General features: G+C 38.6%; 1 protein-coding gene and 1 non-coding gene across 2 annotated transcripts; one reads left to right on the top strand and one right to left on the bottom strand.

Moving 5' to 3' along the window:
• Positions 1-46,558: 46,558 nt before the first annotated feature.
• On the bottom strand, positions 46,559-46,665 carry LOC118918592 (U6 spliceosomal RNA). The gene has a single exon (XR_005027202.2). It is a non-coding gene; the product is annotated as a U6 spliceosomal RNA (small nuclear RNA).
• Positions 46,666-54,738: 8,073 nt separating this feature from the next.
• HIBADH (3-hydroxyisobutyrate dehydrogenase) lies at positions 54,739-186,794 on the top strand. The gene is made up of 8 exons (XM_036897443.2): positions 54,739-54,976; positions 71,596-71,756; positions 85,068-85,177; positions 88,346-88,467; positions 172,472-172,605; positions 174,436-174,512; positions 180,706-180,862; positions 185,842-186,794. Exons 1-8 carry the CDS (start codon positions 54,886-54,888, stop codon positions 185,998-186,000), a joined length of 1,011 nt encoding a protein of 336 aa, XP_036753338.1. The 5' UTR covers positions 54,739-54,885; the 3' UTR covers positions 186,001-186,794.
• Positions 186,795-288,358: the final 101,564 nt, after the last annotated feature.

The following is a 288,358-nucleotide window of genomic DNA, read 5'->3' as shown; positions in this document are numbered from 1 at the left end:
CTAAATAGAAGATTCTATGAAGTAAAGGATCCTGTTTGGTTTTGTTTGTCATCATGTCCACGGCACCTAGAAAAATGCCTGGTACCTGATAGGCATTTTATAAAGAACTGCTGGATGAATGAGTGAGTATTGTATTATCATGGTGCCTAAGAAGAAAAAGTTTACATATTGTAATACTAATAACCATATAATAAATAGTCCCAGAAAAGTGACCAGACTCTTAAGCTACAAAATAACACATGTACATCTTATTCTGTGCAATGCACCATTCTTGCACAATCATCATTGCATAATTACTTCTGAATTAATTAGAATATCAGTTTGATAAGTCTAATTTTATAAACTTACTATGTCTAAGAATAGTGAGCAATTTTTTGAAAATACATTTTCCATACATACGTATGTATATGTAGATTATGCATATGATATATAATACACACATCCTTCTTTAATTAGTTTTCTAAAAGCTATTTTAAAATTCGTTAGAAAATCACTTTGTAGCCTGAATCAGTTATTCACACTGTTTAATCTGAAGAAAGTAAGGTGGAGATTTAGCAATCATCTGATTCATGTGATAAAGACACTCAATTGACAATATAAACCAAAAAATAAAGGTCTGTAAATTACCAGTTTATTTACATTGTTTATAGCTTCTGGGTGATTCATAAATCTTCATTTTCTTCATGAAGAGAAAGCATAGTTATAGATTTTTTTAGATCAATTTATTTGAACTACACAAACAAAAAAACTGTTCATCCATTTCTCCCACCTAAAACTTACCATTAAAAATAATGAAGAAATTTTCTTTTCAGATCACATTTAATATTCTCCCAAACAACCCAACACCTTAGACTCCAGTATTGTCTTTGTCACAGTTAGGGTCACATGTTATCGACATTCTTTATTAAGGAAAAACCTCTCTGTATTTTTTATTTTCATTTCTGACACTTAATTAGAACAAATGAAGTTACTCCATCTATATTTGCCAGAGCTGCCAGAACTCCTGAAACTATTAGAAAGAGTAATGAAATCTGTGACTTGCCTCACATGAGGCCAAGTTCTACATGTGTAGGTGAGAATGTGTGTGCTTCCCTGTCTGCAGGGAAGAGGTTAAGTGAATCTAGGGTGTGATCTTTGACAGCTTTATGCAACATGATAGCATGAAGAAAAATGTTTATAAAAGAACACATTCGAATCCCTGGTATCTCTCAGTGGGATCACTACATTGTCAAACAGTAAAGGAATGTTTAACTACAAATAAATAATGCTTCCCTGAATGAAGTGTCCTCTCTGGTGTGTAATTACTGAATGTGTATTTAAGAGTTCTAGGTTTGAGTGAGTGTTTCATTTCTCACTTATGGGATTCAGCTCACCTCTTGGCACCCACAATGCAGTAAACAACAGCTTCCAGATGCCAGAAATACACTCCTGCCAGCAGCCAGCAGATGGCTGTGCGGATGACAGACATGATGCCTTCACACGTAGTTCCATCCGGGACTGGCTTGTTTGACTGATTTACGTATTTGATAATTGGTACATACAAAGGAGGTCACATAATTTATATCTGAGCTTTGAAAAATTATAATGAACAGCCATGAACATACCACACAAATTTAAGGAGAGCTAGAACGTTATTGGTGTTTTTTTTGCATTTACCTATATGCTTCTCTCCTCTGCCTCCTCTTCAGAGGTAACTGCAATCTTGAATTGTTGTTTTTATTTTTTCTATTTAAAAAACCAGTTTAGCATATACACATTACCTTTAGACTTTGTATTGTTTCATTTTCCTTGTTTTATGCTTTATAAAAATAATAGCATATTTAACGTAGTCCTCAGCAACTTGATCTTTTTACCCAAGGGCATCAGATTTTTTACCCAGGGGTATAAGGTGTAGGCCTTCTACAGCTCAACTTTTTTTTTTTAACAGTTCAACTTTTTTTTACCAAGGATGTTCTAAGATTCATCTGTATTGCTACTTGAGCTGTTACACATTCATTTACACTATTGTATAAATTTCATTTGACCATAGGACACCTTAGGAAGTTGTTTCATAAGTCCCTAGATTTTTGGGGTGCTTAGTTTAGCTTTGGGGTTTTTTTTTTGCCATTATGAACAATGCTGCTGGAACATGTCTCCTTATGAACAGGTACAAGAATTCTCTAGGAATTTGTAGCACGTCAAAGAAAAATGTTCTTAACTTAGGAAATACATACTAAATATTTATATGCTTCTTGGATTTGCTTTCAAATAATCCAATATTGGTCAGGGGGAGGCTGGTGAATTGGCTGGAAGTACAGAAATAGAATGGACACATGGGGTTCATTATACAATTCTACTACATTTGTACATGCTTTTTCCATAATAAAATGTAAAAAATGATGCAAATGTACTTCTGCTCAGAATATGCTTTGTATGTGCTCTGACTTCTGCCTGGAATGTTGTTACTCCAGATAGCCACATACCACATTTCCTTCGTTTATTCCAGTCTCTGCTCAAATGTCTTAGAAGAGCTTTCTCTGACTACCTTATGTAAAACAGCATCCCTCTTCTCCTGCTTTGTTTTTCTTTACAGCACTTCTCACTAGCTGACATGTTCCATGTTTTCATTTGCAAAATACGGAGGTTCCAGGGATGCTGTTTCATTTACTGAGTGTCTCCACTCTTTATTGCACTGTCTTGAACAGGGCCTGGCCCATAAGAGAAACTCAAACAATATTTATTAAATGAATGAATGTATATGTTACACAGTTTAGAGTCCTCATCAAAGCCAGATCAGAACTCCTGCTATATTGAGCTCCTTTCTCTACCACCAATTGATTCTCTATCCAGGGTTCTACTCATGCATTCAAGGATGGGAGAGAGCACTTTGTAAATGCTAAAGTGCTATTGATATTGTCATTCTCAATCCAATTTGGAAGCACTAAAAAGGAGTTATAATTACAACACTGAGGTCATCAGGTTTGGCAATGTCTTGGAAAAGATTCTTTTGTAAAATCAGCTCTTTACAAGGCCATTGCCTAGAAGCAAATGTACTCTGGCTAATTTAACTCTTAGAAACATAGACCATTGTGATATTTCACATGAACATAGGCATCTCCTTTTTTCTGGAGATAGTGAAACCACCCCAACCTTTGAAGAACATAATTTTGGAGGGCTTTCCCGATAGAAGTGAATTTACTCCTGGTGCTTTATAGCTGTAGACTGGTCCTTCTCAGGACCAGCCATACAGTGTTACAAAAAACTGACCAGGCTTCTGCCCTTGGAGCCAAGAAATCCAGGGTCCTGGCTTCATTTGCTAAACCTGAGCTTTGCAGGACCTATGCCCTTACTTCTCTTTCCTTTACCCTGTTTAATGTGACAACAGTGATTTCTGGACACTCTTGCCAGACTATGACTTCCTCTTCTTCCTTGGCTCTTCTCCTGGTATTACCCACACCTGTTTTGGGGATGCAGCAGAGACAGCTACTGAGCTAGAAGACCCTACAGCCACCCATTCCCCAAAGCCTGGCTCATAGGCAGAGGACAAACAAAACCTAGTTGTCTTCTTTAGGAAGCAACACATTTTGAAAATTGTGAGTCTATTTGAGGATTTCAAATTTGGCGTATTTTACTTCAGAGAAATAAACCTGCATCTCCAAGATAGGAAGAACAACATACACATATACATACATATTACAAGCATACATAACACATATGTACATGATATCAGAGACCTATCTTATCTGAATGACACTCATAATGGAATGTCACATAATTACAGTGATGGTAGTTAAAAGGAGCCAAAATTTTAATATGAGAAACTGTTAAATATGCTAAAGTTTGTATAAACCATGCTAAATAAGCATTTTCATGTTTTTTTAACATTTGCTTTCCAGGATATTTTTCTGCCTACCAGATAGACCCATGATTAGGTTCCCACATCTTGTGAAGGCCGACCAATGTGGACTCTGGCTCTTTTGCACATATATTTTTATGGAAAAAAGTTTGGATTCTTAGAAAGGCCACTTCCATGTAACAATGAAGCCTTATGTTCAATAGCTTCCATGAGAAAGGAAACACACAGCAAAAAATGCACATAACAAATGACTGACTTCTGCATCACACAGAAGTAAGGCTACGAGGAGGTATGCAAGGGCAGACAGAGGGAGCAGAAACATGATCTCAGCAGGCCTTATGCAGAAGTGCCCTTTCCTTGAGTTTAATTAAATAATAGGCTGAACATCAAAAATAAATAAATACCCATGTACACTTAATCCAGTTTAAAGAAAAATAATTATTAATGCAGTGTAGCCCCTGTGTACTCCTCAAAGATTGCATTCCCCTCCCTATAGAGAACTAATATTTCTGAGTGTTCATCATCCCATGTATTTCTTGAAAATTATATTTCATGCTAACCCTGTGGAAGCTATGAACATTCTCTTTCAATTCTAAAGCTTTAGGGCACTTTCAATACTGTGCTAAAAATATCTCTCTTATTGCTCTAATAAGTTAATACTAAATATATTTTTAGCATAACATGACTCTGTGGATTACCCTTATAGTTTTTATTCTACCTTTATTTAAACTTCATCAAAATCAGCCACTCAAATGTAAAGGAATCCTGGATTCCCTGGAGGTTGGCCAAAGTCCAGGGTATATATAATCAACTGACAGAAGTCAGAATGTATTACTTTCAAGGGACTAATAACTAAGGGGTGTACTCTCTACTATTTTAAGTGGGTAAAATTCCCAGTGAACTAAGCCTTGTGCCTGACACTCCCTAGTTATAATTAGGCATGTTTCAGAGATGTATGAATGCTTGTTAAGCAGCAGGGCACCATTTAATATATCTTTGGCCTGTCTGCTAGACACCAAGTACTTTTGCCGGAGTGGGAGAACAGGTGATGCACTTAGAGAGGACATTGTTTTTAGGCTAGCTCAGTAAAACGTGAATGGGCCAAACAAAGCACCATGTATTTCGTGAAGTGCCAGACCAGTGATGCATTGTTGGGAACTGTTAGTGAGGATAGCTATGGCCCAGGGACTTGGCTTGTTAGCATTCAGTTCTAGGACATAGACTGTATAGTATTAATTCAAGTCCGTAATCTTTTATCTGAAACTGAAATCTATGGAACCTGAAAGCTGGCAACTTCGATTTGTTCATGACTCATCTGATGCCAGAACCATACGCTAATGTGAACTAATTTGGTGGCAAACCATCACCAAAACTGCCACTAGGCCACAAGAATTCTTTATTTAGTTAAATCAGTTACTGTGACCATTTACATGTTTCACTGTGGAAATTATTAATGTATTTGATTAGAGACTTTTGCTCCAGACCCCCTGGGGGTGCTACATAATACCGAGCATTACCATTTTAAAATGCAAAAACTTCTGAATTCTGGAACATAGTTGTCCCTACAGGTTTCAAATTAGGGATCACTGAGCTATGATGGCTACCACTGATTTCATAACTACCAGGGCGTGGGACTGTGAACCCTGAGGCTATTGCATTTTACTCTCATGTGGACCCTGTGCTTGAAAGTATATTTCTGCACCTTTGTCGTTACATCAACATATAATTTTTCCTGTTGCCTCTGATTGCTGGGAAAATCCCAAAGCTGATAACATAGGTGCTAAACTGAGCAAAATAGATGTTTATATGTCTGACCTTCAATTTCCGCCTTCAAGAAAGTCTTTGGATACGTGCCCTCAGAATCTGCCGAAAGCAAGGCTAGATTTACTACTCCAACTATCAATCCTATCACAAGTAGATATGTACGAAAACCAAAAATTCTAAAAGATATATCAGGAGGGTGAGTTTCTCCCTCCACCATGCTTTTTTCTGCTTCTTCCTTTCCTATCCCCACCCAGGCCAAGTGAGGAAGACACTAGAAGAACCGCTGATCAATTCATAAGTTTTGGAAAGTGCCTGCAAGAAGAGAGCGATTTGTCAGCTGAAGTTATGATTATGCCCTGGAATTGCTGGCCTACCCTTTGTGCCTATTTGAGCAGAAGGAAAAGGAACTGGGGAGTGATGACAGGGAAGAGGGGACAGTCAGGGAGTAGTCTGCTCCTTTCCTAATGGAACAGTTAATGTACTCAGAGATGACACTTAGGCTTAGCTGGTAAAACATGAATGTGTCAGTTCAAGTGAAGTTTTTTGTTTTGCTTTTATTAAAGTGTCATTGAGATACAGTCTTATGTTGGTTTCAAATACATAACACAGTGATTCAGCATTTACCCATATTATCAAGTCCTCACCCTCTCCACTGCAGTCACTGTCAACACAGTAAGATGTTACAGAATCATTAACTGTATTCTCTGTGCTGTACTAATGTTCCCACGACCAACTTATATTGTGAGTATGAATTATTGTGCCCTTTAATCCCCTTCCCCCTCCCTGCCCACCCTTCCCCAACCCCTCTCCTTGGTAACCACTAATGCCGTCTCAGACTCTGTGAGTCTACTGATATTTTGTTACTTCTGTTTTGCTTTGTCTATATACTCCACAATGAGTGGAATTTTAAGGTATTTGTCTTTCTCCATCTGGCTTATTTCACTGAGCATAATACCCTCTAGATCCATCCATGTTGTTGCAAATGGCAGGATTTCTTTTCTTTTTATGGCTGAATAATATTCCATTGTATATATGTACCACACCTTCTTTATCCATTTATCTATTGATGGACACTTAGGTTGCATCCATATCTTGGCTATTGCAAATAGTGTGATGATAAACAGAGGGGTGCATATGTCTTTTCAAAGCAGGGATCTTGTTTTCTTCAGGTAAATTCCCAGAAGTGGAATTCCTAGGTGAAATGGTATTTCTATTTTTAGGTTTTTGAGGAAGCTCCATATTGCTTTCCACAACAGTTGCATCAATTTACATTCCCACCAACAGTGTAGGAGGGTTCCCATTTCTCTGCAACCTCACCAGCATTCATTATTTCTTGTCTTTTGGATAGTGGCCATCCTAACTGGTGTGAGGTGATATCTCATTGTGGTTTTGATTTGCATTTCCCTGATGATTAGTGATATGGAGCATCTTTTCATGTGCCTGTTGGTCATCTGTATTTCTTCTTTGGAGAAATATCTCTTCAGGTCCTCTGCCCATTTTTTAATTGGGATATTTGTTTTTTGGATGTTAACTCTTAATCAGATGAGTCATTTAAAAATATTCTCCCATACTGTGGGATACTTTTTGTTCTGCTGATGGTGTCCTTTGCTGTATAGAAGCTTTTTAGTTTGATGTAGTCCCACTTGTTCATTTTTTATTTTGTTCCCCTTGCCCAAGGAGATGTGTTCAGGAAAAAGTTGCTCATGTTTATATTCAAGAGATTTTTGCCTATCTTTTCTTCTGAGTTTTATGGTTTTGTGACTTACATTCATATCTTTGATCCATTTTGAGTTTACTTTTGTGTATGAAGTTAGACAATAATCCAGTTTCATTCTCTTACATGTAGCTGTCCCATTTTCCCAACAGCAGTTGTTGAAGAGGCTGTTTTCCCCATTGTGTGTTCATGGCTCCTTTATTGTATATTAATTGACCATACATGTGTGGGTTTATATCTGGGCTCTCTATTCTGTTTCACTGATCTATGGATCTGTTCTTGTACCAGTACCAAATTGTCTGATTACTCTGGCTTTATAGTAGAGCTTAAAGTCAGGGAGCATAATCCCCCCAGCTTTGTTCTTCTTTCTCAGGATTGCTTTGGCTATTCAGGGTCTTTTGTGTTTCCATATGAATTTTATAACTATTTGTTGGTATTTTGATAGGGGTTGCATGGAATCTGTATTGCTCTGGGTAGGATGGCCCTTTTGCAAGTGCAGATGTTTTCTGAAGCAGTCAGATTCCCAACAGACATGGCAAAGATGTGGGAGGTTCTCTGACCAAGTGTACAGTAAAAAGCTAAGCAGACTTGAACTATCTTGTAGGTAATCTACTTTAGAGAGTCTTCTGTGGTACAAGAGGACCCCCAGTATCAAGGGAATAGTAGGGTTATACAGGGGAAAGAAGAGTGGTTGATGGACTTTAAAATACATCAGGCTAGTTTACCTTAAATCAGAAAAATATTCAGTGGAGAGGTCTACTATAGAGACACCCCCCCCAATACACACAAAGGAGCCCTCCATATGTTCCAGGGATGCCTGTTTCACAGAGAGTGTCTACAGTCAAGAAGGGACAACAGAACAAAATAAATAAAAAGGCATTTTCCCCCTTTCACAGCCTTCCCCTTTGCCACAAAACACAAAGGAGAAAAGGACCCAAGAGTGTGTGTGCACATGGGTCCCCCTTTTAGGCTTCCCTTATTTTGATATCTACTGTTACTCCCATGCCTCCCTCCATCCCATTCCATCCTTTCCTCCACCCTTGACAGAGAAAGTGTTGTTCCTCACTCTCTGGCTCAAGCGTAAACAAAAGAACATTGTTCTTCTCAACAGCAAAGCAGGCTGGAATTTTCCAAAGGAACTTGACTGAAGACAAAGGTAAGCAAAGAAAACACAAAGTCCTTAAATATAGTCAAACTAACAAAGGACAGGTTTCCAATCCTACAGTTGCTACACAGTGCTGGGCTCTCAGATGTTGTGTCCATGCCCTCTCTGAGAATCCTGTCCAGAGAAATTCTGTGTCAGATCTTCCACAAACCTTCTCTCCACACCTCTCTTTGTCTCCCAAGTCTTCTTAAAGGAGGATTTTAGAAAGACATTCTAACTGAATAATGGTGATATATATCATATAGAATGTCTTTCTAAAATGGATTAAGAATAAAATAAAATGGATTTCTAACATGGATTAAGAAAAACTGCACTTTCTCAGCTTTTGAGTCTGACAGACCTGTATGATTTTATAACAGTTGCTTCGCCTCTCTGAGCCTCATTTCTTCTCATCTACATGACACCTTTTTAGTAGAGTTGTATAGTGCTCACATAAATGCTTGTATATGGTAAGTACTCAAAAAACATTTGTTTTTATTGTCATTATTCAGTGTACAAAGTGATTTCTAAACCATCTAGTGTTGTCTTCCTTCTTCCTGTAGATGGGTAGACAGATGATAGATAGATAGATAGATAGATAGATAGATAGATAGATAGATAGATCAATATATATATGTCTCCATCTCCCTATTCTTTCTTATATTGCTCCTACCCTTGCGAGTAGATGAAGTGTATTTCTTCATACCCCGATATATCAATCAGGTTGCCCTATTGAATTGAACAACCTGTATTATTGCAATAAACCATATTGAACTCATCAGTCCACTCACAGGAGAAGCTTAGCTTCTGTACCCAAAGTTCCAGCCTGGCTCTGGGACCAAGAGACCTTAGTACCATGACACATTATTACTTCCTAGGATTAGCTGAACATTTCTATCGGTTTCATCTCTGAAAGACAACTTTATTTCCAAATCCCAGTTGGTGAGTCTGCTTAATATTAGCCACGCTTCACATTTCTCCAACCCACATGGCTCATGTCTAAAGCAGGTGAGCCACACACTGCCCATACCCATCCAGGCTTCAGACACACCACGCTCAAACTAAATTACTAACTGTAAGTGCTTAATCTTTCCAAGCTTCAATTCACTATTTATGGAATGGTGATTAGGATATCTCCCTAACATAGTCTTTGAAGATTAAATGAGCAAATGAATGTCAAACACTTACGGCAGATGCTGGCCCACAGAACCATAGGCACAATAAATGGTGGCCAACATCATTACTACTTATTTACAATACCACAATTACTTTACATGAACAATTACATTGATAATTCATATCAAAAGATTAAAAAATGACTTACTTTTACATAGCTTCTAAGCACATAGAAGCCTAATCAGTAAGCCATCAGTTACCAGTCTTGAGGTTTGTAAGAGACACCTGTTTACCTCTGAACCCTGTTAAGTGTCCTACTCACCTTAGATAGAGTACAAATAGCACATTTATGGACCTGGCTACTGTCGGTTTCCTAATTATGGTCCATCTTTATTGCCAACTCCAATCACATAATTAAACAAAGTTTCCCTGCATTTATTGTTCTTGGAAGCCTGTCAGATAAGGGTAAAGAATTCGACTGACTAGTAATGTGTTTACATTTCATACTCACATTTACTAGCTGGAGCCCTACACCGCAATCTGCCCTTTGTTTCTATCCAAAGTCCCTCCTGTAAAATGCAGCCATGTCTGCTCCATAGTAGAGCTAATGTGTTTGTTAAATAAGTGAATCCACAGGCATGGCTGGCTAAATACATCTTACATTACCACTTTGCCTCAACAATGAGTGTTCATGGATAGCAGACTGGCATTCTTTCTTTGAAATATACCAGTGTGAGGCAGGGTAGTGAGCTTCTGAGTCAGACACACCCTATTGAAAGTTTGGCTCTGGGTGACCCTGGAAAGGTCAGTGAATCTCTCTGAGCCTCTGTAAAGATAGATATAATAGTAGCATCTACCTCCTTGATTGTTGGCGGGATTTACTTAGTTAATCAATGAGAAGTACACAGCTTTTAAGAGATAGTCTCCTGGGTGTGGACTTTGGTTGCCCCATCTTCTCCTATTTTTGTTTACCATCTAATCTCTGACCAGAGATTTGCCCCAGCCAGACATGGACAGTCATGTTTATTTCTGGGCATTTAAAGAGGACTTTGACCAGGATTTTAAAGGCTAGAAAACTGGCATGCGAAAAATGGACTTTTAGAGTTTAGGTAGAAACTAAGAAAATATGAGTAAAGCATGGACTTTAGCTAATAATAATAATTCGTTAACTATGACAAATGTACCAAATAATGTGAAAAATAGGAGGAATGAGGTGTGGGTTAAATGGGAATTCTCTAAAATTGTCACAACTTTCCTATCAATTTAATATCTATCCAAAATAAAAAGTTTATTAACTGTTAAAAATATCTATCAAAGTGTAAAGAGTTAAAAATTATATGTTTATAATTTATTCCTATCTGTATGCAATAAGAAAACACCAGAATAAAAATGGAAAGATAATTTTTAAATGGACATTATCCAGGAATAAGGAACACTTTGTTGAGATGATAAAATTGATTACTTTCTTAAAAAATGTGCAGGTCTCTTTTGTGTAGAAAATAAGATATATGCTGTGTAGTGTGCAAGGCAGAAACAGTGAGCAGAAATTACAGGTGATCCAGTTTCACCTTAGGTAATGATTAAAACTGTCCACACACACACACACAAAAATGGACACATTCTGGAGTAGAATATGATCTCTTTCAAAGTTGTTAGAGTGAGTAGATGACCACCCACCAGGGGTTGTTGCACTGAGTAGGCAGAAAGTTGCACTTGATAAAATTTTATCAGTATATTACAACTGCCTCCTTATCCTTATGTCCATCTGTTCTGCTTCGCCTTTTTCCAACGTTATCCATGCTACATTAAGTTTCAGATTTGGAAAGGACTTCAGAGATCATCTAGTTCTTATCTGGTGTGTGGATTTTCAAGTCTTCTTGGCCTCTGGAATTATATGTAAACACATCACTAGGAATTCTACTTGTTTCACTTAAACCTTATTCTTAGTTCTTTTTTTATTATTATTAAGGTGTCGTTGATACACAATCTTATGAAGCTTTCACATGAGCAACATTATATTTACTATATTCACCCCTATTATCAAGCCCCCACACACACCCCATTGTAGTCACTATCCATCAGCGTAGTAAGATGCTATAGAGTCACTACTTGTCTTCTCTGTGCTCTATTGCCTTCCCTGTGACCCCCCTACATTATGTGTTAATCATAATGCCCTTTAATTCCCTTCTCCCTCCCTACCCACCAACCCTCCCCAACTGTTCCCTTTGGTAACTGCTAGTCCCTTCTTGGAGTCTGTGAGTCTGCTGCTATTTTGTTCCTTCACTTTTGCTTTGTTGTTATATTCCACAAATGAGTAAAATCATTTGGTACTTGTCTTTCTCCACCTGGCTTATTTCACTGAGCATAATATCCTCCAGCTCCATCCATGTTGTTGCAATTGGTAGGATTTGTTTTCTTCTTATGGCTGAATAATATTCCACTGTGTATATGTACCACATCTTCTTTATCTATTCATCTACTGATGGACCTTTAGGTTGTTTCCATATTTTGGCTATTGTAAATAGTGCTGCGATAAACTCTTTGTTCTTGCTTACACTTGCTTAAGATCCTCATCTCAGGTTTTCCCTACTTTGACAACCAGTTTGAACACACTTCGCCACCTCTGACATCAAACTATACAGAGATTTGTTTGTGCCCTCCTGCCACACACTGAAGCCATGGCTGGTCCTGCTACCAGTTAAGTCCCAGGGACCTACTAGGCAATGAGGAACAGAAAATCATCTATTACTGCCTGGTCCTGGGGCTGACATCCAATCTCAGTAATTATTGGCATGCAACACTCATAATCAGGTCAGAGCCTTTATGTCCTTGTACATTTGTACAAATGGATACTGAGAAATGAATCAGGAATGCAACTTGAAAAATACATCATGACTCACAAAACAGGTCAACTGTGCTGAACCATAATATGTCACATACACTATCTAAGATCAAACTGATTGACACCTAGCTCCTTTTGATTTGCCTCTTCCAATTAAGACCATAAACGAACAACTAACTTGGCAGACTCACAGGACCACTGGTTCTTCCAACAGCTCACCTCTTTTACAAATTCTGACCAACTCTGGCCAGACCATGCTCACTAACTGTGGCCTATGATCCATCTGATGATTAACGACAGCCTCTAAGTAAACTTCCCTCACCCTTCCCTCTGAGACTCCATGTTTATGCTCTGCCTACTCAGTATGTACAAATCCAGTCTGGGATGATCAATAGGTTCCCCTAGTGATCTTTGATTAGGGAGATTCTTTTGCTTGGTTATGTCCATTTTCTTCTTATTTTCCTAGAATATACCTACGAGTCCTTCCAGAATCCATTTAAATATCATGACAAGTCTTCTCTGATTTCTTCTTCACCTCAGTCCTTTATATCATTCATTGTCCTACCCTCTGTTTTCCAGGCATTGGGCTCAGCCATTCCATTAGCTTTTTCACACTTTTTTAAAGTTTTATTTGTCTGTCCACTCTTTCCACATATCCTTAAGGGCAAGATAGCTTTTATTTATCATTGCATGTCCTGGTTCAGGGCACAGATTGGCACCAAATAAATGTTACTTAAACCCAGATTATTATTCATAACAAAATTGCAAACAGAGCCTTAAGGGATATCTGTGTTCATTATTCTTTCTGGCCTTTATTGATGTATGGGGAGTCTCACATAGAAAAAACCTCTGTGATGCCCATTCCTTGGTGGTAAGAGTCTACATAGTCATGTACACGGTGGCCAGGATCAGAAGTAGTGATATGGGATTATAGGGACCCAGGTGATGGGCATGGCAAATGAACTGTTAGCAATTTTATTTTACAAGGAGGAAAATCAACCCAATTAAACATTTTCATTTTTAAAAATTATTTCAATTATTAAAATAATAAATTACATATATACTACAGGTAAAACTAAAGTCCTCTTAGAAGACTATCTTCATACTGATTCCAGCCCTACCTCTCCAGAGGTATTCATTGTTATCAATTAAGCATACATCCTTCCAGATTATTTCCATGCATTTACAGACATAGCAAAATTATAGTACTGTTTATGTATGTGTTTAATATAAATTTAATCATCAGTAATTCCTTTAGAACTTCATAAACACTTCAGACCTTCATAAAGTTTTGCATATGAGATACCAGTGGCAAAAAATGCATAAAAAACATTCATTTGGGGATTAAAGATGGCAGCGTGAGAGGAGAGACAGAGGCTTCCTCCTAAAACTGGATACAATTAGAAAATTTAATTGGCACAACTAATCCTGAGAGAGCAACAGGAAAGAGGACGGCATCAGACTGCACACACCTGGAGAAAAGAGCAGACCTCAGCGAATGGGGTAACGTACTGGAGCTATGGCTCCATGGGACCCGAGCACCTCCCCCACCCCAGCTCACCAGTGGGAGGAAGACAAATGGAGCAGAGAGGGAGTGGAAGGCTTGGGACTGCTGAATACCTAGCTCCGGAGATCTGCTCTGGGAGCACAAACCTACATTTCATGGTGCTTTCATGAGACTCGCATGACTACCGGGTTGGAAAGTTAATATAGGCAGAGTTCCTGGGGAGACTGGGATTCTGGCTGCTTGTGAAAAGCAGGGATCCATATCTGACTGCTCTGGGACAAAAACTTATACCTGTGTGACCAGCCCACTGGCTCAGGCAGTGGAGACAGGCACAGGAGCCAGGCGGCGGGGAACAGCTCTTCCCTACCCCCAGGCACCAGTACCGCTCCCCTGAGACCCCCGACATTGCTTCAGGAGCTCAGCAACTCCAGAATAGAGCTTCTGGACACTAGAGGGCGCCATATACAAACATGAAACGCCAAAGGAACCTTGTCCAGAGTAAAATTGTTAATACAACTCCCGAGAAAGATTTAATTGATATGGACCTCGTGACTCTTCCTGAAAGGGAGTTCAAAATAAAAATCATCAACATCCTAATGGAGGTACAGAAAGACATCCAAGAACTCAGGAATGAATTCAGGTCAGAGATCCAATTGTTAAAGAACACAATGGAGGGTATTAAAAGCAGGTTGGATAAGGTGGAGGAGACAATAAATGAAATATAAACTAGAGAAGAGGAATACAAAGAAGCTGAGGCACAGAGAGAAAAAAGGATCTCTAAAAATGAAAGAATATTGAGAGAACTGTGTGACCAATCCAAGCGGAACAATATTCGCATTATAGGGATACCAGAAGAAGAAGAGAGAGAGAAAGGGATAGAAAGTGTCTTTGAGGAGGTGGTTGCTGAAAACTTCCCCAATCTGGGGAAGGACATAGTCTGTCAGGCCATGGAGATCCACAGATCCCCCAACACAAGGGACCCAAGGAAGAAAACAGCAAGACACATAGTAATTAAAATGTGAAAGATCAAGGATAAGGACAGACTGTTAAAAGCAGCCAGAGGCAGAAATAAGATCACATACAAAGGAAAGCCCATCAGACTAACATCAGACTTCTCAGCAGAAACCTTACAGGTCAGAAGGGAGTAGTGGCATGATGGATTAAATGCCATGAAGCAGAAGGGCCTGGAACCAAGATTACTTTATCTGGCAAGGTTATCATTTAAATTTGAAGGAGGGATTAAACAATTTCCAGATAAGCAAAAGCTGAGAGAGTTTACCTCCCACAAACCATCTCAGCAGTCTATTTTGGAGGGACTGCTATAGATGGAGGTGTTCCTAGGGTTGGATAGCTGTCACCAGAGGTAGTAAAATTATGGCAGGGAGGGTGGAGCAGCTGATTGCGAGGCAATGCAAAATTAAATTGACTATCCCCAAAGTCAATCAAGGGATAGACAAAAAGTATAGAATTTGATACCTAATATATAAAGAATGAAGGAGGAAGAAAAAGGAGGAGAAATAGAAAAGAACCTTTAGATTATGTTTGTAATAGCATACTAAGTGAGTTAAGTTAGACTCTTATATAGTAAGGAAAGTAATCTGGAACCTTTGGTAACAATGAATCTAAAGCCTGAAATGGCAATAACTACATACCTATCAATAATTACCCTAAATGTAAATGGACTGAATGCACCGATCAAAAGACATTGAGTCACTGAATCGATAAAAAAACAAGACCCATCTATATGCTGCTTACAAGAGACTCACCTCAAACCCAAAGACATGCACAGACTAAAAGTCAAGGGATGGATAAAGATATTTCATGCAAACAATAGGGAGAAAAAAGCAGGTGTTGCAGTACTAGTATCAGACAAAATAGACTTCAAAACAAAGAAAGTAACAAGAGATAAAGAAGGACATTACATAATGATAAAGGGCTCAGTACAATAAGAGGATATGACCATTATAAATATATATGCACCCAACACAGGAGCACCAGCATATGTGAAACAAACACTAACAGAACTAAAGGGGAAAATAGACTGCAATGCATTCATTTTAGGAGACTTCAACACACCATTCACTACAAAGGACAGATCCACCAGACAGAAAATAAGTAAGGACACAGAGGCACTGAACAACACACTAGAACAGATGGACCTAATAGACATCTATGGAACTCTACACCCAAAAGCAACAGGATACACATTCTTCTCAAGTGCACATGGAATATTCTCCAGAATAGACCACATACTAGGCCACAAAAAGAGCCTCAGTAAATTCCAAAAGACTGAAATCCTACCAACCAACTTTTCAGATCACAAAGGTATAAAACTAGAAATAAATTGTCCCAAGAAAGCAAAAAGGCTCACAAACACATGGAGGCTTAACAACACATTTTTAAATAGTCAATGGATCAATGACCAAATTAAAATGGAGATCCAGCAATATATCGAAATAAATGACAACAACAACACTAAGCCCCAACTTCTGTGGAAAGCAGCAAAAGTAGTCTTAAGAGGAAAGTATATAGCAATCCAGGCCTATTTAAAGAAGGAAGAACAAACCCAAATGAATAGTCTAATGTCACAATTATCAAAATTGGAAAAAGAACAAATGAGGCCTAAAGTCAGCAGAAGGAGGGACATAATAAAGATGAGAGAAGAAATAAACAAAGTTGAGAAGAATAAAACAATAGAAAAAATCAATGAAACCAAGAGCTGGTTCTTTGAGAAAATAAACAAAATAGATAAGCCTCTAGCCAAACTTATTAAGAGAAAAAGAGAATCAACACACATCAACAGAATCAGAAATGAGAAAGGAAACATCATAATGGACCCAACAGAAATACAAAGAATTATTAGAGACTACTATGAAAACCTACATGCTAAGAAGCTGGAAAACCTAGAAGAAATGGACAACTTCCTAGAAAAATACAACCTTCCAAAACTGACCAAGGAAGAAACACAAAATCTAAACAAACCAATTACCAGCAAAGAAATTAAAGAGGTAATCAAAAAACTACCCAAGAAAAAAACACCCGGGCCAGATGGATTTACCTTGGAATTTTATCAGACATACAGAGAAGATATAATATCCATTCTCCTTAAAGTTTTCCAAAAAATAGAAGACGAGGGAATACTCCCAAACTCATTCTATGAAGCCAACATCACCCTAATACCAAAACCAGACAAAGACCCCACCAAAAAAGAAAACTACAGACCAATATCCCTGATGAACGTAGATGCAAAAATACTCAATAAAATATTAGCAAAGCGAATTCAAAAACATATCAAAAGGATCATACACCACGACCAAGTGGGATTCATCCCAGGGATGCAAGGATGGTACAACATTAGAAAATCCATCAACATCATCCACCACATAAACAAAAAGAAAGACAAAAACCACCTGACCATCTCCATAGATGCTGAAAAAGCATTCGACAAAATTCAACATCCATTCATGATAAAAACTCTCAGCAAAATGGGTATAGAGGGCAAGTACCTCAACATGATAAAGGCCATCTATGATAAACCCACAGCCAACATCATACTGAACAGTGAGAAGCTGAAAGCTTTTCCTCTGAGATCGGGAACAAGACAGGGATGCCCACTCTCCCCACTGTTATTCAACATAGTACTAGACATCCTAGCCATGGCAATCAGACAAAAGAAAGAAATACAAGGAATTCAGATTGGTAAAGAAGAAGTTAAACTGTCACTATTTGCAGATGACATGATACTGTACATAAAAACCCCTAAAGACTCCACTACAAAACTACTAGAACTGATATCGGAATACAGTAAAGTTGCAGAATACAAAATTAACACACAGAAATCTGTGGCTTTCCTATACACTAACAATGAGTCAATAGAAAGAGAAATCAGGAAAACAATTCCATTCACAATTGCATCAAAAAGAATAAAATACCTAGGAATAAACCTAACCAAAGAAGTGAAAGCCCTATACCCTGAAAACTATAAGTCACTCTTAAGAGAAATTAAAGAGGGCACTAACAAATGGAAACTCATCCCATGCTCTTGGCTAGGATGAATTAATATTGTCAAAATGGCCATCCTGCACAAAGCAATCTACAGATTTGATGCAATCCCTATCAAATTACCAACAACATTCTTCAATGAATTGGAACAAATAATTCAAAAATTCATATGGAAACACCAAAGACCCCGAATAGCCAAAGCAATCCTGAGAAGGAAGAATAAAGTGGGGGGAACTCACTCCCCAACTTCAAGCACTACTACAAAGCCACAGTAATCAAGACAATCTGGTACTGGCACAAGAACAGAGCCACAGACCAGTGGAACAGATTAGAGACTCCAGACATTAACCCAAACATATATGGTCAATTAATATTCGATAAAGGAGCCATGGACATACAATGGGGAAATGACAGTCTCTTCAACAGATGGTGCTGGCAAAACTGGACAGCTACATGTAAGAGAATGAAACTGGATCACTGTCTAACCCCATACACAAAAGTAAATTCAAAATGGATCAAAGACCTGAATGTAAGTCATGGAACCATAAATCTCTTAGAAAAAACATAGGCAAAAATCTCTTGGACATAAACATGAGTGACTTATTCATGAATATATCTCCCCGGGCAAGGAAAACAGAAGCAAAAATGAACAAGTGGGACTATATCAAGCTGAAAAGCTTCTGTACAGCAAAGGACACCATCAATAGAACAAAAAGGTATCCTAGAGTATGGGAGAATATATTCGTAAATGACAGATCTGATAAAGGCTTGACATCCAAAATATATAAAGAGCTCACGCACCTCAACAAACAAAAAGCAAATAATCCAATTAAAAAATGGGCAGAGGAGCTGAACAGACAGTTCTCCAAAGAAGAAATTCAGATGGCCAACAGACACATGAAAAGATGTTCCACATTGCTAGTTATCTGAGAAATGCAAATTAAAACCACAATGAGATATCACCTCACACCAGTGAGGATGGCTACCATCCAAAAGACAAACAACAACAAATGTTGGCGAGGTTGTGGAGAAAGGGGAACCCTCCTACACTGCTGGTGGGAATGTAAATTAGTTCAACCATTGTGGAAAGCAATATGGAGGTTCCTCTAAATGCTCAAAATAGACTTACCATTTGACCCAGGAATTCCACTTCAAGGAATTTACCCTAAGAATGCAGCAGCCCAGTTTGAAAAAGACAGATGCACCCCTATGTTTATTGCAGCACTATTTACTATAGCCAAGAAATGGAAGCAACCTAAGTGTCCATCAGTATATGAATGGATAAAGATGTGGTACATACACAATGGAATATTATTCAGCCATAAGAAGAAAACAAATCCTACCATTTGCAACAACATGGATGGAGCTAGAGGGTATTATGCTCAGTGAAATAAGCCAAGCGGAGAAAGACAAATACCAAATGATTTCACTCATTTGTGAAGTATAAGAAGAAAAGAAAAACTGAAGGAACAAAACAGCAGCAGAATCACAGAACCCAAGAATGGACTAACAATTACCAAAGGGAAAGAGACTGGGGTGAATGGGAGGGTAGGGAGGGATAAGGGCAGGGAAGAAGAAAGGGGGTATTATGATTAGCATATATACTGTGGGGGGTGGGGGAAAGGGGAGGGTTTTGCAACACAGAGAAGACAAGTAGTGATTCTAGAACATCTTACTATGCTGATGGACAGTGACTGCAATGGGGTTTGTTGGGAGACTTGGGGTAGGGGAGAGCCTAGTAAGCATAATGTTCTTCATGTAATTGTAGATTAATGATAACAAAATAAAAAATAAAAATAAACAAACCAACAAACAAACAAAAACAAAACATTCATTTACTTGGCTCTGTTACTTAACCTGTGTCTAAGTAAAAATGTTAAGAACTAAGCATACTCAAATTATGTATTTTATAATATATAAATACTTATATTAATAATATAAATGTATATCACATTAACCTTATGTTTCCCAAGGATTATGAATGATTCCCAATATAGGTCAGGGGAGTCTTATGAAGATTAATGAGATAATTCATAAAATTATTTCAGCTGTTTGGAAAGCAAAATCTGAAATAAAGTAGTAAGCTTTAAGTGATTAAAAGCATACTATGTGCTTTTGACCTAAATGCACAAAGACATATATTGTCTGTAGTTGGAAATCAATTATTACTTTATAATCTAAAGACCTCCATATAGTCACAAAGTACTTATTCAATGCTCAGGAAATACTAAATGGAGATATCACATCTTTCTCAGTTGTCTGTATAAATCTTTATTTTGCTTGTGTAAATGGGTCATGATTACATGTATAATTTTATATTTTATAATAGGAAAAGTCACATTCATGCTCAATAATTTTACTTTAGACCAACTTGAACTTTTCCAACCAAGCACTGGGAATACACTTCTGAAATGTAATGAAAAAGTATCAATAAATGATGAATTAATGCATTCACAGTTGGAAAATAGTGGTTGTGGTTTTGGACTATTTGCTAATAAATTGTGTGTTAAAATCTATAAAATCTTTTAGAAATGCAATTAATATGTGCATTATAAGCATTCAAGAAAATCACCAGTTCAGTGTTGAAAAGTAATATGAATAAAATATATAGTCAATGTAATACTTTATTGATATAGCTTACGTGTGAAAGTATTTTGTCTGAAACATGGCTGGAATAGGCAAGGCACATTTATACCCAGCTAAGAGTTTATTCTTTCCCCCACTTAGCCATCCTAACAGAGGCTCATTGTAACCAATATTCCTGGTATTGGGTAATTATCTTGTGATATTAAATATAGTGATTTTTCTTTTAAATCACATATCTTAAGAGGGGTGATTTTTACCACAGGAGAAACTAGGCTGGAGGAGAGCTACAGTGAAGTAAATTCCTGAGTTTTCTGTCAGAGAATGGATTAGTCAGGCTTCTCTAGAGAAACAGAACCAACAGAAAATATATTCTATTGACTACAGATGGAGAGAGAGGGTGAATTGATAGAGAGATTTATTTTAAGGAATTGGCTCAAGTGATTATGGAGATTGGCAAATCCAAAATCTGCAGTTCTGGTCCAAAGGACATCAGGCTGGATGTCAAGGAAAGAGTTGAAGTCAAGAGTTGCAGTTCAAGTCCAAAGGCTGTCTGCTGCCAGAAGTCCCTCTTGCATGGGGTGAGGGGTGGGTGGTCAGTCTTTGTGTTATTCAGGCCTTCAGCTGATTGAATGAGGCCAACCCACGTGTGGAGGGCAATCTCTTATCTCAAAATAGATGGAATTAAATGTTAGTTTCATCTAAAAACACCCTCACAGAAACCTAGAATAATATTTGACCACATATCTGAGCATCATGGCCCAGCCAAGTTGACACATAAAATTAATCATTACAGAGAACTTGTCCACTACAGCAGAAAAGGCTATGAGGCCACCCAAAAAGAAACAAGAGCACCTGGTGCTGCTGGTTAACAGCCCAATGGGGATAATCTGAGATCCATGAGAACCAACTGGCTCTTGCTGTCAACATGAAGTCTGTTGATCCTGAGAAGCCCTTCTAAGTACAGCTCCAGCCCTGGATTTCCTCTTCTAAAATAACTTTCCAGTAGATAAACTATAAAAAAAACTCCCACTTATTACCTCACTTAATCTTACAGTAACCTTGCCAACCACATTTTATTCCCCCCCATTTATTCAAGAGAAAATTAGAGCTCAAAGAGAGGTTTGCATGAGGCCATGTAGCTAATAAGTAGCAGAGGTAGAACCAAATGCAGGTTTCAGATAGACTATAAACTTCATGTTCTTGTTCTCTAGAGGAACAACTTATCATCCTTCAACTCTATTTTTACTGCCCTGGGGAGTTTTATTGGAGGTCTGTGGCAGACTGCTGGTTGCCTACCTAATGTCCATTCTCACCTTCTTAGTTTTTTCAGGCAATGGTGTGCTCAGCTAAAAGAGTACAATTCCCCAGCCACATGAATAAGTTTTGGTCCAACCACCCCTTTCCTGCTTCCTGTCTAGAAGGTAGACCTGGTCGTTTGTGCATGAATAAGGGTAGTCTGAACTAGTACATGGAATAGACTGGAAGAAAATGAAACACAAGCCGACTGAATTTTTTAAATCAACTTTTTTACTTTGAAATAATTTTAGATTTACAGAAAGTTTGCAAAACCAACAAGGAGTTCCCATACCTTGAAAACATTATACTCAGTGAAAAGGGCCAGTCTAGGGGAGGAAAAGGTTTTCCTTGACTCTCTTAGAATTCTTGGCTGGGTCTGAAAATTTAACTGACAAAGACAGATAAACAGGAGAAAAGCATAAAACGTTTTTAATATAAGTTTTATATGACATGGGAAGCTTCATAAGGAAATGAAGACTAAAAGACAGACCTGAGTGTTTTGATGGAGAGGGGGCAGTCATGCAGAAAATGATAGAATAAGGACTCTGAGGTAGTTTGTATTAACTGGGGGAAACTTAGCAAGGCCTGTTTGTCTGGATTTTTCTCTTGCTGTTGCTTTGTCTTAGGAAATGAGGCTGCTCCTTTCTGCCAGGTACAGGGAGGGCTCCCTTCACATTAGGGTTTTATGACCTGCTTTAGGGGAGAAGGGAGAGGGAGGAGGAGGTCAGAGTGGCCTTCCTACGTCTCCATTTTCTCAAACTCTTTCATCTTAAAATAGTCAATATACTAAGGTGCTATATTTTGGGGTAGCATATCCTGACCACATCACCAGTCACAAAAGACCACGTAATGCCTAATTCCACTTATTAAAATATCCAGAATCAACAAATCCATAAAGACCAAAAAAAAGATTAATGGTGCCAGGAGCTGGAGAGAAGGGAAATGGGGTAACTGCTTAATGGGTACAGGATTTCTTTTGAGGATGATCAAAATGTTCTGGAACTAGATAGTGTTGAAGGTTGCACAATACTGTGAACACACTCAATGCCACCAAGTGGTACATGGTTAAAATGGTGAATTTTATCTTATGTGAATTTTACAATATTAAAAGAAGAAGAGTTTCCAAGTACCTTTCAACCAGCTTCCCTAATGTTAACATCTTACCCAGCAGCGTACATTTGTCAAAACTAAGAAATTAACGTTGGAACAATGCTAGTAACCAAAGAATTCTTCACTGCTATACATTTCATAGTCTCCTCTTTTCTGAAGAGGTGACTTAGTTGCAATTACCCTGCTAAGTCCCCTACCCAACAACTATTATATAGTGGGTGCATTAAAGGTAAACTTAGCTTTTCATTTTGATGACCACAAAGGATGACATCCAGACATGAACAGTGAGCACTGCACTAGAGATCCTAGAATTTTGTGGGGTATGACAGCTGGAGGAGACTTGGGGAAGGAGTGAGCATATTCTATGTTTGTGGAGAAGGATGTTGCTAAATTACTAAAGGGACAGACTGTACCAGAGACTATTAGCTGTGTACCCACTATCCAGGCTCTGCTACCTCCTCGTGGCAGGATGCTGATTTAATTTGAGCTGACAATATGCTCAACTAAAGTCTTCATTTCCCATTTTTCTTTGTAGCTAGACCAAAGTTCTGGCTAAGGAGTTGGAAGCAGACATTCTTAGGTGGAGCTTTCTACAAAGCTCCTTAAAATAGGGGCAAAAAATCCTGCCAAAAGCAAATAACAGATTCAATGCAATCCCTATCAAAATATGAACAAATAGTTCTAAAATTCATATGGAACCACAAAAGACCCCAAATACCCAAAGCAATTTTCAGAAAGAAGGACAAAGCTGGAGGGATTACACTCCATGACTTCAAGCTCTACTACAAAGCCACAGTAATCAAGACAATTTGGTACTGGTACAAGAACAGACCCATAGATCAATGGAACAGAATAGAAAGCCCAGATATAAACCCACACATATATGGTCAATTAATATACAATAAAGGAGTCATGAATATACAATGGGGAAAAGAGAGTCTCTTCAACACTCTTTGCGTTGGGAAAACTGGACAGCTACATGTAAGAGAATAAACTGGATTATCATTTAACTCCAAACACAAAAGAAAACTCGAAATGGATCAAAGACATGAATTTAAGTCACAAAACCATAAAACTCTTAGAAGAAATATAGGCAAAAACCTCTTGAATATAAATATGAACAACTTTTTCCTGAGCACATCTCCTCGGGCAAGGGGAACAAAATAAAAAATGAACAAATGGCACTGAGTCAAACTAAAAAGCTCTGTACAGCAAAGAACACCATCAGCAGAACAAAAAGGCATCCCACAGTATGGGACAATACATATTTAAATGACTCATCTGATAAAGGGTTAACATTTAAAATATATAAAGAACTCATATGCCTCAACACCCTAAAAGCTAATAACCTCATTAAAAAATGGGCAGAGGCAACCTAAGTGTCCATCAGTAGATGAATGGATAAAGAAGATGTGGTACATATACACAATGGAATACTATTCAGGCATAGGAAAGAAACAAATCCTACCATTTGCAACAACATGGATGGAGCTGGAGGATATTATGCTCAGTGAAATAAGCCAGGCAGAGAAAAACAAGTACCAAATGATTTCCCTCATTTGTGGAGTATAACAACAAAGCAAAATTGAAGGAAGAAAACAGCAACAGACTCACAGACTCAAAGAAAGGACTAGTGGTTACCAAAGGGGATGAGTGGGGGAGGGTGGGTGGGGAGGGAGGGAGAAGGGGATTGAGGAGTATTATGATTGGCACACATGGTGTGGGAATGATCATGGGGAAGACAGTGTAGCATAGAGAAGGCAAATAGTGACTCTGGCGTCTTACTATACAGTTGCGCAGTGACTGCAATGGGGTATGGAAGGAACACGGTAACATGGGTGAATGTAGTAACCACATTGTTTTTTCATGTGAAACCTTCATAAGAGTGTATATCAATAATACCTTAATTAAAAAAAAAATGGGCAGACGATCTGAACACACACTTCTCCAAAGGAGAAAGTTGGACGGCCAACAGGCACATGAAAAGATGCTCCACATCACTAATCATCAGGGAAATGCAAATCAAAACCACAATGAGGTATCTATCACCTCACACCAGTTAGAATGGTCACTATCCAAAAGACAAGAAATAACGAATGCTGGTGAGGATAGAGAGAAATGGAAACCCTCACACTGTTGGTGGGAATGTAAATTGGTGCAACCGTTGTGGAAAGCAAGGTTCCTCAAAAACCTAAAAATAGAAATACCATTTGACCCAGGAATTCCACTTTTAGGAATTTACCTGAAGAAAATAAGATCCCTGATTCAAAAGGACATATGCATCCCTATGTTTATCATCATACTATTTGCAATAGCCAAGATATGGATGCAACCTAAGAGTCCATTAATAGATGAACAGATAAAGAAGGCATGGTACATATATACAATGGAATATTATTCAGCCATAAAAAGAAAAGAAATCATGCTATTTGCAACAACATGGAATGATCTAGAGAGTATAATGCTCAGTGAAATAAGCCAGGCAGAGAAAGATGAATACCATATGATTTCATTTATTTGTGGAGTATAAAAGAAAAGCAAAACAGAAGGAACAAAATAGCAGTAGACTCATAGACACCGAGGAGGGACTAGTGTTTACCAAAGGGGAGGGGTTGTTGTGGGTTGGGAGGAGGGGGAAGGGAATTAAGGGGCACAGTAATTCACACTCACAATATAAGTTGGTCCCATTGATGGTAGTACAACATGGAGAACATAGTCAATGATTCTGTAACATCTTACTACATTAAGAGATAATAACCACAGAAGAGAGGGTGAGAATTTAATAATATGGGTAATGGTTGAACCCGTGTTGTATATATAAAACCAACATAAGATTGTATATCAACTATATTTTACTAAAGAAAAAAGGCGAGGGGCAAACAGCTGGTTCATGTTCTTTTCCCCCTCTTCCTTTCCTGCTTCCTGCTGGAATGCAAACATGATGGCTGGAATACAAAAGAAAGCTATGCACCATGAATGGCAATGCTTTGGTCTCTGATGACTGTGAAGTCATTATAGAGCCCTAAAGTGTCATGCATGGACATGTTTTTTAATTGAGATATAATTAACATGACATGGTATAATTTATAGTTGTGCAATGCTGTTGCTTTGATACATTCATATTTTACAATATGATTACCACAAGCTTAGCTAACACTATCCTGGCACAATGTTCATTTCTGTGGTGAGAACATTTAGGCTCTAGTCTCTTAGCAATTCTGAAGCATGCAACACAGTATTGTTAACTGTAATCACTATGTTGTGCGTTAAATCTCCAGAATTATTCATCTTCTCACTCAAAGTTCATATACTTTGGACTTATTTTATGAGAGATAAGAAACAATATGTTTAAGCCACTTTACTTGAGTGTCTGTTGGCAGCAACTGAAGCTAATTCTAACTGATAAAAGGTCATTGATGGCTTAGGGTTAACTCAAATTTCCAAACTCACAAGGGAGATTCAGGTACTGTCAATAACACTGATTTCATATTAAAGACCAGGCTATGAAAGGAGAGACTACAAGATGAAGTGCTTTAGCCAAGATTTTATATTTGAACTCCACATTAATTCAGCAATGGCGTCAGGACAGATAGATCTAACTCTGCAGCCAATTCCCAAACACAGTTAATAATACCCTTTCCATATTTTATTCTTCTGCCTAGACAAATCATTGTGATGCCTATTGGAGACACTAGGTTTTTATTAATTTTTCTAGCTAAGAATAGATGCAAAAGATTCCTTTTGCTAATATTCCTGAGGTCCACTCAAATCCCAGTTTTAAATGTTTATATTTTTATTTCGTATAGTTTGTGATTATGTGAGAATGAGTTGCTTGAACAAAATATGGAAGTCAATTTTGTTTTCCTTATGATTCTTATCATGTTTTGGCTCTTAAAAGCTATGCTTCTCATATTTTCATATTTTACATTCCACAAGCTATTTTATCCACAATGATAAAATATACATCTTTTGTAAGAAACATATTTTTATGTCCACAAGCATTGTACTTTATATTTATAGAAGTATCAAGGACAAAACTTGCATTAGTGTTGGTGTGGGTGAATTTTGTCATGAAGGATAAATAATTATTTCACAGATCATTGTTCTACTTAGATTTTACTTGAATTTCAACAAATTACATATATACTTCTAGTTGAGGGCTGCTTTTCTAGAGTATCAAAGAAACTGTATTGAGAAATAACCAGATAGATACCATGAACTGTCTGAAAGGCAACTTGAATCATTATGGTCAATCTGTTCATGTTGGCAAACTGTAGTGATTTAAAAAGTAAATATTAGAATATTAGTTATGATTATCCTGGGTGGAAGTTAATTAATAAATAAAATTTAAAGTAGTTTTAAAAATAACTTACTTTTATCACACAACAGAAGTCTAGAAAGCTCTAAGCTGGTTTTTCTGTATTCTTGATCTTTATCCTCATTGTCACAAGATGGCCTCCTGGGCTCCGAGCATCACACCTACACGAAGTCACATTAAAAAAGAAAGGCTGGGAGTGGGAGGTAGGGAGAAACTTTTCTTTATATTCTTTCCCAGAAATTCCCAGGAGTGACAGGTCAGAACTGCGGTCACAAAAGAGGCTGAGAATGTGAATACTTGGCATTTTACTCCTCTACTGTGGGAAGATAGTCCTGCCAGCAAGAAAGCCAGGGGAGAGGAAGTATGACTTTGGGAAGGCAGCCAACAGTGTCTGTCACAAGGGCCTTGTAGCTATGATCACTGCTTGTGCCTTGCTGGTCTCTTATGGCCAATGAGGTAGAATGTGGAATGTGCAGTGTCACATGGAGTACGAAGAAGAGGAGAGAATGGAAAACATGCGGCTGGTGTAGAAAGCCAGTTCTGATGAATCCCTAACCTGTAAGAGTCAGAAAAACAAACTCTCCCTAACCCTCAAAGCTATTCAAGTCAGCAGAGACAAAACTGATTAGTCAGCTGAATACTGAATACTAAATACTGAGAGTTAGCCTCAGAAATCCTCACTTTTCCAAACCCTGTTCTCTGAGGCCTCACACATATTGAAAGGGATCTTTCTGTTACGGTTTCCCCTCTTAATGTTTTGACTGGAAGTTTGCTTGATATTTGTTTGTTCATATTGTTATTCATGAGTTCTCTCTCGCAGTGCTGGGATCCAGGCCAGTAGGTAGTTGGGACTTCAGTTAGAAATCCGGAAGCCAATGGACAGAGCATTGTTTACTCTGCTTATTAAAGATAATGTGAACTCTCAATTGCATTTATTAATGAGGACACTCTCCCTTGCAGAATCCAAAGAATAATGCCATGCCAGATTTTTGTTTCATTCAGTAGAATTCCATCTTCCCAGGAGGCTCCAAAGAGCTATTCTCAGGATTTTCATTAGAAGGAAACAGCTAATGCATACCAAAGCGACAGGGGGATTGACCAGTCATTGTATATTGTAAAGCGCAGACAAACATCTTTTGTTTTGTTGTTGTTGTTAATAAAACATGATAATAAATAACCTAATCAAATTAAAAGGTGGGCATTTGAATATTTTTAGTTAGAAAGACTAGTGCATTGTGCTACATTTAGTCAAGTCCAGTTCCCATTTCAGGTTTAAATCATAAATGTGGGCATTATTGCCTTTTACAATACACCATTGATAAAACACCAACTTTAAAGCCAATTAAAGGTTGGCAATCTTCCTACCATTGGCAAAGTAACACTTGTTAACAGTTCCCCTTGTGACACATTTCAGCATAATCACTGATTTCTGGAAAGCTTATTTAGCGCTTACGGATATTTTGAAATCTCTAATGAATTTCTTTTTATAGATATTTTTATGTTCTACTCTCATTTTTTAAAGGTGTTCAGGTAGTTTAATTTTATACACTCAGATGATGCATATACCCAGATATTTATATGTGAAGGACAAAATGTTAAGAGTATGTAGAACTATACTTTATAATTAATAGTTTACTCATAATACTCAGGTTTTAATGGTTCCATATCTGAAATCTAATTGTATCCAAATTTATTCGGAGATACTTCATATCAGAATCTGACTATGCAGATACTCTTCTGATTAGTATATTACAAGTTCTTGTCATTTAAGAATTGGTTAAAAGATAGAATAAATAAATTCTTTCACACTTATTTCCTTCAAATAAAGTGTTTTAGAGGCTAGGAAAGCTTTTTTTCATCTCACATGGAAATAATTTGATAAGCTTGGCAAAGACGTGACAAACAAATGCTCTAAGAACATTCAAGCTATTTTAATCTGGAATAACACACTGAACACAGAAGCAGTTTTCACCAATAAAGAGCAGCTTGATTATATGTTATGCAAAAGCTAATGCAAAAATGAGCAATAGCTAGTTCTCACTTCGGTTTTCTTTTCTGGCAGGCTTCAAGTAGATAATATTAATTCAAGATGACAATGCGTCCAGAGACTCAATATTAAAAATTAGATAACATTGAAACAAGATTATAGAAGGCATACTGACATTCAATATTAGAAATAGATACGGTCGATACAAGATAATGCAATGTGTCCAAATATTGACAGTAAGTTGATTCAGGGAGAAGTACGTGATCTTCAAAAAATCAGCAAACTTCTGAAGCTGCTTATAACATTTTTGCTTTTTGTTATCTAGTCACACATAAATTAGCAGCATAGGATCAAAGTATCACAAAAGCCACAAAATTTAATATCTCTCTGTTTTTAGCCATCTATTTCTTGACCCAGTGTTTATGCCAGAACTAAATATCAATATAACATTTAATTGCTCCTTTCATTTGTTAAAAGAAGAAAACCTCTACTGTAATCATTGTATGTTTAGTTAAGTGCATATTGTTTAGCTGATTTAATAAATGGAAAAAGTCTTCCAAAGTAGTGTGCTAGTTATTTAGGAATTAATTATTTACAATTTAGAGCAGGACACAACTTAAAAGTTTGTAAATGATGTTGAGAACAATAAAAAACTGAAACAACCCACATAAATAAAAATTAAGCTTTGATTCAATAAATGATGTCTTAAGGTTGTTGTGGCAGAGATAATTAGTTGCCTGTCCATATCAATTAACCTTTATTTCTTAGGAACAACCTGGTTTAATTCAGAATGATAAGTTTCCAGCAGAAAGATGATATTTTCTGGCTTGATCAAGTTTGGCTGACGAGACGGAGGCAGAGCTGGGCTTCTGAGAAGAGTCCTTCAGAGGTTGTGATTCAGCCTGGAGTGTTGACCCTTTTGAATTTATCCCTACTTACTGCTGATACTGCACTACCACAGCCAACATGGATCACGAGGTGACCTTGAGGGTGAAAACCCCACAAGGAGGATAAAGGAGCAAAAAGATAAGAAGCCATGTCTTTGAAGGCTTGGTGAGACATGCCAGCTTCACAGGCATGCAAGTTGCGCAGTCGCACCAGTTTGCTGGCCCAGAAGGGCCCTGCTGTTGGCTTAATGCTCTCCTGTTGTTATCTTGAAATCCTCAATAATTTTGTGTTTGAAGATGAGCTCTGTAAGTGAGGTCTGATGGGCCAACAGAGCATGTGTATGAGAAGAGGGATACTTGCAATACGCTTGTTTGCTGTTCCCTGTTGCTCCATTTGTACACAGCCCCATGAGTTCAGAACCTCCATGAGGACGATGAGTTCAGCAAGACTCAAATGAATACAAGAAATCGAGTTACATCGACAACTGATTTAGCTATATCCCTGGCTGCCCTGAGGAGCCACACTTTCCATTTTAACCAAAACTTGCTTCACAGAAGAAAGGGATAGCATTCCTGGAAAAATGACAATCAAGGAACCCTGTTATATCATTTCCTACTCGGGTTATTTCCCTCTAATAGTCAACAACTTACCCTGAAAATGATGACACAGAAGGAAAAGGAAAGACAGACAACCCATAGTTCCTTTCCTGTCAGTATCTCCTTACTCTTCAGTAAACCGAAGTTACAGAGTGTTGGTAGAAGGTATGTACATCAAGAAGTGAAATAAACACAATTGATATTCTCGTGAGAACAAGGTATAAATGCTCGCAGAAGCTATAAAGTAGAAAATATGTGATGTCAGCGATTTCATATACAATTTAAATGTTCTTATATTTAAACCCAAACATATATGGCCAATTAATATAAGATAAAGGAGCCATGGATATACAGTGGAGAAATGACAGCCTCTTCAACAACTGGTGTTGGCAAAACTGGACAGCTACATGTAAGAAAATGAAACTGGATTATTGTCTAACTCCATACACAAAGTAAACTCAGAATGGATCAAAGACATGAATGTAAGTCATGAAACCATGAAACTCTTAGAAGAAAACATAGGCAAAAATCTCTTGGATATAAACATGAGCAACTTTCCTGAATGTACCTCCTTAGGCAAGGGAAACAAAAGCAAAAATGAACAAATGAGACTACATCATGCTAAAAAGCTTCTGTACAGCAAAGGACACCATCAGCAGAACAAAAAGGAATCCGACAGTATGGGAGAATATATTCATAAATGACATATCTGACAAGGGGTTAACATCCAAAATATATAGAGAGCTCACACGCCTCAACACCCAAAGGGCAAATAACCCAATTAAAAAATGGGTGGAGGCTCTGCACACTTCTCCAGAGAAGAAATTCAGATGGCCAACAGGCAAATGAAAAGATGCTCCACATCACTAATTATCAGGGAAATGCAAATTAAAACCACAATGAGATATCACCTTACACCAGTTAGGATGGCCAGCACCAGTTAGGACAAGCAACAACAAATGCTGGTGAGGATTCAGAGAAAAGGGAACCCTCCTACACTGCTGGTGGGAATGTAAAATAGTTCAACCATTGTGGAAAGCAATATGGCAGTTCCTCAGAAAACTAAAAATAGAAATACCATTTGACCCAGGTATTTCACTCCTAGAAATTTACCCAAACAAGATCCCAGATTCGAAAAGACATATGCACCCCTATGTTTATCACAGCATTATTTAAAATAGCCAAGATATGGAAGCAACCCAAATGTCCATCAGTAAATGAATGGATAAAGAAGAGGTGGTATATATACACAATGGAATATCATTCAGCCATAAGAAGAAAACAAATCCTACCATTTGCAACAACATGGATGGAGCTGGTGAGTATTATGCTCAGTGATATAAGCCAGGCCGAGAAAGACAAGTACCAAATGGTTTTACTTGTGGAGTATAACAACAAAGCAAAATTGAAGGAACAAAACAGCAGCAGACTCACAAACTCCAAGAAGGGACTAGCGATTACAAAAGGGAGGGGGTTGGGAAGGGTGGGTGGGGAGGGAGGGAAAAGGGATTAAGGGGCATTATGTTTAACACACATAATGTAGGTGGGTCACAGGGAAGGCAGTATAGCACAGAGGAGACAAGTAGTGACTCTGTAGCATCTTACTATCCTGATGGACAGTGACTGCAGTGGGGTGTGTTGGGGGGACTTGATAATATGGGTGAAGGTAGTAACCACAATGTTGCTCATGTGAAACCTTCATAAGACTATATATCAATGATACCTTAATAAAAAATAAATAAAATGCATGTTCTTATATTTGCATTTAAAACTAGCATTACTCAGTATAAAGATAGGGGGAAAATTCATACTGATCATTTAATTTTTTATTATTTCATTTCTTAGAATGACATTAAATAGAAAATAAAAACCACTATGACCAGTCAAGAGAGAGATCTCAGAAGAAAAGTATCTTTGTATATTAATATTTTTAATGAAACTGTCACCTACTTTTTAAACAAGAGAACACACATTTTCATTTTTCACAGAGCCCCACAATTATGTACCCAGCCTTGACTTACTGGAATCAATCCACCATCTGTGGTCACCTATCTAAATTTTGTATTTAAATCACTGTTATTTTATTATAGTAGAATTTAATCCTAAGTGACACACTTATACTACAGCCACTAAATCAGTGCTAAAGAAGGATATTTGATTATTGGGAGAACTTACTTTTGTTAGGGTTTTAAGAAGTTGGGTTATGTACAATATATGACATTTTTGTGTCATATGCAATGACATTTAAAAAAATACACAAACACATAGACATACATAGGAAAAAACAAAAGAAGACCAGAAATAATTACACCAAAATGTTCATAGTGCTTTTCTTTAGAAATTAGGGTTATTGATGATGTTCATTCTCTTTGGTGTGTATGATTTTCTATTATTTTTGATTTCCCTAAAATGAATATTATTACTGTTATAATTAGATACAATATAGAAAAATTACAAATGATGTTCATTCTCTTTTGTGTGTATGATTTTCTATTATTCTTGATTTCCCTAAAATCAATATTATTACTTTTATAATTAGATACAATATAGAAAATTTACAAATGAATCCTGAGCTGGTATGAAATTTACCATTAAATCTAGAAACTATATAAAACTCAACCTCATATAATTTTTTATGTTTCATATAATTTTAAAGTTTCTTTAATTTGGGGTTTTCCAGATTATAAAAATGACACATGCTGATTGTAACAACTGAAACAATGCAAACTTATATAAAGAAAAACTGATTTTAACTCTCTATTCCATCCCTGCCTTCTGTCTAAAGTAAACATGTTAAAAAATTGACATGTATCTTTTCACAAACTATACAATTAAACCTATAAAATTTGTTCTTCACACAGACACACACATAAACTGAAGAAAAAAGAGAGAAGCTGATTGATTTGGGGGTTTACTTGTTTTCCATGAAATAGAATCCTATTATACAAATTACACAACAATTTACTGTTTTCATTTAATATATCATGAACTTCTACATGTCAAGAGATAGAAGCTTGATCATTTTTCTCATTTCTTTATGCATACATACAGGCACATCATTTTATATCCCATTTTACCCATCTCTTTCTGGAGGTTGGAGAAGTCTTTTAAATATAATTTATTAAACATTCTGTCTATTATGCTGTGGAGGGCAGAAGGTGGTTTGTGTAGGTGGGGTGTTGCTTCTGAATGAACTCATTCTACCAATAGTGATCAGAAGTTCACTGAAAGAAATGCTTTAAATTTGTGTTTCCAAATAAGATACATTCCCCCCATGTTTTCTCTTGCCTCTACTTTCTTATTCCACATTTCATCTTGTATCATACTAAAATGTCTAGTCAGTTATCTGGTTTGTAATCTGCTTTTTTTATACATCATTTCTTACTGTTTAGAGGGAAACTAGATTTGGTGCCTTCAAGAAGTAAATAGGTGTATAAGAGCTAAGTCAGCAGATAAAGTACTATTTATTATTTTAATTTAGAAAGCTAAGAAAACCAGAAACTTTCAGTACATCAGTACCTCCTGAGGAACTGAGAGAATCTTTGTAGGCATGTAAAAGAATTACAAAATAGACCATGTTGATATTTAAAAAGTAAGGTTATTCCTACATGATACAAAACAGATTTGTAAGGCATTGTCTCAAAACTGACCAATTTGGGGCTTTGGGTAGACAAAGCTTCAGTGAATTCTCAGTGATGCAGTGTTCTTATTAGTATGAAATAGTTAAAAGAAGATTCTGCCTAGTCTCAAATGCATATGCATGCCCTGACCGCACTTAAATCTTCATTTAATCTGAGCTGGCAAGGAGTTACTCTACAAGCCAATGTTTCCTTGATCATTTTAAAATATATTACATGAATAATTAAGTTATTTCTTCTCTATAACAAGTTCACCATTGCATCATCTATTGATAATGAATCCACACCTTCTTAATTTTGCTTATTTATGGCTTTATCATCATTACCAATTACTCATTGTGCACTGAATGTGCTCTGCAGTCTCTGCTGATGAGACTAGAAAATGTTCCTATCACCACAGGGAACACGTAATTAACCTTTGGGGATTATTTTCTTGAAAAAAAATTTGATGGAGTTCTTACTCCCCAAATGAGTGGGCAGAAAAATCTTCACAGGATGCAAATGCAAAATATAGATGAAACAACTGTAACACTGAAGATATTGTGAAAATGAGGAAATAAGAGAAACCCCTCAAATTCTATAGCTAGAATATCTTTCTGAAAACTAGATTTTTGTACCCAAAGATATAGCTGGGTTATTTTGTTACTTAACGGCTTAGCCCACAATGCAGATAGAAAAAAAAAAATTAAACAAAGAAAAATGAAATGAAAATGAATCCTTTGCTCCAAATGCATATCAAGACATTACTATTTCTCCCCAAACCAAGTTTATGCCAGGCTGTATGATTAAAGGGGACCTTGTCTTCAAGGACTGGTCTGGCCAGAAGCAAGCTTGTGCAATAGAAGTTTGTCCCTGGCACATTCACTCTCCAAACCGCTCCCCTTGCCCTTCCTAGACACCTCTCCCCTCTCTCCTTCTTGCTCTCAGGGGGACTCTCTGTCCCTGGCTAAATTTTGCTCTCAGCAGCTAATTAGTGGGTAAAAGGGTACTTCTGGGGAGAAAACTGTGCTAAGTATTTACAATGTCATTATATGTTTCAGCATTTTTCAGTTATTAGAAACAGGGAGGAAAATTCTAGTAATAGAAAAACTAGTTTGGCTCCGGGTCAGTAAGCCTGTCTGGCAATTTAATAGAATCCAACCTTAATAATTAATTTTGCATCATATGTATTCAATGACCTTAAGGATATCTAAGCAGCAGAAGGGGAAAAGGGAAGGTCAAAGTCATGCTTTTGTAATTTTCTTTTTCATAGGGTTGAAACAGTCATGGGATCTAACAGAGTCTGAAAAAATTGCTGTTTTCTTCTTTGATATTTAGTGGAGAGGGGAAGGGGACCACCAGCAGGTGAACTGTAATCTGGAAGTTTTGGTCTTGAGGGGGTTCAAAAACAGGCTTTATAGGCTTAAATATTGGGAAAATAGGGTTTAAGCACTAGCTACTTCCCACCTACAGCAGAAGCAAACAGGCTGAAAGATGGTGGGATGGAAAGCTTTAGTATGTCCTCTGGCCAAATTCTATATTTAACAGGGAGAAACCCACAGTTGATTAGACTTAGAGTAAAAAAATTAAGTCAACATAAGAAAAATGTTAGCTTAGTTCAGTATGAATTTTCACTAAGATGTTATGTTCTCTTAGAACTATATTTTAAATGGGACATTTTTCATAGTTAATTACAGCTCTAAGTTGTATTATATTTTCCTAATAAAAAGTTTAAATTGCTTGAGGTGGTTTCCTGTTTCTTTAGACCAGGAATCTTCAAATTTCTTTGCATATGTAATCCTGAGAATTTTGAAAAACATAGCATCCCTTGAACATTTTGCATTGCTACCTAAAAATGTTTTATCTTTGAAAGATAAATCAAAGTTTAAATCATTGCAAAGAATATACTTCCTGGTGTACTGTAATTTGAATAAATCAATTTTTTTTTTCATCAAACCCTTGGAGCTGCAGGTTTAGCTCATTGAGTTTTTAGAATAAGTCCTCCATATAAATATATCACTTTTGCAGCAAATCTTCATGGTCAAACCAATCAGCTAAATCAGACTTACTATCCTTTTAACATTTAAATAATTGGGATAATATCGTTCTGAATCCTAATTCCATGTGACAGAGACAAAGAAGAGATAGAGAAGTCATGGAGACTTGCCAGGAGTGTGTTGCCTGGATAAAATAAGACTTTAGTACCTTTTACTGAGATTTTCTTTGCTTTACTTTTAGGTGGAAGATAGGAAGATGTCCCCTCAGAAGCAGTGCGTATTTAATTATCCACTTAGGAGTTGCCTCTGAGATTTTTCAGTCTAGGGCAATGCACCTAGGGAAAATCAGTTTGGGAGAGACCTATGTCTTCTGTGAGGTGGGAGAAGGATGAATGTGAAAAGGGAGGAATTGGCATGCCTTGGGAAGAGGGCTTTCAAGAAAGGGACTTGTGAAAGTTGAGAATCTGAAAAACAATGTATTTAAACCAGCCAATAGCCATGTGTTTTTGGAAAGTCTTCATGTACCCCAGGAGTATGAGCACCCAGTTTGAAGTCTGCTGCTCTAAACCCTTTTTAGAAGAAAAGTGCATATGCTACAAAGATAAAAGATACAAGATAGCCTTCCAGTGGTGAGACACTCAAACAGCAACAGGCATTCCAGAAAGTCAGTGGGACAATTTTCAGAGCAGCTTACATTCCAAGGCCTAATTCTTATATTATGATACAAAATTTTTTTAGATGAAAAGCCTATAAGACAAAAAATTACAAAGCTAGAATAGTAGGGGTAAATAGCTGTGAGATTATTTTGCATTTTTTGCCTCTGCCTAGGTAGCATAAGGCATCTTCTGACTTAGTATTTCCACAGAAGGTTGTAAATTATTATGCCTAATTAAGGGGACACTTAAAATAATGCCACATGTCAGAGGGCCTGAAAGCATGTAAAATTCATGACTCACTTTGAGATCACCAATTGTACAAAAATCTAAGCTTCATTACAGTTAAGGTAATATTTCAAAGGAATGCTTCAAAAGACATCCTTCAGCATCACTTCATGTTAATTATGTTTTCATTTTACAACTTTTTCCCACAAAGCGTACCTCTCTCTGTTGTTCTCCAGGAATTGTAAAAACAACCCCAAAGAGAACTAGCCATGAGAAAGAGTCAAATCTTTACCAGTGGTGGGTGTTGCTTTTGTTCTTTCAGCATTTCTGTCTTTCATCATCAGGTTTCCCATTTCCTTTGGTGTATTCTACTTTCCTCACTCCATGATGTTCTGGGCTGCCACTTCTACTCCCCGCATCATAGGAGCTGGCATGAGATATAGTTGTGGTCAGTCACGTGATCCCACCCATCTGCTCATACACTGGCCAGTGGTGGGTACATGACCCAAGCTGGGCCAATCAGAGTCCTTCCTCAGGATTTCATGTGAAACTGGGAGCCCTGCAGTGAAGTTACCCAAGCACAAAACTGTTGATATCTACGGACTTTCTTATGGAAGATGATATGTAATGGGAGTTTTCCCACTGGATTCTAAAGTGGAATAGAACCTAGCAGGCTATGTGTATGTAGGGGACAGCAAAAAATAGACACAAATAAGGAAAGACACATAAATTATAAAAAGAGCTTGAGCTTCCTCAGGCTTTGCACTAGTATTCAGGGATTTAGCTGTATCACAGGTAAATCTGAGACAGGGAGGCCCGGGGAACATATGGATGACAGGGTCTCAAAACCAGAGGTCAGCAAGTAGAAGTTACTGGACAGATGAAACAGGAAGGTCCTGTTTTGTAGTTTTCAGGCAAGCAGAATGTCCAGGGGCTTGTTTGCACTGATGGAATTTCCTGCTCTGAATGGAACTGTGTGTGAAAGGGGATAGGGATGCTAGGTTTTTAGAAATGTAGGCTGGTTCACAGTAAAGCTCTGCATGACTAGGCGCAACCTGGGGGCGGGGATGCTGTGAGGAGGGGTACTGAGGCAGCGGCAATACCTGTGTTTCAATAGCGCCACCATGTGGCTCTAACACCAGCAGCAGCCTAAGCCTAGCCCAATATGCCACCTTGGTTGACCCGCTGAATTTCTAGTTTTTCTTTTCTGGAGGTCACTAAGTAGGGCTAATCACACAGTCTCTGAGGTGTATAGACTTCTGATAGTGGGAGATGGGGAATGGTTAGAGAGCAGAGATTACACAGAAGAAACATGTTTTAGTGATATCAGAGTGGTAGTATTTGGATAATAAAAAGGGATGGGTCCTAATTTTGATCCCCAGGTTGGAAAAATGGAGTTCAGAGGTTTTGGTACACTGGAGTGGGCTTGTGTCAATTTGGGAGAATTGACTGTTAAGTTTTCAGGAATTTTGCAAGCTGGTTATTAACCAAAGCTGTCATGAAAAATTGAAAACTTATGTCAGATTTAATGGCAGATTTATCAGGAAAAGAGCAGACTGGGATGCAACTCTGCCAAGTCATAGATCGATTGCAACTATACATTGGCTACAGATGCAAAGTTTGGAAAAAGTCAACACAAGCATTCCATAAAAATCCATTGGCTATATGGAAATTACAGTAAAAGTATTGTATATTTTATTATTTGTAAATTACATGCCACACACCCTTTATAAAAATGTATAATAAACACACATTTGTATACACACACACGCACACACACATACCTTTTTCCCTGAAGAGTTGGATCTTAAATGTTTACTAGCATACCACTTCTTATAAGGTTATATGTTTATAATGAATTGCTAGTAACAACAAAACACGAATAATGCCACCATTTCATTCCACATCCACTTAGTTGCAGACTAATATGACTCTATCCTGAGTCATACTCCATCAGTGCTACAAAAAATTCAGGCTGTTGCCAATACTTAATAGAAATACCCATTCTGTTGTTTCCTTAAATGCTTTGGTGTTAAATTGACAAGTGAATTCCTATGACATGTATGGTGATACTTTAAAGCCATTCCTAAAATGCTAAGTGCCTTAGTTACTGGAAGGTAACATTTTGTTCCTACTCATATAGTTCAAGTTTATATAATTATATAAGTGGTTAGATCTCACCATGAGCTACTTTTTCGTGGAAAAAGTAGACAGGTGAATTCTTATGCAACACAATTATTCTGAGGCACTAAAAAGTAAGGAAAACTAGGGAGAGGCTTCCCACTTGAATGGCAAACTTTACACAGGAGTTTGATCTGGATGCAGTGAGAATGATGGTAAAGGGAAAAAAATCAAAAGAAGAAAAGAAGGTCACATAAGTGAAGATAATAGAATGAAAGTTACCAACAGATGAAAGATTTTTTGTTAAGCTTATGGAACTCAGAAAAGAGATGGAGCCATGTAATGGATTAAACAAAGGGAAGGAAGCCAGAGCCCAAGTACAACCAGAAGGGGCTGCAGTGGCAGCAGGAGTGAATCTGTCCAATAAAACCTCAGATGTTCTGGGGTTGGAAACTTGGAATCAAACTGTCAAGTAAGCAGTAGAACAAGATAAAGATATTCAAAGACTTCGACACTCCCTTTCTTAGGAAGTTACTTGATGTACTTGAGAAAAAACAAGAGGGAGGGAAATAAAAAAGAAAATGACCTGGAATACAGAAAATATGCGACTAACCCAAGGTTTGATGAACAGAAGTCCCAAATGACTGTTAGTGCTGCAGGCCTAGAAATAAGTCTTTCCAAATTAGAACAAGAATTTGATGGGGACTAAAAAGAATGTCTGTTATAAGAAAGGAATAAATTCCATGCTATAGATAGAATAAATAAGGTGTTAGAAGATATTTGGACACAGTGAACAAGGCATGTCTCTTTTCCCAGGAAAAAAAGAAAAGAAATGGGAAGAAAAGAAAAAATAGAAAAAGCAAGGTAATTAGAAACTCTAGGAAAACAAAAAACTGAAGTAAATTTGTGATCTAAATATTAATCAGTCTAAAATACAATACAATTTTAAGCAATTGGTAGAATATAAGGAAAAACAACTTATTTAATTATGATGTCAAAAAATATGCATTTTGTATTTCAGTAGCTATTGCCAAAATCCCTTCTGAATAAGTTCTATTAATTTTGGCAATAACTATTAAAATATAAAATGTATACACTTTGACCCAGCTAGTCTACTTCTAGGAATTTATCCTCATATCTTTGTTCAAATATGTAAATTGAAGGATGTTCATTTCACCATTATCTATAAAGTGGCAACAAATAGAATGGTTAAGTGAATTTTGGTACATCCATACCATAGAATACCATGTAGCCTTTAAAAAGAATGAGATAAATCTATATGTATGATTTGAAATGATGTCCCAAGATATTTAAAATGCAAAAAGCAAGATATTAGAACAATGTGTATATCATGCTTCTACTGAGTAGAAACAAGGACACATATACACATACACATGTGAGACTTATTCTGTGGTTGACTCTGGAGAGGTGGATGATTCCTGAAATGAGATGGACACTTAGTTTGACTTCCTTTCATAGTGCTTGAATTTTATTGCATGTAAAAAAATTTTTTAAGCCTTAAAGTATTTTAAAAGTGAAATAAAATGAAAACTTTTCACTTAGGATACTTTTCCTTTTTCCTGAAAGTAACAGAAAATCAGACTCCATTTAGTTTTTATTGGCTCATGTAGCTGAGAATTCACTGGTTTACGTAATGGAAGTCCAGAGCAGGGCAGGCTTCAGGCTCAGCGTAGGCCAGCCTGCCGGGATTGTTATTCCTGTTTGTTAGGTTCATCCTCATATGGCCTTTTCTCATGACAAAATGCTTCTTCAGATGTGCTCTCCTGAATGTTCAGGCAAAGAGACATTATTTCTTCCTCTTTCTTAGAGATCCTGCAGATTTCTTCTCATTTCTTATCAGCCCACACTGGCTGACATGTTGTTGCTGAACCAGTCCCTCAGGCCGGAGGAATGCCATGTGCAGGTCAGCCTCGGCTTGGTTTCCAGCACCCGCCACTGTAGCAAGGGAGATGGCATTGCCCTTGATTCAAAACAACCTTTCTCTGGAGCTGCAAGTGTGACAATTTCCCCTGACATCCATGAAAATAGTCATACTAGTACTGAATATGGATACAGTTTGGAAAAGGAGAGAGGGAAATGGAAATGGGTGCCTTGCAGGCAACCAGCAATGCCCGTTCCTCCCACCCTAATCTCTTCAGTGCTATTATGAAAGCCTTTCAACAAGTGTGTTGCCCTCACACAATTATCCTAGTTAATAAAATTATTGTCAAAGAAGACTAATTGTTGCTCTGCAGAAACAAAGATGGGCAATAATGATCATGACATGCCCTTTGAAAAGAGGGGATTTATAGGAAACTCCCCCATTTGATATAGAATGTGTTATTTGTTAGATTATTTTGTTATTGGGAATAGCATTGTGTCCTTTAAGAATGTCAGGCTTGGAGAGAATATAGAATAATGATCATCATGATGAATGTACAATAATTATAAACTCCAAAGTGGAATTCATTATGTTTAATTTTCACTTAGTAATGATCAGTTATAAAGAAACAATGTAAAGTTTACAGAAAGAAGCCCACAGAAAGTCTGACAAATAAGCAGCAGAATGTGTCCTTGCTAATAATAGGGTCAAGTTGAAATGAATGTAGACATCACAGACATTTTCTCTCTCCCAGATCCAGCCCAATTTAAAGTAAATATTGATACTCTCAAGGGAAGGAGCAGCAATTCTGAACATTCAGGCTTATCTGTTTTTCATAATATTCCCAGCAAAAGATGATATTCCTGAAGGACTGCATAATGCAAGTAAAGCTCACAATTTCATGGGCACCACCTACAAGAGAATTACTGTTTGGCCATATTTCAGACTTCAGTGTCCTATCATTTAGGTCTCAAGAAGCCTGAAGTTCCTCCCAGACTGCATGGAATTCTTCCATGCGGTTTGGTAGAGTGGTGACTGAAAGAACGGGGAGGAGTTTGAGTGAAACCCATAACTGTAGTGAGTATTTTAAGTGCTGGTTGAGTGGAGGTATAGGGAAATTCCATAGTGTGAAGGTTGCTCTAAGGGCAACAGCCCTATTGAGAATGACCTAAATCAAAGATCCTTAGTTCTTGGTTCATGGATTCTTGACCACGAGTTGAGAGGTTATAAGAAATAGACTTGAACCTGAATTTAAAATATCTTGTAAGTATGGGGGTCCCCCAAGGGTTCTGTGAGAAAGGAACCTATTTGGTGGTCTGTATTATTCCACCACATTTTGTAGGTACATGGTTGCAGGTGAATAATTGAATGTCCAGTACCCAATGCGAGCAGGCACAGGTGACACATAAACTATATTCACCAATAGCCCCAACACCACTGAGATAGACTCAGAGAGACAGGAAGTTTTGTGATTAAATTGCATGACATGGTGCCCTAGCAGATTCAGAGGGCAGGAAAACGATTAACAGCTCCCTGGGAATGACTGACTTATCTTTTGGACAAGAGTATCCTTTGTACTTGTCTGACTAATGAAAGAAGTTATGTTACATATGGGACTATTAGATTCCCTAATGAGCCAAATTAGTTCTCTTGAAAGGGTCTCAGTGGCCCTCTTAGTCTGCATCCTGGTACAGCAGAAAGGCCTGACTCTAAACTTTGTCTGCTGGGACATGTTACTGTCTATAGTCGCACGGGAGACTTTCCTTACTCTCACTTCACACTACTAACTGTCAGGGTATTCCCGGAGCTCTGCTAAGCACAGACAGATGTAGGAACAGTTGGCTAGATGTTGTGGGAATACTGTCCACCAAAGTCAGCCTCTGCCACAAATGCACTCTGAAAGGTTCCTTGGGTCTACTCCTAGTGTCAGACACTGTAGAGACATTAGACTTTAGCTGGCACCAAAGAAGTTGGGACAGTAGGAAAAGTGAGGCCTAGAAAACTTGCATTGCACTGGCTTTGCAAGATAAGCGTCACCTCAATGACTGGTCTCAGGCTTTCTTCCCTTGAGGTATCCTTGCCAAGCTGTGGGGACACCTGCAGAACATGTGCATGTCTTAGCTCTTGCCTTGAAGCAGTTGACCGGCTATGTACCAGAAGGGCTGCCGTTGGGATTAATCACCTCCAGGGACATTCAGTCAAGTTCCTGTTGCTTCCCCAGTTTTGGTTTTCTTTCTCATTCACTGTCTGGCTGCAGACCTTTGGACTTGGCAGTTGTGTAAGAAAACTTCAGACTCAGACTCTTGGCTCTACCTCAAGAACTTTGCCTTAGACCTGTTTTATCAGATCTCCTTTACTTGTACTTTCTCAGGTATTAAAAAAACTGTTAACACAGCAGACTAACTGCTATCCTGTCAAAGGCCTCCTTAGATGGTTGGCCCTTGGCTGGTATCTGGGAACTTTGGTTTGGGAAGGATTCCCACCACCTTTACTAGTAAGAAGGGCTCACTATACCGAAACCATTTGTACCAACAGTATGGTTTATGCTGAACACCAGCTTTCCTTCTAGAGTCCAGAATTTTATGCTAGACAGAGGGTGTCTATGTGAACAGCCACCAACAAAAACTTTGGGCACTGAGTCTCTAGTGAGCTTTCTTGGTAGACAACATTTCACATGTGTTATTACAATTCATTACTGGGGAATTAAGCATGTCCTGTACGACTTCACTAAGAGAGAGTCCGTGGAAGCTTACACTTGCTTTCCACTAGACTTTGCCCAGGTGGCTTCTACCTTTGCTTATGTTGCTTTGTATCCTTTTGCTATATTGAATAATGACTATATGCTGAATCCAACTCCTTCTAGTGAATCTCTAAGGGTCCTGGGGACCCTTGACACATAAGGTCATATCTTGAACCCACCAGAGGAAGACTTGAATGTGAATGATTCATGGTTTGATATTCTTTCTTAAAGACCTAGGAATTAGAGCTCCTGGATACATCTGACATTACAGAACGTGGACAGGAGACCCAAAGCATGAAAGCTGAGGCTAACAGCATGAGGAAAACTGGCAGATGGAGATGTCTCCAGAAGCACATGCCAGGAAAGGTTACATAGCGTACACTTAAGAGAGACAGTGGAAGAAGGCCAAGGAAGGTTTGGAGGATTCAGCATGGCAGAATGACACCCAAATCAGAGGCAGCACCCTCCTTAAAAAGAATCCAAGGGGCCATGTCCCAGAAAAGGAATAGATCGGGGCTGGTCTTGCTTATTCACCTTGACAGAGTAGGTTAAAACCAGGATGTTTGTTGAAAAAAAAAACACACCAAAAAACTAGTATCAGCACCAGGAAAACCTCTTTCTTAAAAAATACTGTTCTTGATACAACACAGTCAGAAATTGTTTTAGGGACAATTTATTCACAAATAGAAGAGTGAGAAAGGGTAGTGGGAGGTACTAAGTTCCTTGATTTTTCTACCCTAGAAAATGCAAGTTGTTTATTTCTATGGATTGAGTGGATTAGGGTTAGAAGTGAATATTTTTTAAGCACCAAATATTAAAAAAAATACTTAACAAAGCCCTACTTAGGCCTCATTAGTTTTGCTGTCTCACAGGAAACCAAGGTTTAATTTCCCAATAAAAAGCAAACCCTGATTTTTTGAGAGACATGGACTTTGGAATCAGATACCTAGTTTTGAGTTTTAGGTCTAATTACTATAGTTAACTAGCTATGTGATCTTGGACAAAATAAGTCCTTTATGTCATAATTATCTCATCTTAAAATGCAAATATAATTATAATTACTGTAAGATAAATTTTAGCTGAAATAAGCAGGCAAAGAGAGGCAACAAAAGGCCAGGTAATTTATTTAAATACCCCCGGGTGAGGTTCTGTGGCCTTCTTGTCACAGGCCAGAGAAGTCACACCCGGTTGGGGAGGTGGGGGGCTTATAAGGGATTAGGAGGGGGAGGAGTGGGCAAGCTATCCTAGGGGGTATTGAGAGGTATGATTGGCTAAAGGTGACATAATAGTCAACTAGAAACTTTTTTCTTTCCAACAGGGAGGAGGCTGACATCCGGGTCTTAGTTGGCACATCAGGATGGAATTCAGGGAGAGCTGTCCCCTTTCCATATATGGCATGGACTTTGGGGTCTGGTCTGTTCTCCCCCTATGGCATCTCTCTGTTCTGTTTGCATGTCCTTGTTTTTCCTTTCTCCAGCCTAACAATTACTCCATAGGGTTGCTGAAAGGACTACCAGAATTAATCCATGTAAAAAATTTTCTTTGTTCTGGCATGTAGTATATGCTCACAAAATGGTAGATGTAATCATTATTATTGCTACAGGACATGATTTCCATGCTCTGAGAAAGTGAATTAGTAGGATATTCTAAATACTTTAGTGCTATAATGATATCCCTGATAACCTGTAAATGAGAAAAAAAAATACCTAAGAGGTTAGCTGTAAACTAAACAACAACAAAAAAAATGGATCACCTGAAGAACACTTGAAGATTCAGAACATTTCAGTGTAACCAGTTTGAAGTTATTATCCTATCTTAAGAAGTGTCCATCCCCAAAGGCTGTGTTCATTTGTGGGAGGAATAGAATAGTAGTTCCAGGCCTTTAGGCTTTATGACTCAGTTTAAAAAAAAATTTGGAGAACCTGATAAAGTGCTGCCAACTTTTGAATTTATTAAAGACCAGTATGAAAAAGATCCAGCATCTACTGCCACCATCATGTCATAAAAGAAAAGATGTGTTACCACCAAAAAATAATAAATAGCATATTCTCAGAACAGAGGCAGTTGTTTTCAAAAGTCTATTAATTTAGGGAGATGGTTCTTTCTTTTCTCCCCAAATAGGTGAAAATCTCATTAACAGCAAGCAACACTCTTTTGGAATAGCCTTTGGGATATGAAAGTCACAGAGACAAACGTTGATAGTTCCCATTGTCCAGGGAAAAGCAAGCCCCCTCTGACTTCAATCTATTCCTGGTCCCAGTCACAACATCATTACTAATATGAAGATAAATAGGAGATTTAGACAGTTGATTTTGAGTACTTTCTGTACTAGCTATTTGATTCTTTGTTTCCCCTGTTTTGATTTCATGCTCATGAAGCAACCTTCTAAGTTCCATGTAGGTCTGCCTACAGGAAGAGAATGAGATGATCACATGAAGTCCAAACATTTCTGGCAAGTCACTGAAATAGCTCTGATGATTTCTCTTTCCATGCAGCTTTATTATAGGGGATAGCATGAGCTTCTTAGGCCTACAGAGGTATTGCTGTTTTATTTCTTCTAGTAAATCAATCAATTTGTATTTTAGTGTCAACTTTGGTTTCTTTTTTTTTTTTTTTTTAATATGGAACGCTTCACGAATTTGCATGTCATCCTTGCGCAGGGGCCATGCTAATCTTCTCTGTATTGTTCCAATTTTAGCATATGTGCTGCCAAAGCGATCACTCTCTTGTGCTTTTTAGTCAACTTATCTTAGTTTTTCAGGGCCTAACATTCTTAGGCATTGAGAATATGAAATTCCTAGGCTGTGTAAGCAGCTGGTCTTCTCACAGACAGTACTACATACACACTGATCCATTTTCAGAGCCATGCCTTATCTACTTTACTGATGTTTTCAAGGAACACATAAAGAATAATAATGGCTTTATTAGTCAAGATACAAGCTAAGCTGCTGAAATATACAGACCTCTCCCTCTCTGTCCTGCCCCGAATATAGTGATTTAAAGTGACTTAGTTTGTCTAGGTGGAGGTCTGGGGTTGGCTTGGTAATCCTGCTCCACAAGAGCAGAGGCCCAGGCTTCATTAGAGACCCAGGTTTTTTCTAATCTCATTGTTTCACCATCTCGCTGAGAGTTGTCTTCATCCACATGGTTGAAATTCCAGTCCACATGGTTGAATTTCCAATCCACATGGTTGAAATTCCATGTGTGGGGGAATGGGAAAGAAAATGTCCAGAGCAAGGGGCTCCAACTTTAATGAAAGACCTAGAAGTGGCACACATCACCTCTGCTCAAATCCAGTTGGCCCAGATTTAGTCACATAGCCGTATCTAGCTGCAAAGGAGACTGGAAATGTTCTGCTCATTGTCATGCTCTGTGAGAAGGCATATAAAAAACACCTATTCCTTTGAATAATTTGTCTGAACCTGTAAATGATCTCTGTGAAATGTGTCCTAACCTTAAAAAGTTTACATTCTCTGACACACCACGGGTATGTACTTAGTTTGTAAAAATTAGCTCCAACTTGTTCCTTTTTAAAAGAACTCTTTTAAACTGCAAAATATACCTACAAAAGAGTATACGTGTGTGTATATATTTAATAACAACATTAATATTTAAAGAAGAATACTAAAATGAACACCATATCTATCAGTATATGCTTTGATCCAATGTTATACAGAGGTCCGAAGGAAAAAATATGCCTAAGAGCAACCAGATGCTACTGCATGTCAAGACTCATTTCCCTAAGGTGTGAGTACTTAGTGCAGGAGTACTTAGTCGCCTTCATCTAAACTCACTGGTCATTTCCATATCAACTAGTAATAGAAAAGGTAAACCATAAGATGACAAAACACCTGGCACCTCATTTGTCCCTCTGATTAGAATGTTAAGTGCACTGTTACCCATATACAGAGGGACTTTGACTCAGAAGAGAAGAGTTTGCATCAACTTTCTCTAACATTCTTGCTGCCAAATAGTCACCTTAGATATATGAGTGTTCCTGCCTTGATCTATCTTTGAAAATTATTATACCTCACTATGCTTGTATATGTGGGACTGTTCCAAGTTTGTACTGCTGGAAAGAAAATCTACGCCCTGTCTCTTTATGTGCTTGTTTGCTTTTTGACTCTAGGTCTTACATGTAGAAACTAAATGGGGAAGCATTTTTTTAAGCTAAATAAATCAGAGAGGAAAAATCCTGGGGATTGTTCAGTACTAACCCCCAGACTATCTTCCATCAGCCCCCCACTCCTCCAACTCAGTTTCTGTAGTTTTTCCACTGTAGCATTTAAATGTAATCAAGTCTTTTTCCTCTTTAAAACAAAAAACCTCCCTTGAATTTACTTCCCTCTAATTTCTCCTTTACTTCACAGCCCAAGTTTCTTGGAAGAGCAGACAATATTTACTGTCTCTATTTCTCCATTTTGCCATTTATTATTTTGTCCTTATCTATTGTGATCTGGCCCCACCATTTTGCTGCAACTGCTCTCCTGTACTAAAGTCAACAACAACTCTTAGTTACAAGCCTACAAAGACTTATCTTGATGCTTACCTTAGCAGTCACTTGATAATGACTGGGAAATATTCCCTCCTTGAACTTTTCTCCTGTGCTTCCTTCTCTAACATCACTCTGTCCTTGTTTCCCTCTTCCTCTTCACCCTCCTTCTCAGTCATCATAAGCTCTAATTCCTCCACTGACTCCTTAGGGGGGGTCTCTGGGGTTTTATCATCAACCATGTTTCTTTATCACTCCAGAAATATTCAGAGTGACCTTATCTACACCTATGCCTTTCATTATCATCTGTTAGCCTGTGACTTCCAAATACATATCTTTAACTTAGACTCTCCATATGGCCAACTGCCCCTGGACCAATCCACTTCAAATTCAACATAAGCCGGTTACCTATCTTGGGAAACGGCACTTTCATCTATCCAAACCAAACACTAGATCACTTTTTCTCTTTCAAGTTTCCTTCAATTCCAAGAAGAAACTGGTAATATCAATTTTGCCTCCCAGGTATCTTTCAAACCCGTCTCTTTCCCTCTATGCTTCTATGTTTAGTGTCATTTCCAGCATGATTAATTCCTGAGCATCTCTTATGTCTTAGATATTTTTGCCTTCTATGGCAGTGGCTGTCAATATTCACTGTACAGCAGAATCATTTGAGGAAATATAAAATAAATTCAAATTCTCTATGTCTCACCCCAGAAGTTACTTGTGGATGAGAGATGGGCTTTGATATTTTGAAAAAGTTCTAATGTGCATTTGGGATTGCAAGCCACTGCTTTATAATCTTTACCATTGAACTGGACCAGATTAGAAATAATCTGACTAGGAAATATTAGAGGCATCAAAGGCTACCAAAATCATGTCAAGGGCCTTTGGTAATTATGTCTTTTAAAGAAGCCACATAAACAAAGCAAAACCAAAAATCTATTATTTTTGTTGTAACTGATACATGGATATAGAACAAAGTTGATCCATTGTATCCTCAATTACAAAAGGGCTAATGGGTTATATAAACATATGATATGAATACTGGAGAATGCATGGCTTGTTCAAAGACATTCTATTCTGATGCCAATTTTAAAAGCACTGTAGTATTTTGGGGGGACCAGATTTAACCTGGGGCTCCAGTCTAACAGCTAACCTATTGTTGTGCTTATGTATTAATATGCTGGGTCACTGTCTAAACTTGACAGCCATTGTTGTTTTGTAGCCTATCATCTTCCTTTGGATTAAAAAACAGCAACTATTCTTTCTTCATCCCTTACTCTTAAGCCTTTTGGTTTGAGTGAGAATGGCCTCAGCTTAGTCCAGAAGCGGGCCTCAATTCCATTGTTTTGGCCATAGACATTGGTTTGGATAAGCTAGAAGCTGATCAGAATTCAAGTTTCCAGAAGGTATAAGGTCTTATCCACCTCAGGGATGATGCAATATGAAAATACAAATAGCTGTAGCAGTTGGTAACTGCTAGGGGAGCAATTACAACAGTGTGTGATGCTTGAAGATGAAGCCAACTTCTGCAGGAGGCAGAGTGGAAACACAGAATGAATCTCTCTTAAAGCCAGTCCTACTATGGACTTTTCAGTAATGGAAACAAATAAGCTCCTTTTTAAAAAAAAATAAATAAAATTTTAAATCACTTGTGACATGATAATTGAATTGGTATGCTGTCTTTATTAGAATTAAAATGCCCATCATTTGTAAATGTCCCTAATATTGTTAATTCTTCTTATGTTAAATAAGTAGCAAAAATATAAGCATGGTTCTGAATTTTTCCTTACTCAGAGGTGTTGGAAATTCAGGTCAGTGACGGAGGAACAAAATTATCAAGATGAAATATAATGAGGGTTTTTTGGATTTATAGTACCTTTCCACAGGGGACATCATCAGAAGAGGCAAGACTCAGTCTAGTTACCATCAGATCATACTAAAAAATATGTAATACAGTGCTCCATAGTATTTATGAGCATTAACATGTTTATATGTTTTGTAAAGCAGAACAAAGGACTATAATTAATCTGATTAAATGTCTTGAATTTACATGTTAAGGACCATATAGTAAGGAAAATAACTATGGATATAAATTAGGCTATATATTATTAAATCATAATTATTGGCAGAATCAACAAATACTTATTGCATGGTAATTAAATTTATTCAGTAACCTTGTGCAATCCAAATTTAAAAGGTTAGATAATTATTGACCACCACAAAGGTAGACATATAACTGAAAAACACAAAACACTGGATATGCTCATTGCAACTGGAATATCATTGCTTCAAAGCTCTCTCAGATGACAGAGCAAGGAGATATATTTGTGTATACTAACCTCTGTATATATCTATATTGATGAATATTTCTATATATAATCATCTGTACCTATATTAAACATGAATTCATACTGATGGCTCCAACTCTAATCATTTAAATAAATGTTAACAGTATGTACTTAGAGATGCTCTCAACTTGGGATACAATTCAATCATTTTATCAATGAGTTGTGTTCCAACCATTTTTTGAAACTGACTATGGCAAAGACGGGTCATTGCTTATTCAATTCCATTCTTCTCCTTTATTCCCCCTCAGCTAAAAGACTACATTTCTAATCTTCTAATGGCTAAGTAACTAAGTTCTGGCCATTGAGGAATGGAAAGTGTGGGGTAGGACTAATAAGAAGACTTCTGAAAATGAGAATTGTCCACTGGCCCTTTCCTTTACCTTTTCCCCTTCTTTTCTGTTGCCAGGGACTCAGACGAGATGGTTGGACTACTAGCTGCCATCTTGGATCATGAAATAATCATGAGGCTAGAAACAAGTATTAGATAGTAAAACAAAAAGGGAGGCCTGGGTTTTCGATAACTTAGAGTGGTTATACTGACCCTTGTCTGCTTACATCCACACTTCTTTAATGTGAGGAAAAAAAATAGACTGCTATCATTCCACCCTCCTCTTTCTTTCAGCCAAACCTATACTAACCGGTACACTTTTTGAAAGTGCCTTTCAATATATTATTTATTAACCAAACTAGTTCATTTTCTTTACTGCTTACCCTCCTTCCCACCTCCAAAAGAGATTACTTAGGGAAGGTCGTTTAGAATTCAGTCCTAAAGAGTGGGGAGTAGAGAAGAGATATCAGACCTTGTTGTGGAAAAGGGATAGTGGGAGAGAGAAAATGAACTTGGAGAGTGCAGAGTGATGATCTGGCAGGGAGATAGTATCATTTTAGCGTGGAAGTGAGTGAGTAAGAGTAATATCTTGGGGAGAGATTTAAACATGATTAGAGAGTGAGGGCCTTGTTGGGAAAGTCTTTTTCTTCTTTCTCACAGTCTGACAACATGACAGTTAATCTGTTGTTAGAGTCGCAGTGGGCTTCCACTGCTATCTCCCTAGCTGGAAGGGGTAGGAGTTCCTCATTACTGCTTTCTATTGGCACCATGGCACATGGGATGGCCTCCTTATACTGGGCAGTGGTGAAAGACCTGACTCCCCACTTGGTCTTTCCTCTGACTCCAGCCCTGGGGGGAGAGGGAGGGGTATCTCACAACTGTCAGGGAGGGGTGGAAGTCCAAGCTCCCCAAACGGTCTCCAAGGACACCTTGAGGATGGGAGTCGGGTTGGGGGGTGGGGGGAGGGGGCTACTTGTTACCACCAAGTGATGGGGATATAAGTCCTGGCTCTCTCCTCGGCCTTTTCTGACACCACATTTGTGGTGGTGAGGTAAAGGGAGATTGGAGTGTTTGGATGCTGGGGTGTCTTATTATAGCCTAGAGAATGTGCAAGTCTAAGCTCCTCACTCTGCCTCTGCTGCCTTGGATCCTCTGCTGGGGCCATAGGGTTTTACTGTGTTGTGTTTTCTACAGTAGAGAGGTTATTTTCTAAAAGTTATTTGTCTTGGTAGGTTGCCCCTTTCTCATTCTTTGGTTAGAGAGAGTAGCCTTTTACTGGGGCATTTTTGGGTTTCTGGTTTGCCGCTTCTCTAGCACCCAGTATGGGATCATATGGTTAAACAAAAACTCAAGAACCTACCCTTTAAGTATTCCTCTTTGGGTCCTGAGGTCCCTAGCTGGTTCGTAGCTTTTAGGAGGGAAAGAGCAAAGTATACCTACTCCATCTTTCCAGAAGTAGAAGCGAAGAACCTATAATGCACTGAAATACTTGCAGTTCCTCTCAAAGATACCAGGAAGGCAATCAAATAAAGTCAGCAATAGGCAGTAACTGCCTTTGTAAGTACAATGATATCCAGAAGCATCTTTAAATAGTAATAGTTGCTATCAAAAATAATAATTCCCATGATAAATTTCTATGAAAATTTCAACATCTTAACTTAGGAATCAGTATAGGGCTTCTGGAAAAAGATATTAAACTACATGCTGTATAGGGATATGGGAAATTGTGACTTATCCCCTGGGTCTTGGTTGAGCAAAAAAGAAGCAAATGTTCAATGCCACTCACTCCCTTTTCAAAGTCAGTTAAAACAAACAAAAAAAAGCAAATAAAAAAGACCTCATGCCCAGCTTTACCTCTGCCTGCTCTTCTTTCTGAGCCTCTTTCCTCTTCTCTCACCTTCAAGTCCTAGGAGAACGCTGTTCACAGGAGGCAGCCTTTTGTACAAAAACACTCACTTGGGGGACCTATAAACAACCTAGAGAAACAAAAACAGTAGCTCACAATAAAAATGACAAAAACAATCTGATTGGATATAAAATCTCAAGAGGACTAGGATATAAACTTCAGGAGCTGGGAGATCAATTGCTATGTTGTCCTGTGTTGTAAATAGCTCTGCTATGTAGGTTGACATAGTTGAAAGGCAGACTGCATTTCAGCAGTTAATTATATAAATCTGTAGGAGTACATTTAATGGTTTCAGGATGTCTATTCCAGCTAAAGCCTAAATAAACCAAGAAAAAAGGATCAGGTAGGAAATGCTCCAGAAACCAATAAATGCACTTGGGTGGGGACCAAAATCTAGCAGATTGTCTTCGTAGCTGAAATGATTTTTTTCTTCTTCTTTCTTCCTTCTTTTTGGTTAGTATTGGGTAGAGAATTAGGGTAAAGAGACAGCCAAAGAACGGAATTGTTTTTCTATCAGTTGTAAATGGGAACCTTGTACTCTGTACCGGTTTCTGGAAACATTGCTAGCAGGCTCAGAACCATGACAGAGCCTGCCTGGAAACCATGCAATTCTGTTGCTTTTCCTTTAGGCACTTCCAACTTCGTGAATAATTGGACATAGGAAAAAAAGAAGGTCAAAGTCAAATCTGTTGATTCTGTTACTTGGATTAAAAGCTGGGGAGCACCACCTAGGCAAATGAATAAATAAAATGAATTTAGGAGGGTGGTAGACTCTCTGGGGTTCCTATTGTCCTAGGTACTCCTTACTCTACCACCTTTCTGCAAAGGCTGTAAATCTTGCTTTGGTGTGCCATGGCTCCCAGCCCTCATGGGGTCAGTGGGGACAGGAAGCCCTGCAATTATCACCAAATGGTTCAGAGATTCAAATATAGACACGGACAGAAAAATGAACCAATTTCTCTTTCTCTGACACACATACATACATACACACTACTTTCTGGATTTTCGTTTACCTTTAATTTTGGCTTATGAAATAGATGCAGAACATTCAAATATTAGAGGAATATATATTTGAATAGAAAGTGCAAACCCCTAGTAATTCTACCCTTCAAAGAACAATGTTACCAACCCGTTTTCCTATTACTTCCCAAATTTATATAAAAACTGTTGAGTTAAATAAAATCGAGTGAATTTAAAGTCATTGCATTTATGGTAGATTTCTGTGATAGTTTCTCAGTGAACAGATACTAAAAACAAAAATGCTAACATCAGAAGACCCACATAGTATTGAAGTTAAAAATGGGTCCCTATACTTGGAAAGATCTGAGATTTCTGTTCTTGCCTAAAAATTGAAGTAGCTGCTGCAACCCAAGGTATTGTCCTTGCCTGTAAGGGTCCAACGCACACAGTTAAACCCTCCGAGAGGGCGGTTCTAGGAGGTCAGGTGCTCTAAGGAAACGGAAGTGAGTGACAGCCACGGCCTCCCACACACCCTCAACATTTTGGTAAACAAGGAGACTCCCGCCAGCTGGGTAAACGTGGGAGGAGCTCCGGGCAGGGCCAGGACGCCCGATGTGGGCATTCTAGAAGGCCTGCTATTGGTGGTTCGCAAAGAGCGCAGGATCTTGGAACTCTGATTGGTCCGCTCCACTGTCCGTAAGGGGATTGACGGTCCCCTTTCCGTGGTGCCGGGCCTCACCGTCCCGTGTTCCTCCCTGCCCGGTGAGTGCCCGCCCCGAGCAGGAGAGCGCGTGCGCGTACCGCCCCACGCCGTGCTTGTGCCCACCCGCCCCACAGCACACTCGCAGTCAGTGGGCGAGCCCGGAGCGGCAGAGGTCACCGCGGGGAGGCGGGGCGGGGGCAGCATGGCATCCTCCTTACGGCTCCGTGGAGCCGCCTCCGGCCTCCGGTACTGGAGCCGCCGGCAGCGGCCGGTAGCAGCCAGCCTTGCAGCGGGTAAGGATCTCGTGCCTTCTTCCAGCGCCCCTCCTCCGGCCGCCCGCTCCTCGCGCCCCGACGGTCGAAGAGGTCTTTTCACGGGAGGCGCTGCGGTTGGGTAGAGGCTTACAACCTAAGATTTTGGCTGTTCCCAAGGCCTGGTCTCTTCTGCGGCTGTCGCTTGCGCCGCAAGTGCTTCCCCCGCAATACCCTGTGCCCCCCCCGAATCAGGGTGAATGGCGTTCAGAGTCCTTTTCGGGACTCAGGAAGGGATGGGGAAAAACTTGGGCTAAGGGAGGAGTATTTGGGTTCGGGGCTTGAGTTTTTGGAGTTAGGGCTTCGAGGACAGCTCCCTGGGCTGTTATGGCTGGCTCATCTTTAAACGTCCCCAAGGTGCTCCCTGGGGCAGCAGGGCTTGATTTTTGTTTAACCACCTTAATTGCATGCTACTGTCCTAAACAAGTGGTATCTCTCTAAAGTCAGCTGGTAAGTCATATCAGCAAAGTTTTAAGTCACCCGTGATCTGCAAGGCAGGCTCCCCACGTTCTCTGTAACTGTGCTACCTGCAGATGGCATTTCGGTCAACTTATTAACCAAAACACTTAAACATTCTCAAAATTGTGGCCTGAATTTGTTCTGTTTACCTCCTCTCATATCATTATAATAAATTATGGAAGCTAATCATCTACTTAGAAAAAGACAGTTTTTAATACACAAAGATCCAGTCTTCCACATTTTTCAGATGAAGAACGTGAGGCCCCTTGGATAAGTGAATTAGGGTATCCCAGCAGGATCTAGAAAGTAGTCCTTGATTCTTCTCATTCCTGTACTTTCTACCATACCAGGATTCCTCTTTAATTGAAAAAATTGCTGGCACTTTTTCAAAGCATGATCATACCCAGGATTTAAGGAAAAACACCTCGGTATTAATTTTTTCTGATCTTTGCTTTAAAATGAGCTGGTTGGAAATTGAATTCTTAACAGCTTCTTTCCCTTCCCCTCAGTAAAACCTAAGCAGAGAGTGAATTCATTTCTGGCTTGGGAAGGGTAGGCTCCATGTGATGCAAGAAAACAGATGTCTGATACAAAATCACAGTAACAGATACAAACTCACAGAATCTGCCAAACTTGAGTGTAACCACTATTTGAGATACATGTATTGTGCTACAAAAAATGCCTCCTACTTTGCAGATACTTAAAAAAAAAATCTATTCCTCACTTTTCCACAGTAAATGTAGCACAGGTTTCACATGATTGTGCAGTTCTTTTCAGTTTGGATCAGACAAGGAAGACATATGTGCCTGCCATTAGTGGTTTTGCAAGGTGTTCTAATGATATTTTAGTGAACCCTTGATAAGCCTTTTAGAGTTATGAAAGTTACTCCAATTTATGATACAAGAGTCTGAAACCTGAGGCCTAAGACTGTAATAATTGTTTCTGTAAGCTGGGAGGGCCTACCTTACAAGGCTGGTTATACTGCTTGGGCTTTGGATTCTTTGACCGAAAGACATCGTCTGCACAGAGATTTCTGATGAATTTTAAGTAGTTCTAGGTGGTGATTGTTTCAGACACTTTAGCAATTGTTTTTACTCTGGCATTGTTTTAAATGTTTAATTGTGGTTTTCTACAGAAGTGTTGACTTCTTTAACATTGGAATCTTAAAATTTTTTTTTAACTACATGCAAGTTTGGATCTAGCGATATTAAGAACCCTGTTCAAATAACATCTAGCTTTCAGAATTCTGTAGGATATTTGTCTCTCTAATAGTTTAAGATGTTTATAAAGCATCAAAAAGGAAATAGGAAAATGAGAAATACTAAACTATAAAATATTATTATTTGACCAACACTTAATAAACTTAAGTTTTGTGTTTTATTTTAAAAGATGATTAAATTTGGTTTTAGACTTCTTTTTTTGTTGTTGTTATCATTAATCTACAATTACATGAACATTATGTTAACTAGGCTCCCCCATTCACCAAGTCCCCCCACCACACCCCATTACAGTCACTGTCCATCAGCATAGTAAAATGGTGTAGAATCACTACTTGTCTTACTGTGTTGCACAGCCCTCCCCATGCCCTCCCCTACATTATACTTGCTAATCCTAATACCCCCTTTTTTGTCCCCGCCCTTATCTCTCCCTTCCCACCCATCCTCCCCAGTCCCTTTCCCTTTGGTAACTGTTAGTCCATTCTTGGGTTCTGTGATTCTGCTACTGTTTTGTTCCTTCAGTTTTTCTTTTGTTCTTATACTCCATATATGAATGAAATCATTTGGTACTTGTCTTTCTCTGCCTGGCTTATTTCACTGAGCATAATACCCTCTAGCTCCATCCATGTTGTTGCAAATGGTAGAATTTGTTTTCTTCTTATGGCTGAATAATGTTCCTTTGTGTATATGTACCACATCTTTATCCATTCATCTACTGATGGACACTTAGGTTGCTTCCATTTCTTGGCTATAGTAAATAGTGCTGCAATAAACATAGGGGTGCATCTGTCTTTTTCAAACTGGGCTGCAGCATTCTTAGGGTAAATTCCTTGAAGTGGAATTCCTGGCTTAAATGGTATTAATATTTTGAGCTTTTTGAGGAACCTCCGTACTGCATTCCATAATGGTTGAACTAATTTACATTCCCACCAACAGTGTAGGAGGGTTCTCCTTTCTCCACAAACTCGCCAACATTTGTTGTTGTTTGTCTTTTGGATGGTGGTGATCCTTACTGGTGTGAAGTGATATCTCATTGTGGTTTTAATTTGCATTTCTCTGATGACAAGCGATGTGGAGCATCTTTTCATGTGTCTGTTGGCCATCTGGATTTCTTCTTTGGAGAACTGTCTATTCAGCTCCTCTGCCCATTTTTTAATTGGATTATTTGTTTTTTATTTGTTGAGGTATTTGAGCTCTTTATATATTTTGGATGTCAACCTTTTATCAGATCTGTCATTTGTGAATATATTCTCCCATACTGTAGGATACCTTTTTGTTCTATTGATGGTGTCCTTTGTTGTACAGAAGCTTTGCAGCTTGATATAGTGCCGCCTGTTCATTTTTGCTTTTTGTTTCCCTTGCCAGGGGAGATATGTTCATGAAGAAGTTACTCATGTTTATGTCCATGAGATTTTTGCCTATGTTTTTTTCTAAGAGTTTTATGGTTTCATGACTCACATTCAGGTCTTTGATCCATTTGGAGTTTACTTTTCTGTATGGGGTTAGACAGTGATCCAGTTTCATTCTCTTACATGTAGCTGTCCAGTTTTGCCAGCACCATCTGTTGAAGAGACTGTCATTTCCCCATTGTATGTCCATGGCTCCCTTATCATTTATTAATTGACCATGTATGTTTGGGTTAATGTTTGGAGTCTCTATTCTGTTCCACTGGTCTGTGGCTCTGTTCTTGTGCCAGTACCAAATTGTCTTGATTACTGTGGCTTTGTAGTAGAGCTTGAAGTTGGGGAGTGAGATCCCCCCCACTTTATTCTGCCTTCTCAGGATTGCTTTGGTTATTCGGGGTCTTTCGTGGTTCCAAATGAATTTTTGAACTATTTGTTCCAGTTTATTGAAGAATGCTGTTGGTAATTTGATAGGGATTGCAATGAATCTGTAGATTGCTTTGGGCAGGATGGCCATTTTGACAATATTAATTCTTCCTAGCCAAGAGCCTGGGTTGAGTTTCCATTTGCTAGTGTCCTCTTTAATTTCTCTTAAGAGTGTCTTATAATTTTCAGGGTATAGTCTTTCACTTCCTTGGTTAGGTTTATTCCTAGGTATTTTATTCTTTTTGATGCAGTTGCGAATGGAAGTGTTTTCCTGATTTCTCTTTCTGTTAGTTCATTGTTAGTGTATAGGAAGCCACAGATTTCTGTGTATTAATTTTGCATCCTGCAACTTTGCTGTATTTCGATATCAGTTCTAATAGTTTTGGAGTGGAATCTTTAGGGTTTTTTATGTACAATATCATGTCATCTGCAAATAGTGACAGTTTGACTTCTTCTTTACCAATCTGGGTTCCTTGTATTTCTTTCTTTTGTCTAATTGCTGTGGCTAGGACCTCCAGTACTATGTTAAATAACAGTGGGGAGAGTGGGGATCCTTGTCTTGTTCCCAATCTCAGAGGAAAAGCTTTCAGCCTGTCACTGTTCAGTATGATGTTGGCTGTGGGTTTATCATATATGACCTTTATTGTGTTGAGGTACTTACCCTCTATACCCATTTTGTTGAGATTTTTTATCATGAATGGATGTTGAATTTTATTGTATGCTTTTTCAGCATCTATGGAGATGATCATGTGGTTCTTGTCCTTCTTTTTATTTATGTGTTGGATGATGTTGATGGATTTTCGAATGTTGTACCATGCATGCATCCCTGGGATGAATCCCACTTGGTCATGATGTATGATCCTTTTAGTATATTTTTGAATTCGGTTTGCTAATATTTTGTTGAGTATTTTTACATGTACGTTCATCAGGGATATTGGTCTGTAGTTTTCTTTTTTGGTGGAGTCTCTGTCTGGTTTTGGTGTTAAGATGATGTTGGCTTCATAGAATGAGTTTGGGAGTGTTCCCTCCTCTTCTATTTTTTGGAAAACTTTAAGGAGAATGGGTATTATGTCTTCTCTGTATGTCTGATAAAATTCCGAGGTAAATCCATCTGGCCCGGGGGTTTTGTTCTTGGGTAGTTTTTTGATTACCACTTCAATTTCGTTGCTGGTAATTGGTCTGTTTAGATTTTCTGTTTCTTTCTGGGTCAGTCTTGGAAGGTTGTATTTTTCTAGGAAGCTGTCCATTTCTCCTAGATTTTCCAACTTGTTAGCATATAGGTTTTCATAGTATTCTCTAATAATTCTTTGTATTTCTGTGGGGTCCGTCATGATGTTTCCTTTCTCATTTCTGATTCTGTTGATGTGTGTTGACTCTCTTTTTCTCTTAATAAGTCTGGCTAGAGGCTTATCTATTTTGTTTATTTTCTCGAAGAACCAGCTCTTGGTTTCATTGATTTTTTTTCTATTGTTTTATTCTCAATTTTATTTATTTCTTCTTTGATCTTTATTATTTCCCTCCTTCTGCTGACCTTAGGCCTCATTTGTTCTTCTTTTTCCAGTTTCGATATTTGAGACATTAGACTATTCATTTGTGATTGTTCTTCCTTCTTTAAATATGTCTGGATTGCTATATACTTTCCTCTTAAGACTGCTTTTGCTGCATCCCACAGAAGTTGGGGCTTTGTGTTGTTGTTGTCATTTGTTTCCATATATTGCTGGATTTCCATTTTAATTTGGTCATTGATCCATTGATTATTTAGGGGCATGTTGTTAAGCCTCCATGTGTTTGTGAGCCTTTTTGCTTTCTTGGTACAATTTATTTCTAGTTTTATACCTTTGTGATCTGAAAAGTTGGTTGGTAGGATTTCAATCTTTTGGAATTTATTGAGTTTCTTTTTGTGGCCTAGTTTGTGGTCTATTCTGGAGAATGTTCCATGTACACTTGAGAAGAATGTGTATCCTGTTGCTTTTGGGTGTAGAGTTTTATAGATGTCTATTAGGTCCATCTGTTCTAGTGTGTTGTTCAGTGCCTCTGTGTCCTTACTTATTTTCTGTCTGGTGGATTTATCCTTTGGAGTGAGTGGTGTGTTGAAGTCTCCTAAAATGAATGCATTGCATTTTATTTACTTCTTTAGTTCTGTTAGTATTTGTTTCACATATGCTGGTGCTCCTGTGTTGGGTGCATGTATATTTAGAATGGTTATATTCTCTTGTTGGACTGAGCCCTTTATCATTATGTAATGTCCTTCTTTATCTCTTGTTACTTTCTTTATTTTGAATTCTATTTTGTCTGATACTAGTACTGCAACACCTGCTTTTTTCTCCCTGTTGTTTGCATGGAATATCTTTTTCCACCTCTTGACTTTTAGTCTGTGCATGTCTTTGGGTTTGAGGTGAGTTTCTTGTAAGCAGCATATAGATGGATCTTGCTTTTTTATCCATTCTGTTACTCTGTGTCTTTTGATTGGTGCATTCAGTCCATTTACATTTAGGGTGATTATTGAAAGATATGTACTTATTGCCATTGCAGGCTTTAGATTCGTGGTTACCAAATGTTCAAGGTTAGCTTCTTTAGTATCTTACTGCCTAACTAAACTCACTTATTGAGCTATTATAGGCACTGGGTGATTCTTTATTTCTCTCCCTTCTTATTCCTCATCCTCCATTGTTTATATGTTGGGTGTTTTATTCTGTGCTCTTTTGTGTTTCCTTTAACTGCTTTTGTGGGTAGTTGATTTCATTTTTTGCCTTTAGTTAGTATTTGGTTGATCTGTTTTCTTTGCTGTGATTTTATTTTCTCTGGTCACATTTGTTTAGCCTTAGGACTGCTCCCATCTAGAGCAGTCCCTCTAAAATACCCTGTAGAGGTGGTTTGTGGGAGGCAAATTCCCTCAACTTTTGCTTGTCTGGGAATTGTTTAATCCCTCCTTCATATTTAAATGATAATCGTGCTGGATACAGTAATTTTGGTTCAAGGCCCTTCTGTTTCATTGCATTAAGTATATCATGCCATTCTCTTCTGGCCTGTAAGGTTTCTGTTGAGAAGTCTGATGATAGCCTGATGGGTTTTCCTTTGTAGGTGACCTTTTTCCTCCCTCTAGCTGCCTTTAAAACTCTGTCCTTGTCCTTGATCTTTGCCATTTTAATTATTATGTGTCTTGGTGTTGTATTCCTTGGTTCCCTTCTGTTGGGAGTTCTGTGTACTTCCGTGGTCTGAACAATTATTTCCTCTCCCAGGTTGGGGAATTTTTCAGCAATTATTTCTTCAAATACACTTTCTATCCCTTTTTCTCTCTCTTCTTCCTCTGGTACCCCTATAATGCGGATATTGTTTCTTTTGGATTGTTCACACAGTTCTCTTAATATTGTTTCATTCTTGGAGATCCTTTTATCTCTCTCTGCGTCAGCTTCTATGCGTTTCTGTTCTCTGGTTTCTATTCCATCAATGGCCTCTTGCATCTTATCTATTCTGTTTATAAATCCTTCCAGAGATTGTTTCATTTCTGTAATCTCCTTTCAGACTTCAACCCTTAGCTCTTGCATATTTCTCAGCAGCTCCATCAGCATGGTTATGACCTTTATTTTGAATTCTTTTTCAGGGAAATAGGTTAGGTCTATCTCCCCAGATTCCTTCTCAGGGGAGGATGTCTGGTTAGTCTGGTCTGTATCAAATTCTTCTGCCTTTTCATGGTGATAGAGGTAGTTTTGAGGAGTTGGCACGTCTGTTGGCTGGGAGAACATCCCTTCTTGCTGATTTGTGGCCTTCCTCTCCTGGGAGAATGGCGACCTCTAGTGGCTTGTGCTGGGCATCTGTGTGCAGACGGGGTTTCTGATTCTTGCCCGGCCACTGTGAAAGAAACTCTGTTCTGCTGCTGTGGGCGTGGCCAGCCTCAGGCTGCTGCTCCACTATGGCCGAGTGGTGTCAGGGGAAATGGGCAGGAGGCTGTTAATCTCCATGAGGGGCCTCTAAGCTGTGCTGCTGCCCAGGGGGTTAGGGCACCCGGAGTTCCCCAGGATTCCCAGCTGCTGGGCTGAGTGTCCCGGGATGTTTCCGTCCAGCTGTGGGGTCCCTGTCCCTTTAAGTCTTTCAAAAAGCACTCGCTTTTCTTTGTCCCAGGGGCGCCAGCTGCGGGGACACTGTCCTGTTTCCCTAGTACCCAGCACCCCATGCACGCGCTGTGTCTGTGCTCTGGTGCGGATGGCTAGGGCTGGGTGTTTAGCAGCCCTGGGCTCCCTTTCCCTCCCTGCTCTGACTCCTCTCCTCCCGCCAGGAGCTGGGGTGAGGGGCGCTCTGGTCCCACCGGGCCGTGGCTTGTATCTTACCCCCTTCGTGAGGTGCTGGGTTCTCGCAGGTGTAGGTGTAGTCTGGCTGTTGTCCTGTGTGTTCTGGTCTCTCTTTTAGGGATAGTTGTATTTGTTGTATTTTCAAAAATATATATTGTTTTGGGAGGAGATTTCTGCTGCTCTACTCACACCACCATCTTGGCTCCACCCCCTGGTTAATATACAATCTCCTATTGATTTCAAGTATACAACACAGTCGTTCAGCAGTTACCATATTATTAAATCCTTATCCCCACCAGTGCGGTTACTGCCTCTCAACATAGGAAGATGGTGCAGAATCATTGGCTATATTCATGGTGTACTACCATCCCCATGACCAATTTATGATTATTTTTGCACCCCTTTATTCCCCTCACCCCACCCAACCACCTTAGCCCCTCCCCCATGGTGAACCAGCAGTCACTTCTCAATGTCTATGCATCTACTGCTATTTTGCTTGTTTTGTTTTGTTTTTGGAAATATGATTTGTATCAGATCATCTTAAAGTGACCACCTGAACAAAGGCGGAAGGGGAATATTAACCAGCATCATGTACAGAATTGGGAATAAAAAGTTTTTTATTATTGGTCCTTTTTGTGTATATTCTATGTACTTTACATAAAAGCAATGCTCAGCATAAATAAAATATATAATTGCATTTTCCCCCCTTTATATTAGTTTTGGAGGTTGTCCTTGAAGCTCTAAAAACTGCATATAGCCCTAGTATCAAGAGCTGACCTTCAACTTGTGGAATTGCATAGAATATTTATTTCTAAAATGACTTGAACCAAACCATAAAAGGACTTTTTAGAGTAAGTCACCACCTTACTTTAGTAACTCTTATTAAAGCAAATGGAGTGCTTATAATAGTACACAGTAAACTAGGACCTGACATTCTATATACAATATAATCTCATAATAAAAAAACTCAGACTGGAAGGGCTATGCAAAATGCTGATTATTTTTGTACAGTGAGATTAATTTTTTTCCTTTATGACTTTATATGTTTTCAAATTTTCCAGTTTTCTACAATGAAATGCATTGCCTTGATTAGGGAAAAAAAACTTTGGAAATGTAAAATAATTAACCAATTACGAATTTTTGCATTTTGAATCTTAAGAGTAACTTGATTTTTTGGTAGCATTTCATGTTACAATGATATGGATAACTTTGCTCATGTACCATTGGAGAAAGAGGACATGATCTGTAAATTTACATCTATAAATTTAGGAACTCACTTTACTACATTTTCTTCTGGTTTCTTTATGAGTCAACCAGTGTCACCTTTGTATTTGTGTTCTGATTTTCTGTCAGCTTGAATTTAGGTATAGTCTAATTAGTATTTCCACACACTGATGTCTGTAACTTGCTTCAAGGAAGATGTATTATCTAAATTTGGAAGTTTTTAGGGCCATGATTCCATTTATACCCATTTGAATTTCTGCTCCTTTGGTAGTCCATGCTTCTATATTGTGCAAGCACTCCTGATGCTTCACCTTAACTAAAAGCTGTCTTTCCTCAGATAGAGGACATTCCCTAAAGTTCTCTGGATTCCTTCTAACACTGGCTCTTCTAACCTGCTAAGCACAAATGGGCATTTGACAAAGGACTGTACCCCAGTGCTGCTTCTTAACCATTGAAAGTAAAACTAGCAGATACTTACTGACTGTCATGTCAGGCACTGTTTACAGCTTCACATGTGTTATATCAAGTAGTCTTTATAATAAATTATCTTCTAAATTAGTGACTTGCTGATAAAACTTAATGTCCAGAGAAATTAAGTAAGTAACTTGTTAGTTTAAGGTCATTCATCTAAGAAGTGACCTTGTCTGGACAGGAATCTAGGTTTTCTAAACTCAGAAAAGTTCTTAATTATCACCATCAGTAAATACTCTTTCTCTTTTGACATCATATCGTCTAGTTATACTACCCGAGAGTCTAACTTTGCCACAAGCAAAGAAGAAATGAAGAGAACGGTTGAGCCCATATCATTAAAGACTTTGTTGTCACTGATGTTCATATCGGCACATCCAGGATATGGGCCTGATTACTTTTGACCTCAGCTAATATGAGTGCTCTACTTAAGCTCTTCTAAGATCTCATTACTAGGAATTGCTATACTGCCAATATTTCAAAAGCTGAACTAGTCTGCTGGTTGATATAACCCCCTTTGACTCTTGTTCTACTAACCAACATGCTATTTATCATCATCATTACACCTGGTCATTTGACCCTCTCCTTTCTCCCCAAATACATGGCTATGCTTTCCTGCTCCCTCTGTATCCAGCCTTAAAACTTATTTATAGTTAGAAATTTCAGGGCTGCCTTTGACAGCATCCTAGCATTATTTTTTTCTCAACTTTCTGCTCTTATTTTGGGTCTCTCATCTTCCTGGCTGCCACTTTAGTGATACTAAGAGACATGGAAGTTTTCTGATTAGACAGAAATTTTTCAGTAATCTCTAGTTCATTCCCTGTTACATATAGAGGTTACCCACAGCATTTCCAAATCTTTTCCTTAGGGCTGCCAGTCTGAGAACCAGTCCTTTGCAGACAGCTGGCATTGCCATGATTGGTTTAGATAATTTGGAATCTGATCCTAGGTTTGGGAGGAAGGGTATTGGAGAGGCAACCTGTAATGTTTAATGGTTGCTGCAATACAAATTACCTTTGCTGGATCCACTTTATTGCTGTTTGCTTTGTAGTTGCTTCAGAACTGACTTACTCCATATGCCCATTTGATAAAACCTTTCTAGTTATTCATTCTTATAACAAGATGAAACACCCACAGTGTGCCAATTCACTCATTTCATTTTATTAGAAAAATAGTTGTGAAAGTTATATGCACATGGTAAAAACTCAAAAGGTTGTAAAAGAAAAAGTATCTTTTCTCTAACTGACCCATCAGACCAGATGTAACTACTGTTTCTTATGTATCATTCTAGGAATTTGGATAAATTTAATGTGCATACTTTTTTCTCCTCATATGTTATTGTATGTAATGCTCTGCATCTTGCCTTTTTTCACTTAATAATTTATCCTGGAGATTTTTTTCTTTATACTTCTACATAGATATAACAATTCTTTTGAACATCTGTATAATATTTCATCGTACTGATTTCCTATGAACTATCAAGTTAACATATATTTAGTTATTAAAAGTTAAGTGCCCTGTTAATGTTTTAGTTATTTGAATTGTTCTGCTGTTACAAACAGTGCTATAATAAACTATATTTTTGTGTTATTGAGAGTTTATGTGTAGTAGGTGTTGGCAAACTATGGCCCATAGCTGGGCATCTGTTTTTGTAAATAAAATTATATTGGAAGAAAAGCACAATCATTTGTCTATCTATTGTCTGTGGCTGCTTTAAAAATAGAGTGGATAAGTTGAATTGTGACCAGCCTCATAGCTCACAAAGCTGAAAATATTTACTACCTGACCCTTTAAGAAAAAGTGTGCTGACCCCTCACATAAAGTGTAAATTCCTAGACATGGAATTACGGGATCAAAGAGTATGCACATTTCAAATTTAAATTTTATAATAAAATTAAAATGTAGAGCATTTTTTTCAAATTGCCATCCAAAAGGTTGACCTAATACACAATTCTACAGTGTATGTATTTTCATCAGTCCTCCCTTGTCAGTACTGAGTTTTATCAAAGATGCAAATTTGTCCATCTGGTAAGAATAGTATTGCTTTGTTTTGCATTATTATAATTACGACAAGTTGAGTGTATTTTTCAAAGTTTTTTTTTTGTTATGTATGTTCTGTTAACTGACATTTTGTGATTTATGCCTATTTAAAAAAAACTGGATTATTCATATTTTTCTTCCAGATTTTAGAGTCAATTGCAATTGCATATGAAGTAGAGTAGCCCTATTTCTATCATGTATTGCAAGTATTTTTCCTGGTTACTTATTTTTTTGTAATGTTCGTGATACTTTTCCATATACATAGGCCAAATTTTTTCCTTTTTATTATGAGAAGTTTCGAACATAAAATATTGAAAGAATGATACAGTGAACATCTATGTACTCTTTGCCAAGAGTCAACAATTGTTCACATTTTCCAACATTTGCTTTATTTCTTTACAATTATATTCATATCCCGTTTGTATCATTTGAAAGTAAAATGCAGACAGTGTGACACTTCAACCTTAAATAATTCAGGGTGAATCTCCTAAGAATAAGGATGGTTTCCTGTGTAATCAAACAGCCATTACCTAATTAGCAATTCAGTGGTATCATATAATATACAGTTGATATTTAAAATTCCAGTTTTCTTAAGAATGTCTCTTACAGCCTTTTCTCTTTTTTTTTTCCAAATCAAGATCTATTCAGATGGCACACATTGCAAGTGGTTGATATGTAATTTTAGTATCTTTTAATTGAGAACTGTCTTCTCTTGTTTGTTCTATAAGCATGCTGACTTTAAATACAGCTTTATTGCAGTATAGTTGACTTAAAATTAACTGTACATATTTAAAGTTTACAATATGATGAGTTTTGATATATGTATATATGTGTGAAACCATTACCACAATCAAGATAGTGAACATATCTGTCACTGCCCCCTCCCCAGATTTCTGCATGCTTCACATACACAAATATTTTCAATTATGTATTTTCACTCCATATAGATTCCTAGCACAGCAGTTGTTTTTGTTTCAGGACTTTAAAGATTATGCTCTGCTGTTTTCTCACTTGGCTTATTTCTGATAAGAAATCTGCCTTTGTCCTTATCTTTGTACCTCTGTACATAATGGCTTTTTCCCTCTAGCTGTGTTTGGGCATTTTGATAATGTCTTGGTGCAGTTTTCTTCATGTCTTTTGTGTTGGGGTTTATTGAGCTTCTTGGATGTATGGCGTTTACAGTATTCATCAGATTTGGAAATTTTTGGTCATTAGTTCTTCACAAATTTTTTCTATCCTCACTTCTCTCTCCTCTCAATTGAGGACTCCATTTACATGTGTATTTGGCTGGCTGAAGCTGACTCAGGTCACCAATGTTCTTATTATTTTTTTAAATCATTTTTCCTCTGTGTTTTTGTTTTGGGTAGTTTTCTGTTGCTATGTCTTCAAGGACACTGATCTTTTCTTCTGTAATATCAATTCTACTTTTAATCCAATGTAATTTTCCTTTTCCACATTATGGTTTTCATTTTATGAAATCCGATTTGCATCTTCTTTATATCTTCTGTATCTCTACATTTGGAACATACAGACTACAGTTATAATTAATCACTTTTAATATGTGTCAGTTCAGGGTTGATGTCTTCTTTTTGATTTCTAAATGCTGACATTTCCTTGGGCTTTTTTCTTCAACCTCTGAAGTCTCATTTGGTGATTTTATTAACTCCCACAATTTCAGTTCTCTTCCTAAAATAGTTGCCAAATATGTCTTTCTTTCTCATTCTGTTTCTGAGATGATCATAATTGGTTGTAGTGTTTCTAGTAGTTGGTGGGACATCTTTCAGCTCATTGACAGCTTGCAGTTACTCTATTTAAAACTGAGTCAGCTCTCTTTGATTTCTCCACTGTGTTTATTAATATCTGTTTTCTTGCTGTCAAATTTACCCTTATATTAGCCCATACTCCAGTCTATTGCTATGTCCTTTTACCTCTGTCTTTGAAATATTTTTCATATCTGCCTTGCCTGTGGCCACCACCCTTTATTAACTGACTGGAGTTAGATGGACTGTTTGTGTCCTCCCCACACAATTGCTGAAACCCTAATCCCCCATGGAATGTTTTGAGTAAGTGGGGCATTTGGGAAGTAATTAGGTTATGAGGGTGGTGTCCTCACAAATGGGATTAGTGTCCTTCTAAAAAGAGACAGGGGAGCTTGTCTTCTCTGCTCTCTGCCAAGTGAGGTTACAACAACATGATGGCCACCTACAAATCAGGAAGTGGGCTGTCACCAGATGCTGAATCTGCTGCCACCTTGATCTTGGACTTCCCAGCCCCCAGAACTGTGAGAAATAAATGTGTTTGTTGTTTAAGCCACCCAGCTTATGGTGTATTTGTTGTAACAGCTCTGATTGACTAAGGCAGAGCCAGAGTATTGCCAGTAACTTTATATTGACCTCCTTGCCTCCAGGCTCTTCTTCTAGTTCACCCATTGCACTTTGCTGCTGCATTTCACTTCCTAAAGGATAGATCATATACTGTTCTTTCTTTTGCCTAAACCTTTCAGTAACTGTCTTAGTCCATTTGGGCTGCTATAACAAAATACCATAGACTGGTGTCTTATAAACAATGAAAATTTATTTCCCATAGCTCTGGAGGCTGGAAAGTACAAGATCAAGGTGCCAGCAGATTTGGTGTCTGGTGAGGGCCCACTTGGTTCAAAGAACCAATTTTTCACTGTGTCGTCACATGGCGGAAGGAGATGAGGGATCTCTCTGGGATCTCTTTTGTAAGGGCACCAGTCTCATTCGTGAGGGTTCTGCCCTCATGGCCTTAAGGCCCTACCATCAAATACCCTTACACTAGGGATTGTTTCAATGTAGGAATTTTGGGGGGGACACAAACTTTCAGTCTGTGGTGCTACATCTTGCTTATAAAATATAGTCAACTTGTTCAGCATGCTTCCCAGCCTTTCATGTTATGGTTGTGTTGTTTCTTTCTATCTTAATTCTTGCTGTTTTGTGTGTGCATCCTCTGGGAAGAATGGAAGGCAGTGTCGTACAGTGGTTAAAAGTAAAGAACCTAGAGTCAACTTGGCTGGATTTGAATCTTGACATTACAATTAATCAGGTCTTAGCTATTTTATTTAAACCCACCATCAGGAATCTCAGCTGAAAGAGACTTAATGATACGATAAGATGACAGTATTGTCTATAAAGTGATTATTACAGTGTCTGACATATAGTAAAATTGCCACAAATACTGACTTTTATTACTATTACCCATTTTTGCCTGGCATTCCTATTTCCTTGCATATATTCAATGTTACTTTTCTATGTGGAGTTCTCTTTTGTACTTCCCTTTCCATTTGAAATCCTACTATTCTTAGAAGCCTCATGTCAAATGTTACTTTCGTAAAGTTCCGAAACCAGATGAATTTTCTTTTTTGTCACCATTGTTTTTTATACTTTAACTTTCTTGTACTAATGTTTGTGTACATACTTTATTTCCTCTTGGATTTTAAGCTCGGTGACAGCAAAGACTCTGTCATTGTGTTGTCAGTAGCATCTGGCACAGTACATGTGACAGTTGCTTCATATTTGTTGGATGTGTGAATAAACTGTAGTTCTACCTTGCTTGTATTTATCAAGTATTTGATCTAGAGTGAGTTGTCTGTTACATTAACTATCTTTTAATCACAATCTCCCTAGTTTCTAATGTTTTTAGTTGAATTACACCTTTCCAAACTTAACACAGTAGTTGACATACTAGTTATTAGCATTAATTAGAGTTCTCTGAAAGTATACTCCTCATTCTGTTTAATATCAAAATAAGATTTCAGTTAGGCGTTGTTTCTCTGCCATTGAACCCCCAGTGGACCAGAAAGTCAGACACAGGACTCCTGTTATACCAAGTGTGCTAAACCCTGGTTAGATGATGTTTCACATGACACCTGTAGTTAATGGAAATCATAGAGAAAATCAAGTTAAAAGGAATTACGTATGCTTTGAACACAAGAAGACCTCTATTTCTTAAGCATTAGAACTTAAAATAATTTGCTTTTAGGAAATCTTATTGCATTTAGATTTATTCAAGGAAGGGCAGGGATCCATCAGTTGAGAGGACCTGAAATTTGAAAGGGAGACTGTGATTAGCTGATGCATTAGTTTTAAAACTGGAGCCCTTGAAAGAAAAAGGAAACCTAGAACCAGGAAATGATAATAGAAATGGTAAGTGGAGTTAATTCCTCTTTCTTCTCTCACTAGACTGGGAGCTTTTTGAGGGCAAGGGCCATATCTTCCTGTGTACTTTCTATAATAGTACTTCATGCAGTAAATATTTGTTGAGTGGAGTTCTAATAGAATCAGAGACATAGTGTATGGTGATGCAAAGCCTCTCTGCTGTGTTGCAAAAAGCATTACTTTGAATTGTGTGCCCCAGTTTGATTTCAAAAGGCCTTAAACAACTTGCACATAACTTTGTAAGAACGTTTTTTTCTATAAAGAGAAATTCCTCTTCTCTGAAAGTGCATGGAGTTGTTAGCCCAAGGTCCTAACTATTACCCTTGACATTTAAAGCCCATGAAAGTGTTCCCTCTGCCCCACCTCCTAGGACCGCATTTATAAACTGGTGACTTTTGGTTGAAATACATCTCCTGGGCTTAACGTTTTATTAGGATTGTTTTTTGTACCATAGGAGATGATGGTTTCTATAATAAACTTTTCTACTCTTTGACCTTATCCAAGATAGATGTTATGCTGAATATATACAATTTTTTATACACATTACAAAAGGAGATAATATAGATGAGTAGTCTAGAATACCTCACATAATAGATAAAGTACATAATAGATATTTTATAAATGATAAAAATTTAAAGTTTATTATTAAAAATGGTAAAGGAAGGGATATTATAGAGGTAGAAAACATAGAAGAGATTGTTTTTGTATGATTGTTTCCTGGAGAATTAAATAATTAGAGATTAGCCTGCCTGTACACGATTAATATCATTAGTTTAAAACTAATCTTTTAAAAGTACTTTTTAAATAGAAAACGTGTAAATAAAAATTGACTTATTAATAATGAATGTTTATAATAAAAAATGTTATGTGCCCCTATTGAAAGTAATATATTGAAATCAGTGTGTTCTAGGTCAATGGCTTCTAAGACTCCAGTTGGATTCATTGGACTGGGCAACATGGGAAATCCAATGGCAAAAAATCTCATGAAACATGGCTATCCACTCATTATTTATGATGTGTTCCCTGATGCATGCAAAGAATTTCAAGATGCAGGTGAACAGGTAAGCCTTTTCTTTAAATTTGTTTTGATATTGATGTTTAACAATGAATATACATTCAAGTCTGACAGCTTCTTAGAAAGAAGTATACCTGATGGGATTGTAAACTGAATTTGTTGTTAATTTTATTTCTCTTTCTCTCTCCAATTATAAGTAAATAAATATATTAGAGAATCTGGGGGAAAGGTAGCCTTTATCATCTTCAGGGATGATAAGCAATTCAAGTTGATACTCAGTCTGGGATACATTGTATTTTGAGCAGGTGGATATTACTTTTGGGGGTAACATATCTATTTGATATTGGCACTTTGCAGTGGTTTATATATTTGTAACAGTGGTACTTGATCTCTAAACAGAGGAAATATCTTCCATTAAATACAAAATTTAATCGAAGTTATAATAATATACTCCTTTGGCATTTTGGAGAATAGTATGGTACTTGGTCTCTAAGCAGAAGAAATATCTTCAATTAAATACAAAAGTTAATCAAAGTTATAATAATATATTCCTTTGGCATTTTGGAGAATAATGTTCCAGAAATTTACACGTACTTTGTGTGTGTGTGTATGAAAAATCACAGGCATTTCTCCTTCTCCAAATTGGAGACAGATTTAACCTGGACTGGCAAAGCAGAAGCTTAGGTCCTTTCAAATTATTACTGATGCCATCACTCATCCCTCTATGCCTATAGCCTTTACAACTGGTCTGTGGAGAACTGAAGTGATCATCACCTCTTTGTGAATCTCTTTTCTGCTTCTTCCCAGATTTCGAGAGCTTTCTGATGCTCTGCCTGAATTTCCTTATTCTCTGAAGTTGCCCTTTTACCACCATTCCCAAACAAAATTCTTATTTTTTTAGAGTTGCTGATTTCAGGTAGGTTTGAAGGAAGGTTAATTTAAGAATAAGACTTATCTTTGAATACAGGAGGTATTTTCATTTTAAAAGGGCAAGAAAGACCTCACCAAAAAAGAAAATTACAGACCAATAACCCTGATGAACATAGATGCAAAAATACTCAACAAAATATTAGCAAACCGAATTAAAAAATACTTCAAGATGATCATACACCATGACCAAGTGGGATTCATCTCAGGGATGCAAGGATGGTACAACATTCGAAAATCCATCAACATCATCCACCACATAAACAAAAAGGACAAAAATCACATTATCATCTCCATAGATGCTGAAAAAGCATTCGACAAAATTCAACATCCATTCATGATAAAAACTCTCAACAAAAATGGGTATAGAGGGCAAGTACCTCAACATAATAAAGGTCATATATGATAAACCCACAGTCAACATCATAATGAACAGTGAGAAGCTGAAAGCTTTTCCTCTGAGATCAGGAACAAGACAGGGATGCCCACTCTCCCCACTGTTATTCAACATAGTACTTGAGGTCCTAGCCACGGCAATTAGACAAAACAAAGAAATACAAGGAATCCAGACTGGTAAAGAAGAAGTCAAACTGTCACTATTTGCAGATGACATGATATTGTACATAAAAAACCCTAAAGACTCCACTCCAAAACTACTAGAACTAATATAGGAATTCAGCAAAGTTGCAGGATGCAAAATTAATACACAGAAATCTGTGGCTTCCTATACACTAACAATGAACTAACAGAAAGAGAAATCAGGAAAAAAATTCCATTCGCAATTGCATCAAAAAGAATAAAATACCTAGGAATAAACCTAACCAAGGAGGTGAAAGACCTATACCCTGAAAACTATAAGACACTCTTAAGAGAAATTAAAGAGGATATTAACAAATGGAAACTCATCCCATGTTCTTGGCTAGGAAGAATTAATATTGTCAAAATGGCCATCCTGCCCAAAGCAATCTACAGATTCAATGCAATCCCTATCAAATTACCAACAGCATTCTTCAACGAACGGGAACAAATAGTTCAAAAATTCATATGGAACCACCTAAGACCCTGAATAGCCAAAGCAATCCTGAGAAGGAAGAATAAAGTGGCGGGGATCTTGTTCCCCAACTTCAAGCTCTACTACAAAGCCACAGTAATCAAGACAATTTGGTACTGGCACAAGAACAGAGCCACAGACCAGTGGAACAGAATAGAGACTCCAGACATTAACCCAAACATATATGGCCAATTAATATATGATAAAGGAGCCATGGACATACAGTGGAGAAATGACAGCCTCTTCAACAGTTGGTATTGGCAAAACTGGACAGCTACATGTAATAGAATGAAACTGAATCACTATCTAACCCCATACACAAAAGTAAATTCGAAGTGGATCAAAGACCTGAATGTAAGCCATGAAACCATAAAACTCCTAGAAAAAAACATAGGCAAAAATCTCTTGGACATAAACATGAGCGACTTCTTCATGAACATATTTCCCCAGGCAAGGGAAACAAAAGCAAAAATGAACAAGTGGGACTATATCAAGCTGAAAAGCTTCTATACAGCAAAGGACACCATCAATAGAACAAAAAGGTATCCTACAGTATGGGAGAATATATTCATAAATGACAGATCCGATGAAGGTTGATACCCAAAATATATAAAGAGCTCACGCACCTCAACACACAAAAAGCAAATAATCGAATTAAAAAATGGGCCGAGGAGCTGAACAGGCAGTTCTCCAAAGAAGAAATTCAGATGGCCAACAGGTACATGAAAAGATGCTCCACATCGCTAATCATCAGAGAAATGCAAATTAAAAGCACAATGAGATATCACCTCACACCAGTAAGGATTGTCACCATCCAAAAGACAAACAACAGCAAATGTTGGCGAGGTTGTGGAGAAAGGGGAACCCTCCTACACTGCTGGTGGGAATGTAAATTAGTTCAACCATTGTGGAAAGCAGTATGGAGGTTCCTAAAAAAGCTCAAAATAGAAATACTATTTGACCCAGAAATTCCACTTTTGGGAATTTACCCTAAGAATGCAGCAGTCCAGTTTGAAAAAGTCAGATGCACCCCCATGTTTATCGCAGCACTATTTACAATAGTCAAGAAATGGAAGCAACCTAAGTGTCCATCAGTAGATGAATGGATAAAGAAGATGTGGTACATATACACAATGGAATATTATTCAGCCATAAGAAGAAAACAAATCCTACCATTTGCAACAACATGGATGAAGGTAGAGGGTATTATGCTCAATGAAATAAGCCAGGCAGAGAAAGACAAGCACCAAATAATTTCACTCATATGTGGAATATAAGAACAAAGAAAAAACTGAAGGAACCAAACAGCAGCAGCACCACAGAACCCAAGAATGGACTAACAGTTACCAAAGGGAAAGGGACTGGGGAGGATGGGTGGGAAGGGAGGGATAAGGAGGGTGGAAAAGAAAGGGGGCATTATGATTAGCATGTATAATGTGGGGAGAGGCATGGGGAGGGCTGTGCAACACAGAGAAGACAAGTAGTGATTCTACAGCATCTTACTATGCTGTTGGACAGTGACTGTAATGGGGGTTGTGGAGGGGACTTGGTGAAGGGGGGAACCTAGTAAACATGTTTCTCATGTAATTGTAGATTAATGATACCAAAATAAAAAAAAGGAAAGAAAAGCTAAGATTTAGTGAGTGCCTATTGTGTGTCAGGTCTTTCACTAAATATTTGGTATTTACTATCTAATTTTATCTTTGCAGCAGAAGTGTTATCAGGAAATGATTCTTGGAGAAGTTAAATAACATCCCCAAGGTTACACAGTTTGTGAATTGCAAGAGCCAGGATCTGAACAAAAATTATCTTTCTTTGACTTTGGAGCTTTAGCTCTTTTAATTATGTGAAGCATAGTCACTAATTATTGTGAGACAGTTTTGAGTGTGTGTGTGTGTGTGTGTGTGTGTGTGTTTGGTATCTCCCTTGATAATTGTGAAATGTAGCTGTTATCTGTAACCTAGACTACCCGGAAGTAAAGTGCCTAGATTCCTTTTGGATCAGTAATGTCAAGCCACTGATCATATAACACTCCCTACCTTCTCTCTTTAATGTGTTCTGCACCCATGGAGTTTGTTGGAATTAAATAATAATTATCTATTATAATTGGTTATATAGTGAGTGGGTATACATAGTTAGTTGAATAGTGGCCCCCAAAAGGATGTCCTACAAAGTTTTTAGAAGAAAATGGAGGGGTAAATCTTCATGAGCTTGGATTTGACAAAGGATTCTTAGATATGACACCAAGAGCATAAGCAACATAATTAAAAATAAGTCTTTGTCAAAATTAAAAAGTTTTGTGCTCAAGAAAACACCACCAAGAAAGAGTGAAAAGAAAACCCACAGAATGGGATAAAATATTTGCAAATCATGTATCTGTTAAGGAACTTGTATCTAGAATATGTAAGAAGTCATGCAACTCAAAACTAAAAAGGTAGCTCAGTTAAGTGGGCAAAGGATCTGAATAGACATTTCTCCATGATAAATAAATGGTCAATAAATATATGAAAAGATGCTAGCTCCATTAGTCATCAGGTAAGTGTAATCAGAACCACATTGAGATTTCCATACCCTGGAGGATGGATAGAATCAAATAGTCATATAACAGCACTGAACCCTCACACACTGCTGATGAGAAGGTAAATTTGTCCAGTCACTTTCGAAAAGAATCTGGCAGTACCTCAAACAATTACATGTAGAATTACAGTGTGACCCAGTGATTCTACTCCTAGACAAATACCCAGAAGACAGGAACTTGTATATAAATAGCAGCATTATTCATTATAACCAAGAGATGTAAATAACCCAAATGTCCATCAGTAGATGAATAGATAAACAAAAGGTAGTATATCCATACAATGAAATATTATTCAGCTATAAAAAGAAATGAAGTACTGATACATGCTACATAGATGAACCTTGAAAACTTAAGTGAAAGAAGCCAGTCACAAAAGACCATGTACTATACAATTCAACTCATGGTCCAGAATAGAGAAATCATACTATAGAGACAGAAAGTAAATTAGTGGAAGCTTAGTGCTGGGGTGTGGGGAGGGATGAGAAGGCAAGCATGGGGGAGTGATTGCTAATGGATATGGGGTTCTTGAGGTGATGAAAAGGTTCTAAAATTGTGATGATTGTACATATTTGTGAATAAAAACTATCAAATTATATATTTTACATGGGCAAACTGTATGGTATGTGAACTGTATCTTAACTATTTTTTTTAAATGTCCAAGTCTTAACCCCCAGTACCTGTGAATGTGATCTTATTTGGAAACAGGGTCTTTGCAGACATAATTAAGTTAAATCTTGAGATGAGATTATCCTGGATTTAGAGTGGGCTCTAAATGTGCAAGAGACAGAAAAGTAGAAGACACAGAAAGACACAAAGGGGAACGTCATGGGAAATCAGAGACAGACTTTAGAGTTGTACTGTGGTAAGCCAAGGACACAGGAGCCACCAGAAGCTAGGAGAGGCAAAGAAGTACCCTCCTTTGGAGAGAGCATGGTACTGCCTACACCTGAATTTCACACTTCTGGGAGAATAAGTTTCTGTTTTAAGCCACCATGCTTGTGGTAATTTGCTGCAGCAGCCATAGGAACTAATTCAGCAAATATTGGGAGTCTGTGGGTTTGGAATCTGCCTTGACCATTTAGAGCCTGCAATCTTTGACAGGTTATATAATGTCTTTATATCTCTGTTTCTTCATGTGTGAAGTAAGGATAATAATAATGCCTTTCTCAGAGAGTTGTTATGAGGATTAAATGAATGAATATATGTAAAGAGCTTAAAATAGTGTTTAGCAGATACTAAGTACTGTGTGTCAGTGTCAGTCAGTTCCTGTAAGATTGAGTTTCACCTTTGCTGTACAGAGTTGTTACTCCTTTTCTAATGCTTTCCATACAAGTGACAGTGTCAGAGTCTCTGGCTTCTCTGTGAAGAAAAGGTACTTTTTATTGCTCTGATCACTGTGGGTTGAGGCTACCTTAGAATCACTTAGCAAAGGGTAGTAATATGTGAAAAGATGCTAGCTTCATTTGTCATCAGATAAGTGTAATCAAAACCACAATGAGCATTAGCAGTGAGTGAGGGTTCAGTGTCTCCACACTTGCTGTTATACGACTATTTGATTCTACCCATCCTAGAGGGACAGGGCCTTCATTAATTTCCTAACTTGACAGCTGTTTCTTAAATACTTCCTCTGTGCCAGGCAGAGGGAATATAGACTAGAAGAAAATAGTCACAGTCCTTGCCTTTGGTGGCCAATAGGAGGTGTTAGATTATGAAATCACACATGTATGTGATTCCAAATTGCAATGTCAAAAGAAAAAGAGTCTCATTAATTTTTAGTAGAATATTCCTTACATTAGGGGAGAGAGCAGAGGAAATTCTCTCTGAGGACTAGACATTTAGGCACATAGCAGAAGAATAAGGATTTATTCACATGAAGCAGTTTTCTTTAAAAGTGGAAGCCTCAGTCTCCAAGTTTCTAGGGTTTTTTTGTTGTGTGTGTGAAATTTTTAATTTTATTTTTACTATTTTTTGTGTATATATATATATTGATTGATTGATATACAGCCTTATTCTAGTTTTCTACTGTAGGTCAGCAGATACAGTTGACTACCTCCATATGTCTTAACAGTCAACTTTGTGCTGAGGAGAATAAAACAAGTTTAGTTCGAAGTATTAGATGTAATACTAAATAATATTACAAGTAAATTTCTATTAAAATTATATTTTGACTATAATAAAGTGCTGAGGCAGTTTCTGAAGAGTAAAAATAACTAATTGTTAAAAAGATTAATTTCATTTCTCATAGGAAGTATTATATGTAATCTTTGTTCACCTATAAGCAGAAATGATGTAGTCTGAAATGAAAGTCATAGAGATAAGATCTCTTGGTCCTAAACAGAAATTAGAAGGTTCTAGGATACAGACTCAATGATTGGATTTTCCTTTTTTCCCCTCTTCCTTGAAGTACGTAAGTGGGTATAAGGAAGGAAACAAGATGGTTTCTGGGTAGCTGCCCTTCCCCGATAAGTGAAGAGTGAAGACTTCTCTTAGCTTCATGTCTGCAGTTCTCACCCCTGCGAAACACAGTGGGGAGTTCTGTGGGTGGTGCACACTGAGTCAGCAAGCCTGGAAGAGAGAATCCTCTTTTCCCACATCCCATCTTCCTCACACCTCTGCTTCCTCTAAGAGTCTTGACTTTTAAGGGGTCCTCTGAGTATTGACTAAGCAGCAGCAGAAGGTAGGACAATGTGAAACTTGGGTGAATGAAGGGAGAAGGCTGAAGGGTAAAGGCTTTGGGCCTGAGGGGAAGTATCATTTCATAATAAATGATGGATGAATAAGTAAGTTCTGATATATTAAACTGTCAATATTAGTATTTCATAGTTATGTTTAGTTTTTAAAAATGTTGGATTAAAAAAAAGTTTAATTCTACTACTAAAAGGTGAATACAAGACTTGGGATGAGATGGAAAAATGCAGGTGAAAACCTTGAAATTTCTTGCTGTTGTGCACAATAGTGCAGTGAAGTAATTAAGGGTTCAGAAATGCAGAGTACATTTGAGTTGACACTTAACTTTTTAAGGGCAGGGGTCCTCTTCTTTCCCCAATGTTACTATGTCAAGTGAAACTGATGAAAAAATTAGTTATTTTTCAACAAAGATTGCAGAAAGGCTGGCTAGTTGATTTCTGGTATTGAATATGCTTTCAGTGGGAAATATGCAGGGAGAGAAAGTACCAAGGTAGACATACCTGGATCAAAGAGCACTCAACTCATTCCAAGATCTTTGGATTTCACCATGAGGAGGCACTTTTTCTTTTTATAAAGGTCAAAGCTGGAGATTTATTGTTTCATGTAACTAAAGAGTCTGGGAGTGGTCTGATCCTGGGCAGTGCTTTAGAATGTTCCAGCCAGAGGCTTTTCTTCAAGTTCTACCTAGTAGTAAAACATTCTGCATGGATTATGCAGGAAATAAAAACTTTGACAGGTTAAATATGTTTTATATGACTGATTGTATTAATCAACTTATTTATCCCTTTAAATGTTAGCCTATTCTAATAGGGCATTTATAATTGGTTGAATATGGTATTTGTGGTCATGTCCATAAAATGGGCATTCTTCCTTCAGTATCCCTGTATTATATCCATATTTCTACAATGCATCATTTCGACTTTTAGCATCTTTTGTAAGAATGTAACCCATGATAAATTATCAGGCCTATGTGTGTTAGAGGTGATGAATCAATAAATTGTGAAAGTATTGTGGACATAAATCTTGGAACCAGACTTCGTGGGCCAAATCTCTGCTGTACCATGTGCTGGCTTGTGTGACTTGAGACATCTTATTTAAGCTCTCTCTCCTTAAAATTTCTCATCTTATAAAATGGGGATAGTAATAGTACCTTCCTTTTAGTCCTGGAGAACCGGGCACCCAGAAAGTACTATTACTGCTACTCCTACTATTACTACTGTTGTTAGGGTTGTCATTACTGTATCTATACCATATTTCTCCCAGATCTTCATTTCCCAATACCACACATTGAAACAAACCACTGTCATGGCTGAGTTCACTAAGTTCAGAGTGCTTTGGAAGAGAATTATAAACATGTTTTTAAATGAAAGAATAATGATAAAAGTTAAAACCACACTAAGAGATGAAGTGATTTGACAGCATCCCTGCTTACCCATATATTTTGCACCATCCCACTTTTGCAGACGATACCAAATTTTTCTTTTTAAGCATTAGCATCAAGGTCATGTGACCTACGTTTCATTTTCATTTTCATTGCCTAGGAATTTCCTTGGAGATGTTGCTGATCTGTGCCAAAAGTGTTAGGACTTACGCACCATTTGGTTTTCTGGTTGAACTAGGCTTAATTAGATTATCATTTGTTTCCTCTTTAGTAACCATTTTCTTGTTCTGGGTTGTAAGGCTGAATATGCTTGGTTAAGTAATTCCCTTGGTATCTCATCTGGCGTCCACTCAGGTCTTGTTAAATGAGAACCTTAGAAGCCTCTTGCTGAGTGGGCTTCTCATAGTTGACCAAATGTTTCAAGATGTAGGCACAAACCATTTTTGTCAGCTTTTCAAGCATAGTGTAATTTTGAAGTAATAGTACAACTCTTCTCCTTGGAGAGGTTAAAAACACAGTTGCAAGTTTAACCAAGGTCTGTTCATCTTGTTTCTTTGTACGTTTCTCTCACCAATTTGTTTAACTTGAAAGCAATGCTGAGCTGATTTATGTGACTGTTTTGTCTAGAGGAGACAGTAAATTTTTCTCTTTATATAAAGCAACTAGTTAACAGTTGTCTCCATCCAGTGGATGTGTAAAAAGGAAATTTACTCTGGACTCTGATGCCTCATCCTTCCTCCAATCCCCCAACCCAGGAAAGCAAATCTGGTCTTTAGTCCATCCAATCCACTCTTTGTATTGCACATCTGCCATTGATGCATACTAGCATACAGATGAGTTTGGATCCAGAGAAATTGGCTGCAAAATTCTTAAAGACTACAGATCTCATGATATACAAGGGAACCAATCACCTGTAGTCAAAATTGAGATAATGGAGAAGAAGAGTTATCTTAATTCATAAAAATCTAAGAATGATGCAGTTGGAATTAACAAGAGATCTTTCTGGGATGGCCATGACAATCAGAGCAGAGCCATGGCCCGGAGTCAGCCAGGCCAGTGGCCGTCCACAGATGTGGAGGTAGAGAAGAGTCCTGCTAATGCTGCACATTTGTACTGGGTCTTTCCAGATGCTCCCTATCCCATAAGCCCTTTTTCACAGAAGCTATACCCTTCTGAAACTTAAGATTACCTTACATGAAATATTTCTTTGCCTAAGTTTCTTTTCTACTTGGAGATAGAACCCTTAAAGGTAACCTAAATCACTATTCTTATTTTGTAGATTCAGAAACTGAAGCCAGAGAGGTTAAGTGATTTACACAGAATTACACATGACGTAGTGGTTGAGCTGCAACGAAACCTGGGTCTCTCGCTTCCCAAATTAGTGTTCCCTTCATCTATGCTGTCTTTGCTTTTTCATTCAATTAGCAAGTGTAATTGAAGGGACACTAATTAGTTTGGCTCCTAAAGGCTTTTGTGGTGTCAGATTGGCAACAAGGTTGGTTTTTTTCCACCCCAAGTCTTGAGTTGTGGCCAAATTGTGCAGTCAATTATTTCAGAGTCTTGAAGTCATCACATGGAAGGCAAGATGATTTGAATAGCTAGACACACATGTCTCTCTATCTGTCTAATAAACATGCCTTCTGTAGTGCAAATTAGAGACTTGTTGTACCAAATGTATATATTCATTAGATATGGAGCAGTTGTGGACATACAGTGGTGACATTCCAGCTATCATTATCATTGTGTGTTTTTTCCGGACCTGTGAGCTTTGACACCACTTCTGTATAATTGAGGGATTAGCAGTACTCTGGCAACCCAAGCATCCCAAGAAGCAGATGCTAGGGATGCAGGGGGCTGATTGGCCACCCCATGCACTTGGCAGTTGAATGAATTGGCACTTCCAGTTCATGAATGTGAGAAGCTTGGAGGTGTGAAGTATCCTTAGATCTGTGAACTAATTGTTGGTGCCCCTGAGGGCATCTCTCAAGAAGTTACCTAGATGGGATTGAATTTCTTTCAATGGAAGAGACCCTCGATTCCTAAGAAAAGGTCTGAAATTAACTTAGACCTCAGGGCTTACTGTAGAAAGATCTAAAGAGATGGAGCTGTGACAGCAGGAAAAAGGTATGCCGCCATTATGCAGTGTTTATTACTTTATTTACTGGGGATGAACAGATGGAGCTCTCTATGTAACCCATATTGATCTTGTTCAGGGGTACAGAATTGTGACTCCTACAACTTATCCTTTTCTTATCTCCTTATCTTACTGAGCTATGTTTTCTTCAGTGAACTTGAACTCTGCCAGAAAGTAGTTACCTCTTTTTGAATCTCAGTGCTTATTTGGGTTTTCATTTAATGTAAGTATTTCTTTGTAATTTGATGGAAGACAGTTTTTTTCAGAATTGTTTGTAGCAAATTCCCTTCTATTTCAAAATACATTCATTGTGTGGTACACTGTAGACTCTAAAATGTTCTATTGCCTTTAGAACAAAACAATGAAAAAGAGTATCTTTGTTTTAGGGTCTGAGATGTCTTATTTTACCATTTAATGTTAATACACGAGGTGCTAGGACTTGATTGTCTGAAACTTTAAAGTATGACTTATAAATTATATTAAAACTGTACTTATCTAGAATTTGATTTGGAAGCTGATAGTCTCATAAAATTGAAATGTAAGTACTTCTAGCTCATAATAGATTACACACTGTTTGACTTTCTCTTTCACTTTCATCAACTGCACATCAAAGACAAAAAGATTGTGTATCAACTACTATATATCAGTTAAAAAAAATCAAACAGGAAAAAAAAGGGGAAAAAGAAAACGTTACATGTACTTCTACCACATTAAAAGCAGAGACATTCCAATTCCTAAGATGCTTACATATCTCTTCATTTCCTAATAGAATATGTCAGTTTCTAATACACATTTAAAGTAGTCTTTGCAAATACTGGGCATAAAAGCCACAGGGCATAAATCTGCAAAGAAGTAAAAAGCTAATCTTTTCAAACAATATTGCCTCTCTCTCACTTACCAACTTTACATTTCCCTGTATGGCCCCGGAAGATGACTGGTTAGCCAGAGACGGGTAAGATTCCTCAAGGGAGGAACAACCTAAGACAGGCACAGTCGCAGGGGGGCCATCAGGTGAGAAATTGGGGATCAACAGAGGTGAGGCTTAGAACCTCACCCCCCCTGTTTTGAGAGAAATCTTCTGCATCCATGGATGTTTTATTGCCCTTGTCTAGCTTGGATTAACACATAGTCTACAGGCACACACCTGATATCTACATTTGCTCTCTTACAGCACTAAACTATGTTTTCTACCTTTATCTTGCATCTACCTACCACTTCAGCATTTTATTAAAAATAAAAATAATAATAATAATAATAAGGGAGAAATGTGGGATTCACATATAAATCAAGTATAAAAATCAAACGAATATTCATATTTGTCCTGATTGTTTATAGTTCATAATGAGTGATCAAAACCGAAAGTTTCTTTGATGGCTGCCCTTGTACTGTTCACCATGTAAGAACTTATTCACTATGTAAGAATTTGTTCACCATGTAAGAACTTGTTCATTATACTTCAGAAGATTGGAGACTGACGAGAATTAGGCTTGGGGTGGATTAATGATTGTGCATTGAGCATTGACTCCCCTATACAGAATTTTATTGTTGTTAACAACCATTTGATCAATAAATATGAGAGATGCTCTCTCAAAAATAAAAAATAAAAAAATAAAGTAGTCTTTGGAGAAATCTTCAGTTATCCTTCTGATAGTCCTTTGTGTTTTTTTAAAGAGGGAAAAGACTTTAGAGGGACTTTTGTGACAATGACAGTGGTAAATTCTTTCTGTTAAAGGAGAGTTTGCATCAGAGACTAGTGAATTCCTGCTCTCTTTTGACCTCTTTGGTTGATGACTGACTGGCTAGGCATATCACAGTGTATATGAGAGAGAGCAGCGGGTTGGGGAATGTGAAGGTGGGTTTACACACCCGTGCATGCACACACAGATACACGGGATGGACATAGCAGTGTCCTTTACAGTATGTGAATAGTCATCATTAAAGCAGAAATGAAGGTTGAAACCTTGATGCCTTTGCATATGTCTTTCTTGTATATAGAGTTTCCACATGAGTCCTGGGAGGTCACACACTCAGTCTTCATGGTGCTGCTCATATGAGCAGTAAGTGCTCATGTCCTTGTTCTGACCTTTTCTCTTCTGAAACAGGCCTTTTTTTTTTTTTTTCTTAAAAATAGAGCCTGGAGGATGGTGATGATTGGGCTTGAGCATTTATTAGGGGATTTTGCTGGCCATCACATCATTGGGGAATCCTGTAATTGAGCTGTCAGCCCTGTTGTACTAGAATGTTTTTCTTAGAGCATCTACCAAGAAGTATGCTGTTTAAGAATCTAACTTGGAGGAATCCATGAGAAGTAGTTCTCTTCCCAGGACTTCTGGGTTTTGCCCTTTCCCCCTCAACTCACTTCACACTTTTAAAAAATAAACACTAGATTCAATTCCATAGAAACTGCATCTGTATGTGTGTAAGGATTGGGCTGTCTACTTTAGGCAGTAAGCTTTTAGTGTATGTCATTTGGAAACAAAGATTAGTTTTTATTCACTGTCACTGTTAGTGGCATGGGTAAAAAGTGGATCCTGCTTGCTCTCTAGAAATTGCTTACATTTTAACTTAAATAATGTGCCTTCACACTTTTTTTTAAAGGTAGTATCTTCCCCAGCAGATGTAGCTGAAAAAGCTGACAGAATCATTACAATGTTGCCTACAAGTATCAATGCAATAGAAGCTTATTCTGGAGCAAATGGAATTCTAAAGTATGTATTTCTCAATCGTGGATGTTTTCTTGTTATGATAGTTCATGAATTTCACATTTGTTAAAACTATTAGGTTATTACAGTTATGTTTGTTAAACTGTTCTATACTGTTTTCTTATTTCTTAAAAGTAAATGGTGTGGTTTCTCACTCGTAAAGGGTGTATTTTTTCACTGAAGTCAACTCTGTGACTTTAGGGAATACATTTTTTTTGCTTCTGTTTCTTTCCTTTAACTCTTGCATTAAATGTACACTTTCATTGGTAACGTAGTTAAGAGAGGTTTAAAGCTTGCATTTTAAACTGTACAGATGTTACATGCATAATTTTCTTATGGTTTATAGAATTCGGGAAAAGGTTTCTATGAAAAATAAAGCCAAACATTGGAAAGAACACCATTTTTAAACATTTTATTATATAATAAAAAGTTATTGTATGTCCTCTGGGTTAGTACATCTGTAATAAGAACTTTGAAAAGTTGGAATTAAAGGTTAACAGTAGCTCTTTAAGTAAAAAGTAATTTAAGTCAGAGTTTCCTAGCCAGTGCCTAGCTTCCCTAGCTTTGAAAACCTTTCAGTTAATTGCTGCCTGTAACCAAACCCTTGTGGTTATGGTTATGTTAGGATGACAGTGGTTGAATTCCCAATTTAGTTTTTTGGTCTTACTGGTTCCTGTACCTAACTTGTTTTGTTTTTGAATTTCAGCAAAGAGCTAGAACAAACTGGTAGGCCCTGTGGATACATGAAGGCCTAAAAGACAGGTTTTAATTTTTGAAGCTGTAGTACATGAAATTTGAGGTTTTTGGAGATTGAAATGGTTTGGAAAACTAACAAACTTGGGCTTGACAATTGACTATTAGGCAGAAAACTGATAAGATAAATGTTTATATTTCAGGGAAAGTTAAAAGACACTCATTCTGGATGGAGCCCTCAGGCCCACAGTGTGTGTGGTCCTGAAGCAACCTGGCTATCTCATTACCTAGTTTGCTCTACTTACAGCCTTACTTTACCTCTCAAGGAAAAGTTAGTAAAAACTTGTGTGGAGACAAAATCCTACATTTATTAATGTCACTTACTAAGGAATATCGTGGCCAGCTACCAGAGCAGTTTCATCTAGGGAGTGCCTTGAAGGAGTTTGGCTTTGTATTGAACTGTAATTTAATTCTCATGGGTGATTCTTTATTTTCTTCTGGGTCAGAATCATTTCCACACACCCAGTGCATGTGTAATTTTTAAAAATTGGAATATAGTTGATATACAGTATTACATTGGTTTCAGATGTACAACATAGTAACTTGATAATTATAATACATTACTAATTGCTCACCACAGAAGTGTACTTACCCCCAGTTACCATACCAAGATATCAAAGTATTATTGGTCATTTTCTCTATGTTGTACTTACATTCCTATAAGTAATTTATTTTATAACTTGAAGATGAATTCCCATTTGCTTAAAGATTTAAAATCTTAAAAATATTAATATCATTAAGATAGTAAACTTAATTCTTACTTTTTAGGTTACATAAAGTGAAGTTCTGCATACTGAGGTGATCTATAATAGAGTGTGATATTTCTTTTCTGTGGAATATATCCAAGTCATTGTATTTGGACCAGATCAATTCATATGTCTAAAATGGTTGTTTAAAGCATTTGGTGTGGTATTTTTTTCTATAAAAATATTTCTCTTCTTTGTAGTTTTTAGCAGTGATTTTCTATTTCCCCTTTGATATTTTTATTTTTTCAATCATATTTTCCAATCATAATTATTATTTTCCAATCATAATTATGACTAAGTGTCTTCTGGGTTAGTGTATCTATAGTAAGAACTTTAGGAAGTTTGAATGAAAGGTTAGCCATAGCCCTTTAAATAAAATATAATTTAGGTTGGAGTTTCCCAGCCAGTGAAGATATGCATAAATTACAGATTATAAGGGAACTGTGTAGGTAAACAGTCTGACTTATAGTACAAAAATGTCTTACTATAGAGTGCCATTTAAATAAATTGATGTAAAATATGACATATGAAAAGAATGCTTCCTCCCTTTGCAGGTGTATGTATACAGATTTACTATAAAGAAAAACAAGACTGAGATTTGCAGGTCCATTCCTTTATTTTCATTTCTGCCTGTTTGGTATTTTATTTTGTCTTTAAAAAGGTGCAGTTATTAAAGAATATGCCATCCTAAAGAAAATGGCTCAACTTCATGTTTATGTTTATTTTACATAGTGGAAATGACATGGATATGTGAAAGACAAATAAATTACTTTTTAAAGAGACCCAGTTACTTTACAGACAAAAATTTAAATCCTACCAAATAGCCCTTTTAAAATTACTAGGTGTTTTAATCGCTTACATCTTAGCTTACCTATATACTATGGTTAGTATGTATTTCACCTGAAACCAGAATTTATCCATGTACAGCCTTCTCCCCCTATCCGAATGTAGAGCATTCCTGTGAAAGCTTTCATAAGTCAAAATGGCATAAAGCAAAGCAGTTACCATTAATTTATATGGAAAAACTTCTAAGCATTCCAAGACCCAAAATATAACTACTCTTTGGCTTTTCTGATACCTAGGTATCAGATATCTTTTTAATGGATGCACACCATATATTGAGAGAAAGCACAGATGCTTACATAGTTCAAAACTTTAGCAGCTCAGTGCTGAGATGCTGAGTGTAGGTATCAGGGGAAGGAGCCGAGCAGCACCGCTCTGACTGCTGGACTGCTCACTACCTCTATAATGGCCCACTGCAAAATAAATGCTGAATGAGACTTTCACTTTTCAATTTTTTTTGCAGAAGTGAAAATCCTCTTTGAATTTCTTTCAGTTAGCAAAAACAGGTACTAATATAGGCCTTTCTTAAAAGGAAAGTGGTATAAAGCAAACTTTCAAAAGTGGGGGATACCTGTCATTTATTAGATTATTTTGGTTTGAAAGAGTTTGGATTTGCTTTGAACTACAATTTATCTGAAAATTAATTTGAGATTCTTAAACAGTTCTAATAATGTTTTTAATACTACACAGACCTGCTTGATATCTGGCAGCTGTTAGCTGATTCTGATTCTTTGGGTAGTTGCATGAAATGTTTATTCAGAGTTGTAAACTGTATTTTTAAAACCATAAAGCCATAGTTTTAACAAAAATATATTTTTATTTATTTATGTAGAAAAGTGAAGAAAGGCTCACTATTAATAGATTCCAGTACTATTGATCCTGCAGTTTCAAAAGAATTGGCCAAAGAAGTTGAGAAAATGGGAGCAGTTTTCATGGATGCCCCTGTTTCTGGTGGTAAGTGATCACTGAAATATATGCACACTTATTTCTGTTTGTCCAAAGTATCAGTGACAGTTTTTTGATACTCATTATATATCCAGTTATCCAGTTATTTTTAGACCTGTTATAGGATTCTCATTCTCTCATTAAAAATATTTTAAAAACCTGATTTAGTACTCTCAAAATACATTGCTCATTCTAAATTTCAATTTCATTGCTCATTCTAAATTCCAATAAAAGAATGTCAGTTTTAAAGAGTTGTAAATTTTTGGTCCAAATTGCTGTGGGTAGGGATAGATCAATTTCCAGAAAATTTAACTTTTCAGAACAGATTGAGAAAATAGTTCACTTCAATAATCTTGTAATTATTAAAGAAATTAAAGAAGTGGTGAAAAAGAAAAAATCATTTCACAAGGGAAACATTAGGCCTAAATGATTTTACATGTTAACCAAAATTGCAAGGAACAGGTCATTTCAATTTTGTATGAATTTTTGTAGATAATAGAAAAGAGGAAGTGCTTCCCAACTCATTCTACAAGACCTGTTTAAGTCTGATATTTAAACCAGAGGGAAAGAGTATTAGAAACATTTTAAGTCTATATCAGTCATGAATATAGAAGTAAAAATTTTGAAGAAGTATATTAGCAAACTAAATCCTACCATGTATAAAAGAGATCATACCCTACAACCAAGTCTGGTTTATCTCATATTCTCATATATGGACAGATGGCTTAATATTAGAAAACCTATAAATGTATTTCACCACATTAGTATACTTTAAAATCATATCAACTCAGGACAAAGAGACCCACTAATAAAATTCTAAAAGCTTATTATTATGTTAAATATTGTCATAATATCCAAAGTTTTCAAGATTACTGTGTAATCAAATACCATATACACATACACACACATACACATATGAATATGCATACATATATACATGCTGCATATGTAATTATAGCAGTATAGCAGAAGACAGTGGAATAACAATTTTTTTCCAATGTAATTTTTTCCAATTACATTAAACTTGAGTGTGGGCTTTGGAATTTAAAAAATTACAAAATATAATAATTTAAATCAGTTTTTTTTTTCATAAAGAACCTAATGGTCTTATTGTAAAGGTATCTTATATCCCAAACAATTTTTGAATGTAAAGGTATAAATAATTGTTAACCCCTCTAATTGTTACATTGAATTGGTTAAGTAGGATTTGGGTGTAAAAATTTACAGTGAGGTGTAGGCACTTTGATTGTAAGATACTAATAAGCAATTTTAAGTTTGGTGGTGGTATGGTTTTTTAATAGAATGGAATTAAATTGAACAATTCTTTGAGTGGCTCTGTAATTGAATGTGAAAATTGATATAGGACATGTGATCTTGCTGCTGGTGGACTTTTTACTTCAGGAGTATAATCGGAAATTATTTAATAATGAGGAATACCAGTTGATTTGTAAACATTATATAACTTTAAAAAAATTGTCATTGTTGTGCTAAAACCTTGAAATTACTCTCGTTCTTATTAAGCTATTTTTAAACCCTGGTTTGTAGTTTTAGGATGCTAAAATGTTGATTTATAATAGTGAATACACCTGAATCTGAACTATATTATACATTGAAAACTTTGTGTAGAGATGGTTTGTGGAAATTTATTGGTTGACACATACTCATTATGAGATGAGATTGGCTAGTATGTATATAAAGGAAGTTTATATTTGTATTCTCAATTTTAAAACAAAATAGAGGAAATTTTCTGTAAGTTAAATAGCCTGGTTTAAGAATCATTATATTTTAACTAAATAGAATTAAGAAAAAGTGACTGGGGAAAAGCATGGCTTAGACACCTAAGAAGGGCCCACAATTTTAGAGAGATTTTATATTCATCAATCTTAAAATACAGAATATTTGAGATAATTTGAATAAAACATTAAAAAATTTCCCCCATTTTATCTCTTTCTCCCCACCTCTCATCTTTTCTTTATCTTAGATTAAAAAAAAAACATGTACATGTATTTATATAGGGTATTATAAGTACAGTAGTATTCTAAAAATAAAAACGGAAACATACCTCTTATTCTATCATTAGCATTTTAAGAGTTTTTTAACTCAGTTGAGTTTAAAATTGTATCAATTTTTGAGCAAGTGGGTTCTTCAGTCTTTGCCTCTACTTCCTGCTAAGTATTATACTGGTAGGTAAAATGAAAAGAATAATTACTTATCATTTTATCAGTCCATAGTGTTACTTTGATATTTATTGGACCCACCCTGTAGCAGCTCCTCTATACATCATCCTTATTATAAATAAAGCAATTTTATTTACATTCTATATGACTTTTTTAAAAATCAGAAGCAAATGATGCATACACTGTTACAGTTATCATCTTCAAACCAGTGTGAATAACTGTTTTATACTTGTATAGTTATCACTTTATAGTATAGATGTTACTTTATAAAGTACTTTGTCATGCCTCACCTGATTTGGCATTTCCATTTGAAGCTGTCAAACTGTACATGCCTTTATCAAAACCCATATTATATTGTATTTATAGGCACTGACTCTCTTCCTCTGATAGAGTTTAAGCTTTTTGTATGCAGGTATTAAGTCTTTTTTCCTCAGTTGTTTCTTTATGAAACTATATATGTATGTATATATACACACACACATATCTATGTATATATATGTGTATATATACATACATATAGTTTATATAAAATAAATATGTATGAAATTTTATATATGTACATAGATATATATACACACACGTAAAGGTATACAATATAAGTATACATTGAGCCCATGTGTATCCACCTGCTAGTTTAAGAGATAGAGCCTTAATTACTGTTACCTTTGACATTCTTGTGTGCCACTCCTGATCCTGTTTTCTTTTCTTCCTGATTAGAGGGAATCAGTGTCCTGAATTTTGTGACTCATTCCCATGCTTTTCTTATAGTTAAGCCCATGTTTTTCTCTCTAAACAGTAGTGTACTGAACACAATTGGGAACACTGAAGCAGTGGAATGGAAATGAGTATGTGTTCGGTGACCTGCTCTTTTCCCTCATGTTGTCTTGCCGAGTTGCTACATGATGTTGGTAGAGCCACTGGCCTAGCCTACTCAGTGCCTTTGTGAGGAGTAGCAAGAGTCATTTCCTCTCTCCTAAAGCAGTCCCTTGGATAAGCAGAAGGCACCTTTGTAAAGAGAAAAGATTTTCCTTTGTCTGGACAGAGGTGGCCCTGCTTCAGGGTTTGTGGTTTGACAAACCAGACTGACTTGATGTCAGCATCTACTTACTCCCTGGGCTAATGCCTGTGTGCAGGGCATAAAATGTATTTGATTACATGGTTGTTACATTGCTACATGTAGTTAATTAATTTTAACTTCTCTGTGGTAATCTTCTGTATAAATATATCATGCTTTATATGTGTTTGGATTATTTCCAGTTTTTAAAATATTACTCACATTCTTATACATTGTGGATGTGTGTCCTTTTAGTTTCTGTGCCTGGAATGTAGTTGGTTTTCAGTAAATGTTTGAAAACTTGGTTTGAGTTCAGTTGGAAAAACAACCGTGTGATACAGACAGGACAAGAAAGTGGTGATATTCCTATTTTAGCAGGGATGAAAGTAACATCCAGAGCTACTAAGTAACTTATCTCAAGATAAGTCAGTGGCAAAGTTGAAGACTAGTTTCTAGTTGAAGACTAGAAGAGCTAGACTGTAGAAACCAATCATTTGTTCAAGACTTAAGACTGGACGTGATTCATATTCCAGTGTATTAGCAAATACTATTTTCTGTAAAGTTCTAATTTATTATAAGAGGAAAATGATGATTCCTAAATGAAAGGCTGTCCTTTCAGTTATGTGGCTAAAAATAGCTGAGAGCTAATGTGGTACACTGTTACAGTAATGGCTCTTGATGACTTACATCTATGAATCTATACTGTGTATGCACTGCCTACATTGCCTGTGTTTTGGCCAGTGGTATGTTAGCAAATGTTACACAAGGGTGGACTTCAAAAGCACTTTGTACACTGTCTTACCCTCTTCTGCTGCTGGGAACTCTTCCAGTGCTGCATAGAGAAGCCTGGACTGACTTGCCAGAGACAGGTGCTGACCATGGAGCATGCCAGTGAGGCTCTCTTGACCATCCATTCTGAGTCCAGCTCCCAGAAGAACACAGCTAAATTAGTGACCTCCGGCCTGACCAGCAAATGAGCTGCCAAGCTAGGATAGTCTAACTTACTCACCCACAGAATTGTGAGCAAATAAAGTCAAAATGTTTTGGGGTGAGTGTTATGTAGCAATGATAGAGCCAGTGTAGTTGATATTTCCATAGTTATATAGAAATGTTTGTTACTTACTGTACCACACTGCCATTTTTAAAATGAAGATTTATTATTAAGCCAGTCCAGAAAATAGTTATATTTGCTGTTAATAGGTCCCTGACTTATGTCTTTATATTTCTGATTACAAATGACTAAATGTTACCTAAGTAGCTACCCTGGTGAGCTGATATGAGATAACCCTATTTAGTAAGCTCTGGAAAAGTAAGTTGGTAAAATTTTAATGAATGTTGTTATAGTGTTCTCAGGGTCTACTGATGTTAAATGTCTAAAATGTCTAGCTTTTAAGTGTTTTTTTTTTTTTTTTGCTCTTAGAACTGAGTTTTATTATTAGAATGGACCTTAGTAATAATTTGATTTGACTGTTACTTCTTAGATGACAAATTGAGTTCCAGGGAGGTTAAGTGCCTTGCCCAGGGTTCTCCAGCTTGATAGCAGATCTAGAACTACTCTCCCAGCTCAACCTAAGGTTCTTCCTACACTTTGCCAGGCCTTCTTGCCTTCAGTCCCATCCTGTGGTGGCCCCTTCTCTTTTTCATAGCAGTTGTCTGCTGTTAGCTCCATTTCTAACAATTTTATCCACCCCAGTGGCTCATCCTCTCTCTTCTGTGTTGCTGGTTGACAGGTACTGCCATGTAGAGAAACCTTGGAGGGTGAGGGGAGAATTCTCTTCTTTTCTGCAGCTCAGAGACTGGCTTCTAATCTGGAGGAGGCCTAGCATCTCTTTGTGAGTCACTTGCAAAGAAATGGTTGAAAAGCCATCATTCTCAAATCTGGAGATTCCCAGAGAGTTCAGATCAATCCTATGTTAACTTCACCCTGGGAGGTTTATTAACTGGCATCAGGAGACTTTTTGTTCTGTGGGTGGGTTGGGATAGAACCAAAGGTTTTTGGGTCCTTCCTGTTTGGGATCCACCTGACTGGTGCTGTTTCATCAAATAAATACCCAGAAAAAGGGAAAGTAGAATGATATCTTTTTCTTTTTTTTATTAAAGTATCATTAATATACAATCTTATGTTGGGTTCAAATGTATATCACAGTGATTCAGCAGTCCCCATGATCAACTTATACTGTGATTGTGAATTATTGTGCCCTTTTATCCCACCCCAACTCCTCCCCCCTGGTAACCACTAGTCACTTCTCAGTGTCTGAGTCTACTACTATTTTGTTCCTTGTTTTGCTTTTTTTTAATATTCCACAAATAAGTGAAATCATACTGTATTTTTCTTTCTCCACCTGGCTTATTTCACCAAGCATAATACCCTCTAGATCCATCCATGTTGAGGCAAATGAGCGGATTTCTTTTCTTTTTATGGCTGCATTCTTTTCCATTGTGTGTATGTCCCACATCTTCTTTATCCATTCATCTATTGATGGACTACAGTGATATCTTGACATATCCCTATCATGTTTGAGTTTGACTGAGACAAGATCTGTTCTGAGGTGTAAGGACTTGAAATTGAATAGGATTATCCTCGATAGCAGAGGGATGAGAGGGTCTTATATAGCAATGATAAGGCTATTTTCCATGCTCTTCTGTGTTGCCAAAGTACGATATCCATGTTGTTGCAAGGACCACTGTGTTATGCTTATGTTTGTGCCTGTTTATTCTACTACCAGACTCCAGAGAGGACAGATACCATGTCATTTTCAACTTTCTATCTGCAGTGCATATCTCCTGGTGGGCATTTAATAAATTACAGTTGATTGAATCAAGAATCTTCTATTTTTTAAATTAAAGATAAATGTTAACTATTTTGAGCCTTCCTGAAATTATTTATCAAACTGTTCAACTTATTGATCTCCAGATTATTGACCTCTCTCTCAAGTTTAACTAACTACCTCTACATTCTAACATCAGTTAGATAGTAAGTACTTCATGTGTTCAAAATGTCATATTGTAATGTTAGATGCCATTGGGAAGTGTGATTATGATCAAAGTGGTGGGGTCAGGATAAAAGAAGTAGAATAATATTCAGAATAACTTAGAGGAAGAATTTAGCAAAACACACTAATAAAATGATTTGCAAATAGTTATAAAATGCAAAATGACACAGTACCACAGTATTCCCGATTCATACCAACCAGAAGGGGAACTCCTCATAAGCAGTTCGGTCAGAGCAACATGCTAGGCATTGTAGAGAAACACTGTCTTTTGTCCCATCTGGGGTGGCTATTCATAGTTATTTTGACTTGTATCTTATATCCACCTTTGTGGTTATTAAAAGAGAGAACCAGATTTGTAAACAGCAGATTCTGGGGCAACAGAAGGTATTTGGAAATGGAAAATTAATGTTAGATCAACTAGCAACCTCCTAGGTGATTCCTGGTACATCTGACTGGAACCAATAGAACTTTGATTAGATAATTCTTTAGTAAATATTCTTTAAACAAGGAAGAAAGGAAATTGATTTGTTTATAAAATTCTCTTGTCACCTTTAGTTTCATTTTTTAGTTGTACTTGTGTTAAAAGAAGTTCACTTGGACATGAGGGAGAACCTGGAATTTTAGAGAGAAAAAGTAACTAAAAATAAAGGTCTTCATTTTTTTCTTCAATGAAATGTCTTACATATAAAATTATTGCATTTATATAGTTTGTACAAGATTATATACTGTTTACTGATTATACAGCACCTTGATTGTAAGGGACATGCTTCATTCTTCATTTCATACAAAAAATATTTATTGAGTACTTCCTATGTACTCGGTATGTTCCAGCACTAGAGTTAGGGTTCAAAGATATTCAGACTTTGCCTCATGGAACTTATGGTTTAGTAGGAATTGAGAGAATAAACAAAAGTAATTTCAATGATGAGTGTTATGTAGGAAAAAAAAGTAAACAGGAAAACAGAGACTAAGGGGCAGGGCCCTTTTACATGGAGAGGACTGGATGTCTTCTCTGGGGAAGTGATGTTTAAGTAGAGATCTGAGTGGGCAGGTCCAGGGAAGAGTATTTCAGTGGAGGAAGCTGCTCTGTAAGGGCTCTGAGGCATCAACAAGCTTGATATGTTTGTGGGACATTTATCTTTGTATCACAAGGACTTGGCAGGTAGTTTCACTTAGTTTGTTAAATTGAATCACCTGTAAGTTGACTTGCCATATGTCTAATACCATGCCTTTGTTTAATAATTTGTGGTTATCAGAGTAAAGCTAACTGGGCTTTATGTAAGTTAGCCCATGACACTGGCCTCAAAACTATGAGGCCTTAATCTATTTATCAGTCTGTGTAAATCACATCTTTATGAAAGTTATAATCCTTCTCTAATGTCAGATGTTATTTAGTTACACCATTTTGGATATATGGATATTTTTTTAGTGTGGAGTAGGTCTGCTACTAGAGTTCCAGTTTGATTAGCTCTCTTGTGTAATGAGTGCTAGACATAGAACAAATTAAAAACTATTGTTTGTGACTAATGACCAAATATTGTTCAATCTGCTCCAAGGGCATAATTACAGCACTTAACTGTGCTTGAGTAATTGAAAAATAAACTCACCGATTGCCAGATACGTCTGTAGATTTGCACAGACACCTTGAATTGATGTGACTCTGAAGTGGCACTTGTGGTTAGCCTAAGGCTTTCCTTGCTGGCAAGCCTCATTGATTTGCTAAACTGTATTATTGCTCCAGTTAGGGATTAAGTCAGAATTAAGTAATTGAACTTGTGTGTATGTGTTTGTATAACTGTTCTCTACCAGAAACCAAATTTTATACTCTATTTGGCTGGGTTAAGTTTTAGTAATTTGTTTGAGGTATTCTTAGAATATGCAGTAGTAAGCACAAAACCTATTAAGGAGTTTCTCTTAGAGCACTAGGCTTGCTTGCTAAATTCTTCAATGAAAGTCTCATATAGCCTCCATTAATGTTTTTAAAATCGAATGTTCGGTCTTGGCCTTTACTGTTCACTGAGCCTACTCTTTTTCCACTAGATCTGTATGTAATTTATGATAAAGGGATCACAAAAGCAAAATTTATTTATATTTTGGCACCTAATGCCATTACAGTTAAAGGTCTGTTGGCATTTCCATTAAAACATTTTCTTGGAAAGGTTTATAACTTGGCAATTTTACTTGGCTTTGGGCTGTAATGTTGCTATTTCTGTCCAAAAGCAAATTCTTTTACTAAATTTCGTATAACCGAATTTGCCTTGGGAGGACGAAGAGTTATCACAGTAGGGTTTTTTTGATGCTCTCACAAGCTATTTGATTACACAGTAGTACTGTGTGTGGTGTTTATTCTTATAATTTAGTCTTCAGTAAGATTTTATTTTTTTAATGTTTGGAAATAAGTTAGTTTAACATGATTAAGATAATTCATTTTCGTGGGTTCTTTCCTTTAAAGAAATGTACTGTTATGGTGATTTTTAGTTCTTTTAAAATTATCAACTTCAACTATTTATTATAAAATTTAAAGGTACTTTGTGGCACTGACGTTGTATGAGAGATTGGAATTATTCTATCTTGAAAAATACTAAATAAAATAAGCCTCTCTTTGGCCCAGTTGGTTGGAATTGAAATTTAGTAACTCAAATATAAAATTTTCTTTAACTTTGTTGGTTGGACAAATCCATTTCCTTAGAAATGATAAGAGATTCATCAGTACCAATACACCAGAAATGGCTTAACTATGTTAGCCATATATAGATTTACATGCGATTACCTGAATCCGTTTTACCTGAATATTACCCTGAATCCGTTTAGTATCCTTTTTGTCTCTGGAAGATACCTTCTGCCTTAGATTTTCTCCAGTTTGCACAAGTAGTTCAGAAATGTTTGGTAAATAAATTCCAGGGATTTCTTTGAAATTAGTCCCAAAGAAGAGGTGCCCATAAAAACTTTTTGCATTCTTTTGCTTGCCTGACTCCCTTACAATAGTTGTCAGGGACTAGAGCCCCTATATAAGGTGTTAATGAGTTCTTAGCACATTGAGAGAAGACTGCCTACTCACTGCCCAAGATAACATAGTTGAGGCAGCTTTAATTGTCTCCCAAGAAAATAGAAGAATGGGCTAAAAAGGCAAGGTGATCAACTTCACACAGTGTTTGTGTTATTGCTGTCATTTATTGTTAGTAATTATTTTTGCTGAGAACAACCTAATTTATTTCTAAGACTTTATTTTCTAGCATTTTGCAATCCCTTCATCTCCAACAAATCTGCAGGCCAGATTTTAATTGCATTGCAATTTCCAGTCAAGTAACCATTACTAAGATTTCTCTTGCAGGTCTCTGTCCTGTCGTGGAGGGACACTGTGTTCTCTTCACATGGTTATGCTGGAAAGTGCATGGATAAGGCAGGGGTCTGGCCTGAAGTAATCCCAGGGTATTTTTAATGTATTTTAATTGCCATTAAGGATGTAAGTCAGACCAGACACACTTGGGTCTGGTCACAAAGTTCAGTACTGCCTAGTGCTGTTTATATAAAGGTGAAATGGAAAGGAGCAAATAAATCTCCTGAAGCTATTACTTATATAATCTATTTTTCAGTAACATCTATTGATTCCTAAACATTGTGAAATTAGTTCCAGTATACCTTATGAAATCTATGTCTTTTTTTTTTTTTTTTTTTTTTTTATTATTGAAGGGTAGTTGACAACAGTATTGCATTACATTAGTTTCAGGTGTACAACACAGTGATTCAACATTTATATACATGATAATTCTAGGTACCAGGTATCACCATACCAGGTTGTTACAATATTTTGACTATATTCCTTATGCTATACATTACATCCCGGTTACTTATTTATTTTACAATTGGAAGTGTGTTTATATATATATATATGTATATATATATTTTGTGAGGGCTTCTCTCATATTTATTGATCAAATAGTTGTTAACCACAATAAATTTCTGTATAGGGGGGTCAATACTCAATGCACAATCATTAATCCACCCCAAGCCTAATTTTCGTCAGTCTCCAATCTTCTGATGCATAACGAACAAATTCTTACATGGAGCACAAATTCTTACATAGTGAATAAGTTACATGGTGAACAGTGCAAGGGCAGTCATCACAGAAGCTTTCGGTTTTGTTCATGCATTATGAACTATACACAGTTCAAATATGAATACTCATTTGATTTTTAAACTTGATTTATATGTGGATACCACATTTCTCTATTATTATTATTTTTAATAAAATGCTGAAGTAGGTAGATACGAGATAAAGGTAGAAAACAGAGTTTAGTGTTGTAAGAGAGCAAATGTAGATGATCAGGTGTGTGCCTGTAGACTGTGTGTTAATCCGAGCTAGACGGGGGCAATAAACATCCATGTATGCAGAAGATTTCTCTCAGAACATGAGGGGGGAGGTTCTAAGCCTCACCTCTGCTGCTCCTCATTGAAATCTATGTCTTTTCTCTTGTTTTGCTTATGACCGCTGGATAGCATCGGGGTGAAATGGGAAGAGGAAATGAAAATAAGAGTTTGATAAGAGCTTTGTCATCACTATTGAACCCTTATTAGACTTATTTGCAGTTTTCTAGATGTCTAATTTTCTTACAGTTTGATAATGTTAGCAGATGAAAAGTACACCAAGTTTAAATCCTTCCTTCTTTGTATATTTGCCATGTGATTCTATTTTGTTTTCCATTCCTTTGGGTGTTTTAATTGTGAAAAGTTGAAATTCACACGCACATTTCATAGTAGTCATCCTTCATCTTGGCCAATGAAGGTATGGCAGCAGACTTAACTTCCCTCTTCTGCTTTGACATGATTGTAACTTGACCTTATAGTAGAAGGGTTTTGTTTTTGTTTTGTATTTCACTCAGATTATCTCCAGCGATGTGAGAGATGTGGACCCTTTTAGAAGAGTATTAAGAATTTTAGGAATCGTACCTGACATCTTTTTTTATTGCATTTATTTACTGTTAATCGTGGTCATCAGAAAGCTACCCATTGTAACATTATTCTCAGGGAGGCTTTTTAAAAAATGAAACTTAACATGAGGCTAGGCATACAAATAGTCTTATCATTAATTATATTCATTTGCCCTAATTCTTATATGTGAGGGTAATACTTGTTCTCAAGCGGCCAACATTTTTAATGTACTGTGTACATATATTAAAAGAGTAGAAAATAGTTTTGGCAGATACTGAAATAGTTAATTGGCTTTTCCAGCCAAGACTGGTTTGTAAAACTTTCTGAAAATTAAGAAGAGGGAGGGAAAGAATTTTTCTTTGCTTAGTGCCGTATTTTATTAACCCTTTACTGTAGGCTATAAAAGTTTTCTTGCAGCATTTTTTATTAGATAAGCAACTAGAGGAAGGAGGAGAGTTGATTTATGGTAATTGTCAAATATCTACAAACATTCAGATAGTTAAAAGAATTATTTTGACATAAAATCCTGAGTAGAGATTTTTTTCTAAATGATAATTTCAAGAAAGGAATAAAAGCAGTAACAATTTTGACTTTGAGATCTGTAATCTTTAACAGCAAACATTTAAAAACAAAAATATTTGATGGTATCTCATGGTCTTCATTCGGGCTGTACTTTTATATTCTTATTAGTACTCGTATAAAATCAACAGCTTTTCATGATTGGGCATTTACATCTTAAATCTTGCACACTACTGTATTAGGAAATAGACTGAGTAACACTGGAGATTTTGAAGTTAATAGGAATAGTCTGCATTTGATGCAGAAAGGTTATTTTACATACTTTTCAAGGGCTAATGGACAAGGCAGGGTATGAGAGGGAATGGGGAGAGAGGCAGGGCTGGAGCATGTTGGAGGAGTAAGAGAGAGATTACATTGTCCTTTTCCATTTTAGCTGGTAGTTTGGAGTAAAACTATAAAGCTAAACTTTTTGGAATTGTTAACTACCCCAAGCGGGAATATAAACTATATTGAACAAAATTTATTTAGCTTGTTAAAAAGTCAGCCTAAAACTATAGTTAATTAGTTTACATTATTACATCACTTCTAGTAGAGAATCAAACTGGTACAGAGTAAGAAGAGCTCAGTCAGGTGAGCTGACTGCTACCCATATGGGGCTTTAAGATAATGATGAGTTTAAATTTCCTCTTAGAGCTAAGTGAGAATAAAACTGGAGGCAATAAATACTCTTGGCCAAAGCCATTAAATGAAAAAGCTGGGAATTCTCCAGCTCTTGACTTAAATTGTTTGTTTATCAGCTGGCGCCTAGTCTGGAGTCAAGAGCTGGAGATTTCTATCTGTGACAGAACTTTTGAGACTCACGCAGGACGCTTTCATTTCAGCTTAAGGTAACTTGAGTTTATAGCTTTGGCTTTAAAGATTACTAATGATTTACTCATTTCCTTACCATTTAACCAGAGTGGACTTTTTCCCAGGAAGGGATCTGTGTTTATTTAGGGCCTTTGTCTGCGGAGGGATTAAAAGGCAGCCCACCAGCATTGTGAACTTGATGGTAATAAAAGGTCACCAAAACACACCATAAAAACATTCTTACCATGGAATTAATTATACAGTGTAATTTTACAAAGCAGCTCAGTTATTCCAACTCTACCCCACCAATTCTTCAACATTTTTTTGTTTTAAAAATTAAGCTATGGTACAATTTGGATTCTTGATATCTAAATAGAAATTTTGCTTCTTTTATGACATTTAAACATTGAGGAATGTCACATGCACTTAAATGCTTAAATTTTTAAAAAGTTTTTAAATAAAAATTGTCATTTATTGTTAGACTAGGATGAATAACTTGTTTGGAAGGAGTAGAGTGGTCAAGAGGGATGATTGGTATTTCATACCACAGCTCAGTTTCTATAAATCTAAGCTTACTTGAGGGCTTTTCTGTGCCACCAGGTGGCATTACATCCAAACCTGCTTGTGATATTAAGAGAGGATTTTAAAATACATTCCCTTTTTGTTCAAGAAAGGGAGGTCATAATACTTTTTCTAGATTTTACATTTGAAGTTGTTTTAAAAATACATCTAATACCAAGGTTGATTAAATGTCTCCAAAAAACTGAAAAGATTTCTGAACTCTGCACATGTTTGCTTTTAGGTAGTTAATACTGAAATGAAAGTAAATTAAAATGTTGAAACATTTGCAGAGGATTGCCTTTTTCCTTTTCAGTAAAATGAACATTTAACAGTTGGTTATTTTGTTTGTTTTACTTGTCTAAACACTCAGGAGAGGATCCTGCCTATAAAAGCCCTCACAAATGTTGCAGAAAACCCAAATATGGCAAATGACCTCCCCCACCCCAACACAGACACTCACACCGCCCCAGCCCTTATTAAAAGTGTCAGCGGGTCTCACTGTATGGGAATTTTTAAAAAGAGGGAAAGACTCTGAAAGGTGCAAGTTGGTCCTTTTCACAAGCCTAACTATGAGATTCATTAGGCAATTCACGTTCTTGTCTTAAAAGCTGTTTTTGGAAAAGTAAATTCTTGCAGTTTCCTGTACTGGTTTTGAGAGAGTTTTTATAGTCTTTTGAATCAGCTCATTTTAAGAAAGTGATAATGTAAAAGCAAAAACAAACAAACAAACAAAAAACTCACTAAGATTTTTCTTCATTAAAATACATATGAATGTTCTACTTTTATGAACCCATATGTATATGTTAATAAACTGTACAGACACAATTAAATGATTTAATACAACCTATCCAGGTGCTACAATATGTTGTTAGAATAAAGTTCACTGTACATTCTATTTTCATCCTTTTAAAAAATGTATTCACCATGAAGAGAGATGTTTAATGCTTAGCTTTGATCATTTTTCAGAAAGCTTTATGAAATGTTATTCATTTTATGCTCTTGCCTCTTCTCTGAGACTTCTTAGTGGGCACAACCTGTTTAAGAAATGTATATGTTTTCAAAGTAAATGTTTGACCTCCCACCTTGATGTTCCTGCTTTTTAAACACACACACACACACACACACACACACACAACCTTTCCCTTCCCTGTATTTTGAATAACTTGGTTGGAATATAGGTTGTATTAAAACTAAATGTATACAACCTTCAGCATTACAAAGAGAGAACTTTGTTTTAAAAATTATGAAAATTTTACGTTTGAAAGTAGTCTAGACAAAGGCACTCGTGACATTTGACCCTAAATATTTTACTTTAAAACTTGATATAGCAGTCTGCTTCTTAGCTTTGTTGTATGCTGATATTTCTACTTATTTAACATCAAAAAGCTGTAGTGGTTTCTCTTTATAGATTGTGCCTGTGTTCTGGAATTGCCTCCTGCTGTCCATGAATTGCTTCTTGGCTAGTTTTGTTAGAATTTCTCACCAAGTTTATTGTGAACTATGTGGCCAACATGTTTAAAAAGTTGAATTTGATACAGTAGACTGGATTAATGAAAATTACACTTACTATTCATAATTATAATTGAGTAAGCCTCCTGGCTTAGCATGTCAGTTTTATGTAACAAGAGTAAGCACATGCAAATCTTATGTAATAATATGCATATGTATAATTGCCTACAACTTTTTTCTAGTTATTTCTATAATATTAAATGACCATTTTTTGCTAAAATTACAGAGATCTACCTTCTTATTAAAACATAATAGGAAAAAATCCTTACTCGTTTTAGGGTGTGTGTAATTTAATAATGAAGCATTTACATTTTGGCTTCTCTCATTTCAGTTGGAAATAGTATTGGTGTAAGTGAGTGTTGCCATGGGAACCTCCACATAGATATAAAAGGCAAGACTGTCTAAGTGGAGGAGGAGGGGCAATGTACAAAATACCACTGGCTTAAATGTTCTACTTTATGTATGTGTTGGGGGTGTAGGGGGAGCCTAGGATAAGAAGGAAAGAGAAAGTAGTGCAGAAAGTAAATGTTGAAAGTTAAAACCGTGTACTCATACTTTTGGAGTATCAGAGGTAGAAGTGTTTTAAAATTTGAAATGTGATTCTTAATTGTTTCATTTGCATAATGTTGGGGAGGCTGCATGCCTTATTTTTAAACTGTGTGGATGGACCATGTTTAACTTACTTGCTTTTAGATAAAATATTTAATTCAGTGAAATCTGTTGGTTGGAAAGTTAGGATTTCATTCTCTGAGATGTCTTTACTCATAAATTTTATTGAAGATAGTTATCATACTTAATTTTTTCAGGTATCTGAAAATTAAAAAAAAAAAATACTTTGCTGACTAGGAGACAGTAACTCCTAACTAGGAGTTTTTCAAAGAAAAACTGGCATTTTAGGCTTTATAATATTTTTTGTATTGGATTTTTAAAATTAAAAATTTTAGTACTTTTATATATAGTCAGGAAACAATGACTTATCTGCATGTATAATATTGTATGATTTTCTAAAAAAGAAATAATGAAAACAGCAAAAGCAAGCATGCTGTCCTTTTACTAGAACCTTAAGAAGTACATGTGTAGCTGCTAATAGATGATTAGAGAGCAGTTTTACTGTACATACAGTAACATTTTTGTTTTTGTATGTTTAGGTTACAAAACACATTGAAATTGTGCCGAACATGAGTTAGCCTGGTAAAAATGCAATACCATCATCGCAGTTTTAACACTATGGATTCTGGTTGTCAGATACATGGGTAAAAAAAGAAAAGACAATACATTAACCTGACAAAAACCGTTTAAACTTACCTTTTTAGTCAATCCAGAGAAAATGTAAAGCTGCCAAGGTAATAAAACATCCGGAAGTTTTAAAATTAAAAATAGTAATTTAAATTAAAAAGAGGGATGGGAGGGATGGGGGAGCCGGAGAAGAAAGGGGAAAAAGACCCGTGCGCTGCTTGCTCCCCAGGTCTGGCTGCATCTGATGTAAATTAACCAGTGAGGGAAATGTATTGTTTCCAACTCCGGCAAACAATGCCAGGCATCTCCTCGGGGGTGGTGGGTGTTGGGGTGGAGAAGCGGTGTTGAGAAGTGAACAGGGATGTGAAGGGTTTAGTCATCAGTGGATTCTACAGGATAAAAAATTGCGGGATTGAGGGTAAAGAATGAGGAAGAATGTTTGTATATAAAATTAACCAAGTGAAACCTTTAAGTGTTGTGAAATAATTCATAACTGAGAATATGCTTAGTATACTAATCTTAGTAGATAGTAATCTTCAAAGTGTTTTTTAAGAGATGAGGCCTTATGCTGTAAGATGTTCAGCAACCAAGATAGTCCACTTTTAGGTGTATTTTTACCATAGGATATCTGCTTAGTTTCAGACTTCTTAAAAACAAGAAGACTAAGAAATGTATTTCTTGGAAAAATAGACAATAAGAGAGTTTAAAATGTGAAGTTTATATTTTAAAAAAAGGATAAAAGTAAGGGCAACAACATCCTTGTGTTACTTTTGTTTTAATTTTTGTCTCCTGCTTTCCCTGTCTCCCCACATTCTTCCTTGGAGGAAAATGACGATCTTAATGGGAGTGAAGCATGAAAATGCACACAGCCTTATCAATAAGTGGATTCAAAATATCTTTAATAACCTTTAAAAAGGTGATTTAATAATACAAACTTTCTAAAAGTAGGCAACTAGTATTTATTAAGTACCTTTGGTATGTTAGGCTATCATATAAGTAGTTTGTGTATTTTAATAATTTAATCCTTATGGTAACCTCATGAAATGCAGATTATCCTCACTTTTTAGTAAGGAAGTTGAGGATCGTTTAGGAAAGGATAAGATGACAACATGGAATCATTATAAGGATTAATTAGCCTGATATAGCAAAAACAAGATGTTTTAGGTAGAGGATGATATAGGACTAGTACCTTCAAGTTTGGAATTTCTTTTGGTTGTTAGAATAACAAAACGGCTTTGATTTGTTTTATTTAAAAACAAAATCAACAGAAATACTTTTTCATGCTACATTGATATCATCATTCAGTGACACTCTCCCTCCCCATCTAAATATGGAAAGAATTATTAGCCGACTAAAAATGTCTACTTAGGTAATTTAAAGCAATTTTGGTTTGGGTCTTATATCTAGTCAACTGTAAGAATTAAAGGGACAAAAAAATGTGGAACCGGAAGTGAAAACCAGAAGTTTTAGACCTTCTAAAATTACTTCCTTGGAAATGTCTTTTAAAAGTTTGGTACTAAAAAGGGCCGAAGGTTATCTCATTTAGCTAAGTAGTCGAGTGTCAGAACACAGGACAGTTTCACATATGTTTTCTCTTTTAATTTATGTTTTAAAATTTTTATTTTCCAAAATAAATTATTTAGTTAAATGTACTTTTACTTTTCAATACCAAAAAGTGGCCGTTACAAAATACCTATGAGAGTTTCCTTGTACGTGTATACTTTTTTTAGTGTTTTTGTAGTATTCAACGTTAAGACTTAATGACTAGCAATGTATCAAAGCTTATTGCTCAATAATAATAATAATAAAGTACACTGTTTAGTCTTATTTGACATGACAACTGTCTTTTTGTGCTTTACTAAAATAATTATAATGTATTAGGAACTAGTGATTTTCATCTTTTTTTTTAATCCCTTCTCAATACATACAGTTCTTCTCAAGTCATAGTACTTAAAGAAATCTTCCCAACAGCTTATAACAGAGGGCCTTAAAGAGTAGTGTGGGATATATGCATGTATGAATGTGTTTTAATGGCTTGATCCCAAAGGTATTTTGGGGTTGGTCCCAAAAGATTTATCTGTGAAAGATATTTTCTATATCCACCCAATTCAGATTATGTGAAAAAAAAAAAACAAATGGACAAACAAATCCACACTCATCATAGCTTAACTATAAAACATAGGTTTCATTGAAGGCTACAGGAAAATCCAATGTTGTAATATTTTGCTTTGCCAATTTTTCTCTGAATTTTGTAAAGACCAAGTATGCTGAAGTCCGAAATGCTAGTGCAGTTTGGAAAAGAAACTGAACCCCACCCAACCTCCTGTTTTGCATATTCTAAGAGTGAGAATTTCAAGTGTTTAAGTAAGTCTGGTATGTCTGGTTTCATCCTCAAAGATTTTTAGCTCCAAACATGATTGGCAGTAATTTGTAACGAAAAGTAAAGAGGACACCCTTGTATTGATGTGTTCAACAAGGAAAAAGCAAACCAATATTCTTTCAAGAAGAGCCTTAACCAGTTCCCAGGTTATTTTAGAAGTTATATGTGGAACTTCTTTCATTTCAGTTTGTTTTCCTTATTCTAAAGATTCTCAGCTTGTTACATACCGAATTGTTTCCCGAAATGCTTCTTCAACAGATTCCTGTGAAAGGTAAGGGTAGAAAAGGCAGAGGAGAGGATATTGGCAAGGAATTTCTGGAAAAAAATTGTTTTTAAAAAAACTGTCGTGACCCTGACCCTTACTAGGGTAAAGTTCCAAGGGAATAATGATTCTTGCTGGTCAGAAAATTCTCCATCTGGAGAGTGATAAAAACTGGAGTTTAGCCAACTCTGATTTTTGTGTGGTTTTGCTCTGTCTTTTCCTGTTGTTGGTCATATTGGAAGAGACCTTTAGTGGATCATCTGATTATGGCAAGATGAAGGTCAAGTTTAACTTTGCCTGACTTCAGTGAGTTATCTTTTCTAACCAGAGTGGCCTATGGTAATAAGATCCTTCATCAGAAAAAAATGAGCAATTCTTGATCTTTATCTACACAACAGTTTTTAGTATTGATGTGTTTTCTGAAGATGGAGGTTGTTGACTTTAAAAGGGTGAACTTGTTATGTTTCAGGAAGTATGCTAATGTGAACATATGCTAATGTTAACATATGATAGTGTTTTCATGAAGGGGAAGTAATATGGGAAACTGTAGTAATTGGGCTGAAGAGGAATACCTATTCTAATTTTTTTTTGTTTAAGGGAGAGAACTAGGGAACTTGTTTGTTCTTTAAATTTTATGTGGGTGTAAAGTTTAAAAAGAAAAAGCTTCAGAATGGTAATTTTGATGTCCATGCTGAGTATATTTGCAATACAGTTGAATACCAAATAAACTCCAAATAAATTACAAAATCAGGAAGTGTTGACTTTTGTTTTAATTTGTTATAATGTGTGATATGGCTATGAGGTTCTCCACTGGGAAATGAGTTTTGGGAAAAGGAAACATGGAAATAAGCTGTGTGGTTTCATGCCCTAACCATTGATTATTTTGCAGTTAATTTCCATCGAGAATTATAGAGGTGTGTCTGTGTGGATGTGCATCTTCATCTGGCTCTTCCTCCTACCCTGCCAAAACAAAATTATAGCATTTGAAGTTGAGGTTATTATTTTCTATTATTTCCTTCACATCTCAAAGTAACTTAAACTCTGAATTTTTTCCCATTGGCAACAAAAATGAAGGTGACATACCTTCTTTTTACTTACATTCAAATTTTAAATGTTCTTAAGTTTTTTATGTGATGATACATGTACATAATTACAAGTAGACAAACATCTACTTAGAATTTTTTGTGCAAACCTTCTTTAAGAGGGAAAAAAGCCTTTCCAAAAAAAAAAACAAAACAAATCAGTTTTTTGAGTAATTGCTATTTAATTTTGTTTACATTATTTTACTTCTGCTTAATTTTAATCATAATTTTTGAAACTAATAAAAATGCAAATGTGAAGGATTCAAAATCAAGCTTAGGCTGAAAATTTTATCTAATTGTGTCTGTTTGTTTCTGCATTTTCTACTGAAATTCCTTAAATAACGTTCCTTCCTTTTAACCCTTCTTTAAATAGGACCCAAGGAAGGTACTTAATTAACTTTTTTCTCTGGACCCAAAACCACTGCTGTGATGGACTGTTATTGGTATATACTCATATTAAACACATGTCTTTGATATAGTATTTGCTTTATGAAGGGCTCCTTAATTATTCCTTCTCAGTAATGATGGAAAATGGATGACAGGGGTGATTGTGTTACATTGTATGTCTAGTTTGAGTTGTACCCACTTTGTCCAGGTTATGCTTTTGAGTAGGCATACTTTCTGCTTTTCTTTTCAGTGTTCACTCAATACATAATTATTGAAATGAAATGGTGATAAAGCTTGTGTGGGAAAGAAGTCTTTGTTTCCTGTCTTTGTTGGCACTTGTGGGTTCGTAATCTCCTAAGAGTCTTGGGATGTAGATCTGTACATCACAACTAGGGGTGGGTAGTTTTTATGGTGAGGAAGAGGGAAAAAGATAGTATTGAAGCAATTCCTGTCTAGGTCTGCAAAGTGCAGATTGCATTTCTCATTCAGTGGTGTTAGGTTTATGACCCTTTTTTGGAAAGTGCTATTAAGCATTTGGAGACCTTTATCTTTCTCTGTTTTGTTGTAGCAGATGGAGTTGTCCTCTGGTGGTTTTGCTAGGTATGATAAATGTTGTACTAAAACTGCTTGGTGGAAGTTTGATCTGGAAAGATTACTATTTCTTTCAGTTTCCTGAAGAAAATGGAATCATAGTATGCAAACTATTGAACAAACAAACCCATCAGCAGAGCAACATTCATTGATGCTTGTGATTTTTTCCCTCTGCTTTTTAAAAGAAGGTTTATGAGTAAAAACCAGAAGTGATCAGTTTTATCTGAAATAATGCAAGTCATAGAAATAGTCAAGCCTTTTCCTCAAGAGCATACAGGAAGAGATGCCTGCCTAATGAAGAACTGTTCCTGTTCTATGAAGGAGTGAAAGCAAAGAAGTTACGCAGTTTGTGTGTTCCCAGAAAGTTTCAAGGCACATGGCGTTGAAGTCTTATGTATCATTGTTATCCTTAGTTTTATTGCTACAAAGTCATCTTTGTGCATTTCTAATATTGTAAGAGGCATTTCCCTCTTGGCCACATCTTTTTAAATTTCAGTTATTCTGATTAATATGACCAGTAGTTCTAGATAGTTAATATACCTCTAATGGCACTTATGCTGTTATCTACGCTGAAGGTGAAAGATGTTAGCTACCACTTAACTGCTGTATTGAAATAAATGTTTGACTAATTGAATCCTCCTGACAAACTTGTTTCTAAAAACAAGTAGGTGGTTCTGACCAAATTACGTAGCATTTGAAGACAGTTTTTCCTTCTTGAATGACCTCACTCTAGTTCTGCTGGACACAACTGGAAGTAGAGTTGTAGGCTGAACTGAATCTGTGGGCTGAATTGTAAATTTTTATTATCCTCACATTTCAGTTATTTGAATTAATACTTCCTTATATTTGTACAGGTAATAAAAAATTGACTAGTTTTTTAATCTAAAATTTCCTCTTTCAGCTCCTTTCTCTCTCATGTTCTAACTTTTATATATTCCTGTCTTTAATAGGAGCAACATAGTGAAGGACAGAAGGAATGTCCATGACCTTCAACCCCACTTTTTATGGGTGTTGGAGGAAAGTGGTGAACCATCCTGGGAAAATGAGGTGGTCTCAGTGGTGTCTTTGACTGTGGCTATAGTACCTGAGTTACAGGATGCAGAAGAGTCTGGTTTGGGGGATTCTGGCAGTACCTCCCACAGTGCTATGGCCTGTGTACCTGGAATGTTATTGACTCATATCATGATGTTTTTATTGAGGCTGTTGGGAAACTCACAGCTAGATTTTGACACCCAGTAATAATAATCTTTTTCCCTAGGCTTTCTTTTTCTATATGATTTCCATATTTACTTGTAGCTTTCGCTTATTTAGTCTTTACTATCTGCTAGGCACTGGGAATACAGTGGCGAACATGAGACTTGTTTTCCTTCAGCTTAGTGCTCACAGTCCATGTGTTTGTGTATCTTATAAACTACCTCAGAGTCTTTTGTGGAAGTCAGGATATTAATGGTAAATATGGACTCACAGGACCATTAGGTTTTCTTACTATTTCTTTCTCTCTTTTTAGTCTTCCTCTGTGTACTTCTATTCTTGCTTTCATTTTCATTTTCTTTTCTATTTTACCTTACATTTTAATGAAATGAAGACTCCCTACTTCTTCTTCTTAAAGCTTCTATATATTATAATTGAAGACTGCATTGTACATTTAAACTATTTTATTATATGCATATGCACACTTTTTAAAAAAACAAAAATGGGATTCTTCTTTGCAACTTATTTTTTTCATTTAATGTAATTTCATGTCTTTTAATATATAATTTTATATTTTTTAATTACTACAATGTAGTCTATTATGTGGATAGACTTACACTGTTAGAAAAAGGCTGCTCTGAGTCTTCTTGAATACAGTTCTTTTGATGTATATGCAAATTTATCAGTAAGAGAAATCTTAAGAAATGGAATTGCTGGGTCAAAGAGTTAGTGTATTTTACATTTTGGTGGATGTTGCCAATTTTTTTTTTACCAAAGTTTGTATTTCCATCAATGTAGGAAAGTATTATTTATCGACAGTTTTGCTAACACTACCTTTACGTTTCTTTTCTAGTCTGAAACCTGTTAAAATAATGACATGGTGTGGTTTCGATTTTCCTTTCTTTTCAAATTATGAGTTCATTTGAGCATTTTAAGAATGTTTATTGGCTATTTATTTGCATTTCTTTTTTCAGTGATTATTTCTTCCTGTCCTTTGGGCATGTTTTTATTGGATTCATTCATTCAGTAGCTATTTGCTGAGTGCTTAGAGTGTGCTGGGCACTATGATAGGCATTGATCTTTTCTAATTGATATGTACTAGTGTCAAATGCTTATTCATTTTTCAACAAGTATTTATTGACTGTCTACCATGTACTAAGTACTAGTCTAGGCCTGGGAATACAACAGGGAGAAAACACACACGCATGCATTCCAGCTTTTAGGTTATATTTTAATGAATGTGAATATGTGTGGGGAAATATATTTGTTGCAAGTATTTTCTGCTGATTTGTTCTTTATTCAGTTTTTATAGTGCTTTTTGAAATACAGTTTTGAATTTTTATGTAAATTTGTAAGTCTTACTTTATAATGGCTTCTGAATTTTATGTCCTGTTTTGAAAGGCTTTACTTCTCCAAGATGGTAACCTTTTTTTTTTGTCTAACATTTTTTTTTTTGGTATCATTAATACACAATTACATGAGCAATATTGTGGTTTCTATATTCCCCCCATTATCAAGCCCCTATCACATACCCCAATATAGTCATTGTCCATCAGCGTAGTAAGATGCTGTAGAGTCACTAGTCTTCTCTGTGCTATACTGCCTTCCTCATATCCCCCCCTCCTACATTATGTGTGCTAGTAAGATTGTAAACTTTTAAGAAAATTTATGCATTTTTCTTCTATGTTATGATTTCATTAAAAAATTAAATCTGATTCATTTGGAATTTATTATGGTGGAAGGAAAGAGGGTAGCAATCTAGGTTACTTTTTCTTTTTAAAATGCCTTTTATGAAAAATTCATCTTTCACCATTAATTTCAAATACTCTATTAATTTCATGAATTCAGTTCCCATCTGTATTTGGGTCTATACTGAACTTTCCATGCTTTTCTGTTGATACTTCATTATTGATTTGTTCCTAAGTAGGACATTTTTACCTTCTGTTGCTTTATTTTCCTCCCTGGAAGGGTACGTCTTTTTTTATTGGTCTGTTTTCCCTCCCAGAATTTTCCAGGCTATTTTGCTTTGTTTATTGTTCCAGTGGACATGAGAGTCATTTTATCATGTTCCTCCTCAAACAGTCTGTTAATATTTTGATTCAGATTGCACTGAGTTTATGGATTAATTTATGGCAAATTGACTTGTTTACAAAACTAAGTCTATGGGTAAGATTTACTCATTATTGATTTCTTATTTTATGTCTCTTACTAGGACTTTTAGTTTTTTTCTTTGTACATCCTAAACATTTCTTGCACGGTTTATTCCGAAGTCTTTTTGTCTTCATTATTGTTGTTTGTATACATGGAGGCCTTTCTTTTTTATGAACAACTTTGTTGTTTATAAATATGAGAAGTATTTTCTACATATTAATTTCTACATATTAATTTGAACTCTACTTCTTTTTTTAATTCTCTTACTATTTCTAGTAGTTTTTCAACTGGTGCCCTTGGGTTTTTCCAGTTCTTAAAAATGATAATTTTGCTTGTTATTTTAAAATTTTAGGTCTTACTTCTTTCTTAACTAATTAGATTGGTTAACTTCCAGAACAATTTTTAATAATAGTATTATTAGCAGGTGCCCATGTCATGTACCTGACATTAATGAGAGTGCTTTTGTGGATTTGATCTTAAAACACAAGGTAGCTTTTTGTTTGGGGGAGATTTGTTTTTTAAATTACACTGAGGAAGTATCCCATTATTCTGATTTTAATGTGTATTTTCATTATTTCCTCTACAAATATTTATTTTTCTAGTATGGGTCAGACACTACATTGACACTGGGAAGTGAGCAACTGGAATACACCCAGTCTCTGCCCTAATGGAACTTAAGATCTAGTTGAGAGGAGAAAGATATTAATCTTATGATCACAAAAAGCTGTACAGTGTTTTTATTATTGTGTTGCAGTGAAGGGATACATTGGGCTATAGGAGTATATAAATAGGGAGATTTTCTTGGAGGTCAGGAAAGTCTTATTAGAGAAAGTAACTACTGATCTGTGACCTCAAGAAGGGAATGAATTAACTAGGCACAGGGGAAGAACATGCCAAGCAGAGGGTGGCATATTTGAAGGGAAGTACGGTGTTGGATGAGGCTGACAGGAAAGATTAGGCTGGACTATCAAGACCCTTTCAGTCATGCTACTCATTTTGTTTTTTAGACTAAAATCAGTGGGAAGCCATTGAAATTTTTAAGCAGGGAGACAGCATGATTGGATTTGGATTTATAAACAATCGCAGTAGCTGTAGTGTGGGAAACATTATTTTAGAGGCAGGGTGAGGGTAGAAGCTAGGAGACTAATTGGGAGGCTGTTGTAATAGGCCAGGCATAGAAGGATGGTAGCTTGAGCTTGAGTTGTGTTTGTTGAGCTCTAGAAAAGTGGTCACATGATTGTGTGTTTTGTTGTTTTCCTAAAAGTACCTTAGAGTTAGGTATTGCAAGAAATCAGCCTATAAAATTCACGAAGAATAACTCATAAGAGGGATGGAGCCAGGATATAGACAGCTCTTACGATTAAAATATCCAAGTTGGTCCACTTAGTCTGCTTTATTGTTTTTATTCTTGCCTTCCATTTCTTCTCATCTTTTCTCCTTTTTTTTCCTGACCTGGAAATCCAGTCTCTTTTCATCTATTAATTATTCTTCAACATCTTTTCATCCAGCAAACATTTATTGAGCAACTCCTTTGTGTCATGTACTCTTCTGGGTGCTGAGGAAAGAGATGAATAGGCCCTTAAGGTCATCATAATATATTAGATGAGGCAGATGCATACTCATAAAAAAACACATTGTACTAAATGTAACTTAGGAAACATGCAAAATTAAGTTATTGATCCATTTGGGGTCTTCTCATGGCTAGCTTTTTGGAATAAGTGAGGTCTAAATTACATTTTAAAAGATACAGAAATTTACCAAGGAGAGAAGGGGAGGTCTGTTTTTAGGCAAAGGAAATACAACATGTGCAGGGACACAGAAACGTGAAGAAGCACAATGGTTTTGCTAACTATGACAGTTTAGTATTTCTGGATTTTGATATTCTGGTTGTAAATAGTGATAGGCCAGATTGGCAAGACATTCACTATGAAGTTTCTTCCAGAATCGCTGTGTTCAGAAAAGTATTTATGTTGATGGCATGTAGAAAAGAATAGCATGAGAAATTAAGATAGCAATATAGTTTTTAGAAGCCCGTGACTCCATTTAAAAAATGTTCTTTCACCTAGGCTAACAAGTAGTTGTTAGACTTTAAAGAGGGCAGATTTAGTTGTACTTTTTAGAAAATCCCATCTTTGTAAACCTTACATTGTGTCATATGCAAATACTTGCAGATAAGAAAACTGAATAATGAAGTAAACTGAATATGTTGTTCATGGAGGCAGTCAAACTTGCAATGGGCTCAGTGATAGCAAGTTGAGGGGGCTCAGGTCCTCAGCAAACTTAAAATTTACCTCTAGGGAGAGGCTTGAGATTTGTGGAGAATTTTTTGAATGATAATTTTTATTGTACTCAATTAATTGAATTTATATACTGCTTCCATTTAGAAAAGCTGAAAGCTAAGTTTAAAATTAAAAACTAAAGGTTTAGATGAGACCATTTGATACCAAAATATGAAGGTTTTATCCTTTAAGTCCTTTAAAAAGTATGGTGGTTTCCTTGCAGTATTAGCATTTCTCTGAGCTATTTTCTCCTCCAGTTAACCATTTATCTGATCCTTGAGGGACCGAACGATGTTCAGGGATTGAAATTATAACAGTGCCTCACTGAAATGCTGGAAATACAATTTCATTTCACCATTCCTGGTAGTATCTTTTAAATATGGTGGAAAGTGCTTTTCTAATTCCAGGTGTCAATATTATGACCAGACTTTGAAAAAACTGATTACAGAATCAAGTGAGATCCTTATCTGGGACTGTGAGGGCATGAACAGATACCTTTAGAATGATGTACTCCTGAGGTACTGTAGATTGAAGTAAAGCTCTAAAGGGGTCAGATGGGTGGTGGGTAAGTAATAGCAGATGTCCCTTTCAGAGTCTGTATAGCAGAGGTCTCGGAAGTGCAGTGATTGGTTTTGGCTGACTTCATTCTGTGGGAAACTTTTATATTTGTGCTTTCTGCTTCTGAAAGAATAAAGAAGAAACCCTTCAGATTATTTAAAAACTTGGAGACCAGGATTTTTGCTTTTAAAGTGGACAGCTTTGCTTAAGAAAGAAATTCTGATTAACTAATGGGGAAGCAAAGTATTTAATTACAGTATGAAAGTGAATTTGGTATAGTGAAAAGAACACTAATGTTAGGAATCTGAAGCCAGATTTGTATCCACTACCTGTTGCTTAGCTTTGGGTAAATTATTTGACTTCTCTGAGGCTTGACTTTTCTGACTGTAGATAAGAGTGGTGAAAGTATGAATACTGAGTCTATCTATATTGATTATTTTGAGGCTTAAATGAAATAATGTGTAAGATGAAAACTCTTACTGGTCTGTAAAAATTTAACCATTGAATTTCCCCAAGTGTGTATATTCCCTTCTATAATGCCATTTTTAAGACCTTTGCTTTTTGTGAAAATCAAATAATGAGATTTCTATCTTTCCTTTTTTTTCCTTGCCAAAACCGCAACTTTACCTGAATGCTGTTAACATACGAGTGAAAAAGGTATACATTACTGTTTACTTGGGGACGTTGTAACTCAAACCAGAACTCTGGTTCACAGAACAGGCAGAACTTTTGTAGAGCTTTGAGAAGAGGCAGTGTGGTGTAATGGAAAGGTCATGGAATTCAGATTCAGGTCACTTAATACTTGTATAGACTTGGGCAAGTTCACACATTTCCAGAGGTGAACCATAGAATCTCTGTCATAGAGAAAACTGCTTAGAAAACATAACTGTCTTTAGTTTTATATTCAGAGGAGTACTTCCCCAGTCCACATTTACAATGTGGTGATTGTCTTACACCAAGTGCTTGATTTCTACTTTTCTCTTAGTTTGCCCAATCATTTGGAGCCAGTGGAGTTCAGAGTTAGTTTCTCTGCTGCATAGTTGAGCAACTTACTAACATCTTTGTGCCTTAGTTCTTCTATCTGTAAACAGACATATAAATGATACCTCCCTCTTTGGAAAAAGATGTCTGATCCATAGTATGTACTCAGTGGTGTTAGTCACTCCTTATTATTAAGATCACTGTTGAAATTATTAAGGAGAAAAAAGTGAAGTTCTCATTTAGTTGATGAGAGTTGGAGAACCTAGAAGAATAGTTTAAGGATGAATCCTAGTTACTGATTTTTTACTTTGTATGTAAAGATTTTGGGGAAAAGGATTTATCCACTGTAGGAGGAAAACAAATATTTTTTCCTCTACTCTCCTAGGTTCTCTGACTGGGGTTCCTGTAAATGAGACCCACAGAAGTCAGATTAAGAAGAGAAAAACATACAAATTAATTCAGCATCAGCTATACATAACAGGGAGCCTTCTTAAGGAAATAAAGACCTGAAGAAAAGGTTGAACCTGAGCGTTTTTACACTAAGTTTGAGGAAGAGTGGAAAGTGGTGGGAAATGTGGGAGGACAAGGGTGTGAGCTAATAAGTACAGTAAACTGAGGGAAACTCAGCAAGGCTTGTTAGTTAGTTCAGATTCCTCTCATAATCCCTCTGTCTTTGGAGATAAGGATATTCCTTTCCTTTGTCCATTAGGGAGGGCACCTCTCACATGAGGGTCTTACAACCTACTTCAGGGGAAAAAGGGAAGGTCAGAGAGTCTTTCCTGCCTCTGCTGTTTCTCAAATTCCTTCAGCTTAAAATACTGAAGGCGCTGTATTTTGGGGTAGGGTGTTCCAAACCCTGGAACCACCGTAAAAATTAAAACCATTAAAATAAATCTTAGGTTTCTCCTAATTGAAGTATTAGCATTTTAGTGATTTCTAAATATAAAAGAAGTATATTTTACTTACCTTTTTTGGTTAATTTGACCTTATAAGTAAGAATACAACATGCTGATAAAAACATTTCATTAGATAAAAATACACATTTTCGATATTACCTTTTTTCCTAATGTCGCCATTCCTACATTTTAGAAAATATCTTACTGTAGGACAGTTATGTTGTTACAAATTCAAATGGTTCCTAATTTGTATACATAATATATTTATACTTTTACATACTTGAGTGAAATAATTTGCTTTATATATTTCAATTTGAACTTGTAAATTTTTTTAAAACTTTGTTCTCTCAGAAGTTAAAAGGTACTTGGTTTTTGAAATCATTAAAAATGAAGCATTTTAGAAGGAACTCAAACAATTTGATTTTAGGGGTTTAAGGCCAACCGTGTAGGCACTATGCTTCTTCCCATTTGATCAAAGTCATGGTAAAGAGTAAAAATAGAGAATATAACAGCTTGTGCTTTTAGAGTATTGATTCCTCAGATATGATTGAGGAAATGTTAGTAATTTCTAGAAGCAAGATTATAGAATTATGAATTAGTAAATCATCTTACCCAATGGTTGTGTGATGTATTTTAAAATACTGTATATTTTATCTATATTTAAGATACTACATATAGATATAAAAATACTGTATATTGATATTAAAAATAATATATATGTATATAGTGTGTGTATGTGTATATATAAAATATATATATATATATATACACACACACACACTTAACAAAATTTCTTGCCTTGTATTTATCCTGGACCTCCTTTCCTTACTTATTTTCAGGATCAGTTAAGAAGTGAAGCAAACAAATAAAAAAAGCCCAACATCCCACCCTTCTTTCTCTTACAGACTTTAAATCTGAAATCCACTTTAAATTTGGCTTGTGCCTGGCCAGCTGTCTTTTTATTCTTCCAGGTTTGCAGTCAGTGGTGAATTGTTATTTTCAGAGTAAAGATCCTAAACATTCCTGTGCTAGAAATATTCCTTGGGGACTGAGGTCCAGATATCATTCTGTCATTCTGTAATATCTGTTTTAGTTAAATTTGTGTTGGTATTTGCATCATGGCGTGATGCACAAACAGATGTTTACTTAGACTCTCCCTCCTCAACGGCTATATTCTGATCATAGAAACTGCCAGTTTGGAAGTGCAACTACTGGATACTCATCTTTTTTTCTCTTGCACTCTCAGTTGTTTAAAATGTCTTTTTTTATAATGACATTACTTAGGAGAGAATCTTTGAATTAACTGGTGGAATCTTTTCTCAGTTGTGTTCTGAGACAGAAGTAGTTAAATGCCTTTGAATATTCTTGTCCCAAATAATCTTCAAGTTTTGGGCTGGTTAAAATGAGTTATTAAAAGAGGAAGAAACCTAATTGTCAGGGGAGGTGAAGAGGGCACATGCAGAGGAGGAAGTGCAAGCAGGGCTGCGGAATTGGGGAGGGGGCGCACGGAGTGGGGAATGGAGACAAGGCAAAGAGCTGTCAGCCTGAACTTTACCTGATGAAATTTCATGTCACTTCTTTCCTTTTTTTCTATAAGTGGGTATTAGTTGGAAGTACTACTACAGCATTTTTCTCCTAATAATTCTTTTTTTTTTTTTGTCCAGTATAACGTGTTTTACCAGATTTTCCTTTCAGTCATTAAGATTTAAATTTCATATTTCTGGTAGTAAAATCATCTCTTGTCACCTTCAGGGAGGCTGCAGCTTTAACACCACTTCATGTCTGATTAGAAGGTTTTCTTTTGTAATTAATTTTCCTCTGAGCTCTTTGTGGAGAACAGTAGCCCACTGCAGAGAGGTTAGAATACCGTGGACTTTGGCTGTTCAGCTTAATGATACAAGGGAATAGCAAAGCAAGAATAAATGAGGTACTTTTTGGTGAGCAAAAAATGTGAACTGACTGTCAGTGTGAGATTGGTTCTAGGAGCAGTTAGCCAGCAATAATAGGGCACACTTGAGTAATTGAATTTGCATAACAAGGCTTGCTGAAGAGATCTGACAGGCATAGAGATTTGTCTAGCTAGAGAGCTCCAGATGGACGTGACCATGCAGCAGCTGGGTGGCACGTTGCTCAGCATGGACAGCACCGCCCAGACTGGCAGCTGGACCCTGGCGACTGCAGGGCTGTGGCAGGCCAGCTGGTGGCTTCTGACAGCCAGTGGCCCTGTTAGAGAGTCTTTTCATAATGGCCTGTCAGGGTACTGGACCTGCAGGGACCGGCAGGAGAATGTCACAAGTCACCAGTGCGGGTTGTTAAGCTGAAGAAATCTGTCCCAGGGAAGTAGAAGTGGTCAGCTTTGCAGCCGCAAAGCTAAAACCTCCCAGAGTGATTCCCTTCCCTTTCAAAGAGCGCAGCCCTTTTTTTACCCATTTTCTCTAGACTGCAGTCATTCTGGATTTATGTTATATTCTTAAAACCTTGAAACCAAGTTGGCCACTTTCCTGAGAGCCCATGTTGACTGTCAGTTGAGATGGAAAAGAATCTTGCTTTTCAGGTTTTTCCTCTGTCTTTGCATATTTGCAACAAGGGAATATTTGTTTTTTGGGAAATTGATGATAATTTAATAATTTGTCTTGAATTTGTTGCTCATAGGAAAAAACAACATGTTTAAAGAATAAACTGCAGAGAAAATGAGTGAACTGGCATGAAGTTGGTTTGTTCATGTTACCCCACCACCACCCTGTCCAGGTGGACTGCCTTTATGTGGAGGAATTATATGACCACCCATCTTCTCAGATTAGAATGAACATGGAAGAAGGCCAGCTTTGTGCTTGCTATTAATAAAGGTTACATCTATGTTCTTAAATTGAGAATTTTGCGTTGTTATAACATTTCTACTCTAAAAAGATCGTGTAACTAGACAATACAGTTTTTTTTTAAGGGCAGGACAACTTAAAAGCATTTTTCAGTCAAATCAGAAACTTGCTGTTATAAACCCCAAGTTCACTTACTTTTAGTATAGCCAAACTCTAGTGAAACAAAGTGATTCATACTGGAGCACCTTGGACTTTATGGCAATAAGAATAGCCCGAAAGAGTTACCATTTTTGGTCTTCACTCTCTCTTTCTTTTTTTATTCAAATGTCATTGATACACATTAAGAGTTACAATTTTTAACTTTCAAATTGGCAAAGATACAAAAATCTGTTCTTAGTAAAGGTAGAAAGATGTAGCTTCATAGACTGCTATTTGGGATATAAATTATTTTAACCACTTCAGTGAGCAGTTTAGCTGTATGCATCAAAAGCTTGTGTGTGTGTGTGTGTATATATATATATATATATATATATATATATACACACACACACATATATGCACACATTATAATATATAATTATATATATAATTTATTCAGTAATTCTACTTATAAGAATTTAATATATCACTCCAAATTAAGAATGTGCCACCCATGGACCACCCCCAGGGTGGGGCATGAGATCAAAATTATTTTCATAATAACACTGATATTACTCACAGTACAAAAGGCATGGTGGGTAAAACTACTGGCCCTTAGCATGAATCAAGGCAGTGGCATTGTGGTCTTCACTGCCACATACATGCGATTTCACTTAAGAATGTCCTTATTGAAGCAATAAAAATTATCAATTTTATTAGATTGTGAGCTTTGCATATATTTAAAAAAATATTCTATGTGATGAAATGGAAAGCATACACAAAACACTTCTGCTGCAATAGATATACTGTGGTTGTCTTGAGGGAAAGTACTTTTGTGATTGAGCTGCCAGCTGAACTGTCTGCTTTCTGGTGGAGCACCGTTTTTATTTAAAAGAATGACTGTCAAGGCATTTTATAGAAAAAAGAACAAAATGAGCCTGTTACTTCAAGGAAAGCAACTGACAGTATTGGTTGCCAATGTTAAATTTGGATCTTTTATGCAAAAAATTAGAATTTTTAAAAGCTCTTATCAGATTCTGTGAACCTGACAGCTTCCTAATAGTAAAGACTTTTATGATGAAATTTGTGGTACTATTAAAGAATGTGAATTTCTAATACTGTACATTGGGAATTTGGAAGATGCATAACTCACTGAACCACTATTTTCCAATAGTCCATTATATGATGCTGCAGAATTATGCCTGGGTGAAAGATGTATTCAGAGTGCAAAGTAGATAGATTTTAATATAACAAACTAAAAAAAGTTGCATTGATAACAATTTTATATTCCACACAGCAGTTAGCCTTTAGTAAACCACGATTTGTCAAGTTTTGGTTAATGTTAAAGAAAGATAATCACAGTTATCTGAAAAGGTTATTAAAGTACTCCTCCCTTTTCCAACTGTAATATCCATATGAGGCTAGCTTTTCTTTATATACATTGATCAAAATAACACGTATCATACAAAATTCCTGATTCGAAAAGACATATGTACCCCTATGTTTATTGCTGCATTATTTGTAGTAGCCAAGATATGGAAGCAATCTAAGTGTCTATCAATAGATGAACAGATAAAAAGATATGGTGCATGTACACAGTGGAATATTATTTAGCCATGAAAAAGAAATCCTGCTATTTGCAACAACATGGATGGAACTAGAGGGTATTATGTTCAGTGATAGAGAAAGAAAGGTGGAAAAAGACAAATACCATATGATTTCGCTTATTTGTGGATTATAAAAACAAAAATGAACAAAGTAGCAGTAGACTCATAGACACTGAGAAGTGACTGGTGGTTACCATGGGGGAGGGGTTGGGGTGAGTAGGTGCAGAGGGTGAGGGGGATAAAGGGGCACAAAAATTCTCTATCATAATATAAGTTGGTCATGTTGTAACATCTTCCTATGTTGACAGACAGTAACCACACTAATGGGGGTGAGGGTTAATAATATAGGTAACTGTTGAACCACCATGTTGTATACTTGAAGTCAATATAAGATTGTATATCAACTATACTTCAATTAAAAAAAGAAGAAATAACATGTATCAGCTTCTGCATTCAAGCTGATATGATAATCCAGTTGTTTTCTCTCAAGTCAGAATTAAAGAGATGTGGAAAATGGTAAGACAATGAATGCTGTTCTCACTAACTGTGTTTTTTTGCTTTGGGAAGTCTTTTTTCATAAAAATATATTAACATGTAGTAAGCTTTTTACTTTGAAGCAAATTAGAGATTTAAAAATTTTATCAGTTTTGATTTCTATTATAGTAAATATTGGCAGATAAAATCCACATCAGACAAAGCTTTGGGGTTCTCAATAATATTTAAGACTGAAAAATTTAAGAACAACTGATTTAAAATAATGCTGATGGGAACCCAGTGCCCAGAGGAGGGAATGAATAATTAAGGATTAAGTTACTTAATATGAATCAAATTGATAAATATTTGACATGAAAAAAATTTACAGTATCTTGTTAGGTAGGAAAAGCAGGTTATAAAACAGTATACACAATATTATTTTTATAGAAATTTGTATAGTATATTTATTACAAATGTATTCTGTAACACTAAGGTATTAATCAGTTTTCTCTGGTAGAAAAGGTCTTTAAGAAGTCATAAGAGTAGTTAGGCTGCCTTATGAGATAGCGTTTCCTCCTCTCTTGAAGACATCTTGTTCTTCACTGGTTTCATGACAGTGTCCAAGTTACCTAACCTGAATTGTTTTCCTCTTGCTTAAAAAATCAGGACAACAGTAGCTACCCTCAGGCTTGTTGAAAGAGTTGAGTGAAGTCATCTGACATATAATAGTTGTTGAGTATATTTACTACCCTCTTAACATCTCTCTCAGCTCTATCTCTGTATATTGGCAGTGTATCTTTGACATTCAGTGGCTAGTAAAGCTTCTCTTGAAATCAAAATAAGGGTCCTTTGAAAATAAGAAAAGTATATAGTATGTGAATATATTTCTGTGAAAAAGTTTTTGGGATAATAGCTGTAATACAAAAAAATGCCTTTTGGTAAGGCTAGGTAAGAGAAACTCATATTTAATGACTGCAATTATGTTAGTCCTCAGCAAGGTACTTTGTGAAATATAAAATAGATGGATGCTTTACAGACATTATCTCATTTAATCCTCACAACAACCCTGGGAGTAACTGTTGTTACCCCCACTTTACTGATGTCGAAATTGTCAAACAAAGAGGTTAAGGAACATGTCCTAGCCATTTGTGGAGATGGAGCAAATTCAAACCGGATCCTGGATTACTCTAAGTTTTGTGTTTTTTACCCATATAATATACTACCTTTGATTAAAAAGGAGTGAAAACCAACAAATGAACACAAACAGACTGCTAGCTCAGCTCTGGGAGACCGGATGGATGCATTCTGAGGTGGGGGGAAAAGCCTGAGTTAAGTCAGGATCTCTGGGACTTACAGACTCACTCTCCAGTGTTCAATTAAAGTACAATGACTACTCAAAACACAGTACTGGATAGTCATTCAGTAAATGCAAGTGAATTATAACTCTGTCACCAAGCCAGAAGTTTGGGTTCCAGTTCATAAAATAGAAATAGAAAGAAAATCACAATGGTTCATAATCTCTTACTTGAAACTCTTGGAGCCATGTGAGTTTTGTTTTTGATTTTTAGAAAGATAATTCCATATACTTACCATATATTATGTAACATCTCTAGCAGGGTCTAGGGTAGACTTAGACTTGGCTCTAATCAAACATTATTTCTGCAGTGAAATATATGAATACACACTAAGCAGAATAAATAAAAACTAAATAATCTTACATCAGTTCAGGTAAGGTTTTACAGTCCAATGAGTAAAGAAAAACTTTTGCTTTTAGAGGTTTTTCTATAACACAGTTGTAGGAAAAGGATTGTGGGCTTGTAAAACATACAGTACTGTTTCAAGGAAAATAAAAAAGTGAATTACCTTACCAGCTGAGGAACAGATAGTCAAGAGATTAGTTCTGTTCAAAAGAGACTAAATCCTAAATCAAAGCAGCTAAGTCTTTTTTGGTCCCTAATCTCAAATACTAATTATATCCAAAGGGAAAACAAGCACCTCTTCTTTTATCTTCTCACAAGTAAGTACGCTTCATTTTAAGTAAAGTTGGGGACAAAATCAAGTACAATATTCTTCCTAGAGGATCTGCCTTTATCAAAGAAACTACAAGAAGCCAAATCTATTTGAATTGGTCTCTCTTTCCAGATTTCTTCTTATAATAGAATCTTGTTTCTTTTTGGTGAGAATGGAAAAATGATACTCTGTGTCTTTGTCTTTAGATGCTAAAAGACCTGCAAATACTAAATTCTCCTGAACAGTATGTAAAAGATTCTAAGATTATAGGCTGTGTTGGGTCATTCCAAGAAATCTACCCTCTATAAAATAAAAAGAGTTGAGTAATTTTAAAAGAGGAGAGTTCAGATGTTAGGAAGATAAGCAGTATACTTAATGGCAGTGCCTGATGAAACTAGAACTGAAGCAGAATAATAAAACAGCCTCTTCTTTATCCTGGTCCTCTTCATGTCCTCACTCTCTTTCCTACCAGTGTATCTTCTGTGGTACATGATTATACATAGTTCACTCCTTTGTTCCTCCTTCCTCTTGTTGAATTTGGCCCCAACCATGGTCAAATCCAACTGTTCATTTGCCCTGTACCAGCCCTTGGGTGAATGGAGTAAATGGATGACCATTTTTTAATATTAACTTAAAAATTACCAGTCTCAAGTGGGCCCTTAAGGCTGCTCGACAGTTCTTCATTTCCTTATTTCATGCACTCTTTCCATCATCTAATCAATTATTTCTTACCCTGTCTTGTCTCTTCAGACCTCTAGTATCCTTCCCCAATGTCAGCTGATGCTTTTCCTTCTTACTTTCACTGAGAAAATAGCCAGTCATGAAATATCTTCCACATGATCCAACCACCACATCTAACCTACATCCATGTATATGCATATACTCTGCCTTCCCTGCCAAAGTGGATGAACCAACAGGGGTCTATTTGAAGCTAACCTCTCCACTTCTCAGATTTATACCTTTCCTGCTTTCTCCCCAATTAAATGAGTTGTTTTTAATATGCATTTGGGGTTGAAAAACCACTGTACTAGAATATAAGCTCCACAGGAGGAGAGATGGGCCCTGTTATGTTCACTGTTGTCAAGGCCTAGATCGATAACCTAACACATACTAGGCACCCAGACTTGTGCTGAAAGAATAGATGAGTGAATCTTTCTAGAAAGAAATTATATACATTACTGTATAAGTTCTGAATAGCACAAAACATATGTATTAAATCATCTTACCCTATTTTTATAATCAAATTGGAAGCTAAAATATGTTCACCAAAAAATTGATTTAAAGAGTTTTCTACTGAATTCCTACAAATAATCCTCATCTGAAAACTTCCTAGAATTTTTATGCAGATAATCCTAGTTACCTGGATATTTTTTGGTTACTGGGAGCTAGGATTTTTCTGATTTCTCAGTGCTCACACCTTCCTTTTTAAATAGATTTCATTGGTGGCAGTTTATAAATGAGTAGATCTGTGTAAATCCCAAGCTTCTTTTTACCCAGCACTGCTGTTCAGAAAGACCTGGGTTCAAATACCTGCTCCATCACTTTTTCTTAATCTATTAAGGAGGCAGGGGTTAATGATTCTTATACTGAGTAATATCTGTTACTATCTTAATATACTTGATTGCATTTCTTTCATTAAAATCAGAGAAGAGTGTTTATTTTCTTGACACATCTGTTTCATAAGTCATAGGAGAAACAACCATATATATTTTAATGTGGTTCTGTATGTATTTTCCCCAAATTCTAATTTACAGAAATGTGGCTATTCAAACAGATGCCTGTATATTTTGAAAATGTATATGTGCAATATATATTCAGTGTGGTTTTAGTATGGAAGTAAACCTTTTGGGTTTTCATAGCTTTAACTCAATAGCAGGGCAGTGTGGAACAGAGACTGTGAGCCCTACTTCCTCGTTTTCTTACTAAGGTGAATCAAATAGTAAGATACCTAGCTTCTTTTTTAGTGTTTGAGTTATCATTTGTAAAACAACCCTAAAATGGAACTCAGCTGGGTAATTTCTACATGTAAGGCCTTGGTAGATATCCTAGAACAAACACCATTAGTGTGGTTAGTCATTTACTTGGGAAGCTATTACTAGGGCACTCTTAGAGCTACTAGAGACAGAAAGCAAGCATGTATGCAAATCTGATTGTAAAAATGGAGATACAGAGTTAACTCTGCAATATAATAATGTACATTAATGAAGATTTATTCAGTTAACAGAAATTTGACTCAGATGTTTTAAGAAAGTATCTTCTGTAAATTAAGATGCAAGAGTTTATCTCCATGGGTTTTGGGGTCAGAATTTTTCTCATTTACCTCCCACCTTTTAAAAAGACATAGTAAAAATAGAATTCATGAAACATTTATAAATAATAAGTATCTAGAGATTACATTTAGGTGTGGATCAGTTCTCTAATTATTTGCTCTATTTCTAATTTCAATTTATAGCCCCTCCTCCCTTTTTCTTTTTTGCCTGAACCATTTACCCACATCAAAGTACTTTTAAAATAAATCTCCCGAGAACAGGGACATTACCTATGTAACTCTCAAGACTGTTACCATACCCATGAGATTTGACATTGATTCACTTTCATCCAGTAATAACCCATATTCAAATTTTCTCAATTACTCCCCAAACAACTATAGGCCTTTTCTTTTCTTTGATCCAGTGCTGTGTAAAAGTTTATACGTTAAATTTGGTTGCCATGCTTCTTCAGCCTTCTTTAATCTAGAGCAGTCCCTCTACTCTCCCTTTCAAAGAAAATCTTTCATGATGTTGACATTTTTGGAGTCCACATCAGTTGTCTTACAGAATTTTCCTTACTATGGATTTGTCTGATTGTTTCCGTAACACTGGTTTCACGTTAAACCTTCTTGGTTACCAGACACAGCCTGATTAAAAGAAAAAAAAAAATGGCTGGCATTTAGTTGTAGAGAACCTTTGATGCTGGGGTTCTTGTTTGCGGAGTCGAAGAATGAGCTTCACAAACAGTCAAGGTAGGAGAGCAAGGTACAGGCTTTTATTTAGAGATACAGTGAAAGGACAGAGCTCCCGGCTCACGCCAGGAGGGGACAAGAGAGTCCGTAGTGGTGAGTTGTCTAGGGTGTTTTATAGACAATTAAGGATTTTTCAAGAACATAAAAAAAAACTTAGGGGTGTGGACTTAAGTGGTCTCTGAATATTTAGAATTAACTTAACACAAGCAACTTCCTCTGATGATTTCTCCCTGAGATACTAGCATCTTGGTCTAGGGGCACAGGAAACAAGGCCACCTGCTCAGCCCCCCAAGGTGGGCTGAGGTATTGTTTGCTAAGAATTTCTAACTTCTTAACTTCTTGGGTATTAAAATGCAATCTTATCTTTAAGGTAGAATCCTTCCTGCCTTTTACTGTGTTTATGCCTCGGCTTACTTGCTAAATTAGTTGCCCAGTTTGCAAAATCACTTCATCAGATCTGAAGGAGGAAAGACAGCACATAGGCCTGGGCCTTTGAGTATGCTAAAGTGAACCTTACACATGATTATAAATGGTTAGCATAATAAAGCATGTGCTACTCTTCTTTATCTGGGGAACATTAACTGATTTTACTGAAGAATGATTCTAGAGCTCAATGTTTAACATAGAGTTTTAGCAGGGGGGGGTTTCCTTGCATGTAGTTACATTGCTCTGACTGCAAATATCCCGCCCTGCCCCCTCCGGAGGCCCTCACCCTACTCTGACTACATCTATGGTCCTTGTCTCACCTTGACTTGCTTTACCTATTCTCAGATGCTTTTCTTAGAGTCCCAACCTCTCAGCCAGGTACAGCGAATAAGTAGTTTTATCAGTTTTTGTGGATACTGAAAATCTACCTTATTGTAATGAAGGAAGTTTGATTCTATTTTTAGTAGAGTCAGCTGTCCAATTTGCAATCTGAAGAGCCATTCTGAAACCTGATGATAGGATGTGTGCTCTTCTGTCACCTCATAGGAATCTTCAAACTGCAACACTAAACAATCTCTATCGAAATGCCAAACTCTCAGGTTTACATCCAATCAAAAATAGCCCATTGTGTAAAGCAGAAACAGGCAGAATTGCAAGGGGATAGATACATGTATACTACAATTACACCAAGAAAATGAAATATTTTTGTATGTTTTTGGAAGGAAATATGACATTCCTAAATGTGTGTTTTTAGATCCTTCTGATAGTAACTCTGGTTATTTTTGAAACTCATGTGTAAGAAGTAAGAGTTTAGCACTGAATTTTGTAACCAAAATGGTATCTTACTCTAACCCTTGTTAATAATGCTGTTTTAGAAAATAAAGCTACTATTTTAATGACATATTGAACTTATAATATCAGGTATCCCCAAATAAATGTTGCCCTTAGTTGTAACAAATGTTGACATTTAATTATTACATTTAATTACATTACATTTAATTATAAGTATCTTCAGCTCTACCTTTTCAGAATCTCTCACATAACAAAATGTACATACCAAATTCCCTAAAAATACTGTTTTTATTTAAAGATTTGACTTTTGTATTTTCATACTAAAGAACAGTAGATGTTAATAACAATGAGATGTAAGTGGCTTTTTTTTTTTTTTTAGGTCAGCAGTGTTTAGATTAATCAGATTGACATTTCTTGCTGGTGGGTCACAAACTGCTGATAATAGCAGTAAGTGGTGACTCAGTTCTTGCAGAAGGTATAACTCATTATCCAGCTACCATATTAAACCATCATGGAAAACAACTGGCACCCCATACCCATGTGTTCTGTCAGAATAGTACAGGAGGAAGTATATATGTTTTCATTTACATTTCCAATTTATTGGAGGCTTAATCACATTCTCTAAGGAAGCTGCCTCACTGCCACTACTTTAGAGAACCAGGATCAATACCTTGACTGATTTGAGGGGATGAAGGGAAGTATTATTCTTTTAATAACATACCTGATGTCTCTTCATATTGTGAACATTTCTGAAACCTTGTTTTAATAATGAGTATGTCTGGGTAGCAAGTAATAAAAGCAGGTATGTTTACATATCTAATTTGGGTTTAATTTCAACTTAAATTACTACTATAGGCATATGGATACTTTTAAAAGATTTGTATTCATTTTTAGAGCGAGATAATGTTCTGAAAGTTCACTTATGTGCTAAAGGTAGATTTCTTGAGAAGTGTCATAAAAACTTCTTTAAGAAAAAGTTTTAAAATGAGCTGAATTTCTTTTGTGGTTGCTAATCAGTTGCCTTTTAAGGTAAGTCTCAGTAGTTTATAGTATGAAGTGAATCTGAAATTACTAGTATCTTTGAATTTTAAATTAAAATGTGTTTTCAGCAAGTCCCATGTGCATTTAGGCAGTGAATAGTTAGTAGCATGACTGTTGTATTAATGTTGATTTAGTTTCTGATTAGATAGTATAGAATGAATGAAATCACTTTCCAAATATTAATAAAGTACCCCAAACATGCAGCTCAGGGTCTTAACAGATAGGTGCTTAGTCACCATGTGTTAATGAATGTGTGGCACTTGGGCAGAAGTATTTGTCACACAGAATGTATTTTAAGAAGGGAAAAAGAGGAAAAGGAAATATTTCCCTTTATAGGGAAAAAATATTAACAGCTTCAAAGTACAGCCTTGTTTAGGATAAATGCGTCCTTGGAATCTCTGCTCTTTAAGAGAAACAATATAGCATTAGAAAATTATGGGCCACTAGAGGTCACTGTTTAGTAATCAACTTTTAATGAACCAGAACAGTCAAGAAAGCCAATAAATTAGTGTGGATTTTTCTAATTATGAATTCATATTTAATCATTCAATGACAAGTTAACTGTGGCAGTGGTTCTGTGCACTTTGCATATGTGGTTATGCTAATATACTATTCTATTTCTCAGATGCTGGTCCTCCATCATTAGAGTAGTACATTGCCTGAGGCTTTGTTATCTAGGCTTAATTACTAATTATGAGATGTAATTAACTTTGTTACCCCCTCCACCCCTTTTATGGACCAAAAGTTCTTTTGAAAATAAAGTTTCACTGCAAATGAAAATTACATTTCCGTGATCACAGGTATTATGGTTCTGATTCATTCCACCCTCTAAAGCCTTCATGCTTCATTCTTGGTTTCTCTTGCTCCCATCTCTGCTCTGTCTCACCTGGTTTCTTTGCTCCCTCCTTTGGGTTCCTTTTCTACTTGAATGTGAATCATCTGCTTTATTACCTCAGTGACTGTTTCTTCTCATGCTTTCCAGCCTTGTTTCAGTGAGTAGTGGAGTGTGACTCTTCCCATGAATCTCAAAGAAATCCCAGGGCGTGCACCTGGGCTGAGCCACCACACAGATGGAGACTGGGCATATGAGCGAGTATGCTGCCCTGGCTGCAGTGGGTGCTGCAGGAGGATGGCTCTCCTCAGCCCATCCAGCCTGAGACCGATTCAGGGAAAGACAGATTTCCCTACTCATACGATAGAAATTTGTTTTCTTCCTTAAAGGCTAGGCCTATTGCCCAAGAGAAGGCCTCTGAATCATGGAGAAAAACTGAACATGTGCACGTGTTTCCCTTTTCTTGAGCACAGTCCTGTACATTCTACTCAGGAAGCAAGCCCATCAGCAGTCCACTGTTCAGACTCCCTCTCCTTTGTGTTGCCTTTCCCCACCCTGCTGTTAGGCCACTGCTGTGTGCTTATTCCCACTCACTGTTTGGACATTAGCTTCTGTCTGTTTGCACAAGGCACACTGTTATAGCGGTGGCTCAGCCCAGGTGCCCGCCCTGGGATTCCTTTAAGATGTGCAGGAAGAGTCACACTCCACTACTCATTGAAACAAGGCTGGAAAGCTGACACACTGTTCACCCACGCCAGACCAGCCTTCTCAGCCTGCCATTCAAAGGCCCTCCACAGTCTGGCTCCAACTTACTGTTCTCCTCTTACTTCTTACTACTATTATCCACTTGCCTTAACTTCTAGTCATACTAGACTACTCACTATTTCTTAAATGTGGACTTCATTTACTCAAGTCTCTGGTTCTTGATTATGCTTTTCTTTACTGGAATTTTTAAGCTCTTCCTAGTTTTTTTATCTGTCAAACGCTAAGTCCAACATAGATGCCGCCTCTTGTGCCATCCTTCTTAGGTAGAGGTGATCCTTCCTAAAAACCACCATTGCAGGTAGGGCACTAATCCCACCTTGCATTGTACCTGTATTCTTCTCTGCACTTGTATTCTCTACTCAACCACATTGCAAATCCATTGAGTCCAGGAATTTTTGATAAATAAATTAAAAGTACTAAAATTCCCAACAAAAACCCACTTGGCAGGGTGTCTAGCTTTGTAATTTTTTCCTGGGAAAATTTAAATAATTTTATAATGCTATGGTTTGTGATATCAAGAATGCTGTAGGAAATTCATTGCTGGAGACCTTTTTCACAAAACATAGACCTTTGTCCATTAAAATGTGTTCTATCTGCATACATGATGATTAATAGTTGCCCTTCTTGGTTACCTGTTTTGTAATATCACTGGGACTATAAACAATTATTAAATTCCCTAAATGAGAGGAAAATGTATTTCACACTTTGAAATGATGCTTCTTATATTTGCAAGCTCTATCTTGAAGAAGTTGGAGTTGGTTAAAAATAATCATTTACTTAAAACAGCTACGAATTTGTGTTTTTATAAAAACAAAAAGAAATATGGAGGATCTGTGGATTTTGAACTTGAACTATATTTTGCAGCTCTTTTTCAGTTATTATTTCCAGTGGCTGAATATGGTATATAAATTCCATATTATTAGAGGGAGAAAGATAATAACTAACTTTTCAATTCTCTCCTAGAGGAGCAATAACTGAACAGTTTCATACACCTAAACCTATGTATGCATTTCATTATGATAGAAAGTACCTCACAGGGTTTTTGTTTGTTTGTAATTTAAACATACAGAGTTACCTGTCTGAATTTGGAATGTACTTTTCCTTGGAAACATTTTCTAATATATTTAGGTCCCTATTTTTTTTTTTTTACCTCAAAGGTATTTAACCCAGAATATTCCTAAATTATACTTCTATTAGTGTGGTATTTCTGCAGGAAATGATTTCAGAGATCCAATGTGGGATGCCAGGCAGGATATCAGTCATTCCTTTGAGAAAATCCACCTATTGCCTCCTTTCTTCCTTCTAATCTGTGGGATTAAATTTTCCTGTGGGTTTCAACTGCTTTTCCAAGATTTCTAGTGTCTCATCTCTATAGAGATTTCCTAATTTTTGATTCCCATCACAGACTTCTCTGCTTTCTACAACTACCTTTTTATCTGTTGGACCCCTTAAGTCAAACTGATTTTCTAAGTCAAGCTCATCTTTTCTATAAAACCAGTTGTTCCCCTTGTTCTCTAATTTATGATGTACTACAGTTTCAAGTTCTCTAATCTAAGGTGTAAACCGTGAGAGCAGCACTGTCCAATACAAATATGTGAGCCACAGAGGTGATTTAAAATATCCTAGTAACAACATTAAAAAAAAAAGAAACAGGGGATCATAATTTTAATAGTATATTTCATTTACCCCAGTAAACCAAAACTTTCGAATGTAATCAGTATAAAATTATTGAGATATTTTACAGCCTTTTTTTTCCACAATAAGTCTTTGAAATATAATATGTATTTTTTACATAAAGCAAACCTCAGTTTGAACAAACTGTTACAAGTGCTCAAGAGTTGTATGTGGGCTCATAGCCTCCGGACACAGCTTTAGAGTCAGCCACTACATATATTTCTCATGAACAGTGACATACTTGGTTCTTCATTGTCTGCCAAGGTTCCTTCATTGCTTGCATGGAAATTTACATTATCCTTCTCCTATCCTCCTTCCTCCATTCCTGCTGTGAGAATAATGTATGTATCATTTATTGTGCTAGAATAAGTCATCCTTGTTTTCAAGGGCCTCTCATGCTAGTGAGATGGGCATGGAAGAAGAGACTGCATTACGTTGCAGATTGCTAAGTGCCGTAACAGAGGAATAAACTAGTTCTGTGGTAAGCTGAAGTTGTAGTTTGGGTTATTTGCATTTATTGGATCTGACTTCTAGGCCAACTGCTTTCCTGAAAAACTGATAGGTGTTTCCCATGCATATGGAGTTGGGTGAAGATATTCCAAGAAAGCAAGATAGCTTTCAAGGTTTGGAATTTGAAAAGGACAGGGGACATTTGAGGAAGATTGAGAGTCAGAATATCTGGAGTTGTAATTGTTCCAGATGCAGCTACTTACTATTTTCTGAAGAAATCCCATACTTTTATACCTTAGTGTATTTGCTTTCACAGTTCTCTTCACCTGGAATTTCTCTATCTCAAGTCATTCCTTACCAGCACATCATAATCTTAATCGTCTTTCATGGTCCATATTGATAGCGATCATTTTAGTGAAGGTTCTCCTCTTTGCTTTTCCTAGTTTGATTCCTCAAGTGAATATGATGTTTCATCCTTTGAATTTAAAAAATTTTAACCTCTATGGCACTTCATTTGAATAAGAATCTGGTCTTAATTTGTGTACTCTGAAGAGTCAAGAGTGGGTTCCTTGTATATAGAAGATATTCAGCAAATACTTGACTTGCATATAGTAATGTTATGTATTTTTGTGAGATGTTTAAAACAAAAAATAGTAAAGCACAAAATAAAAGTGATCTAGAGATTCCAAGTACCTAATGTCTCCTTTTAGATTACTGTCACAGAAATTATTCATAAACTTGATTGACTACTGTATCTGGTTGGCTGAAATTTTTTGATTTTACTTGTAAAAGTAGATGCCATAAAAGCAGCATTCTGTTGTAAATTTTTAGTGTAACACAGGTGCTGATGGTAAAGATGAAACCTGTTTTATTATCAGAAAAGAGTAAAAGATATCCTAAGTAAAAGATGGAAATCAATCTTTCCTTTGACATTTAAGGATCCATTTTGCTTCCTTACATAGCCATCTACTGCTTCTGGCAGTGTGGTAGATTAGGTGTTAAAATACTCTGCTGCCATGAAATACCCAAGTGCTTTATAAATTATAAGAAACATACTTTGAAATGCATTTCAGATTTCTCAAAAATAAGGGAAATCCTTCGTGACCAAATAATTGAATAGTAAACCTGAAATCCAAGTGATAAACCCAGAAGCTCTGACTGCCCTGGGGGCAAATGCTGATTTCGGGAACCAGGGGGTTTGGGGATTGATATTTATGTATGAAGAATCATGAAGGTAATGGAAACTGGGCTTTCTGATCACACAAGTGAAAAGGCTGACCCTGCCTCCTATTGCTGTCCACACAAAAAGCCAAAATACCCTCAGGGAAAAGGGATGGCCTGTGGATATCTCCCTGCTAGTAAAGGGATCTAATTAGGAAATCGTCTGCCTATGCTAGTTATAGATTGGGAAATAAAATATATTAGTCTCCCTTGAATCTTGTAACAGTAGATCTGATCTCTCCTGGGTATAGAATTCAAATTTAAATAAAGTACCCAGTTAGGAAAACACCCAACCGATAAATTTAAGGGCTTCTGAGTTGGTAGGGCTGGTAGGACCTGTCATCCACAGAAAGAATAAGAATTCTCTCTGGAGAAAATCATCCTCAACCCAGAATTTGACAAATTCTTTAATATTAAGCACAGTAAATATGAACATTCTCTCTCTCTCTCATGCGCATGCACACACACAAACACACAATTCAGACACACACACAAGTCATGAGTCAACAGGAATAAATTTAATCCTTAGGAACTACAGATAGTGACATTTCTAAAACAATATAAAATGACTATATAAAACAATAAAGAAATAAAAATGGGTTGAAAATAAATGAACAAGGAACAAGAGAATATCAGAAAGGACCAATCAAATTTGGGGAAAAAAATCATTGAAATTTAACCCATAGATGGGTTAAATGGCATATGGAAGCTGAAGAGAAAATTAGTAAATATATTTGAAGAAATAAGCCAAGGTAATACAGAAAGACTTGGAGATGGAAAATATGAAAGATTAAGAGACGTGGATATATGGCTAGAAAGAAAAAGTCAAACATGTATCTGGTTGGGGTTCCAAATGGAATGGGGAAAATGCTCAACATGATGTCTGAGAATTTTCAGGACTGACATAAATCCACAGAAATAGGAAGCACAAGGTATACTAAATAGGAGTTTTAAAAAATGTTACTAAGAATATGGTTGTGAGACCGCAAAATACCAGCAATAAAGAGAAAAATATTTAAATCATTTACAAAAGAACAACAGATTTTCTAGACTTTCCCCCCTCCCTATCTAGCATTATCAAGGCATCATTTGTGTATAAGAGAATTTACCTATTTTAAGTAAAAAAATTTATGAGTTTTGACAGTCATTGTCATATAACCATCATCACTTAAATATGGACTATTTCCATCATCCCTGGAAGTTCCTTCATGCCCCTTTTGTAGTCACTCCCTTCCCGCAGCTCTGGGTAATCACTGATTGGCTTCCCGACACATAGTTTTGTCTATTCTAGAATATCATATAACAATTCATGTAAAAACCTAAGTAGGATACATGCAATGTGTAGTCTTTGTGTGACTAGCAGACTTCCTAAGAGCAACAATGAAAACCAGAAGACAGTGGAACAAGGTTATCAAAGTACTAACAGAAAACTTGTTAACTTAAAATTAGCATCTAGCAAAACCTTTTCTTTGGTATCTCCCAGCCTGGATGCAAATACAGTGTGAATGCTGGAACCTTGCCTGGGTACAAACAAGAGTTCCAAGTGAACGGAATTTAGTAATCCAAGGAGCAGGAAGAGGGACTCTATATGAGACAGAGAAAGTAGGGGAAATTTTCATTTTTTTTCTCCCAGCTCTGCCACAAGGCAAGCTTTACTCCTGGAACTGCAGTTGTGTGGTGGCAGCAATTGCACATTTAAATATCTGAGTTTGGTGAGTCGTTCTCTCTGACCAGAGGAACTATGGTCCAAAGATTATGGAGGTCTCCTTGTTGCTTCTTACTTTATTCGTTGGCTCCTTGGCCCCAGAGACAGACCTAGCTGCAGAAATTGCAGACTTTATAGCCAGCGGACCAGAAGGGGGAGGTTTGGAAGTGGGGGCTACGGGAGTGTGGGGGGGAGTTCGCAGATAGGAGGGAACTCAAGAAAGAGATCCTATAATGTTGTAACTATTGGGTCTTCCCCTTGCCAAGAGCTGTAGAGCATGGACTTCACTCTAAACAGCATACCAAAGGCTTTAAGAACTTAACCGTGGGGTAGATAGCCTCCCAGGTATCATGTGGGCTTCTGGCTGATGCACATGTAGGACAGATTGAAATTGCACTGCAAAGACTTTGAAAACTGAATTGCCTTTGGAACCACAGCCTGCAAAAGGCAGGTTGCAATTTGCACCTTGACCCTTATCTGGTCGATTTTCTGGTAAAACAAACAGACAAAAATCAAAACACTATCCTTCATAGAATTTGAACAACCCCCAGAATCTCAAAATATACAGTATTCCAGATGTTTGTGATATGATGAAAATTGCCATAGGAAGAACCAGAAAAGTCTGATAAACTCTCAAATGGAAAGACAATCAGGATGCCAATCCTGAGGTTATCCAGGTGTTTCATACCAGTTAATGGCTTTAAAAGAACTATTATAACTATGTTCTGAGAAGTAAAGAAATAGAAGTTATAAAAAAAGAACCAAATTGAAATTTTATAACTGACAAACGCAATAATTACAAATTTGAAAAAAAAATCACTGCATGTATTCAAAAGCACAGTGGGTATGACAAAGGAAAGAGGCAGTCAATCTGAAGCTAGAAATGACCCATTCTGAACAACAGAGAAGAAAAAATGAGCAGAATATCAGGATCCGTGAGATACTATCAAAAAGTCTTATGTTTGTACCCTTGGAGTTCCAAAAGGAAATGAGACAGTGTGGTGCAAAAAAAAACTTGAGGAAAAAAATGATTGAAAAAATGACTGAAAGCTCCCCAAATTTTGCAAAAGATAAATTTATAAATCCAACAAGCCCAGCGAGCCCAAAACAGTATCAACTCAAAGAAATCCATGCCCAGGTATATCATAATCCAACTGCTGAAAACCAGAGAAAAAGAATTCTTGAAAGTAGCCAGAGAAAAATGATGCTTACAGGGCAACAATGATTTGAATAACTTCAGAGACAGGAAGCCCAGAAGGCAGTTGAACAGCATTTTTACAGTGCCGAGACCAGAATTCTATATATGGCAAAATATCCTTCAAGAATGAAAGTGAAGTAGAGACATTCTCATCTAAAGGAAACTATAAGAATTTATCTCCAGCGACCTGCTCTAAAAACATCATGTACTGCACCTCATAAAATTACCTAAACAATGTGGAAAACAAGGAAACATTGATTAATGTCTGTCATCACAGTGAGACACTTTAGTATTCCTTTCTTAAGCAATAGATGATCAAAGAACAAAAAAAATTGATGAACTAGATTGGAACAACACAATTAACGAGCTTGATTAGGACATACATAGAACAGGACATGTATAAGCTACATACCCAGCAATTGAAGAAGGAATGTATTTCTCAAGACTTACGGAAAAAATAAAATTAAAACCTACACATTTGAAATTCAAAATCACGTTTCTAAAGAACTCATAGTCTTTAGTCAAAGAAATCATGTAAGAAAAAAAAATAATTAGAACTCAGCAATAATGAAAAAATAGATATTAAACTGGGATGCAGCTACCTGTTGGTGGGGGCAGATCTCTATTTCATATCATATACAAAAATAAATAGCAAGTGGTTAAAGAATTGAGTATTAAGGAACAAAATGTATGGGAAGACTATAGAGAAAAATATGAAAAAATATTTTCATAATCTTAGCATGAGGAAAACCTGAAGCAAGATATCAAAAGCCATTTTTAAAAATTAACAAATCTGCAAATTAAAAAAGTCTTCTGTATGACAAGATAAAAAGGTAAAACAGTGACAGAGAAAATGTTTGCAACATCTATAATAGTAGATATTAATACTATAAGTTAACAAGGAAAAGACCAAGAAATCAGGAGAAAAATAAACAAATATTATGATAGTCAATTTATGATAAGAAGTACAATGGCCTATATGAAAAGATACTCAGCTTTGCTAGAGGATAGAAAATGACTTATTGTGAGGCAAGCACTGCTTATTTTAATCTTTCACAGTCCTGTAAAATGGGAATTGAACCCATTTAACAGGTGAAAAAAACTGAGTCTTAGGATTAGTGAACTGACTTACTGGTGGATGTTTTTACAAATACTACATCTTATGGAAGGAGTAGAATGTTTTCTCCATTTAATTAAAACTCCTTACTCTTTCGTGGCTGTCTTTAATATAAATTTTCTTTACAGACTATATTGAGGGTGTTATTTTAGTATAGTCCCTGAAGAGAAAGGGCAAGGAAAGAAATATAGTTTACTATCTTTGATCATGTGACTCTTGGTTTCACCCTCTCATGCTTTGCGCGCGCGCGCGCACACACACACACACACACACACACACACACACACAATTTGACTTGAGAAGATAAGCGTGATTTTTACGGTGATACGTTATTTTGCTTTGCTTAATATTGCATAGATCTTGTCTCTAGATTTTGTCTTAGTTGATACTTCCTGGCATAATATGGAATTAATTGCCTTTCAACAATTGATCCAGGTTTTTTTAAGCTTAATAGGGAGTCTGTTTTCATCCAATTCATTATTTGATGAAATATGGTTTCTTTATCATTTTTCTTTGATTAAAGAGTATTTTCCTGAATGGTGGAATTACTGCTTGTTATATATATCTATACATATATATATATGTATATATGTATATATTTTTATATTTTTTAACTTAATGGGTAAAAATTTTTTTCTCTTATGTAATGAAGATTTATTCTTTTTAATCCTAGGATTACTCTTTTGACTGTCTCTTTTTTTAAAGTACTGTAATGACTTTCTTTCTGAAAATGATCATAACTTAATAGTGTTTTATATATTGTATCATACAGATTTCCATAGCTTTCTTCATCTTCTGTTTTCATTAACAAATCAAGAACAAATTTTATTAAAATGCTATTCATTATTTCTTAATTATTTTTTTCTATAACTTAATAGTGTTTTATATATTGTATCATACAGATTTCCATAGCTTTCTACATCTTGTGTTTTCATTAACAAATCAAGAACAAATTTTATTAAAATGCTATTCATTATTTCTTAATTATTTTTTTCTATAACTCCTCCACCTTTCTTTTTGCTGGAAATTTCTTACTATCAGTTTATTGAATACTGTTAGAGCTCATGGTCTGGGCAAAGCAAACAGGTAAATAATTTTAAAAAAAGGTGGTGTGATCAACCAGGAGTATGACTAAAATGTGTGTGGCAACTACACAGGCTTACTGAGTATGTTATGGGATAGGGGTTGGAAATGACACTTGAGCTGAATGTTGAAGAATAAGTAGATTTTTGCTATCTAAGCAGAATGTGAGTTGGCTGGTGGAGCAGGGAGTAAAGGTGGATACAGCATACTAGGAAGAGGAGACAGCAAGAGTTGGGAGTTGGGGGAGAGGCAAGAAAGATGAAATTCATCTTTCATATGCAGGGAAGAGTAGTCATCTGGTTTGGTTAGTGTCACACATTGGGTGTCAGGAGCCAAGAAATTAATCTTGAAAGGTAATCTGAGGCTAGACTTGGGAGGACCTTGCGTGCCATGCTGAGAAACCGCTAGTCTTGAGGTAAGTTAGAGATATTGAAGGGTTTCAACGAGACAGACAAGAGGAGTGTCTCTTAGGGCATTGGTGAGAACTGAGTTCAGGGGATAATATACAGGCAGAAGACGACCAGCCAAGTTACTGCAATTTTCTAGGTGAGAAATGAGCAGAGCTACAACCAGAACAGTAGCTGGAGATGGAAATAAAAGAACAATTGGAGAAAAATAAATGTGCTTTGCTTAGATGGTAAGGTAAATTCAAGTTTAGATGTACCTGTTCTGTTCTAAGTGCATGAAAGTAAAAGGATGTAGTAATAGAATATACAAGAAAACTAGTAAGACATGGTTGTGCTCTAAGATAAGATACATATCTCTATGGACTGGACCAAAAGTAGAGTGGAAATACAGTGCATTAAATGACACTGAAGCCACTGGTTAGTTAAGCTCTAGGTCCAAAAACTGGGCAGTAGGGGCTGGTCATTCTGTTCCTGGATAAAAAGTACTGAGTAAAGGGGACTGGTCCCAGGCTCACAGTTTGAAAATGGGAGGTTAAAATCTCCTGGTGACCATCATGTAGATCTACAGCTTTTTTAACAAGCTTTGAACTTAGGACATGGGAAGACAAAATTACAGTGGCAAAAGTAGGCACTGAACCAAACCACCTGCTGGCTCTATGACTAAATCTGGAATGTCCCTAATATCCCTACAGAGCAGGCCAGTGCTCCAGTCCCCTTATAGGTGTAGGAACCGGTCCTAAACTGGGGCCTGGGATGTCAAAAGAGACAACTCTAAAATCATATACAGGAAAAAGTGAGCACAGACAGCTTGGGTGAGGAGTGGGGGTTAAACAAAAAGCTCTCCATTCCCAATGAGTCTGCAAACTGAAATTCTACACGCATAAAAAAGAAAAGAGTCAACAAAATAACTGTGCCTATGAAATTATTAAATGATACACCTCAGTAAGAAGAAAAATGAATCTAAGAAGAAAGGCAGAGAATATAAGAAATAACCACAAACACAAAATGATTTTAAAACATGAGATCATAAACTTTAAGTGTTGATTACTTTAAAAACCTGTTTTTGGGTTATCAAAAACAAAAGGGGGGTGGGGGTAAAACTAAAACTATGGACAACAAAAGATTAAGGTGAGGGGGGAGCAGAATGGTATCCCCTGGCATGCTAAGATTCATACATATTTGAGAAGAGAATAGAAATACTGAAAAGCTTAGATATTATTAGAAAAATTTATAGATAATTATGGATGTTTACAAATCTTCAGGATTATCATTAGAAAAATAGAAAAGTGATCCATAGCTTCCAAAGCTCACAGGAAAGAAAAGGAACCTAGAAAACTTTTATCAGTCCAACAAAAAGCAAGAGAGGAGGGGAAAAATTTTGAGGAAAAATGAAAGCTAAAAACAAAATAAATGCCAGAAATATGTAATCACAATAAATGTAAAAAATTAAATTCACCTTTAATCAGATTGCAATTTAAAAATCCAGCTTTCAGTCTCACTATGCTGATGGATAGTGACTGCAATGGGGAGTGTGGGGGGGACTTGATAATATGGGTAAATGTTGTAATCACAATGTTTCTCATGTGAAACCTTCATAAGACTGTATATCAATGATATCTTAATAAAAAAATATAAAAATAAAATAAAATCCAGTTTTCACTCCTAATGAGAGACATGTACAAATGTCTTTTAATAAAAAGCTATACCATTTGATTTCACTTATTTGTGGAATATAAAAACAAAACAAAACAAAACAAAATGAACAAAACAGCAGTAGACTTTTAGACACTGAGAAATGACTGGTGGATACCATGGGGAGTGGGTAGAGTGGATGGAGGGTGAGGGGGATTAAAAGGCACAAAAACTCTCAATCGTAATATAAGCTGGTCACAGGGATAGTAGTACAGCATTGAGAAATAGCCAAGGATTCTATAACATCTTCATATGTGGCTCATAGTTACTACACTAGTAGGGGTGAGGATTTAATGTGGGTAACTGTTGAACCACTGTGTTGTATACTTGAAACCAATATAAGATTGTGTATCAACAATACTTCAATTGAAAACAAAGGAAAAGCTATACCAAAAGATTAAGCATAAAGGAAGAGAAAATAATCCACTGAAAAAATATTAACCGAAAGAGGAATCTGGGATCAGAGTTAGCAGAAATTAGTAGGTACATAGAAAAAGGTAGGAAGTCAGATGACTTAAAAAATAGCATTTCCTGAAGCATAGCACCTGAGAAAGCTAATTCTGAGGAAATTCTTTGAAAAAAGGAATTTTATGATCAAACAAATTTGAGAAATGGTGCGTTCTCTACTCCCCTTTTGGAAATAGTCAAGGTGCATATTTGCATGTTAAAATAAGTCCTTATATTCTTAGACATCTGTTTAACTTTGTTTAGTCCAGTATATATTTGAAAATAAAACCTTCATCAATTTGAGGGAATTTGCAAGGGTGGGGAGATTGAAACTACTGGGCTAGCTCTCAAACTGAAAGAAAATCTTCAGGAACCAGGGTTTCAGTGACTAGAATTGAGCACTTGGTGCTGCCTCAAACACTCTCCCTTTTTTCTATCTTCATCATCTGCTTGCTTCTGCTGTGCTTTGCAAGTCAACCTCATTATCTTTTGCTACAGACACTCTTCCCGTGAGACTTTAGGAGGCATAGCCTAGGGAAGAAGTCTTTTAGTTTTGTTGCATTTTCTTGGCCCCATGGACTGGTTCCTGATGTCCTGAGGATGGGGTACAAGAGGAGTAGGATTTGTTTACAGGAGAATGGGAAGCCTTTCTAGCCAGAAACAACACATGGCTACCACTGTAAGTATCCGTTAACATCTTCTAGAGGTAGTGTTCTGAGGAATTGACCCTGCAGAATGCTGCTGTGGAGCTTCTAGCATAGGTGGATGTAGCAATGTCTGAACTGCGAGAAGATGTGCAGGAGGAAGAACCAACTTGAGGTCCTTGTGGGGAGGGTGTGAGGACAAAAAGTTGTTTGGACATGTGGAGCTCATTAGATGGGAAATTTCTTGGTTTGGAAGAGCTCTGAGTCTAGGGACTGTTAAATACAGGCTGCCTTGAAGTTGCTGGCACAGTGCTGTGTACTGTAGTTGTTCAGTGATGTTGAATGAATATATGAATTAGCAGTGATAAATTTATTGAATTCAATAATTAGTAGATTAGTAGAATCGAGGATGAGATTCATTTTATAAGTGAGGGCACTGCGGCTCAAAGCAATTGATTTGCCCCACTAAGAACACTTGGGCCAGCGTCAGAACTGGAGTCTGAACCTCGGTCTGTTGTGCCCTCCCCAGGCTGCTGTGTCCACATCTGCAGCATGTGCCCAGCTGAGGAGACCTGAACTTGGGGAGAAATCCACCTTACTCTCCACATGCCAGACTCTGTGTTTTTACCTTCTTCTAATTGTCAGCTTAGGGCAAAGCCTTTCTCTGTTTTGTTCACCCGAAGGGGCTGCTGCCTTTTTGTGGTTGGTCAACCTCGAAGGGTAATATTTTACAGTTCACGCAAAGGCACCCCCAAGGTCTCATGCCCCTGGGGACAGAGGAAATTAAATAAGCCTAGACTTGTGGCCTAAATCTGACTTCATAATTAGGCACACCAGACAGCCCTCACTCTGCTTCCAAGTATTATTTTGGGATTATTGCCTTCCCTTGAATCTTGAAGCCATTTCACTTTGCTTTAAGTCTTATATTCCACAGCCATGCCAAGACCCTAGGTAGTTCCTTATTTTTATGTGTGGCGGTCTGAATATATGTGGTACATATAACATGTTGGGATTTTTTCACCTACTGTCATGTTTTGGGGTTAAGTTTAAGCACCAGTCCCTGTGGACTTTGAATTATTTGCTTTGGTTTGGTTTGGTTTGCTTCGTGCTTCAGCCTGTTCTTTTGGTTTGACCAGTTCTTTTTTTTTTTTTTTTTTTTTTTTTTTATAATAATTATTTTTTATTGTAGGGTAGTTGACACACAGTATTACATTACATGAGTTTCAAGTGTACAACACAGTGGTAGAACATTTATATACATAATTCTAGGTTCCAGCTATCACCCTACCAGGCTGTTACAATATCTTGACTATATTCCTTATGCTATACATTACATCCCGGTTACTAATTTATTTTACCATTGGAAGTCTGTCCTTTTTTTTTTTTTTTTTTTTTTTTGTGAGGGCATCTCTCATATTTATTGATCAAATGGTTGTTAACGACAATAAAATTCTGTATAGGGGAGTCAATGCTCAATGCACAATCATTATTCCACCCCAAGCCTAATTTTTGTCAGTCTCCAATCTTCTGAGGCATAACAAACAAGTTTTTACATGTAGGACAAATTCTTACATAATGAATAAGTTACATAGTGAACAGTACAAGGGCAGTCATCACAGAAACTTTTGGTTTTGCTCATGCATTATGAACTATAAACAGTCAGTTCAAATATGAATACTCATTTGGTTTTTATACTTGATTTATATGTGGATACCACATTTCTCTCTTTATTATTATTATTTTTAATAAAATGCTGAAGTGGTAGGTAGATACAAGATAAAGGTAGAAAACATAGTTTAGTGTTGTAAGAGAGCACATGTAGATGATCAGGTGTGTGCCTGTAGACTATGTGTTAATCCAAGCTAGACCAGGGCAATAAAACATCCACGTATGCAGAAGATTTCTCTCAGAACGGGGGGGTGAGGTTCTAAGCCTCACCTCTGTTGATCCCCAATTTCTCACCTGATGGCCCCCCTGCGACTGTGCCTGTCTTAGGTTGTTCCTCCCTTGAGGAATCTTACCCGTCTCTGGCTAACCAGTCATCTTCCGGGGCCATACAGGGAAATGTGAAGTTGGTGAGTGAGAGAGAAGCCTTATTGTTTGAAAAAGTTAGCTTTTTACTTCTTTGCATATTTATGCCCTGTGGCTTCTGTGCCCAGCATTTGTCTTGAGGTATCTTTACCACTTGGAAGAATTATGATACTCGGTAAATTTGATATGAGGCACGAATTCTATTTAAGGGTTGTAATTAGGAAGGAAGAAGAAAAGCTATAGAAGTAGCAGGCGGAAGAAAACATGGGAAGATTGATTATTTCTTTGATATATCTTCTTGTAGAGTAACTTCAGCATGTATAGGTTTTAAGCTACTACTTAAATTGCACACACACATTAACATAATAGGAGTATAGTTACATAACCAAAGCATATCTGTAATTACCAGCCATCTGCAGTGAAACCAAGAAAACCAGTTAGGCACCTTAGGCATTTGTGAAAATTTATCTATGATATGGTGGATATTGTCCAAATGAACTTGAACAGTCTGAGAGAAATCAGACAAATTAAAGCAACCCATTCCTGGGGACTGTTCACATGCCATATGTTCTTTTAACAATAAATAGTTTGTAGTTGTAAGACTTTGGAGCGCTACAATTTGCACTTCTCCAAATTCTTGGTTGAGTTCCAACAGTATAGATCCAGTCCAATTTTGTTGTTTTACTGTATGCACAGGCCAGCTTAGATATCTCCTTCCTCATTCCCATGGCAGGTCCAGGAACTGGTGGGATGAGTGCATCTACAGCTGTAGCAGTGCGTGGATCTTTGTTGGGGTTTTTTGATGATCATCTTCTGGCATGAGTCTTCCAGAGGGTGCAGATGTTGGAAGTTCTTTTTCATATCGTATCTTAGTTCATTTTCGGGGTAGCCCTATTAGGCTTTGATCCTCTGTATAAACACAAACAGACCCTTTGCCTACACTTTTATATGCCCTTTATACCCTTGTGTAGAACTCGTTGGAGGTTACCACACAGGAACTGCCCTTTTTTTTTTTTTTTTTTGCTATCACTAATCTACACTTACATGACGAATATTATGTTTACTAGGCTCTCCCCTATACCAGGTCTCCCCTATAAACCCCTTTACAGTCACTGTCCATCAGCATAGCAATATGTTGTAGAATCACTACTTGCCTTCTCTGTGTTGTACAGCCCTCCCTTTTCTCCTACCCCCCCATGCATGTTAATCTTAATACCCCCCTACTTCTCCCCCCCTTATTCCTCCCTACCCACCCATCCTCCCCAGTCCCTTTCCCTTTGGTACCTGTTAGTCCATTCTTGAGTTCTGTGATTCTGCTGCTGTTTTGTTCCTTCAGTTTTTCCTTTGTTCTTATATTCCACAGATAAGTGAAATCATTTGGTATTTCTCTTTCTCCGCTTGGCTTGTTTCACTGAGCATAATACCCTCCAGCTCCATCCATGTTGCTGCAAATGATTGGATTTGCCCTTTTCTTATAGCTGAGTAGTATTCCATTGTGTATATGTACCACATCTTCTTTATCCATTCATCTATTGATGGACATTTAGGTTGCTTCCAATTCTTGGCTATTGTAAATAGTGCTGCAATAAACATAGGGGTGCATCTGTCTTTCTCAAACTTGATTGCTGCATTCTTAGGGTAAATTCCTAGGAGTGGAATTCCTGGGTCAAATGGTAAGTCTGTTTTGAGCATTTTGATGTACCTCCATACTGCTTTCCACAATGGTTGAACTAACTTACATTCCCACCAGCAGTGTAGGAGGGTTCCCCTTTCTCCACAGCCTCGCCAACATTTGTTGTTGTTTGTCTTTTGGATGGCAGCCATCCTTACTGGTGTGAGGTGATACCTCATTGTAGTTTTAATTTGCATTTCTCTGATAATTAGCGATGTGGAGCATCTTTTCATGTGTCTGTTGGCCATCTGTATTTCTTTTTTGGAGAACTGTCTGTTCAGTTCCTCTGCCCATTTTTTAATTGGGTTATTTGTTTTTTGTTTGTTGAGGCGTGAGAGCTCCTTATATATTCTGGACGTCAAGCCTTTATCGGATGTGTCATTTTCAAATATATTCTCCCATACTGTAGGGATCCTTCTTGTTCTATTGATGGTGTCTTTTGCTGTACAGAAGCTTTTCAGCTTAATATAGTCCCACTTACTCATTTTTGCTGTTGTTTTCCTTGCCCGAGGAGATATGTTCAAGAAGAGGTCACTCATGTTTATGTCTAAGAGGTTTTCGCCTATGTTTTCTTCCAGGAGTTTAATGGTTTCATGGCTTACATTCAGGTCTTTGATCCATTTTGAGTTTACTTTTGTATATGGGGTTAGACAATGGTCCAGTTTCATTCTCCTACATGTAGCTGTCCAGTTTTGCCAGCACCACCTGTTGAAGAGACTGTCATTTCGCCATTGTATGTCCATGGCTCCTTTATCAAATATTAATTGACCATATATGTCTGGGTTAATGTCTGGATTCTCTAGTCTGTTCCATTGGTCTGTGGCTCTGCTCTTGTGCCAGTACCAAATTGTCTTGATTACTATGGCTTTATAGTAGAGCTTGAAGTTGGGGAGTGAGATCCCCCCTACTTTATTCTTCTTTCTCAGGATTGCTTTGGCTATTCGGGGTCTTTGGTGTTTCCATATGAATTTTTGAATTATTTGTTCCAGTTCATTGAAGAATGTTGCTGGTAGTTTCATAGGGATTGCATCAAATCTGTATATTGCTTTGGGCAGGATGGCCATTTTAACGATATTAATTCTTCCTAGCCACGAGCATGGGATGAGTTTCCATCTGTTAGTGTCCCCTTTAATTTCTCTTAAGAGTGATTTGTAGTTTTCAGAGTATAAGTCTTTCACTTCTTTGGTTAGGTTTATTCCTAGGTATTTTATTTTTTTTGATGCAATTGTGAATGGAGTTGTTTTCCTGATTTCTCTCTCTGTTGGTTCATTATTAGTATATAGGAAAGCCACAGATTTCTGTGTGTTGATTTTGTATCCTGCAACTTTGCTGTATTCCGATATCAGTTCTAGTAGTTTTGGGGTGGAGTCTTTAGGGTTTTTTATGTACAGTATCATGTCATCTGCAAATAGTGACAGTTTAACTTCTTCTTTACCAATCTGGATTCCTTGTATTTCTTTATTTTGTCTGATTGCCGTGGCTAGGACCTCCAGTACTATGTTAAATAACAGTGGGGAGAGTGGGCATCCCTGTCTAGTTCCCGATCTCAGAGGAAATGCTTTCAGCTTCTCGCTGTTCAATATAATGTTGGCTGTGGGTTTATCATATATGGCCTTTATTATGTTGAGGTACTTGCCCTCTATTCCCATTTTGCTGAGAGTTTTTAACATGAATGGATGTTGAACTTTGTCAAATGCTTTTTCAGCATCTATGGAGATGATCATGTGGTTTTTGTCTTTCTTTTTGTTGATGTGGTGGATGATGTTGATGGACTTTCGAATGTTGTACCATCCTTGCATCCCTGGAATGAATCCCACTTGGTCATGGTGTATGATCCTTTTGATGTATTTTTGAATTCGGTTTGCTAATATTTTGTTGAGTATTTTTGCATCTACGTTCATCAGGGATATTGGTCTGTAGTTTTCTTTTTTGGTGGGGTCTTTGCCTGGTTTTGGTATTAGGGTGATGTTAGCTTCATAGAATGAGTTTGGGAGTATCCCCTCCTCCTCTATTTTATGGAAAACTTTAAGGAGAATGGGTATTATGTCTTCCCTGTATGTCTGATAAAATTCCGAGGTAAATCCATCTGGCCCGGGGGTTTTGTTCTTTGGTAGTTTTTTGATTACCTCTTCAATTTCGTTGCTGGTAATTGGTCTGTTTAGATTTTCTGTTTCTTCCTGGGTCAATCTTGGAAGGTTATATTTTTCTAGGAAGTTGTCCATTTCTCCTAGGTTTCCCAGCTTGTTAGCATATAGGTTTTCATAGTATTCTCCAATAATTCTTTGCATTTCCGTGGGGTCCGTCGTGATTTTTCCTTTCTCGTTTCTGATACTGTTGATTTGTGTTGACTCTCTTTTCTTCTTAATAAGTCTGGCTAGAGGCTTATCTATTTTGTTTATTTTCTCGAAGAACCAGCTCTTGGTTTCATTGATTTTTGCTATTGTTTTATTCTTCTCAATTTTATTTATTTCTTCTCTGATCTTTATTATGTCCCTCCTTCTGCTGACCTTAGGCCTCATCTGTTCTTCTTTTTCCAATTTCGATAATTGTGACATTAGACCATTCATTTGGGATTGCTCTTCCTTTTTTAAATATGCTTGGATTGCTATATACTTTCCTCTTAAGACTGCTTTTGCTGTGTCCCACAGAAGTTGGGGCTTAGTGTTGTTGTTGTCATTTGTTTCCATATATTGCTGGATCTCCATTTTGATTTGGTCATTGATCCATTGATTATTTAGGAGCGTGTTGTTAAGCCTCCATGTGTTCGTGAGCCTCTTTGCTTTCTTTGTACAGTTTATTTCTAGTTTTATGCCTTTGTGGTCTGAAAAGTTGGTTGGTAGGATTTCAATCTTTTGGAATTTTCTGAGGCTCTTTTTGTGGCCTAGTATGTGGTCTATTCTGGAGAATGTTCCATGTGCACTTGAGAAGAATGTATATCCCGCTGCTTTTGGATGTAGAGTTCTATAGATGTCTATTAGGTCCATCTGCTCTACTGTGTTGTTCAGTGCTTCCGTGTCCTTACTTATTTTCTGCCCAGTGGATCTATCCTTTGGGGTGAGTGGTGTGTTGAAGTCTCCTAGAATGAATGCATTGCAGTCTATATCCCCCTTTAGTTCTGTTAGTATTTGTTTCACATATGCTGGTGCTCCTGTGTTGGGTGCATATATATTTAGAATGGTTATATCCTCTTGTTTGACTGAGCCCTTTATCATTATGTAGTGTCCTTCTTTATCTCTTGTTACTTTCTTTGTTTTGAAGTCTATTTTGTCTGATATTAGTACTGCAACCCCTGCTTTCTTCTCACTGTTGTTTGCTTGAAATATGTTTTTCCATCCCTTGACTTTTAGTCTGTACATGTCTTTGGGTTTGAGGTGAGTTTCTTGTAAGCAGCATATAGATGGGTCTTGCTTTTTTATCCATTCTGTTACTCTGTGTCTTTTGATTGGTGCATTCAACCCATTAACATTTAGGGTGACTATTGAAAGATATGTACTTATTGCCATTGCAGGCTTTAAATTCGTGGTTACCAAAGGTTCAAGGTTAGCCTCTTTACTATCTTACTGCCTAACTTAGCTCGCTTATTGAGCTGTTATATACACTGTCTGGAGATTCTTTTCTTCTCTCCCTTCTTGTTCCTCCTCCTCGATTCTTCATATGTTGGGTGTTTTGTGCTGTGCTCTTTCTAGGAGTGCTCCCATCTAGAGCAGTCCCTGTAAGATGTTCTGTAGAGGTGGTTTGTGGAAAGCAAATTCCCTCAGCTTTTGTTTGTCTGGGAATTGTTTAATCCCACCGTCATATTTGAATGATAGTCGTGCTGGATACAGTATCCTTGGTTCAAGGCCCTTCTGTTTCATTGTATTAAATATATCATGCCATTCTCTTCTGGCCTGTAGGGTTTCTGTTGAGAAATCTGACGTTAGCCTGATGGGTTTCCCTTTATAGGTGACCTTTTTCTCTCTAGCTGCCTTTAACACTCTTTCCTTGTCCTTGATCTTTGCCATTTTAATTATTATGTGTCTTGGTGTTGCCCTTCTTGGATCCTTTCTGTTGGGGGTTCTGTGTATTTCCGTGGTCTGTTTGATTACTTCCTCCCCCAGTGTGGGGAAGTTTTCAGCAATTATTTCTTCTAAGATACTTTCCATCTCTTTGCCTCTCTCCTCTTCTTCTGGGACCCCTATAATACGGATATTGCTCCTTTTAGATTGGTCACACAGTTCTCTTAATATTGTTTCATTCCTGGAGATCCTTTTGTCTCTCTCTATGTCAGCTTCCATGCGTTCCTGTTCTCTGATTTCAATTCCATCAATGGCCTCTTGCATTCTATCCATTCTGCTTATAAACCCTTCCAGAGTTTGTTTCATTTCTGCGATCTCCTTTCTGGCATCTGTGATCTCCTTCCGGACTTCATCCCATTTCTCTTGCGTATTTCTCTGCATCTCTGTCAGCATGTTTATGATTCTTATTTTGAATTCTTTGTCAGGAAGACTGGTTAGGTCTGTCTCCTTCTCTGGTGTTGTCTCTGTGATCTTTGTCTGCCTGTAGCTTTGCCTTTTCATGGTGATAGGAATAGTCTGCAGAACTGGGACGAGTGACGGCTGGAAGGACTTCCTTTCTTGTTGGTTTGTGGCCCTCCTCTCCTGGGAGAACAGCGGCCTCTAGTGGCTTGTGCTGCGCAGCTGCGCGCAGACAGGGTTTCTGCTTCCTGCCCGGCTGCTATGGAGTTAATCTCCGCTGTTGCTGTGGGCGTGGCCTGGCTCTGGCAGCTACTCCAAAATGGTGGAGTCGCGTTGGAGCAGGAGCTGCTGGGAGGCTATTTATCTCCGTAAGGGGCCTCCCTGCTCCCTGCAGCCCAGGGGTTAGGGTGCCCAGAGATCCCGGATTCCCTACCTCTGGATTAAGTGGCCCGCCCTGCCCCTTTAAGACTTCCAAAAGGCACCCGCCAAAACAAAACAACGACCACAAAAAAAAAAAAAAAAAAAAAAAAAAAAAAAAAATTTTTAATTAAAAAAAAAAAAAATTAAATTAAATTAAAAAAAAAAAAAGGTGGTCGTTCGTTTTTCTTTATTCTCCGGTGCCAGCCTCAGGCCTCTGCTCACCGGTCTTTCTGCCCTGTTTCCCTAATATTGGGGTCCCTGTCCCTTTAAGACTTCCAAAAAGCGCTCGCCAAAACAAAGCAGCAAAAAAGCAAAAAAAAAAATGGTCGCGCGCTTTTCTTATGTCCTCTGTCGCCCAGCCTCCAGTGCCTGCTCACTGTTCTTGCTGTCCTGTTTTCCCAGTATCGAGGGCCCTGCACTCTGTCCCGGATGGCTGGGGCTGGGTGTTCGGCAGCCCTGGGCTCCGTCTCCCTCCCGCTGTGCCTGCTCTTCTCCCGCCGGGAGCTGGGGGGAGGGGCGCTCGGCTCCCGCGGGGCCGGGGCTTGTATCTTACCCCCTTCGCGAGGCGCTGGGTTCTCTCAGGTGTGGATGTGGTCTGGATATTGTCCTGTGTCCTCTGGTCTTTATTTCTAGGAAGGGTTGTCTTTGTTATATTTTCATAGATATATGTTGTTTTGGGAGGAGATTTCCGCTGCTCTACTCACGCCGCCATCTTCCGCCCCCCCTGGTTTGACCAGTTCTTGATACTAAACCTTGTGCTTTGGTCAGTCTCTTGCTTTTTTTTCAACTGAACTCCTAGATGGCTTCTCATCAGCACTTGTACATATTGTTTTTGGGGGAAGCAACCTGGCCTGTGAAGTGAGGGTAGTTTTGGAAATTGGAGGATCTTAGTTTTGTCCATTTGCAACCATGAACATTTATTTATTTTTAACTATAATTTTTTAAAATGGAAGTTACAACACTCTGGCTTTCGTCAATTTTCTCTGAATAATTACATCAAGGATTTGTAAAGTTCACTATATTAAAATTATCAGTATATCAAAAGTTAACAGCATCTCATCAAATTACTCTGGTCTTTTACAGTGTGAGAATCAGAATATCACCAATAAAAATAAATTATTTTTCTTTGGTTTTCTTTTTGATTATTTTATTTTTAATGTAAAATACACATAACATAAAATTTACCATCTTAACCATTTTTCAGGGTATGGTTCAGTAACATTAAGTACATTCACATTTTTTGTGCAACCATCACTAACTACTACCTATCTCTAGAAATCTTTTTATCTTGCAAAATTGAAACTCTATACCCGTTAAGCAGCGATTTCATATTCCCTTCTTCCCCAAGCTCCTGGGAACCACCATTCTACTTTCTGTCTGTGTGGCTCTGACTACTCTCAGTACCTCATATAAGTATAGTCATACAGTATTTATCTTTCTGTGACTGGCTTATTTCACTTAGCATAATATCCTCAAGGTTCATCCATGTTTAGCATGTGCTAGAATTCCTTTACTTTTTAAGGTGAATATACTCCATTCCATATATATATATATATCACATTTTGTTTATTCATCCATCGATGGAAATTTGGGTTACTTCCACCTTTAAGCAATTATGAAAAATGCTGGTACAAAAATTGGTGTACAAATATCTCTCCTCAAGAAGCTCCTTTTAAGTCTTTTGGGTAAATTCCAGAAGGGAAATTGCTACATCATATGGTAATTCTATTTTTAATTGTTTGAGGAATTGCCATACTTTTTTCCCTAGAGGCTATACCATTTACTTCCAACCAACAATGCACAAGGGTTCTAATTTCTCACATTCTCACTAATACTTATTAAAGCTTTATTTTGTTTTATAATAGCCATCCTGATGAGGTTTTCTTTAGTATTCCTTTAGAATAAATTTTGATTCATATGCGTTGAGCCAGAATCTGGACTTGGGATGACAGGTTGACTGTTGTCCTTGTGTTCAGCGCAGGGAACAAGTTACAGCTCTTGGTTGTACGTATACTCAGGATATAGGTTGTATTAAGGAGTGAGAAAGGAGAAGGCTATCATTGATGGTAGGATGACATATATGGCTTATTCTTTATTAAAAAAAATAGGGCAAGTAATACTCCTTTCTGCAGTGATTCATTCTCATGAAACCAGATGACGAGTTTTCCTAAACTTCCATCGTCAGCGTGCAGCAGTCACCTTTGTCACATATTTAGTCTCACAGCACTTTGTAAGTTTTTTTTCACAGGTTTTAGTACTTGAAGTCGACCACAAATATAATAATATTTTGTTATTTCATACAGTGGTGCTTTTCAACTCAATAGGGAAATAGTTAAGTGCGACCCAAACCCGGTGTAAACAGTAATGCAAATCGGGTTACTTACTTTTCCATAATGTTATATCACGCACCATCAGAAATGGTTGCAGAAGGATACATAGGAGCTGAGACCTAGAAGGTGTGGCAGAGTGGACTAAGTCCAGCTTACATTTGGAGGTGCCACTTGTTCAGCTGTGCCCACCCCAAAATTCAAGAGTCCAGATTCTCAAGGAATTGCTAAATAGTTTCTAGAGATGATAATTCCTGGTTAGCAGAAGGGAGCTTCTTAGCACAGCCTTCTCTTAATCTTAAGATTCTTGCTATCCTTGGCATACTCCACTTTGCTATTTGGTTATCATCTTGCCTTTTCTTATTCTGTCTTACTCTCTACTCTCCTTTCTCTGTCAGCCATCACTTCTTTTTACCTACCCCAAAGTTATGACAGAAAATAATGAGTAATCAATTCTCTGTAAAACAGAGTGCAGATGATCATCACACTTGCTATTCTTCTCAGGCAAACTGGAAACACGGTGGGGGGGTTCCCCAGAATGGTGTGAAATATGGCAGTGATTGGGTTACTGAGAATTTGGTTGTTAGCCTTGTTTTACATTGTGATTGTTAATGCTGTATGCAAGGAATGAATAGAAAATATCTGAGTCCTATTACAGAAAAATGTTGCAGATTATGTAACTCCTAAAAAGTTTAAAATACAAGGACATTAAGGTTGCAAGCTATTTAATGCAAGATTTCTTATTTGGCTTTTAAAAATGATTTTTAAAGCTGAAAGATACATTGTCTACAAGATGGAGTTTTAAAAATCACATTCTCTAAAGCATTAAGTTAACTTTCTCCTTGGGCTCCAGATAACTAGTTCGGGAGCCTAGAATTTTATTGCAACCCAACATTATGCACCATCTTGATCAGAGTGGATGTCAGAGAATTGGCTTTTAAAGAGATTTTCAAAATGAAAGCAAGCCATTTCATTTTCTGATATACTCCACTCTTTAAAAGCCCCACTCTGCATTTATCTGATGGCTTCTGTACTGCACTGGCCTTTCTCAAGCCAGCCCAGCTCCATGCAGAACATTCTGTTGCTCTTTCAGCATAAGCAGGTCTATTGTGATATTTATCTGAATTCAAACAAGGCTAATTAAAAGAGCTGCTGACAGTTGTTGTGATCTGACTTTGACTGCAGCTTGATGGTCATTATGGGTAAATAATGAAGCAGGTCTGCAAATGTAGCAGCTGCCAACTTGGGATAGAAGAACGGCTATTGCTTCCAATTTAAGGATCTATCGACCGCTTCCCTTCTCCCTGCAGATCTTCTGCAGAAAACTAATGTTTTCTGCTGCTGTGTATTGTGGTTTCAGCTGTTTTAGATATAGCCTATAATTTCCTTCTTTAATATTTAACTTAGGACATTATTAGCTTTCAGAGTTAACAACTTTTCTATTTTGAATAGGTTCAGGTTTGTCCTTATGTATGCCATAACTAACTCACCAGCTGTACTTTATTTGTATGTGTTTAATTTGTATTATACAGAAAACAGTTCATCTAGAAGAGCAAGTATACCTTTAGGAAGATGTTTCAAAGTCCTATGTAAATGGTTTTTCTTAAAGAGAGAAATGCATGTTCTTTGCTTTTGCGTTTTAAAGAGAGATACCTCCCAAACTTCAGTTTCACATTTTGTTCACCTCACTAATGATTTATGAAGTGTTATGATATTAAGCTCTATCAGGAACTGAAGTGACTTTAATTAAAGTGCAGTACTGAATATATTGTCACCCCATCATGAGCTCTTCCTAGTCCTATTAGCAAGTAGGAACAGGTGCAGTAAAGGTAAGAGAAAAGGCACACTGCATTCATAGATTAATGCACTTTCCTGCAGATTCCCTGCATTTACAAATACAGCTTCAGATTTAAAAGTCACATTCTAGAATGTTAACACCAGGCAGCACTTAACACCACATCCACAGCATTTGTTCACCTGCCATGGAATAGGCTGTCTGCATTATGTGAAGCGTGAGGATACAGTGGTGCTTTGTGCAGAGAGCAGCAGAGCTTCGCGATCTTGCTGGGAGGAAATGATCCCAAACATGCCCCTGAAAGACAAGTCTTATTTTGAAAAATAATGATGAAAAATTGTTTATTTCCCCATGTATTTGTGTCTGTGTTTATTTCAAGAAACACCAAACTTTGTTTATCTGACTCCAGAACAGTGCTGTGAGTGTTTTTGCTTTTCGGTTGCCAGCTAGGATAATGCCAGAAATAGGTTAACAAGGGGTTATGTTATGCTGGCTTATGTTAAACCAGAACACCCCTTAACATGTGCAGAGTCATTCATCTGTGTCACCAAAACCCAAGAGAACATCTGACATGGACTCTGAAACAGAAACAGTGATCACTTACAAATCAAACATGGCACGCTCTAAACTGATTGTGCACGGCAATCTTTTCTAGAAAGGACAACTAATTGAACATGATAAAGTGTAAAGTTAATTAACACCCTTAAATTTGTTGATTACTTTCACGGGATTATATTGTTCGTTGAGTAGCAGCTTTCTGTCCCAGCTGTCGCCTTTTTCAGGGAATGTCGCTGGTAAACAATAGAGACACCATAACAAGTCGTAAATGGTCCCTGTGACAGCAGCCCCTTGTGAGGCTGCATCTGTAGAAAATGATTAGAACAATTGCATTTTAAAGACGGCTCACATTGCAGCCCAAGTCCCATTGGTCCTCTTCTTGATCTCTTTTGATGGCAGACTGGTTAAAACATTTAAGTTCTTTTGAGTAAATTAAGTGATTTACTATGTTTTGCTATATATCAATGAGAGTGCTTTGGTGGCAAGATTTTTACAGTATTAAAGACAAATATAATTTGATTGTACTTTTCAGGTTTCATACCTTTCCGTCTCCAGATTTGAAAGCTTCTTTCCAATAGGCACAGAATCGAAAACGATGTCCTTACTTGTGACTTGTAAATGATCATTGGAAGTTACCAGCACTTGCAGAACTCTCACAACTCCTGGTTCAGCTTCTCAGTAAGACTAAATTAGGAATTATACTTTTTTGCCAGTATTAGGCCAAAGACTTTGACATGTTCAAGCTGGGGAGACTTACTTTTTATAATTATTTTTTTTGTAACAGTTGTGTAACAATTGTGTAAAATACCTTTCCAGTGTTTTCTTTCATTTGAGTTTCAATGTAAGTATGGCAAGTATTTTTATCACAATTTTCAGATGGAGGAACCAAAATTGAGAGGTATTATAACAGGTCCAGGTGGTATAACCTTGAATTTTGACTTCACTCCAAGTCACTTTAGCCAGATCACATATTCTTCATTTTTTAAGTCTTCATAATAATGTCTGCATACATGTGCTCCAAGGCTCATACATGTTTATGCAGCAAGAAGTGGAAATGCCATTTGCACATGGGGAGAGTCAAGGTACTCCAAAGTTGGGCTTTTTTTTGATAAATTAGAAAACATTGCCTTACTTAGTCTTACTTAATATTCTTGGTTATTTTATTGACCATTGATTCCTTCTCTTCCCACCTCCTAAAAAGACAGTGAACATTTACCAGACACATGTCATACACTGGGTGCTAAGTTCAAACAGCTCATGCCCATAAGGATCTTAACAAGACACACAGAAAAACCACTGATGAGAGAATGTAAGTGGCTTATTAGAGGTGTCACTAGGAATGACATAAGATTAGAGGAAGGGGCTCGTGGTCATGAACAACTTCTCAGAGATGACATGAGTTGAGTCTGGTAAGATAAGCAGGAGTTAGCCAGGTAAAGGAGAAAGGGAAGGGAATTTCACACAAGAGAACAGCCCAGGAAAGGCACGGGTGCCTGAAGAAACCATTGCACATTCCAGCCACGGTAAATAATTCAGTATGCACAGAATGGTGGCTTTTTGTTGCAGGTAGTAGAGGAGGTGGTTAGAGTTCATTGATGAGAAAAGTAAAACAAAAAAACTGGAAACCATTTAAGGAAAAAAAATTCATTGCTTCCTATAACTTAAGATAAAAGGGAAGATACAGTGAGGTACATAGTTTTTCCTTTTTACTGAAATAAACATACAACTACTTCAAACAGAATAACTTTTACCTAATAGAAAAGAAAAGAAAACTGTGAGACTGTAGAAATGCTAAGTAATAGTAATGTCTTTGACCACTGACTATGTTTATGTTGATGCATATTTGAGACTTAAACCTGTTTTGGTTCTTATATCAAACAAAACTGCCAAAGACTGGGAGAAAGATAAGCATAAATATTAGACTAAGTGATCAGTGAATATTAAGTTCTACTACAGGTACGAGGCTAAAGTTAGAAAAGGATGTAAAGCAAGAACTGAGTTATCTTGAAAAAGTTATCACTGCTTTTGGTATGAAAATATGACAAACATTGCATGTGGCTTCATTTACTGTGTCCTGCATAAAATTCCAAATGAGAATTTTTTTAAACATGTAACTCAATTCAAGGAACTGTGTTGTTTTCTTTGAGGTTGCTTTATCCTTCTCCCAAATAGGGTTTGCCAAGACCTCCTAAGATTCAGGTCCATATTTGAAATTCATTGAAATCTTATGGTTTCATGTTTGTATTTGTTGTTAAGTCTGGTTTTCAGTTTTCTAATTGTTTTGTTCAAATAAGCAAACTCAGATCCATTGTGAAGAGAGGTAGAGGATTATGTGCATTTAGATTATCGGCAGACCTCACTGTTCATGTATAAAACATACAAAATTATTTGCTCAGTTGATGTTACTTTAAACTGTTCTGAACATGATTTGTAAAAAGATTTGGGATACCTGTGTTCTTATCAAAGTTTTTCAAAAAGCTACCCACATTGACAGCAAGATCACTCCTCTCTCCCTTTCTCCTTTTCTCGGAGAATTAATTCATTATTCTTTCCATGATGGAGGTTGAATGGAAGGAAAGAAGAAATCAGGATTTGGTGGTGATTGTCCTCTTCCATCTGACACTTGGTATATGATGCTACCCCTCTTGGCATCTATTTCTGAGTATCCATCTCTTTTCCCTAATTGTATTTTAGACCTTTTGAGGGCAAAGACCGTGTTTTATATTTACTATGACCTTACATTTTTGGACTTTCTGGAATAGTTGTATTTCAAATATTCTCCTAATACCAGAAAACAAGTCCTGATTTTTTTAGTTAGAAAATATGCTAGTCCTTCCATCTTTGCACCTAGCACAGGAGATCTAGCAAATTATTAAAGGCACTGAATGGACACTTGCTGATGATTTTTTATCTTTGAACCTCTGAATGACTATATTTATACCTCTCCTGAAGTACGCATCTAATTGTCTTTTATGATTTGTTGTTGCGTATTTGCCTTATCTCTTCTCCCATCTCCATATACAAACACATCCACCTCTACCACCACAAACACTAGATTTCAAAGTCCTTGAGGACTGTGTCTTCCTCCTTCCCAGGGTTGAGGACCACTGAAACTTAGATGTCCAGTGGTGAAATTTCTTTGTCAACCGTAAGGAGTGGAAGGAAAGAAAGAAGGAAGATTGTTTAGAGAAAGGAGGCTTCCTATGATAACCTTTTTTGAAGGAGGAGGGGTACTGACTTAGAGACTTTGATTAGATTTAAAATGCTTCTCCACTGTAAGGTTGATTGAAATTGAAGGAGGCTACCAGGAGAAGTGATAGATAACTGTTACTTTAAAAGCAGTGCAGTCAGCCACCTCTTTTGAATGGTTTGGGCATTTGCCTTTTCATTTATTTGTACAAATGGGTTTGATTTTTCTGATTCTAAGGTCATGGGAGAGAGAAACACTCGAGTCATCATCACAGGAAAGTGTTAGATAAAGCATTAAAGGCAACCACAAGTATTTAGTTTTGTTAGATTTAACTGATACAGTTTCATGAGAAACTTTTTTCTCTAACTTGGAACTATTCATATAATTTGTATAAAATGAAACATGCCTTGGTTTATGTATTAATTTGATAAATGTGGGAAAGTGGATATATGTGAACATGAAAATCCCAGATTATAGAATTTCAAAGGTTTAGAACTACTTCAGTGATAATCTTGTCTATAATCATTTCACTTTACAGATGGGAAAACTTAGGGGCAAGGAGCATTTAATTACTTGCTGAAATGGCAGGTGGTTTTTTGTCTGTAATGCTTGGCATCTTGTGCACAGCTCTATGAGGGCAGTTACTGTGCAGTATTGCAGTCATTCATTTCCTCACTCTCCTCCATCATTACCTCCTTCTCTTTCTTTGAACAAATACTGTATCTACTGAGCATCTCTTGTGTACCAGACACTGTGCACATTTGATGAATGAGCCAACAGAGTTATCACCCACATGGAGCCCAATGCTCATGTGGGGAATCAGGCCAAAAACAAAGAAAATCAACAGGTGGTTGTAAGTGCTGTGAATAAAGTTGAAGCAGGAAAGGGAGATAGAGATTGGTGGGTGTCATTTTTGATTGCTGGATTAAGTGGTCAAGAAGGCTTCTCTGCAGAGGTGAATTTTGAGAAGAAACTGGAATGAGGTGAATGAAACAAGTCATGAATATCTAGGGGAAGAACATTCTGGGCCAAAAGAACAGCAAGTGCAAGGCTTTGAGATGGGAGTAGATTTGCCCTGCCTCAGGAACAGCCAGGCCAGGGGGCAGGAAAGCAGTGAGTGAGGGGAAAACACTGAGAAATACTATAGGCGAGGTAGCCATGGGCCACATGATACAGGTTTTCCTAGGGCTTCCTAGGACTTTGAATTTTATACTGAGAATGATGAGAAGGTTTTGGATGAGAGTAGGCAAGAAACATGAATTACATTTGTGTTTTAAAAGGATCCCTCTGCCTGCCATATGGAGAACAGACTATGGAGGCAAGGGATGAAGGGAGATCAAGTGGTAATTACTGTTGCAGTAATCCAGGCAAGAGATGGTGATGGCTCTGTCCAGGGTGCTAGTAATGGCTAAGGAGAGAAGGGTTGGATCACAGGTGTGCAACTTCTTAGGAGCAGGGTTATATGTTACTCATCTTAATTCCAAGATTTGCCACCAGGCCTGATTCTTATGGAGTTCTCAGTTAATAGTGTTGAATGGATGAGACATGCAGCATCTTGGACACTTCCTGTACACTATGCTGCCGTTACAAGGTTTTACAAGAGGTCTGCCCTGTAGCTCTAACACTTTAACACTTCTTAAACTAAACTAGACCAGCCAACTTCCGTTGTTCATAGGTTTGCTCATACCAGCTAATGTTTAGCCAGAGGCTAAAATTATCCTAGAGAAGACAAAGGCTTTGATAACCAAACAGGAGAGGACTCAAGGCATTATATAGGTGAAGATAAAACTCCCACTTCACAAACTCAAGTAACGAAGTTGTAAGGCCTTACATTTAAATAGTATTTTATATTTTACAACATATACACATTCATATATTCACAGCCATTCTATGGAGTCAAGTTATTAATGTTTTTCTGATTTTATACACTGAGACTGAGAGAAGTTGAGTAATTTGTTCATAATCACACAGCCAGCAAGTGGTACATCCCTCGAAGCAGATATTTCCATATCCAGGTCTTTTACTCTTTCTACCATGTTCATAGTCACTTACTAAGCTGCATATTGAATGTATCACGCACTGTGAGAGAGAATGGGAATGCTGACTTTGGGAAGCAAGGCCCCGATACTGACTTTGTAGGAGCTTAGAGTGTAACACAGGAATGGGGGAAGAAAGTCAAAATTTTAATAAGGTGTTGTAAATGCTATAATAGAATTAAGCACAGGATATATTTTGGTTTTGTATGTACAATTACTAATATAAGGTAAAACAAATACTTTCCCCAATATCCTAGCAGCTGCTTGAGTGTATTCCATGTTTTCCTATTTTGGCAAGTGGACTTGAATTAAAATGGCATGGCAGTGTAATAAATTTATTGTTTATTATTAATAGATGTCAAAATATATGCAATATCTTCTGAAATCTGTAAGATGTCTTTGAGTTCCAGCTTTCTAGATGTTTTTTCCTATACTCAAAATGGTTACATTTGTTTTAGGATTACTAAGGTCTCAGTTTGCTTTTGCAGAGGGACTAGGCTTGATTATGTCATACAGTTGGAGAAATATGTATGGGAAGATAGGATTTGGTCCCAAGGAATGCCAGATACTTCAGAATTACCCATTTTAGTGAGACCCTAACATTAGAATGTAAGCTGTGATAAAGTTGAAATAATTACATCACCACACTGAGAAGAGGAGAGTGGAAATACCACAGGCCTCTGAGTTAAAAGATGAATTATTCTTTCTTCTGTGATCTGCTGTTGCTTAAGTAACTTATTTCTTCTTTTTGAAATATGTGTTTGAACAAGTGAGAAAGTATAGCTGTCAAAAGATTAACCAGCTGAGAACCATTGTCAGCATTCATTTTTCTTTAATAAATGACTCTCTGAAGCTATTTAGCAGTCTGTAATCTAGATACAAAGCTATTGACCTATGATGGATAGTGCTGGATTTGTTTGTAAGCTTTGACTTAAATTGTCTACTTAATTTCTGTAGGTCAGATCAACAGGATTAGGAGTAAGGGTGGTTATGTAGTTTGGATAAAAATGGCTATGGAAACTGAGCAAAGTAATTGTAAAACATTAATGATCTACCGTCTTGGTGATGTAAATTATAAACTAACAGAGTGACAGTCATTTAAACTTCAACGTTATCAGAATGTCCAAATGACACAGATTGGCTAATTAAAAGCATTCTTTATAATTGGGTTTTTGTATGAAATCAATTCCAAAGTGTATCTGAAATATTGTGAAATAATGTAATAGAGCCATATGTGTGAGCATCTCAGGTTTTCATAACATGTGGGTATTCCCTCTTCCAAGATTGTTTGGCTAACATAATGCTGACTTCTTTTCCTCTTAATAATTAGTTTTAAAAAGCATGACCTGTAAAATAGAAAGGCTAGTTGATTTGGCAATAGCAAAATACAGTTTGAATGAAATAGGGATCTCTTCACTTGAGCTTTTTATGTATTTAAACTGTGTATCTCATTGAATAAATTAAATTCAAAAGTAGGCCATTATTTACAGCTGTCTAATTCTTATGGCCAGGTTTGATACATAGTACAGACAATTACAGTTTCTTTATTCCTAGCTGTCCTATAAAATAAGGTGTAAAGGCAAAAATTGTACTAATGCAGCTCTTCTACCTACTTCACTGGTTTTAATCAACAAAACCTAACTTGAAAATTATAAATTAAGATTTCTTTAATACTAAAAGCAGTAATAATAGTCTCAGTTTTATTTTATAGTTAATAAACATTTAGCTAAGCACAGCTTCCAACCCCATTTTAGGACAGGTCTAGGCCATGTTATCTCTGGTAAAGTAGTTTGTTTCTTCAGTCATTTCAATCCATGAGCACACATCAGAACTTGTTTAAATATACTAAGGAGTAGCCAAGTCAAAGTTTATTTCTTCTTCCTGCTCACATCACTAGGAATAAATTACACAAAAGATGTGTAGCAGGAGGAAAAAGACAAAGCAAGTAATATTGGAAAGTGTATTGGAGTAATCAGTCTAAGTATGCCACTGTTGTCCTTACCTTAAAAAAGAATCTTATGGAGGTTCCTCAAAAAGCTCCAAATAGAAATACCATATGACCCAGGAATTCCACTTCTAGAAATTTACCCTAAGAATGCAGTAGCCCAGTTTGAAAAAGACATATGCACCCCTATGTTTATCGCAGCACTGTTTACAATAGCCAAGAAATGGAAGCAACCTAAGTGTCCATCAGTAGATGAATGGATAAAGAAGATGTGGTACATATACACAATGGAATATTATTCAGCCATAAGAAAACAAATCCTACCATTAGCAACAACATGGATGGAGCTAGAGGGTATTATGCTCAGTGAAATAAGTCAGGTGGAGAAAGACAAGTACCAAATGATTTCACTCATATGTGAAGTATAAGAACAAAGCAAAAACTGAAGGAACAAAACAGCAGCAGACTCACAGAACCCAATAATGGACTAACAGTTACCAAAGGGAAAGGGACTGGGGAGGATGGATGGGGAGGGAGGGATAAGGGGTGGGGGGGAGAAAGGTGACATTACAATTAGTATGTATAATGTGTGTGTGGGGGCACGGGTAAGGCTGGGCAACACAGAGAAGACAAGTAGTGATTCTATGGCATCTTACTACGCTGATGGACAGAGACTGTAATGGGGATTGTGGGGGGGACTTGGTGATAGGGGGAGTCTAGCAAACATAATGTTCCTCATGTAATTGTAGATTAATGACACCAAAAAAAAAAGAAAAAAGAATCTTACCTTCTGAATGTCTACTTGTTTATGGGTAAAGAAGCCAGGTCTCTGTCTTTGTAGATCTCATCTTGCTGCAGAGAGCAAGTGTGTGAGCTGAGACTCCAAATCCAGACTTGGGCTGCAGACCCCTCCAGCTTCCCTCATGCTGGTTGGGGCACAAATGACCTTCTTCATAGACTTTCTGTTACTGAATAGGTGGAGGATAATAGATGCATGGAAAATAAAAACATTCACATCTCAAATTCCCATATGTGCCATACCATAATTATGCCACATATTTGAGATGAACTGAGAATAAGAGTTTGACTGAATCTGTATGTCTCTTTTGGTTTATAATTAACCTGCATGACACTTGACTATTAAAATATCCCAGGAGAGATTTAGAGTATCTTACACATGCCTGACATAGCTATAATTTGGAGGCAAAATCTTTTTTTTTTTTTTTTTTTTTTAATAATTATTTTTTATTGAAGGGTAGTTGACACACAGTATTACATTACATGAGTTTCAAGTGTACAACACAGTGGTAGAACATTTATATACATAATTCTAGGTTCCAGCTATCACCCTACCAGGCTGTTACAATATCTTGACTATATTCCTTATGCTATACCTTACATCCCGGTTACTAATTTATTTTACCATTGGAAGTCTGTCCTTTTTTTTTTTTTTTTTGTGAGGGCATCTCTCATATTTCTTGATCAAATGGTTGTTAACGACAATAAAATTCTGTATAGGGGAGTCAATGCTCAATGCACAATCATTATTCCACCCCAAGCCTAATTTTTGTCAGTCTCCAATCTTCTGAGGCATAACAAACAAGTTTTTACATGTAGAACAAATTCTTACATAATGAATAAGTTACATAGTGAACAGTACAAGGGCGGTCATCACAGAAACTTTCGGTTTTGCTCATGCATTATGAACTATAAACAGTCAGTTCAAATATGAATACTCATTTGGTTTTTATACTTGATTTATATGTGGATACCACATTTCTCTCTTTATTATTATTATTTTTAATAAAATGCTGAAGTGGTAGGTAGATACAAGATAAAGGTAGAAAACATAGTTTAGTGTTGTAAGAGAGCACATGTAGATGATCAGGTGTGTGCCTGTAGACTATGTGTTAATCCAAGCTAGACCAGGGCAATAAAACATCCACGTATGCAGAAGATTTCTCTCAGAACGGGGGGGTGAGGTTCTAAGCCTCACCTCTGTTGATCCCCAATTTCTCACCTGATGGCCCCCCTGCGACTGTGCCTGTCTTAGGTTGTTCCTCCCTTGAGGAATCTTACCCGTCTCTGGCTAACCAGTCATCTTCCGGGGCCATACAGGGAAATGTGAAGTTGGTAAGTGAGAGAGAAGCCTTATTGTTTGAAAAAGTTAGCTTTTTACTTCTTTGCATATTTATGCCCTGTGGCTTCTATGCCCAGCATTTGTCTTGAGGTATCTTTACCACTTGGAAGAATTATGATACTCGGTAAATTTGATATGAGGCACGAATTCTATTTAAGGGTTGTAATTAGGAAGGAAGAAGAAAAGCTATAGAAGTAGCAGGCGGAAGAAAACTTGGGAAGATTGATTATTTCTTTGATATATCTTCTTGTAGAGTAACTTCAGCATGTATAGGTTTTAAGCTACTACTTAAATTGCACACACACATTAACATAATAGGAGTATAGTTACATAACCAAAGCATATCTGTAATTACCAGCCATCTGCAGTGAAACCAAGAAAACCAGTTAGGCACCTTAGGCATTTGTGAAAACTTATCTATGATATGGTGGATATTGTCCAAATGAACTTGAACAGTCTGAGAGAAATCAGACAAATTAAAACAACCCATTCCTGGGGACTGTTCACATGCCATATGTTCTTTTAACAATAAATAGTTTGTAGTTGTAAGACTTTGGAGCGCTACAATTTGCACTTCTCCAAATTCTTGGTTGAGTTCCAACAGTATAGATCCAGTCCAATTTTGTTGTTTTACTATATGCACAGGCCAGCTTAGATATCTCCTTCCTCATTCCCATGGCAGGTCCAGGAACTGGTGGGATGAGTGCATCTACAGCTGTAGCAGTGCGTGGATCTTTGTTGGGGTTTTTTGATGATCATCTTCTGGCATGAGTCTTCCAGAGGGTGCAGATGTTGGAAGTTCTTTTTCATATCGTATCTTAGTTCATTTTCGGGGTAGCCCAATTAGGCTTTGATCCTCTCTATAAACACAAACAGACCCTTTGCCTACACTTTTATATGCCCTTTATACCCTTGTGTAGAACTCGTTGGAGGTTACCACACAGGAACTGCCCTTTTTTTTTTTTTTTTTTTTTTGCTATCACTAATCTACACTTACATGACGAATATTATGTTTACTAGGCTCTCCCCTATACCAGGTCTCCCCTATAAACCCCTTTACAGTCACTGTCCATCAGCATAGCTAAATGTTGTAGAATCACTACTTGCCTTCTCTGTGTTGTACAGCCCTCCCTTTTCTCCTACCCCCCCATGCATGTTAATCTTAATACCCCCCTACTTCTCCCCCCCTTATCCCTCCCTACCCACCCATCCTCCCCAGTCCCTTTCCCTTTGGTACCTGTTAGTCCATTCTTGAGTTCTGTGATTCTGCTGCTGTTTTGTTCCTTCAGTTTTTCCTTTGTTCTTATATTCCACAGATAAGTGAAATCATTTGGTATTTCTCTTTCTCCGCTTGGCTTGTTTCACTGAGCATAATACCCTCCAGCTCCATCCATGTTGCTGCAAATGATTGGATTTGCCCTTTTCTTATAGCTGAGTAGTATTCCATTGTGTATATGTACCACATCTTCTTTATCCATTCATCTATTGATGGACATTTAGGTTGCTTCCAATTCTTGGCTATTGTAAATAGTGCTGCAATAAACATAGGGGTGCATCTGTCTTTCTCAAACTTGATTGCTGCATTCTTAGGGTAAATTCCTAGGAGTGGAATTCCTGGGTCAAATGGTAAGTCTGTTTTGAGCATTTTGATGTACCTCCATACTGCTTTCCACAATGGTTGAACTAACTTACATTCCCACCAGCAGTGTAGGAGGGTTCCCCTTTCTCCACAGCCTCGCCAACATTTGTTGTTGTTTGTCTTTTGGATGGCAGCCATCCTTACTGGTGTGAGGTGATACCTCATTGTAGTTTTAATTTGCATTTCTCTGATAATTAGCGATGTGGAGCATCTTTTCATGTGTCTGTTGGCCATCTGTATTTCTTTTTTGGAGAACTGTCTGTTCAGTTCCTCTGCCCATTTTTTAATTGGGTTATTTGTTTTTTGTTTGTTGAGGCGTGAGAGCTCCTTATATATTCTGGACGTCAAGCCTTTATCGGATGTGTCATTTTCAAATATATTCTCCCATACTGTAGGGATCCTTCTTGTTCTATTGGTGGTGTCTTTTGCTGTACAGAAGCTTTTCAGCTTAATATAGTCCCACTTACTCATTTTTGCTGTTGTTTTCCTTGCCCGGGGAGATATGTTCAAGAAGAGGTCACTCATGTTTATGTCTAAGAGGTTTTCGCCTATGTTTTCTTCCAGGAGTTTAATGGTTTCATGGCTTACATTCAGGTCTTTGATCCATTTTGAGTTTACTTTTGTATATGGGGTTAGACAATGGTCCAGTTTCATTCTCCTACATGTAGCTGTCCAGTTTTGCCAGCACCACCTGTTGAAGAGACTGTCATTTCGCCATTGTATGTCCATGGCTCCTTTATCAAATATTAATTGACCATATATGTCTGGGTTAATGTCTGGATTCTCTAGTCTGTTCCATTGGTCTGTGGCTCTGTTCTTGTGCCAGTACCAAATTGTCTTGATTACTATGGCTTTATAGTAGAGCTTGAAATTGGGGAGTGAGATCCCCCCTACTTTATTCTTCTTTCTCAGGATTGCTTTGGCTATTCGGGGTCTTTGGTGTTTCCATATGAATTTTTGAATTATTTGTTCCAGTTCATTGAAGAATGTTGCTGGTAGTTTCATAGGGATTGCATCAAATCTGTATATTGCTTTGGGCAGGATGGCCATTTTAACGATATTAATTCTTCCTAGACACGAGCATGGGATGAGTTTCCATCTGTTAGTGTCCCCTTTAATTTCTCTTAAGAGTGACTTGTAGTTTTCAGAGTATAAGTCTTTCACTTCTTTGGTTAGGTTTATTCCTAGGTATTTTATTTTTTTTGATGCAATTGTGAATGGAGTTGTTTTCCTGATTTCTCTTTCTGTTGGTTCATTGTTAGTATATAGGAAAGCCACAGATTTCTGTGTGTTGATTTTGTATCCTGCAACTTTGCTGTATTCCGATATCAGTTCTAGTAGTTTTGGGGTGGAGTCTTTAGGGTTTTTTATGTACAGTATCATGTCATCTGCAAATAGTGACAGTTTAACTTCTTCTTTACCAATCTGGATTCCTTGTATTTCTTTATTTTGTCTGATTGCCGTGGCTAGGACCTCCAGTACTATGTTAAATAACAGTGGAGAGAGTGGGCATCCCTGTCTAGTTCCCGATCTCAGAGGAAATGCTTTCAGCTTCTCGCTGTTCAATATAATGTTGGCTGTGGGTTTATCATAGATGGCCTTTATTATGTTGAGGTACTTGCCCTCTATTCCCATTTTGCTGAGAGTTTTTAACATGAATGGATGTTGAACTTTGTCAAATGCTTTTTCAGCATCTATGGAGATGATCATGTGGTTTTTGTCTTTCTTTTTGTTGATGTGGTGGATGATGTTGATGGACTTTCGAATGTTGTACCATCCTTGCATCCCTGGGATGAAACCCACTTGGTCATGGTGTATGATCCTTTTGATGTATTTTTGAATTCGGTTTGCTAATATTTTGTTGAGTATTTTTGCATCTACGTTCATCAGGGATATTGGTCTGTAGTTTTCTTTTTTGGTGGGGTCTTTGCCTGGTTTTGGTATTAGGGTGATGTTAGCTTCATAGAATGAGTTTGGGAGTATCCCCTCCTCCTCTATTTTTTGGAAAACTTTAAGGAGAATGGGTATTATGTCTTCCCTGTATGTCTGATAAAATTCCGAGGTAAATCCATCTGGCCCGGGGGTTTTGTTCTTTGGTAGTTTTTTGATTACCTCTTCAATTTCGTTGCTGGTAATTGGTCTGTTTAGATTTTCTGTTTCTTCCTGGGTCAATCTTGGAAGGTTATATTTTTCTAGGAAGTTGTCCATTTCTCCTAGGTTTCCCAGCTTGTTAGCATATAGGTTTTCATAGTATTCTCCAATAATTCTTTGCATTTCCGTGGGGTCCGTCGTGATTTTTCCTTTCTCGTTTCTGATACTGTTGATTTGTGTTGACTCTCTTTTCTTCTTAATAAGTCTGGCTAGAGGCTTATCTATTTTGTTTATTTTCTCGAAGAACCAGCTCTTGGTTTCATTGATTTTTGCTATTGTTTTATTCTTCTCAATTTTATTTATTTCTTCTCTGATCTTTATTATGTCCCTCCTTCTGCTGACCTTAGGCCTCATCTGTTCTTCTTTTTCCAATTTCGATAATTGTGACATTAGACCATTCATTTGGGATTGCTCTTCCTTTTTTAAATATGCTTGGATTGCTATATACTTTCCTCTTAAGACTGCTTTTGCTGTGTCCCACAGAAGTTGGGGCTTAGTGTTGTTGTTGTCATTTGTTTCCATATATTGCTGGATCTCCATTTTGATTTGGTCATTGATCCATTGATTATTTAGGAGCGTGTTGTTAAGCCTCCATGTGTTCGTGAGCCTCTTTGCTTTCTTTGTACAGTTTATTTCTAGTTTTATGCCTTTGTGGTCTGAAAAGTTGGTTGGTAGGATTTCAATCTTTTGGAATTTTCTGAGGCTCTTTTTGTGGCCTAGTATGTGGTCTATTCTGGAGAATGTTCCATGTGCACTTGAGAAGAATGTATATCCCGCTGCTTTTGGATGTAGAGTTCTATAGATGTCTATTAGGTCCATCTGCTCTACTGTGTTGTTCAGTGCTTCCGTGTCCTTACTTATTTTCTGCCCAGTGGATCTATCCTTTGGGGTGAGTGGTGTGTTGAAGTCTCCTAGAATGAATGCATTGCAGTCTATATCCCCCTTTAGTTCTGTTAGTATTTGTTTCACATATGCTGGTGCTCCTGTGTTGGGTGCATATATATTTAGAATGGTTATATCCTCTTGTTTGACTGAGCCCTTTATCATTATGTAGTGTCCTTCTTTATCTCTTGTTACTTTCTTTGTTTTGAAGTCTATTTTGTCTGATATTAGTACTGCAACCCCTGCTTTCTTCTCACTGTTGTTTGCTTGAAATATGTTTTTCCATCCCTTGACTTTTAGTCTGTACATGTCTTTGGGTTTGAGGTGAGTTTCTTGTAAGCAGCATATAGATGGGTCTTGCTTTTTTATCCATTCTGTTACTCTGTGTCTTTTGATTGGTGCATTCAACCCATTAACATTTAGGGTGACTATTGAAAGATATGTACTTATTGCCATTGCAGGCTTTAAATTCGTGGTTACCAAAGGTTCAAGGTTAGCCTCTTTAGTATCTTACTGCCTAACTTAGCTCGCTTATTGAGCTGTTATATACACTGTCTGGAGATTCTTTTCTTCTCTCCCTTCTTGTTCCTCCTCCTCGATTCTTCATATGTTGGGTGTTTTGTGCTGTGCTCTTTCTAGGAGTGCTCCCATCTAGAGCAGTCCCTGTAAGATGTTCTGTAGAGGTGGTTTGTGGAAAGCAAATTCCCTCAGCTTTTGTTTGTCTGGGAATTGTTTAATCCCACCGTCATATTTGAATGATAGTCGTGCTGGATACAGTATCCTTGGTTCAAGGCCCTTCTGTTTCATTGTATTAAATATATCATGCCATTCTCTTCTGGCCTGTAGGGTTTCTGTTGAGAAATCTGACGTTAGCCTGATGGGTTTCCCTTTATAGGTGACCTTTTTCTCTCTAGCTGCCTTTAACACTCTTTCCTTGTCCTTGATCTTTGCCATTTTAATTATTATGTGTCTTGGTGTTGCCCTTCTTGGATCCTTTCTGTTGGGGGTTCTGTGTATTTCCGTGGTCTGTTTGATTACTTCCTCCCCCAGTGTGGGGAAGTTTTCAGCAATTATTTCTTCTAAGATACTTTACATCTCTTTGCCTCTCTCTTCTTCTTCTGGGACCCCTATAATACGGATATTGCTCCTTTTAGATTGGTCACACAGTTCTCTTAATATTGTTTCATTCCTGGAGATCCTTTTGTCTCTCTCTATGTCAGCTTCTATGCGTTCCTGTTCTCTGATTTCAATTCCATCAATGGCCTCTTGCATTCTATCCATTCTGCTTATAAACCCTTCCAGAGTTTGTTTCATTTCTGCGATCTCCTTTCTGGCATCTGTGATCTCTTTCCGGACTTCATCCCATTTTTCTTGCGTGTTTCTCTGCATCTCTGTCAGCATGTTTATGATTCTTATTTTGAATTCTTTGTCAGGAAGACTGGTTAGGTCTGTCTCCTTCTCTGGTGTTGTCTCTGTGATCTTTGTCTGCCTGTAGCTTTGCCTTTTCATGGTGATAGGAATAGTCTGCAGAACTGGGACGAGTGACGGCTGGAAGGACTTCCTTTCTTGTTGGTTTGTGGCCCTCCTCTCCTGGGAGAACAGCGGCCTCTAGTGGCTTGTGCTGCGCAGCTGCGCGCAGACAGGGTTTCTGCTTCCTGCCCGGCTGCTATGGAGTTAATCTCCGCTGTTGCTGTGGGCGTGGCCTGGCTCGGGCAGCTGCTCCAAAATGGTGGAGTCGCGTTGGAGCAGGAGCTGCTGGGAGGCTATTTATCTCCGTAAGGGGCCTCCCTGCTCCCTGCAGCCCAGGGGTTAGGGTGCCCAGAGATCCCGGATTCCCTACCTCTGGATTAAGTGGCCCGCCCTGCCCCTTTAAGACTTCCAAAAAGCACCCGCCAAAACAAAACAACGACCACAAAAAAAAACAAGAAAAAAAAATTTTTTTAATAAAAAAAAAAAAAATTTTTTTAATTAAAAAAAAAAAAGGTGGTCGTTCGTTTTTCTTTATTCTCCGGTGCCAGCCTCAGGCCTCTGCTCACCGGTCTTTCTGCCCTGTTTCCCTAATATTGGGGTCCCTGTCCCTTTAAGACTTCCAAAAAGCGCTCGCCAAAACAAAGCAGCAAAAAAGCAAAAAAAAAAATGGTCGCGCGCTTTTCTTATGTCCTCTGTCGCCCAGCCTCCAGTGCCTGCTCACTGTTCTTGCTGCCCTGTTTTCCCAGTATCGAGGGCCCTGCACTCTGTCCCGGATGGCGGGGGCTGGGTGTTCGGCAGTCCTGGGCTCCGTCTCCCTCCCGCTCTGCCTGCTCTTCTCCCGCCGGGAGCTGGGGGGAGGGGCGCTCGGCTCCCGCGGGGCCGGGGCTTGTATCTTACCCCCTTCGCGAGGCGCTGGGTTCTCTCAGGTCCGGATGTGGTCTGGATATTGTCCTGTGTCCTCTGGTCTTTATTCTAGGAAGGGTTGTCTTTGTTATATTTTCATAGATATATGTTGTTTTGGGAGGAGATTTCCGCTGCTCTACTCACGCCGCCATCTTCCGCCCCACCTCAAAATCTTTTTTATCTGGTTTGAGAATTTTCTGTAATTTTACTATCTACTTACATACTTGAAGAAATGTATCCTTTTGCTACTGACCCTTTATTCCCAAATCTTTCAGGTGTGGGAGCTGCTCGGTCTGGAAACCTCACGTTTATGGTGGGAGGAGTCGAAGATGAATTTGCTGCTGCCCAAGAGCTGCTGGGGTGCATGGGCTCCAATGTGGTGTATTGTGGAGCTGTTGGGACTGGGCAGGTAACATGTTCTTGTTACTTGATGTAAAATTGGCTAATGCTCATTTCTCTTTCTTGACTACATTCTTATTCTTCCTTACTCTGTTTAATCTGTGGATTCCTTGTTTGCTCAGATTATCCTAAATTAATTTGTAATACATTAATTTTGTATCATTCCTGTTGGCATTAAGCATACAGCAGCCAGTAAGCTTACTAAAAAATGATACCAAAAGTTGCATCATTCAGATTTTGACATATCCCAAGGACCCCTGAAGTCATCTTTAAAACTGTTTCTATATGAGGTGCTCATGTCTGAGTTGCTCTTACCACCCATCTAATTTTATAATTACACTACAGTTCTTTTTGTAATAGTCAGGTAGAAGTGACCTATGCACTTTACTATTTTTCTTGAAAACCAAGTAATTTTCATTAGAAATATGTTATATCAATGCTCTAATCAGATAGAGGTGAATGACAACACTGACCTCTGAAATCAGAATGATTGTCCCCCTCCCACCGACACACTGCCAGTCACCTTGGGTAATGCTCTGTCCTAGCCGCTGGCACCCCCTTTATCGTAGTGAGACTTTGGTGTTACCTTAGCTGTATCTACTGTCTTCATCCCCTTGTCCAGTCAGCCTCCAAGCTCTATGGGTTTTTGCTTCAGGGGCTCTCACTGTTGACTGTCTTTTCCATTACACACATTACCTGGTCCAGTCTTTCTTTTCATCTGACACCTTGTTTACTGCTCAGAGGGCTGAAAGAGTTTCTGGATGCTAGGTTTACCACTCTGCCCAACACTAACCAAAACCAACTCCGTCAAGATGCTTGGATCAGCATAGACTTCCCTGTTCTGAAACTTTGAATAGACCCCTACTTCCTACCATGTTAGATTTTAACTCTCTGCCCTAACTTTCTAGCCCCTGCCCCAGTCTGAACTACCAAATTGCCCATCATTCCTTAGAATGTACGCACATGAGTCAGTTTTCTTACTGTTCTCAGGAACATCTCGTGCTCTTAAATACTTAATGCCTATTTACCTTTCTCCCTGCTTCCCTCCTCTGTCTCTTCCCTGGCCTTCCGATAGGTGGTTTTAGGTTCCATTTCCTCTTTGCTCCTGCCCTTAGCGATCTTGTTACTCTGAGCTCCTCCTGTATATCTATATAGTTGTTTTTAATTACATGTCCACCTAATTGTTTTTGTTTGTTTGCTTGTTGCCTTTTCATTCAATGTTTTATTCCCATTTCCCCAATTAGAATATAAATCCGTTTCCTTAAAAAGAACAGTTGTACTAGGGATGGCTATAGCCAGCACTGCTTTGTGACTGGTAGGAAAGTTGCTAAGAAAGTAGATCCTAAGAGTTCTCATCACAAGGGAAAACATATACACATTTATTATTTATATCCATATGAGCTGATATTAACTAAACTTACTGTGGCAGTCATTGCATGATACATGTAGGTGAAATCATTATGCTGTACAACCTAAATTGCATGTCAGCTGTATCTCAAACTGGAAAAAATAAAAAGAGCCGCCGTGCCGCATAGGTCAGAATTGCCTATAGGACTGAGTCCACATCCTGAGACCGCAGGATGAACTTGGTCACCACTGCAGGGTTCTTACCTAGTGGGACAGACACCCTGCCATCCTCTCCCCCCCCAGTATGCTCTGGAAGAGCATGTTAGGCTCAGTGGGAGGCATGGAACACCGCATTCCTTTCCCCATTTGAGAGAATCAACAGTTGAATGTGCTTACTTTTAAAAAGAAGTCTGTGGAATTGAGTGAAGAACAATTTCCTGTGAGTAATAACTTGAAAGTTAGGATATTTTATATGTACTCAATTTATTTTCAGGCTGCGAAGATCTGCAACAACATGCTGTTAGCTATTAGTATGATTGGAACTGCTGAAGCTATGAATCTTGGAATCAGGTTTGTTGACTAGAACATTTTCATATACTGACAATTTTTATGAGCTTTCCTGTTTGATTTTCTAATGCTGAAAAATGTTCATGAGAGATCAATGAGTTGATACAGGGACATTTTGAAGTATTTCATTATTGAACTTTAATAAACTTTGCTTATTGGATGACCAGGAGGACCCTGGAGAGCATGAGCAGTCTCTGCCATAGCCATAAAATACACTGCTCTATATATCTGAAGTTACATTATCCTTTTTAAATGGACTCTCCATTTTTCTATTATGTTGAAATGCAAGAAACACTTCTTTGCTATAAAATTTAAAAATCCTTTGGCCATGTAGGACACATTTGTATAAAGCACAGTTTCAATGTATAGTGAATTCCAGCGTTCTGCTACCATGTGGCTGGTTTTAAGTATCTGTTTTTAAAATATTGTCCCCAGAATCAACACTAAAAAGGGCTCTTGGTTGTTTATTCTTAAGATAAACCGGATGACATTCATAAAACTGCAACTCAGGTGCACAACACTTTGATTTTAACTTGCCTGTGGTTTTGTCACTTCACATTAAGGATATATATTCCCATTAAAGTAAAATGGCATTCATACTTTGCTTAAAGTGACTCAGGAGTTCTGTTTTTCCTATGATGATGGTAATCCTTTATATTGCTTAAGGTTAATGTCTTAATTTTAGCCTTTAATCTTTTGGGTTAGGAATGCCACATATGATTAATCACCTAATTAATTTTTTGAATGTTTTATATTTCATGAATATTATAAGTACACATTTCTTACTTTAGAAAATGCTTAATGAGCAAGTTGCTTTATTCAGGTGTTTTCTTTGCACTTCCCCAAGCTGTTTACCAAATAGATCACAAATAAGGGTAGTATTTCACATCCCAGCTTTTGATAAAAGCAATAAAAGGAGCCAAAGTGCTTGAGATATTTTTTAAAACACAGTAATGGATTCACATTTCCTCTTAATTACCATATCAAGATGCTGTTGTTTATTGAATTGCCCTTGTCTCAGATGTTAAACTATCTTGACCTATTAAGTTGTCATGTTGTAATTGAGATAAAAGAGGAATTTGCTTTGCATCAGTGCTAATTGGTTTATCAATATCCTGTACCATTTACATTTTAAAATTGAAACTCTGTAAGATGGTAAAGGTGTATCTGTACGAAGCCTTAATAAAACTGGTTGTATACAAGATGCTGTTCAGAGTGTAATGTATGTATTGTAGGTAGTTTAGGCTATGGGTCACTTATCATAATTGAAAAACTGGTTACTGGTAACTTGTTTTCATGTCCCTCCTCTAGACTAATTTCATGGAAGAGGGAAATGTACATTTCTGGAACCAAAATTTGCATATAAAACGAATTGATGTTGACAGTAGGATTAGAACATTATTATACATATGCATCTTCAGAATTTTGTTTTTCTGGATATAAATGAATATAAGTAAAAGCCTAGATGAACCTAGGTTGTACTATATTGAAATTTTCTTCTTTATCTTCACTACTTTCTTTTATATTCTGCTCCTTACTTGGAGCATCACTGCATCAGGATGTTTCTTAGGCACAGTGATGCATCCTCTGGCAGTCCTCAAATAATTTTCCTAGCAAAACTCTTATTAGATGATCATTGTCATTCTAAAATTAAGTTTTTGTATGGTAAGTGCTTATGGAAGTCTAACTTCAAACACCAGCTAATAAATAATAGTATGAAAATCAGTTGAATCAAACAAATCGAATAAAATGTATACAGTGAAGTGTAAACATTGGCTTCTAGAGTGAGGGGGTTTGTTATCAAGAGAAAATGAAAAATTATAAAATTCTAAATAGAAATGTTAAGAGCAGAAGCAATTAATATATTTTCCCTCATTGTTGACTTGATCCACTATGATAAAAACAATGTTTAGAAATATGAAACTTTTATATGTCTTGTTTTTCCAAAACTATATATTACTATTGTGGTATATTTATTTATACATATATAATATTTACATGTATTATGCATAAAAAATGACTGAACACAAAGCAGGAACTCACTAGTTTCACTTAACTGTTACAATAATTTATAAGTTTCTTGTACTTCAGATTGTATTAATGAATTACCTATTTTCATAACATCAGATGTTTGTCAGTTTATTTGACAAAAATTCTCAGTAGTTTGAAAGTGCTAAAAATGATTGGTTCTGCTATTGTCTTTTCTCCATGGTTTATAGACATGGTTTAAAATGACAGGATTGTTCTCTAATAGAGTATAGAGAGCAGCCACGATTTATTGAGCTTGGCAAGGTGAAAGAGAAAATGGACGTCAGCAAGCATACGTTCCCAAGTAGTAAATTCCCACAAAGTAATACAGCATTCCAAGTGGGTCAGCCACATTTATAATCTGTGCACTCTGAAGGGAAATTTTTTTAGAGCATTAATGTCAACATTTACAAAAGGAGTAACCTATTTCTATGAAGTGATCATTTCTGATTATATTCATTCTCATAAGTCAGTGTTTTTTTCCAGAACACTGTTTCCCTTTTTTAAAATAGAAGAGTAAAATCTTACAGTTAAAAATTCTTACTGACTCTGTGATCTTTTGCAGTGAGTCTTTAGGGATGTTATTACAATTTTAAAATGCTAAACCAAGAAAGTGTGAAAAATACTGGTGTACAACATATTTTGAAATTATTTTTTATTAGACCCTTCTACCTTCTAATCAAGTTCTAGTGAGGACTTCGAACACATTTTTATGTTACTTTAAGTGCCCTGGTTGCGTTAGAGAGGAACACCATTGATATGTGAATTTTGTTGTTTCGTTTGTATTTTTGCTCCACCAGGAATTGTTTTCTTGTTTTCCTTTTTCAATATTGGTGGTATAACAAGTTATTTGCATTACCAGCCAAGGCCCAGGCCCCTCTAGCAACAACTGTAATGTCTTCCTCCACCGAAAGATGCTTAAGACAGTCGAACTTCTGGAAGGCTATGCCCAATGAGAACTCTGCCACAAGCGTAGATTTTAGTTTCTTGGCTACTGCTCTTAAAAGACACTGCCTTTTCATTCATGTGATGGCTGAAGCCTCTTAGCTGTATGCCCTAATAGATAGGAAAAAATGGCAAAAGTCTGTAATAAAAGTTAGACAAATTTCCTATTAAACTGATGAAACACCTCCGTCAGTGAGAGTCATCAGGTGAGAGTTTGGGTGTCTCAATGCCTGCATCTTAGCTCTGCCACAGACTTTAGCTTTTCTCATCTACAGAATGACAAAAATAATAGTATCTATCCACAAGGATGCTGTGAATATTAAATGAGTTAATCCATGTAATCTTTAATCCATGTAAATCTTTTAAGGACCAGAAGTTTAAAAGTTTTATCTTTAAAAGCCTTGGTTACAGTGGAGGCAAACATTGGAATTCTCTAATTTTTTTTAGTTTATGCATCATTTTTACTTCTCTGAAAAGTTCATTTAAAATTCTTGTGTTTAAAGGTGAGTAGATTTGACACCATGATGTTTATTTGAGTTGCATTATATATGCGGTCAGAGCAATGAATTATTTCTCTGTTTGTATCAGAGAACATTCCAGCAATTGTAAAGCCACATGCATGCACACACACACTCTCGAACCACGTCCAGTGGCAAGTTATTATGGGGACTGACAGACTGTCATCCTTTTGATGGCTTGAGCTGTATATCTCCGGAACAGCAATGGGGCTCTTATGCAGAAAGTATCATATGTTCCCAGCCAATTTACAGGGAAACGGCAATAACATTTTATCATGGTTGAGAGCCCAGTAGCTGCTTCCTATTAAACTTGCCCTTTCAGATACCTGTCTTGGATTAATTTGTTGATTTCAAATGGAAACTCAGTCTTCTCCAGTGAAGCATGACGTTCTAGGATAGACTCTCTGAATGACAATTACTGTGTATTCTAGCTGGTTTCAGACCATTACAAGCCTTGGGCACAGCGAAAGACAGAGGACTTCAGTAACTGATTTTAATATTATGTCTAATTTTAACTGTCAGTTATATATGTGCCAGTGAAAGAATCCTCGGAAAGATGAAATGCAAAACACTTCTAACTTGCTCTTTTTAATGATACAGTTTGCTGTGGGGTGGGGAGTGGAGGAGGAGAAGCGGAGAGGGAGTAGCCATCTCCTAAAGGGAATCGCGCAGTGGGGAAGCATCAGATTGGAAGGTGAGCACAAAACAACTGCCACCTCATTTTTTGTAGCCCTCAGGATGCTTCTAAATACTAATGTGTTCACCAAAAAGGATTCCATAAATCAGTGCCAGTATTATTCTTTGAAATTTTGTAGGGTTTTACAAAGGATAATAAGCTTTGCTCACCATGTTGAATATTAGAGACAGAGCATGGATTTCTTTAGCAATAAAGACTGTTGTGAGGTACTGCTGAGGAGATTATAAAGAGGGGAGTAACTCTGCTGCTTTAAATGTGATGAGCCATTTAAAAAAAATCTAATAGGAAGCCCCTAAATGATATTTCAAATGGAAGAGAAGAGTGATGTTTTGGGGTATTAAAAATACTCCCTGTGCATGGAACCCAGGAAACATACACATTCCAGAACAATTGTTCTTAGAGAATATATTTGCAGTTATAGCAGATTAACTAATTGTTAATTTGTGATTTTACTTTTCATAATTACTCCCTAAGCACATTGGCTTTATATTTTCATAAGTCATCTGCTGCAATAGAATACTGATAGCCTAATTTTATTTAAAAGGGAAAAGAAAGCATCAAAAGCAAACTACACATGTAGCAAATTTGGATTTTTACAGAGGAATGAATGAAGATGTTGGGTTTCTGTCAAGCAATCTACAATTGAACAGAAATGTATGAAAGCCAAGTGAGATTGAATCTTCGATATCTGTTACAATCCTTAGTAAAAACTCCTCATTATGTCGTGGCCTACCATAGGAAGTCACATCTGTGACATGCCATATACTGTTCCTTGAACCACAGCTACTCCTTGAAAGCCTGAATACCTAACAGTGGTGTTATGTGACAGGTCCACCCATGTCCTAACTACCTTGGCTGTTGGTCCTAGCCCTCCACTCTTGTAGTGGGAAAATGTTTTGCTGATCATGATACTCAGATTTGGAAATAAACAGACATATATTTCAAACACTCAGAGTAAACAAGAACTTAAGCATGCCAAAATGCAGTTTGTTCAACATTTACATGTGTCTCTTTTCAATCTTTTTTATGCTAGAAGAGATTGGTTTTAAGAAAAAGAAGAAAGCTCTTATGACAATTGTTTTATAATGGCCCTTTGTATGAAAGAAACCAATAAATTGCTGGGTATAAGTTTTATTTGAAACTTGATTCAGTGATACTTAGCAAAACTGTGCTTCCCAAACTGCATTAAGATACTTAGAATCAAAGTAATATAGCATTTTGATGCTTTTTTTTTTTTCTGGGTCCACACTGAACAGCCGTTTATGCCATCAGCTCAGTGATAGAACAAATGATGTTTCCGCTTGGGCAAGCTTTGTTTTATCAGGATCAGTAACCTTATCAGCAGTTGACCCAGAACTATAATGCATGTCTCTGAATAGATAGCATATGTCACAACTCTGTGCAGACTTGCTTCATAAGCAAGATTGTCTAATGAAGATTTAATAAATAAGGAAAAGTTTGCTGCAAGAAATGCCTTCTTTTATAATGACGACTTCTCTTAAGCTTGTTTTACTGCTTATGGCTCATCTCTTGCATTTATTCTCATAAAAGCTAAAACAATAAACATACATAAAAATGCATCTACTCGGTCTCTCTTGATGCCTAATTTATCTGTCAGTATTTCTAAAACATATCATTTGTGAATAAAAAATGTAGACTATTAGGTGATCATATTGGTTTAAGATTCTTATGTGACACATAAATGCAGTAGTGTCCAAAAGACTAGAAACTTCATGTGTGTGACAAGCCATAACACTTCTATGCAGTTACATATTATTTCTTAGATGTAGGATAGTGCAGAGGGTTTTCTCTCAATCCACAAATATTTAATCACTAGCTTTTAACCCTGTAATTTAAGGTTATGTTCTTCACTCTCATCAGTCTGCTTTGATGTTTGGAGACATGTACTTAAATGGAGAGAGAAGATGGAACATCTTCACACATAAATAAGTCACAAGTGACTTGTACATTTTGACCTTTAACACTTCTTCTCCTTGACCTTTGACAGGTTAGGGCTTGACCCAAAACTATTGGCTAAAATACTAAATATGAGCTCAGGACGGTGTTGGTCAAGTGACACCTACAATCCTGTACCCGGGGTGATGGATGGAGTTCCCTCAGCTAATAACTACCAGGGTGGATTCGGAGCAACACTCATGGCTAAGGTATGGCAGAGACTACCCGGGAGAGCAGGGGAAAGTGCTCAGTGGTCTAACTGTCCTCCCCTGCCTTCCTCCCTTGTGCTCTATCCTCCTCTCCCCTTTTAACAAAGTATATGTCTATCCTAGGAGGCAAGATTACTAAAGTAATGATTCATTTACTCACTGGAAATGAATTAAGACTAGCTTACATAAAAGTCCTTATCTTGTTCATTTTTTATTCATTCTTGGTGTTTGGGATGAGAGGAATGGGCTGGGATTCTTCTTTTGCTTTTGGGTGTGTCTGAAACATGAACTGGTAAAATTGTGTTCTTCATTATGCTTACCAAGCCCTTAGAATGGAAGCAGTAGGATTTTCTGATGGTTGATAATACATAAACAAAAAAGAGAGAATCTTTTTCATGATAACAGATTTCCAAACATACCTTCCTGTTTTGAGAAAATACAGGTGTTTATGTGTAAAGTTATTTGAAAAGCAAATTGTTGGCCTCGTCACATAGTGATCTCAACTTTGGGGAATACTTTTTAGAGGAACAGACTTTCAGATTTCTGCAGGCAATGACAGAGGAGGGAACTGGAGAAATTCTGGCATAGTTCCAAAAGAATGGACAGAGTCATAGGAAATGTAAAAACCTGGAAAACCATAGGGAATGAAAAACCATAGGAAATGTAAAAGCCTCCTTAAATATAAAAACCTGATTTTGTCGTTTATCCTGTGCCATGTATTTCGTGGTTTCCAGTCACTTACAGGTTTAAGTCCATCTCTGCAAGTTGTCCTATAAGGCCCCTAATTAGATTTTTGAGAGAAATGGATGGAAATAAGAGAAATTCCCATCAATACTATATTGATTAAAACAGTCGTACCTGCTTGGCCAGATCAAAGCTTTACTTACTAAGAAGTGTTTTACTCAGCTGCCACAAGCCCTCACTGTACTGGGGACATGTTGTTAATGTGTCATTGAAGTTAGAGGCCTATACATTTCTTTTTAGGCCTTTATGCCCAGTTTCCATTATGTATCTGTAAGAGTTGGGTTGTGACCTGTTAGTTTATTTGGTTCCTAAAATACTGCTAATGCTTGTTTCCCACCCCACCCCCACCCACTACAATTGACTTTTCCCCCCTAATTACAAAAGTGCTAATACATACACCTGGATACCACACACAGCTATGCTTCTTCATTTCCTATGACTCTGTCCATTCTTTTGGAATATGCCAGAATTTCTCCAGTTCCCTCCTCTGTCATTGCCAGAATCTTGGCTGGGCCTCATGTAGATCATCCCACATCAGCTTTACCTGGTCTCCCGGCCTTTCAACATAATCTTCCCCAGTTGCATTTTCCACACTAAGGTAAAGAGTGGGCCTCCTAAAATGTAAAAACCTGATTTTGTCATTTATCCTGTGCCGTGCGTTTCATGGTTTCCAGTCACTTGTAGGTTAAAGTTCATCTCTGCAAGTTGTCCTATAAGGCCCCGATGGGCTGGCCCTTGCTTGCCTCACCAGCTCATTCTTGCTTCCCACTCCCCTCTCCGCTTCCCCCGTCCTGAACTCATAGTCAGCCTGTGTTCTCTCTCACCTGCAAGCCTCCATACCTGCTCTGCTCTCTGCCTAGATTATTGGCTCAGTCTTCCTTCCCCACCCCACCCCGCCCCAGCTTCTGGCCCATTACCTGGCACATTGTCAGCACACTTTAAATATTTATTGGTTGAAGCAGTATTTGAAACTGTTTCTTACTTTGCAGTTTCACTGCTCCTCCTTTCATTTAGGAAAACATTTTGCCAATCTGTACCTTGTATATGGGTTGTATGTCCTCTTCATGGGCTTGTATAATTGCCATGAGGCTGTTGTTGGAAACAGAAACTAGCTCCTTATGTGTATTGTTTTAATCAAAGCTGCAGGGTGATTGATTAGGGCATATGGAAGAAGGAAGGAATCACCTTTATGCCCAGTTTCCATTATGTATCTGTAAGAGTTGGGTTATGACCTGTTAGCTTATTTGGTTCCTAAAATACTGCTAATGACTCGAACAGAGGAAACAGCTGGCAAGTTAAATGTAGTAAGTAGGAGGCTCCTAATCCGAAGGGGATGAATTTGGCCTCCCGGTCTACAGTGAGTTGTTTTGGAACTGTCCGCCATTGTTCTCTACTCTGCGTCACACCTTTACTCATTTTCTCCAGTGTCGCTGCCCAGGAACAATCTGCCACTGTTAAGTTCCTTTCTTTAAAATTAAATTTTCTTGAGAATAAGAGAGTTCTTTCAATTAAGAGCATAAGATGGTCTATTGGAAAAACATATGGATATTACTGCTCCTCTCATTTATTCTTGTTTCCTCTATGAAATGTAGTTATTGTCTCTTATGAAGAGGAAGACTGCTTAATTTTGCTTAGAATGAGAGTAGGGAAAGGAACTTTTAAAAATATTTCTTCACCTCAGATAGCTGTTAGCAAAAATATAACTAATTAGCTAATTAGCTTTTTGAGAGAAAAAAGAAACTAGCTAATTAGATTTTTGAGAGAAATGGATGGAAATAAGAGAAATTCCCATCAATACTATATTGATTAAAACAGTTGTACCTGCTTGGCCAGATCAAAGCTTTACTTACTAAGAAGTGTTTTACACAGCTGCCACCAGACCGCACTGTACTGGGGACATGTTGTTAATGTGTCATTGAAGTTAGAGGCCTATACATTTATTTTTAGGCCCTAATATTATAAAATTCTAATCTATTGTGTGTTCAAATCAGTACATAATCAATACAGAAACCAAGTCGTTCTTCTGAGAGCCTCCAACCTAGAGGTCTGTTTCTAAGGTCCACTAACAACTTAGGAAAATCATAATGGCTCTGGGTACTCCCCCACGACACCTGCTTCCTTGTAAAACACAACTTGGTCCTTCGTTGATTTGTTGAAACCTTTTTGCAGTTGTTTATATTTTTTTGTGAACCACCCACTGAGTTCATGAATTCATAAATATTTTATTTGATTAGTGAAATGGAATATTTATTTGTTTTAAAGTATATATTATAAGCTTTAAAGGATGCCTTCTTTTTCTACCATTTTAGAATTGACAAGCCAATTGGGCTTTTATAGACTAACCACCTTTCTCATTTTAGAATGCCCATCCTTTAAGGTAGCAGCCATCAAAGCTATTTTAGTCCTCCTTTTTTTGGTTTTATTAATTCTTACTTGGGATATTTACTTGCTCCTTAGAAAAACTCTCATAGAGTTTTCTTCTCAGTAGTGTTGTTTTCTCTTCAATATGTTATATTTACTCTGAGTTCCTATATTCTAGTTATATTACTAGCTTAAAAAGTAAATGCAGTCTTCCTATGCAGATTTTTTCTCTATCATTTTAAAGTATGTCTTTTTATAAAAATGTGTATTTTTATAAATAAAAATAATGTCAACAAAAGAGGCTTGTCTGCTTGTCTGGCTATAAGCAATAATGTACCTGCCCACGTTTGTTCAGCCTGTGGGTAATAGTTAAACTTTTTAGTGGAAGCTATAGAAGAATCTAAGGCTAAGTAGATTTTCCAGATCTGTATGTTTGTATGTAAAAATCATATAAATAAGCACAAAATAATGTTTGTATCTGTAGCATCATACACATTCAAGAGGCTAGAAATTCAATTCATTTTCAAAAATTTGCTCATTTTTTCTTTGATCGCCAAGTGTCTGTCACCACTCAGTGTTAAGTTTGTTCCCCCAGGAGGAGGAGTACTTTTCATCTGCTTCTCCCCTTTCATTGCCTGTTGACTTGTCCATCGGTGGAGCAAAGGAAGAGGGAAATTGATAAGAAGAAAATCTAGTTGGTTTTGCCACTTGTTTGCAGCTCTTATAAAAATCACAAGAAAAATGACATATGGGGAATATTGTTTCAGTTATTCAAGCCTTCATTTTCTTCTATCTACCCCAGAGATTTCAAGTTTGGATCAGATTCCATTTTTCAAAAATGGTAGTGGGTATCCATAAGCTAGTTTAACTGTAAAAAATGTATAATGTTAACTGTTGTCTATTTTTAAGCAGCCATACATTTTCTGCAACTCTCAGAATGGAGCATCAGCTCTGAGATGTCAAAGGGTTCTTGTGAAGGTGATTGTCCTATTGCAGTTCACATCCATGTGCCTTGCTGAGCCTGTCAGAGCTCCCATGTCCCTCCACTGCCCCTGTGTCACTAATTCTGCCTCATGGCCTGCTGACTGTTTCTTGAATATCCACCCATAATCTGTTGGACATTCAAGGCCATTAGCTTGCTGCTCTATCTGCCTGAAACCCTCTAACCCCAGCTCTCCAAAGAGGCACTGTGCCCAACATTCAGCTCTAAGGCAGGTGTCATTGCCTCAGGGACTTGTGCCCTAAACACTCCATCTATCAGATCGCTCTTCCTTCCACCCCACCGCTTGCTAGTCATCACTTTTTAATCCCTTACCCTGCTTTATTTTTCTTCATAGAACTTGTCATTGTCTGAAATTTTAGTATTTGTTTTGTGATCTGTCTTCCCCACTGGACATTAAGCTTCATGAGAACAGTGACTTGGTTAATCAGGACGGAATCACCAGTGCCTAGAAGAGTGCCCAACACAAAGCAGTTGCTAAATATTTGTTGAATAAGAGGTTGAATGGACATTCAGCCATTCCGTGATGGGGTTAGTCTCAGGCTCACAGGCTTCTGCAGGTTTGAAAGCATTTCCCCAAATGATCTCATCTGTATAGCAAGCCCTCTCCGAAGTCAAAACAAAACCAGCAGGTCTGCCTGGCGGAGTGCAGAGGAGTGGAGAGGACACACAGAAATCAAGGTTTCTGTCTGGAGCAGTTTTGCAGCTATAGGAAAGCAGAAAAATATCATATAACTTACCACAGTGCTTGTTAGTAATGTTTTTTTCCCCCAGACTATTTTTCCTTCTGAAACCAAAGCATTAGGAGCCACAGTTCCAAAGTGAGCCTTAACTACCAGTTTCGATGTGTTTCTTCTGCCCTTGTTTGATTTAGGATCTGGGGTTAGCACAAGACTCTGCTACCAGCACAAAGAGCCCAATCCTTCTGGGTAGTCAAGCCCATCAGATCTACAGGATGATGTGTGCAAAGGGCTACTCAAAGAAAGACTTCTCAGCTGTGTTCCAGTTCCTACGAGAAGAGGAGACCTTCTGAGTTTGCCCTTGGCCACGGACACTATTGGAAACCACATCTTGGAGCCTCTTTACAGCTCACTGCACAAATAAGCGGGCTTAATCAGAGGTCACCTGTCTGCTTTTGATTATCTAGGTCACAGTAATTCCTAGGATTTTTCAGCCATTTTTAACTGTTTATTCTTTTTATCTATTTAGCAAACCTATATTTTCTGAAAATTATTTTTCCTGCAAGCCACTGATGGTCTCTGCTAACTAGCATATTGACCTTTTTCAAAAGTTTGATCCCTGAGCATCTTCAGCTAAATTGTTACATACTTCAATCAGGATGTTATTTACTTTACAAATAAAACCGAATATTTTTTCAACAGGATGAAACCTACCTTAAAGGAAAGAAAAGAAATCAGTGTGAGGAAAAGCATTAGAGAAAGGTGAAGTGTAGTGAGTTACTGCCTGTGTCCCTCAGGAAGTTTGCCCTGTTAACTAAGTGGTGGTGTTCTTGCATTATTGAAGTTACTGATTTATTTTCCAGGGAGTTGATGAAGCAAGAGAACTCCATGCTGCATGTTTTATAATTTGGACTCTGTTACATAATCTTAGTGTATCCCTCTTGTAACAACTCCCAATACTCAGCAAACTTGTTTTTTATATATTTTCTTCCTTGTACATTCTTACTACATATTTTTTGACTTCCAAAGAATGACATCTTTAGAACTGTTTCAGAGCCAATGATGATAATTGCTTTAGATACTTATTATATTATTCTAAATATAACCATATTATTTTGAATTCAAATAAATTTCTATGCCAATAATACATTCTTGGAGTTTTTGTGTCTTCCGAACCATTTAGTGAGCAATGAAACGATCTGGCAAACTGGTATTAACAGACGAATGGGGGAGAGGATGGCCGCTGTTGCTCTGCCTGGACCCCTAACAGGCACTCAGGAGAATGTTGTCTAGGTTGTCAGTGCTACAGGAGGTCGGCCTGCCTTCAATGTGGTATGTCCCTGTATGGGTCACAGTTGTCACCCTAGAAATATTCTAATTGATGGACTTAGACACCAGATTTGGCAGAAGTACCATTGCTTCCATCATGATGAAGAATTCCTGGTGATAAAAATGCTGCAGGTACAGTGATGAACAAAGCAGAAAACATCCTGCCCTGGTAGACCCTAAATTCTTGTTCCTCGTATATATGTGTGCATTGTGGGGGGTGGCGACAGACAAGGAATTAAGTGTTTAATGTATATATCAGATGGTAATACAGACTCAAAGGAAAAATAAAATAGGTTAAGAAGGATGGATGGGGAGTTTTAGGGGTATTTTGTTAGGAGGTGAAGGAAGGTGGCATTTGAGCAGAGGTAAGAAGGAAGTGAGGGAGCAAGCCATGCAGACAACTAAGGAAAAGACATTCTAGGCACAGGGAACAGAAAGAACAAAGGCCCAGAGGTAGGGTAACACTAGTTATGACAAATAGCAAAGAGGGTGTAAGTGAAGTGTCACAAGATGAGGGAGATCTTGCGGGACCTTGTAGGCTGTTAGGACATTGGTTTTTATTCTGAATAAAACAGGTGGTGTATCAGCAAAAGACGCTGCCACCCTGAAATTCAGTGGATTAAAATAATCAATGTTTATTGTTGTTCAAGATTCTCTAGGTCGGCTGTGGTATTCTGGACTGGGCCAAGTCCTCTGGAGCTGGAGGGCCTACTTGGGCCTTTATGGGACATCCAGAATGGTTCTTCTCTCCACGCGGTCACTCATCCACCTAGAGGCTAACCCTAGTTTGTTCATGTGGTGGCAAGGGGCCCCCAGCAGCAAACTAGGACAAGTCCAGTGAACAAACACATTTCTAGCCTCTTGCTTCATGGCTGCACTGTCGCACTGGCCAAAGCAATTCACACAGCCAGGCCTAGAGTCGTTGTAAGGGATGGCTGCATTAGAGTGTGGACCCAGAGGGGCATACAGTGGCCATTTTGCAAACCCTCTGTCACTATGGAAGGTTTTGTTCAGTGGATTGATTTGGTCTGACCTACTTGTTAAAGGGCTGACTCCAGCTGCTATGCAGAAGAGACTGTAGTGGCAAGGCTGGAAACAAGGGAACCAGTTAGGCGATTATAATAATCCAGTAGAGAAATGATGGTGCAGGGACCAGAATGTTAATGACGGAGGAGGCAGGAAGAAGTCATATTCTGATCGTCAAAGATTTGGCCACTAACTGATGGATGGGGTGAGAGAAAGGAAGGAGTCGAAGATGAATCCAAGGTTGGTAAGCAAAATGGAAGAAAGGAGTTATCATTTACTATGTGGGGAAGATTGTGGGAGGTCTAGGAGAAAAAGATGAGGAGTTTATTTGAGATCCTAGCAGCCATCCAAGTGGAGAAAAGCAAAGACCCAAGACCACACCCTGGGTTACTCTTGACCTTTAGTGATTGGGAATGAGGCAGAAGCAGCAGATGAGACTGAGGAACACTGACAGGAGACGTGGAGAAATGGGAGCAGTGTCCCGGAAGCTGAATGAAGGCAGTGTTTGAAGGAGGAGTGCTTATTTGCATCAAAAGCTACTGATCAAATTGAGTAACATAAGGGCAGAGAATTAATCACTTGGATTTGGCCAAATACAAGTGGGGACCCTGCCAGGTGTTCTTGTGTTGGAAATCCGATTGAGAGAAATTGGAGGTGATGAGTAGAGACAACTCTCAAGAAGTTTTGCTGTAAATGAAAACAGACAAATGGGGCAGAAACTGGCAGAGACTGGTGGGGTCAAGGGAAATTATATTTTCAGATGAGAGATACTGTGGAGTTTTACTGATAGAGTGGAATGAGCCAGTAAAAAGGGAAGAAGCAATGATGCACAATAGAGCGAGAGGACACTTGCTGAAGTGGTAAGTTTGAGTAGTTGAGAGGAGGGTGCAAGCATGGCTGGATCTTTGAAAATGAAAAACCATACACAAGTCACGTGTCAGACTGCCAGTGTCTTATATGTAGAACAAAGTCTTGTTAAAATTTAGTTTTTCAACATAGAAAAATAAATATTAGTGCTGGAAAGGACTTGACTGACCTCTAAGCATGACCTGTTTGTCACCCTCCTCTGACCATTAGTTTTTTCATCTATAAAGTTACTGTAAACAATATAGCACAATATTAAATGCTTGCTTGGAAACTTGAAACAAAAAAATGCGAGTTAAGGGCACTTCTCCAAAGAAGAAATTCAGATGGCCAACAGGCACATGAAAAGATGCTCCACATCACTAATTATCAGAGAAATGCAAATTAAAACAGAAAGGGGAACGCTCCTACACTGCTGGGATGTAAATTAGTTCAACCACTGTGGAAAGCACTGTGGAGTTTCTAAAACTAGAAATACCATTTGACCCAGGAATTCTACTCCTAGGAATTTACCCAAAAAGACATGCACCCCTATGTTTATCACAGCACTATTTACAATAGCCAGGATATGGAAGCAACCTAAGTGTCCATCAGTAGATGAATGGATAAAGAAGATGTGGTACATATACACAATGGAATATTATTCAGCCATAAGAAGACAACAAATCCTACCATTTGCAACAACATGGATGGAGCTAGAGGGTATTATGCTCAGTGAAATAAGCCAGGTGGAGAAAGACAAGTACCAAATGATTTCACTCATATGTGGAGTATAAGAACAAAGAAAAACTGAAGGAACAAAACAGCAGCAGAATCACAGACTCCAAGAAGGGAATAGTGGTTACCAAAGGGAAGAGGTTGGGGAGGATGGGTGGAGTGGGAGGAAGAAGGGGATTAAGGGACATTGTGATTAACACATAATGTAAGTGGGTCACAGGGAAGGCAGTATAACACAGAGAAGACAAGTAGTGACTCTATAGCATCTTAACTGTGCTGATGGACAGTGACTGTAATGGGGTATGTGGGGGGGACTTGATAATATGGGTGAATGTAGTAAGCACAATGTTGCTCATGTGAAACCTTTCTAACATTGTATGTCAGTGATACCTTAATAAAAAAAATTTGGCATCTGGGAAATCCAAAATTTAAAAAAAAATACAAGTTAAGGCAATTACAAGTGTTGTCAAGCACGTGGAGAAGTTAAAATTCTCATTTTAACATTGCTGCTGCCGGGAATATAAAATGGAGCAGCTACTTTGGAAAACCATTTGGCAGTTCTTTGAAAGGTTAAACATAGTTACCACATGATCCAGAAATTCCACTCCTAGTTATATACTGAAGAAAAATGACGATATATGTCTACATAAAAACTTGTACACAAATGTTCAGAGCAGCACTCTTCATAATAGCCAAAAAATGGAAACAATCCAAATGTCCCTCAACTGATGTATCATAAACAAACTGTGGTCTAGCCATGAAATGGAAGATGGGTCATAAAAAGCAATGAAGTACCAACATGCTACACTGTGGATGGACCTTGAAAACATTATGCCAAGTAAAAAAGCCAGACGCAGAAGGCCACATATTTTACGGTTCTGTATGAAATGTCAGGACTAGGCAAGTCCATAGAGACAAAGTAGATGAGTGGTTTCCAAGGACTGGGTGTGGGGGAAATGGGGAGTGACTGCTTAGAGGTGTGGAGTTTCTTTTTGGGGAGATGGAAATGTTCTGCAATCAGATAGTGATGTGCAAACTTTGTGAATGTGTTAAGAACCACTGAATTGTATGCTTGTAAATGGTGAATTTTATGCTGTGTAAACTATATCTTTATGAAAAAGAAAAACTAAAAAACATCATGAGTTCACATCTTTTTCTCTTGAGAAATGGTTCTCAGTGGGGAAATTTTGCCCCCAGGGGACATACAGCAATATCTGGAGACATTTTGGTTGCCAGTTGTAGATGGGTACACTCCTGGCATCTGGTGGGAGGAGACCAAGGATGCTGCTAAACATGCTCCAGCACTCAGGACAGGCCCCCCACAAGGACCACCCTGCCCCAAATGTCCAAAATGCAAAGTCTGAGAAACACTATGTAGGTGTGTGTTCCACAGGTACCTCAAACTTGGCATATCAAAACCTGAGCTCTCCATCCTCCCCATACAATAGACCCTCTTCTCCCAGAGCCCAGCCCACCTGGGCTCCCAGGAACCACCCCTGTCTCCTCTGCCCACTCTCCATAATGAACTCTAAATGTCTAGTGCTTCCTCCAGGCCCTTATCCATTCTTGTCTACAGTACTTCATATCTTTGTGATTGCCTCTCTTTTTCTCCATCTTTACTGAGGTAGTAGAATTTGCATACAATAAAATTTACATGCACATCAGTGACTTTCATAAATTCAGAGTTGTACAGTTATTGCCACAATCCAGTTTTAGAACATCACCACCACCTTCCTTCTCTGAAAAATCCATTGTGCCCATTTGTAGTCACACCCTCTTCTCCCCCCAACCCCAGCCATAGGCAACCACTAATCCTGGCTTTATAGATTGTTTCTTCTTGGCCACCAGTGTGGTTCTTCCCTAAATCATCCTTCACACCACTGCAAGAGAGTCTTTCTAATACTCCAGTCCAATCCAGTCATCCCCCTACATAAAATCCTTTAGCCTAGGATGTAGTCTGAGGCTTTCAGCATGATGTGCCTGGCCCTCTGCTCCAGCTCCTATTTTACTTTACCAGCACTGTTATCCTGGGCTTCCTCTATGGCACCCTGTGTGCCAAAGCTTGTGAATCACAGCACTTGCTATTTCCCAAGCATGCCATGCTTCTCACACCTCAGTGCCTTTGCACATACCACTTTCCTTCACCTGAAATGCCCCTCTCCACTCTTGGCAGATTGGCTCAGGCACTGTATCTTCTGACAGGCCTTCCTCAGCCACCTGTAGCCGAGTTGCTTCCCCTGTTTCCATAGACAGCCCTTTGTAGTTGTCGCCTGTACCCTGCTGCATTATGTTTGCTGCTTTGCCTGCCTGCCTGCCACCCTGACTTGGAGATCTTTGAAGGCACAGACTCTGTCATGTTTGGCACCTGGAACCGAGTAAGAGCTCAGTAAATGTGTGGCTGTGTGGATGACTGAGTGAGTGGCAGCCGGGACACAGTGCTTGTGTTAGGTGAACGAGCAACTGCAAAAACATTCCTTACATATTCTTCTTTAGCAGATAAGTTTATTTTACAAGTTATAAATGATGTAGTTTGTTACAGCTGCCCAATAAGTCTTACAGAACGTGGATCTTTCACAGTTTTCTTAGTCAAAAGGTTAGCAGATACTGAAGAAACCTCTGGGGAAAAAATATGCAGTGTTGATAGCAAGTTTGAGTCTTGATCTTTTACATAATATAAGCATCAACTTGGATGCAGATAAAGCGTGCACATATTTCCCTGTATGGAACACAACAGTTCAAAATGTAATCTTTTAGCAGGCGACATAGATCTTGAGGCATAAGATGAATCTCATAATAACACAGATTTGATTTATTCCAGGGAGTCTGTGAATAGTTAGGTGTTTGAGAGTCTTTTGCTCTCCTATTGATCTGACATGATGATAATGGAGCATATGCTCAGCCACAGCTGAGTCCAAATTTAGGGGAACCCCAAATGGATGGGTCCTAGTCTGGGGCCATTTTTCTTACTGCATGGATTTTGACTTGACTTTTTTCCTAAGCAATCAGAAGTGAGAGTGAGCTGTCCACTTCCTGTGGGGAGTCAGGGAGGAAGGCAAATCTGAGCAGAGAAGGGGGCCAGCGTTATCCATGTGCATAAATTCTACTCAGGCTACTGTCAGAAGCCTGCTGCTGCTCAGGCAAACAACACAAGTTGCTATCAGCTTCAGCTATGGAAACTGCACCCCGGAGTATTCTCAAATGGCTGGCCAGTGGGGAGTCATCTGCCCGAGTGGGGTTTTTAGCCATCTTTCAGTTCAATTGAAGAGGGATCTTAAGGACATCATAGGGATTTGTAATGTTCCATGCAAGGTGTCAGACCCATAAACTAGCATGTCCATCGCACTGATGCGCACATGGAATCGTCTCTCATTGGTGGCAGAGAGATTGAAGATGACCTTTTACTACTTAATTATATTCATCATTTAATAATTCAAGAGTACCTAAAAGGGATGAAGACTTCTTCGTTCAGATTGGAATTAGACTCTTTCAGAACATTCTTAGGAAAATACAGTAAAGCAGAAGCACTTTGCAGCCAGCCTGCAAGGAGTATTCTCGAGCGTCTGGGCTACCAGCACTGTCCCCAGCTGGGAGAGCAGAGACCTGCGTTCCTGCCCTAGGTCAGCACTCATGTGTCAGATTGTGGATAGTTTCCTTAAGATGAGGGCATCGCACTGATCTCCCAGGTTGCTTTTAGCTCTAAAATTGTACTTCCTCTTAGTTGTGGGTTTAAGAAAATGTGAGATACGTGCTTCTGACAGTTTTTGGACTCTCGCTGGTTAGGTATTATTTATTGCTCATATAGCCATCTCATTTATTAGGGTTTTTTTTTATAGCCAGGAATAGATTCAGAGATCAATACATTTTTATTAATGATAGTCCGTCATGCCTGGTAAAGAGATGGCAAGAAAGCTCATCTAGAATGAGCCACTTGAATAAACCTGACACACAAGCTTAGTTACAAGCTGCATTTTGGCAGGCCTCTGTAAAATAATGACATTGGCAGAGGGAAAGACTATGGAAACCTTCCTCCCAGCCAGAGTCATAAAATCAAAGGGCAGATTTGGGGTGTGTTTCTCAGCCTTGGCTGTATATGCAAATCTCATGACTTTTTGAGTGTAGCATTTTATCTTCTAAAGGACAAAATTTGGCATTTACCGTAGTCATTAAAAATGATAAATGCCTAAAATGCTTTAGAGTTGGGGTTAGAACAAATATTGTTTCAGTAGCAAACAGAATCTTAGAGAACTTCTCACTGACATTGTCAAATCAGGAAATAAAAAATCCTTCATTATTTTCCCTTTAAATTGTTAAGAGATTGGGCTTAACTGTTGCCAGTTCTCCTTATAAAGATGAATGGTCTGGGCCCTTTGGAGGTGAGTTACTCCTCCCAACACCATGAAGAGATAGCCTTGTGCCCTGCAAGAGTTAATTCACCTCCAGATGGAGCTTTTCAGCCCCTGTGAGTGGAGTTCAGATGGTATCAAGTTCACAATTCTTTTATATGTGTGCCTGTTGTACTTTCATTCCATTTATGGATAGAATTTGAAATATCCTATGGTAATTTTAGACTGTTGAGACCTTTTCCAGAAATTTCACCTTTGAGTTCCCATCTCAGAGACTCTAAAAGCACATGTAGCTTTCATCCCTGTTTCTCTCCTCCTAATGACCTTAACCCTGACCCCCCGGCTGCTCTCCATAAGTGCCAAACATGATTCATTCTCCCTGCTTGATTTGGTTTTGTCCCTTTAATGAGCCAAGACAACCAGGGAGAGCTGCTAGCTTATTTGTGCTAATGCAAGGATGCGCTACTAGTTAACTCCTAACTCATTTATTTGTCTTTTACTTTTGCCTCGAATTGACCCTTTGTCTTAGAGATGAAAAGCCCTTATTTTAGACAAAGGAGAAGCAAACAGTTAACATTAACAAGCAGGTCAGGAGACAGACACTGCACTGGAATGAAACATAAAGTAAACCACAGGAGAAGGAGAGAGGGTCTTGACATTCAGTACCACAGCTGCCGTATCACAGATACAGTACAGTGTTTGTTAACAGCAGTTTATTCCGCAGTCACAGCCTAATGCATATGATACTGTTCTGAACCACTTCCCTCTTCTGAGTTCTAGGTGTCCTAATGTCCCCAAGGGAAAAATTTTTGTACTTGCGACTTTCTGGCCTGAATGTCTTCCTTCTCCAGCCTCTATAACATAACTTCTGATTGTGGGTTCAGGAATGCTTTTGCCTTGGTGTTTAATACACATTATCTGATTTTTTTTTTCAGTGCTGCACAGCAGAACTGGGCCATCAGGACGGTGGTTAGAAGGTGATAAGCGGGAAGAGACTTTTAAACAGATTTATGATAGGTTTAGTCTTACTGTTGCCTGGCTTACCACTTCAGCCCAATTCCTGTGGGTTGGTGGGGGTCAGACCAGGGGTTCTGACAAATGTGTTTTTATCCTTGGGAATTTATGCTTGCTTCAGTGTCAAAAAAAAAACCCATCACTGTTAAAAACTGATAAGACTTTGAACAGTGACTTAATCCCTGATTATGGCCTTTCCTGGCCACCCCATTTAATTTCTGTCTGGTCCAACTAGCGACATTAAAAGCTGCCCCTTCCAAGGTTGGATGTTGACTGCACTGCTCTGTTCTCATAGCAGTTTAGTCTGACACCTTTATAGGTCACTGACACCCTCCAGCTTGTGTACCTGTGCCGCCACAAATCTTAGAAGATGCAATTTTCTTGGCAGCTTCATCCTCCTAAGATGAACTGGAGGGTGGGAGTGAAGGACAGGATTCTAATCTCCGTGTTAGGATCAGGTTGGGCAGGCACCTCTGTCCTCCCTCACACAGTGCCGGGGACACGGTCAGCGGTAGGCCTCTGCAAGAAGGATTCATTAGTGGTGTTCGTCACAGGCTGGAATGGGTGTGTGTGTGTGTGTGTGTTAAATAATCTGCTTGCTCTCTTCTGAAAATACCTAGTTATGCATCTCCTGGAACAGAACCGCTGACTTTCCTCACCCACAGTACAGCTCTACTCACTCTGTTCGGAAGAAAGAAAATTAAGACTTCAAAGAAAATTCTCCTAAAGGTAGTCAGAGGGTTACCTAATCTCCAGCTCTTCCGAGTTGGGAAATCTTCCTGCCTTAGCCCCATTACGCCAGATGGTTTCCTCCTTTTTAAAGAAACCATAAATGAATTCTGCGTGGTCAAGTATTGTCATCTTTGCGGAGAATTTTCTTTGCCTAATGTCCTATCTGATGGGCCGTTCTCTGTATTACATGCTACATAATCTCCACAGATGTATACTGCGGTCCATAAAACTGCTATACTGTTTTCAGAAACTAGTAAGTCACAAAGTAAACCTGAGACAGTGCTGTTAATAAACACAAATTGCAAACAAGAAGGTAGTAAGTGGAAATAATGCACTCATTTAGGAGTAATAAAGCCTTTGATCTTACTTTGAAGGAAAGAGTCTATGTCTAAACTACCCATTCAGGGACAGCCAGATGCCCATAAAGAGCAGTGCTTTGCTTTGATAGAAAATCACTGAGGCCTGTCTAGCAGGTCTGGTTTGTAAACAGATTAGTTAAGGGCTCATCAGGACTGATTTGCATAGGATTCCGTGAGCCCCAGTCACTTTTTCAACCTTAATGAGCAATGCCGTTTCCAGGTTGGAAATTACACCAATTTTTTTCTTGCTAGAAATCCTAGGTAATTACTTTGTGGGAAAGGAAAAGAATATTCATATAAAGTGAACCCTTGCTATCCTCAACTAATGGGAAAATGATGACCTCAGACTTGTTTTGCTTACTCTAAATGTGAAGGAGATAACGAAGGAAATAGGCTGTGTTTAAAATTGGGTTACAAAAAGGTTTTCCTCCATTTCTCTGTATGTGAGAGGTAATGGAGGATTAATCCGAATTATAATAGAAAAGGTAACATGGGACTGCAGACTCAGACCACAAATAGTGATTGGTCTACAAATGTTTATGGAGGACCTCCTTGGAGCCAGGCTGTGTTCTCTGGGCCCGGGTGGCCCTCAGCGCTCAAGGCAGGCAGACAAAGGCCCTGCCCTCGCCGAGCCCACCTACCAGAGCTGCTGCTAAGGAGAAGTGGCAACAGTGGAGGGAAGGAATTGGGCCACATTAAGAACATGTTCTGAAACTTGTACTGGTTAGCAGCCATTCGTTTGAGAGAGAGCAAGACCAGTATTTCCAGTGACAAAAGACCCTCTGATCAAACCAACTGCACTTTCATTTTTGATTTTTGTATAATCTGTAATCGCCATCAGTAATCAGCAATACCACCTCTCCATACATTTTGGAGTGAAGAAAAGGTCAAAAGAAAACCTTTGCTTACTCTGATCACTTGAGCAAAAGGAGCAGCTCAGTAGAAGACAAGGGCAACTGAAAACAGAGAGTTCCTAAATAAAATGAAGTGATACAGGAAATTTTCAGCTCTGACCTTCCAAAAGTGCACTAAGCTGATAGTGGACAATGGTCCATTTCTTTGTCTGGCTTCAGCAGCCTCATTCTGCTTATGTGAGATGTTTCTAAGTATTATAAACATTGGTGACACTAAGTTGCTCAGTTGGGAACTTGGGTTTAAATAACAACCTTTAGCCTTAATGTCCTGCCTTGTTAAGGCCAAGGACCTCAGCCTTACCCGGCTTCCTAGAAGCAAGATCAAATCAGCACACTCCTATAAATGTCACCTTGGATACATTCCATCCTGAAAAAAAATGGTCCAGCTCTGGTAAGTGTTAGAAGAGAGGCTGGGGACAATTTCATACTGACTTGGACTGGACTCCAGGTCCTGTCCAGGTAATTCAGATGGATGGGGGTGTAAAGGGAGGCCATGCCCTCTGTCTCTCCAGATGGACTTGATTAGACTGAGAAGGAAGAGGAGGCCTTGCTGGGTTCCTCTTTGTGAAGATTGCTAGGGAGAGGGTTCCAGTAAAATCCATTTGAGACCAAGTAAGACACCTGTACTCCTTTGGAAAGCAGGGCCACATGAGCTCTGCATCTCTCAGGGACCCTGTGTAAGGCCGTGGAGGGCTTTTCAGTTCCCCTTCCTGGCACTCCCCTCCACTATTTCTAACGGAGGGATCTCCTGCAGCCTGCCCCTTCCCACTTTTCTCTGTTTCTATGTGGGAATACACCTGACCACTTCTTCCAGGCAGGTACCCTTGCCTGGGGGGAGCCCCCAAGTGGGCACTGACAAGAAGGCTCTGACCTGCCTTTCAGGTGTCCGTTTGACACATGGCCACACCACACCTTTGACACACATTAGTGGGAATCAGAGCTGTGCCACCTCCTCCCTTCTTTCTTTAGACAGCTTTCTCCAGTTCACTTCTTCCCAGCTCAGCTGGCATGAGGCAGATCAGCAAGACCAGTGCCTGAGCAGATGTCCAAATGTGAGCTCCTTGCAGATGAGGCCGTCCCCTTAGTGCTGATGTATCCAAGCACCTGGCACAGTGCCTGGCATATAGTATCGACTCACTAAATACTGAATTGATGGGAGAATGAATGAATAAGTGAATGAGTGAATGAATACCAGTTTTCTCTTATAAGCATCCCCAATCTTTATTAGTAATACTCTTGGTGCTTCCCACTCCTTTAGTTCACCCAGCACAGAGCCACAGCCAAACCCCAGGGGCTCTGCTTCCATGGGCTCCAGAGCAGGAGGGATTGGAGGTTGGAGGGGATGGGTCTGGTTGTAGTGAGGCAGGTTTGCCAATTCTTAGGAAGCCCAAGTGGGGGTTATAGGATGGTGCCAGCCCCAGAATTTGGAACCATTCTTGAGTTAGAAACAAAGAACACTTGGCCTCTGTTGTTAATGGGCCCTAAGGCCAATTCAGGGTATCAGGAAAAGTCCCACGGAACAGCAGTTACACACGTGAAGCCATCAGCACAGGCTCTGAACTATAACAGATAATTAACGTCCCTTCTCAGAGCAGCTGTGTCTGAATGTTGGCAGAGAAGTTCTTTGGCTGGGCTAATATATCTGAGTGAGACAGGTCCTGGTGGTCACAGTAGGTGCTCACTAAATGCCACAGGGGTACTGGAGGCTCCAGACTTAGCAATTGAGTTAACCTGCTCATCCATCAGAGCTTTTATAAGAGCTGCTAACAGGAGGGAGATTGCTGGGTTTGAGTTTCACCTGTGCCCCTCACCAGGTCACCTTCTGGAGGAGGTGCTAATGAGCAGAGAAATAACCAAAAGGTGGGCTGTAAGGGAGGAAGCAGCCAAGGAGCTTGGACAACCCTCTGCTAGATAATCAGCTCTTGAATGAGCAAGGCCTCACAGGCATCTGGGAGCCCAGGCTCGACCCCACTTGGCACCAAGAGGAAAATAACTGCAGGGTCCAGAGTGGCGGCTCTGCTTCCAAGGAGCTCTGGAATGAAGCCCAGAGCAGGCCTCTCTCTCTCTCTTTGTCTCCCTCTCTGGCCACATGAGTAAGCTTCCAGCCCCCAGCCTCCACCGTGGGCATCCCGGTCTTCTAATAGCTGCTTTTTCTCCTGAGCAGTTTCTAGTTTCACTGACTACCCTCCCAGTAGAAATATTAAGCCGCAGAACGTCACTGGCAAGTGGCAGCCTGAGAGTGCCATAGGCAGAGACAGAACCTGAGTATTCTGTTTCCAGGCCAGTAACCAGAACAGGCCCAGGACTGGCAGCTTCCTAGACACCCAGAAAGCCAACCAGCTCACTGTGAGGAATGGGGGGAAGATTGGAAACAGTCACATGAGCTTCCCCACCCTCTGTCAGCTGAGCAGTGCAGGGCGACAAGGCCTGAAGGAATGGGCCGGCCAGCCCAGTGTCCACTGGCCATTGCTTGCCAACTCCTGCACTCCAGGGCTGAGGATCAGTGGCTCACAGCTCTGCTGCACAGGAGAACCACATGGGGAGGTTTTTTTAAAAATACAGATGTCCATATTCCACCCCAGGGTTTTTTACTGAATTGGTCTGGGGTGGGGCTTGGGCAGCCATCATTTTTAAAGCTTCTTCAAGTGATTCTGTTTGAGCCTGACTGGAGACCCCCTAACAGAAATGAACAGCGAGGCGCTGCATGATGTAAAGGAGAGCACGGGCCCCAGAGGCCAGCACACAGGGTGGGACCCCCCCTGTGCCACAGTCACTGCTGGTCCCTCAGACAGGCCTAAACCCCCAACCTCAATTTCTTTAATTGACAAAGGAGACATGATGTTGCTGCCATTCTTGAAAAGTTGCGTAGTTAAGGAGGTAACGGGTCTGCAGCCCTTGGCACGTAGTAAAGGAGCCTTTTCTCTGTTTTGTAGCCCCAGACCTTACCAAGAACAGTGTATTAATTTAATGTAAGTCTAATACAAATGGAACACAATTTGAGGTGCCACTCTACAGTGGTCGGTCTGTGCTTTGCCCTGTTGTGGTTCCACTGATATTAAGTCCGAGATTGTCGGGGAGGGAAGGAAGTATACTGCTTCACGGAGCACATCAGAAGGGGGTAAGGCAGGAGGCACGGTGAGCTTGGGGAATCCTGAAATGGGCTTGAGAGACTCACACAGGCTCTGTCTCCCACATTACCCAGATGGAAACCTTATGGCATGCACACGGATAGCCAGTGATCAAAAAGTTTTTGAATATCCAAATGATTGTTCTTGTGGAAGTGCCACTGTATTGATTTCTTTTAATTCAGGATATTTATAATTCAAAAATCTTGAGATTCTGTATTTACTGAGGTGGCAAGGATTACTTCTCATAATAACACATGGGAAACGTTCAGTAATGAGCTTTCAGGTGAGGAAAAATGTGTACCTATTCAAGCTTGAATTTATTGTCTTCTCAGAGGAGTTCTTGACCTTGAGGTATGTTGGCTTCTTTAATTTTTGCTTAGAATATGTCTTTGCATGGGAGTCAAAGTTATACACAGGGTGAATCTACCTGAAAGGTGCCAGAGCTCATGGGAAACCCCAGCGCCTTGGGGGTTCTGCTAGGTGAAAATGAGTTCAGGCTGGGAGGCAGAACTGATTTCTTCTAGGGATGAAAGGCCAGGGCCAGATGATGCTCTTAGGCAGTGGTGCTCCCGCTAGAGCATCAGTATCACTCGGAGGGCTTATAAAAACAGACTGCTGAGTCCCACCCCTAAGTTTTCATTGAGAGGATCTGGATTGAGGCTAAGAATTTGCATTTCTAGCTAATTCTCAGTTGATGCTCAAACCACAGGTCTGGTGAGATCGAAGTCCACCGTCCTAAGGTGAGCTGGGCAGGAAATGCAGAGCCCGGACGCTCGGGAGCAGATGCAGAGTTCTGTGCCCCGGAAGAGGCGATCCAACACGCAGTCAGCTGGTGGGCTTTGTGCACAGTCCCATTCCTATCTCTGAGCCTTCCTCGGAATTAGGCCACCTAGTCCTTAATAATAATTAAGATACTTATCTTAATAGTTGATAACTTGTATCAAACTCTTATTATGTGTCATGCATTGTGCTCCTTTATCTAATGTGATCCTCACAGGATCATTACCGCACCTGTTTTACAGACAAGAAAACTGAGGCACAGAGACATATAACTTGCCCGGGGTCACACATGTAAGTGGTGGCGCCAGAATTTGAACCTAAGAAATCAGGAACTGTGAAGGGTCTGAGGTTTTGTGCTATTTGCAGTCTGACAAATTAGCCTACTACAATTTCATGGATGCTGGCCACAGACATGATACTCCTGGGTCAGAGACAAAGGACAGTTAATTGCTCATAGCAATAGCAGTAGCCATGGTATCAATATTTTCTTGTGCCACTTTCCTGAACCTCAATTCCCCCAGGACAACATGAAGAGGGCCAGTTGGCACCCTTAGATTTAGTGTGTTGAGTCACAAGAGAGGAACCCTAAGATTAGGGAAACAGGCGAGAACATGCCTGACTGCTTCTGTGGAGGGAGGTGCTGTATCTTCCCAAACTGTAGGCTATACAAAATCCTTAAAAGACAGTAAGAAACACTGTCATTCAGTGCCTCTGCTTTGGTAGATGTGCAGAAGTATAAGAGACCCATGGAGAATTGTCTCCAAATAAGTCTATTTTATTACAACTCTATACCAGAGTCAGTAAGTGACAGCTTTTCAGCCTGCAGCCTGTTTTTCTATTGCCAATGAGCTAAGAATTATTTTAACATTTTAAAGGACTATAAACACACACACACACACAAAGAAGAATATGCAACAGAAACTTTTTGTGGCCTGCAAAGCCCTTCTATCTGGCCCTTTACAAAAAAGTTTGCCAATCCCTGCCCTCTGCAGTCCTGATTCTATAGCCTTGGCTAGACTAATGCCAAGATGAGCCTGGGGACTTATTTTAACGTTTCCTGTGACCATTAGATTATCTAGGGCTCGAGTGTTGTATGTTGGATTGAACATCCCTCAGAGTGTTCCCCCGATGGGCTGGGATGTCCAGGCCTTTATACTCCTGTATCAATCAGTCATTGGATATTGGCCACCTGGGAAGGGGCAGATCTTGGGCAGAAGTTGGCTCTCTGGAGGTGAGGCAATCCCTGAAGAGGCTGACAACTGAAGGCTGTCTGCCCAACACTCCCAGCAGCTGGGACAGCAGACATTTTGTTGCAGGAGGATGTGGGAGGTGCAGCATCATGGCCACAACATAGTGCAAACATTTTAGGGCCATGACAGTGGAATCTACTAGATTATAAATTTACAGGTAGGAGTGGTTTTTCTAATCTCTTTATCGCCTGAAGTACTTAGCATAGCCTCAATGAGTAAATATTCAATGAGGAGATGAATTAACAGATGGATGGATGAGGTGAACGAATAATGTGAGTTTAAGCACAAGGTCTTCTAGCCCTTTGGTCTTCCTTTCATGGTTCTTTCCTGCTCCCTCTTCCCTCTCCCAACCCAATCCATTTAACTCCTAACAATAAAATGCTAATAACAGAGATGTTCAAAAGTATGTGGGGAATGGAAGAAAAATGAATCAATTACAGAACCATTTTAAATCTAAAATAACCTTAAATTCTGAATATTACAGTGTATCTTGTTATAATTTTATTTTTCATGAAACTCTTCCAAAGCCTCTATTTAAAATTTTTAAAAATGAAAAACAGAAAGTGTATAAAGTAAAAGATTTAAGTCTTCCCTTTCTGATTTTATTAACAGCATGTTGTGTTTCCTTTTAGGTTTTCTTAAGTGTGTACACCATCATTTACTTATATATAAATGTGTTGTGGTGGTGTGTATTTATTTATCTAAAATGGTATTATCATATACATAGATTTTTCTTTCCCCTAAAAAAGGCATAGAGCAGACATCTTGAGATTTTTACATAGAGACTGTTGTTACCTTAGAAAATGGTCTAATCATACCCCATAGCCCCAGCCCCAAGAATTCAGCGAAGGTGATTTGAATTGAATTCCATTGCTAAAGTTTGCTTCCTCAAAGTCTTTCCTTTAGACTCCTGGTTGTGGAAGCTGGGTTAGAGTGGGGAAAGAACTACTGAGAACCTGCCCGAGGAAGGAGGGGCGGCAGGGTTGTTGAAATCCTGCATGAACCATGGCAGAAGATGGTGCACCCACAAGCACCTGGAGTCTGGCAGATCTTCCTCTCATAGGAAGATGGAGAGCATGTGATAGGACTAAGATGGAGCCATCCCTGCCAGGCTGAGAAACCCCCAGTTCTTGGAAAGTTCTCTGGCACTCATCCATCATGTGTCCAATGTCACTACCTCACAGAGGCTTTATGGGGCACAGAGAACCCATTGCTTCTGATGCCTCAGCCAAGGAGCAGGATCCTAAAGTCCTTGATCCAACCACACTCACCTCCTCCCAGGACCCAATTCTGTGCATCGGGAGCCCTGGAAGGGGAAGCACTGTTACAGAATGCTACCTCTCGCCTTCCAAAGGCTGTTCTTAAAATCAGCTCAAACAGGAAAATAATAACTGGGATAGACTTGACTTTTGAAAAAAGAAACATTATAGCCTCTTCTGGTAGAGGGGAAATTCAGCACCAGCAACAAAGTTGTGTGAGTCACTGACCGAAATGGGGCCAGTAGCTACAGCTCTCACCCATACAAGACAGAGGCGGGCAAAGGCAAATTAAGATACTGTCTTGTAGATGCCTCTTCACAAAGTAGATGAATCACAGAAGAACCTTTGAACAGTTACCTACTGCTAAAATCACCCCAGGCATAAGTAATTTTTTATAGTTTTTGTTGGCAATTCTTTGGAGATTCGAAGGAACAAAGAAAAACTAATTCAATAATAATGATTAAAAAAACAGACAATGGCCAATTATTCAATAACAAGGGTAAAATTGTTATAGGAACCCTTTAAAAATAGTTTCACAATAGAGGACAGACACTTCTGCTTTCAGTAGTGGCAGACTAGGAACAACCTACGTGTTGAAGGCAATTAGAAACGCTGGACAGAATCATTTTTAAAAATCTGCTTGCAGGCATTAGAGAGCTAATAAGGCAGGAAAGAATTACCAAGTTAAGATTTGGGAAAATATAAAAGTCCAGAGTGATGGAAACCCAGTGGCAGCTAGGGTCATTTCTGCCAATTACAGAAGAGGTGGTTTAGAGGCTGAGAAGCTCGGCAGGGCTCCGATAGCCTTACCAGACATGAGACAAAAATTGGAGGCTAATGCTTCCCAAAGTGGGGAGCCTAGTAAGCTATCCATAATGTGGGTGATACCCCTAGATATCTATATCCTGGAGGTAAAGGTGATCAGACATAAAGTGACTCTCAAAGGGTCTGAAAGCCAGCTTAAAATCCTCTCATCCGTGAATTTGTATTAAGAGGATCCCAGGTTACTAATGCCTCTAGTTATCCAGAAACAGAGACAAATCCTTTCCGAAGGACTAACAGCATCCTAGACTTCAAACTTTTTTCTATGATTTTTCTTACGTAGTTTCAGGCACTCAGTCAAAAACCAGGCACAGTAAGAAAACACACAAATATAAATCAAGAGAAACAACAGGCCCACGGGGAATCCAGACAATGGAGCTATTAACAAAGATGTAAAAATAATAATGCTAGATATGTTCAAAGATATAAAAAATAAAATTGAGGTTTTTGGCAGAGAAAAGTCAAATGGAAACCACAAAACTGAAAATTTCAGTAACTGAAATTAAGAACTCATTGGGTAGGTTTAAGAGAAGATTAGACACAGCTGAATAGAACATAAACTGAAAGGTCATAAAAAAATACTTGGAATGATATTTTGAATGAAAAAAAGAACAAGAATAAGAAACATGGAGATTCTATGAGAAGGTCTAACATAATGTATGATTGGAATCCCGAAAGTAGAGAACAGAAATTGGGCAGAAGCAGTATTGAAAAATAGCTGGGAATTTGAAAAAATTGATGAAAGACATCAAGCCATAGATTAAAGAACCACGACAAATCCAAGCAGGAGTAATAAAAGGAAAACCAGAGCACCTCAGAGTAAAAAAAAAAATTTTTCAAAGAATTGACAGAAAATCACTGCCCACTTAGAATCCTATGCTCTGTGTAAATACCTTTCAGGAATGAAAGTAAAATAAAAACCTTTTCAGCCAAAAAATGGATGAGTCTGTCATTAGCAGACACATACTAAAGGAAATACTAAGAAGTGTTCTTTACACAGAAGGAAAATGACCAAATGTAAGGAAAATGAGACAGAAAAGAACAGAATATAGGAACAATTCCTACATATTTACATATAGAAAGTGTAAATATGTAGGGAACATGAATATTGATATGCTAATGCTTTGTGGAATTTTTAATATGTATAGAATTAAATACGTGGAAACAATATCACATAAGGTCAGGAGGGGGGTAAATTAGTGTCCTAAGGTTCTTGTATTATCAGAAGAGGGTAAAAATACAAAACAGCATTAGACTTTCAGAAATCAAAGATGGATATTGTACTTTAATGACAATAAGAATAGTAACAGTGTACGCATGTATTTCACACAATCACCCATATGCATCATGCACACGCACATAGAATAAATATAGCAAGTGTCCATCATAATCACTGTGGTTATATCTATGTACGTGGAAATGATCTGGTTATTTTTTCCCTTTCCTTTGCTTATTCGTATTACCAAATTGCCTTCCATTAAGTCTGTATCTAGTTGCTTCTTACTTGACCGGTGTAAACGAATCAGGATAATAGCTGTAACTGTGTGCACAGTCTATGTCCATGAGAGCTTCAAGCTTGCTGTCTGTGCTGCTGTGACCGCACCTGGAGAATCACGCTCCGCAGGAATAGCGCCGCAGGATAGCGCGGGATTCAGTAGTCTTGTGAGTTGGTGGTAGTCTGGGAGAGCTTCGTGGAGGAGGTATGAGGCTTGAGGGAGGTCTTGAAAACAGGAGACAGCCGATGTGAAGCATAGCCTGACTGGCCCCAGCAGGCGGCTAGTGCTGCCTAGTGGAGCTGGACCAGGCTAGCTGCAGGCTGGCTGGGGACGGGGCAGCCATCCCATGCTGGGCTGGGGAAGACGGGTGCCAGCATCCGGGCCCCTGAAGCAAGGCAAAGGCTTGGTGGAAGGGGCATGTCTGTGCCCTCACTTCACCTCCACACTTCATGGTTCCTCATGGAAAGAAATTGGGGCTTTTCTCCTTATTATATCGGAAAACAACACCCCTGCCAGTTTGCTAGATATTCTTGGAAGGATAATAAAAATAAAACTTTCTTCCTCTCTCAGCAGACTGGAGCAAGACTCACCTTGTTACAGATTGTGGTACTACCAATTAAGAAGAGAAAGAAAGAAACTCTGCTGAAACATTCACCACTTTCCAGCTGCTCTTGTTTAATCCATGTAGTTTAAATTCCCCGAGGACCTTAAACGAAATCGACCACCACACTGAAAAATAAAGCAAACTGTTAATTAGAGGGATTGCAAAGAATGCCTTTCCTTTTAGTTAGGAAAGGGAAGGAGAGAAGTTGTTGGATGGGAACCCCTTTAAAGGTGAGGAAGAGAAGTTCAGGCCACCTTCTTTCTCTCCAGGGATTTCAAAGCAAAGATTTGTAAAGACTCCAAGAATGCCCGGGACAGCCCCGGCTCCTGTTAAAGCAGATAGGGACCTCATTAGAGATTGATGAAAGCGGGCGGCCTCCCTGCAAGGAAGCCTGAGCGAAGCTGGCGGCGTAGACAGCCGCGCGCTCGGCCGGCCCCCGCGCGAGGGTCTGGGGACCCGGAGAGCGGACGCCAGGCGATGGCGGCCAGGGCAGATCCCCGCCTCCAAAGCAGGCGACACAGCCCCCGTCTGCCCGAAGAAGCCGCCGCTCGCCGGGGCAGATCGCCTGGGAACGCCCCTCTCAGGGCAGAGGAAGAGCGGGGAGAAGAGCCACCCGCGGGACGGCGGTGCCCTCTCCGTGCTGCGCGGCTGCACCGCAGGGCCCCGTCCTGAATTCAGAAACAGGACTTGGCGGGGTCAAGAAATGGAGTCTTGGATTTGCAACTGTTGACTTTCTATTGTTTTTTTAAACTACTTAAAGAGCGTGAGGTGTACCAAGTGATAGAGTCCCTTGCCCAGGGGACTTCAGGTGACGTGCTTTCCTCACCAAGCCTGTCTTGCTGCCTGTGAAATGGGCCTCTGAATGCAGCACACCGCAGAGGGGAGGGGCTGTGAGGATTAGGTGAGACGGGGCCCTTAACCGCCCAGCAGGGGCCTGGCAGCGCGGGAGCGCAGGCCAGTGAGGTGCAGTTCACCTAACTCCAGGGTCCCGGGGGAGTGCTACCTGAGTCAGACCTCTAGGGCGGCCAGGGGTCAAGTAAAAAATCACAAACTTCTCATTAAAAGAAAAAAATATCTTTATATAAGGCAGATTCTTCCTACTGGGCCATATCTGAACCCAAGTGTGAAGTGGGATTCAGAGGTAAGACAGGCATGCAGAATGGCAGGACCAGGCCCCAAAGAAATACAAGGAACTGGATTGTATCAACTATTTAGTGCCCTTCTGCTCTGGTTCAGGTCTTTATTTTCCTGATTTTCTCTGGCTCAAACCTGTGTTCTTTTGTGGTAATTTTGACCTCTGTGGGAAGCCTGAAAACGATTATGCACTGAGATGGAATACATTTATCTATGCACAGGATTTCAGTCCAGGGAGCCCTCCACACCGCCAAGCTCTGCACACTAGGATTTAGAGGCTTCTGCTCTCACTTTGCCTGCTTTGGGGTCTAATCACTATCTTCCAGGTGACCAGCCTACAACATGGGTACAGCCCCTGTGCCCTGGGGCGCTGACTCAGTCCATCAGAGAGGCAGAAGTGGAAAGGGGTGCAGGGCTGCGCCTTCATCAGGGGCTCCCCAGGAGCTCTGGTCATTTGCAGACGGGCCATCACTAAGGACTCTGGGTGGTCTTGGAAGACGTGGAGGCTCACAGGAAGGCTGGCCTCTCAGGTGGCTCCTGGGGTCCAGGCTAAGCTTAAGTGGCCCTGGGCTGCAACCAGGGGATGGAGCTCACAGAGCCCTGCAGTGCAGGAGGTCCCTCTGAGCAGGGAGGGTTTGATGGGGGTGGGGGGCTGGGGGTAAATCATGCTTTTGATTTTGAAACTCCGTAACCTCTCCTGCTCCTTAGGCAAGGCCTTCACTCTCCAAGTATTTGCCAGCCTTCCTAATTTTCTCTGCATCCTGAAGATAGTCCTATTTTATTAAAAATATATTAGTAACTGACATCTTGGAAAACAATGAATGAGACAAGTCATAGTTTGATGCTTTGTCTCTTAAAATTCACATGCAGTTTGCCAGATGACAGGAATGGGCATGATCTTTGATGTGGATGGCTGACCAAGGCACCCACAGAGCCTCCTCCTCTTTCTCGGAGACCCCACTGTGGAGACATGCCTCCAGCTGAGGAAAGCCCATGGTCATGCTCATTTTCGTGGGGATCATCCCTCCCTATTTCCTCCACATCTCCAGAAATCTTAGCTATGCTGTCATTAGAAATGTAAGACCTACATATTAAATTCTCAACAGTGTGCTGCCATTATTCCTTCAGCCCCAAAACATGTCATTGAATTGTATCCTTTGCTGTATTTATTGTGTTGGGACTTTTATTAACCAATTTTACTAAGTGATACACGCCCATAGTTAGAAAGTAAAAATGTCTAAAAGAGTGTACAATGAAGAGTAGCCTCCCTTCCTTCAGGCCCAACACCCACTCGTCTCCCTGAGGAGTACCCACAGTTATCAGGGTTTGTGCCCTTCCGAGTTGGTCCACATTTATACCCACGTGTATGGACGAGTGTATATATATAAAACCTTCTTTTCAAACCAGAAGAGGTGGTACACTGTAACCATTCATTTGCATATTGATTTTTTTCACTCAGTGGTAGATCTTGGAGTTGTTCCACATCAGAATAATCTACCTCATTATGTGTGCCATAATTTAAGTCCCCTATTTGATGGACAACTGTGTTGTTCCTAATCTTTTGAAAGTATATACAAACTACAGAGAATATCCTTATGCATACTTCTTTGGTTACAATATATGTATCTGATTGTGTCTGTGGGTTGAAATTCTAGTATCAGATTGTTGGGCCAAAAGGCATATGTATTTTAAGTTGTGACAGGTGAGGTTCTACGCTTTTGTCCATCTGCCAGTGTATCAGTGAGTAAAGGTATAAGGACAACAAAGAGGTATGTTATTAAAATAGCATTAAAAAGGATGTTTTAAGCGACTTGACACAGCACCGAAGAAGGATAGAGCTTTCCACATATAAACTACCCTTAGAAAGCTTCTGTTCTGAGAAAATTAAAAGAGCATTTATCAAATCCTTACTTCACATCAGGCATTGTGCTTTATACACACAACCTCATTTCATTCTTAAAACACCCCATGAGGTGTAATATTTACCCCTAATTCCTGGAGGAGGGGGCTAAAGCACAGAGAAGTTAAATAACTCACCTAAAGCCCCACAACTAATACGTAACAGAGGCAGGATTTGAACCCAGACTGATTCCAGAGCCTTGATCTCAATCACCATGCAGCTTCCCTCCCTTATAGTACTTAACATGGTACATAGACCCACTAATTCTTAGATATATCATATTAAGATTTTTTTTCAGAATGCTACTGCGACATTAGCATGCACAGGCAGAAATAAACCTCAGCAGCACAAAACAAGGACAAGGCTTACCTCAGTTTTGCTCATAATAGGCGCAGAGTCTTGAATGTAATAGTTTGATTGGAACTACAGTTTGGGCCTACCTGGTCCGGGTCTCTGTAGATTCTCTGAAATGTTTTTTAATTTAGGGCTTGTGCTCCAGATGCACCCTCCACCCTTCCCTACACTGCTCTGTGCCTTGAGACCTCCGTGCTCCGACCTCTAGGAACTGCTCGGGCCAGGCTTCTTGCCCTCTGGCTTCTGGTTGGGTTTGACCAATGGGAGGCACTAGCAGGAGATCAAAGGGCAGGAGTTGAACAAGGTCAGGGTATTTATTTCACTGGCTCCTTCCTTCCGGGCTACGATCTAAGATGTCTTAAATCTTAACATCTTCTTGCTTCAGGTCACTAAATCTCAGATATTGCTTCTGTAATTTGTTCTAGAAACAGTCTTTTCAAACAGAGCCTTTGATTTCTTTGGAGCACTGTTTCCACCCATTATGCTCTGTAAAATTCTGACTCTGCCAACAGAAGGCCTCTGCCTCTCTAAACTGTGCATGTCCCCATCCTCTAAGGAAGAAGCAACATTTTTCTGCACACTATGGCAAGAGAAGCATTGTTTTTGGAAAACTCCTTTTAGCGTAATAACTTATTTCTTGTAATAGGGGTCCACTTGCCCTCACCTTCACTTTGCCTGGAAACAACCCTGGGCAAAGCTCTTCCCTACTCCCTCATGAAAGCTTCTCTGGGTGCTACTCTCTAATCACTTTGTAGCAGATTGCAGGTTGTATTTTCAATGATGGATGCAGTATCATCCCCCATTCCCCATGGTGTTCCTCAGTGTGACCTTGACACTCTTCCCATTGAGTGATGGGATTTTTGCCCCTCTCCTCTCCCTGCTTGGATCTGGGCAAGCTCATGATTGCTTCTACCAAAAGAGTATGACAGAAAGGATGCAGTGTGACTCTGAACCAGGGTCAGAAAAGGCCATGGGGCTACAGCCTGCTCTCCTTGGAATGATCACTGTCCAAAGGCCTGCTCCTGAGACCCTGCCTCTCAGAACCCAGCCACGGAGCTGTGAGCCCCAACCATGGGGGGTGGTCTAGGCCACAGTCTCAGCTGAGCCAGTCTGCTACTTATGCCAGCTCAGACGCAGCCACGTGAGTGAAGAACTCATCTGGGGAGTGGATCCTCCAGTTGCAGCTCTTCTAGCGCCTAGCAGTCCAGCTATCCCCAGCGGAGGCCCAGGCATTACAGAGTAGAGAGGAATCCTCCCCAGAGCCCTTTCCAATACTTGGCCTCTGAAATCCATGAGCCCCATAGATGGCTGTGGTTTTACATCACTAAGTGGGGGTGGTTTGTCATGCAGTCATAGTAACTGGAACATGAGTTACTACGTGCCATTTTGTTAACAAGGTAGTGGGCCTGGCTGGTTCATTCAGAAATGCACAACCCCAAGAACCAAACGTTAAACAATGGCCCCTCTTCTCCTCTATTTTAGAAGGAAGGGAGATGGTAGAAGATAGGATTTTTCTACAAATATTCAATGATTTGAGAACAAATAGGATATTTAAAATCAGAGGTATAGTATAAACAGTAAATATACTGCTCAATTCTGGTGCAGCTTTTATAATAGGGGGTTGCAAGTTTTCTCCCCTTTGCTGCAGTTTTCTCTAATCTCGCAGGCATCTGTCCCTGCTTGATGGAAATAGAACAACCTGTGCCTTCTCTCCTGATCTCTGCTTACATGACATGCTTACAGTAGGTTGAACTATATGAAATTGCCATCATGTAGGTCATAAATGGTTAAATCTCAGCAATTTCATGTAGTTCAACCTAATACTAATCTCTAACTCCTCAAATACATGTAACCATTGATATGTATTCTTAGGATTCAACCTAAGTGGGCCTTGCTCCCTGTTTTCCTTTCCTGCTCCACTCCATCTAAATTGGATTTTCCTGTATGATAACATCTTATCCTTTCCTCCATAGCACTTATCACAATCGACAATTATGTGTATGTTTATTATATAGTGTCTAATACCCTAACTAAACTTACATAAACTCCATGAGCACAGGGTCTGGCACATCACAGACACTCAGTAAATGTCAGCTGAATTAATGTATATACAATGTGGGTCTCTTCATGTGCAGACAGTGTTTTTATTCTGTTGCCAGCATGTCCTGTACACACTGATCCTAGTCATTGTATATGGATCCGAATGTAAGCTTCTAGAGCAGTGAATTGTTCCTAATCCTGACTGCCCATAAGAAACACTCAGGAAGATTCTAGAGAATATTGAAGCATTTGTCCTGAAATCAGTCAAATCAGTCTCCAAGGAATGGAGCCCAGGCATGGTTGAGAAACACCATTGTGGAGGGCAGAGACCCCACCTATGCGGTCTCTTTGTCCCTTGCTGTGAAATTGTGATTCTTTCCTGCTGCTTCCCAAGGGGTAGAGTCTCAAACCCCATAGAGTAGTTTTGTTCTCAGTACCAGTTGCCTTCTTTGGGCACATCAGACTTTGGCACTAACCAGTAACCTTTTGAGAACCAATCAAATTTATTTTGCAAGTAACTTCTCCGGTGGCTTTACCCAAGGGGTGGCTGTAGCCTTTCCAAAGACTCGAATAGTGCCCCAAAATTCACTCCAAATAAGCATGAAACTTAAATTAAAAGAGTGTGTGCTTCAAAGGCTCTCTAACCCCTCCTTTCAACAGAACTCCCACACTGAGACCTTTCCTACAGAGAAATGCTCAAGTCTTCACTTAACTTTTCCTTTCCTATCTTCCCAACTCTTGGTATTTTCCATAAGTCACAATTTAAGGAAAATCCACATATCCATTTAACCTTCTTTCTATTCATCTATTCATCAGTTCATCTGTTGATCTATTTGAATACTGAACATCCATTTATGTAGCTTTTCTACATGCCTGGGACCGTGTCTTAACATTTGAGAACACACCAAACTGAGTAAGACTTAGGCCCAACCCCATGAGCTCTTGGAACCAGAAACTGAACCAAGGTGGTAAGCAGTATTTTAACAACTTGTAAAAAGTGTCACTGGGACACAGGGAGGGAAATGATTAATTAATGGTAGGAAAAGTAAAGGAGGGCTTCACAGTTGTGGTGTTAAGTGGACACTGATAAGTAGGAGTCCACTGAGTTGGAAGCAAATGGGCAAGTTACAGATGCCTGGGCAAAAGCAGAACTTAAAAAATTAGAATAAACCCAAAAATCTTGATGGAATAAAAATAAGTCAAGCAGTAGGTGGGTATTTGTTAACAGTTTATTCTGAATGTGGCCTTGGACCGCAGAGGGCCCTCTCCTCATTTCCTAAATATGGAACATGTGCATTTTGTTACCTACATTCACACACAATTAATTCAATTTTCATAAACTTTATTGATTCCACCATGCTCTTTACAGCTACTGGTTTTATATGCTCTTCTCATCAAATTGCAAGTTGATTATTTTGCTTTGTACATATTGTAGTAATTAGATTGCTTACTTTAATGGCACAGTAGTTTTTGCACACTTTGCCAGGGACACTGCTGACATAGCAGTTTATCTCACTTTACTGCATTGTTCTTATTAATTCTTCCACAGCCAACTAAGTTCTTTCTCTAGGGAATTGCCTGCGAGGAAGAAAGTCTTATTTGGTATTCCTAAGGATGAGAAGAATTTTTAATTGGTCCCACTTTCCAGTAAATATAAGCTGCCTGGTTCCAAATCAGGAGTTGTTTGAGTTATCTTTTGCTGCGTAACAAACCATACCAAAACCTAGTGGCTTAAAATAACAAAAACCATTTACTGTATTTTCCAATTCTGTGGGTTGCCTGGGCTCAGCTAGATGGTTCTTCTGCTCCATTTGGTGTTGGGTGGGGCTGCAGCCATTGGGGGCTTCACTGGAATGGAACTTCTATGCTGACTCACCAACATAGCTGGCATTTGCCTCTGGCTGTTGACTGAAACCCAGCTGGGGTGGAATAATAGTTTTGTATCCTTTATGAACTCTAATCAAAGCAGATTTAAGTAACAATTTGCCAGTTGTTCTGATCAGATATTGATATTAACTCTTAGCCATAACATTGTCCAATGCAATATTTTTCTAAATATTGCCAAATTGTCTAGCATTTTGTGTAAATTCACTTCTTCATTAATTCATCAATCCACTCATTTATGTTACCTTTTGGAGATTTTTGCTTGGATAACCCACTTTGGATTGTTGATACACAGATGAATGAGACAGAGCCCCTGCCTGCAGTAACCCTACAATCTGAGGATCTAGAATGTACACACCTTTGTACATAATATGCTAGATGACGATGAGGGCAATGCTGGTATAAAAACAAGGGGTGAGAAAACAATCAGTTCTGCCTAGGAGAGTCAGGGAAAGCTTTGAGAGTATGTAGAGAGAATGGCAAATGCCAGGGGACGGGAGCAGAGGGGCTGGGAGTGAGGGGTTAGGGAAGAGTGGGAGCAGCACTGAATGCCGCATTTTGGCTGCGTTCTTCTACGTGGTGGTGAGAGAGCAAACGTTTTTAATAAACAAGTGATGCTGTCTTGAATGAGAACACTTTTGGCAGTATGGTGTGGGACTTGGAGGAGGGTATATCAGGACAGAACTTCTAGAGGTAGAAAAAGCCAACAGATGTAAGAATGGGTGGCACATTTGAAAAACTCACAAATGGGGTGGCACTGCTAGAGCAGCACAGGCAGCCCAGGACAGCCAGTGGCACCCATGCGGGCACCTTTCCTTTTGGTTCCCAGTACCCTATGCTCTATCGGGGCACCGAGCCCTCTAGCGTGTGTCTCTGTACCCAGCTGTTTCTCCTGCCCATGGGGCCCTGACATGGTTGGACTCAGTTTTCAGGGTACTAGTCCTCCTTGGCTTTTTGTGCTCCCTGCATTGTGGGGCTCCCTGAGCATGCCTTGCAGGGATGTGCCCTCTGCCATGCTGCTCATAGCACACCCACCCCCTGGTGAGCCCCCGATCTCTTGTTTTGTTGGGGTAGGAGGGTCACAGAGCCACTGGCTGCAGCTGCTAAGGATAAAAACAACCCAGAATTAAGATCTCAAAGCCTTTTACAATCTGTTAAGTTGTGTGCAAACAGTATTTTTACCATCATTATAAGTTCCAGAATTCTGCAAGTCCTTGGTGGTAAGGAGCCTGTGTGTTTTCAATTTTTTGTAAGCACTTGGTATAGTTCTTCAGTGGTATAAATGTCCTCAGTAGGTAATAACATGTAATGAATAGTAATAATGTGTAGTTTTATATCTGTGTTTACCCCTTCCAAGCAATTGGATAATTTTTCTTCTAAGCATTAGGGTCTGTGAACAATTTTAAAGAGTGTATTAAAGTTCAAGAGTTCTTTGTTCATCTTTTCCTTTCCATTTTGGACTTTTAATATAACATCTACTGACCTCTAAAGATGACATATCTTGAAACTGTAGGAACTAAATTAAAGATGAGAAATTATTGGGACAATGAGATTCCACTTCACACCCATCAGGGTGGCTATAATAAGAAAGACAGGTAATAACAAGCATTGGTGAGGATGTAGAAAAGCTGGAACTTTCATACATTGATATGGAAATGTAAAATGTTGCTTTTGAAAACAGTTTGGCAATTCCTCAAAATGTTTAATATGAAATTGCTATATGACCCAGAAATTCTTCTCCTAGATAAGTATCCAAAAGAATTGAAAACATATATTCACACTGAAACTTGTACATAAATGTACACTGCAGTGTTAATAATAGCCAAAAAGTGGAAACAATCCAAATGTCCATCAACTAATGAATGGATGAGCAAAGTGTGGTATATCCATTCAATGGAATATTATTCCGCCATTAAAAGGAATGATACATGCTACAACATGGATGAAACTTTAAAGGGTTATGCTACATGAAAAAGGCCAGTTAACAAAGGACCACATATTGTATGATTTTGTTTAAATTAATTGTTTGGAAAAATCAAATCCATAGAGTCAGAAAGTAGAATAGTGGTTGCCTAGGACTGTGTGTTATGTGGGGAAGGGGGGACTGCTAAGAGGTATGGGTTTTATTAGGAAATAATGGAAATGTTCTAAAATCGATTGGTGGTTGCTACTCTATAAATATACAGAAATCATTGAATTTTACATTTTAAGTGAGTGAAATGTATGGCTTGTGAACTATACCTCAGTAAGCTTTTTAAAAAAGAAACTATTGTGAATAGAGATTAATAAGCATTTCAACTTTTGTTAGTGTTCACTGTCTTCTAGTTCTGGTCATCCCCTCATGAGCTCCTCAACTCTAAGAGTCAAGTTGTAACTTCTACTACAATTCTCTCCATGTCCCTACAATGGACTGTGAGTGTGGTTTGCATCTGACTCAGCCTTGCTTCCTTTCCTAGAATCCTTAGTGGGCCGTTCCCTACTTCTGTAGCATTAGCTCTGGTCCCTCAGGCTCTATAAATCATGCTCACCATTCTGCCTTCTCACTTCACAGCAATTTGAGACACTTTGTATAAAGGATGAGACAGTACATAAAAATAACTGTAAAGTACTGGTTTGTCTCATCTGGTGGTTTGGGGGATATATATTTGTAAAGTCCTAGCAAATGTGAGAAGCCACAGAAAGTTGCTTCTCATCCAAATGGAGGAGCTAGGTTTTTTATTTTGTTTTATTGATCAGTGAGGTATGTGCAATGACATTCTACTTCACAATTTTCCTGCAAAGAGTGATATCTACCCAGCTTGCTGCAACTGCCAAGCCAACTACATGAGCCAGCTGTTCTATAGTGTGCTGGGGGCAACCACAAAAAAGGCAGGCTCTCTGGATTCATGGGTTAGCCAGCTACACTTCCCCAAACTGCGAATGCAACTTGAAGTATATGACTTACTAAGGGAGCACTTTGCACAGACAAGTTGGAAGAGTCTGTTTGACAGTTGAAATCAGACCGTTTTCATTTTTATGTAAAGACAGTTAAACATTGGCTTGACAGGTTTATTCTTATTTGGTAAAGGCAATAATTTTATGGGATGGTAACTGTTTCCTTGCAGTCATGATTCCTGCTGTTACTCTTGTATTTTCTTCTAATTGACAGGTTGATGGGCTCCCAAGAATTTTCTCAAAAACCATTTGCAGAAGACAGACAAATCAGAGGGGCTTGGCTCACTCCTGAAATACTACTTCTAACAGTGTGGGTAAAAGGACTATTTTTACACACAATTTACGAATGATTTCTGGCATATTAATGGATTTTTTACCTATTTAAGTTTAATTTGTATGAAAGTAATAAATGTGCTTAGTTTAAAGACAATTACTATTACAAGGAAAACAGCAATCCTTTACCCACTCCACTCCCTCCCCCAATTCCTCTTTCCAGGAGATTCCAGGAAATTCTTTTCATCTCTTTAGCTGTTCCTCCTGTTATTTGCCTTCTTGTTTCTAGATAACATTATACTGCTATTTATTTTTCTGTTCTAGATATTGCCCGTTAACTTTCTGCTCTGGATGATGGGAATTCAGCTCTCTCATATTCCTCCACCTTTTCACCCTTAGAATTCCCTTTTTTTATTTCTGTTGGATCCTCTCATTTTTGTTTATTTGTTGTTATTGTTGTTGTTAATCTCATGTCTTGCTCTTTCTTAACTACCTTGTTTTGGTGAAGCATATCCTCCAGTAACTTTTTGAAGAGTGATACATGGAAGACACATTTTGAGATTTTGTCTTTCCTGGCATGTTTGATTGAGAGCTTAGCTGGGTATGAGATTATAGCTTGGAAATTATTTTCCCTTCAGACTTCAGACATTATTCCATTGTCTTCTTACTTTTGATATTGCTATTGAGAAGTGTGATACCATTCTGATTTTGTATGTGACCTATTCCCTCTCAGAGCTTTTTTCTTTATTCCCAGAACTTTACAATATCATGATGATATGCTTTGTTGTGGGTCATTTTTATTTATTGTGCTCACCCTTTGTTGCACTCATTCAATCTGAAAACTCACATCCCTCAGGAACGTTTTCTTGTATAAATTCCTTGATAATTTCCTGGACTATTTTATCTATCCTATCTCCTAGAAATTAGACCTTCTGAATTAATTCTCCAACTTTCTCTTCTACATATTTTTGCCTACTTATTTTTTCTTCCAGAAGAGTTAATCAATTGCCTTCTAATTCCATTACATTTGTAATTTCTGTTATCATGTATCTAATTTCCAAGAGTTTTGTATTGTTCACTGAATATTCGTCATTTCTAGCATCTCATTATTTTTCTTACTCTCTGAGGATACCAATCATTATTCCCAGAAATTTTTTCTGTTTCCTGCATTGCCTCTGTGTCCTTTACTATACTTATATCATGGGGCAGCTCTAGCATGGCTTGATAGCCAAGTTAATGGAAGGAAATCACTATTGAAGTTCTTCTTTTTGTTTCTAGATATACTGCACCATACGGAGTCACTTTCCAATACATTTGGCCCTTTTTATCTCTCTCCAATGCATCTTCTTCTCACTTTTTTAATTGAAGAGCCATCATTTGATGGATCTGCTACTCTTCTATTTATAAACTTAAAAAGAAAAAACAACAACTCTGAGGCTTTCCCTAGTCTCACAGCATCAACTACTACTCTGTGTGAATCTACAGTACTTCAATCTATTTTTCAAACTGCCTCATACAAAAGACCTGTTTCTATATCAACTACTGCCTATCAGATATTTCCCCTTGAAGATTCTGATATGCTTCAAATACTTGTTTGCATCAAACTCATTTCAAACTAATTTTCCATGGAATTAACTTCTGCCCCCAGCAGCATCTCCTTCTCTAAGTCTCTCAGACTTCGAACTTGGGAATTACCTACTAGTCCCTCTGGCCTTTAATCCCAACAGCCATCAACACTCGGCTGATGCTTACTCAGAATTCCTCATATTCATATGTCCCTCCCCATTCATTATTATCCTTTCATGGTGGGCATAGTTGAGAGTGTTCTATGTACTAGAGACTGTGGGGAGGGGGGCTGTCCAGTGCTATGAAAGGTGTAAGATGTGGTCACTGTTCACAAAGCTTATAGCCTATAATCTGGACTTGCATACAATTCAAGTTAAGGATGTGTTTATGCATCTTCTAGATCCCTGCCATTGCAGGCTGGGCTCTCCAGGAAGCAGACTCTGAGGTGCAGATTAATGTGCAGGAAGATTATTGAGGGGTGCTCTTGGGTCAACATCTGAGGAGGAGGAGAAGGAAGCAGGATCTGGCAAAGGGAATTGTTGAGCTGTGATGTGGTTTTTGTGACAGCCTGAGAAGAATCTAAAAGGATTTCAATAGCTTGGACAACAAAATCTTCAGAGTTGTCCCTAGCAGGGCATGGGGACTAGGGCTATATATCTCCATGGACCACTCATTGAATGCAGGCCACCCTAGCCAAGGGGGTGACCTTGGACAAAGCAGCTCCCTTTAGGACAAGCAATCCCCAAGGACTTCTCAGCAGCAGCACTCCCAAAAGCTGGACAGTCAGGCCTTCATCCCTGAAGGGGCATGTTCCTGTGATGCCTCCCAGCATCCTCCAGATCTGTGACCCTAAGCATAGTCTTGGACATCTCAGCAGTAAATAATAAATAGTCAGGGACTGGTTAACTGAGTAAAGACTTTCGGAAGAGTGAGGCAATCTTTCCTTCATTCATTTTATTACATGATAACCAAACAGACTGTATTGGGTATTGGCTATAAAATGGTAAAATTCACAGGCCCTGCCTTAAATAAGCTTGCAGTCTAGTAGGGGGTACCAAAAGTAAGCAAACACTACAATACAGCAAGAATAATAAAATAGAGGATATAGACTAAAAATGCATTTTTCAAAGAAGTTTAGGGTGATAAAACCGCCAAATAAAAAAGTACACAAACTGTTTTCACAGATTTGTTTAAGCACTCATTTTCCAGCACAGTTTTTTGTTAAACTGGTGCTTTAAAAAAAAGTCCCTTGCAATCTGATTTTAAGCTTTCTGAACTATTTATTAAAGTTACCAGTCACCTAGAAACACTACATGCACTGAACTCTTTTCAGTCAATATTCTCCTTGTCTTTTGCAACATTTTCTTTGTTATCCTTTCCCATGTATGTAAAAATGAATAAATATATGCATAGAAAACAATACTGGAAAGAGAATCATCAAAATGTTAACAGTGCTTAAAGCCCCAAGTTTTGGCTTACATTTCCTTTGACCTTTTTTTATTGTCCAATTTTTCTACATTAAGGCTGAGTGAGTTTTATTATGAGGGAAAAATACTTTAGAATACCTTGTGGCAGTGTTGTGACAAAGCCATGTGAACATGGAAGAAAGGTGGGTTGGAACTGGGTGAAGAAGGGAGGGAGGGAGGTGTGTGCACGGTGCTCACACTGGAAGGACACTTCAAGCAGAAAAAACAAAATGTGCCCCTGCCTACGGGTGTGAAGAAGCATACTGGGTGAACCACACGTTCAGAGAGGCTGTGAGTGTTAAGACATGAGGCTGAGAGGGCAAGAAAGATGCAGATCATGAAGGGCTGGAGGGATCAGGAACGGGCCTTCATCTGGATGCCCACATCAGACACTCACGTGTCCCCCGATCTCAGCCTGAAACCCATGGTTGAACAAGATGTTGATTAATGGATGACATTTTCTGGAACTAATTTAGAAGCAGAAACTGATTTAGAGTGCAAAACTGCATGCCTGACATGGAGTTTCCTGGCCACAGCAAGGTGACCTGACTCAGGCAGGGAAAGTGGTCTGCTGAATGCAGAAAGGAGCCCACTTAGACATGACCTCCACCCCCACCCCGACTCCCCAGCCTCTTCAATTTAAAAAGAAGAAAAGAGCCAGCCCAGGCTCACTTTGCACACTTTACAAGTAATAACCAAGATTTGCAGGTAGCCCTTATCCACAGGTCTGAATTCTCCACAGGTCAGTAACGATGTGAACCGTTAGCAGCCTGGGAATTCATTATTAACACATGTTCAGGCCGTCACTGTCTGAGCTTCAGGCACGTGTTTTGCTGAGCACTTACCTTACCTTTGCAGAGCTCAGCACCTCTGGTTGTGTGTGCCAGCTGGGCTGGGCTCACTGGGGAAGCAAGCCTGTAGATCTTTCTTCCAGAGCACCTTGGATGGCGCACACACTATTTTTCTGTCCCTGCCTTGATTCTGTGCGTGTGGAGAACCAGTGGGCAGGGCAGGCACTGCTTTTTCTCTTGTCAAATCCCTCCCACTCTGTCCCCACCAGCACTATCCCGTGGCCTCTTACCCCTCTCAGATGGTCACAATAGGCTTCTCAGTGCAGCTCTGTCACGCTGCACATTCTCAACCCTACCACCTGAACGGTCTCTGAAGCAGAGATAGGAGGGAGTCACCTGCTTAAAACTTTAATGACTCCGATTATCTCTGGCAGCGTCTGAAGTCTCCCGCCATTTTTCCATGCACTTCACACATCCAAGGCCCCCCATGACCTGGCCTTGGCCTACTCTGCAGACCCATCTGCCACCATCTCCCATGCGCTGCTTGCGTCTGCGGTCCCGGGAGCACAGCCATCGGAGGCACTGACATCGCAGGCTCACTCCTCACAGCGCTGCTATGCTGTGGTATTTTTGCTTTCTTCTCTGCAGGTCTGTGATGGGAAGAATGGATTTTAGAATCGGACCCAGCTGGGCTTTCATCTTCTAATAGCATTACTGAGTCTGGGGTCTAGGCTGAGAAGTTTGATGCATCTGTAATGCAGGAGTCTTGCTGTGTCCTGCGGGGGGCTGTTGTGATGTTAAATCAATAATACTTGTGCCACAGAAAGTGGGAGGGGCTTATCCTGCTGTCTCTGTTCTCAACTGATTCTCCGAGGTGGAGACATTAGGTTGTAAGGACCCCACATTTGAAAGAGTGAAACAAGATACATCCCTCAGGATTTACAAAGAGGGACCTAAGAGACCCAGCAACTATGGCCCCAACAGACTGTGCATGAGAAGGCTTAAGATGCCCTAAACTTCATGGGGCTTGTGTATTAAATCGCCCCGAACCCCTGCGCACTGGAGGTGAGAGGGCAGAACCTCTCTCAAGACGGACAGTGAGGCTTCCCCTAAAATACCCGCCTCACAGAAACCCCCTTCCCCGGTCTTGGTGCCTCACTGAAACTTCAGCCTCACATCCCTTTACACAAGATATTAGTCACAAAATCAGCACAACGCATGAGCTCTTCACGGAGAAAGGCAGAGAAAGGCAGCCTGTTACTGCCGGCGTGACTGGGTGGCGCCACGGTGGTTGTTGCAACAGCCAGAGCGTCTTGCTTCTCAAAATCTCTGCTGAGAATTTAGTGCCCATTTTTCAGTCAGGGAGGGTTGGTTGTACGTCTGCCAGCTTGCTCAAATAAAGAGAGGAGGATGTTGAACAATTACAGGGCAGCGCATGAAGTCAGGCCCAGCTGGTCTTCGTGGGGCTTGCTGACTGACCTGCGAGGCTGTTAGGCATCCAGGCAGATTTAAACCGAATCTGAGTCTGAAGTTTTGTTTTGGTCTGGACTGGGCTTTGTCATACCTGAAATTGGAACTGTTTTCATAGTTGAATGTGACTAGGAGAGACAGAGATCTGATATTGTCTAATTTCTGACAGACACTGTTTAGAAAATAAAGATGTTTCTAGATTACAGCCTACTTCACTGGGCCCATTCAGTAAAAAAGTACATCCAGGATGTAAAAACAGCACACATTTGGCATAATTTACACTCAATAAATATCAGTTATATTAATAATGGTTATGATTAGTATAGTATTATCACCCAGTGCCTGGCACACAGTATTATTGTTATTCATGTGCATAATATCTCTCCCTCACCTAGACCAACGCTCTTATTTGTTGAATTAATTGTAGTAGGTGGGGGATGAGCAAACTGCATGAACGTGGATTCCTTGCACCCAACAGTGAAGACCCATGATTCTCACAGGAAACGGGGGACTGGGGGACCTTGGTACCCAGGAGCACAGCCAACAGTATGTTCATTGGCTCTGAATGACTATCGCACACACATGCTGGAATTCTTGGTTCTCTTCAGATATTATTTCTAGCAGGAAGCAAGGGCAACAAGATGAAGCAAAAGAGGAAGAAGGGAAGAAAACAGACATTTCTAGGCTACCTACTATGTCCCTGGAATTGCGCTGGACCCTTTTCATTTGTTATCTCATGTAATGAGATGAAATAATGAACAAATGGAGCTTGTGGCTTGCATTGCCCAGAAAGAACATGGATATATTTTTTAAAATGTGAAATGCTTGTACAGAGAACTGGAAGCCTTTTTCTTCCATTATAATTTTTGTGTAAACATGAAATGACAAGAGTTTAAAGATGGAGTCTCCTTGGGCACAAGCATGAGTTTCTAATATAATCAAAACCCTCTTTATTTATTTTCTTGCCTAAGTGGCTTCTCCCAAGAGGACAGCAGTTGCATTTCCTTCTTTCTCTGCCATCAAAACAGCTATCCACACCACCTCTGCCAAAGGTAGTTATTTCACCCAATAATATGTACAGCCTAGAGACGATGGAGTTCTAAACCCCAGGTCTTAGAAATTCTGGGCAATTAGCCATTCCTTTGCAGAAAAGATCAAGGAAGGGCAAGGATGCAGTAAAACAAAACCTTATTATGACAGCTGTTGTTCCAAATAATATTTGCTTTGTGCTTCTAGACACTTCTCCCAACTTACAGGCTAGAGCGAATGAATTGAGATGATAAATAGGAGAAAAGAGAAAGGGAAGAAAAAGGGAAGGTGATGAGTAATTAGTAAGTTCTCAGCTCAGAGTTGGTTCAAGGTGGCAGGTATTGGCTAGAGAATGCCTTTTCTTTCAAACTGAGATCAGAAGGAAGATGTACACCTAAGAAAAAGCCAGAAATGAAGCTTTAGAGAGAATTTTAGAATCAAGATCTATTTGAAGCACATTAGACGAATGCTGTCCTACAAGATCAAAGTTTTATCTATATACAAACCTGCATAATTATGTTATACCAATATAGAAATCTGTTGAATTAAATAAATGGGTTTTTTTTTCCTATGGTATTTATTAGCCACAGTATATTTTTCAGTTTGGGAATTGCTGTGTGAAAAACTACTGCCTCTGGAATAAACATTTCTTGACATTGATTTTAGGATGGTTGTATCAGGAAAGAATTTGCTTCCAGAGACCTGGCTTTAAAAAGTCAGTTGGAAATAATAGGTAAATTCAGTCATAAATACATCTAAATGATTTTGTTTAAAAAATACTACTGTATCTTTCATTACTTGTGTTGAACATTCTGCACCATAACTGTCTTGTTGATCTGGTTTCAGGTTTACATGGAAAAGTGGGCACAGTTAGCTCAAAGCTCATGGGATGTGGGACTAGAGGCCCTCAGTTAGTGTCCCAGATTTGCCCCGACTAGCTCTGTGAGTGACATCTCCTTGGCAGACATGGTTAGCAGCCCACCAAAAGAAGATCTTTACTGTCTTCTTGACCCTCACTTCAGAAATGCCATCTTGCCCAGAGCAGCAATATGTCCAACTCAAAATATTCACTTCTCAGGAATCCCTTGCAGCCATGGCTGATACTTCATTTTCTAACTTGTCAAATATATTCTCTTGTTACTACTGAGTGGTCCACTCAAGTGCATGCTTGGTTCTAGATTTTATTCATAGAATATTACATTGAAAAGGAAAGAGTCATTTAATCAAGACCAGACTAAACCACCTCTTGCCTATATCTTCTTGACCACTTATCTGAAAAGGAGTCATTCTAGAACTATGCTTCATTTGGTGAGCAACGTCAGGGATCTGCGATGTTAGGGCAAGATTTCTGTTGGAAAAATGGATCAGGGTTTAAGTTGGAAAACATTCAACATAGAAAAAGTTTTGAAGTCTTACAAGGTTTCAAATAATGATCACTGGTGACTGTCTTTTAAAAAATGAAGACCCTGGGACTGGAGAATGATGGGCACTTTTAAGTTTTCTCTATACTTGTCTGTGTTTTCCAAATAGTCTACAATGAAGATCTGCTACTCTGTAACCAAAAAAAGATATTTTGGACTACAACAAAATGGCTTAAAGTGAAAAAGAAAGGCCTAATAAATACAATTTCCTTAGAGAATAACATTACATAATATTAATAGAAATAAATATCAGCATTAACATTTTCATCAAATATGCTCTTGAATGTCAGCTGCAGTTTGCTTCTGTCATGTGTGCATTCCAAGTAACTGAATTTGTTTATGTCCCAGGTTTTAATAATGTACTCTGGAAAATTCCCACTGATCTAATAATTTTTCTCCTTATAGACAGGCAAGAAAAGCCCATTACTTCAATGCAGGATTCCATTTACAGAAATGGCCTAAATCATGGGGCTGGAAACAACAAGAACTGAGCAAATCCAAATAATTCTCAACTAGCACTACCGTGACATTTGGTTAGGGAAGATGTCCCAAGAGAAATGTAAACTATTTGAAAACATCCTTTTATTAAAACTTGGACATAGAATGACAAATGGAGTGGACCCAACAGTGTAATTCTAAGCACACAAGAGTTTGGCTCCTGCGAATACATTTTTAGCACATACTATTTTTCATGTTCACTTATACGGATACTGTTCCTCCAATGCAGAAAGATCAATTGACATTTATTACTCACCGAAGAACAGGTTGGAAGCAATCAGCACCCTCACTCCTGGCCTGGGGTCGAGACGAGTGAGTCACAGAATCCTCAGTCCTTGCTGAGTCTCTCATCCAACTTCCCTCCAAGGCTCACCCCTAGGGACTGATTACCACCATCTGCTTCAGAGCTATTACTCTGACCAAAAAAATTAAAAGCTACAAATCGTCAAACAGAAGGAACCCAAGAATAGCAGGGCAAAATCACCAGATCTTAAACCAGGCTTGGAATTCATAATCCCCCCAACAGCTTTAAATGCATCCAGCTGAGATCTCAGAAGGTGTGGGTCAAGTGTCGAGGGAACGACATGCTGAAGCTTCATTTCCACTGGAGTTGGACCAGTAGACATGCGGGTCCAGGAATTCCAAGACAGTGTGTGAATATTATTGCTACATTTTCTCCCTTTACAGTCCAGCTCCATTTGGGAGAATTTGTAGAAAGATTTTTTTGGTCTGGGTAGTTTCGTTATTGGCAGATTTACTCTTTCAAGATATTTTTAAGGCAAAGGAAGTGTAATAGGAAGCCTATAGCATATTAAGAGTGAGCTACTCTCTTGAAAAAAGTGGAATGATTAAGTGAACACTTTGAAGCATATCATGCATGATCAATATGTGGAGGGAGAGGATCAAGATGAGGAAATCTTAACTAAAAAGAGACAAGAGAAGAGGATTTCAGTGTTAACATTTAAAAGCCAAGCGTTCCTCTGATAACATGAGCTGTAGCTACAAACCACAAAGGGTATTTGCTTATTGCTTTATTAAAAAATTAAAAGATGAGATGTCTAGATAAGAAAAATATTAGAGATCATGTCTTAAGTGTCCTTGTACTGGAAAATATAAAACAATATACAGTTCTTTTTCACTTTCCTGCTCTTTCACAACCAAAACCCAAGAGGTGAAGAAATTGTGGAAGAAATTGTCTGGCAACCAGGGCAATTCTCATACAAAGGTCAGCACAGGCCTTAATGTGACTTAAAGAGTTTCTTCCCATTCTCTTTGAAAGACAGTAGGTGCTTTAAGAAAAGAATCTGTGTCTGATTGTTTACACAACTCCCAAACACTGTTATTAGCCACAGAGAAGGCTGTCAATAAATGCTAGGTGAATTGAACTGTAGCAACTTGGACTCTTGTTGACCTTCCTTAAGTTATATTTTCTGTTAGTTGCTGTTTATATTTGAGTCTTAATACAAACTGTATACAAGGCTTAGGACAGATTCAAGAAAGATGGAGAATGAGAACAAGTGAATTGGGATAAAGAGAGTGAAATGTGGCCTCAGTTGCCCCCATCTGTGAAATGAGGAAGATAAACAAGGATGTCCCCTAAGATCCTTCCAGCTTTCACACATTATTAGCTTTGCTGCATTTTCCCATCTCATTGATATTTTTGCTTTTAGAGTCTCACAATTCAACACCCCAGTGAAATACTGCATTTTCTATTAATTCTACCATTATGAATCTAAAATATTGGAATGTCCAACAAAGAGGGGTTTTATGCAAAGTGTTTATTAAATAAAATATGACCCATCTCTAGAACAGAATACTATTGGCAATGTGGCTTGTAACACATTGATAATGTAATTAGATGGCCATTTGTTAACATGGAAAACTGTAAGTAAAAAGAAGGTTAAATACCATGATATCATGGTAAAAAGAAAACCTGGAATATCTGGAAGGAGATTCACCAGTATATGATTATCTTCTGATGGTAGGATTATGAGTGACTTTTTTCATTTGGAGTTACTGTATTTTCTAATGTTTTTACAATAAACATAAATTGGCTTCTAAGCAAGAGCTTTTCTATGCCCTGTCCCATATGTAAGGCTCAGAAATGAGATCAAAATAGAAATGTCATTTTCCACCCCTAAAGTCTCACAGTTCATCTGATATGCACACCACACTCAGAGTTGTAGATTTAATACATTTCTCCACAAACACATTGCTCTTTAAGTCTGGAAGTTACAAAAAAGTTGCTTTTTCGGACTGCAGCTCTAATAGAAGTGGAGATCACCAAGAGCATTCTAATCACTTTTTTTTTCGTATCACTAATGTACAGTTACATGAGCAGCATTATGGTTACTAGATGCCCCCCATTATCAAGTCCCCACCACATACCCCATTACAGTCATTGTCCATCAGCGCAGTAAGATGCTATAGTCACTACTTGTCTTCTCTGTGTTATACTGCCTTCCCTGTGTCCCGCCCCCCGTACATTTTGCGTGCTAATCATAATGCCCCTTTTCCCCCTTATCCCTCCTTTCCCATCCATCCTCCCCAGTCCCTTTCCCTTTGGTAACTTAGTCCATTCTTGGGTTCTGTGATTCTGCTGCTGTTTTGTTCCTTCAGTTTTCTTTTGTTCTTATACTCCACATATGAGTGAAATCATTTGGTGCTTGTCTTTCTCCGTCTGGCTTATTTCACTGAGCATAATACCCTCTAGCTCCATCCATGTTGCTGCAAATGGTAGGATTTGTTTTCTTCTTATGGCTGAATAATATTCCATTGTGTATATGTACCACTTCTTCTTTATTCATTCATCTACTTAGGTTGCTTCCATTTCTTGGTTTATTGTACTGCAATAAACATAGGAGTACATATGTCTTTTTCAAACTGGGCTGCAGCATTCTTAGGGTAAATTCCCAAAAGTGGAATTCCTGGGTCAAATGTTATTTGTATTTTGAATTTTTTGAGGAACCTCCATACTGCTTTCCACAATGGTTGAACTAATTTACATTCCCACCAGCAGTGTAGGAGGGTTCCCCTTTCTCCACATCCTCGCCAACATTTGTTGTTGTTTGTCTTTTGGATGGTGGCCATCCTTATTGGTGTGAGGTGATATCTCATTGTGGTTTTAATTTGCATTTCTCTGATAATTAGCGATGTGAGCACTTTTTCATGTGCCTGTTGGCCATCTGAATTTCTTCTTTGGAGAAGTGTATGTTCAGATCCTTTGCCCATTTTTTAATTGGATTATTTGCTTTTTGTTTGTTGAGGTGCGTGAGCTCTTTATATGTTTTGGATGTCAACCCCTTAACGGACATGTCATTTATGAGTATATTCTCCATTCTAATAACTTTTTAGACTCCATGCAGGGATAACACTGGTTATCTCTGGTCATCCCTGTCTCAGGGTGAAGTGTAACAAGCATTTCATGGTGTAATGCCTGGTGAGCATACTGTTGGAAAGCATAGGAAAATAGCATCTCCAAAAGAAAACCTGAGAAGATAAAAGTAACTCTGGGCAGTACCGCACATTTTCTAGGGCCTGGGAGTATTGTTTCAAGTGTCATGGGCTCTTTAAAAGCATTAAGTCAATATCATGTATAATAAACACAGCTTCCTTGGCCCCTTTGCCTCCTAACTTGCTGGAGCTTTTGTTTCCTACCATCTCAGAGGAAGACTGTTTTCTTCCAAAGAGGCATCTCTTGTGAGTTTGAATTTAAGCCTGGGACTTATGAGGCAGACACACACCAGATAACTAAGTCAACAGATGCCAAGAGAATTAGAAGAATATGAAGAAAGCAGCACTATTATTATTATTTTAATTAAGTATAATTGCCTTATTAATCCTCATTTGCATAATACTTGGTAAAGCACTTAGCTAATACATGGCTATATTGGCAATTTTATTCACCCAGAATATTTCTATTCAGCATTTATATAGCACCTATTGGTTTATGATGCTAATATAGTAGATTCATGTTTCTGTTAAGGCTTAAATGAAAGAAGTTGAAGCCAAGCCCATTATATTACCTTCTTTATATAGTACCTTTCATCATGAGGGATTCCAAACTGTTTTACAAAGTACAGCGAAACCTTTTACAAATGAATTCCTGAGGGGGCAGCTATAGCCTTGTTAGTTGTGGCATTTCATGGTATGAGCATTGTATTCAGCATTATGGGATTGATGGGGTAGGGGTAGAATCTTTTAGCCCTTGGGAACTCATATTGTGTTATTTGCCAAGGTGTCTACAGTCCAGAGCAAAGGGAAAATTTAACTCTGCTATTGACCTATCATTAGATGAAATTTTAGTCTTACAATATAAAGAAAGCATACAAAAGGAAAATATTTAATGCAAAGAAAAAAAACCCACCTTAATACAGTAAGTGAGAAGTACATCAAATGCAGAGGACCTACTAGTAAATACCGAGTATTTGATAATTAACACGTTTTCTCAAGAACACAATTTTCTTTCTTTTTTAATAGTTTGTTCAAGTATGATATTTGGAAAAGTGTGCAAACTGGTAAGTGACAACTCAATGGATTTTCACAAAGTGAGCTCACCTTGTGTCCTGTTGGAGAAATAGGATATTACCAGGACCCCAGAGATCCTCATCTGTGTCCTCCCAGTTATTACCCAGTATCTTAAAGGGAACTAATCTCCTGACTTTTAGCAAAGTACGTTAGTTTTACCAGTTTTTGAGTCTTATGCTGATGGAATTACACAGTGTGTACTCTTTATGATGGTTTCTTTTGCCCATTATTATGTCTGTGAGCTTACCCACAGAATTGTATGTAGCAATGGTTCATTCATTTTGATTGCTATATAGTAGTCTATTGTATGAATATATTGTAGGGGAGGAAAAATATATTTTTCCTCCTCCCAAGTTGTTGACTGGGACCCCTGTAACTAAAGACAGATTAACAAGAGAAAAGCATACAAACTTATTTGACAGAGGAGCTTTCATAAGGAAGTGAAGACCTGAAGAAAACAGTTAAATCTGAGTGTTTTTATGCTAAGTTTGACGATGAGTAGAATGTTGTGGGAAGATATGATAGGACAAAGAGTATGAGGAAAGTGTAGTAAACTGGGGGAAACTCAGCAAATCCTGTTCATTCGGATTCCTTTTTGTGTGCCCCGTCTTTGAAGATAAGGCTGCTCCTTTCCTCCCCCATGGATCCTCTCCCATGAGGGTTTTATGACCTGCTTCAGGGGAAGGTCAGAAAGTCCTTCCTGCACGTGCCATTTCTCAAATTCCTTCAGCTTGAAATATTCAGTATGCCAAGATACCATATTTTTGGGTAGTGTGTTCTGAATCCTAACAGTACTATAATTTATTTGACAAAGGACACATATGCAGAATATATAAAGAACCCAAATCAATAAGGAAAAGGCAGGTGTCTTAATAGAAAAGGGGACAGGAGGGGGATGCAAATTTGAACAGTCACTATAACAGAAGTGAAAAGGTGACCCATCTCATCAGTTATCAGGGAAATGCAAACTAAAGCCAGCAGATACCACCATACTCCTAGCAGAAGGGCTAAATGGAAAAAGACTGACAATACTAAAGGTTGGGGGATTCTCATAGATTTCTGGTTGAAGTGTAAAATGGAACAACTTCTTTGGAAAGCTGTTAGACAATTTCTTATGTTAAAAAACAGGACAGCAGGTACAAAATGCAGTCACTAATGCTAAGTCCCATGTCACCAAACTGAGATTTAACTACAGATTTAGCTCCCAGAAATGGAATCATACAGCAGCTAATCAGGAGTCACCTGCTCAGCAGTAGTTAAGTCATATGCCTGACAGACCCCTGCCATCGCCTAAAGGGACTTTGTGATAACCAACCCACTGTTTGCCTGATATAACTTCCTTGTTCCTACTCCCCTTTCCCTAAAAATGTCTCACTTTGTACAGCTCCTTGGAGCTCCTTTCTATCTGCTAGATTGGGTGCTGCCTGATTTGAATAGATTTGGGCTTAAATAAGCTCTTAACATTGTTAATATGTCTCGATTTACCTTTCAACACTTACAAAATTAAAAATACACCTACCTCATTCCTATTCCATTCCTAATATTTACCCAAAAGAAATGAAATCTATGTTTATATAAATACATGTAAAATAATGTTCATACAACTTTATGCATAATAGCCTCTATCTGTAACCAATCTAAATGGTCATCAATAGTATATTGATAAATAATTTTTTCTTCTTTTCAATAAGTCAAAAATAGCTTTGTTAGCAAGCAGAAGGAAGGCAATAACAAGCTGAAATCAATGAAATAGAAAAACAATTGAGATAATGAAGCCAAAAATTGATTCTTCAAAAAGATCAACAAAATTGACAAACCTTTAGCTATACTGAAGAAGAAAAGAGAAAATCCAAATAATTAAAATTGGAAATGAAAAAGGGACATTGCTACTGATCTTACAGAAATAAAAATAATTATAAGGGAATACTATGTACAACTGTATGCCAACAAATTAGACAACTTAAATGAAACAGACAAATTCCTGGAAAGAAAAAATTACTGAATTTACTCAAGAAGAAATAGAAAACCTAAATGAACCTAAAATTAGTAAAGAGATTGAATTAGTATCAAAAAGCCTCCCACAAAAAAAAAAAAAAAATCCTGGACCAGATGGCTTCACTGATGAATTCTATCAAACATTTAAAGAGTTGATACCTATCATTCACAAACTTCTCCAAGAAATAGAAGAGACGGCAAGACTTCCCAACTCACTGTATGAGGCTGGTATCACTCTGATATCAAAATCAGACAAAGATAACACAAGAAAAAACTATAGGACAATATATTTTATGAATATAGGCCCAAAAATCCTCCACAAGATATTAGCAATATATAAAATGGATCATACACTATGCTCAGGTAGAATTTATCCCAGGAATGTAAGGTTAATTTAAAATCAGCTAGTGTAATACACTACATAACAGAAAAAGGACAAAACCATGTAACATCTCAATAGATACAAAAGAAGCATTCGACAGAATTCAACACCCCTCTTTGATAAAAACATTCAACAAACTGGGAATAGAAGGAAATGTCCTTAATCTAAATCTAATAAAGGCCATCTGTGAAAAACCATAGTCAATATTATACTTAATGGTGTAAGAATGAAAATTTTCCTCCTAAGACAAAACAAGGATATCCACTCTCACCACTTCTATTCAACATTGTATTAGAGGGTCTAGCTAGGGCAATTAGTTAAGAAAATGAAATAAAAGGTATCCAGATTGGAGATATAAAAGTAAAATTATCTCAATTTACAGATGATGTAATCTTGGATATAGAAAATCCTAGAACTCCACTCAAAAACTATTAGAACTAATAAATGAGTTCAGCAAGGTTGCAAAATACAAGATCAATGCCCAAAACTCAATGGTATTGCTGTAAAATAGCAATAAACCAGCTAAAATGATATTAGGAAACAATTATATTTATAATAGCATCTAAAAGAATAAAATATTTGGGAATCTACTAAAAATTTATTGTTTAGTAAATTTTTTAAAAGTATGAGTGCAAAACTCATATTCGGTGAACTACAAAACATTGTTGAAATTAAAGAAGATCGAAATAAATAGAAAGATATCATATGATCATGGATTGAAGACATAATACTGTTAAGAAGGCAATATTCCCCAAACTGATCTACACGATCCTTTCCAAAAATCCCAGTTGCCATCTTTTGCAGATGTTGATACATGGATCCTAAAATGCATATGAAAATGCAAGAAACCCAGAACAGCCAAAACAATCTTGAAAATGAAGAACAAAGTTGGAATACCCTTATGCCCAGTTTCAAAACTTACTACAAAGCAATAGTAACCAAGACAGTGTGGTATTGACATAAGGATAGGCATACAGATCAGTGAATAAAATTGATAAGCAGAAATAAACCTTTATGGAAACAAATAACATAAACAAAATATTTGTTTTTGACAAGGGTACCCAAACAATTAAATGGGGAGAAGGATGGTCTCTTCAACAATGGTACTTAGACAATAAGATACTTACATGAAAAAGAATGAAGTTGGACCTCTATCTCACATCATATACAAAAACTAACTCAAAATGGAGCAGACCTTAGTGTAACAGCTAGAACTATAAAACTCTTAGAAGAAAGCATAGGGTTAAATTTCTGTAACCTCAGATTTGCCAATAGTTTCTTCCATATTACACTAAATCACAAGCAACAAAAGAAAAAGTAGATTTTTTTTTATTATCAAAATTAAAAACCTTTGTTCTTCTAAAGTCACCATCAAAGAAGGGAAAAGACAACCCACAGAATGGGAGAAAAATTTGGCACATCATATATCTGATAAGGGACTTGTATGTAGAATATATGAAGATCTATTAAATTTCACTTAAAAATTATATAACCCAGTTGAAAAATAGGCAAGAGATTTGAATAGACATTTCTCTTAAGAAGATTTACAAATGTCCAAGAAGCACATGAAAAAATAAATGCTCAACATCCATGGCCATTTGGGAAATGCAAATCAAAACCAGGATGAGATATTACTTTACATCCACTGGAATGACTAGATTAAAAGAGACAGATAATAATTCATGTTGGTGAGGATGTAGAGAATTTAGAACACTTATACATTGCTGCTGGGAATGTAAAATAGTGCACTAACTTTAGAAAACAGTCTGGGGCTTCATCAAATGATTAAAAAGAGTTACCTTATGATCCAGCAATTCCCCTCATAGGTGTATGCCCCAGAGACACTAAAACAAATGTCCACTTACAGACTTGTAATTGAATGTTCATAACAGCATTATTCATCATAGCCAAAATGTAGGAACAATTCAAATGTCCCTCAACTGATGAATGGAAAAATAAATGTGTTATATCCATTCAGTGATATATTACTTATCTATAAAAAGAAGTACTGATGCATGCTATAACATGTATGAATCTTGAAAAAGCATCATGCTACATAAAAGAAGCCAGTCACAAAAGACTACATATGATATGATTCCATTTATATGAAAGGTCCAGCAGACAAATTTACAGAGACAGAAAATAGGGGATGCAGGAGTAAGGGAATGACAGGTAACAGGGTATGGGGTTTTTCCTCGGGTAATAAGATGTTCTAAAGTTGGCTGTGGATGTACAACTCTGAATATACTGAGTCATTGAACTCTACACTTTAAATGGGTGAGTTGTATCGTATGTGAATTATATCTCAATAAAGCTGTTAAAAAAATAGCTTTGTTTCCAAATTACAAAATCAATACACATTCTTTGTGGAAAACTTATAAAAGATTGAAAATACAAAAGGATAAAAGTTGACCATAATTCCACAGAGAACAAAAGTTAACCTTCTAGTGTATATCAAGGACACCCTTGCTCTTCTGAAGAAAGGGAAAAATTTCTTAACAGTACAAACTATCAAGAACTTTACTGGCTTTGCCAATTCCCCCAAATCATGTCTTGGTATATGACATCATTTTCACAAAGCCCTAATACAGCAGAAATGTGTTCATTTTCTGAGATGGCTAAAAAGTAAAGCCATTTTCACTATAGCAAGTGAATTTGAAAGTGAAATTTATTAGGACCTTGGTGGTATGGGACACCCAAGGATGAGTTTGTGTGAGAGGTAGAGGAATAACAAAGTTTGAAGCCTGGACACATTAGAGGCCTTATGACCTTGGGAAAGAAGGAAGCAAAAATAGAAGATTGAAGTAGAAGCCTAGGGGCAGGGGCACATCTTTGAAGATAAGCCTTACCAATTATGATGATTTTGCATAGGACTAGTCCAGGATCTGATAAGAGGCGTGCCAATAATAATGTCTAATAGAATTTCCTAGCATTAATATTATTACTGACGATCATCTCTATCCCTAGGATGGCATGGCAGACTGTATTTTCCCAGAGACGACCACATCTATATGTTTATCCCATCCCACATGATCTTTTTATAATGTTTCTGACACTTCTCCACCAAGAGATAAGAGATCTATATTCCCTCCCCTAGAGTCTTGGAGTGCCTGCCCTAACCAATGGAGTATGGTGGAAGGAATCTATATGACTTCCAGGGCTATGTTATTATAGGAAAGATTTGGCTTCCACCTGCCTCTTTCTCTCAGGATCCTTGCCTTGGAATCCACCTCTCATATTTTGAGGAAGCCCAGTCTATGTGGAGAAAGCGTATGTATGTTCTGACCCTCAGCCCCAGCAAGACCTTCAGTCAACTGTCAGCATCAACAGCCAGACATATGTTGAAGAGCCATTGAATGATCCCAGCTGTCAGGCTTCCCAGTCTTCCAGCTGAAGCCACCAACATCGAGGAACAATAAAAAAAAGACATCCAAGCTGTACCTGTTTGGATTCCCTCAAAAGGACCCATAAAGATCAAAAGTGAGGCAGGTGTCAAGGAATTTATATTTCTATATTACATATATTATAAATGGTGCCATTTATATTCCAGTTTTCAACACTCAATAACCTTAATGGTGAATCAGTTTTAGAACTATATAACCACCTGAAGAATTCCACCATCTTAAAAAAAAAAATCTAATAGATCTACTATCTCATGTCAAGACATCTCAAGTTGTATCTCAGGACATCTAAATTTCTGTAGATTATGGTAATACAGGCTTATGAATTCCAAAGGGTTCCCTAAAGAACCTCTGCATTTGCTAGTTAAGTACTCAAGACACATTTCTGTCTTCTGGGCTGTTTTGCTTGCTGTCATGTAAGTTAGGTAGCCTGTGTTAAGTGAGTAAGGGTCTTGGTTATGAAATGATAAGGTGATCAAATGATACAGTGCATGCTTTGATTTGAGATCCATTTGAAAACCATGACTTTTATACTCAGTCAGTAGCTTGTATTTATTTTTTGAAAGAAAAGTAATGATGTGTTGTTAAATCACTTTCCACATCCTTGACAGACTAGCTTTGATCAGAAATATGGTTCAATAGGATATTTCTAGAAAGATATACAGGAAGCATATATTCCTTTGAGAAGTAGGTCTGGAGGGAAAATAAATATTACCTTTCACTTTGTACCTTATTTGAATTTTTTATTGTAAGCATGTATTGCTTTTATAATAACAAAAACAACATAAAATTTTTTAAAGTTAATTTTTAAAAAGGACATTGCTTCTGCAAGATGTTCATTCACCTTCACCTGATCTGATTTCCTAATTTCCTTCTGCCTTTACATCGAGTTACAAGTATAACAAAGTAAAATTCAGTCCATGATATTAACCATGGAAAAGGAAGAAAGTTCTCTTCCTAAATCTCCACCCACATTATCCAGGCAATTGTGGGTACCCTAAATACCTGGAGAAAACCTATGAGTTTGCAAAGACTACAATATGTTGATCTAAGGCCTTAAGATTGCCTTGTGTGTGTAGTTCAAGTTGGAGACTTGAATTCACTCTTGGGAGCTTAGCCTTCACTTAGGACCAAACACCTCAATAAACATTTGGTTGTTTAAAGATAAAATCCAAATCAAGAGGTTTCATGGTAAATAGCTCTGGACAGTAATATTAGAGGTATCTATCCATTATGGACTGACATATTATTCAATATGTTGAAAAGGGGGAGGAAACCCACTCCTGGGAACACCATCCAGAAACTCTTCAATGTGGGGATTGGGTTGGGGGTGTAGGGAGCATAAGGAAAGAGATCCAAGGGGTAACTTCTCTCAAGGGCCGTTGCAAATGGACTCTTATAGTGGCTCTATCTGAGACCCAGTTTTAGTATTTTCTTCCATGATTTGTAATCTTTTTACAGTCCAAGATTTCTTGAACACTAAGAAAAAGTCCAGCTGAAAAAAATTTTAAGAGGACTGTTTGATGGTCATGTAGTATGTCAAGTGTTCTAGATTATTCAGATTTTTCTCTTCTTCACGTCAACTTCAAAAATATCATCTTGTGCCATATTGTTTTGGCAGATTCTAGGATTATTTCCACTGAGTTTGTTTTGGTATAATATGCTCTGCTTACATGAAGGACACACACTAAACAGCCATGCGAGTGTCATTGTAACATTTACTTTTAGGATACTATTAAATGTGGTGTTTCCAATGGAATTCAATGTCCTTTATATAAAAATGCATGTGTAAAATTTCCTTCAGACCAAATCCCAGGAAAATCTTTTATTTCCCTAAGAAATTGGTACTTTCCCTCATTGACAATGTAAATCACATTGTAGATTATGTTTCCCTTTTTACTTTTGACTGCCAGGAAGCTCAAGCCAGATTTGCCATTCAGTTCTAGTAATTATTGGACCAGATGGCCAGCATATTTTTGTTTCAAATTTGGTCTTCTTCTATTCTAGACTTTTTTGTGACCCTGGTTTTAAAATCTATTTATGTTTTTCTGTTTTATACTGCTCATCCTTATAACATTCCTCAAATCCTTGGTAAAAGTAGTCTATGTAAATAAACAAACAAAAATTATGAACAATTTAAGGTAACCAGTTTTATCTGGAGCTACATAGAACTTGATATGATCTAATCCAACTCCCTTATTTTACAAAAGAAGGAGACCTCAACATGGTCAGGGAGGGTGAACAATCATCCTAATTTGACTGGGGCCAAGGAGTGTCCAGACACACTCAGGACTTTCAGGGCTAAAATCAGGATTAGTTAGCCACCCCACTGACTTAAGTGATTTTCCTAAAGACACACAGCAGTAAATAGCAAAAGTGGCCCCAAAGCTCGAGCCTCTAGCCCTGTACTGTGGCACTGTTCCCTAATTAAAGGTCATTCAGAACGTGGTTTTATGAAAATAAGAGTTGAAAATATGCATTTAGGAACAATTTGATGCCCATTTCTTAATTCTTATGTTTAAGGTTTTTTTCCTTTCTTATTTAGGTTTGAATAACAAACCTAAACCTTAGTTTTCATAGGGGCTTACACCTGACTCTTCTCTTGTGCAGAGTTGTATCCATGGCTAGAACATTCTAAGCACTTCCTGCAGATAAAGGTCCCATTTCCTGGGGGTGAGAGAGGACATTTCACTGAGCCTCACTTCCCCAAGTCCCCCTCTGTTTCCCAGGACAGAAGCTGGAAGACCAAGACCTTACACTCACAATGCAGCCATAAAAATGCATGTGATCTCCTATGTTTTTTTCCAATACAATCCTGCCCATTTTCTGGAAAGAAAACTAAAAATAAGTCTTTTCCCACTCTTTTTAATTCTTCGGCCAGATTGAAGGAACTGAAAAATTACCTCCAGTGGCTCTGTAAGCAAAACAGCAGCTTTTACAACTTACTGTGGAAGCAGATTCTGGAAAAATTTTACAAAAATCTCAGCTTATACCTTATTGGTCCAATATCCAATAATTTAAACCAGTGTAAAGCAAAACTTAGCACACTTAAAAATGGAAATTAAATAGTTTTCCTGCTAGTTTTGGGCAGGGGAAATGAAAAATGCAAGATTATTAGTGGAGCAAAGATTGTTCTAACTCTCCCTTGGTACGGGATTCCTCTGTGCAAAACAATGTGATCCTGTGTCAGGACTGATGACAGTGAGCACACAGGAAACTCTCAGTGATGGCACTTCTGGCCTCTGTCAGGAGGCCTGCCAGTGTCCCATGCCTTATGTGGCTGACTGCCTCAGCTATTTCCTAAATGGAGATTTAATAGAATGTACAGACAATACTGTGTCACCCTCAAAAGACTCTTCTTTTAATTTTTAAATTTTGACTGTATCTTATAAGGATCTCTGCAGGAGAAAATAACTTAGGACTCAGGCCCATTGCTCAGCCGCCTAAGTATTCATCCTGCCCAGCGGTTTCTTCCTCCCCTCCCTCCCACCTTCCTCTGTCTGCCTTTTCCTCTTTTTGTCTTGCCCTCTCCCTCCCTTGCTTCCTCTTCTGAGAGGGTATTACAAATGTGGGATAAGCTATATTTGAATTTTATTAGTTCTCAATCCATGATTCTATTACTGCTTCCTCCTTTTGGAGTGTATTTCTTGATAGCTGGAAATGATCCTTAATGGTATCTTTCAATTTCAAAAGCAATTGCAGTGAATTGCTGGCCGTGTTATTACGTATGCTTATTGTACAGCATCTATCTTAAGGAGAGAGTAGTCTTTGCAAGAATTTTAGTGTGGGTTTGTGACTGCCCTTACCACCTCAGTGCCACTTGCTACACATATTTATTTGATATCTGCACTGTACCAGGTACAATACTTGGCACCATGAAGGTTCTTTCTTCAAGGAACTTATAATACAGTGGACAGAAACAATGATGGCAGCAAGTTGGGGTAAAATAAGTTCTAAGTAGAGGTATAAGCAATGTGCTTTTTTTATATTATGGTGTGATGTGTGTTGAAATTAGAGAAAGCTCCCCTGTGGGAAACAGCTTTTCAACTTGGAAGTCCGTGTTCCTATTGGTCTTGGGCTAGCCTCCTCTCTGGGAGAGAATATGTGATTACCAACATGCTGTGGCCTAAGGGGTTCCAGAAGCTCCTTTGCCCAAAAATGTCTTCTCCTAGGGGCCTGTCATGATGCCTAAAATCCCATTACTGGGCTCCGTCCTTTAACTCAAGATGCTGAGACTCCAGAAGACCCCAGTTAAAGAAATGTAAGCAAGGTCGCTCTGGGAGAAGTAAAACACTTCAATGTTGGGCAAGTGATATCTAATAGTTTATCAGGTCAACTAGTGGTCACCTCGGAAAGTGGAACACAAGGTTGATACATTTTACTGGGTTCCCTCAAGGAAACGCTTGGATCTTACAGCAGTGCAGTACAGATGGTAGGGGCAAGGAAGCAGGTCCGTAATATAGAAGAGGGGGACTGGAAAACACACTTCACTCATGGAGCATGAAAGCCCCTATGTCTGTCTTGCCTCCTTTACTGAGCAACTCATGAGTGTGTCTGGTGGGTGGTGGGTGGGTGGGAACAGACATGGGGTTCTCATCAGCAGAAGCCCTTGTGGGTGTGGGGTTCTCAGTGTGATCTCGCAAACACAGAGTAAACTTCAGGGTGCCAGAGGACCCACGATGAGCAGAGAATGCAGAGCCAGCCCACACTGGCTGCCCAGCATCCATTCTTCCCTGCCCCCTTCTGCACTACCCAGATTTTTATCTGTCAGCCACTTCTTGTCCCTGAAGCTCTTGTGCTTCAGGGGAACCTCCTTCCTTGCCCAACTTGAGAGGTAGGGTCTGATGGGCTTAAGCAAATTGCACCTGTTCCATCCCTCTCACTGTGGGCATGTGACCTGAACTGGCCTAATCAGGGTGAATTTCCAGAGCTTGCTTGGGAATCTCTCACTTGCCAGGAGAGAATGAAGAGGCAAACCTTGGAAGCCATTATCCGAGCCCTACATGAAGCAGCCTTTGACTTCAGCCAGAGCTGCGGCCAGCACTGCAGGAGAAGGAAAGAAACTGGGCTCCTGGTCAAGGTTGAGCCTCTGGATTAGGAATCCCAAGCGTACCTGTACAGGTGACTTGCCAGGGACATGCCTGTTAAATACCCTGACAAGTGTGGTCTGAGGACCATCCACATTCCTGGGGAGTTTACTAGACATGCGGACTCTCAAGCCCCACCCAGGACTTACTGAATCTGCATTTTAATAAGATCCCCAGGTAATTCATGTGCATTTTAAAGTTTAAGAAGTGCTGCCCAGTATAGATTAATCCCATTCACTTGCGTTTTCTACAATTCTCAATTGAACAAATCCTGTCCCGGGCTCCCTCACCTGGTGACTTTGGGTGTCTCTGGTTCTGTGGTTTTAATCAGCCCCTTTTTGTTTCACCAGACTAACTCCTCCCCAGCCCCCCACCCAACGCTCCTTTCTTCTTACCATGTCCATTTAAACAACCATCTGGAGATGCCCTATTTCTTAAACATTCAACAGATATGTAAGCTGGACCAATTCCAAATGGTTTTTAGAGCAGCAACAGGGAGTTTTGTACTGAGCAGCAAAAGACAACTTTACTATTTGTTTATTGCAAGGGTCAGAAGGTTAGCTCTTAGCACACCAACCCAAGTCTTTGCAAGTGGTTTCTTGCTCAGGCCACCAGAGGTGTAGAGTTTCTGAAATACTTGGGAGATGAAGATTCATTGGTTGTTTCATTGTTGTGTCTGAGCTTAAGAGGAAACTTTTTAGGCAGAAGAGTATGAAAGGATCCCACTCTCCTCACAGATTTGTGGGGTTGGGGGGAATCCCACCAGCAAGCTTACTGATCAGGGCAGCACCTGACAGATGGCACATGCTTAAATATCATATCATTGATGACCTTTTTAATATGGAGATAGCAATGGCATTCATTTCAAGAGTGAATGGCCTGATCATTTTGACCATCAGAGATGTTTTTTCCGAAAAATAGGCAGTAAATGCTGTGCAACCCATTGTGTGTCAAATTTAAGGAATATAAGTTGTAAATTTTACATTGAATTCCACACAACACTAAAGGCTTTCCTGGGGAGGCCTGTGGCCTGGAACTGAGAGACTTGCTTCTCTGACTCCACAACAAACACATCACATGGCCTGGGGCAGTCACTCTACCTCTCAGGCCTTCCATTGTCAAAGACATGGCTGCTCAAGTCTCTTCCGAAGGCTTGGGAACCCACGACTCTGGTTTGGTTTGGTCTGTTTCTATAGCATTTTCCTCAGTTGCCCACCCTGAAGTGATTACAGTTTAGAAAACTCCCATCACGTGAGAGTGGAGCACGGAAGAGTGAGGGGATTCACCCTGAGATCTGTGAGAAGCCGGAAGCACAGCTCTAGAGAAGCTCTCCTCTCCCTGATGCCAGCTCCGGACCCACCGCTTGTCATGTGAGTGCATCTGTCTCCAGGGACGCTCTGGGACTAGACACAAGTCCAAAGAAGTGCTCACTTCTTGGCAATACGTTTGTCGTATTTCATGAAATCTAATTGCTAAATAAGTCTAGATTAGAAGGTGGTTTTCTTGGTCTGAAGTGTTCTGTTGACTTTAAGATAGTTTATGTCATTCACCTCAGGGTTCGAATGAGGACAGACTGCCACCTTCCTAGGTCTTAAGATGCTGCCTCAATTGAATGGTGGTTTTTCAACCCTGTATTTGAGTAATAAAACCAGTTAGCAGACCAGTCAGTGAGTTTGCTCTGGGGGACTATTCATTAAGGTTATAATGGAAGCAAGAGCACCTGGTAACATCACAAAAGCAGGCTTCATTTCCCTTTGTAATTACAACTGTAAAATAACTTCCAAAAACCCAAATTGCTATTGAGAACCAGATCAGGCAATTCTCACATCTCCACCTCAGTGAGTGACAGCCTCATTTCTGCTTAATTGAGCAACAGTCAATTGCTTTTTGTAGTCAGGGTGGCAGCATCGGCTTGTTGTCGCTTGGGTGAGCTAGTTATGGTGGAGGGAGCCGCAGAGGCCTCACGTGGCCTGGTGGTGCTCATCTGGCAATTCTGCCGTCAGCCCGACCGGCGGGCTCACCGAAGGGTGCTCCTGGTGAGCGCTACTGTAACTTGTAATTTCTTAAGGAAAGCAGAAAATAATTACCGAGAGTAACTGCATTACACAGTGGCTGTTCTGACAGCAGTCAACTACAAACAGCAAGAATTCCATAAATGGTCCCTCTTAGGCTGATATGAATACATTGATTTTTTTTTCATTTACTGAAAAATCTCAGCATTAAATTTAATCAATATTAGCATATGACATGGCTGGATTAGACAATTGTTGGCCTCCACACAGACTATAAAATGCTATCAATTACCTTCCTACATTCTCTTTCTCATTAAAAAAAAAAGGCTATTACTACAGAAAGAAGTGATTGTAGGCTGAAGGGCAGCAGCTGTTTAATTTTTGTCTTAATTTAAAAATTCTGGTCAGACTGCCATTTAAAAAATCAAACTCAGAGTTAACCATATGTAGAGAACTATTTAAGTTAGAACAAAACATGACTGTATATGTTTCTTAAACAAAAAACAATGACCAGTTACTAAATGTTTATTATTAATCTCCTTGAATCCCAGCTGTACTATGTCCCAACTATGTCCTTGAGCAAGTTCCCTAGCTTTACCCCAGCACAGTTTCTTTGTTGATAAAGTAGCAGTAATAGCTCCTATCTCACAGGGTGGTTGTGAGAATCAGACTTCATATATATACATATAGAAAGTGCCCAGTACAGTTCCTGTTATGACTGTAGTAAGTGCTCTGTCTTGCCAATGGGTTTCAGCCCTGGGCAAGTTTGCTATGGATTCAGTGTGACCAAAGAAAATGACAGCAAAACATTCTCAGGGTGAAAGGGTTATACCCAACTTTATTTCCAGGTGGCAGTTCAGTCACTAGAATCCCGTTCACTCAGAGTGAGTCTGCACTCAGCAAGCCGGTCTCTGCCTCTGAGCCCCTCTGTCTGCACAGCCATCCTCCGGGCCTCTCTGCACAGTTGTCCTGCACAGCTGTCCTCTGGGCCTCTGTCCTCAGCACTGCCACCACTCCAGCCTCTGCTCTGCTCTCCTGCAGCCTTGCAACCCTGCCACCGTGTCATGCCCAGAGCACTGGGCAGAGCTCTTTTTATAGAGTCAACAGCCATGTATTGCCCACAGGTGTGCAGTGAGCTAGTTAACCACGGCCAGGTGAGAATCCTGACCACAGGAACTCTTTTTATCCACATGCTCTCATATGAGTTTGCTTTTACTATTAATACACAATTTCTACTCATTAAAAACTCTAAATTGCAGTAATTAAGTCATGTATGCCCAGGAGGTTAAATATATTCTTCAGTCTTCCTAACTTGGTTTAGCATGTAATGGAGCCTTTAGACTGTAGATCGCTCCTCTGAGGAGCTTGGCTGGGAGAGCAGGAGGGAGGAGAAGGAGGGAGGTACAGAGATAGCATAGGGATGGCCACCTGCACCAGTGGAGGCCTCAGCAGAGGGCAGGTGCATGTCATCCTCTAAGCCCAGAAAGAAGAAGGCAAGGACTAGAGAAATGGAACATTGAGTAAGTGGAAATCCACTGAAAGAGCCTGTGTAGAATAGTTTTGGTCTACATAGGAGGGGCTCTTAACCCTGGATGCACATTGGAATAACCCAGGGGGCCTTCTAACCCATTACACCAAAATTTTGGGGGTGGGATCCAAGCATTGGTATTTTTCAGGCTCCCAGGGTGATTCCAAAGTGCAGCCATGGTTGAGAACCACTGCACTAAAGAGTAGGGAAGAGGAAACAGCAGGTGTTGAGGAAGTCCTAAGAGGAGACAACTCCAAACTGTTGCTGTGAGGAATTCCCCAGAGTCAAAAAAGGAGATGAATAAGTCAGTGCTAAGCTATAGTGATGGTTCATCTCACATGGACTTGCGTAACTGTGTAGAAGATCTCGTTGTAATTGTTTCTTGGCAGCCCTAGTTGTGGTTCCTTTGGTTTGTGAAAGGTAGAAATGCACTCTGGCTAGCATATGAGGAGGGAGGAATTTACTGGAAACACAAGGAGGTGTCTGAATAGAAGCCAAGAAAAGTGAGGGAGCCAGGCCATGTGAGGCTCCTCAGCATTAAGAGGTCAGGGACCCTCTCTCTAAAGTTCTGCCTTTAAAGGTTCAAATCAAGGCCTCCATTCCAACTTCAACTTCCTAGGAAGAGAATGATGGGCCCAGAATGGGCCACAGTCTGTTCCTTGACCAATCAGCTACAGCTGGGGAGAAGGACGCAGAGGAGTTGGCAGCCCAGCCCTGGGTACTGGGGACAGTCCCCAAGAAGGGGGATCATAATGAGCCTGACAGACACCCAAGAAGGGTCCATGGCCCCACCCTTCTCTAACAACGCTGGACTTCTTAGCGGCAGGAGTGGAAAAGACCAACCCTAGGGGTCTCCAAGACTGTACATTGTGAGGGCAGGCATGGCAGAGTGGACTGTCCTTGGTCAGAAGCCATACAGCTGGATTTGAACTGTGAGCATAAGGAGCAGTGATTGCAAAGAGCGCCAACCTTCCATCGTGCTTATGAGCTTCCCACTGCTCTACGTGCTTATCTGCACCAAATTCATCTTACCCTTGCCACAGCCTTATGGAATTGCACCATTATTATCCCCCTTTTATAGATGAGGAAACTGAGGCACATTGTCATTAAGTGTCACACAAACCCAGAAAGTCAGGCTCCAGAGTCTATGTTCCCACGTGTTCTGAATCACCACACCTGTCTGCACAGGTAGGAAACCCTGCTGATGCTTACTGAGAGTGGGGTTTAGGAGAAGTAGACAGTAGTAATGATATGATGGGGAATTGTGTTAAGTGTTAAGAAATGGACATGAAAAGTTTTATTTAAAATGACTCCATCAAATGTCTATTATAATCAACCTGTAATTATCATATCATCATCTAGATGGTGCTCTGACACACCACAGGTAAACTCTATTTTGTTGTTGATTGTAGGCTCCTCGAGCACAGAAATCACGCCATCTGGCGCTCTACAAATGTTCTTTTGGCAGGTCTAAATTGGGAGGGTATTTCCCACCACCTTCGTTTGTTGGTGCAGAGTACTTAGCCTGATGGAAGAGAAATTTCCTAATCAAGAAATTCTTCCCCTCCAGTCTCCATGTTCCATTAGTGTGGTCTAACTGTTCCTGCAATGATTCACTGCCATTGAGACTTGATTTAATTATGCAAAGTGTGACACATCATTTGAAAGGTGTTAGTTGCTGAGGAAGCACATTTGTGATCTGGAAAAAAAAAAAAGGCCTTTTCATTTTGCTAAGTTTCATATCCTCTATGAACACTTTTTAGTGGGAAAGAGCTTAAATTCTAAATGATTTCCCTGCAGATTTATGAAATATTTCAACTAGATGTGACAACAATGAGAATGTGCTCAACTGTCTCCAGCAGTGGAAAACAAAATGATGCACTCTGAGAACCTGACTCTATTACCAGTGCAAGATATGTAAATGCCTTCCCTTCCCTCAGCACCCAGCTTGCATCCACTGCAAAACTGTAAGGGAATCCTGACTGCCCTCAGGTTACCTGTGCTGGGAGGTTTGCACTGGCACTCAAACACATCTGGCACTAATAAATCCAGAGCTGAATCTATGCATGGTAAGGGAATTAAGCTATGACTCGGTTTGTTAACAGAGCCATCTTCCCAATGCCAAACACAGTCAGATGTGCCAGAATAGTTTGTTCCTCAAAGTGCTGTGGACGATAGCATCAGCCTCAACCAGGAATGTGTTAGAAATGCAGAATCTCAGGTCCTGCTCCAGACCTAAGCAAGCAAAATTTGCATTTTAACAAGATCCCTAGGGATTCACTTGCACATTGAAGTCTGAAACTCATTAGCATAACTGATCAATAAGAGTTCTTTAAGGGCAGATTTTCTGCCATTTGTTCATGTACCACCCATGCCTGGTACAGTTAGTGGGAGATCAGTTATTTGTTTATTGAATTGAGTGGCTTATATGCGAAGGCCCACATTTATGAAAGTATTAAGGCTTCTGAAGAATGCATGGTGGCTGTAGTATAAAAGAAAACCAGGAAAGTCACTTTTGTTCCCTTCCTCAAGTGGTATTTTTGGGTACCTGTCATGTGCCAAGTATTGTTCTCGGCAGTCAGGTACAACGTTAAGCACAGCACTCCAATGCCTGTCCTCATAGAGCTTACCTTATTTACACAATAAACGAGCAGTAAGAATTTCTCTTCAAACCAAAGGTGAAGAGGATCTTTTGATTACTCATACTGGAAACATAACCACTCTTTGCTAATAACTAAGATAGCCACATTACTTTTCATCTGTTTTTCCTCACATTTTTTCCTCTCTCCCTCTCCATCGATAAGAATGGAAAAAGGCATGATTTTTAGTCATTATCCTTATTGGCAGCGATACCACTTTTCAGTTGTTTTAAAAGTCTAAATCAGGAGTTTATAATGGCTCTTTCATACCTGTAATGCTTCTCAGCTTTATGGATCTATCTGAGATTCATCGCCAGCCCCAGTGCTGTATCTTGCAGAATATAAGCAGATGACAACTATCAATGGCACCATCTCAGGATATTCCTTCTGTACCAGTTGGATGCTTGACAATCATAAGAAAGGAAAAATTTACTTTAAAATGTCCTTTCTTTTTTTCTTATTACCTTCCATATTTTGGGACCCCAAAACATGACACTTGAATTGAACTAACAGTTTTAGTGTTGAAGGTGTGTCACTTTTTTCTTGGTTATCCTTATCAATATTTGTCATATTATATCTTAAAAGTTTTTAAATATGTATCTATTAATTCATCTAAAACAACCATAATAAACCCATTTCATGTCAACAGAAATATTTTTATGAAAAATTACCACAGTTCCCAAAACAAAAATTAGTGATCAGAGTAACACTATTATTCTTTTTATTTAAGTAAGTCTCTTTGAGGACTGGATAGATAGCAGTCAGCTTAATTTTCATATCTTCTATATTTAATCTGTTGCAATATGTTGTTTTGGTTGAAATATAAAAAAACACTGCTTTTACACAATATATTAATAGCCTTCCAGATAACTGTGGACATTCTTCTTCAATACTACACCAAAACTTGACAAGTAGCCTTTTAAAAAATATTTGCAGTGTGGAATCTAAAACTATTATCAATGAACTTTTCATATGCCTACATTAAAATTCATTGATACCTCTTTCAGTTTGATTAGATCTTTTACCTTGCATGATCTTGAAATATCACACATCGGTCATTTAGAAAATATACATTCAACATTTCATTACATATATTAAAAAAGTCATATCCATTACTGTTATCTCTAATCTCATCAGCAAATTCCTTAAATATTGGGAAGCTGTCAAGCTCCTGGGAGCAAATAACAAGCTTTCTAAAATTCGAATTTTCACCTGAAAGACCAAACTTTATCTTAGGCAACAAACACTGTCACTTGTTTTCCATGAAGTGACAGTCTTATTTTGTGCACTTTCAAGAAGAAGCCTGCAGTATTCCCCAGTCTGACTAATCATAGCTTATTTTTTGGTTGTTCTTGGAAGGCATAATAGTGTTCCATGAACAAAGCAGCTAGTTCAATTTACAACTCAATTGCACAATTGCTTTTCCTCAAGTCAGCTGTCATACTTGGTTATGCAGAAGGATTTACGTGAACTTGCCATCTCCTCATACTGAATATTAAAAGAATGAGTACTTAAGAGTTGAGATTTAGTAAAACTAATAATTTTCACTGCATCTTCAAAGACATTCGCAAGCAAAGTTGAGTTTTTTTCCCTGCAAGTAGGTGGTGGTAAAAAATATGACTATTCATATAATTTGGTGCCTCTACCAAGATACCTGTTACTGCTTTTGTACCAGCAGTGCAAATGTCAACACAGTGTAAAAGGCAAGTTATATTTTAATATTATTATGAAAATAATTTTGACTTTGCAGACCCCCTGAAGAAAGGGTCTTGAGGACCCCCAGGTGTTACAAACTACAGTTTGGAAGCTGCTGATCTATGTAAAATGCTTAATACAAAGTTGTGAGGTATAAGGGCTTACTAAATAATAGCTATTATTAGCTTATAAATGGGGGATACACACAAGAAAGCCAATAACTCCCAAGGAGAAAGTTCCTTTCCTTACACTACAAATATAAGGTTAATCTTATAGACTGAATTTTGTCCCACCCCTCCCCACAGAAGTCATATGTTGAAGCACTAGTCCTCAATATGACTCTATTTGGAGATAGGGCCTTTAAAGAGGTAATTACAGGTAAATGAGGTCACAAGAATGGGGCTCTACTCCGAAAGGACTGGTGTCCTTATAAAAAGAGTAAGAGAAGCATTCACTGAAGAAGGGCCATGTGAGCACACGGTTGAGAAAGCAGCTGCCTGCCAGCCAGGAAGGAAGTTCTTACAAGAAACCAGTCCTGACAGCATCTTGATTTTGGACTTATTTTCCAGCCTCTAGAACTGGGAGAAAATAAATTTCTGTCATTTAAGACGTTCAGTCTTCAGTTTTCTCTTATGGCAGCCTGAGTTAAACACAAGATTTTGGTAGTTACCATATAATAGGCTTCCAGCCTGGGCATAGTCCCACACTCAACTGCTTTAAAATATAGTGGAGGTTCTCTTCAACAATCATCTGGATTAACTGAGATTGTATCACTTAGGAGTCGTTTAGTCAAAAGTAGCAGAAAAGAGTCTTAAAACAAAAGAAACCTAACCAAAAAGTCTCTAAAACTGAAAGAACAAGAAGTGTAAAACTGAGGTGTCTCCTGGATTGGTAACCCAGAGGCTCGGGGACCCAAGAGTTCTCCATCTTTCCACTCTACTGCCTCATCATGTTGGTGATCACCCTATATAGTGGCAAAGTGAGTGTAAAAGTCACAGACATCAGAAGCAGACTCTAAAATGTTAGCAGAAAAAAGAGAGATGTTCTTATCCAGGCATCTCTTTTATGAGCAAAAAAACCCTTTTCCATATTCCTTGTACCCACAATCCCAACTTCTCAGGTTTCTTAGGTCAGGACCAGGGCACATGGCTATGTCTACACCACTTACTGCCTAGAGGACTGAAATCACCAAACACGACTCTCTTCCCAGGGCCTGGGGGAGGTTCAGCTTCCTCTGGTAGATGATCCAAAGGGGGAAAAGAGGGCTGTTTTGTACCATCCTTGGGATCCTGGTGTATATTTGTGTTCATGCTATAATAAGCTTGTAACTACATTATAATGAGTCTGCACTTTGGGCCCTTTCTGATGTTTGAGCCATGATTACAGCTTTACTCAAGCATGTTGCCAACAGTGGGTCCCAGGGCCCTTGCCCTTTTTACAGCAGCTAGAGGAGGGAGAGAGTCTCCTGGTAAGAGCCTGCTATTCTTCCCCAAAGCATCTTCCAGTTTGCACCCTTGGGTATGAGAGTACAAATGTTACGATTTAAACTGTAGCAGTTGCTCTCCATGCCCCATCCATATCCCTCCAACACCATCAACTCAGTGGGCTCCCAAGAACAAGGACTACTTCTACCACCAGAACCCCTATCTCCAAACCCAATAAGGGCTCTTTCTGGAACTGTTCAAAGCTCTCTGTCAGTAATTAATCCCTCCCCAAGCAGCCTTCAGTCAATGACTGACTGGAGTTGGGGTCTAAATACCCTGGCTCACCTAGCATTTGGTGGGGTAGTTCTGAGACATGCAGGCATTTCCCACATCCATCTCCAGTTACTCCCTGTAACACTCGGCTTAATTATGCACCCGTTTTTGGCCAGCTTCTCTGCCTTGCTTCCCTTTTCCCCTCCCCGTGCTCTCTGCCCCTCCCAAATAATTATTTGCATTTGAATCCTTGTCTCTGGGTCTATTTCTGGGGAACCTCAAAACAAACAAACAAACTATCTTATATTATATAAATCAAGCTGGGCTTAGAGTATAGAGAATGCCTACGGTAAGTTTCAACACCATCTTAAACAATGAAAGATAAAAGAAATTTGAACCACACTAGGCATATGGCCTGACCACATCTCATAGATGCTGGAGTCAGAATCAGTTTTGAACCAAGTGTTCTAATAAGATCGCTTAAGAGGGTTGTCTTACCAAAACATCCGTACTAAGCAAGCCTCCCTGAAGTCAGGAACCTATATTATATATTGGGGTGAATGTGGGAAGATCCCCAGAAACAAACAAAATGACTTTATACTTACAAGGGCAAATAAATATAGTGCAAGCTGAGTATGTAGGAAAACTGAAAAATAGAAAAGTAATTAAAGATGGGAGTGGTTGAACAGCTCTGTCCCTCAGAATATGGACTCTGCCTAGTGTCTGACCTGTAAAAAGATTTTAGATGGTGTTCACCTGGCTTCTGACTAATTAAGTGCAAGAAAAAAATCTAAAGTGAATAATAGAGTGTTATAAATGCAGAAGGAAGAAAATCTTTAAAACCTCTTTATATGATTTTTGTCCAATTTTCCATTTCTACCCATTGTTGTCTGTGTCTCACTAAGCTAAGCATATTCATTGTTAGACATTTTTTATAGCACTTCCACACTCTCTGAAGTGTGTTGCTATATCTTTTATCAGTGTTTCCTCACAACAGTCGTAGTTTAGGTCAATATCACTTTCCCTGTTTGAGGAAGAGAAAAGCAAGGTAACCCAAAGGGGAAATGTGGTTGGCTCAGGTCAAACAGGAAGCTACTGGGAAATGTTGACTGACCCACCAGCCTGTGGGCAAGGCCCCTATCTGTGTAAACAGTTCAAACAAGGCTGGTTACTTCCTTCAGGCACTCAAAAACTACTAAATTGGAGAATAAAATAATCCTCCTTTTAAAAAAACCTATCACTACATGTAACTCCAGGGGGGATTATATGTTCCCACCCTGGGGCAGATAACCTTTGAAGCCGAAATCAGTTGAAGGGAGAAATAAAGTGGGAGAAATCCATTTATTGCTTACAAGCAGTTGTCTGCTTCTGCTCACCCATGTCTCTTGTGACCTGACTGTAAAAGGACCCCACCAAACCTTTCCGGTTGGCAAAATCTTGGGAGCAGGAGAGAATTTCTTGAAAAAAGCCTCAACTGCCAAGTTACAAAGTGTCCTTTAGGGACCACAAAGCGGTGTTACTTCCTATACATTCCTAACAAAATTAGTTCTATCTTTGAAATCCTGATTTTTACTCACTGTCACAGCACTTGGAAGTATTACAACTGAAGGTTCTTGAATGAGTCAGTGCAATCTGTTGACCACCCAACAGAAAGCTCTATTACACTGGGTGCTGTAGGAGATAAAAGCAAGCAGAAGGCTGCTCTACTGAGGCCAGCTGTCTTATGCACACTAGACATACACGTTTGCAGAGTTAAGTCACATTAAACAGGTTAGAAACTCCTTTATTTCCTTGGCTCTTGGGTTCACATTTGGCTGCTAATAATATGTCCATTTGCAAGTACTTGTTGAACAGCTATCATGTGCCAGGACTAAACAAGAGACTGGACATTTACCCCACATCACCAGTGTTTCAGGTGTTTTTCAAACTTTCTGGTCCACTGATAATGACCTCTCCTTCCAGGGCTGTTATTTAGTCTTCACTGTTGTTATGTAGTTACTATTACAGATGATAATGTTGGATGCTCCATTTGATTTGGATCTGATTGTCCTGCATGATCATAGACATTCCCAGTTGTATAGTGGAGGAAAAATCACGTCCCTGTTTTGGTCCTCTATTTCCTTATCTGTAACATGACAGTATGTGCATGATCAGTAAAGCCACCACTCTCAGCAACTGCATGCTAACATCTTAGTCTCCATTCAGGTTTCTCAGCTGGTCCTTCCTCCTCTCTCCACCTTCCTCCAGGGGTCTCCCTCTAATCCACTTGGCATGCTCACATTGAGTAAGATAAAGAAGTCACCACACTTGGTGCTTCTCCCCACTGAATGCCTCATTATAACCCAACAGGAAAGAAGTTTAAACTAAGCAAATGCTCACTTTCCTTTTCTCCCCCCACCCATTAGTCTCTGTCAGCTTGATAGAGAAAATATGGCTGTTAATAGCCTATAGAGGAACAAACATTTGCATAACTGTTACCTCAGAGCCCATAACTCTGAGCTAATTGGCTGAGGGTGATTAAAATGATTAAATGATTGTAATTTATATGATTAACCAATTAAACCATTCTCCAGTGATTGGTTCAGGGCAGGTCTCGATTTGTGCACTCTTCTCCCAGCAAAAAGGCCCAGATAAACGGTATGAAATGTTCTTTGAAATGCCGAGTTGTTCCTCTGACCAGCAGGGAAAATGTTTTACACAGGGTAGTTAGTTGAATTTTATCATGTTAAGTGAATGGCTACCAAAAAATTCAGAGCTTGGCATTAAAAGAAGTGGGAGGCAGAGAGATGATACTTTAATGTAGAGGCACAAGGTGGAGGACTGCTCCCTGAAAGCAGGACTGCTCTTTGAAAGTAACCCATACTCCATTACAATGAAAGACATGATTAAGGCTTAGAACTCAGAGCCAGTCAGCTGGTTCCAGCCCTGGCTCTACCACTCAACCAGTTGTGTTGTGCCATCAAAGTATCCCTTTTAAGCCTATGGATTCCTCTCCTATAAATAATATTCTTATCTACCTCTTAAGTTTATTCTAAAGATCAAATTAAATCATACCTATTATACTCCCAAAAGATATGAGCTGCCATTGTTATTGTTATTTGTGTTTTGATTTTATTATCACACCCCTGGAATGCAAGCTCCAAAGACTTCCTCACTTTTCTATTTCTGGCATTCAGCATGGTGCTAATGCCAGGTACTAAAAATATGTGCTGATTGAAATAATAACAGTGAACACAGAGCACTGAACTCAAGCCAGCGCTTTACATTCCTTGACATGGGTAATCTTTGCAACCATTCCATGAAGTAGGTACTATTTTTTCTTTTGCATTTTAGAGGTGAGGACACTCAGGTAACAAGAGGTAAATTAACTTGCTAAAGGTCCCACTGCTAGCTAGAGGTGGATATGAGAGTGAGGCCTATATTTGGGTGTCTCTATAACTAATAAGGAGAAGGATGTTTGTACATTTCCCCCACTCAAGGGCCAATGTCATTGCCAAATGGAAATAAGAAAATAATACCGTCCCTTCCATTCAGTGGCCAAATTTCAACCAAAATTTGCCTGGTGACAATTTGTGGAAAAGACTCAGGTAATTGGTATCCCTGTTCTGGGAGCTGCAGCCAACTACCAAAGGCAACGATGTGTGGGTGTGTATCTCCCAGGCCTCTGCTGGTTATTAAATGTCAGTGTAATAACCAGAGCAAGTGTCTTACTTCCATTTAAAGAGTAATGTTCAGTTATGCTATAAATACTACCGGGGACAAGGGGTATTGTACTGACACCACTCCAGACTGCAATAAATGTGGGCGTGAGGGAGCCGGAATTGCGCTCCACTGAACCAGGCACTTGATCAGTTCCACAGCCATATGACTCAATTTACTTTCTTTTTCTGACTCTTCTTCTCCTCTTCTTTTTACTCCTTTTCTTCCTAGCCCGGGACTCCATCTTTTTCTCCTCTCTTTCTTCCTCCCTCCTTTCTCTCCTTCCCCTCCCCATTTCTTGAACATGAATGCTTAATACACCTACTTTCATGGGACAAACTGTAATTCACTGTGATGAATATGGCCGGCCATTCAATAGTGATTGGTCCATGTATGTATTTTTTTATAATTCCTGTTAAAAAGAAAGCCACAGGCCCCAGGACTTTTGCCAGGCCAGGTCACCAAACCAACGCTTACTGCCTACCTAGCCTAATTGCAGTTTCAATTATGCTGCCCCAGAAATGTAGTCTTAATAGTTAATCAGGAATTTTCTGGTCAGCACCAATGAGGTAACCTGTTACATGAGCCCTCTCCATTCCCCACCCCACCAAAAAAAGAAGATGAGATTATTTGCATGATAAGACCCCCTGCTTTTCTGCCTGAGGGAGAGTGACCAAGTCTGAAACAATCCCTTCTTATCTTTTGCTGATGACTTCTTGCCCCAGCATTTAATATACCTCCTTAGAGTATCTCTCTACTTGCTAGGTGGCATGCTCATGAATTTCTTAATAAAGCCAATTTGTTGTTCAAATTTACTTGATTGAATTTTGTGTTTTAAAACTCCCATGTTATGGAAGTTGGAATTTTTACTGTTAACCTGATGCTGAAATTAATTTCTACTTTCTTTCACCATAGCTTCTTGGTGTTAGTTGATACGACTTTACTGAAGTTATTATTTTAAAAAGTTTTTTTCTTATAAAGTTAACATTTTCCTATTAGAAATTTTATAGAATACAGAAAAAGACAAAGAAGAAAATAAGAATCACTTTGGCATATCTCCTAATTTTTTTTCCTTTAAACCTCCTATACAACAAAAAAGTGAAAAAAATAGTTTTAAACCTGAAAGACTGCTCCATGTATATGTGTGTACATAAGAGGAGGAATGGGTTTTGGAGAAAGCCCTTCATGAGTCACTGGGCTTGAAAAAAATATATCAAAGTATTTGACAAGTTCAAATTATGGCTGGGTCCTCACAGCACTACCTCTGGATCCCTGGAGTTTCCCAGGGTTTAGGGAAACCTTTCTCTGGCTATTACTGGGAGAAAGAGAAAACCAAGCTCTGGACTTCCAGGTCAAAGTTACTCAATTCATCTCTAAATCTTTACAAATCCAAGAATTTTCCTGAGATTGTCATTCACTCTGAACTTGTCTGTTGATTTTTGTAAAGCAGAGGAAAGAATCTTGCTTTGGTTAAACATCGGCTCAATGAAACCAAGCGTTGAATGGGGACAGAGCCCATAATTGATTTTCTGACAGGTTATAAAATATTAAAAGATGGAAAAGTTTTAAAACTAATTTTTAGGTATCCATCCGAAGCTATGTCCAGTTGGCCTGCAGGATCAATGAAACAACATTACATAGAAATGCTGAATTCATACTCTCTTGGCTAATCTACATTTCAAAGATGAGATTGAGCTCTTAAATGACCTATGGAGAGTGAGCTGATCCCCAATTTAAACCCCCATTTGGAACCTTGGCTGCAAAGATTAACTATTTCAAGGAAATAAAAGTTAACACATCCCTGAAGTCTCAGCAAGATGGGGAGGTGGGAGAAAATTAAGACAAACCATGTAAAACAGGGAAAATAAAACCCACAGGCTCTTTTTATCAATTTCTTGTTGGCTTCTTATAATGAATTTTGGCTTTTCATCTTCTGTATTGTGGTTCACCTCTCGCTTTGGGGGGCAGCATAGGAGCTAGCTTTCTTTATTTTTTTAAATTTTGGTATCATTAATGTACAATTACATGAGCAACATTATGGTTCCTAGACTCCCCCCATTATCAAGTCCCCACCACATACCCCATTACAGTCACTGTCCGTCAGCATAATAAGATGCTATAGAATCACTACTTGTCTTCTCTGTGTTGTACAGCCCTCCCCATACCCCACCCCTACATTATGTGTGTTAATCATAATGCCCCTTTTTTCCCCTTATCCCTCCCTTCCCACCCATCCTCCCCAGTCCCTTTCCCTTTGGTAACTTAGTCCATTCTTGGGTTCTGTGAGTCTGCTGCTGTTTTGTTCCTTCAGTCTTTTCTTTGTTATTATGCTCCACAAATGAGTGAAATCATTTGATACTTGTCTTTCTCCGCCTGGCTTATTTCACTGAGCATAATACCCTCTAGCTCCATCCACGTTATTGCAAATGGTAGGATTTGTTTTCTTCTTATGGCTGAATAATATTCCATTGTGTATATGTACCACCTCTTCTTTATCCATTCATCTACTTAGGTTGCTTCCATTTCTTGGCTATTGTAAATAGTATTGCAATAAACATATGTCTTTTTCAAACTGGGCTCCTGTGTTCTTAGGGTAAATTCCTAGAAGTGGAATTCCTGGGTCAAATGGTATTTCCATTTTGAATTTTTTGAGGAACCTCCATACTGCTTTCCACAATGGTTGAACTATTTTACATTCCCACCAGCAGTGTAGGAGGTTCCCCTTTCTCCACATCCTCACCAGCTTTTGTTGTTGCTTATCTTTTGGATGTTGTCCATCCTAACTGGTGTGACGTGATATCTCATTGCATTTCTCTGATGATTAGTGATGTGGAGCATCTTTTCATGTGCCTGTTGGCCATCTGAATTTCTTCTTTGGAGAAGTGTCTGCTCAGATCCTCTGCCCATTTTTTTAATTGGATTATTTGCTTTTTGTTTGTTGAGGTGCATGAGCTCTTTATATATTTTGGATGTCCACCCCTTATCAGATATGTCATTTGTGAATATATTCTCCCATACTCTAGGATGTCTTTTTGTTCTACTGATGGTGTCCTTTGCTGTACAGAAGCATTTTAGTTTGATATAATCTCACTTGTTCATTTTTGCTTTTGTTTCCCTTGCCCAGGGAGATATGTTCATGAAGAAGTTGCTCGTGTTTATGTCCAAGAGATTTTGCCTATGTTTTTTTCTAAGAGTTTTATGGTTTCATGACTTACATTCAGGTCTTTGATCCATTTTGAGTTTACTTTTGTGTATGGGGTTAGACAGTGATCCAGTTTCATTCTCTTACATGTAGCTGTCCAGTTTTGCCAACACCAGCTGTTGAAGAGGCTGTCATTTCCCCATTGTATGTCCATGGCTCCTTTATCATATATTAATTGACCGAGCTAGCCTTCTTATCCCTGGATATTCCTTCAAGGGTGACATTATGGAAATTTGTCTGATCTTATGTGCAGATGAGCTCTATCCCAGAAAGAATGAGGTGTTTTTCAGTTTCTTTAGCTCCTGCAACGGGAAGCTGCACCCCAGGAGCATAGAGATTTAGGAAGCTGCAGTCTCAAGAGCAGGGTGTAAGTCTGGAGCCTTGAGACCTTGAGGCTTCTAGTCCTGTCTTCACCGCTATGTGTCAAGTGACCTCGAAGCAAAGGAAAACATCATGGCCTGAGGCAAATTTGGATGGGGAGTCCATCTAACCATTTCTAGCAACTATCTTTTGTTCTTATCTCCAAGACTGGGCCTTTCTGGGACATGGTCCACCCTTTAAATGTTCTAATGCTCTCAGAAGGTTCTCCTAAAGCTTAGCTCAGAAGTGTCAAAATTGCAGCCTTCCCCAAGACTTAAGATGTGTCTCCCTGTCTGTGGCCTTGGGGACTCCTCACACTTGGGTATTTAAGTGCTCTTTCTCCTTTTCCTCTCAATACCCGACTGCTCCTCTCCCACCTCTTCTCCTCCCCACCTCCCCGCTCCCCATGACCATAAGCTCCTTGAAAGCAGGGACTGGGTCTAACTCGTTTCTATTGCCAGAACCTAGTGTAGCATCTGGTGCCATGACCATATGACATGTATTTCATTGTTTATTTTATTTTCTAGCCCCCTATGTAGAATGTACACTCAGCAAAGGCAGAGCTTTTACCAGATTTGTTTACATCTCCAGGACTAGAAGAGTGCCCAGCACATAGTAGTGTAATTCCAGGGGGAAAATATGTTCCCAGCCCAGAGCAAATAACCTTTGAAGTCAAAATCAGTCAAAAGGAAAAATAAAGTGGGAGAAACCAGTTTATTGCTTACAACAATCATCTACTTCTGCTTGCCCATGTCTCTCGTGACCCAGCTACAAAAGGACCCCACCAAACCTCTCCAGTCCAGGTGTGCCCTCACTCCCCACCCCCCCTTGTAATCACCTGTTGATATAGAGATGGACTACTTCTCTCCACTCCTTAGAAACACCTACTGATATGGAGATGCACTAAGGCCAGGTGAGAGATTCTGGAAATGTTGCAATTATACCCAAAAATAGGTGCTCAACAAACATTTGTTAGATGGATGGATGGATGTATGGGTGAACAGACAGACGAATGAGCTGAGATATAATGTGGCAGAAGTGTGGTCAAGGTAAGGTACTATGGGAATATAGTTCTGGAGTCATTTGTTTTGAAAGTGTTGAGAAGGATGCTGGGGAAGACTCAACTGAAGAGATGTGATTAGAACTGGGCCTTAAAGTATAAGTAAATCTCTGCTACTTAAAGGTGAGGACCTGGAGCCAAGGTGGAGGGGGTAGTGTGGTCAGGGCAAGAGGGCATGACTTTATTTGGGACACACAATCCAAATGGAGAGGCTGGAACATCAGGTAGAGTTAGTGCACCGTGGAGATGAGGCTAGTCAGGTAGGTTGAGGCCGGACTGCAAAGGGCCTGGGATATTGTGATGGTATTAGGATTTTGTTGTGTAGGACTGTTGAAGGCTTTTAAGGAGAGGAGTGATCTCATCACAGAAACCGTGGAGGATGCGTAGGGTGTAGTGGGCAGAGTGGTGGCAGGGAGGCTGATGAGGAGGGACCTGCTATCTATGGGCAGGGAACAGGAGATGGGTGTGAGCCAGCCTAGAGTTGCATTGTGCTGCCCTTGGACCACAGGTGGAGCTCAGCACAGATGACTGAATGAGTGCTGACACTTCTTGAGTTTCTCTAAAACCATGTCTAATCAAAGTTAGTTCAGTTCACATTAGGTCCCTGGTTCTCAACTGGGCTGATCTTGTCCCCAAGGGCAAAGTATGGAGACATCTTCATCACAACCGGAGTGAGGGGTACTACCAGCAGGCACTGAGCAGAGGCCCGGCGCTGCTCACATCCTGTAGTACACAGGATGGCCCCTCCCCACAAAGACTAGCCCATCCACAATGTGAACCGTGCCAAGGATGATACAATCCATAGAGAAAGGAATAGACTAGACATGGTGGGTCCAGGAAATGTGTGTTTTTGCTCTGCTACAGGCAAGGCCTTAATCCAAGAAGGGCTCCTTTGAGGTATTTAGATGCCAAGAGGACTTCTGACTTGGGGTGACAGACACCCTGAGGCACTGGCTAAGCACATTTGACCTTGATTGCAGTTTTTTGCCATTAGATGAGTGCCAGCAGAAGGCACTGTTAAATTAAAGAGATAACACAAGTAAAGTGGCCAACACCGCTTCTCATGGGGTGGCCTTCCGTAAGTGCCAGCCCTGGCTTTTAAAAACTTGTCCTGATATTTCTTCCTGATTCCAATCCTAGGTTTTCCAAGGGTGTCTATTCCATTGTTCCCTTCTCAGTGTGGTTTTCTAAATTCAAGCCACCCCCAACCTTACTCCTATCCTCTTTCTCTACGGTGTGTTTCCCCATCTGACATACCCATATTTTGCTTATGTGTTTTTTGTGCTTCTCTCTGTATCAGAAGAAAGCTCTCTCAAGGCAAGGGCCTTTGTCTTCAGCACCCAGCACAGAGCCTGGCATTTAGCAGATGCTCAATAAATATTTGTTGAATGAATGCATGAAACAAACCTAGTTCCCAGTGACCACAGAAAGTTGCTATGATACCCTGTGAGAATTTGGATTTTTCTACCATTCTATGGTTAGTACACAATGAATGTTTTGTAAGTGAGCAGAAGAAAAAAGCTTCCACGCACTGCTAACAATTTTTCTCTTGTAAGGAGGCAGGTGGTAGGGGCGCGAAGGGCTCCACATTCCTCTATCTGTGAAGGAACGATGTTCCAGGCTGAGCCTGCCCTCTCTCCCCACTCTCACGCGGCTACCTCTGCAGGGAGGTGGGCCGTCAGCCTCTGCAGCGCTGCTGGGCTCATAATCAGATTTTAATGACTGTCTGCTTCCCTTCCTACATGTTTATAGTCCTCTGCATTCTGATTAGGTTTTTGGTCCCACAAGATAGTTAAAAGCCCACAATTGGCACTGGGTGTTTTATTTTTTCTGAGTTAAGTGAGTGGGTAAATGTCCCTTTGATCATCCCTCTGGGGATGAGAGCTATTTGCGTTTTTAAGGCCCTCACCAATTATGTGAAATGGACACAGGACTGGATTTGTAACTGGCCTTCTGGGTGGTTCAAAAGTCCCTTAGTGGTTTTTCTTCCTTCTCCTCCTGTTTCCCCTGCATCCCTGGTAAGGAAGGAACAGAGAGGGGAAAAGCAGCAAGAAGGTCTGGGAAGAAAAATGAACCGCTGCTATAGGCCAGCTGAAGGTCAGCTTTCTGAGTGGTGTTCTAGGTAGTCAGAAGCGTTTCTCTCTGTAGGGGTTCCCTCACCTTTGATTGGGCAGGTTGCCCGTGGTGGGGAAAGCACATAGCTTAACTCATTCTCCCCACAAAGTGGGGTCAGCAGCCCCATGGGCGACTGACCAGGAGACAGTCCCACCCATCTGCTGCGCTAACTTTGCAGCCAAAGGAGTAACCAACAGGCCTCTGGTCATTGCTTTTACTCTAGCAATTATGTGTGCAAGAGGGATGAGGAACTCTGGGCCAAAGAGAGAAGGGAGGGGATCTTGGAAATTACACACAGTGCCTCTGAGGCTCCCCGGTTGTATTAGGATTGAAATATGAGCACCATGCTGGCTGGTGACTTCCTGGTGGCACATATACATTATCCCGCCCATGCCACAGCTAAGTCATAGGCAGTAGCACTTCATTATTTTAATTAAGCTTATTGCAAGAGTAATCATCATTGCTGTTAGTATCAATCATCAGTAATTTTTCTGGTTATGGCTGTAAGCAGTGACAGTCCATGATGACAATAAATGATAATGCCTCTGGCTTAAAATGACACTTCATTGGACTTTACAAGGTTGCTCTGAGCACTCCTGGGCTTGCTATGTAAAGAACTATTTATCTATGACAAAAGCTGGTTCTATCTGATATTTGTTTTTGCCTCCCAAATGGATAAGTTCATAATATTTGCAAAATTCATCCTTTAGTAGATGACAGCCACAGAGTCCAAAACACATTTAGAAAGAAGTTATATGCTCCTAGCTCAGGGCTGCCGAATCACAGCCATTCCCCAACCTGTTCTAAATGTGTATTAGTTGAGTTATGGCTCATTCTTTCAAATGGACATGGGAAATGAAGTTGTTTCGATTGCAAAATGGCTCTTGCCTGTTTCCTATTTCTAAGTAGAAGCAGGAGGAAGGGAATCTGAGGGAAAACACCTCCTTCCCTTTATAACTGGCCCTTTCTGGCACCCGATGTGATTGAAATTCTATAACATTTAAATAAGACTTCTCCGGAACAACAATGACCTAGTGGCTTATTATTCTTGTTACTGCATTTCCATGGTTTAAAGCACTCCCTGGTCTCAACCATTTGTGCTACAAATAATTTTAATTGAGCCAAGAAACCCTTGACATTTTAGAAATTACCTTCTATTTATAAGACTTTAAGAGGAACCTTCCTGGCAGTCCTGACCTCTGTGTGATTTGCCCTTTTTTCCCCCACTTTGAGTTTAGCTTTTTTTTTTCATTGAACCCAATTACTTTCATTCCTAATTTAGTTTTTGCAGTAGCAAATAAAAAGACAATTTGATATGTCTGTAAAATCCCACACAGGCTATGAAATTCCCAAGCTGCTCGACACACGTATCAGGAAGCTGTTCATCTGAAGTCCATTCGTTAAGGTTGATGAAATGAGTTCTGGGAAGATTACTAATGATGAGGGTCTAAAAGCGGAAGCTCTGTTGGATCCTAAAATATTCTATTGGGCTAATGAAAGTTTTCTGAATAGTGAAATTATTAATTTTTGTTATTTAATTTCCCCAAACATCACAAATCCTACCGAAGTAGGCCTTGTTGAGGTAAATTCTGTTTTGCTATGAAGAATAAAATACTATATATTTATATAGTCATTTCACATTCATTGTCTTTGATCTTCTAAAGAACCCATTCATTCAGTCAGTAAATATTTATAGACCACCTACCATGTTCCTGGCACTATTGCTTTGGGGTCCCATGGCTTTTCTAAAAAACTGAGGTGCAATTCATATAACATAAAATTAACCTTTTAATTTTAATGTGAACCATTCAGTGGCATTTAGAACACTCATAAGGTTGTGCAATCACCATGTCTAATTCCCAAACATTTTCTTCACCTAAAGGAAACCTTATGAAGCAGTTACTCCCAGCCCCTGGCAGCCACCAACATACTTTCTGTCTCTATGAATTTACCCATTCTGGATATTCTTCTATAAATGGAATCATACACTATGTGACCTTTTTGTGTCTGACTTCTCATTTAGCATAATGTTTTTGAGGTTCATCCATTATAGCATGTATTAATACTTCTTTCCTTCTTATGGCTGAATAATATTCGATCAAATGTATATGCCACCATCTATTTATCCATGCGTCTGTTGATGGACATTTGAATTGTCTCCACCTTTTGGCTGTTGTGAATAGTGCTACTGTAAACACCTGTGTAAATGAATTTGTTAATCTGTTTTCAGTTCTTTTGGGGGATATGCCTATGAGTGGAATTACTGGGTCATATGGCAGTTCTATGTTTGGTTTTTTTGATGCAACACCAAACTGCTCTTCATGGAAGCTGAATCATTTTCATTCCCTCATCAGTGTACAAGTATTCCAGTTTCTCCACATCCTAGCCCAAACCCTTGCTATTTGCCTGTTTTTTTAAATTATAGCCATTCTAGTGGGTGTGAAGTGGTTTTGATTTGCATTTCTCTCTTGGTTTTGATTTGCATTTCCCCAACAAATAATGATGGTGAGCTTGTTGGCCATTGGTGTATCTTCTTTGGAGAAATAAATGGCCATGTTCTTTGCCCACTGTTTAAATGGGTTGTTTATCTTTTCATTGTTAGGTTATAAGAATTCCTTGTATGTTCTGGTTACTATATTATTATCAGGCATATAATTACAAATATTTTCTCCCTTTCTGTAGGTTGTCTTTTCACTTTCATGATAATATCCTTAGATGCACAAAAGTTTTACATTTTGATGATCTATTTCGTTGTTGTGACTCATGCTCATATTCCCTGACTTATTTAAAGCAATGTGAATACAATATTAATACAACAGCAGTTGTATTAATAATAGTAAACACTAACACAGAAGGAGGAAGTCGTAGGACAGCATCTGTGAATTTTCCCATTTTAGACCAAGAGCTACAGCAGACATGGAATTTCTCAGTCTCAAAAAGTATGAAACTATAAACCTCAGAGTATTCCTCTTCCAACCTCTGCTATGATATATGTCAGGCTGCCATCATGAGAGACCCACAAATATAGTGGTTTAACCAGACAGCAATCCATTTCTGCCTCATGTCAAAGGTAGGATGACGTAGCAGGTTCAGGGCCCCCAGCTACTTCTAATGCCTGGTTACCATCCTTAACACATGGCTTCCATCTGGTGGTCTGAGATGACTGTTCCGACAACCACCATCACACAGCAGTCCACCCATCAGGAGGGAGAAGAGAGAAGGGGAATATGTGATGCTTCCCTTTAGGTGTATGTCCCAGAATTGGCACACATCACTCTGCTCTCCTCCTATTAGCCACAACTTGTCACATGGCCACTCCTATGGGAGGCTGGGAAATGTGGTCTTTAATTCAGCAACCATGTGCCCAGCTGAAAGTTCTGTGATTATAGAAGAAGAGAAAATGCATACTGGGGAACAAAAAACCAGTCCCTGGCATAGAACCCCAGCTTTAATAACTCTCAGAGCAGCTATCTGAGGACTGCTGCTAAAATTAGGAGCAATAGGAGGGAAACTTCAATTTCACCCTGTGGTTACTTTCCCATTCAGGAAATGGGTCTCTTCAGATGACTTGGGCGAGAGGACTAAATCTTGGTACTAAGACAAGTCATCAGGGAAAGGACTCAAGTAAGTGCAGGGAGAAAGAGATAAAAGGAATTCACAGGTGAGCTCTCTAAAGGGGCACAGAGATGATGAGGCGATGGAGAAGAGCCGTGTGTTTGTACCAGTGTCCCGTTACTGTAGAGACATTTTTATGGGCAGAGATTTCTATCTGGAAGACAAACCACCAACAACAACAACTCCAACATATGTTATTTTGGTGCTTTAGGGTGTTTAAAGTGTCTTCACAAACTTTTTTTCATTGAGTCTTTATAACAAACTTAAATACTAGGAATAGCAGATAATGCTCCCTCCATGATAAAAGGGAATTCAGAGGTTAGGAGGTTTCTAGCCATTTGGTGGCAGAGGTAGGGTTCAAACCCAGCTCCCCCTGACACCATCTTGTATTTATTCACTGCAGGGCTTTCCCATAATGCTTTGCTCCCAACCATGAGCACACATGGAGCTAATGAGTCAGACTACCTGAAGCCCGGGGCTGACATACATTGCAGGAGAGCATAGAGAGCCTATCCTTAGGTTTCCATCTATCCATCTAACACATGGAAGCCATGTGTTAAGGATGGTAACCAGGCATTAGAAGTAGCTGGGGGCCCTGAACCTGCTACGTCATCCTACCTTTGACATGAGGCAGAAATGGATTGCTGTCTGGTTAAACCACTATCCAGACTTGCTGTTAAACTCAATAAAATCTTGGAAGATTCCTGGAGTGTCATTCCCACCCACATGTCTTTCTGGCCTGCCGTAAGGGTGGCACAGACAGGGGAGGAGCGCTATTGGCAAACATGCTGTGGGAGTCCTCAGTGCCCTCTTGAGAAAAATGGAAGCCTGCGGCCCTGGATTCAAGAGGAACACACTGTCCAGGGCCCCAGTCAGGGCTTGGAGTCAGGGCAGTGGTGAGTGAGAGATGCCACATGCACATCCTGGCTAACGCCCCTCAGGCAAGTCTATTCCCCATCTCAGGAGACACCTTACAGGTACACTGGACACATTAGAGTGGCTTCTGTTAAAAAATACAATGAAATAAAACACCTTGTCTAATCTTTTTCCAACAAGTTGCTGAGGGTTTTAATGACAATGACAGGAGGTTATGACCTGAGGTTTCTTAGCTGGGAGCCAACATTGCTTCAAGGAAAGGCAAGAGATTTGAAGGTAGAAATCCTGCTGCTAACTGACCATAAGATCTTGGGCAAGTCATTTAAGCATGCTGACCCTCAGTTTCCTCATCTGAGAAATGGGAGCTACTTCAAAGGAACTTCAAAGATAAATTAGAAAATAGTTTAAGCTTTGTAAACTCTTAACAAATATACAAATATTAATTGTTATTACAATGTAAACCTAGCCTTTGAGCATCAGGAGAACTCAGAGTTAGGAGGGAATATAAGTGAAAGAGAAATTCAAGGGCAATTAGGAGATCATTAACTGGGCTTCAGTCCTGGTTTGCTGACATGTCTGTCTTGTGTGTGTCAGGCGGTCCCGTGTCAATTGTGGGGGAGAATCATTAGGATGCTGTGACTGATAACCTCACCTCCCTGTACTGCTACAAAGCTTTTCAAGTGCTTTTCATTACAACTTCCACAAAAATATCATTCCTATAAATGTCAGGAAAGGTTCTTTTTTCAAAAATAGTAATAGAGGCTTATTTGTTAATTCTCTGGCAAATAGACTTGGGGCTCCAATTTCAAGATATGAAAAAATTTAAAGGGACAAAAATATAGAGCATGGGAAAACTGGCTATTGTACAAATGACAGCAATTTAAAAAACAATTTTTCCTATCTAGGGATTTCTGTTACATGGCTGTCTTTCGTATTATTTTTAGTATATGTTTTTAAAAGGTTTTTCTCAGCAGTTTTGTGTCATGCCAAGTTGAGGCCTATACTTATTTTAAGCAGTCCTGAAAATGATACAAATATCTACTAAGGTATCTGAAAAGGAGGACTATAGATCAAACTCTTAACAGTGGTTACCTTGGGTGGGTGGGGGGCTGGAGCAGAAGTGACGAGGTGGGAAAATCTATCACTTCTTGACTCTATCTCAATTAGCATGTAATATAGTAAAATTACAGATAATGTACATTTGTAAAAATTATAAAAATAGAGATGATTTCAGAAAAATAGATATTCCTTTTATCTACACGAGTCCTCATATTGCCTGGCAAAAAATATCATTGACTTAGAACTCCATTTTATTCCCCCAATCCTCCTCCGTGCCTTTATTCTCCTCCCGCACAGCATACTGACTCGGCAGATCATTGCTCGTTCCTGGCAATTCTGAGGGGGAAAACAAATTCAATTTTGGTGAATCTGAAACCAAAGGCCACTGACAACTCAAGAGCAAGGGGCTTTTATAAAAGTTTCATTCTTGAAATCATTCATTCATTTAAATCATTCATTTGTCCATTCAATAAATGCTTATTGAGGGCCATGCACACTGTATTCTATGCACAGAACTACAGCAAACAAAACTGATACAAATCTCTGCCTACAATTAATTTACTTTCTAGTCTTGACGGAGCCTTTAAAATCTGTTGAGTGAGTGAATGTGTTAATAAAAAATTAATTATTCATAATAATAAAATTAGTTACACATCTAGTTGTATATAATTAATAATATGTTATTAATGACTATTAATTATTAATAATTAATGCTAATAAAAATACAATTAACACTTACTATGACCCCAGCATTATTTTAAGCATGGAAGTGGTAGCAGTGAACCTGACCAGGCATATATTCTAACGAGGGGAAGACAGACATAAACCAAGCAAGTCAGTACAGCAGTGTCAGATGAGAAACTGTACTCAGCATGAGCACTGTGCTGGTACTGCTTCCTGTGCCTACAACTGTACCTTCACAAATGGGAAAATTTGCAGACCGTACTTCTCACCTGCTGGTTTAGGTCCTTGGACTTACTGTGACAAATGGAACTAAAATTCCATTGACATCATGTGTGCTATTGGGTCAAACCTCCCATCCTTTTGTCCAGCTCTTCCACAAAGGTAGCTTGCTAGGAGACTCTGGGGGTCTATGTTAGTTTTCCATTGCTGCCATAACAAAGTACCACAAAGGCTGTGACTTAAAAATATAAATTTAGTATCTTATATAGTTGGAAGGTCAGAGGTACAAAATGGTTCTCACTGGGCTAAAATCAAGGTGTCAGTAGGCTGCTTGTGGAGGTTCTGAAGGAGAACCTATTTCCTTGCCTTTTCTACCTTCTAGAGACCTGGGGCATTCCTTGACTTGACCCTCTCCACCATCTCCAAAGCCAGCAACATTGGGCTGAGTGCTTCTCACACTGCCATCTCTCTGCTTCTTCCTCTTCTGCCTCCGTCTTTCACTTTTAAGGACTTTGTAATTACAGGGGGCCTGCCTGATAAACCAGGAGAATCTCTCCATCTCAAGGTCAGCTGATTAGCTACCATACTTCCATCTGCAACATTAGTTCCCCTTTGCCTTGTAGCCTAACGTATTCACAGGTTCCAGGGATTAGCACATGGGCATCTTTGGGACCATTATTCTGCCTACCACAGACAGGCTAGAAAAGAAGGAGCTGCTTTTCTTTTATCACCTCCATCCCCAATTTCTAGCACAGTGTTGAATATCTAGAAAATATTGTCTAGTTTATATATGATACCGGTAAACAGAACATAAAATGCCCCAGTCTCCCCACATCAGGAAACATGGAGCCTGTATTTATTTGCTGAGCCACATGACCTTTCCCTGGCTCGCAGCTCTGTGGGGCAGCATGCTCACCGACTCCCACCAGCAAACTCAAAGACTTCTTGAAGGAACATTTAATTATCTGCTCTGTATTTTCTCAGAACTGCTTAAGTATAGAGAAGGTTCCTTTCAGCAATAATCTCATATCTCTTATCCTGGTATTCTTCCCTTTTGCACAGGACTTTACAGTTCACAGAGCACTTTCACATACTCTAACTTGACCTTCATGGAAACTCTGTCAGGGAGAAGGGCAGTGTGGTAGAGTTATTCCATTTTAGCAATCAGGAAACTGAACTTCAGATGGGAGGCATGCCTTGTGCAAGAATGGGAAGTCAAGACTTGCACCAGGCACTCTGACACCAAAGCCTGCATTCTCTCCATTACAGCCTGTTATCCTCAGGAGTCATTCCTCTCGGTTCAGGGCTCTTGAGTGCCTGGACCAAGTTCCAGCCTCATCCCACAATCTTCATTGCCATCACCACCATCCTCCTCCTCATCGTCGTATCATTGTCACCATCATCTCTGTGGATTTCCTCAAAATTCTTCATCAGCAGAGATCTTCAAGTGTCAGTATCCATTTCTATCTCCATCCACGGAGGGTGACCAGGACTGGGCTTACAGCCTCACTTTCTGATTCAAGCTATTAACATGTGAGTAAGTCCATCATTCTGGTCTCCCTTCCTGTGAGTGACCACTTTAACTGTTCTCCCTAGTGACACCCAGACTCAGTCCCCAGATGGTTGAAGAGTCCTGGAGTGACCCAAGTCAGGGTCAGCAGGACTACTGGCATCAGCATGCACCCCTGACATGCCTGTTCCAATTATCTACAGCTGCAAAACAAATCACGCCAAAACTCAGTGGTTTAAAACACCCACCATTTCCTTTGCTCACGAATCTGCAACCTGAGCCAAGCTCAGCTGGGCGCTCTTCCCTCAGGCCTGTTGGTGGCCACTCATGTGAGGATGAGAATGAAAAAGACAAATACTACTTTGGTATTATTATGAGAGTAATTTTGACTTTACATACCATCTGGAAGTGTCTCAGGGACCAACCCAAAGGGTCCCTGGAACACACTTTGAGAACCACTATCCTACCTGTTTTTCATTTTCCATTTTCAGAGTAGACCACGGCTTGTCCAGGAGGAGGACCCCAGTTAGCTCCAGGGAAACTCTCTAAAGTCCAGAGGGTGCTGGGAGAACTTCTGTAATTGCCAAAAAGTGAGCAGGAGTAATTGGTGCCCAGCCTGGTTGACATCACCCAATTCAGTTTCCAGCCTCCAGAGCTACTTAGCCTCCTCAGAACGCTCTCACATGTACAGAGCACAGCAAAGAAGTGAAGTGACCTCCAAGCCATAATTCCTATCACTTCTTCACAAGGTATGTGGAATTTATTTGGGGTCAAGTTTTTTATCATCAGAATTGAAAATTTCCACCATCCAGCCTGAGCTTTGCCCCCCACATTACATCTACTATGACGTTTGCTGTATTTTCTAAAAGTCTCTTAGCAACATCACTCTTACATTTATTAAAGGAGGAGGGGTTGAACATGTAGCTCTTATTAAAACCCATAGCAGTCACACAGCTTTGAAAACTTAGCGGTTAGCTAATAGAAAAGTCATAAAAGGTTTGGGGTTCTGGGGACTTCCATAAACTTACAATTTTAGGTTCCCTGAGATGCAATTCCTGAGCCATTTCTTTGATCTCTGGCTGGCTGGTAAATCATTTATTAGGGCAGCCTTTTTAAACAGAATCCTCTCAACCTCTCCCAGAAGATGTATAAAGTAACGTACTCTGCAAACAGTCATCAACCCCCTGCACTTACTGTATTCACTGATTACAAACCCATGGAGATGTTAGGAGCTTTTTCAGCCAACTCTTTTTATTCTCAGAAACTTGTAGGAGAGACAGTGATAATGGCACACATGATGCCCCATTGTAGCTGCCTGAAACTTCCAGAATGGGCCCTGCCACACCAAAAATACTTAAGCAGTATTTGCTTTTTAAAGACTATGATATTTACAGCTAACAGAGTTCCAGGCCTTACTAGGTCAACCTCCAATTTGGGCCATCCATACCAGTTTTTTGTAGCATCCTTGTATTTCCTCCCCTCTTCCTGAACCTGCTCAGTCATTCTCTCTGCCATGATTTTCAGGGATTTTAAGTGGAGAGGGGAGTAGTCATCAGATTTCCAAACCCACCTGCCACCAGTCCTGTGTGTGTGTGTGTGTGTGTGTGTCTCTCTCTCTCTCTCTCTCTCTCTCTCTCTCACACACACACACACACACACACACACACACACACTGTCCTAGTTGCATTTACCTTTCTGCCTTCTCTGAGGACTTCAGAGAAATCAAAAGTAGTTGCCATCAGAAAAAGATTCGGGGACTTCTGGCTTAGAAGAATATGCATCATGATACTTACCAAGTATCTAACACAACATGAGGAAAGGGATTCGTGAGGAGAAGTCCTGGTGAAGTCTTAAAAACAGCAAATTTCAAGTGTCCACCATTGTATTTTCAAAGCCAAAAGTTCCTGGTGTTGTGGATGAAGAAAAACATTGGTTAAGTCATCCTGAAAAAATTACTCTCATCATCTATTGAAGTACAAATTCATGCCTCAAGATTAGGGAGAAAAACCTATCCCATAATTTGTAAGTCTTAAAGAAGGAAAGAACTTTCTAAGCAAGATAAGAAACCACAAAGAAAAAGACTGATAAATCTGATTATATAAAAATCTAGATTTTCTGCATAAAAAGCCATATAAAAAACAAATGACAAATTCAGAAAAACATTTGCAATATATAGAAAAAGGCTAATTTCTCTAAAATTCAGAGGGATTATTAACCAATAGGGTAGAAAAATGGATAAGGAAAGTAAAAACTTGATGTAAAAATAAATACAAATGATAAGTAAACATATATAAAACAAATAAAACCAAAAACAACAATGAGATACTGTTATGGGCTGAGTGTTTGTGTCCCTCCAAAATTCCTCTGTTGAAGCTCTAACCCCCAGTGTGATGGTGTCTGGAGAGAGGCTTTGGGAGGTGACTGTGTTTAGATGAAGCCATCAGAGCAGGGCCTCCGTGGTGGGATGAGTGCCCTTAAGAGAGACACCAACAAGCTCGTGCTCTCTCTCCATGTGCTGGGAGGACGTGGGAGAAGCTGGTTGTCCATGAGCCGGGAAGAGATCCTCACCAGAACCCAACCCTGCTGGCCCCCTGATCTAGGACTTCCAGCCTCCAGAACTATGAGAAATACATATCTGTTCTTTAAGCCACCCAGTTTGTGACTTTTGTTATGGCAGCCCAAGCAGACTGAGAGGCATACTTATTTCATCTGCCAGGTTGTAAGCTATTGCAAATGTCTGAGGATACCCAATATTGGCAAATGCAAAGTGAAATAAGCACTCTTCTGCTCTCTTGTTGCAATCATTTGGGTAGGCCACATGGCAAGATATATCAACTTTCTAGAATCCATGTATCTTTTTCACTCAGTAGGTCTCAACACCCAGCAATCTGTACTGAGGATCCTGTTGTGTGTATATATATATATCCAACAAGGTATGTATAAAGATGGTTATTAATGTGCCATGTAACACCAAAAACTGGGAGAAGCATAAATGAAGGTCAGTAAGAAACAGTTTGTCTTTAGAAAATCTAATCTATAGCCTTTTAAAAAGAATGTGACAATTGTAGAATTGAAATGTGAATACAATGTTTGTTGTATATATCTTTAAACTTTTCCGTTTGTCAGAAAATTTTTCTGATAAAATGCTGGGCACTGGAGAGAGAATACAGTAGACTTATAGATGCTTTAATGGAAACCAAGATAGATTAAAAGAAAAAAATTAATTGCAGAATGATGTATATGGTACTACTCAGAGTTTTCCAACCTTTGATCCATCATATACAGATTTACCTAAACTAAATTGCCTGATTTCTTGTTTTCATTATTACAAATAATTATAATTCCATAATAAACATTTTTGTTCATAATCTTTTTGGATATCTCTATTATTTCAGAACAAAATCATAGATGCTTCGAACTATAGCTTATAACCATAATTAAGGCTATTAATACATATTTTTTAAATGCCTCTGTTAATGTTCTTCCAACTTGTTCTTTACCAAAAATTCCACAATTCAGTAAACACCTATTCTGTGTACATATTATTGAAAATACTAGGAAGATATTTTATTAGAATTCCCAAGAAGTGCCAATACTTCTCTTAAACCACTAACAGTAACTAATTCTGAGTGCAACTCTATGCTAGGCCCTTTGCTGAATGTTTTCCAGGCAATACCCAGGGCCAAATTCTGACTCAGTGTGGCAGGCTGCGTCTGAGTTGCTTCTTTGGGGAGCTGATTTTTAAAAGGGAAGGTAATCTCCCTGGCCCTCCCAACTCTCCATTCCCTAATTTGAAAAAGAAAAGAAAAAGATGAGTTCATTCCCTTGCAGACTCCCACCCTCCTCTTTGAAATAGAGGTTCCTTTCCTGGTGGTTAATGTTTCAACACATGGTAAATGCCTTCTGAGGCTTTCTGCAGGAGGAGCAGCCGCCAGCTCTTCCACCTAATTGGTCTGAAGGCGGAAAGTCAAGAAGGGCTCAGTGGAATTGTTGGGTCTCACTTGAAATGGATCAGTAAACTGAGAATGAGTGAAATCACAGCATGTCATTGATGGGCAGAAAAAAGAACCTGGACCCTTTCAAGATAATGCAAGGGGATCACCTTATAAAGTAAAATTCAGCTGTTCTCTTCCTGAGTTTGCTGAAACACCATTGTCCCTTATGTCACCTAATGATTACTATTATGTAAAAGCCTGCATGAGATATGTGTTTAGAATTTTACTTTTCTAAGGAACTGGTGTGCTTTCTTTCTGAATAAAAGAACTAAGGAAGCTGAGAGCCAAAACTGATTAAAATCTCAGCAACTCTATTTAGTGGTCATGAATTGTACATGTCTTTCATCTTCCTTTTCTTCCTCCCAATTTTCTACTTCGATTTCTATCTTACCAATGATATTGTATAAATGCCCTTTAATATATTTTGCTCCAAATCATGTTAGAAGGGAGCCTAAGATATAAGGTATTCTTGTCCAATGTGTGCTGCCTTTCATATCCATGCATTTGCAGCCTCCTGAATATCATGCATGTTCCGTATTGATCCTGTCATTCAAGAGACTTATAAACACAGGTAAGCAGCATAGAGTAGTGAGAAATATCATGGGCCCCAGAATCAAACAGGCTCCAGCACTTACAATCTGTGACTTACAAGCAGGTCACCTAATTTCTCTGTGTCTCATTTTCCTTACCTGCAAAATGGGAGTGATAATAGTAACATTCTTAATTTATCATCTTAATAGTGAAGATTAAGATAATACAGGAAAAGTACTTGAAACAATGTCCACATATAACACCTTGATAATATAAGCTGCCATGATCACCACTAGTATTTTTTATTAGATGCTATTATGGACTGAATAGTGTTCTTACCTACAATTCCTATGTTGAATCCCTAACCTCCAGTAACCAGAATGTGGTTGCATTTGGAGAGGGTGCTTAAAGTGGTGATTAAGTTAAAATTAGGTCACCAGGGTGGCCCCAAATCCCATATACTGGTGTCCTCAGAAGAAGAGAAAGTTGGGACACCGAAAGGTCTGAAGGGAAGACTGTGTGAGGACACAGGGAGAAAGTGGCCGCCTACAAGCCAAGGAACGAGGCCTCAGAAGAAATCAACCCTGCCAGTGTTTTGATTTCAGAACCTCCAGAATCTTGTGGAAATAGATTTCTTAAGCCACCAGATATGTAGTACTTTGTTATGGCAGCCCTAGGAGCTAATACAGGGGCCTATTATGTGCCTGGCTGTTTCCTAGGCACTGGGTGTACAGTGTGGAGATGACAGACAAGGGCTCTGCTTCTGTGGAGGTTGTCTTCTAGTGGAGACAAGTAATAAACATGTATGCAAATCTATGGACCACACAATTTCAAGAAATGGCAGGTGCTCTGAAGAAAATAGTCACACTGATCTGAAGGGTGTGACATGGGATGATGCATGTATTTAGACTAGATGGCTAGACAGCCAGAGAGGGCCTGCTCATGGAATGACAAGAGGGAGCCAGCATGGGAACCAGCTCCAGAGCATTCCAGGCAGAAGGAAAGCGCTTCCTCTGTTCGGGATCAAAGAGGTGGACACATTGCTGGAGGTCACTAAGTGAGGGAGGGAGGCAGGACAGGAGGTCAGGGAGGAGTTGGGCCAGGTCATCTAGGGCCTATAAGCCAAGGAAAGACATTTGGATTCAGGCGAGGGTGGAAGCCAGGAAATCAGTCAGAAAGATGGTCGCACCTGGACTGGAGAGAGGGGTGGAGGCAGAAAAAACAAGATGGATGGATGGATTCCAAGAAAAGTCTACAGGACTTATTTGGGGATTGGCTACAAGGTGAGGGGCAGGTGAATATCAGAAAGGGATTGATTGACAAGGTGCTAGGTTTTTAAGTGAACAACCACATGGAAAGAGGTGACATTTGATGATTTGGGGAAGACAGCAGGGAGTGGGAGAGTGGGGAGCAACTAGGGGGTAGAATTTAGAGCTACATCGCAGCCAGACCATGACTGAGAGACCTGTTACACATCCAGGAAGAAATGTGAGGAGCCCATTAATATCTCCTCCTCAGGGAGATTGAGGGCAAGAGACACACACCTGTGAGCCAGTCATGGGAATGGAGGGGATCCATTCCTAGGAAGATGCTAAAGCAAAAGGCTTGGGACTGGGACAGGGCCCTCACATCCTCCAACTTCAGAGCAGGAGTGGAGGAGACTAAGAAAGAGCCACCGGTGAGGCAGGAAGAGAAGCAGAGGAGTGGATATCACAGAAGTGGAGAGGAGTGAGCTGCAATAGCTACACACATTGACACCACTTTCGCACATGCGCATGATATGCAGTCCGTCTGAGAATGCATGTGCATTCCCAGAAGACACACATGTGTGTGCACACATTATGGGAGCTGTCTGGCAGTCTATATAGTTATAGTGTCCAGTGCTTTAGGGTTTGAAGCTCTTTTTAAAATTACATTTTACACATCAGTAAACTTGTAATGCAGGAGCTGCTTTCTCAGGGTTATTTATATTCCTGGGTTGCGAGGATTTGTCAGGAAATAATATGAATGTTATTTATCTGACTGTTCAGTGTTATTGACTGCTACACTTCACATCCTTCAGTTCTTTTTGGCAGAGGAGTAAATAACACTGCTATTAACCTCTAACACCAGTATAAAAATAGGCGGTTATTAAGGGGTAAATATTACTTTGACGATTATTGCTCTGGTCTGCTTTCTCTGGAAGATGTAATAAATAAGGCCTCTCGTGGGGTCCACAAAGTTCCCAATTTTGTTGAGGGAGCTGGCAGCTCTCCTGGCCACAGGCAGTGATTTGGAGCCATGTGGAGCCGATTGAAAACACTCCGTGAGCTATTGCCCATTCCTGGAGGAAATCAAGGCAGAGTTAATGCCTCTCTGTAGCTGTACATACAGGACCTGAAGGTGTCAGGTCCTAAGGTTTCTACCAGGAGGGAATCAGAGAGGGCTGAGACCTGCTAAGGGCCCGGTGAGCTGGGATCAGGAGCAGGTGAGTATGTAGTAGCTGGAGCCTGTTGATGAGCCAGCTATGGCTGCAGAAGCTCAGGGCCCAGAGTTTCCTATGGTCATGCTTTATGAATGAACAAGCTAACTGGCAGGGTAACTACATGGAGTATCCCCATTTTGGTGGTAAACAGATGAGGAATTATGGTAACAGGTAAAGAAGGAGTCTTACATTAGAAGCTAAGAGCACTAAACTATAGTTTCGACTCTAACCTTTGGTTGTGTTATGATCCTGGGCAAGTTATGTGTCTTTTCACCCATAATAAACGAGGGGACTGAGCAACATGGTTTCCTAAGACCCCTCCTCTAGCAATGCTCTGTCAATCACCCAGTTAGACCTGGATGGATGAATCTACCAGGTCTGGGGAGAACCCTAGCAAGCAGTGAACCACAGCCTAGTGACGTCTGCCCGCATGGTGGACACGACCGTGTGCACAGCCAGCAGCCCCTTGTCATCCTGTGGGAAGCCCCACAGTCATGGGACCTGTGCGCTCCAGCAGGCCCTGAGCTGTAGCCGTAACCGAGAGACAGTTGGCTCTGCAGCTCTGCCACAGGCTGCTGGACTTCAGGCAGTCATTTTATGCTTTTGTTTACTCTCCAACACTGAATTTTCTCAGCTGCACAGATGTTTTTTTATCTTGTTCAATCCTCTGATGATAAATGTAAGAACATAGATTTTTTCTCCTTGAAAAACTTTTAAGTCCAGACTGCATGATTAAAAGGATCATGTTGGAATGTTTCATGCAGAATGAGAGGCAGGCATACTTCATATTGTGCAGGAGACTGACTTCTGAAAAAGCTGCATTCTAGGAACCCACTACTTAAGAAAATTTTTGTTAAATGAAGAGTCCAGCATTAATTACTTTTTATGTTTGGAAAGCTGAGGATTTTAGACATCAGTGTTGGTGGAGATGATTTGTAGCCAGACATGATTCTGCCTTCCTGCATCTGAACTATCCTGAAATTCTTGCCTCCGAAAGACAATATTTTAAAGGATGTGACTGTCTTGGCATCTCCATTACACTTAGAAAGCAGACAATGTTCACTCAAGAGAGTTTTATTTATGAAATAACAAAAATGTGCACAGAAGAGTGAAATATAATGTTATAAACCCATTTAGCATAAAAGCAGAATGGTTTGGAAATCCAGGCCTCACTTACTTACCCCAGAATTTACTATTTTAAACTGCCATGTTAATAGACACTGTGCAAGTATTTCCTAAAGGTTGTAAATTGTTGCAAGGAACATTTCAGGTCATTATGAGGGCCCTTCAATTGGCTAGTAGCCCCTCAAATAACAAAAAACAAAAAACAAGAAAATGTGCATTTCAGCAAAGGAAAAGATAGTTGTGTGGTTGACAGTAGCATAGGGTATAGACACATATCATGTCATATACATGTAAAATGGGAATGCAGCAAATGGAGATAAAAAATAGAACTTGGAAAGATGCTGAGGAGGCTGATACAACAGAAGGAGGGAAAGATGCTTTCCTAACCACAGAACTCTTCACTGATGAATGCCCACCCACTGCCCAGTCACATAAAGTCCACTCTAGCATGAGACAGCCAGTCTGGGGAGAGTTTTTGAAAGTCCCGCATTAACACGTGGCCAGGGAGCCCAGCCCTCCCCGCACAGCAGAGCCCACTGGCCAGGGATCACAGGAAGTGTTCCTGTTGCTCTGAAGATTGTGTCCTAGTGCTCTTTGGCCTCCACCCAATAACTCTTTTCCTCCTGTATCCATACTCCTTTTTCAATCGGACCTGTCCTGTTCCTTCTAGCAACAACAACAAAAAAGCTTGGGCTGGCTTGAAAAAGAGCAGGGATTCTGACAGGACAGTCACCCAGGCAGGTGGGCCTCTGGGTGCCTTTTTGCAGTGGGCAGGGGGTCCCTTCTAAAAGAGAAATCATTCTAAAGGAAAACCATCCCTGACACCTGGAGCTGGACAGAGCAGTTTGGGCCAAGCGATCCTGAGGACAGGGTAGTGCCTTTTACCTAGAATGGTCTGCTGGCTGGGTCCACCTTTGGAATCCCTGTGGGCCCCATGGTTGGGGGCAGGGAGTGGGGTCTCAGTAAAAACAAACAGATATAATCAAGAGAAGGGGCAAATGTTTGTAAGCCCATGTGAAACTCTCCCTAAGAACTATGACAGGACTATTGGATATATTTATGGGGTCACTTTCCATGGTGGTATTGGGGGACAAGGATGCCATACACCTGTGAGAACTTGCTTAAACAAGAGTGAGTGGAACTTGAGTTACTGCTGTATAATTCCATTTGTACTCCAGGATGAGGAGACCTGGAGAAACCAAGTCCTCACTGTCAAATCTGATGCTCCCTCAGATGCACCATTACACATGGTCTAAGTCCCATTTCATTGCTACTATGCAGTCTCAACACTACCTGGGAGTTTGTCAGAAGTGCAGAATCTCAGGGCCCACTCTTGACCTACTGAATCAGAATCTGCATTTAACAAGAAGCCCTGCACATTAAAATATGAGAAGGACTTCCCCTGAGCAGTGGTGCTCAGTTTGGGCCACACACCAGAATTACCTAGGGAGTTTTAAGAACTACTGATGCCCAGGTCCTACTAGAGATCTGATGGGCTGGGCACCAGGATTTTTAAACAGCTCCCTATGTGATTTTAATGTGCAGCCAGAAAAGAAAAATAAAGGGAGAGGTTCTCCAGAATCTATGGCAATGCCCTTTGCCAAGTAACCTGCAGTGGGCACCTCTTGGCTGATGAATGCATTCTTGACTACCTACTATGCCACCTGTTTCAGCCCATGGGGCATATTTGAAGTAACATGTTGGCTTTACAAAATATTAGTGTGATTTGTCATTGCAAGTACGCATATATTTTGGCTTATACAACAGAAATATGAAAAACAATGTGCAATGGCAGGTTTATAGCTTGAACCATATTTTCACACAGATATATTAACATTTCAAAAGTCTATTTTATTTAGGTCTATGCCCTTTGTTAGTTACTCTTATTGTAAAAAAAAGACACTTTTTATTTGAAGGATCTTTTTTGTAAAGTACAGTAACTATCGTGCAACTGCCCCACTTAATTTCTCTAAGATTAAATTTTCATGCATTAGGCTTCTTTGACATGAAAGATTATCAGTGTCCATTACAGTCTCACATTTCATGATCTTGTGTTGAAGTTAATTGGCAGGGTTAAAATTCAACCAGAATTAAGTCTTCCTCTCCCTCTCTGTCCATGCCCATGTCTTTCTCTTGAAGCATCTTCTTTAGTCACTGGTCCACAGATTATATTCTGTGGTCTGTTTATTTCCCTCCAACTAGATTTTACCCTCTTTGAAGAACAAAGATATGTGACCATCTCAGTGTCCGTCCACACGAGGTGCTCAGTAAATGCTTGCTGAGCACATGATGGGTAAATGCAGAGAGCCAGAAGGAAATGTGTGAAGTTGGCTGCCAGGGAGGCAGCACTGCCTGAGCCAATCGCCTCAAGCTGCCTGCTGTCCCCCCACCTTCTTTCCTGGCAGCTCTCACCCCACTCTCTGTGGTGCTTGTTGGCTGTCACTCAGGTGCCTAGGCTTTCCTTGAGTCTTGTTGTGTGCAGCTGCTTCGTCACCTTCTCTCCCCCTCTTTTTACAGAAAACAATACACTCTCCTCTTCCACCCAAACATTCCATTTTTTCTCATACCCATCCAAAGAAGACACGCATGGAGGGAAGTCCCAGGTGAACCAAAATTACTGGTTCAGGATTTGTACCAGTACTGGACAGGATTTGTAGTTGCAAGATCTGTGTGACCAGGATGGCATCTGACTTCAGGCCGTATTGGACCATCAATAACCTGGGGGCCTTTCTAGGACAATGCGGGGATTACTGTCAGAACTGTTTATTTCACCCACATTTGATCTTGAAGTAAAGTGGATGCTTGGATGTCATAAACAATACTTACTGATGGAAGGAGGGAAAGAGAAGGAGGAGAAGGAGAAAGAAAGGAAAGGAGGAATTTACTCCTATACTCAGAAGCATTTTTGCTCAGTAAAACTAAGTGTTGAATTACAAAGAAAACATTAGAAAATCCTCTGATGTGGAAAATTATACATGGAATAATGAATAGATTATTTTTCTAAATTGTTAATAGAAAATAAAATATAACCAAATAGTGTTTCCTCTCATGGAGACTATGTTTTTATTGTGTTGTAGAGAGGAGGCTAGGAGGGCAGGGTCATCCTAACCTTCTGGCTTGGCTGATGGAATTTCAAAACCAAAGAAAATACAACTTTCCAGTGAGGAAAATGGAAACTCTGGTATTTGTGTTTCCTTTCAACATCTCAACCTATTGGTCTTTTTCTTGTCAATAACTTTTAAAATGTACTTAATGACTAGATTTTCCATTCAAAACTATACATGTTCCTGGGAGAATATATTTCTAAATGATATGTCTGACAAGGGTTTAACATCCAAAATATATAAAGAACTCACATGCCTCAACACCCAAAAAGCAAATAACCCTATTAAAAAATGGGCAGAGGATACAAACAGACACTTCTCCAAAGAAGAAATTCGTATGGCCGACAGGCACATGGAAAGATGCTCAACATTGCTGATCATCAGGGAAATGCAAATTAAAACCACAATGAGATATCACCTCACACCACTTAGGATGGTCAACATCCAAAAGACATGGAACAACAAATGCTGGGAGGATTCAGAGAAAGGGGAACCCTCCTACCCTGCTGGTGGGAATGTAAACTACTTCAACCATTGTGGGAAGCACTGTGAAAATTCCTTTAAAAACTGAAAATAGAATTACCATTTGACCCAGGAATTCCACTCCTAGGAATTTACCCTAAGAATGTAGGATCCCAGTTTCAAAAAGACATATGCACCCCTATGTTTATCATAGCACTATTTACAATAGCCAAGATATGGAAGCAACCTAAGTGTCCATCAGTAGATGAATGGATAAAGAAGATGTGGTACATAAACACAATGGAATATTATTCAGCCATAAGAAGAAAACAAATCCTACCATTTGCAACAACATGGATAGAGTTAGAGGGTATTATGCTCAGTGAAATAAGCCAGGCGGAGAAAGACAAATACCAAATGATTTCACTCATCTGTGGAGCATAAGAACAAAGAAAAAACTGAAGGAACAAAACAGCAGCAGAATCACAGAACCCAAGAATGGACTAACAGTTACAAAGGGAAAGGGATTGGGGAGAATGGGTGGGAAGGGCAGGAGAAGGGGAATAAGGAGCATTACGATTAGCACACATACTGTAGGGGGGCACAGGGAAGGCAGTATAGCACAGAGAAGACAAGTATTGACTCTGTAGCATCTTACTACACTGATGGACAGTGACTGTAATGGGGTATGTGGTGGGGACTTGATAATGGGGGGAATCTAGTAACTACAATGTTGCCCATGTGATTTTATATTAATGATACCAAAATAAAAAATAAATTCAAAACAAGACTTGGGAAAAAAAAAACTATACATGTTCCCTTAATTCAAGTGTATTTTGTTTATTTTGTGGCTGATGGAATGGCCCTCACACTAAACAAAGGTGAGTTCCTGTTTCTTTGCTACTTTATGGTCTTCTGTTCCACCCACAAGAGGTATCAGAGAGTCACACTCTAGGAAAGCAGAGATAAGATTAAAACAATCATTGATTGGACATTGAGAAATGAGACAAACGCCCAGAGAAAAATCTAGACAGTCTTCTGACAGCCATGTTCCTGTTAGGTGAAGAAACCTAGTCAAGGGAGCAGGCATCCCTCCCATCTGTGCTTCCCAAGGAGGGTGTAGGTGCCACTCCTCACCCCTGGGCACATGACTGAGTGGCAGGACAACAGGAAGCCATGGGATTAAACCCAGTGAATCTTGGCGTACTCATTTACCTAAGGCATGTAAGAGAACTGGAGTAAATGTCCCTTGTCCACACTTACGCCCCTACAATCTATTTGGTCCATCAGTCTTATCAAAGTGCAAATCTGATCTCATCACACTTTCATTTAAGCCTCCCTTGCCCTTCATGTACCAGCCTACATGATTGCCTTCTGCCAGCTTCAGCCTCATACTTGAACTGCCTCTTTGCCTGGGTTCCTGCCTTATTGACTTCTCAGTTGCTCAAAATCACCACTGTCTCCCCTGCCCCAGGGCCTTTGCTCCTACAGCTCCTTCTCTGGAGAATTTCTACTCTTCACCTGGCTGACTGCAACTTATTCTTCAGTTCTTTATTTGAATATCACTTCTTCAAGGAAACTTTTCCTACAGTCCCCCCCAACATTTGGTTAGATACCTCAGTTATACACACAGAAAACAATAGACTCTCCTCTTATATAGCACTGTGTGTTTCCTCCAGTACTTAGCATACTTGAAAATCATGGGTTCTCTGATTAATTCATTTCAATTGTGTGTTTAATATACATTTTGCTCACGAGATTGTAAGCTTCATAAGGGCAGAGCCCATTCAATTTGTTCAGTACTTGCTACATAGTAGGTGCACAGTCAATATTTTTGCTGTTTAATAAATGAGTACAATTAATGAAAATAGAAAAAGAAGAACAAATGAGGCCCAAAGTCAGTAGAAGGAAGGACATAATAAAGATTAGAGCAGAAATAAATAAAATTGAGAAGAATAAAACAATAGAAAAATCAATGAAACCAGGAGCTGGTTCTTTGAGAAAATAAAAAGAATAGATAAATCTCTAGCCAGATTTATCAAGAAAAGAAGAGAGTGTACACACATAAACAGAATCAGAAATGAAAAAGAAAAAATCACTTTGGACACCACAGAAATACAAATAATTATTAGAGAATACTACAAAAAATTATATGCAAACAAATTGGATAATCTAGAAGAAATTGACAACTTTCTAGAAAAATATAACCTTCCAAAACTGACCCAGGAAGAAACAGAAAATTTGAACAAACCAATTAGCAGCAATGAAATTGAACTGGTAATCAAAAAACTACCTAAGAATAAAACCTCTGGACCAGATGGCTTCACTGCTGAATTTTATCAGACATTTAGAGAAGACCTAATACCCATCCTCCTCAAAGTTTTCCAAAAAGTAAAAGAGGAGGGAACACTTCCAAACTCATTCTATAATGCAAGCATCACTCTAATACCAAAACCATGCAAAGACACCACAAAAAAGAAAATTACAGACCTATATCCCTGATTAACATAGATGCAAAATGCTCAACAAAATATTAGAAAACCAAATTCAAAATCATATCAAAAAGATCATCCATCATGACCAAGTGGGATTTATTCCAGGAATGCAAGGATTGTACAATATTCGATAATCCATCATCATACACCACATCAACAAAAAGAAGGGCAGAAATCACATGATCATCTCAATAGATGCTGAAAAGCATTTGACAAAACTCAACATCCATTCATGATAGAAACTCTCAACAAAATGGTTACAGAGGGCAAGTACCTCAACATAATAAAGGCCAGATATGACAAACACACAGCCAACATCACACTTAACAGTGAAAAGCTGAAAGCTTTTCCTCTAAGATCAGGAATAAGACAAGGATGCCCAATCTCCCCACTTTTATACAACATAGTACGGGAGGTCCCAGCCATAGCAATCAGACAACACAAAGAAATAAAAGGCATCCAGACTGGTAAGGAAGAAGTCACACTGCCACTATTTGCAGGTGACATGATATCATACATAAAAACTCTAAAGAATCCCCCCCAATAATACTAGAACTAATAACTGAATTCAGCAAAGTTGCAGGATACAAAATTAACACACAGAAATCTGTGGCTTTCCTACACACTAACAATGAACTAGCAGAAAGAGAAATCAGGAAAACAACTCCATTCACAATTACATCAAAAAGAATAAAATACCTAGGAATAAACCTAACCAAGGAAGTGAAAGACTTATACCCTGAAAACTACAAGACACTCATGAGAGAAATTAAAGAAAATACCAATAAATGGAAACACATCCCATGTTCATGGATAGGAAGAATTAATATTGTCAAAATGGCCATCCTGCCTAAAGCAATCTACAGATTCAATGCAATCCCTATCAAAATACCAACAACATTCTTCAACAAACTAGAACAAATAGTTCTAAAATTCATATGGAACCACAAAAGACCCCAAATAGCCAAAGCAATCCTGAGAAGGAAGAATAAAGCCGGGGGGGATTACACTCCCCAACTTCAAGCTCTACTACAAAGCCACAGTAATCAAGACAATTTGGTATTGGCACAAGAACAGACCCATAGATCAATGGAACAGACTAGAGAGCCCAGATAAAAACCCAGACATATATGGTCAATTCATTTATGATAAAGGAGCCATAGATATACAATGGGGAAATGACAGCTTCTTCAAAAACTGGTGTTGGCAAAACTGGACAGCTACATGCAAGAGAAATTGGATTATTGCCTAACTCCATACACAAAAGTAAACTTTTCATGGATCAAAGACATGAATATAAGTCATGAAATCATAAAACTCTTAGAAGAACACAGGCAAAAATTTCTTGAATATAAACATAAGCAACTTTTTCCTGAACATATCTCCTAAGGCAAGGGAAACAAAAGCAAAAATGAACAAATGGGACTACATCATGCTAAAAAGCTTCTGTACAGCCAAGGACACCATCAATAGAACAAAAAGGCATCCTACAGTATGGGAGAATATATTCATAAATGACATATCCGATAAGGGGTTAACATCCAAAATATATAAAGAACTCACATGCCTCAACACCCAAAAAACAAATAACCCTATTAAAAAATGGGTGAAGGATCTGAACAGACACTTCTCCAAAGAAGAAATTCAGATGGCCAACAGGCACATGAAAAGATGCTCCACACTGCTAATTATCAGGGAAATGCAAATTAAAACCACAATGAGATATCACCTCACACCAGTTAGGATGGCCAACATCCAAAAGACAAATGCTGGCAAGGATGCAGAGAAAGGGGAAGCCTCCTACACTGTTGGTGGGAATGTAAATTAGTTCAACCATTGTGGGAAGTACTATGGAGGTTCCTCAAAAAACTAAAAATAGAAATACCATCTGACCTAGGAATTCCACTCCTAGGAATTTATCCAAAGAAGACAAAATCCCTGATTCAAAAAGACACATGCACCCCTATGTTTATCGCTGCACTATTTACAATAGTCAAGATATGGAAGCAACCTAAGTGTCCATCAGTAGATGAATAGATAAAGAAGAGGTGGTACATATACACAATGGAATATTATTCAGCCATAAGAAGAAAACAAATCCTACCATTTGCAACAACATGGATGGAACTAGAGGGTATTATGCTCAGTGAAATAAGCCAGGTGGAGAAAGACAAGTACCAAATGATTTCCCTCATTTGTGGAGTATAACAACAAAGCAAAACTGAAGGAACAAAACAGCAGCAGACTCACAGACTCCAAGAAGGGACTAGTGGCCACCAAAGGGAAGGGGTTGGAGAGGGAGAAGGGGATTAAGGGGCATTATGATTAGCACACATAGTATAGGGAGGTCACTGGTTAGGCAGTATAGCACAGAGAAGACAAGTATTGACTCTATAGCATCTTACACTGATGGATATGATTGCAATGGGGTGGAGGGGACTTGATAATATGGATGAATATAGTAACTACAGTGTTGCTCATGTGAAACCTTCATAAGATTGTATATCAATGATACCTTAAATAAACAAACAAATAAATAAATAAATCAGTAAAGTGCCACTTTAATCCTAATGCTAGTTTCCAACAGAGCTCTAACCAGTCAGGGTGGTGGTTCCCATCTCTCAGGATATATATATATTAGGCTCCTACCATGATTCCAGGAAGGCAAAGGCAACTGTGATGCTAAGAGAAAATGAGAGCCTTTGTACAGCACAAAGGATACTTATGTTACTTTAGAAAGAATAGGGTAAAATAACAGCTTTCTAAAAAGTAGGAAGAAGCAAGAAGGAGAAGAAAGTGTAGAGTTGGTGAGGAACACAGCACATCTGTTCTGCTTACGGAGGTGCCTTCTGAATGGCCCGTGGTAGGGGCTGCAGGATAAGGAAAGGGGGAAGGGGAATCCAATGGTGGCAGAGGGACAGCTGTGAGCCTCTGACATTGGCACAACACATTCATCCTTCTCAGTTAGCTCAGACAAGTTTTAAATGTAAAAACCACATTTACATGACAGAGAAAAGGGAGACTTTTCTAATGCCAGGAATAAAGAACTGCTAGCAGGAGAAAGAAAGTGAATTGTGGATATGCCTGACTTTATAAAAAGAATATCATAAATGAACCTGATTCATTTGACTAAAAGGCCAGCTATGGCATAAATGTTAAAAGACCACTTGTTTTTCCATATCACAAAATGCAAATCACTAAATTTGCAATATGAAAGCTTTATTGTACTTTTAAAATTCTGAATTATTTAAGCTGTTCTTTTTCTGTTCCAAAAAAGCTATTTTAAAAGCTCACATTAGAATATTTTATAACTCTTTTATCCCTCCTGAACATCTGTGAACCAGAAAGAATATAGTATATTACAGAAACAATCCATTTAAAGAAAAACAATTAAAATGAAAACTACTTCCATTTCTGTGGCATAAAACTCTAATTCTCTCCCCTTTGCAATTTTATTACCACCCTGACATGATATAGTCACAGCTTCACTTACACACAATGTTAATTTCACTCATACTCTACTTAATCTTCAAAACACTGCAGAATAACATTTTTCTTTAGTAATTTATCATTTGCTATGATAAGGCAATGTGTTTAGAGGATGGTAGATTTTTTTAAGTTTGCATTTGTCTCAGTGCTGAAATGTGCTCCGAATGCCATTAAATATATCATTTATACACTTTCACATTTAACTATATTAACTATACCTTAACTAGACATTTATTAAGAGTAGCATATTTATTTCCCATTCAGGACTTTTTAAATCTGTGGAGTCAGCTCTATGGAAATGAGCAATTTTTGCCAGCTCCACACTGTGTAATACGTTAAACTGAGCAGAAACCCCAGGGCCCCATTGTGGTGGGGTACACAATTGCATATCTTTTCTAGGCTTCCTTAAATCATTCACCAATGCAGAGCCTCTCATAGTTCCACCTGCTGCCAGAGATAGGCTCCAAACTCTAAGTAACCTCGTGTCAGCTCACATTCCCACACTCATGATCCAACAAATATCTTCTGTGTATCTTACTTTAAGATCTTTCCCTTGGGATTAAAAATGAAAACAAATTTCTCTTGCTAATTTAATTTATATTTCTATCAAAATATAACATATGCACCTAGCTTAGAAACTCAAGGCTTAACCCTCTTACAATGAGAAACTAGTTTTTGTCCTACTCCTCCCTACCCTTAATCCTGCTTTCCAGGGGGTACCACTTTCCATTTTTAACTGTATCTTCTTGTTTTTATCTCCATAGTTCTAAATAATGCTTCTATGGCTATTGCTTTTATTTTTCAGTTTTAGAAAATATCTACTGTCTTCTAACAGTGGAAGATACTGTTTTGTTTTGTTTTTTGAATACTATCACCTCCCTACACACATCAAACTCTTGCCCTCCCCAACCTCTCAATATAGTATTAGGCTGAATAAATAAATATTGTCTACAGTTAAGTGATAGTAGTAGACTATAATTTCATTTCCTTTTTTGTATAGTTTTTTGTTTTCCCTGGAATTTATAATTGGCTTTTCTTGTCACTATAACTAATTGAATCCTAAATCTTCTGATAGAACTGTAAAATCTTTTCTCCATATGTTCAAATACACCAGGTTGTCTATTACTTTCATCTTCTTCTTTCTAAGACAACTTTGGCGTCTTCTGTGCTCCTGCTACAGTCTGGCCTGCTTGTCTCCCTGCTGACTGTCTGTCAGGCGGAGGCCTCCCCTCACTCTCATCCTGGGAATCTCCTTTACCTCTCTCCTGTGTTGGATTCCTGTTTCCTCCATCTGAGATCTTTTTCTTTCTCAATTTCTCCTCTTTCTTGGTGGAGTAAACCCTCTAGTAGCTTCCTGAGAAGGTGTTTTGGAGGTACAAGATGCCTCCAAATCCTGAGCCTTTCTATGGATCCACACAGCTTGTTTGTAGTTTTCTGCCCTGAAAGCTTAGGTTTCAACTTTTCCTAGCCTGGCAAAACAGTTAAGGTGAACAGCCATTAAAATTTTGTTGAAATCTCTTTTCTGCTCTGTCTCCTCTCATTCTCTTAGTCTTTGTGAGTTGATGCCTTTTAAATTTGTTCAGAGGGATTTCCGGAGGGGGTAAGAGAGAAACACATGTGTTCCATTTACCATATTTAGCATGAAGTATAATAATTTCCTATTATAATATTAAGGATTTAATTCTTCAAATGTAACTATTCATTTATTTTTTTCATTTACTTAGCAATTAGAGAGAGAGTGTGTGTGTCTATGATATGCCAGGCATTCTAGGTCCTAGGGATGCAGCACTAAACAAAACTGACAAAATTTCTTACCCTCATGGAGCTTACATTCTGATGGAAGGAAGACTAGACAATAAAATAATTCATAAAATATAGATCTTATAAGATGATGCTGTTTTATGGGGGAAAAAAAAAAACCAGAGTAGTTGTAAAGTGTTCACATTTAAGTAGGATGGCCAGAGATGCTTCAGTGAAAAGGTGATATTTGACCAAAGGAAGTGAGAGAGGAAGACATATGACTGTGGGGGAAAAGCATGCCAGAGAGTGGAATAGCATGTATGGTGGCCCTGAGGTGAGAGCATGCAGAATGTCCAGAGAAGCACAAGGAGGTCATTGTAGCTGAGCAGAGAAAGTGAGGAGAGAGATCAGAGAGGTTAAGTGGGGGTCAGGCCCCTATCATCTCTGGCTTTAGAAGCCATCACTGTAAGGACATGCATTCCCTAAACTAGAACTTGGTTCACAGACACTGTCTCCTAACTGGTCATTTCTCTCCTCATCTGAAAGC

This window comes from Manis pentadactyla, chromosome 7, assembly GCF_030020395.1.
Source record: "Manis pentadactyla isolate mManPen7 chromosome 7, mManPen7.hap1, whole genome shotgun sequence".
In the NCBI taxonomy this organism is placed as follows: domain Eukaryota; kingdom Metazoa; phylum Chordata; class Mammalia; order Pholidota; family Manidae; genus Manis; species Manis pentadactyla.
Note: the sequence above shows the minus strand (reverse complement) of the source record. Positions and strands in the feature narration are given on the sequence as shown.

Bases quoted from the DNA above. Each gene is read 5' to 3' on its own strand.
- HIBADH (XM_036897443.2), top strand. From the start codon at position 54,886: ATGGCATCCTCCTTACGGCTCCGTGGAGCCGCCTCCGGCCTCCGGTAC. The intron at 71,757-85,067 runs GTAAGCCTTTTC...TTTTTTTTAAAG, and splicing joins TTCAAGATGCAGGTGAACAG to GTAGTATCTTCCCCAGCAGA. The intron at 174,513-180,705 runs GTTTGTTGACTA...GACCTTTGACAG, and splicing joins GCTATGAATCTTGGAATCAG to GTTAGGGCTTGACCCAAAAC.